General features: G+C 49.6%; 11 protein-coding genes and 2 long non-coding RNA genes across 23 annotated transcripts; 7 read left to right on the top strand and 6 right to left on the bottom strand.

The window, feature by feature from the left end:
* The first annotated feature begins 19,936 nt into the window (after positions 1–19,936).
* Positions 19,937–48,633, top strand: WLS (Wnt ligand secretion mediator). Its single transcript, XM_056498129.1, has 12 exons — positions 19,937–20,181; positions 31,401–31,673; positions 36,787–36,911; positions 38,469–38,630; positions 40,900–41,036; positions 41,938–42,106; positions 42,252–42,349; positions 42,823–42,886; positions 43,057–43,200; positions 44,445–44,528; positions 45,928–46,081; positions 46,608–48,633. Exons 1-12 carry the CDS (start codon positions 20,076–20,078, stop codon positions 46,715–46,717), a joined length of 1,626 nt encoding a protein of 541 aa, XP_056354104.1. The 5' UTR covers positions 19,937–20,075; the 3' UTR covers positions 46,718–48,633.
* Positions 48,634–52,206: 3,573 nt separating this feature from the next.
* DIRAS3 (DIRAS family GTPase 3) lies at positions 52,207–54,349 on the top strand. Its single transcript, XM_056498146.1, has 2 exons — positions 52,207–53,107; positions 53,263–54,349. The coding sequence occupies exon 2, from the start codon at positions 53,336–53,338 to the stop codon at positions 53,930–53,932; it is 597 nt and encodes a 198-aa protein (XP_056354121.1). The 5' UTR covers positions 52,207–53,107; positions 53,263–53,335; the 3' UTR covers positions 53,933–54,349.
* Positions 54,350–58,432: 4,083 nt separating this feature from the next.
* Positions 58,433–172,825, bottom strand: LOC130256475 (uncharacterized). Of its 2 annotated transcripts, XR_008841122.1 has the most exons (3): positions 172,741–172,825; positions 61,382–62,127; positions 58,433–58,590 (listed from the first exon to the last, which is right to left on the bottom strand). It is a non-coding gene; the product is annotated as an uncharacterized LOC130256475 (long non-coding RNA). The 2 variants fall into 2 exon arrangements; XR_008841123.1 differs by lacking the exon at positions 58,433–58,590 and having other exon boundaries at positions 61,368–62,127.
* On the top strand, positions 62,947–79,439 carry GNG12 (G protein subunit gamma 12). 2 transcript variants are annotated; one of them, XM_056498148.1, is made up of 4 exons: positions 62,947–63,029; positions 69,123–69,180; positions 77,382–77,569; positions 78,013–79,439. In XM_056498148.1, exons 3-4 carry the CDS (start codon positions 77,474–77,476, stop codon positions 78,136–78,138), a joined length of 222 nt encoding a protein of 73 aa, XP_056354123.1. In that variant the 5' UTR covers positions 62,947–63,029; positions 69,123–69,180; positions 77,382–77,473; the 3' UTR covers positions 78,139–79,439. The 2 variants fall into 2 exon arrangements, with proteins under 2 accessions (XP_056354123.1, XP_056354124.1); XM_056498149.1 differs by having other exon boundaries at positions 77,453–77,569.
* Positions 80,541–82,640, bottom strand: GADD45A (growth arrest and DNA damage inducible alpha). The gene is made up of 4 exons (XM_056498147.1): positions 82,429–82,640; positions 82,240–82,341; positions 81,957–82,170; positions 80,541–81,238 (listed from the first exon to the last, which is right to left on the bottom strand). The coding sequence occupies exons 1-4, from the start codon at positions 82,470–82,472 to the stop codon at positions 81,125–81,127; spliced, it is 474 nt and encodes a 157-aa protein (XP_056354122.1). The 5' UTR covers positions 82,473–82,640; the 3' UTR covers positions 80,541–81,124.
* On the top strand, positions 95,840–111,506 carry SERBP1 (SERPINE1 mRNA binding protein 1). 2 transcript variants are annotated; one of them, XM_056498141.1, is made up of 9 exons: positions 95,840–96,337; positions 99,199–99,361; positions 100,413–100,550; positions 100,686–100,757; positions 101,274–101,348; positions 102,955–103,132; positions 108,830–109,003; positions 109,746–109,784; positions 110,543–111,506. In XM_056498141.1, the coding sequence occupies exons 1-9, from the start codon at positions 95,977–95,979 to the stop codon at positions 110,597–110,599; spliced, it is 1,257 nt and encodes a 418-aa protein (XP_056354116.1). In that variant the 5' UTR covers positions 95,840–95,976; the 3' UTR covers positions 110,600–111,506. The 2 variants fall into 2 exon arrangements, with proteins under 2 accessions (XP_056354116.1, XP_056354114.1); XM_056498139.1 differs by having other exon boundaries at positions 95,841–96,337; positions 100,662–100,757.
* Positions 115,353–134,275, bottom strand: IL12RB2 (interleukin 12 receptor subunit beta 2). The gene is made up of 16 exons (XM_056498118.1): positions 133,725–134,275; positions 130,257–130,322; positions 129,141–129,431; positions 128,068–128,182; positions 127,239–127,408; positions 126,907–127,046; positions 126,140–126,284; positions 123,749–123,828; positions 121,190–121,406; positions 119,155–119,343; positions 118,425–118,526; positions 118,197–118,349; positions 117,076–117,213; positions 116,767–116,854; positions 116,012–116,102; positions 115,353–115,781 (listed from the first exon to the last, which is right to left on the bottom strand). Exons 2-16 carry the CDS (start codon positions 130,312–130,314, stop codon positions 115,368–115,370), a joined length of 2,391 nt encoding a protein of 796 aa, XP_056354093.1. The 5' UTR covers positions 130,315–130,322; positions 133,725–134,275; the 3' UTR covers positions 115,353–115,367.
* IL23R (interleukin 23 receptor) lies at positions 139,016–154,904 on the bottom strand. The gene is made up of 14 exons (XM_056498122.1): positions 154,830–154,904; positions 151,535–151,828; positions 151,341–151,464; positions 149,978–150,147; positions 148,972–149,117; positions 148,322–148,481; positions 147,611–147,690; positions 147,164–147,377; positions 145,223–145,420; positions 144,139–144,222; positions 142,471–142,521; positions 141,813–141,909; positions 141,329–141,419; positions 139,016–140,095 (listed from the first exon to the last, which is right to left on the bottom strand). Exons 1-14 carry the CDS (start codon positions 154,885–154,887, stop codon positions 139,505–139,507), a joined length of 2,358 nt encoding a protein of 785 aa, XP_056354097.1. The 5' UTR covers positions 154,888–154,904; the 3' UTR covers positions 139,016–139,504.
* Positions 162,939–175,115, top strand: SLC35D1 (solute carrier family 35 member D1). Of its 3 annotated transcripts, none has more exons than XM_056498143.1 (13): positions 162,939–163,184; positions 164,061–164,094; positions 164,240–164,326; positions 165,136–165,203; positions 166,174–166,245; positions 167,255–167,323; positions 167,574–167,676; positions 168,385–168,477; positions 171,103–171,170; positions 171,390–171,468; positions 172,078–172,160; positions 172,609–173,427; positions 173,467–175,115. In XM_056498143.1, exons 1-12 carry the CDS (start codon positions 162,970–162,972, stop codon positions 172,715–172,717), a joined length of 1,080 nt encoding a protein of 359 aa, XP_056354118.1. In that variant the 5' UTR covers positions 162,939–162,969; the 3' UTR covers positions 172,718–173,427; positions 173,467–175,115. The 3 variants fall into 3 exon arrangements, with proteins under 3 accessions (XP_056354118.1, XP_056354120.1, XP_056354119.1); XM_056498145.1 differs by having other exon boundaries at positions 173,491–175,115; XM_056498144.1 differs by having other exon boundaries at positions 172,609–173,390; positions 173,491–175,115.
* A 233-nt stretch (positions 175,116–175,348) lies between these two features.
* MIER1 (MIER1 transcriptional regulator) lies at positions 175,349–212,038 on the bottom strand. Of its 3 annotated transcripts, none has more exons than XM_056498132.1 (13): positions 211,953–212,038; positions 199,798–199,822; positions 197,723–197,868; positions 192,928–193,098; positions 189,914–190,046; positions 187,325–187,389; positions 186,949–187,021; positions 185,395–185,546; positions 184,726–184,807; positions 183,704–183,798; positions 182,755–182,882; positions 179,503–179,639; positions 175,349–177,778 (listed from the first exon to the last, which is right to left on the bottom strand). In XM_056498132.1, the coding sequence occupies exons 3-13, from the start codon at positions 197,819–197,821 to the stop codon at positions 177,453–177,455; spliced, it is 1,461 nt and encodes a 486-aa protein (XP_056354107.1). In that variant the 5' UTR covers positions 197,822–197,868; positions 199,798–199,822; positions 211,953–212,038; the 3' UTR covers positions 175,349–177,452. The 3 variants fall into 3 exon arrangements, with proteins under 3 accessions (XP_056354107.1, XP_056354106.1, XP_056354105.1); XM_056498131.1 differs by lacking the exon at positions 211,953–212,038 and adding an exon at positions 211,754–211,941; XM_056498130.1 differs by lacking the exon at positions 211,953–212,038 and adding an exon at positions 210,554–211,045.
* Positions 212,039–212,640: 602 nt separating this feature from the next.
* Positions 212,641–226,040, top strand: DNAI4 (dynein axonemal intermediate chain 4). Of its 4 annotated transcripts, none has more exons than XM_056497967.1 (17): positions 212,641–212,707; positions 213,096–213,213; positions 215,165–215,238; positions 215,887–215,969; positions 216,077–216,224; positions 217,492–217,631; positions 218,305–218,460; positions 218,994–219,158; positions 219,334–219,551; positions 220,675–220,761; positions 221,361–221,512; positions 222,798–222,943; positions 223,090–223,211; positions 224,211–224,309; positions 224,662–224,888; positions 225,493–225,646; positions 225,896–226,040. In XM_056497967.1, the coding sequence occupies exons 1-17, from the start codon at positions 212,685–212,687 to the stop codon at positions 225,941–225,943; spliced, it is 2,160 nt and encodes a 719-aa protein (XP_056353942.1). In that variant the 5' UTR covers positions 212,641–212,684; the 3' UTR covers positions 225,944–226,040. The 4 variants fall into 4 exon arrangements, with proteins under 4 accessions (XP_056353942.1, XP_056353943.1, XP_056353941.1 ...); XM_056497968.1 differs by having other exon boundaries at positions 212,643–212,707; positions 220,714–220,761; XM_056497966.1 differs by lacking the exon at positions 225,896–226,040 and having other exon boundaries at positions 212,643–212,707; positions 225,493–225,876.
* Positions 221,743–224,920, bottom strand: LOC130256388 (uncharacterized). The gene is made up of 3 exons (XR_008841103.1): positions 224,608–224,920; positions 223,859–224,285; positions 221,743–221,994 (listed from the first exon to the last, which is right to left on the bottom strand). It is a non-coding gene; the product is annotated as an uncharacterized LOC130256388 (long non-coding RNA).
* Positions 226,041–227,468: 1,428 nt separating the features above from the next.
* INSL5 (insulin like 5) lies at positions 227,469–230,087 on the top strand. The gene is made up of 2 exons (XM_056497971.1): positions 227,469–227,706; positions 229,405–230,087. The coding sequence occupies exons 1-2, from the start codon at positions 227,532–227,534 to the stop codon at positions 229,632–229,634; spliced, it is 405 nt and encodes a 134-aa protein (XP_056353946.1). The 5' UTR covers positions 227,469–227,531; the 3' UTR covers positions 229,635–230,087.
* The last annotated feature ends 6,755 nt before the right edge of the window (positions 230,088–236,842 follow it).

Below are 236,842 nucleotides of genomic sequence, written 5' to 3' on the forward strand. Positions count from 1 at the left end.
GTCCCCTTCCTTGCGTGTCCTCTGCCCCAGTGTCCTCTCTTAAATTAAGTTTATCATTAGAATATTAAAATGAATTTGTTTTTTCTCCTTTCACGCCCCATCCCGTCCCTGGGCTGCTTTGGTTTGCTTTTGTCAACCACGGCACAATCTTCTAGAAATTAGTGGGTTGCCTTTCAGTGCCTTCATTAAAATGCATCCCTGCCAGGGAGCTCTTTATCTGTATTATACATATTAATAAGGCTGGGTAGCAATAATTAAGGGATGACTAATATGTTCGTGAGTGAAAGTATCCAGCATGGACTGGAATTCATAGGTAAATAAGTTATACATGTTGTTAAAAAACCTTGAGAGTAATAATTAAAACTTCCTGAGATATAATAATTTAAAATGACTTTTTTTTTTTTTTTGTCCTTTTACAGCTATAGCAGACAGGACACTTTTCAGTGTTGTGCTCCCTTGTAACAAGAAACTCAGCCACAAGAGATTCCTGATGGAGCCCATGCATGAATTCAGCTGAATTCATTCAGGCAGCTTTGGGGCATTTTTGGGGATGGTTGTTGCTCATTTGAGCTCTTCCCTCCTTCCTCAGTGTAGCCAGAACTCTTTTCTCCCAACACTTTGAGAAACTTGTGAAGAGCTGCAGAGCAGGCAGAGTCTCTGTGCAGCTTTACAGCGACCTTTTGCATTCCCCGTGGAGTATCATGTGAATTCTTGTGCTCTCTGTGGTGTAAGTGATAATGGGGAAGGAAGGAGTGGTGACAGAAATCGGTGCAAAGCAGAATACATTTGAAGAAGTCTGAATTTCAGAGAGTTGCTGGTGGTTCTCAGCTTCCTGGAGGAGGAATTGCAGATGCAAACACTTGGATATGTGTTTGAAGTGAGGTTTGGGCTCCCTGGTGTTTCTGGGCTCCTTTTAAAGTTGACCCACATATCATTTCCCTGGATTCATGAGATTTTTGAGTTCTCTGTTCTGTGAATGCATCAGTGACTCTTGTCCAATTACAATTTTCATGCTTATTTAATTTTCCATAATTGTTAGGCTTCCATAGGAGACATTATCTCTAAATCACTGGTGTTGCATAGCAATTTTATTATATGTAATTTTAATGTGCAGATTTTCTATAAATACCATTTGCTGCTAATTTCTTGGCTTATATTGTGGTGGCTTTGGCAGTGCTGGTTTAACAGTTGGGCTTGATGACCTCAAAGCTCTTTTACAGCCTCAATGATTCTCTGATCCTTTATTATTTTACAGGTTTTCCAGATAGAATCAGTGGTCACAGGCAGGATTTCTTGTATGTAACAGAAGGGGTTTTCACTCAGGCTTAAATTTAATTTCATTCTCATGAAAGTTAAATGCTGTTTGCTCAGATTAAAGGAGAAAGAAACACTCCTCACATTTCAGCCCGCACGTTTCTGAGTGCCTGTTTATCCCAGAGAGAAAGTGTCAGCCACCAGTTTGTGCTGGGAGGCAGCCTGGGATAAATAACAAATCCTCTAATTAAGAGCCAAGGGATCCTAATTGACTTATGTTAGTGTTCCAGCTGGGCTCAGCCTCCCTCTCCTGGCATGGCATGGAGCATCCTTTGTTCAAGGCACCCTGAGGTAGGAAAACCCAGCCCCTCTGAGAGGCTGCAGCTTTGGGAAGTGTTTGAAGTTGTTATTTCAGGAGCTTATTTTAGCTACTCCTGAGCTGAGCATTGAGAATATATAGAGCAGCATTCAGGGAAAACGTTCATGTGGTGGTGGCTTCCTTTACCATGAGCTGCAGCTCTGCCAGCCAGGCTGGGCTGTGCCATTTAAGGAACACTGAAGTTTTGAGTGGAGCTTAAACTTAGAAACTTTGCTGGAGTGCACCGGATGCTGGGGGAAACCAGAACACACTTTTTGGATTGTCAGACCAAAGGCAGGAGGGTTCCCACAGAGCCCTCCTCCTTGTGGAGCTTCTGTTTCATATTTAGATTTTGTTTTTTAGTACCCAAAGAGCTTTTAGTTGGGTTCTGACCATGGTGGCCTGGAAATTGGGCTAAATTAAAGCAGGTTTTGTTTGTTTACTTAAATGTGCTAACAGACTTGGACAGTCCTGCAGGACTTACATCATTCTAAAATAGATTTGATTCAAAACAAATTTGATAAGAAAGTAATTCTTACATGTTTGCATCTACCCCAAAGGCAGAGCTGAGCCTGGGGAGGTGTGCTGAGGGACAATCTGGATTTGATATGAAATATTAAGGAGTTTATTTATTTTAATTGCTGGAAGATCCAAGAGAACACAAGGAGTTAAATGAAATAGTTGGAAGATACAGAGAAATTGGGAGCCTGATCCTCAGTAAGTAATTGGCATTTCCACTGAGGGTATATCAGATGCTCCCACACCACTCAGCTGTTCTTTTGGGTGGTTTGAGGTTTTCTGAATCCCCAGACAGAGATCCAGGGATGTCTTCCCAAGCCCTGCCAAAAGATGAGGGTTGTCCATTGAGTCATGGAAGTTTTGTTCACATTGTTCATCACAGCAGTATGAGAGAGCAGCTGTATTACAACACCTCTAAAAAATTATATATTAGCATCAAACCCTTAGCCACAGTTATTTTTCACATCATCTAACAGTATCACAGTATTTTTAACTCTACTTTAGCCATCCCTGCTTCTCAGCCTGCTGCCACAAAGAGTTGACAAACCCAAGAACAATCCCATAATAACTCCAATTGTGGAATCCCAGCTGATTTGGAGAAGACAAACAATGTGTCCTCTTGCTTCCATCTCAGAGAAATGGGAGTTTCTGGTTTGCCTTACTCCTGCAAAAAATGCACAGAGCAAAAAGAGAGGAATTATCTTAGAGGAACAGAATTACCTTCTGATTAAGGCATAATTAATAATGTGAACATGATTAACAGTGTGTACATAATTAATAGTGTGTATAACTCCCTGGTGCAGGGCCAGTCTGTCCTAAATTGCACTGGTAAGAACTGAAAAGAAGAGAATTTTATTCTGAGAATGGAGGTAAGTGGTGATGATACCCAAATCAGAAGAGAAATAACTTTCATGGGCCAAAACTTGTTGGTTTTACCTACACAGGTGGGTGAAACCTCTGAGCAGCTGCTCTTGCACAGTTTAAAATGCAACAACTGTGTGAAGATCTGTTCCTTCCTGTTTCAAAAGCCTAACCAAGAGTGTTCTGAGGTAATCCAAAAGCTCTTTGTGGCTGAGAGGAGATGCAGATCCAGTTGCAAACTCCAGGAAAGTGCTGATGGATTTATTCCCCTGTGCACAGCCGTGGCACCAGTGCTGACACCAAAGCCTCAGGCTGTGCCCAAAGCCTCAGGCTGTTTGGAGTGCCTTGCCCGTGGGTTTGTAAGGCCATTCCCAGCTAGTAATTGGTGACTGGATGTGGTCAGGGCAGGCAGATCAGCCCTGGAGGAAGGGGGTGAATCACTGAGTAAATATCCTATCGATGCTGCAGGAGCTGCTGTTACTCACAGCACCTTTGGGGGGACGTGACGTGTTTGTTTTCAGGAAAATGTTACTTGAAAGAAGAATTGAGGTTAGATGTGTTCCAAATGTGCAGCTCCACACCTTCCTCGTGCATCTTTTGTCTCCTTCAGAGCAATTTAACATCCCCCCTTCTTCCTACCCATCCCCTTAGAACTGATCCCCCACTCTGAGGTCACAGCAGAGAAGTTTTCATTCTGGAAATGCCAGTGGAGTTGCATCATTAAAAGCCCCCAAAGCAGATGGTCTGGGTTAAAGCAAAAAGGTTTTTTGTTTTTTTGTTTTTTTTTTTTTTCTGCCAGTGAAGCAGCATTATAGTGATTAGAGCAGCCTGTTGGCAGTTCCTGTCAGCAATTTTTGCAAGCATGTAATATATAAAAGGATAAAAATACCATTTACTGTGATTTGCTCACCACAGAAAGAGGCCAGAGTGATACAGTACCAAAATCAGGAAGAAAAAAAAGTCCTGCAAGTAGTTTTGTGTCCTCTCTTCTTCACTTTTCCAGGATCCTGGTGGATAAATAAATCTGCTTGAAGAGTCTTATCCTCCTTGTGGTGCTGGGGCACCCCAATAACCAGCAGCCCCACTCTGTGATAGCAAAGTCCTCACCAAAATGTTTCAGTTTTGAAATCTTGGAGCACATTTTTGAATATTAAAACCTCATTCCTGACCTTTGAACTCCATGAAATTTGCCATGGTTTGTAAAATATCTCTTCCTTGAGCTTTGGTGTAAAGTTTCAGCAAAAAATGGAATATTAATGAATAATAAACAGAAAATCACCTGCAAGATGCTGCAGTAATACCAGAAAATCCTCCTCCAGTTCCTGCTTTCCTGATCCACTTGGCATGAAATGTTTTCTTGACTTCTACTTACTATTCTCATAAAAACCACAGGGGTTTCTTCTCACTGCTACTTGTTTTGTCCAAGATCCAGTAATTGGTACCATGTGAATTCACATTTTGCAGTGACAGAAAAGAAATGGGGCTCCAAAAAATCACTTCAGCATCTCAAACACTGGCAAACATCAGGGCTACAACCCCCCAGTCTCTAAAAATCCATGGATTTGCACATCAAGTAGCTTATTTTACACCTGCTGGCAACCCCTATGTGAATATTTATAGCTGAAATGGAATCATGATAAAAAATTAACAGCTGTTAGATTTTATAAAAATTCTCTTGACTCTTCAGACTGGAATTGTTTTACTCTTGGTTTTCATGTATTCCCTTGATATATTAATAATAATTTTAGTTATTGGTAACATATTTAGCTAAGCTTGGTGCACTAAAAATTCTATCTGTGGTATCAACCAGTGAACAATTAATGAAGCCAGAAAAAGAGGGAAAAATTAAAATCAGACTCAGAGCATCCTGTGAGTGTTAAGGTACATTTTAAAGGCTTGGTGGGAGGGTTTGGATTCTCCAGCCCCCGTGGGTTTCCTCTCCTCTCCAGGGTACTTGGATCATCTTCCCCTGATAGCTTTGGTTTAATTGGGCTGTGTGTGAGAAACATTCTCTCAGCAGGGAGCCCTTCAGCTGGGCTGGATTCAGCAAGGCTGGGATTCTCAAGGAAAAAACCTCCTTAGAACCCCTAAGGCACGGGGGAGATGCTTTGATTCAAAATCTCTTTGAGCTGGGCTCACCTACTGCAGCTCTCAGCCTTGTTGGTACCTTCAAATTCCCCCCTGTTAGTCTGACTGGAGCCTTTTTGCAGCATTCAGCCCTGATGGCCACAGCTGAATGTGACAAAACACCCCTGACAGTGGATTCTCCACTCTGATGGAGACATTTTTAGCTGGTATTGTTAGAAATGAAGTAAAAAAAAATAAATGAACACATGCTTTCAAACTGGAAACACACAGGTATTTTAAGGAGCTGTTCTGGGTAACTGCAAAGAAATGGGAGGAAATGTGAATGTCCTGGCAAGTGACTTTAATCCAGTAAAATCAGGATTGTGAGGGCAGGAACTGGATGTGGAAATTCACTGGTTCCAGACCTGGCCCATCACTTGACTACCTTGTCTTGGTGTAAATGCTGGATGAGGGATTTCTGTGAAAAAAGCAGAACATATCCATAGGATGGGAAAAAGGGATGGAGAAACACTTTTCCTGCTGGCAGTGTCACTGAGAGCCTCCTGTGGCACATGGAACTGCCACCTTGGGTGTGCAGCTCTCTTTGCCCCCCAGGAAATCCATGTCTTGATGGCCCAGGGAACAAACAGGGAACTTTGGAAAATTCACAGAGGTGATGCTACAGAAATTCCAGAAACCATGATGGGATTAGCAGTTAGCACAGGGAACTTTTCCACAAAAACCTCCAAGAGATTTCCAGTTGTAACATTTTAAACTTTAAAAATATAACCAACATTTTCATTTTTAGGTCTCTGACTGTTATATTCTGGTCTCAGCAGAAGAGCAGTGCTGTAATTAACAGCTTCATTAATGCCACAGTAATAATTATGAACTGCAGGAATGGCTGTTGCATCAGGAATTCTTCTTGTAGAACTGCAGCAGGAGAAACATATAAAGGTAAAAGAAATAGTGAAAAATATTATTTAATCTGAATCTACAAATACCAATATGTTAAAAAAGAGGAAATATTGCAGGTGGATTACACAGTGTGTGTACATAGATTTCAATTATAAAATTTAAAATTAATAATTTTAATAATAGAATTAATAATAATAAAGTTTAAAATTAATAATTTTCATTTATTTCCTTGCTACAGCATGATCACAGTGTGTCTGCTGTGATTTTTTTACAATGCAAAATTCAGAATTGTGCTTCATATTTATAATTGGTCAAATAATCCAGATGCCAGTTGCTGTTTGCTGTTTATTGCATTTATACTTATGGATGTATTATGTAAATATTCTCAGAGAATATATTTCAGAATTAACACCTTCACAGAATCATGGAATAAATCCTGGAATGGTTTGGGCTCATCAGTTCCATGGGCAGGGTCTCCTTCCATAGTCCAGGCTGCTCCAAGCCCAGTCCAACTTGGCCTTGAATAATTAGAATTTCCATGCACATTTTCACATAGTACCTGGTTAATCAGATTTCTGAGTGACTTCCCAACTCTGGGATGAGTTTCTGGGAAGTTTTAACACCTCCAGAGTTTCCCACCACTCCTACATTTGCTCTCATTTTTAAAAGAACGCTCAAATTTGATATTTAATTATTGTCCAGCCTAGAAAGGAGGAATCCAGGGAGAAGGGTTTGGGGCAGATGCTGAGGATTTGGATCTGGAATTTAATTTCCCTGTTCCTCCAGAGGCCAGCTGGGAGAAAGGGCAGGGCAGAGGTGGGGCTGAGCAGAGGGCTCTGTGTCCCGACCCTTCTCTGCTCTCTGTGTCACTTCTCCCCAGGAGCTCGGGGGAACCTCAGCTGTCCCCAGGAGCTCGGGGGGACCTCAGCTGTCCCCAGGAGCTCGGGGGGACCTCAGCTGTCCCCGTCCCGCCCCGGATCCCATCCCAGCCCCGGATCCCATCCCAAACCCGGATCCCATCCCAGCCCCGGATCCCATCCCAGCCCCGGATCCCATCTCAGCCCCGGATCCCATCCCAGCCCCAGATCCCATCCCAGCTCCTGATCCCATCCCAAACCCGGATCCCATCCCAGCCCCGGATCCCATCTCAGCCCCGGATCCCATCCCAGCTCCTGATCCCATCCCAGCTCCGGATCCCATCCCAGCCCCGGATCCCATCCCAGCTCCAGATCCCAGCCCCGGATCCCATCCCAGCCCTGGATCCCATCCCAGCCCCGGATCCCATCCCAGTCCCAGATCCCATCCCAGCCCCGGATCCCATCCCAGCTCCTGATCCCATCCCAGCTCCTGATCCCATCCCAGCTCCGGATCCCATCCCAACCCCGGATCCCATCCCAGCTCCGGATCCCATCCCAGCCCCGGATCCCATCCCAGCTCCTGATCCCATCCCAGCTCCTGATCCCATCCCAGCCCCGGATCCCATCCCAGCTCCTGATCCCATCCCAGCTCCTGATCCCATCCCAGCCCCGGATCCCATCCCAGCTCCCTGGGGCGCAGCGGCACCGGCACTAATCCGAGCGGGAATGCTGCGAATTCCTGCCTGCTCTTGCTCTGCCGGGCGCGGCTGGTGCTGGGACCCTGCCAGAGGAGAGCAGGGCTGGCAGCTCCAGGAATTCCAGCTCATGGATTGGTCCCAGCGGGTCCCTCAGGTGCTGCTCCCTTTGCCAGGTTGGGCACAGGAGCGATCCAAGCTCACTGCACCTCCCTTTTCCAGCTTTTGGGATATTTTTTGGAGTTACCGAATTCTCTGAGGCAAAATGAGAATGGAGATATTTTGGAATGTCATGCCTCAGCATCACAGAAAGCAGGGCTGGGAGAATTCACTGCCACCTGGGAGTTGTTCTTTTCCTGATCTTAAATTCTTAAGGAGATTTTCATGAGGAATTCTGTTCTCTTTAGATGGTTTATTTACTGAGGCCCTGGCACAGGGTGCCCAGAGCAGCTGTGGCTGCCCCTGGATCCCTGGCAGTGCCCAAGGACACGGGGCTTGGAGCAGCCAGGGACAGTGGGAGGTGTCCCTGCCATGCCAGGGTGGGCTTTGAGGTCAGTTCCAACCCAAACCATTCCATGGGAACTGCTGTTCATGCAGCAGGAAATAAGAATTGCTCATGACCCAGGACTCCACCTAATAGAAAAGTCACAGAAATAAATGCTCCTCCTTGTGCAATGACATTTTCTATAACTGTAAAAAAGGCTAGGGGGGGTTTTCTAGCCCTGCTCAGGGGAACTAACATCTTCCACAATTTCCAATGGATTTGGCTTTTTTCTCCAGGTATATTCACCACTGGTGACACTGAGTCGTTCAGCAGAGTGTCCACCACATCTGGTTCATTACATCTTAAACTCAGCACTAATCTTCAACCCAAATCTTTCATTTTTACCCTACTTGGTGTGTGCAAAAGAAATAGGAATAGAGAAATTTATTTGTTTTACAAACATTTCAAAAGCTTATGAGAATTTGTTCTGAAGGCTTCATCTTCTGGGTCTTACCAATACCTCTCTCAGTCAAGAGGAAGAAGGAAAATGAATTTTTACAGTGGCCATTAATCATCTTTAAAATAGATCTGTCACTAAGACAGACCCTGCCAAGAGAGGTCCATTAAATGTACTTAAGATTCATAAAACTTTCAAAAGGAAAGAGATCTAAAAGGCCCAAAGAGATCTGTTAGACAAAGAGAAATCAGAGCACTCCTGATCCATCTGCACCCCCAGCTGAGTTTCTGAGGTTGTTTTAACTTGCTGGTCCCTCCCTGAGTTTGAAAGCCTGTTCAGTTTTTATTAATCTGTTGCCTCTTCAAATTTGGAACAAGGTGGGAGGTTCAGAGTGAAGTTAGAGAGATGGAGCAACCTGATCTGATAGATCCCTGCTGGGGGTGGAACTGCTCCTCCTCTGTGCATTCCTGGAGTTTATCATGTGCTGGCTCTGCTTGGGCCCCTCCAGCTGCAAACCAAGCAGAAAACACAATTTTTATCTGGCACAGCTGAGAGCTCCTTTCCAGACAGGGAGTTTTATCAGCTCCCCAAAAGCTCTAATGAGTGCTGTCTTTGGAATATCAGAGTGGAAGCAGAGTCACACTGGAGCCCCAGGCACAGGAACAAGGGATGCAGGAGGGACACAAATCCCTTCTGTGAGTTTTGCTGGACTGGGAAAGCTCCTGGTACAATTGGTATTCCCCAGTGGTGGTTCCCACCCAGTGCAAACCCCATCTGGTTTTGATTGCAGGATGATTTGTTTGTGCCAGAGATCTCCTCCATCCCTCTGCCCTCAGGAATGGGAGCTGAGCACAGCAGGGCTGGGACATCCCTGTGCCCCCAGGCTTCAAACAGTGCTGAGCAGGGAAAATGCTCCCAGCTGGCACAACCTTTACAGAAAAGAAGAGGGGGAAAAAAGCACAGTAAGTGTTGCCTGTTGAACAAAGCAGGGATTTCTGACTGAGCCCCAAAATCCTCCCTGAGAGGGCTGATGGGGCAGCCCTGACTGCAGCCTGCCTGAGCAGCCAAACCAACCTGTTCTGCATCTTTTCCACCATTTCTTATCAAAACACTGCCCTGATACAGGGAGGCTCTCACAAAACATAATAAAGCCTGCTGCTGCCAAGGAATGATTGCTGCTAGCATTTATTTTTCCACAATTATTTTCAGGGTTGTCCTTTCGAGGCAGACCAGATCAAGGAGTGGTGTGTGCAGTACCTCATCCCAGGATAAATCCAGGGAGGCTCTATGACTCAGGAATGACTCACTGCTCCTCCTCTGTTCCTTCCAGACTCTTGGGGGTGTGCTAATTTATTGTCAGTCTGATTCTGCAGTCAATTATTCCCCCCAGCTCAGCTCTCCTGTGCAGAAGGAATTCAGGCACGTTCAGAGAGACAAACAGGTGAGCAGACAGTGTCACCTTCACTCTGGGATCCAGAGAAAAGGGGGAGGTATTTGTCCTTCCTTGAACAACATATCCAGGTTAATGATTTGGAGCTAGAGTGTTCCTACCAAACCCCCCAAATCCCAATTACTAAACCAAGATTGACCTTTCAGAGAGTTATTTCGAAAAACTTGGATAAAATAAGGTGGGTATGACTCAAACTGCAGGAGGAAAGTGTCTGCATCACAGTTAAGGCCCACAAATTGCTTTCACTGTCAGAATCAAGCATTCAGAATAAAAAAACACAAAACAAGAATGATTAATCTTTTTTTTTTGTCTTTAGCAAGACAGATTGAAGCATCCCAGTGGAGCTGCAGGGGAAGTGTTTGAACAATGCTTGCTTAGTGTCCAGCAAGTCCTCACTGGTAGGAATACAAGAAAAGAAAAAATAACTAAAATATGAGATTTTTACATATGCATGTACAAGATACATAAGCCCAGAGAATCACAGAAGCATGGAAAATACTGAGTAGCAAATAAACCTTTACAGTTCTTCCCAGCCAAATTTTGTGAGCCTGGGGACACGACAGACACAGCAGAAATGCAGAAAAGATATTTTTCCAGTGGCAATGCTGATTTAAAAATCTCTTCTCCCATGTCATTCAGCTCACCCCCATGTGATTTTTCCACCTCCCTCCTCCCAGGCTGTTTAGTGAGACATTTTTCAGTGGCAGCACTGCCTCAAGGTGCAGCACCTTTAACACTTCCAGCTGCTTATTCCCAGCCTTGTGTTATCCTGGCACGAGGGGCTGTGTGGTAAATGCTTGTTCTGCACAGACTGGGGCTGAAGTGGCCCTGAGCTGGCCTTGCAAATCAAAGAGAGGTTGAAAACAAAGATACAGAATGGCAAAATAGCAATAAAATATAATTTTGGAATTCTGTACTTTAAAATGTAAACAAATCCCCACATCCTAAATTCATGAAATTATAGAATTCTGGAATGGTTTGGGCTGGAAGGGATTTTAATGATCTTGTCCCAGCCCTCTGCCAAACACCTCTCATTAAATGTTCTAATCAGCCAAACCTTCTGAGGCAGTAACAAACTCTCAGAAACCACAAGATGCTGCAACTTGACATTATTATATATTCAAATAATTTTATTAAGCACAGTGTGGGAAGCTTGGCTGTTTTTCAAAATATGTGCATCCAAAAGAAGTCCCTACACCTACAAAAATAGCAGTTGCAGACAGACTCCAGATCAGAGTGTTATTCACAACATCAGACTTGTGATCAATAGCTGGGAGAGTGTTGCCAGAAATAGTCCTGCTCTGGGAAACGCTTCCTGCTGCCTCAGAACAGGTTGTGCAGTTTCTCCTGGATTCTATCTCCAAGTACACAGAGAGGAAGCAAAGCTGCCTGACTCTGGTGCAGCCATGCTGTGAATTAGGCCAGAAGCAGCAAAATCCCCAGCACCCAGCACCCCCTGTGTGTTTCTGACAGGGAGGAATCCCTCATCCCTTTCCCCCCCTTGCACAAGAATTCACACAGCCTCTTGATGAACCGGATGGGAAATCGATCCAGCTGGAAGAGCAGAACTCCACATCCCCATTCCAACACAAAAAAGGCTCTCCCAGCCAGATTGCAGCTCAGTCTGTGCTGTGTGCAGACAGGACCAAGTGCTGAGTTCTGCCTGAAGCAACCCAGCCTGGGAATGCGAGACAGTCTGAGGCTCCACCTGGAAACAATTTTCCCCCCATCCCTTTTTCTCTCTCCTTGCCTGCAGCGTGCCTTGGTTCCCTGAGCAGCTCCACAAACAGCTTCAGCAGCACGGAGCAGGGACCACTCCTGTGCCCAGGGCTGGGGAGAGCTGGGCTGCTGCCAAGGAAAAGTCTTTGCAACTGGGGCCAGCTAATCAGGTAAATGCTTCCAGTCTGCCCAGGCCAAGCCGTGTCCTTTGCTGTTCTCCAAATATTTATGTCTTTGTGAAACACATAAACATTTCATCAGAGGTCTCTTATTCCCAGTGTTTCATGTGAAGTTGTGGTTTCCATGCTCCTAAAGCCCCTCAATATGACTAATTCACACTGGGGGAGTTCCTGACTTGCCTCACCAGAGTCACGGAGCCCCAGAACCCAATCCAGAGATCCAAATCCCCAAAACCCAATCCCCAGGCTCACAGCCAGGCAGGGAAGGGATGGGAAGTGGTGACAGAAACTTCTGCACTGTTGTGTGTTCCCAACCTGCAGCTGAAGTTCCTTATTCCTCTTTTTCCTTCCTTTTTCCCCCCTTCCTCCATCAAAGAGTGTTTGCCTCAGAACTTTCCAAAAGGAACAAAAACACAGGAGCAGTTTGGGAAGTTCATGTAAATCAGCTGCTGAATGTAAATTTAGTCATTCACTTAATGTAAATTCAGCTGGTAAATGGCAGTTTGGTGTTTCCTCTACTATTTACTAAGAATTCACACACTTAGTAAATCTCATCTTAAAATTCTGAGCTCCCCACTGATCTACCCCAGCAAACACAGAAGAATCTTCCCAGTTAGGATGAGTAATTAAGGATCTGAATTATTCAGCATTGTGTGGTCTGTGGCAGCCAGCAGATAAAATTCCCAAGTCTCTGTTACTTCATTTACTTTCTGCAAAAAGCCTTCCCTTGGTAATTTTAGAGCTCAGAGCATGGCAGCACATAGCAAGTTCCAGCTAAATAGCACACTCCCTAAAAGTTTGCTGTTTCCTTAATGTTCATGAATATTTCAGGAGCTCTGCTGAGAGGTTTTGGTGCATTCCAGGACAATGATTCCAGGTTTTCTTCAGCCTGGAGAGGAAATCTGAACTGTGCCACACTCTGCATTATTCTTTTAGCCAGGATTTATTGCTGTTAGGGAATCAGATCACCTGAAAATATATAAAAATATAATCTTTAACGTGAGATGGGCACAATTTTTGGCTGTTGTAAGAGCAGAGTTCTCTCTAGAAATTCATTCATTTCCTTAAACCATGAGCAGTGCTGGAGTTAAGAAATAGAGGTTGCTTTTCTCACCCTTTCAGCTCATTCTTTTCCATTGCTTGAACTGGTAAAAACACTTGGATAAAAATTTGAAGTGACAGCAACACACAAGATCAGCACATCAGTCTTTTCCAGCTGAAATATGATTTATTGTAAAAAATTACAGTGATTTACATCAGCATGTGGTATAATTTGGGAAATACTCAATTGTGGTACAAGTTAATTTAAGTATTTTAATGTATTGTTTCATTTCTCTTCTTTTGCTTATGTTGGTGATTTTTAGTATACCATAGGACTTCTTAAAAATAATGTCCTGTTTAACAAATAGATTTGCAGATCTGTGTTCTGAGAAAGCTGAATGAGCACTTAAAAAACATAAAAATCTGTCAGAGTTTATAGTACTTTGCCTTTAAAGAAATGCTGACAGCAAACCAAGGAAATTATTCAAATTTTAAAAACCCAGAATGTGAGAGAAACCAGTAATAAAAACTATCTGGGTCATTTCCCTCTGCAGTTAGAGCAGAGAGCTCACAGAACCTGAGCCCTGGTGAATCCCCACATGGGAGTGTGACCTTACAGCTGCTGTGGGTGACTTTGTCCTAAACCATGGAATTTTCAGGTGGGAAAAGACCCTAAATAGGGAGCTGGGAGTTGAGTGCAGTGGGAGCAGAGGCTGAGGGCTCAGCCATCACCCACAGTGCTGGGGAAGAACAGGAATCCCTGTCTGAGATTCCAGATTATTCCCTCTAAGCTGTCTCTCTGCCTCATGACCTGCTTCAGGCTGTTCAGAGTGGCAGCATGCTGAAGTGCAGATCCTTTCAGCACTCAGGGTCTGTGTCCCAGCTCAGGGAAATGCTGCTGGAACAGTCAGGGACAGCAGTTCACACTCAGCTGCAGAACTCCTGGTTGCAGGTGGATTCATCTGAGCCAGCTGCACTCAGCTGCCAGGGATCCCCCTCGAGCTTTGGGATGTGCCTGTGCCCCCCTGGGAGCCTGAAATCTGAAATTCAGATCTGAGTGACAAATCTGAGTGACAAATCTGAGTGACTCTGCTGGCTGGGGGACAGGGACAGGAGGTTCCTGACTGGGATGTGTCTCCAGGGATGGAAAACTCCAAGGAGCAGAGCTCAGTGACTGCTTCAGCCACCCCACCTCAAATCAGCTGCTCTTGGAGTACAAGCCCTCCCTTGGGCTCAGATGGAAAATGTCTAATAAGAAAACAATTTTTCTTTCTAATTTCTAATTTAATGCACACACTTTTAGAGAAGAGGACAAAACCCCTGACTTGCTAATTTTAATTGAGTCCCCAGTCTGTGGGCCAGCTTGCTTTGATTACATTGTGCTAAATTACTCATCCTGGACAGAGCCTTCTCTTTATTTTCTCCTCCATGAGCCAAAATATGATATTGCTTGGCAAGAGGAATGTGCATCTAAAATGTCAAATTACAGCTCGTAACTATTACGGGATAGTTTTGGCCATAGCCCTTTGTGCCTGTTCCAAAACAGATTTCTCTTTCTAGGAGATCCTAAAACCTAATCCAGGCTTCATGTTTGGGTTTAGGGGCATTTTGGATGTATTTGAATGTATTGCTTTGGTTGAACTTGAAATTTTTAATTTCTCCAGACTTCCAAAATTTCAGATTGTATGAACTGATAACTCTGTGTGTACAGACATTGAGAGCCACCAAATCCTAAATAGCCACCTACAAAATGCACATTATTTAACATAAAAGAATAAAATGAGGTTCATACTGGTCAACTTTTCATCTGAAGACAGCAAAGGAACTTGATCAAATCTCTGCCATTAATTAATTGATATCAGTGTTCAGTAAAACTTAATGAGAACCTGTTTCTTGGTGTAATAATTCTAAATTCCAGGTGCCACCAGTACAAACACTCAAGCTCTTGGAGTTCACTTTTCATGGGAATATGAAGAAATGGCTTAATTTTATTTTAATTTTTTTTTTAGTTTAGCATCTGCTAGTTTGGTATTCAGTGCCAAATTTGCAATAGATTGGATTCATGGAAATACAAAGGCTTAACAGAGAAATGGCATTCAGTCTTTGTATTCAGTACATGGATAGTTGTGCTGGAACCCTGAAGATTTCGCTATATATGTTTGTGCAATTCAGCTTTTACTTTTGCTAACCTTGCTGTGCTAAGACAGGATGCTGGACATGATTTGAAATATGAAAATGCCTGCCTGAAGCCATCCTGACATTCCATGTTCCTGGGGCCTGCTGGGAGACCTGGCTCTTCACAGATGGATTTTGTGGAGGTGAGAGGGACTGGTGGGAGCAGGGGGGAGGATTAGGAGTGGTTTTTAGGAGTGGTTTTGATGAGACAAAACTTAGGAGCCTCCAGATGATTGCTCAATCAAACTGAAGGATTCAGAGCTGCTCCTACTGCCAGATGATCATTATGTTATGGAAGAGGTTTGGATGGAAGAACTTGGGAATGATGAATCCTCCCCAGACTTGTCAGATATCCCATCACAGCAACTCTGCCTGTGTGCTGATGATTGAAAAAGACATCTTGGCAGAGCCAAATCAAAGACTTCCACAGCTTTGGAGGGCTTGAGCCTTTTAACCACATGGTAATTATAAAGAATATAAATAACACTGAAAAATCCAGTTCAAACAACCCTCAATAAATTATTTTAATGTGCTGTTATTGGCCCCCTCCTTCAGGATATCACAAGTCTGCACTGTCAGTCTGACAGGCTGAAATGTGCTCTGTCAAATCAACAGCTCAGCTGTGTCTCACAGACTGAGGGAAGCCTTGATTCCCTGGTTGTAGATGTGGCTTTTGGGGACATGGGGCAGATCTGGGGGGACAGCTGGATTTTATGGTCTCAGAGATTTTCCAGCCTAAATCATTCTGTAATTCCATCAAAACTGAAAACTTTGTCACCTGAAAGGATATTAGGGAAGAGCCACCAGGAGAGTTGTCTGGGACTGTTCTCTCCATGTTTTTCAGATGAAAATGGCTCCAGGAGCCCATGAATTGTGGCTTTTCTTGCTGAGGGAGCCCAGGACAGCTGAGTGCAGACAGTGGCTCTGGAGGACCTGAGCTGGGCAGTGCCACCCACCCAGGGCTGCTCTGGTGGTCACAGCTTGGACTTGGAGGTATTTTCCAGCCTCAGTTAACCTGTGATTCTGTGAAACATTGTGTAGCTCTGAGTTCCCAGATGTAGGAACAGTGGCAAGAATCAGCTTTCCTGCCTCCTAATCAGTGATGAATGTTTGCCTTGGAAATCTCTCCAAGTATTTACACTCTGGAGCAGGGCTGCTTCTGCTGGAATTCTGCAGACCTGGGGATTTTCTTCCTACTCCCAGCTGCTGTGGTCATTGCCAGGTGTAAATCTCTGTCTGCTCCCCAGTCTCAACCCTCCAGGCTTGTTTTGATGTGTGCCACATTTGAGTATCTCTCCAAACCACTGAAAAGGTTTTTCTAACAAACAGAAAATGTTCCCCACTATCTGTGTGCTGGAAATGACATAAAACACTCTTTTCCTGTTCAGTGAGAAAATGTTCCATGTTATCAGTATTTGCAGGAGAACAGAACTAAGAATTTGCCTTTCAAAGCAGCCCATACTGAGAAGTAAGCAAGACTTTTGAACACTTTTAATCATTTTTTAACTACATATTGGAGCATCTCTGTAATGTTTTAGGTGTACAAAACAAACAAGAACCTGCATCAAGTAATACCAATACCCACCCTGAAAACAGATCTCACAGCCCCAAAACTTAGGAGTGTGTGGAAACCCTGCTGAGCCCTTACTGCACCTTTAGGCAGCAAAATCCCTTTGAAAATCTGGGCTTTAGGCCCAACCCTGCCAGGAGCTCTCTGTGGAAAGCTCCTCCTCCTGCCTGAGGCTGACCCTGGCACAGCTCTTGTCAAGGCTCAGCTTTCCAAACAGCCTCAAGCAGGCAGGAAAAAATCATGTCACAAGTGGTAAATAGATGAGTTCCCAGCTGATTGATTCAGATCCTTTCAGAGACAGGAATTCTGATTTGTGAACAGCTGGAAAGCAGTGCTGGCTCCTCCCTGGTGCCAGTCTGTGGGTGGTCACTGCAATGTGCTCCATATGCCCTTTGGACACCTGTCAAAAGTCACATGTCATTAATTTCTCCAAACTTTGCAGTATTAAAGGTGTAGGAAGGTTGTAGAAATGGAAAGTGCCTTATAAATGTGAAGAATTGTTTCCTGTGGTTTAGTTATTTTACTTTTTTTCAATCCAGATTTTTTCCTGATGACACAATTTGAGCTCTACCTCTGAGACTTTTCTCCCACAAATGAATGGCTTGGAACAAAAGGGACTTTTAACAGAAGATAGCACTTTTGTTTGTGTAACTTTTGTAGAGTCATTAAAGGCAGATTGGATTTATTGGCACTCATGGCTCCAAAGATGCTGCCCAAAGAATCTGTGGCTGCCTCTGGATCCCTGGAAGTGTCCCAGGGCTTGGAGCACCCTGGGACAGAGGGAGGTGTCCCTGCCATGGCAGGGGTGGCACTGGATGGAATTTAAGGTCCCTTCTAGCCAAAACTATTCCAGAATTCTCTTTGGTCACACAGCTCCCTGCATTTGGATAAGCAGGACCTCAAAGAGTGGCTGGGACTTGTCTGACTGTCCTTGTCAGCAGTGCTCCCACACTGTGAGGGTACAAACACAATTCCAAGGCTTGTTCCATTCCCAGCAGAGAAAAGGGCAAAAATCATCACTCAGAATCAACACTGTGTCAGACAGACATCCAAAAAATTATTATTAGATATTTCAAAAGAAGCCTTTTTAATAGCAATTGTTCTATGTGGGATTTTTTTTTCTTTTTTTTTTTAATTTCAGTTTAAAGTATTTGGTATTTGAAGTCTTTAATTGTGTTGGCAAAAAGCCACTAAGAGGCTTTGATTTTTTGGAAACAAATCCATGTGACTGATCTGAGTGGGATCATAATGGCTACAAGGACCCATCCATTAGGAGCTATTTTTAACAATGAAGTCAGAACTGGAATGGGAGAGCAAAGCAAAGACTAAACTACAGAAAGGTAAACCTTGCAATATTCTTAAAGATTAAACTGTCCTGCAGTTACAAATTGGCTAAAGTTATTCCTGGTGCCTATATCCCAACTTATATTATCCCAAGTTACAGTGGGATAAAAACTCCAAATACAAACAGTGCTCCTACACTGAATAGTCAAGCTGTGTTGGAGCCCTTCCCAACTTTTTCCCTTTTTGCTTTAGTTCATTATTGGCTTGTGCTTCTACATCTTTGACCTGTCTTTCATTTTGTTCCTGTCTGTATTTTTGTCATCAGTTGGTTCCTTTCATGGTTTATTTGTCCTCAAGTGTTTTTGGCAACTCCTTGTCCAGTTTCAGCTGTACAGGATGATGTTCTGCATCCATCATTCCAAGTGCAACAGGCAGCAGGGCATGGATCCTTGAGGTATCCAGTAAATAAAAACCAGAGATAGAATCCCAAACTGGATTGGGTTGGGAGAGACCTTAAATCCCACCCAGTGCCACCTCATGCCATGGCAGGGGCACTTTCCACCATCCCAGGCTGTTCCAAGCCCTGTCCAGCCTGGCCTTGGACATTTCCAGGGATCCAGGGGCAGCCACAGCTGCTCTGGACACCCTGTGCCAGCCCTGCCCACCCTCAGTGTGTAAAAGTCTGCCTAGTAGCTGATCTAAATCTCTCCCCTTTCAGTTTAAGTCCATTTCCCCTTGTCCTGCTGCTAAAAGGTGATGGCAGGGGGGGATGAGCTCGTTCTGGGCCATGCAAAGGGCTCTGTGAGCACCCAGAGCTCAGAGCAGGAGACCAGCAGCTTCCAGAGGTGGGATGGGTACACAGCATCCTCCTCTGGGATATGGGGTACATGGAGAGGAGCAGAACTGGGAAAACTGCTCAGTGTGAGCAGCTGGGGTGAATCAGAGTAGTGCTGGGGACAGGACAAAGCATTGCCCAGAGCCATGGGGAAAATGTGATGGTGAGAGGAGAAGGATCCAGGGAGAGCTCAGAGTCCCTTGCAGAGCCTGAAGAGGCTCCAGGAGAGCTGGAGAGGGGCTGGGGACAAGGCATGGAGAGACAGGACACAGGGAATGGATTCCCACTGTCAGACGGCGGGGCTGGATGGGATATTGGGCAGGAATTCCTGTGTGGGAGAGTGATGAGGGGCTGGAACAGAATTCCCAGAGCAGCTGTGGCTGCCCCTGCATCCCTGGCAGTGCCCAAGGCCAGGCTGGAACAACATGGGACGGTGGAAGGTGTCCCTGGCCAAGATGGTGCAGGGCTGGTCAAGGGCCGATCCCTGGGCTGGTGCAGGGCTGATCCCCGGGCTGATCCCTGGGCTGATCCCGGGCCGGTACAGGGCTGATCCCCGGGCTGATCCCGGGCCGGTGCAGGGCTGATCCCCGGGCTGATCCCTGGGCTGATCCCGGGGCGGTACAGGGCTGATCCCCGGGCTGATCCCGGGCCGGTGCAGGGCTGATCCCCGGGCTGATCCCTGGGCTGATCCCGGGCCGGTACAGGGCTGATCCCCGGGCTGATCCCGGGCCGGTGCAGGGCTGATCCCCGGGCTGATCCCTGGGCTGATCCCGGGCCGGTACAGGGCTGATCCCCGGGCTGATCCCGGGCCGGTGCAGGGCTGATCCCCGGGCTGATCCCTGGGCTGATCCCGGGGCGGTACAGGGCTGATCCCGGGCTGATCCCCGGGCTGATCCCGGGCCGGTACAGGGCTGATCCCCAGGCTGATCCCGGGCCGGTACAGGGCTGATCCCCGGGCTGATCCCCGGGCTGATCCCGAGCCGATGCCGGGCTGTTCCCTGGGCTGATCCCGGGCCGGTGCAGGGCTGATCCCGGTGCCGGGCTGATCCCGGTGCCGGGCCGCGCTGCGCGCACGGCGGTGCCCATCCCGTTCCCATCCCGTTCCCATCCCGTTCCCATCCCGCTCCCACCGGCGGTGCCAGCGCCGCTCCCATCCCCACCGCCGGCGCTGCGGCGGCCCGGGCGGGGCGCGGGGAGGGAGGGGCGGCGGTCGGTCACGTGTGGCCGCCCGGTTAAAGCGGCCGCGGGCGGCGGGAGCGGCACAATCACGGCTGGGGCGGCGAGCGGGGCCCGCCCGCTGCCCGCGGCCCCCGCTCCGAGCGCTGCGCCCCGGCCCGCACCGCCCCGCCAGCATGGCCGGGGCCATCATCGAGAACATGAGCACCCGCAAGCTCTGCATCGTCGGGGGCATCCTGCTCGTGTTCCAAGTCATCGCCTTCCTGGTGGGAGGGCTCATCGGTGAGTGCCGGGGCCGCTGCCTTCCTCCTCCTCCTCCTCCTTGCGCTGCCCGCCTGTTTAGTGCTGCTTACAGTATCGCTGACTCGCTCCCATGATCTCATTATCCGCTTTTGTAGCCCAGCGATCCCGGCTCCGGGCCCTTTGTGCCCGTCCCGCGGCTGCTGCGGGGGGAGCCGGCCAAGGAAAAGTTTTTGTGTTGCTTCCTCTTTTTTTTTTTTTTTTTTTTTTTTTTTTTTTTTTTTTGGCCTGGTTTCAGCCTGGACTTAAAGAAAGAGGGAAGTGGGAAAGCTTCAGTATGGCGACGGAACGCGCAGGGAGCCTCGCGTTTCAAAGTTGGCTTAGAAAATAATAATAATTTATTTTTTTAAAAGGATTTTTCCTTCCTTCTTGGCGCTGCACCTCCCCGTGCCTCGGCCTCCGAATCGGAGGAAACCTCCCCACTTGCCAGAATAAAAACCAAAAAAAAAATTAATAAAAAATCTAGGGAGGGGGGGAAAGAAAAGAAAAACGAGAATGACTGGTGGGAGGGGGGTCCCGGCTCTGGGGTTTTTTTGGGACTCGCGCTTTGTCCGGGCTCGTTTCCACGGGGGAGCCCCCAGTCCCTCCGGTCCCGTCCAGGAGGGGTCCCCTCCCCTCCCTCCCTCCCACTCCCGACCCCTCTATCAGGAGGGGTCCCCTCCTTTCACCCCGATCCTCTTCCCAGAGGAGCCCCCCCCGTTCCACCCCCGCTCCTGCTCCAGGAGGGACCCCCCGTTCCCGAATCTCTTCCAGGAGAAGCTCAAACCCGCGTGGGCTCGGCCTGGGTTTGTCCTGCCCAGGGAGGGATTTAATCCCCGGCCCTGGGGCCCCCCGGCTCCGCTCCGGGCACTTTAAAGCCCAGATTGTGTTTATTTATCCCTGAGCATTCCCAAAGGCAGGGAGATGGGAACTGGGACACAGCCCTGCGGCGAGTGGAGCTTTCCCTGGGGAATGGAAGGAGGAACATGGAGGAGAGCGAGTTTGGGGCAGTCCTGGGATTTTTTTAATTTTTTTTTTTTTTTTTTTTTTTTTACTAGAAAGCAGCTGAGTTGTGCGCCGGCTCCTTGAAATGATGGGCGCATGGATGTGGCTGCTTTGGCCATTTCCAGGGTGGGAATGTTGCCCTTCTGTCCCGCAAGGACTGCCCAGCATCCCTCACTCCCTGGGGCTGGACCCGCTTCCCCGGGCTCCATCCCTTCCTCCCGGGCAGGATCCTGCCGAGCTCCGGGGCTTTTCGGGAAGAATCGGGGTCAAATTCACTCTGGAACTTTGTTGCACTTCATACAAAGTTGGGCTATTCCCTCTGTTTGAGAGGGATTGAGGGAATAGCTGCAGCCATTCCTCGGGAAGCAGACTCTGCTCCTGGTGCCCATCAGTGGCCTTGCATTATCAGCCTTTATTAACCCTGAAATTCCACTAAACATAATTTTGGAAAACTTCGGTTCCCTCATTCTCTTACTTTCTCACCTCCATCACAAGGGAGTGGCTGGCACATATTGACTAAAACTCATTCTTCCTGTTCTTGCAGGCCTGAAACCACACAAAGTTTATCAGGATTAGCTTTTTTCCTTCCTTTTTTTTTTTTTTTTTGCCGTCTTTAAGAGCTGGTTCAAGAGCAGGTTACTGAACCCGCTGCTGATTCCTGAGATAAAGTGTCTTGGCCTGTGCTGTGCAGAGAAGTCAGACTTCATCTCAAAAGGGTTTTTCTAGCAGTTTCTTGCTGCTAAACTGAAATAGTTGCTTGTTCCAAAGGCTGGTGTGGCTCAGCAAGCCCTGTTTGTGCTGGCAGCCAAGACAGATGTGACAAACAGATGTTTATGGTTCGCCTTACAGGGAAAAGACAAATGTTTCTGCTCAGTTTTGAAGGGATTCAGAGATTAAAGAATCTAAGTTATGTTAGTTCGGTTTTTCAGCTGGTTTCTGCCCTGCTTTACTGGCTGCTGCTGCTGGGCATAAAGCAGCATAAATCCTGGATGGGTCTCCCAGGTGTGGCTGGAAAGCTGCATGGGCAGGTTGGATGGGCTGGGGCCAGCAGGGATTTGGGGCTGAGTTCAGTGCACAGGCTCAGGCACTCCATGCTGCTGGAATTCCTGCTCAGGCACACTCACTCCATGCTGCTGGAATTCCTGCTCAGGCTCACTCACTCCATGCTGCTGGAATTCCTGCTCAGGCTCAGGCACTCCACGCTGCTGGAATTCCTGCTCAGGCTCAGGCACTCCATGCTGCTGGAATTCCTGCTCAGGCTCAGGCACTCCGTGCTGCTGGAATTCCTGCTCAGGCTCACTCACTCCACGCTGCTGGAATTCCTGCTCAGGCTCAGGCACTCCATGCTGCTGGAATTCCTGCTCAGGCTCAGGCACTCCATGCTGCTGGAATTCCTGCTCAGGCTCAGGCACTCCGTGCTGCTGGAATTCCTGCTCAGGCTCACTCACTCCACGCTGCTGGAATTCCTGCTCAGGCTCACTCACTCCACGCTGCTGGAATTCCTGCTCAGGCTCAGGCACTCCGTGCTGCTGGAATTCCTGCTCAGGCTCAGGCACTCCGTGCTGCTGGAATTCCTGCTCAGGCTCAGGCACTCCGTGCTGCTGGAATTCCTGCTCAGGCTCAGGCACTCCACGCTGCTGGAATTCAGGCTCAGGCACTCCACGCTGCTGGAATTCCTGCTCAGGCTCAGGCACTCCATCCTGCTGGAGTAAATGCATCTTCTATCTGTGGTCAGTCCTAGGGGGTGCTGCCCCAGAAGTGCTTTAATTCCTGGAAATCCCCGCTTTGATCTTCCCTCAGTTCAAACTGCCCTAATTAATCATCCAAACTGTTCTTTCCTCTGCAGCATTTACCTCTTCTGATGCATTTAAGGACTTTACAGGCTCATCCCTGAGCCAGCAGCTCCCAGGAGCTGCAAATCCAGAGACACTTGGTGCTTGTGAAACACCAAGTTCCATGTGTAACCTAGGTGTGGTCCCCAACATCTGGCAGGGTGACACACGGCCTGGGAGGCTGAGCAGCTCTTCCCAGGGACCTGCCTTATTTTGGGCTCCCTGTATCCCTGGGAATTGTGATCCAGGGGTTTGGGAGTGAGCCCTTTAGAGATTCCCAAGCTCGTGGTGAGCAGTGGGTCAGTGGCTGATGTTCCCTCGTGCTGGGAGAGCTCCCAGTGCCACCCCAGAGCTGCTCCCAGCGGTGACACCGTGAGGGGTGGCAGCAGAGGTGGCACTGCCGCGGTGGCCCCGCTCTGGTTTGATCCAGCACACCCAACAGACACCAAAATCCGGTTATTTTGGTGTGCCCAGGTCTAGACAACCCAAAATACGTACACGAGTGGGACAGGGCTGCAGAGCCGAGCCAGCCTTTCCCCTCGCAGGCACTTAGGTCATGTTTCAAAACAATGACTAAGTGCTCTATTTTAACAGAGCCCTCGTGCCGCTCCAAAATACCCAAATGCAGCTCGTTGGTACCTGATACAGCCACCACAAAGCTGGTTTTCCTCCCATCAGGGGGTTTCTGCCACTGCTGGTTCCCAGCTCGGTTATGGGCAGTCAGTGTGGGATGCCGGAGTTTGAATGCAACTTCTGCATTTCCAACAGCTGTTTTATTTAGCAGCAGGAAATTATCAGCTCTCAGGTGGGATTTGCTCAGAGCTGTCTGTTGGCAAAGCATGGGGTGCACAAGGATGGGAGAAATTCCTGTGGCAACAGCTCCCTGACAGGAGCGTGCAGCCAGGTGGGGGTCAGGCTCTGCTCCCAGGGAACAAGGGGCAGGATGAGGGGAAATGGCCTCAAGTTGTGCCAGAGGAGTTTAAGGTTGGATATTTGGGAAAATTTCTTTGTGGAAAAGGTTGTCCTTTGTGCTTTGCCCTTGTTCTCCAGGGCACTGGTGGAGCCCCCATACCTGGGGGGAGCTTTGCAAAGCTCAAAGTGAGCAAACACCCCAAAAGAGAATTTGATTGAGCTGTTTCCTTGCTGTGCTGTGGTAATGAACTGTTGGCTCCAGAAAGTGGGGCTGTCACTACTTGAAACCCCACAGAATTCCTGATGTCTGCTCCCTTGGTGGAAAACATCTTGTTTCAAGGTCACGCTTCTGGGCTGCCTGTGATGTGTTCACTTGGGATGCAGCAGTGGGAGATAGAACATGAGCCACAAAATTAATCCTAATGCAGCCTTGTCTCCACTATCCTGCTGTAAATGATGGCATGTGTGGATTACAGGAGAATGGGATCACCAGGAATGGTTTCTGTTATCGTTGGTGAGGAATGAGGCTGATGATCATTCACAGCCATTCCCGGGAGCCCCTGCCTGCTCTGCCTTCCCTGGATCCAGCGTGGCTGTCCCAGGATGTCACCAGGACATCCCAGCAGGCTGTGACAGCCCTGGGCAAGGCATGAGGACAAACCTTGCACCTCCAGTCCTGGGGCAGTGTTGGGTCCTGAGGGGCTGGAATGAGCCCAGGGCAGGGAACAGAGCTGGGAAGGGGCTGGAGAATCCCCGAGGGGATGGGAAGGGGCTGGAGAATCCCTGAGGGGATGGGAAGGGGCTGGAGAATCCCTGAGGGGATGGGAAGGGGCTCAGGCTGGAGAAAAGGAGGCTCAGGGGGAATTTCTGGCTCTGCACAACTCCCTGCCAGGAGGGGACACTGGGGGGATTTGGGATCTGGGAACAGGGACAGGGACAGGAGGAGAGGGAACAGCTCAGGCTGGGCAGGGGAGGCTCATGGAGGATATTTGGGAAAATTCCTTCATGGGAAACTTTTCCAGCCCTGGCACAGCTGCCCAGGGCAAGGGGCAGTCCCCATCCCTGGAAGGGTTTAAATCCCTGTGGATGTGGCACTTGGGGACATGGGCCAGTGGTGGCCTTGGCAGTGCTGGGAACACTTTAATTCACTGGTCTAAAAGGCCTTTTCCAACCTAAACAATTCCATGATTGCCACAGCTGGAGCAGCTGCAGCATCCACCTGTGCTGTTGCTGGGAATTTTGACTGGGATATTCCAGTGGAGGCCAAAGCTGAGCTGGGACACTCCAGTGTCCTGGCAGCTGCTGGGGTGGAAGGGGTGTGTGCAGAATCTGACTGGATTTATGTAGGTTTGATCCCTCTTGGTTGTTTTGAAAGCAAAGCTTTTGATTACAAATTAGCTTCCTCTGTGAGAAGCTGTTGGTTCCCTTTCTAGTTGGCTTTTCATCCTGGAATTTATATATATAAAGGAAAAAAAAAACAGATCTCTGTGCAGCAACATCCCAGCTTCGAAAACTTTTTGAAAGGGAATTTCCAATTACTTACTGTGAGTTACTTTAAAGGTCCCTTCTAACTCAGACTTCTGTGATTCCAAGGATGCCTGATCACAGATCCTTGGTTCAAACAAGCACAGGGAATGCAGCAGAACTCTCTGTGGCCCAGGCAAACCCAGGGAAATGCTGCAAGTTCAGTGCCCTTTACAATTAAATTTGTACACTTTACAAATTTAACTGATTGGAAAAGTGGAGGGATTTATTTAGCACATGAGTCCTCTGGGCTGAGGGGATGGATTTAAGGAGGTGCAGCTTCACTGCTCCCTTCCCTGGCTTAGGCTGGAAAAAACAGAATTGTTGTGACTGGAGGAGCTCAAACTTCCTTGTGTGTCTGGCCTGGAGAGATAATGAGTCATGTGTGGCCATGGCTGAGCTGCTCTCCACAATCCCAGCTCATTATCTAAATGTCTGATTTGGCTCCTGAGCCCTGAGTTTCCAGGATTTCATTTTCTTTCCTGGGATTTCATTCCCTTCCTCGGGCTGAGCTGATCTTTTGGCAGGGAAGGCGCTGGGATTTCCAAGGTATGGGTAGGAAAGAGTGTTTCAGGCTGGGGACAAAGAACATTTTTGTGTGCCTGACTTCCATTCATCCAGGAGCTGCTCCCTGCTCCGTGGCCATGAATGCCAATGGATCCTCTGCACAGCCACATTCCTGCAGTGCTGCAGCCTTGGCACGGGCACTGGCAGCCCAGCAGAAAGCAGACACCAAAGGTCATGTCTGCTGGGTTTAGGTCTGCACAGTTCTTCTCCTGAAGAGCTGTGGCTGTAGCTGAACGGGCAGAAGTGCCAGAAATGCAGAGTTCCCAGGCAGGCAGGTCCTGAGGAGCTGGGAATCCTCAGAGCTGCTGGGATTTTCTCTTTTCACAGCTGCATCACTTCCAAACTCCAGCCTGGGACAGCTCAGGTGACAATTCAGTCCTGCTGCTCCCCAGCTCTGTTGATTTAAATGTGACCTGAGCAGGTCCTGCTGCCTCCCTGCCCTTTGTGAGGGAAGCTCACTACACAGGAAGCCTTTTCCTTGGTAAATAACATTTCTGGCCTTTGAAGTCGGGCTGTAATTCCCTGATAGCCTGGGAAAGCCTTTGAAGGGCTCAAGGTGTCCAGTGGGGAAGGGCCTGGACCAGCCCATTCACATGGAGATGAAATTCCTCACATATCTGAGCAGGGGCAGTTTCCAAGGGATCTTATCTTGGGGAGTGTCAGGCTCAGGAGAAAAGCTGCTGGATAACAACAGCTCTTCCTGCTGCTTCTGTGAGCAGGGATTTCAAACCTTGCCTGGGTGTTGCAGGAAATGCATCTCATCCCTCTGGAAAGCTGACTGTGGCAATTAATAAATCAGTCTTACCTATTTTTTATTTTTTTTTTTTTTCTTCTTTTAAATGAAATATTTTTGAATACCTATTTCTGTATTTAGGGAGCTCTACTCATGCTCTCCTCATTTGCATTCGTTGCTGCTGTTGAATATGGATGTGAATTACGGAGATCATTCATTCAGTTCTCCCAGCAAGTTGTGCCTCATAAGATTTTCCTGCTTTGGGACTTGCCTGGGGCTGAGGGAAGAATTCTTTATCTCTGTTCCCCAGGAGCCTTTGGCTGCATATCAAGGAGCTGGGAATCCCCTGCTCCCTCAGTTCTAAGGGCTCTAGGCTTGTCTGCTCCTTGAAATCTGATTTATTGGGAAAAACCTCCAGTTTGTGCTGCTCTGAAGAGACTTTGCTGGTGGCAAAGCTGCAAAAGTAGCACTGGAGAACAAACCTTGAGGAAAAACACAACCCCTGGGACATGAGAGTGCCCAGCAAGATGTGGCTGGATTGTAGAGTCACAGAATCCCAGGATGGTTTGGGTTAAATGCACCTTAAATCCTATTTTATCCCATCCATGCCAGGGCAGGGACACCTTTCATTACCCCTGTTATGATCCGGGGCAGCCACAAAGTGTCTGTTCTGATCCAGCAAACTTGGATTTGATTTTGTTTCATTTTTATGGTCTGGAAAAAAAAAAAAAAAAAAAAAAGAGAGAAACGTGTAGTACAGGAAAAAAAAAATAAATAAAAAAAAAAGGCAGAGGAACCTGTAGTACTGAAAAAAAAAGTCTTAGAAACAACAGCTGCAACAGGATATCTGGAAACTCCCACTGTAAATCAGGATGGAATTGATGCCCCAGGGTTTCAAATGATTTTGGTCTGGATAAAGCTTGAAGTCAAATATAAGAAAGAAAAACTTTTCCCAAGGGGAGTGAGCTTCCAGTAGGCACTGGGGTTATTTAAATATATAATTATTCTGCATATAAAAGCTGCAATGTTCCAGAAAGCTTTGTGAAAAAAAACAACTATCAAAGAAATAGTAATTAAAAGACTCTGTGTCACTCAAATTTATTAAACTGGTGCCATCAAGGTCAGGAAAGAGGGAGGCACAAGGGAAAATTCGTGCTGCAGTAAATCCATATTTCTAATCCCGAGTGAATATACGGTGTTCTCCAGGTTGTGGCCGTTCCAGCTGGAGAAGCTGGGTCTGTCCGTGATAAATTAGCTTGTTTATTCCTACCCTGCCGTCGCTTAGGGTAATGAAGCAGAAGCCCTTTGTGTGTGCTCGCTGGGAAGTGCTGGCTGCCTCCGGAGGGGGTAATTGAGTAGAAAAGCAGAATGCTCCCGCTGCCGGGAGAAGTTAAATCCCCCCGAGGTCAGGGGGATTCAGCCTTTAATCAATGTGGACACAATGCAATTGAGAGTTTCCAAAGGGCTTGTTTATGGTGCTGGAGCAAGGGTCGGTGCTTAATGGGAGTGCTGGGATGAGAAGGTGCAGGATGGGATTCCCAAGGTGAGGAGCTGAGAGGGGATGGGAATCCTTGAGAGCAGGAGGAGGGAGGTGTCTGAGGCTTCATCACAGGGGCTTTTGGGACATCTGCTTAATTTATTGAAATTAAAACACTGAGTGATGCTGGCTCTTACCCAAACTTAGGTGTATTTAATAATATCCACCCCAAAAATGCTAAAAAATTGAGCTCACTTGTCTCAGTTAATTTTTTATTAGCTAAAGATTTAATTCTAAAACCAGAGAAGCAGTGGTGTGTTTTTTGGTTTGTTTTTTTTTTTCCTTTGAGGACCAGCTCCTGAGGGAAGTGCCTTGAACCTTATTTTCTGCTGTCCTGGTGGGATCAGGCCCTGAGCATCCTCCCCTGACCTCAGAAGGGATGAAATTCTGTGCAGGAGTTGTTGCAGTCAGTGAGACCCTGTGAGCTGGCCCTGGCAGCCCATGGGAAGCCCTCCCTGGCCAGTGGTGGCCACACTGCTGAAGGTGTCCAGCTTTCCAAGTATTTGCTGGCCAAAACCATCCCAGGGAGCAGCAGCATCTGCTCTGCCCCTGTAACTTGGGATCTCTGCAGTGAGCTGGGCACCCAGCTGGAGGAGGTGCAGAAATTCAGGGGAAATTTAGATTAGATTTTGGGAAGGAATTGTTGCCTGGGAGGTGGGGATGGTGCCCAGGGCAGCCCTGGATCCCTGGCAGTGTCCCAGGCCAGGCTGGACGGGGCTTGGAGCAGCCTGGGACAGTGGGAGGTGTCCCTGCCATGGCAGGGGGTTGGAGTGAGACAAACTTTAAAGTCTCTTTCAGTGATCCTGTGGCAGTGCTGGCAGCTCCAGCACCTCCTGCTCGTGGCTTTTGGCACTGCTGGTGTCCAAGCCCTGGCAGGAGGGTCTGTGCCACCCCTGGGGCCAGCACTCCCTCCTGGGGGCTCCTGCCCAGCCTTCCTCTGCTCCCCTCTTACCCAGGGGGTACCTGCAGCTCTCCTGGCTGTGCACACAGAGCTGTTCAGTTCTTCCCAGGCTGACAGCAATCCTGGGCTCTGTGGAGCTGCTGCATCCCCCAGGCTGGGGCAGAGGGGCTGGAACAGCCCTTGGCACCACAGCACAGCCCAAATCCCTCACTGCGAGCTTTGTTTTGCATAGCACTTTGTAATGCTCTTGGCTGACTTGGCTGCAGCTCCACAAAGCTTTTTTTTTTTTTTTTCCACTTGGTTCAACACTCACTTGGATTTAATGGGCCAGGAGCCAGATCAGTAATGGAAGCCAAGCGGCGACGTTTGTTTGGTGTGCGATTCCCGACGAGGAATATGTACAGTAATTGTCTCATGCTCCTCAAAGCTGTAACTTTGGCAGGGGGGAGGCTGCAGGGAGCGTGCCAAGTGTTTAAAATCATAATCAGGCAGTGATGAAAACATGTATTTATGGCTATAATGACTTGCATCAAAGCAAGAAACGTTCGGCTCCTCTGTAGAGGGAACGCTGTCTCCTAATTCAGAAATGTCTTAGAAATCTCCCAGAATGTGTCAGAGTTAAAGAGCTCACTTGAAATGCCTGGCTTATTTCACAGCAATATTCCTGATATTCCCTTCCAGCTGCAGTTTTAGCTGTGGTTTCTGGGCTCTGCATCGAGGCACAGTGGAGGAATCAGCATTTATTGCAGTGTTTTATGCACTGTGGGCACATCCTGAGTGTTCTCTACCCCTGGGCTTGCAGCTTCATTTGTGTTTGTTGAGGGCTTTGTTTTATTCTACTTTGCTGTTTCTGTATTTAGGGTGGATATTGGGAAAGGTTCTTCCCCCAGAGGGTGCTGGGTGCTGGGCACTGCCCAGGCTCCCCAGGGAATGGGCACAGCCATCCAGAGCTCCAGGAGTGTTTGGACAGCACTGCCAGGGATGCTCAGGGTGGGATTTTTGGATTGTCCTGTGCAGGGCCAGATCCTTGTGAGTCCAGTTCAGGATATGTCCTGATTCTGATATCAAGAACTTGTTTGGTTTAGGGATTGCTTTGATGTCTGAGTGTTGTGTGATTCCTGAGTGCAGCAAGGGTTTGGGATGCAGCAGTGCAACAATGCATCCCAGGAGCTGGGGTGAATCTGGGAGTACTCCTGGAATCCTTTCAGTGGGAAAAGCCCTCTAAGGTCAGCGAGTCCAGCACTGCCCACCTGCTCATGCCAGTCCCCTGGAGCCCACCCTTATCCCTGTGCCTTTGGAGCTGGAAGAAACTCAGTGCTGTGAAAAAAATGGAAAAAATGCAGTTTATAAACATTTGGCTTTTGAGTAACTTCCTCCCGCCTGGCGTTGAGTCACCCGTGGGAAGCCGTGTGGATGTCACCCTGTGCCGAGGTGGCACTCTGGGCAAGGTGCTCCACAGGGTGTCTGGCTGCCATCCCAAACAGCTCCAGAGCTGCTGGGATGATCCTGCTGTGCCCAAATTACAAGGGAGCCAGGGCTGAATCATCTGGGTGTAGCAGTGCGGGGCTGGGGGCAGCTGGAGGGGAAGCTCACTCTGGGGTTGTTTTCCTCCTTTGAATATTGGGAGTTTGTAGGGTGGTGTTATTGCTGCTGGAGTTTTTGTGATCCTGGATGATCAGAATGAGGATGGTGACAGCATGAAAATCACCTTCTGCAGAGTCTCATTTCCCACGCCACTCACTGGCCTGGAGGAAAATCTTCCTGCCCAAGGAGATGTGTGGCTTGCATGGTGCAAATCCCCATGGTAAATCCTGCCCTGCAGGCCCACGAGGTTTGGGGTTACTTTATCCACCCAGGCTTCTCTGGGCACATGCTTTCTGTGTGGATTTGCTTGAGTGAGCACAGGGAAAGGAAAAGATTTCAGTAAATCAGGATGATTTTGTGTGACCGAGGTATCTGAGACTGAACCAGCAGACCCCAGCTCTTCAATTAATCCTAATTTGATCCCACTACAAAGTCAGTAATACATCTGTGGATGTAATAAACTTAATTACTTGAGTGTGAGATCAAAGAGCTGTGAAGGAGCAGCAGTGGGTGCATTTGTTTTAAATTGCCTTCAAAGGGTCGAGCGGGGCGCTGCGAGTTTTGGTGGGGAAACCTCAGCATCAGATGTCTGCAGATGCTCCAAGTGTGCTTCTCTTGCATTGCCAGCTCCCAGCCCCACGACAGCTGTTCCCTACATGTCAGTGAAGTGCATTGATGTCAGGAAGAACCACCACAAAACCAAGTGGCTGATGCCCTGGGGACCTAACCACTGCAAGAAGCTGAAGGATTTCGACGAGGCCGTGAGCCGGCAGATCGAGGCCAACGACATCGTGTTCGCCGTGCACATCCCGCTGCCCAACAAGGAGATGAGCCCCTGGTTCCAGTTCATGCTCTTCATCATGCAGCTGGACATTGCCTTCAAGATGGACAACGACCTCAGTAAGTGGCTGCCACAGGGAGGGGCTGCCTGGCTCTCGTTTCCCAGCCTGCCTGCCCTAAAGGGGTTTTTACCTTGAGTTGGGTTGGTGCCACACGGTGGGCTGGGAATTGGTGATTCTGGGTTGGGTTGGGTTGGGTTGGGTTGGGAGGGACCTCAAAGCCCATCCTGTGACCCCCATGCCATGGGCAGGGACACCTTCCACTGTCCCAGGCTGCTCCAACCTGGCTTGGGCACTGCCAGGCATCCAGGGGCAGCCACAGCTGCTCTGGGCACCCTCACAGACAGGATTTCCTTCCCAATATCCGACTTTAATTTCCCTTCTTTCAGCTGGAAGCTATTCTATAAATATATAACACCCTCCAACCCCCCACAAAACACACAACTCCCCTCCAAACTCAAAAATAATCCTGCAATAAAACCTGCAAAATTATGCTGAGAGCAGCAAGGGCAGGACTGCTCTGGCCCTTCCTGGAAGGGAGGCTGTCCATGCATTTGCATGCTTTAAAGTGTTTGGGGGAAATCCCTCTCTAACTCTAAGCTCCAGTGAATACACAATTTGCTTTGCAGACTGGTTGAGCTGGGCTGTGTGGAGCTCCAGCCTGGCTCTGGGGCTGGCTCCATGCTCAGGGATCAGTTCAGGGAGTCACTCAGGGTTAGGAGTTTTTTTAGCCAGCTTTGTATCCTTGACCCCCTTCCTGCTCAGTGTGGAACTGTTCCTCCAGCTATTTATCCCCCAGTCCTGGACTGGTGTGGGTTGGGAAGGGCCTCAGAGCTCCAGTTCCACCCCCTGCCATGGGCAGAGGCACCTTCCACCATCCCAGGTTGCTCCAAGCCCTGTCCAACCTTGAGCACTTGCAGAGATGGAACAGGGATGATTTAATGCATTATTATTAAGATAAGTTAAAAATGAGATTGTAGAAAGCTTTCACCTGTGTTCTTATCCCTGTAATTATCTCTGAAATACTGACAGCAGCTTTGTGCCTTTTTTAAGGCCTCACCTCTTTCCACTTGGATAGATGATTGCATTAGGGAAGCAGCTCTTTATTCCAAGGATTTTCAGCTTGAACCACCGTGCTGGAGTCAGGAGCTGGCCAAGCCCTTGGAGCAGGCAGCTGGAATGCTAACCCAGCTCCTGGCAGCATTTCTGCTGCAAGAGCAGAGCCTTTGCTTCAGCTTTGTGCCCTTCAGTGACTGAGCCCTGCAAAGGTGGAAGGTTTTCTTGAGGACTCAAAGCAGCAAAGCTCATCTTGGGCCACCCCCTGGGTAACAAAAAGAAGATTTGGGGATTTTCCAGCACTTTGTGCCAAGCTGAAGGCAGATGTAACTTAAGTGTAGAATTTCAAGAACTAGTAACACATTTCTTGCTAGATTGTGTTGTAACAGCTCTTAAACAAATAAACAGAAAACTTGTTAAGTTGAATTAATTGCATGTGTGTGTATGTCCCCTGCTGTTAAAGGAAAGGGTCTCATTGCTCAGGTGGTTGGGATCAGCTAAAGGGACAGTGATAAGGATGTGAAATAACCTCAGCTCTTCTTTCAGAGCAACAATTCAAGTTTCTTCTCTCTGGGGCTCTGAGCCCTCCAGGCTCCTCCTGCTGTGGCCAGTGCCAGCAGGGGCTGGTGCCAACTCCTGGAAGGCACTGCAGTGCTGAAGCCTCTGGTCACCAAAAACTGTCTTGGAGCTGCCTGAGACCATCCAGGGAAGCAGCACTGCTGGGAACTGCACAGATGGATCCTCCTGGAGGAGCTGCTGCTGGGCACATCCTGCTCCCCTGGCTCTGCAGCTGCACTGCAGGGGCTGTGCAGGGTCCTGGCTCTGCCAGCTCCCCTTGGCCCCCACCTGGGGTGTTGCTGAGCCACATCAAACTGACTCCTGCTTTGTTCCTCAAAGGCCCTTGGCTGTTCTCTTCTCCTGCAATTCCTAAGCAAGGCCAACACACAGAGTAAAGCTGCATTTGGCTTTTTCAGGGTGCTGAGACTGGGGCAGCTGGGCTGTGCCTGTTGGGAGATGTTGGTGACTCATGGGTGACTCCTCATCCACAGAGAGCTGGAGTCAGTTCTGTGTCAGTTCTCCTCATCCAGGACCTTCCAGCTCTCCCCATCCAGGACCTGTGTCAGCTCTCCCCATCCAGGACCTGTGTCAGCTCTCCCCATCCAGGACCTGTGTCAGCTCTCCCCTTCCAGGACCTGTGTCAGCTCTCCCCATCCAGGACCTTCCAGCTCTCCCCATGCAGGACCTGTCTCAGCTCTCCCCATCCAGGACCTGTGTCAGCTCTCCCCATCCAGGACCTGTGTCAGCTCTCCCCTTCCAGGACCTGCCAGCTCTCCCCATCCAGGACCTGTGTCAGCTCTCCCCATCCAGGACCTGTGTCATCTCTCCCCATCCAGGACCTGCCAGCTCTCCCCATGGGGGATCTCACCTTTCAGAGCAGCAGCCAGCCCTAATCACCTTCACCTTGGGAACTCCTCTGGACTTCCAGTGCTTTTGAAATACAGATTTTTATTTGGAATGCAGATGTTTAGAAGCTGAGCTGCTTCCCTGTGTTTATGCTTCCCAGAAAGCTGGGAGAGACTCAGGCTGCTCCTCTGAGGAAGAGCCTATTTCTGTGCTGTCCCTTTCCTTTCTTGATGAATTGTGCACTCAATTATTAAAACCCCTTCCCAGAACTGGGAAAGGAGGGGGCCAGAGGAAGGAGATGGAGTTTCTTTGCAGCTGGAAAGCAACTGTGCACAGTGAGAGGGCAGAGTGCTGCAGCCTCCTTTCCTAATTCATCCAGCCTTGGGCTTTTTGGTAGGTTTTGTAATTTTAGGGAGCTGGTGAAGCATGGAAGTGTAATGGAAATAATTCCAGCATTTCTGCTTGCCTGCCATAGGCCTATCCCCAGCCAGCTGTGTTAGTGTGCAGCTGGCACACAGCCCCTCCTGAAACAACTCCACTATTTTTAGGCCATTGTAATATGAGTGAAGATATCCTGGGCAAGCATTGTCCTATAAAGTGATTCATGGAAAAGCTCCTGGGCAGTGAAATGCCAGTGGGAAAAATGACACTGGTGGTGCTTGGAGCATGAGCAGGGAGTCCCTCACTGGGGGGGTCACAGAGCTCAGGGCTGGGAAACCTCCAGGAGCACATCTTGTCCTCATTTGGGTTGGAAGGACCTCAGAGCCCATCCAGTGCCACATCCAGTGCCCAGGGACACCTTCCACTGTCCCAGGCTGCTCCAGCCTGGCCTTGGACATTGCAGGGATCCAGCCACAGCTGCTCTGGGCACAAGTGCCAGGGCTGCCCTCCCTCCCAGGGAAGATTTATCCCTGAGCTCAATCTGGTCCTGCTCCCTGTTAGTTTAAAGCTGTATAATGCTGTGCAGGAAAAAGGAACTCTCCCCACCCCTCTCCAGAAAATTGTCTATTCACCATCTGATTAATGTGAATTAGGCACAAATCTGAAGTTTTGGTTCTCTGTCACTGTCCTCATTTGTTCCTCAGGGACAATGGGAGTTGCTGATGGAAGGCTGGCGTGGGATTATCATGGAATCATTGAGGTTGGAAAAGACCTTTAAGATGGAGTCCAACCACTAGCACAGCTCTGCCATCAGCCTGCTGTGCTGAAATCTATGGATAGATGGATATATCTGTATTTTATGTTGACAGCTCTGAAGGGGCTTTGCACAAAACTCATTTCCAAGGGGAGGTGCCACCCCAGCAGAGAGACTGATGGAATTCCAGAGGGAGCCTCTAATGCATTGGCCTGGAAAGGCAAGCAGCAGTTCATCTTCTGCCTTCTGGTTTTCATACTCCATGGCAGCAGCAACATTTGGACTGCAAAGATGAAATACTGAAAGCTGTTTTTCTTGGATTTAATCCCAAGCATTCCAGTTGGTTTTATGGCTTCTGAAATGGAGTTCATGGTTCTTTTTAGCCGGGCCAAGTTCAACCTTATGTTCCCATTTATCTGTTTTGCTGGTCTCCTAAACAGAGGATCTGAGATGGCAAATTCGTGTTCCATGGAAACCCAAGTGCTGGCAGCTCTGGAAAGGGGCTGGATCTGGGTCTGGATGGTCCAGATCACATGCACCAAAAAATGCTCAGAAAAATCCTGGAGTGTCCACATCAGATGCACAACCCAGCCACCTCCAAAAGGGTGTGAAAATAGAACTGCAAACCACAGATCCCATCCAGTGGGATGAGTGTGCCACCACCTATTCCCAACAAAAATATGGCTGAGAAGATTCTGGAGCCATCTCCCCACAATCCACAGTGTGTTCTGGAGCCATCTCCCAACATTCCATGGCAGATGGTTCAGGGGCCATCTCCCAACTCTTCTCACAGTGGATTGTTCTGGAGCCATCTCCCAACATTTCATGGTGGATGGTTCTGGAGTAATCTCCCCACACCTCTCCAAGGTGGATGGATGGTTCTGGAGCTTTTCCAGCAGCTGTGGCTGTCAGAGTTTGGTGCCCCACAAAAGGAGGCTGGGCTGTAACATGCACATGCTGGTTTTGGAGTGTGTTCCTCATTCAGAGCCTCCCCTGGGATCTGTGCCTGCTAAACAGGAGGAGTTTCCAGCTGGGGGAGCTGGTACAGACTTGCCTCAGGTTTTTGATGTGCTGCTCCTTGGCAGCCTCAGCTGCAGCTCCAGGGCATGAACTCACTCTCAGTGAGCCTGTTCCAGCCTCACTCCCTGGCAGGGTCCTGGCAGTGTCACCTTTCCAGGCAGCTGGTCCCAGCCTTTCACTGTGTCACAGCCAGGAGGGGATGAGCTGCAGGTCCCACGTGCATGTGTGACCCTGCCAGGCCATGAGCTCTGTGTGTGTCACTGTGTGTGACCTGGGGCACCTGCAGAGGCAGGAACAGGTCAGGGCAGGTGTGGAGGAGCAGGGGAGGGCTCTACAATGTTCTGTAGGTGAGGAAGGGAGAGTTCCAAAAACCTTCTGTGAAACAACTGGAGCAAACAAGAGTGTAGAAAACATCAATGCTCTTGTGTGTGCTTGGTTCTGAGATTTTTTCCAGGCCAGCATAGCTCAACTTCATTCATTAATTGTCTTCATAAGGGAACTTTGTGTTGTGTTTTTAATTGCTGGGAGCCCTCTGAGCCTCCTGTCCTTGCTGTTGCAGAGGAGAATGCAGAGATCACCCTGGATGTGTCGCTGGCCTATCGTGACGACATGTTTGATGACTGGGAGGAAATTGCACATGCCATAGAGATCAGGAAGCTGAAGTGCACCTTTGGCTCTCCAAAAGTAAGGAATTTCACTGACTGCTGCTGGGGATGAGTGGGAGTTGTCCTCTTCCAGTCACAGAACCATGAAAAAATTTTCCCCAATATCCAACCTTAATCTCCCCTGGCACAACCTGAGATTGTTTTTTCTTGCCCTGTGTCTTGGGGTGACTTTATGATGCTTGTATCCCCAATCATCTGTTCTGTGGGTGTTGAACATTGAGTCCTGCAGCTTTAAGACTGGTTTCAGGAGTGAAGGGGGACAGAAGAGGTGCAGTTTTTTTCCACTTCTCTCCAAGGAAATATTTCCCTGAACCAGCTGGGGGAGGGACTGGTTGGATCTGTTTTCTAAAGGGACCCCATGCAGAAGTTGTCTTCCTAAATTTGCCCTAAACCAGGACATCCTGTCACTTTTTACCTGGGAGAAAAGGCCAGTCCTCACCTGGCTCCCACCTCCTGTCAGGGGGCTGTAGAGGGTTCATCTTGGAAGGTCCCATTAAAGCCTGAAATGTGAACCTGTTCGAGGTTAAACCTGACTCAGTGACCCTAAACAATCAAAACCATGAGAAGTGTCCCACAGGCTGGAATTGCACACAGGCTCTGGGTGCTCCCAGTTGGAATCTCTGTGCTGTTCTGCTCCCAGTGCTCCCAGTCTCTGTGCTGTGCTGCTCCCAGTGCTCCCAGTCTCTGTGCTGTGCGGCTCCCAGTGCTCCCAGTGCTCCCAGTCTCTGTGCTGTTCTGCTCCCAGTGCTCCCAGTCCCTGTGCTGTGCTGCTCCCAGTGCTCCCAGTCTCTGTGCTGTGCGGCTCCCAGTGCTCCCAGTGCTCCCAGTGCTCCCAGTCTCTGTGCTGTTCTGCTCCCAGAGCTCCCAGTGCTCCCAGTCTCTGTGCCGTGCTGCTCCCAGTGCTCCCAGTGCTCCCAGTCTCTGTGCCGTGCTGCTCCCAGTGCTCCCAGTGCTCCCAGTCCCTGTGCTGTGCTGCTCCCAGTGCTCCCAGTCTGTGTGCCGTGCTGCTCCCAGTGTTCCCAGTGCTCCCAGTCTCTGTGCCGTGCTGCTCCCAGTGTTCGCAGTGCTCCCAGTCTCTGTGCTGTGCTGGCCCCAGTGCTCCCAGTCTCTGTGCTGTTCTGCTCCCAGTCTCTGTGCCGTGCTGCTCCCAGTGTTCCCAGTGCTCCCAGTCTCTGTGCTGTGCTGCTCCCAAGTGCTCCCAGTCTGTGTGCCGTGCTGCTCCCAGTCTCTGTGCTATACTGGTCCCAGTTGCAGTCTCTGTGCTGTGCTGCTCCCAGTCTCTGTGCTGTGCTGCTCCCAGTCTCTGTGCTGTGCTGCTCCCAGTGCTCCCAGTCTCTGTGCCGTGCTGCTCCCAGTGTTCCCAGTGCTCCCAGTCTCTGTGCCGTGCTGCTCCCAGTGCTCCCAGTCTCTGTGCCGTGCTGCTCCCAGTGCTCCCAGTCTCTGTGCTGTGCTGCTCCCAGTGCTCCCAGTCTCTGTGCTGTGCTGCTCCCAGTGCTCCCAGTCTCTGTGCCGTGCTGCTCCCAGTGCTCCCAGTCTCCTGCAGCCCCAGCTGAGCTCTGCTCCTCCGTCCCTGCAGACTGTGGAGTCCGAGGGCCGTCACTACGACTGTGACTTCCTGCCCTTCATGGAGATTGGCAGCGTGGCACACAAGTTCTACCTCATCAACATCCGCCTGCCCGTCAACGACAGGAAGGGCATCAACGTGGGCATCGGCGAGATCAAGGACATCCGCCTGGTGGTGAGCCCTGCCCTGTGCCACAGCTCCTGTCCCTGTGCCACCGGCTCCCGCCCCTGTGCCACAGCTCCTGTCCCTGTGCCACCAGCTCCTGTCCCTGTGCCACCGGCTCCCACCCCTGTGCCACAGCTCCTGTCCCTGTGCCACCAGCTCCTGCCCCTGTGCCACCAGCTCCTGTCCCTGTGCCACAGCTCCTGTCCCTGTGCCAGCAGGCCCTGTCCCTGTGCCACCGGCTCCTGTCCCTGTGCCACCAGCTCCTGCCCCTGTGCCACCAGGCCCTGTCCCTGTGCCACTGGCTCCTGTCCCTGTGCCACCGGCTCCTGTCCCTGTGCCACCGGTCCTGTCCCTGTGCCACCAGGCCCTGTCCCTGTGCCACCAGGCCCTGTCCCTGTGCCACCAGCTCCTGCCCCTGTGCCACAGCTCCTGTCCCTGTGCCACAGCTCCTGTCCCTGTGCCACCGGCTCCTGTCCCTGTGCCACCGGTCCTGTCCCTGTGCCACCACGCCCTGTCCCTGTGCCACCAGGCCCTGTCCCTGTGCCACCAGCTCCTGCCCCTGTGCCACCAGCTCCTGTCCCTGTGCCACCAGCTCCTGTCCCTGTGCCACCAGCTCCCGTCCCTGTGCCACAGCTCCTGTCCCTGTGCCACAGCTCCTGTCCCTGTGCCACAGCTCCTGTCCTTGTGCCACCAGGCCCTGTCCTTGTGCCACCGGCTCCTGTCCCTGTGCCACCAGCTCCTGCCCCTGTGCCACCGGGTCCTGTCCCTGTGCCACCAGCTCCTGTCCCTGTGCCACCGGGTCCTGTCCCTGTGCCACCGGCTCCTGTCCCTGTGCCACCAGGCCCTGTCCCTGTGCCACCAGGCCCTGTCCCTGTGCCACCAGCTCCTGTCCCTGTGCCACCAGCTCCTGTCCCTGTGCCACCAGCTCCTGTCCCTGTGCCACCGGGTCCTGTCCCTGTGCCACCAGCTCCTGTCCCTGTGCCACAGCTCCTGTCCCTGTGCCACCGGGTCCTGTCCCTGTGCCACAGCTCCTGTCCCTGTGCCACCGGGTCCTGTCCCTGTGCCACCAGCTCCTGTCCCTGTGCCACCAGCTCCTGTCCCTGTGCCACCGGGTCCTGCTCCCCAGGCTGGCCTGGCTTCATTGTCTGCTTCACTCACAGTCAGGGTTAAAACTCGAGTTCTCCTTCAGGCTTGGTTGTTAAATCTTATCTAAAGTACAGGGAGTTCTGCAGCACTTCCAGCCACCAGCTAAAAGTGAGCAAAATGGAGCTGAATCGAGCTGGGCACAAGTTTTTTAAAGCTAAACAGTCCAGTAAAGAATTAACACCTCTATTATTGATACTTCTGACCCAATAACCAAACCCCTGTGACCAGCAGTGCAGCACTGACTGTCCATCCAGAAGTTACTACCTGAAACTAGGAAGGAGAAGGAACAAGAAAGGAAGAAGGAGACAATGCCCCAGAACCTCCATCTTGTCCCATACCCATTACTATATTCTAAAAGCCCAAACTCCAAACCCTTCACCATGTGTTACACACTTCTATTCTAACTACACACCTGTGATTTTAACTCCATCACTCAAATTTGGAAGCTCTCTCCAAGGCCCCAAGTCACAAGCAGTGTTCTCCTGGGGGTCAGGGTCAGAAAGCACAGAAAGTTCCAAACTCTCAGGCTTCAGGGTTCCAACACTCACACAACACAGGGTTCATGGCTCTGTGCCTCCAGGGGCACTGCCCTCCTCCCTGGGAATGCCCTCCTTGCTCTTCCAGAGCCTCTGAGCTCCCTGTGTGCTCTGCTTCCCACCACACTCTGCAGAGTCCTTCTCATGGACAGGAGCTCAGGAGGAGCAGGAGGGCTCAGAGGGGCCTGCTCTGTCCTGGAGCTGTGGCAGTGTCTGGGAAGGCTGTCAGTGACCCTTGCTCTGCCTGCCCTCGAGGCCTGGGGAGCTGTTCCCAGCTGGAGGCTGTCCCAGCAGGGCTGTGGTGGCTGCACAAACACGTGAATGAGCCAATGCTCTTCCCACCAGGGCTGACTTGGCTCTGTGAGGATTTCCTTACTGGTCTGGGAGTAATTCCCCAGCTTTTTCCATGCTGTGTCCCAATTCCCTCTCCCCCTCACCATGCCCTGTCTCTTGGCATTCATTCTGGTGGCCTGGGGGCTCAGTGGGCACCCACTGTCTGTCCATCATTGGGATGCACATCCAGGTGTGTGCCTCTGCTGGCACTCCATGAGGAGAGGCACAGGCTGGTGGTGTTAAAGCTGATGTTAAACCCTCAGGGCATCCATCAGAACGGGGGCTTCACCAAGGTGTGGTTTGCCATGAAGACCTTCCTGACCCCCAGCATCCTGATCATCATGGTGTGGTACTGGAGGAGGATCACCCTGATGACACGTGCTCCTGTCCTGCTGGAGAAGTGAGTGGGGGACCCACTGAGGGGTCACTGCTGCCATGGCTGGGAGATGGGAATTGTTTCTCCATCCCCTCCCTCCACACAGGCACACTGGGAGCTGGAGCCTCCACAGCTTCTCTTTTCTTTCCTGTTAAACTCTGGAGTAAAAGGAGCTGCTCTGAGGAGCTCAGCTGTGGGAGCCTGGCTGGACAGTGGTCAGGACAAACTCAGGCACTCTATGTATTCTGGTCTTGGAGTTTGCAGTTTATTGCATCAGGTGTGGGTGAAAAGGGCTGAGCTGGGAGCTGCCAGCCACAGCTCAGAGCAGGGCAGAGAGAGAGTGGGGTGGTAGGAGCTCTAAGAGATAAGAAAGGGGAATAAGAGAACAAAGTAAGAGAGGGATTGTCCTGTTTACAACACAATAAATCTTCTATGTTGACTATTCTAATTTCCACTAACCAATCCAATACAAGATACAAATTCTCTAACATTTACATACAGCCTATAGGAATCGCTGCATTACCATGTTTTACTGCTTTCTTATCTCTAAACCTTATCTTGGACTCTTCCTGTCATGCCTGGAGAGGGTCTCTGGTGGCTCTTTGGTATGTTTGCAGCATCTAGCATTAACCAAACAAAAGGAGAAGATCTTCAAGCATCCACATTGCTGTTCTCCAGCCACTTAGTCAAACACTGCTTTCATTTCTATCTCACTGATGGTTTCCATATTCTCAAAATCTTTTGCTAGGCAATCATATTTATAAGGTTTTCCTGATTCATCCTTCCCAACACTCAGTCCTAGAGGGTTTGGTGGCAGGAGGTGACACTTCCCAAGCAGTGCTGGGTTTCCTTCTGCTCTCCCCACGCTTTGGGGCTCTGTCCTTCCCTCGCACACTGGACAGAGATGGTGTTTGTGCCTCTGCAGGGTCATCTTTGCTCTGGGGATTTCCATGACCTTCATTAACATCCCTGTGGAGTGGTTTTCCATCGGGTTTGACTGGACTTGGATGCTGCTCTTTGGAGACATTCGACAGGGCATCTTCTACGCCATGCTGCTCTCCTTTTGGATCATCTTCTGCGGGGAGCACATGATGGTGGGTACCGCACCCGTGGCAAGCTGTTTCCAGGAAAACCTGGCAGCTGCTGTGCTGATGGCTGGACATGGAGCTGTGGGGGCTTGCACCAGGTGAGGGGGTTTCAGGCTGACTTGTTTTTCCTTTCTCCCCACCTGGTGAGCAGGACCAGAACGAGCGCAATCGGCTCTCGGGGTACTGGAAGCAGGTTGGGCCCATTGCCGTGGGCTCCTTCTGCCTCTTCATCTTTGACATGTGTGAGAGGTGGGTGCACTCCCCAGGCTCAGCCATCCCATCCCTGCTCACCCCCTGAAGCAGTAATCAGCAGTTCCACCCCATGGCTGGCTGCACAAATCTCCCAGAGCCAGGAGAGGCTCCTGCGGGTGCTCCCACGTGTGCTGGCTGTGGAAACACTTCCCACCTCACCTTCTCCTCACCCACGTGGGAAAGCAGCACAGCTGGCTTTTCCCTGCAGAACACTGGGAAAGGTTCTTCCCCCAGATCCCCAGGGAATGGGCACAGCCCTGAGGCTGCCACAGCTCCAGGAGCATTGGGACAACGCTCTCAGCCACAGGGTGGGATTGTTGGGGTGTCTGTGCAGGGCAGGAGTTGGATCAATGACCCTTGAGGGTCCTTCCAACCCAGGATATTCCCTGATCCTATGATTCCCAGGCTGCAGAGTGGACATGGGGCCCTCTGAGCCCTCTGACAGTCTGTGTTTTCTCTCCTCTCTGCAGGGGAGTGCAGCTCAAGAACCCCTTCTACAGCATCTGGACCACCGAGGTGGGCACGGAGCTGGCTGTATCCTTGCCCTGGTTTGGGGCACAGGGAGGTGTCCCCTCCTGCCAGCTCCCTGGGAGCCTCCTGCTTTTGGGAGATCACTGGGGAGCTGGGTGTGGCAATCACCTGAATAATGTGTTCTGGGATTCCTTGGTACTTTGTACCATTTTCCCTTAACTTCCCCTGCACAGATGGCCTTTATTATAGTCGCAGGGATCTGCCTGTGCTTCTATTTTCTCTTCCTGTGTTTCATGGTCTTCCAAGTGTTCAGAAACATCAGTGGGAAGCAGTCCAGCCTCCCTGCCATGAGCAAGGCTCGCCGCCTTCACTACGAGGTAAGGCTCCCCTTGGGGCACAGATCCCTTGGTTTTTAAACTGTTTTGGACCTCAGACTCTGTTCTGAGCCCCCCTTTATCCATAATCTCATCATTCCATTTCTCTTCGTCTAATATTAATTTTTATGTTTAGTTGGAGGTCTTGCTAAGACCATCTGGTTTTTCATGTAATAGATTTGGATTTTTGGGGTTGTCATTTCCTTACAAACCACCACCTGTTCCATTATCCCCATTTTTAGCCCATGATTTTGTATGTTTTTCTGTCCTACGTGATTTGCCTGCTGCCAAACCCGAGGACCTCACTCTCAGTGCTTACCTTGCTTCCACAGGGGTGCAAATATTTATCCCCAAAGTCATTCTGTTAAATTATGATCACTTCTTCTTTAAACAAGTCATTATCACCCATCAGGAATGCACATAAAAAAATTAGAAAACTGGACTTGAAAGAATTTGAAGTGGATACTGAGTGCTTTTCCCTCTAGCAGGAGGCACAGGGGTTCAGCTTGTGGTGCAGAGCTGCTGCTGCCACACTCCACATCCACACATCTGGAGAGCAGGGATCTGGTGTGGAAGAGTTAAATTAATAGTCCTTTGTTGTCGTGGTGTGGCAGGGTAATTACGCAGACACTGACATTTCCACCTAAATTCCAGAACCAGGTTAAAAAAACCCACGCGCTCACCCAAAACCAAAGGAATTTGTAAGTAAAAATGTAAAACCAGTGACAGCAGGGGTGGTGGGCAGTGGGATTGCCAGCTAAGGAGTTCATCTCAGAATCTCCATTCTGTGACAGCCAGCCAGGTTTTCCAGCTGTTGGAATCGCTGCAGCTCCCTCCCAGCCGGGCTGGGTGTGAGGATGAGTGTGGTGAGTCCACACTGAGCCACTGACCCCAGCACTTGTGCTGGTTTTACAAGAGCCCTGAGCCATCCCCCCTGCAGCTTGGCTCACCACCTCTTCCACTTAATTAACTGCTGCTCAATCAGGCAGGGAGCAAATGTCATGGAAAGGCAGTGCTGTCCAGACGTGCCCACCCCGGAGCTGCCAGCAGACGTGTGGGGACAGGAGCAGATGGGCAGTGCTGGGCACAGCACACGAGTGGGTGGAGGTTGTTTTGCTTTGGGGTTTCGTGGGTTGTGCCCTTGTTTTATTTTTTATTTTTTATCCTCGTGTCTTGTCTATCCTAAAACCCAAAAATGGGTTTTGTGGATTCTGTTAATGTGACCAGTGACATTTCTCTCTAAACAGGGGCTGATTTTTAGGTTCAAGTTCCTGATGCTCATCACCCTGGCGTGTGCAGCCATGACCGTCATCTTCTTCATCGTGAGCCAGGTGAGGGGTGGCTCTGGGGAGCACCAGCACTGCTCCCAGCACTGCTTCAAACAGGACTGGCCTGTTCTGAGCACATTTGATAACAAGCTGCTTTTGAAGAAGTTGTTTTCATTTTTTTGAAGCTGTGCCATGCATTTGCTGAGGCTGGAGCCGGCACTTGGCTCTCGGGGAACCTTGGGGCAGCACCGTCAGAAATCAGGCTTTGGTCATTTCTGAGAACCCAGAGAGAGGAAAATGTTCACACTGAACCACTCACATGGCTTTGTGTGCTCACAGAGATGTGAAAACAGCCAACCTCCCCTGGGCTGACTCTGCAGCCCTGCTGTGCCCAGCAGTGGCTGCAGCTGTTTGTCCTGAGCTGCAGTCTCACCTCTGTGCCAATGAGCTTTGATCACTGCTTGAGCCATGGAGTCACAGACTGGCTTGGGCTGGAAGGGACCTTAAAGCCCATCTTGTGGGCAGGGACAGCTTCCACTGTCCCAGGCTGCTCCAAGTCCCGTCCAGCCTGGCCTTGGGCACTGCCAGGGATCCAGGGGCAGCCACACACAGGGTGCCAGGGCCTGCCCACCCTCCCAGGGAACAATTCCTGCCCAATATCCCACCCAGCCCTGCCCTCTGGCAGTGGGAGCCATTCCCTGTGTCCTGTCCTGTGTCCTTCCATGCCTTGTCCCCAGTCCCTCTCCAGCTCTCCTGGATCCCCTTTAGGCACTGGAAAGGACTCTGAGCTCTCCCTGGATCTTTCACTTCTCCAGGTGAGCACTCCCAGCTCTCCCAGCCTGGCTCCAGCCCTCAGAACATCTCCATGCCTCTCTTTTTAAGCTACTTTAATTTTTTTCTTGGCCTTTATGTTGTTCTTTAACAGAAAGCAACATTGCAGTCTGAGCAGTCTGTGTATCTTCAGGGAGTATTAATATTGATGATATTTTCATGCTTGTTGACAGCCCCCAGCGTGTGGCAGGTTGGTGCTGTCAGCCTGGCCCCTCCTCAGCCATTCGTGCTCAGCACATCAATCCCCCATTACTCACGCTGCTTTTCCTGCTATGAATGGTCTGTTTTTAGCAGTGGGATGTGTTGGGATGTCAGTGGTGTCCCCAGGTAGTGCCCTTTGTGTGCCAATCTGTGCTGAGCACGTGCTTGTGGCAGGGGTATCTCAGCACAGTAAATGAGGCATCAGAGCTGAGGAAGTCCTGAGGGAATCATTCTGTCAGGAGCACTTTTTCCCTGCAGACTGAGTCTGAAGAGGAGAATCCCAGCCTGACTTCTGCCTCACTGAACCTGTTACACTCCATTTCCTCCATCCCGTTGAACTGATGCTCTTCTCACTGATTCCCTCCAAGGCTGTGTCCTTATGGAATCTGCTCCTCCTGATGGCCTGTCCATGTCTATCTCCTCTGGCCAGGTGACAGAAGGCCACTGGAAGTGGGGGGACATCACAATCCAGGTGAACAGCGCCTTCTTCACCGGCATCTACGGGATGTGGAACCTCTACGTGTTCGCCCTCATGTTCCTGTACGCGCCGTCCCACAAGAACTACGGCGACGACCAGTCCAACGGTAAATGTCCCCAGTGCCACCAGGGCTCTGTGGGGACAGAGAGGCACAAGTAGGGGATGCCTTCTGGGCCTTCTTGTTTGGCCTGAGTGCACACTCAGCGCCTTGAAAAGTTTTGCCAGTGATGGTTTGGGTTTCCATTAATGGCTGGGTTAGACAGGTTTGATGGGATGGTTTTTGTGCCTTTTAGCATTGCTCAGATGGAGGGATGAGGAGTGGAGGAAATAAACCCTTCTGTCAGGGAGTTGTGCAGAGCCAGATGGTCCCACCTGAGCCTCCTTTTCTCCAGGCTGAGCCCCTTAGCCTCTCCTGGTGTTCAGTCTCTTCCCCAGATCCAGGGGAAGGCTATGGCCCCTCAATGTGTTTCTCGTGCTTCTATTTAAATAACTGTAAATCAAATAATTTATAGGAAAATCGCTGGTCCATGGCTTAGACAGCTGAAAGGCTGGAGGGAATAAGCTGCATTTCCTTTGGAATACTCTCCTATTTTGCTGTGAGGCCGCACTGATGGAGCACCTTTGTTTGGCAGGTGACCTGGGGGTGAACAGCGGGGAGGAGCTGCAGCTCACCACCACCATCACCCACGTGGACGGGCCCACGGAGGTGTACAAGCTGGCTCGGAAGGAGGCTCAGGAGTGACACGGAGGAGCCTCAGCAGGGACCAGCCCGGGCTGGGGAGCAGGGGACACACGAGTCCCTCTGGCTGGACACCTCTCCAGCCCATCCCCTCCTCCCTGGTGCACTCACAGCGAGCAGAGCATTTGTAACTCTTTACTATGGTGTAGTTATTCCTGGGGGGAGGGCTGTGTGTGTTGTGTGACACGTAAAACCTGCTGGAAGGGCACTGAGGTTGCAAAGTCGCACGTCCGGGGCAGAGCTGCCGTGGGGCTGGTTTGGTTTGGGTGTGCTGGTGCATAAAGTGCTGCAGGGAGCTCGGGCAGGAGCACGTGCTCGGTACTCTGGGCTTGCTCCTGTGTGCAGCAGGTGCTGGTTTTGGGGGGAGCCTTGTAAAAACATTGAATTCCACCACTGTAGCTGTACCAACCCTTGTCTGAGTCTCTGTGCAGCCCTGCAGCCACCCTGTGTCGCTGGATGGAGCACAGCTGGGAGAGGAGCAGGCTGTTAGTAAGGCTTTAGTAGAAGCAGTGAGTGCTTTCTCAGCAGCTTTCACAGCTGTTTGCTGAATACAGGCAATGCCCAGGATGCTGAGCTGAGTTGCAGGAGAACAAGAGCGCTCCTGACCCCAGTTCCCAGCTGGCTGATCCCTCCCTGCTCAGTCCCTTTGGCTTCCCCTGCTTTTGTGGCTCCCTCCACCTCCCCTTTTGTTCCAGTGCATCCCTGGGAGCCGGGCAGTCTCGCTCTGTGCACTGCCAGCCTGGAGCAGAGCTGGATTCTTCCAGGGATTATCAGACTTGAAAGAATCCGCTGGTCACGCACTAAAGTGGATCTTTGCTTTCCCAGAGCAGGCACTGGGCTCGCTCAGCCCCATGCTGGGAGCCTTTGGCAAAGACAGGGGAGTGGGAACTGACCCAGTGGAGGTGTGAGCTGAACCCTGCTGGGACCAGTTCAGAGAAGTGAGTGGTGGGGAAGGGTCTGTGCTGCTCAGGGCTCCTGGAGGGTCTAGAGAGCCTCATGAGCTGGCAGGAGTAAATAACTCACCCTCTCAGTTCTGGCCCTACAAGGTAAGAATCTGCTGCTGCTGTGTTAGAAAGGAGGCAGAGAGGGGAAACTCATTTCTGTCAGCCCAGGTACCATCACAATTGCAGGTACCATAATAATTCCCACCCTTGAATTCATTCATTTGCCCTCATCCATTTATTAAAGGTCAGCACTATGAAAACAGAGAGGGTGGCACCACAAGATCACTTTGGATGGGTTTGCTTGCTGGGCATCCCAAGCTGTGCACTGTCACATGGGGCTCCTCCCGTCAGGATGTGCCACACGGGGCACACCCCTCTCCCTGTGTATTCATTGGAGCTCCTATTGGATTTTCTTAGAGCAATTCCATTTGTTGTGTTTGCCCTCTCTGGGATCCCCAGCTTCCCCTGCCCCTGGGGACAAAGCAGGTGCAAGCAGGTTCCTACTTGTAGTAGTTACTCCATTAGGAAGTGAATTAAACCAACCCTGTAACCCCAGAACGTTCCCAGCTGAACACTCGACTTTGCAACTTTACATCCCTTTTCCCTTGGGTTCTTACGTGATATTTATGTTGTTCCCATAGCTGTGTCCGTGGGTTCTTTTCCAGCTTAGACTATAGCATTGCATTTTGTAAGGGCTCCCCACAAAAGGGGAGCTGCAGCTTTCAAACCAAATTTTGTGTCAAACTAACAATTTGTTTACGGGGCGCGTGTACGTGTGCGTGCGTGTGTGGGTTTTTTATTTCTTCATTCCTCAGCCCTACTCATATGTCTTGGAAATAGTTCCTGGGTCTTATTAAAATATATCCTTTTTTTTGTTGTTGTTGTTTAGGTTGAGTTCAGTTTTTACAGAATGCTTTAAGCAACCTGGAAACCATGTAGTTTTGTTAATTTAAATAAAATATACAATATTGTGGATTTGTTGTTGGAATTTCTCCTCATTTCCAATCTCCTCTGGCAGTGGGAAGCCATTCCCCCTTACAGAGTCTCATCCAAAATCCTTCTCCAGCTCTCCTGGAGCCCTTTTAATTATGGGAAGGGGCTCTTCAGGTCTTCCCAGAGCCCAAACCCTGCAGGGTTTTCCTTCCTGTCCCTGCTTGCAGCCCTGGAGCTGTCACAGCTGTGCTGTGACCTTTGTGTGTTGGCCATCACCCCACTGCAGGGTTGATTTGGGCATCACTCTCCATCTGCTGCCATCTTTCAAGGTGCTGCTGCCCACTGCTTGGAGCCTGCTCTCCCCATGTTGTCTTGCTGTCTATAATCCAGGGAAAATCAAATTTTAAAAAAGTGTTGGTCTCTTCTCCCAGGGAACAAGCAACAGGACATGAGGAAACAGCCTCAGGTGATGCCAGAGGAGGTTTGGATTGGATATTTGGGAAATTTTTTTCATGGAAAGAGTTGTCCAGCCCTGGCACAGCTGCCCAGGGCAGGGGTGGAGTTCCCATCCCTGGAGAGATTTGAAAGGTGCATGGATGTGGCACTTGGGGACATGGGGCAGTGGTGGCTTTGGCAGTGCTGGGGAATGACTGGGCTCATTGGTCTGAGAGGGCTTTGCCAACCTAAATAACACCATAATTCTTCGACTTGCACTTCGGCAATAGTGGAAAATCTGATGAAAACAAAGTTCAGTATCAGGAGCCCGGAGTCTCCTTGCAGGAGGGGCTGCTGTGATAAAACCACACCTGAGAGAGGGTCGGGTTTGAGCTTTACTCAGAGCCCGTGGCTCCATTCCCGCTGCAGCCCGTGCTGGCTCCAGCCACGCCACAGCTCCCTGGGACCTAATGAGTGTCAATAGAGCGAATAAATGAGATTTCAGTGCCTGCAGAAGCGCCAGCCCCTCGCACTCTCCTGTCCCGGCTCCTCCTGCCCTGGCAGGGCTCTGCTGCCACCTGCTGCCACCAGAACCCGCTCCCGGCAGCGCTGACACAAACCAGCCGTCCCTCGATGAAACGGGGCCAATTTGGGGATGTGTAGGAGCCACCTGAGGCTGGGCAGGGAGAGCTGCTGGGGCTTCCTCCTTGTTCCCTCTAAAACCAGTTCCAGCAGCCCCCAAACAACTGGTGAGTTGTGGGACACTGCAGCACGTCCCCTGTGCCACCCCAAATCCTGCAGCCCAGCAGAGGAGCTCCAGTTCTGCTTTCAGTGACAGTCACCTGCTCCCCACGACGGGACAGTCAGTGCACTTTTTGGGGTAAAAATAGGCAAATCAGCAGCAGCAGATTTATTTTGGGAGGGTTTTGATCTGAGGTGGGCACATGGACGTGTCACGGGTCTGCTTCCCACTTAGCACCTGACACCACGCTGTGCAAGAGCTCTGAGAGTGCTAACCTTGTCAGAGCCTATTATAGGAAATCAATCCCAGCTTCAGGCTTCAGATCTGGAGGTTTAAATAAAACACCTCTTAGAAAGAACCCTTGGGAAGCTTGGAAAATATCTGAAAAAATGGGATAGCTTTGCAAAAGTGGCTAGCACAGAGAGTGAATTAGCTACTCGTTCCTAGCCAGCGTTTCATTGTGGCTAATAAATACCTCGTAAACACCAGCAATGATGGTTTAGAAATAGCCCATAAACACCAGAAATGACGGTTTGTAAATCTGCTCTGAAAATCCCCAATAATGATGGGATTCAGGCAAAGTGGATGGCTTGCAGGTTATGAGCCTTGCCACAGGCAACTCATCCTGCCTGGAGATACAGGAACCCTAAAAGCAGGTGTAAGATGAGCAGGAATTTTTTTTCCAGCAAAAGGAAGGTGAGGGGTGATCCTTGACCCCACTAATGTTGATTAGTGGGGTTATAGTTCTGCTTTATTCCCCTATTTTCATTTTCATCGTTATTAATTCAGACAGGAACTTTCACAGCATCTCAGTATGAATGGGCACCTTGCTGGCTCTAGAGAGGCCGTTTCTTTTTTAAGGTTTTGGGTTTAGTTCTCTTTGCATGGGGACAGATTTGGTCCAAGTTCTATCCCAAGTATTTCGGCCTCATGTCAAGACTGAAACTCCTCTGGGTTTTTTGTGTTAAGACAAAAAACTCCATAGCAGTATGAAATAGATCTAAAGAGATTTTTTTGTTGTTGGTCTGGGATAGGAGCATTACAAGGCTGATAAAAGTGGATTTAAAACAGGGGAATACCACAGAGTTAGGAAGCAGCAAGGATCAGAGAAATAAGAAATGATAACCAGGAAAACCACAAATGGTTTGGAAAGAATGAGCTTGGGGAAGGACTGGGAAGTGTTCGTCCACAAGTGCTGATTTCAGCACAGTTACTGAGTTGTTTTTATGAATTTTTCCTAATCTTGGGAGCTCTGCCAGATGTCCTTGTGGTCCACAAATCTTGCATTCCCTGTGCCCACGATCTGTGCTTCATCCTTCTTCCCAAGCTTTGTTAAACTCCCCCAGGTCTGAGAGCGGAGAAACAGCCCTAAACTTTACACTTCCAGCAACAATTAATTTTATTTTTTTATAGTACATGGGCATGACATAAAACTTGTTGGCTGCTGTTCCACAGATTCAATCTCACTTCTTGTTGATTAGCCTTGAAAGTATAGGAAGACCAAACATCAAAGAACATATTTTCTTAAGGAAGAATTTTACATATTCCACACTTTGCAACGTGTAGATGACCCACACACAGAAACACTTGATAAAAATGCATTGATTTCACACCGATCCCCTCAGAGGCCGACGGCCATTTTGGGGCGTGAGGGCGGGCGGTGCCTGGGCGGGAACGCGCGGGCGGGAAGGGGCGGGAAGGGGAAGGGGCCGTGAGGGCAGAACCGAACCGGGGAGGGAATTAATGGAGGGGAAAGGGCCGTGAGGGCAGAGCCGAACCGGGGAGGGAATTAATGGAGGGGAAAGGGCCGTGAGGGCAGAGCCGAACCCGGGTGGGACGGGGAAAGGGTCAAGAGGCCAGATCCGAGCATGGGGAGGGAATTCATGGAGGGGAAAGAGTCATGAGGGCAGAGCCGAACCCGGGGAGGGAATTCATGGAGGGGAAGGAGCCGTGAGGGCAGAGCCGAACCGGGGAGGGACGGGGATGGGGCCATGAGGGCAGAACCGAGCATGGGGAGGGAACCCAGGGGCGGTAAGGAATCGTGATGGCAGAGCCGAGCCCGGGACTGGAGCTCATGGAGGGGAAAGGGCCGTGAGGGCAGAGCCGAGCCCAGGGCGGGAACTCATGGAGGAGAAGGGGCCGTGAGGGCAGAGCCGAGCATGGGGAGGGAATTCATGGAGGGGAAGGGGCCGTGAGGGCAGAGCCGAGCATGGGGAGGGAATTCATGGAGGGGAAGGGGCCGTGAGGGCAGAGCCGAGCATGGGGAGGGAATTCATGGAGGGAAAGGGCCGTGAGGGCAGAGCCGAGCCCAGGGCGGGAACTCATGGAGGGAAGGGGCCGTGAGGGCAGAGCCGAACCCGGGGAAAGAACCCATGGAGGGGAAGGGGCCGTGAGGGCAGGGCCGAACCCGGGGAGGAAATTTATGGAGGGGAAAGGGCCGTGAGGGCAGAGCCGAGCCCAAGGAGGGGAAGGGGCCGTGAGGGCAGAGCCGAGCCCGGAGCAGCGGCCAGGACGGAGCGCAGCGGGCCAAGGAGGAGCCGGGGGTCGCTTTCCCCCGCGGACATGCCGAGGTGGAACAGCGGGGACGGACACACGGCCGCCGGCTTCTGTGAGGCACCGGGTGGTGCGAGCTCCGGTGTCCCCGCATGAGGGCGTTGGGGGAAATTCCTAATAAACGAGGAGAAATACGGCTTGTGATTGTGACACACAACTACTCTATTTCATCCGGCGGTGTGAGGGAGACAAACCAAACACATTCACAGCATATCCCGGGTTGGAAGGGATTACAGGGATAAGGTCCTGGGTGGACCTTGCTGGCCATAGCCCCGGGACTCGGTGGCTTACCCAGGGAGGGGTGAAAAGCTGCTGAGGGTAATGTCAGTGGGGGCGAAAACCTGACCCGGATTTGAAGTTTTTAAATTAAACCAGCCCTAAATTTAAGCTGAGATATGCGCAGGGTGGATGAAAGCAGAGCCCGGCAGCTCCTGGGGGTCTGCGGTGCTGGGGGCTGAGGGAGGACGAGACTCTCCTTAGTGCGAGTGGGGGATGGAGCAGCACAACTCGGCTGCAGCGGCTTTAATTCAAGTTGCGTCGATTATCTATTTATTTATTTTCACGGGGCGGTTGAGTGGAAGGCTGGATTTACGGAGGAACGGAGCCTCCCCTCCTCTCCGGGCGAGGGTGGCGCCGCTTCCCGGGGCTGGAACCGCCTTCCCGGGGGCTGGAGCGCGGCGTGCCCGGGGCTGGAGCGCGGCTTCCCGGCAGCCGAGCCCCTCTTCCCCGCGGCTGCCCGGCCATTCCAGCCCCCTTTCCGCTGCTCCGTGGAGCTGATGGCTGCAGGTGAATTCTTCTTCTCTCCCCGTAGCGTTTAAACGCGCATGGGCTGCATGGCTGGGGTAGGGAGGAGTAGTGGGTTGTTTGAAGGGGAAAAGGATGGGAGTGATTTATTAATCGCTGATTTCAATAACGCACCCTTTCCGCCTCCCTCTCCGCAGCCCACCTCTGCATAGGGGTGTGTGAACTTGGTGGAACTCGGGCTTTTTGGGCGAAAACCTCCCCTCAGCGAGCATGCCTGAGCAGAGCAATGATTACAGGGTGGTGGTGTTCGGAGCAGCGGGGGTCGGCAAAAGCTCCCTGGTCCTGCGCTTTGTAAGGGGCACTTTCAGGGAAACCTATATCCCCACCATCGAGGACACGTACCGGCAGGTGATCAGCTGCGACAAGAGCATCTGCACCCTGCAGATCACGGACACCACGGGCAGCCATCAGTTCCCTGCCATGCAGCGCCTCTCCATCTCCAAAGGGCATGCCTTCATCCTGGTGTACTCCGTCACCAGCAGGCAATCCATGGAAGATCTTCACCCCATCTTCGATGAGATCTGCCAGATCAAAGGCGACATCCAGAAAATCCCCATCATGTTGGTGGGGAACAAAAGCGACGACACGCAGAGGGAGCTGGATGCCAGCGAGGGGCAAGCGCTGGCCAGCAAGTGGAAGTGTGCCTTCATGGAGACCTCGGCCAAAATGAACTACAACGTGCAGGAGCTCTTCCAGGAGCTCTTGAACCTGGAGCAGAGGAGAACTATCAGCCTCCAGGTGGATGGAAAGAAATCCAAACAGCAGAAAAAGAAAGATAAACTGCAAGGCAAATGCTCTGTTATGTGATTGCCTTTGGCTGGACTTGCTGCACGGCGCAGCTGGAGCGTGGACTCCCACAGAAAATACATTTCTGGAGGTTTTGGAGGAATCCACGCCTTGCAGGGTTGTTGCTTTCCTCTAAAATCCCCACTGGGTAATTGTATGTGTTGTTTTTAAGGAGGATGGCTTCTGCATGTTTATTTTTTTTTAAGCAATAAATGTTCTATGTTAGCAATTACCTGTGACTAGAAGTTTTTAATGTAAGTAGTTTTCCAAAGAAAAAAATGTCTGTCAGAACAAACCTCTTTCTTGTGAGTACTTGCCAGTTTTTAAATATCTCCAGCCTGTTAAGTCAGAGGAAATCATCTATAATGCGTAGAATTAAATTGTTTTCAGGAATCTATTGACCAGAGCAAATCTCTAACAAAGTGAGGCATTTGCTCTAAAAATGAACATGTGTGTGGTTCTGGGTGCCTAAATTTTTGACTGACAGACTGCCCACCAAAGCTGCAGTTTCTGCATGGCAGAAGTGAAGTTTTCCTGTGTGCTGTGCAATTCCCGAGGCTGGTGCAGTTCTGGGAGTGAGCACAGCTGTATATGTAAAATCAGGCTTTCCTTCCTGCTTTACTCCAACTCCCTCTGTTCTCTGGGGCAGGAGATCCCAGTCCAGGAGTGATCCTCGGTGTCCTTGAGAGGAGCTGCCTCCTGCTGAAGGTAACTGGGAGGCTCCAAGTGCCCCCTGATGTAGAATCTTATCTTTTCCTTGATACCAGCACCCTGGTTTTGCTGTCTCCTTTTCCCAGCCTTCCTGGAATTCTGTTAGATATTTATTTTCCCCGCTCCATCCAAGTTACCCAGGGTTTAGTTTGACCTGGGATGAGTCAGTTCAGATAACACTGTCTGGGGAAGGAGCAGCTGGAAGCAAACCCCTCTCTGATGAGAACTTTTAGCAGACACTTCATGTGAGTGAAGGCACTGGAGGGATTTAAAAGCTCCATGGATGTGGCACTTGGGGATGTGGGTCAGTGCTGGGGAACAGTTGAACTCCATGGCCTTAGAGGGTTTTCAAAGCTCAATAATTCCATGATTCTGTCTCCTGTTTGGGATGTGTTTTAGCCCAAGCAGAAGACTGTAACACCTCAGTGTTGCACCTTTGGTTTGGTTTTTACACAGCAACGTGATCTTAACACGTGAGACACGGGAGGAGAGAAATTGCTGCTTTTTGTAGCACTTTTCTTGAGAAGTGGTTTTGTTGTTGGAGGTGAACACAATATGGAACAGGAGGTGCTGGAGCCTTTCAGGCTCTTGCTGTGAAAGTGTTTGTGTCAAGAATAACCTGTGAGAAATATGGGAGCCTGGAGAGCCAGGACAAGGGGGAATGGCTTCCCACTGCCAGAGGGCAGGGGTGGGTGGGATTTTGGGAAGAAATTCCTCCCTGTGATGGGGGGGAGCCCTGGCACTGGAATTCCCACAGAAGCTGGATCCCTGGAAGTGTCCAAGCCCAAGGCATTGGGGTTGGAACAGCCTGGGATAGTGGAGTGGGGTGGATAGTGGCAGGGATGGATGGGATGGGCTTTAAGGTCCCTCCCAACCCAAACCAGTCTGAGTTTCAGTGGAAGGGGCTGGAGAAGGGTCTTTCATCCCAGATGTCTTTGTTCACATGTCAGGCTAATACACAAACCCACGAATCAATGTGAGCATAGGACATTTGAACAACTCCTGGCACCTGGTGCTCCCTTGTCTCCTGTCAGCTGTCCCTGAGCTGCTTTTCCAGTCTCCTTAGGCTGTCCCTACACACTCATGAGGTCAGATGGCTCCCTGGTGTCATCAGAAAAATTAATTACTTATGATTTCACAAACCCAACTTCTGCAGGAGGGTTTGGAGCTGTCCTAAAGGTTATCATCATTTTCCACAATCAGCACAGAGGCTCTGCTCCTGATTTTCCCTGTTGGAGAAGCTCCCAGTGCTGGACTTGTGGTGCTGGCTGCCCTGATGGCTTTGCTTGGACATAACTCTTCCTTTCTCCTCTCTGACTTTGTGCATGGGTTTTCTCCCTCTGCTCTCTCATGTCCAAGCAGTTACACAAAGCTCTTCTTGGGTTGTTTGGTTATTATTACAGAAACTATTTCAGTTCCACTGCAGCCTTTGAAACCCCTCGAAGACGTTTTCTGTCTAAGCCTTTTTAAAATGTCAGGGGACCTAATAATGTCTCTCCAACTCCCACTGCCTTCATGGAGATGCCTGTGCAAAGGATCTGCAATTACTCACACAGCCAGGATGTTCTGGAATGTGTCATTAGCACTGCTGTGTGTTCCCTGTGTGGGGTGGGGAGGTCTCCGAGGACTGGGATCTGTCAGAACAGCAATCCATTGGAACAAAAAAAACAAAAAAACAGGCTCAGGCATTCCTGCACCCTGGAGAATCCCTGAGGGGATGGGAAAGGGCTGGAGAATCCCTGAGGGGATGGGAAGGGGCTCAGGCTGGAGAAAAGGAGGCTCAGGGGGAATTTCTGGCTCTGCACAGCTCCCTGCCAGGAGGGGACAGCCAGGGGGAGTTTGGGATCTGCTCCCAGGTAACAGGAGGAGAGGGAACAGCTCAGGCTGGGCTAGGGGAGGCTCAGGTTGGATATCAGGAGGAATTTCTGCCTGGAAAAGGTGTTGGACATTGGAAGGGGCTGCCCAGGGCAGTGGAGTCCCCATCCCTGGAGAGATTTAAAAGCTGTGTGGTTGTGGCACTTGGGGACATGGGCCAGGGGTGGGGGAATGATTCAACTGGATGGTCTTAGTGGACTTTTCCAACCTAAACAATTCCATGGTTCAAAGCTTCCTTTGGTTGCCATGAGACCAAGACTGTGTGGCAGTGGAGATGCTGGGATGCTCCTGGGGGTGTCCCAGTTTAGAATCCCAAACCAGATGGGGGACAAGTGACACCTGCTGTGTCTGCCTTTCATGCTCTGAAAACAATCCATGTCTGGGGTGTGCAGCTCAATTGTACTGTAAATTAAGACTGTATTAATAAATGAATAAATTATATAACTGGCTGTTTCCATATGAACTGAAGGAACATGGTTTGTGTGTGTGCAGTCATTCTTATAGGAAGGGAATTCATTTCATTGGGGTGGAGGCTGTGTTTTGTAGTGAGGGTATATATTGCAAAGACTGGAAGGATTGAATAAGTGCAGTTTAAAAAAGTAACAAACCTGTGGTTCTCCAGTTGATCTTTTGATGAAGGACATTGAGGTGAAGCATCTCTCAGCAGTGCAGACAGCTCTGGCCTTACCTGCTGTTTCCAGCAGTGCTTTTCCAGCAGCTGGTGACAACATGTTTTTTATGGAGCTGTTTATGCATCCTGTAAACCTTTCAGCTTGGAGACATGCCCTGACACATGGTGGGTGTCTGGAGAGCTGGATGGGAACTCACTAATAATTCTCAAGTTGGTTGTTTTATTCCCTTTTTCATTTTGTTCTACCCCAGAACTCTCTGGTTTTCTGGAAGGTTCTTCACGAGGTCAGATGTGAGGAGACAAGGTCATAGAAGATGCTGACACAACTTGTTGAGTTGCTTTTAGTGCCTCCATAGTGTCTTGGGATCACAAGTTGAACACAGTTGTCCCTGAAAATTCCCTTTGGGATATCCTGGAGGAATCCCCAGACCTGCTGCTGCCCGGCTGTTGCTGCTGGTGCAGGCTGGGCCTGAGGGGGCAGTGAGTGACTTTGAACTGAATCACTGAGGTTGGAAAAGCCCTCCAAGACCAATCTGTGCCCAGTCCCAGTTTGTCACCCAGAGCACTGAGAGTCACACCCAGCCCTTCCTTCACCACTCCACCCCTCCCTGGCAGCCCCTTCCAATGTCCAGCCGACCACCCTTTCCATGAAGAAATTCTTTTCCTCTCTCTGGTGCTGAATCTGAAGCCTTTCTCAGTCAGTACTCCTGATTTCCATACAATACTCCCTGTCAGGCTCGAGGCACTTCCCTTCCCAACTTCCACGAACAAAATCAGCGTCAAGAGAAAACACTGGGGAGGAGAATCACGAATCTTCTTGTGAGAGAAAAATGTGAGCAGTAGCTGGAGTGTCCACCCACACATGTATTTTAAAAACAAGCAGACAGAATATTGCTGTATTCCAATTCCTCTTCCCAGAGCAAAGCAGGCTCATGATTAATGGAACAAACAGCTCAGAATAATAAGCAATATTGCTTTATATGCAGGGTCTGTAGCCACGAGGTACCCAGCACACTCCAGAGGAGTAAAAGCTCATCTTAATCATCACCTGCCTCCTCTGCAGTGTCTGTGGTGTAAATTAGGGACATCAAAAGCTTTGGAGAGCTAATGAAAATGCTAAAGAGGCTCCAGACCAACAGCAGCATAGCAGTCTCCTGCTTAATGGTGCTGCTGCTGCCAGGACAGACCTGCCACCCCTAATTGTTTCCTTTTTTCCCACTTCGGGGAAAAATGATGACATAAAATCCTATTAGATGGGAGTACATTTAATAATGTAAAAAAGGATGGAGCAGCAGAGGAAGGAGGGGAGCTCAGCACTGCTGTGGCTCAGTTTGGTTTGTTGACAGTCCTGTGGTGGTGGAGCTGAAATTCACTGGCACAGCTGGGCACTGGAACAGGGGCTGGCTTGGGCTGCTGCCTCCATCCCATCTGCTGCTCATCCCTCTTCCCACTTCCAGCAAGTCTGAAAATTAGAGGGAAAGGAATGATTGTTTTTTCCTGGATTAGCACAGAACCAGAGTGTCCAACCCAACCATCCCCTCTGCTCTTATCCAGGTGGGAAGGGGGGTCCCACCAGAGCCCATCTCTTGCTGGCAGCTTGTTGAGAACTTGCTCCAAGCCTTGAGCAGAAAGTAAATACAGCTGATCTGCTGTGAGAGGGGCTTTTCACAAGGGGGATTGGAGTTAAACTGGAGAAGAGAAGGTTTAGATTGGATATTGGGAAGGAATTCCTGGCACAGGGTGCCCAGAGCAGCTGTGGCTGCCCCTGGATCCCTGGCAGTGCCCAAGGCCAGGCTGGACAGGGTTTGGAGCAGCTGGGACAGTGAAAGGTGTCCCTGCCTGTGGGGATGTGGTTTTCCTACACCTGGATAGAGGTGCCCACAGGTACCTCCTTCAAAGCACTGCTCCAAATCTCTGACATGGAGAGCAGCAGGGAGCTTTCCTTTCATAGCTCAGTGATGCATTTGTGCCTTTCAGACTAAAAATATCTAAGGATGGAGATACGAAAACTCCTCTCTCCTACGTTTTGGCTTTCCTTTGTTCCTGCATGTTTTCCTCCAACCCCTGCATCCCATTATCTGCCTCAGGCTGCCCGTGGGTGAAGGATGAGCAGCTCACACCCAGGCAGTGAAAATCCCTCCTTGGAGGGAAAAACCCATCCATCACATGGAGTGCTTGGATCAAAACCAAGGTCTCATCTGGGATGGGAGTGATGAAAAGGCTTCTTCTGCCAGTGCTGGCTGCCCACATCCTGCTGCCCACATCCTCCTGACTGCCTGGAGCATCCCTGGAGCAGGGATGGAGCAGATCCCAGCCTGCACCCACGTCCAGCCCTGCACGGGTCCACATGGAGCTGCTGGGGTGGATGTGGAGCTGAGGGAAGAGTGGAATGTACCCCCTGTGCCCCTGGGGAGGAGCACACCTGAGCTGCAGCACCCAGCTCTGTCCCTGGGCAGCCATTTCAACAACATAAAGCCCAAAAACGGGAAAGAAAATGAATAAATAAAGGAATGTTCATGCTCAGGTTGTTTCAGCCATTTCTGCTGTCAGATGCTTTACCAGCTGGCCAAGCTGGAACTAGGGGAGAGTGGCTGGTTTTGTGATTATCTGAAAAGATGAGCCAGAATATGGCTCAAAAATGGGAAATATTTCAATGAACTGCAAGAAATTACTCATTCCCCCAGGCATAATTCCAGGCATTGATTCATTTGGTTAATTTTTAGTAGAAAAATAAGTCTTCACATCCAAGAAAGAGGATGCTGAAGGGTGGCTAGTGTTTGTTATGTGGAACACAAGGATATTTGGTGTCTGATTATTTTTGTTGCATTAATGGTTCCTCAAAACAGCCTTAACAAGGTTCTTCCTGGGGGTGTCCATGCTGGAAAAATGAGACTGTTGATAACACATGCTCCTTTTGGACAGTCTTTTCCAGGAAAAGCTGTGCCCAGCCCAGGGATGGGGATTTAGGTGAGACAGGGATTCCTCTGTGGAAGGAATACATGATAAACAGTAAGGGGAAATAAGCACTGGGGAGGTTCAGATCATATTCCTGGGGGCTGGTTCTTTGGGAAAAGCCACAGGAGCCTCTCCAATGAGACCAGAAGGGAAGAATGGCAGGTGTGGATGGAGCAGGGATGGAGAGGGGACAGCAGGACCAGGTGCACAGCCCGTGGCCCTGCAGACAGGAGGGATGAGGGATGGAAAACATCCTGGAAATCACGTTGTGCTGTCTCCTGCACCTCCCACGTGGAATTTGATCACTCTTCTGCTCCAGAGAAAGCTTTCCCTGGCTGCTGGCTGTGCACAGCTGCCTGCTTTGTTTATGAAGTCCCTTTCTGTGCTGTCACTCTGGACTCTGCTCAGGGATGATCTCAGGACAACAACCTCCACCCTGCCCCAGCCTTCAACCAGCAGTGAGCCCCTGCCTGCTCCCAGCTCGTTTCAGGGTCACTTCTCTCTGCATTTCTGGTTAAATACAAGCTCAGTGAAGCCACCAAGCAAAAATTCCCATTCTGCAAGGATCCTGGGAAAACCAAATCAAAATTCCTGTTCTGCACAGATCCTGGGGGAATATCACTGTGTTTTGAGGGGGAACATGGTATAATTTGGATGATTTTGTCCAAGAATTGAGCTTTTCTGCTCTGCCTGCTCCTGCCAGGATTGTTGGGGCTGGCAGTGGTGTGGCTCATTTCCTCCAGCATCTGTTATTTCCATGATCCTTCTGGGAAAGGTCCCAAAACCCTTCAGTGAATCCCCCACCTCCCTGGGAAGGGACACAGAGCATCCAAAGGGGCAGAAGAAATCTGGCTTTGCTTTCTCTGACCAAAGTGCACCCTGAGAGCAGAGCTGCTGCAAAACCTCCCAGGCTGGGCACTGCAGGCAGCCCTTGGCTGAACTCTGAACCTTGTTATGCAGGAAATAACAGAGATAAATGGTGGTGGGGGGCAGGACTCCACCCTGGATACTGCTCTGAGTCCCTCCCAGTATCTCAGCTCAGACTGGTGTGGGCTGGGAGGGACCTTAAATTCCATCCAGTGCCACCTTCCACTGTCCCTGGCTGCTCCAAGCCTTGTCCAACCTTATCCTGGACATTTCCAGGGATCCAGGAGCAGGACCTCATAGGGAAGAATTCCTTCCCAATATCTAAGAGTGAATGCCCTGATCTAGACTGCTATTACACACTAATAATAATAATAATAATAATAATAATAATAATAGTAATAACAATAACAATAATAATAATTAACAAGTACATATTTATTTGTGTTTGTAGGAGGAAGAAAAACCTGTGCACCACCAGGATCCAAAGAACTCAGTCCTGCCTTCAAAGGTGAGACATCCAAATGAATGTCTGGGAGGGAAAAAAAGGATGGAAAAACAGGAGATCACCTCTTGCTGAGTCTTTATCCCACCCCTAGTGGAAAGGAAAAGAAATGTTTCATGGAGAAAATACAAAGTTCAAACCAGTGTGGCCTCCCAGTGTGTCTCCACTGCGTGTCCCAGTGGCAAACTGGGTGGACTGGGACAGGAGCCCCAGCAGAGCTCCTGGGAACCCCTGCCAGGCTCAGGGCTGCTCACCTGGCAGTGCTGCACAGGGAGCTCATTACTGCTGCCTAATTAAACTCTGGCTCAGGACTGAATGGTGCAAAGCTGCAGCTTCAGCCCACGAGAGGGCAATGCTCCCCTCCTGCCTGGTGGGAAAACTGGATTCCTGTGCTTTTAATTTCACTTGGGAAAACTGGATTCCTGTGCTTTTAATTAGGAATTAAACGAGGAATTCCTTCTCTTTTAACAGCCTTCCTAAAGGCTTTGATTGGGTTTGGTTTGGTTTTTTTTTTTCACTGGGGCATAACGCAGGACAAGGTCCTCCTGTGCATCCCAGCTGGAATGGCAATAAAGAGGAGCCCAGCAGGCTGGTGATCCCATCCCCTCTCCCATAAAAGCTGCTGTGGAGACAGGCTGGAGCCAGGGACAGCAGCAGGGAGAGGCTTTCCCGGTGCTCTCAGGGCAGGGATGCTCCACGGGGATACAGGCAGGGATGGGGATGAGCGCAGCATCTTCCTGGAATTTACCACAATCCCAGACTGCTTGGAGTTGGAAGGATTTTAAATCCCATCCCATTCCACCCCTTGCCATGGCAGGGACACCTCCCACTGCCCCAGGCTGCTCCAAGCCCCGTCCAGCCTGGCCTGGGACATTCCAGGGATGGGACAGCCACAGTCTGTGCCAGGGCCTCCCCACCCTCATTCTCCAACCCTCCTCCCTCCTGCGGCTCCCAGGCAGGAACCCGTATTTAAATTTTATTTAAATTTGAATCCACGCCCTCCCCTGCCTCTGTATTCGCAGGTGATCCCAGGATCAAAGCCCCTCAAGCAGAGGCACGCCGGGCTCGTTGGGGCAGCACACAAACCTTGGCAAAAACCGCATCTGCCCCTGCCTGGCCACCGCCACCGCCCCTCATCCCAAAACTCCCGGGACATCCGCGCTCCAACCTCTCCATCCCATTCCCCACCACGGGCTCACGCTTTTCTCACCCAGCCTTTCCCGAACACGCCCGAATCCCCGCTCGGGAACGGGACAAACCGGATCTGCCGGAGGAGTTCTGCACGGATTCGGGATCGCCGCGTGGCCGCGGCGGCGTCGGCGGGGTGGGCGTGGCTTGTGCGAAAGGGGCGTGGTTCCGCTCGGTGGGCGTGGCCACACGGAGTGGGCGTGGTTTGTGTGGAGAGGGGCGCGGTTTGTATGGAGCGGGCGTGGTTTATGTGGAAGGGGCGGGGTTTGTGCGGTGGGCGTGGCCACATCCAGCGGGCGTGGTCTGTGCGAAGTGGGCGTGTCCCCGCTCGGTGGGCGTGGCCTCGGTCGCGCTCCGGTCGCCCGTGGAGACCCCGGGAGCGGCGCTCGGTGAGTGCCGGGACGGCGGCTCCGGGACAGGGGGGATGGCGGCTCCGGGACCGGGCGGTTCCGGCGGGAACAGCGGCGATCCCGGCGGGAACAGCGAGCTCTGTGCCCGGGACAGCCCCGCGGGGCAGCGGCGAGCGCCAGCCCGGCCCTTGCGCTGAGGGCCTGGCGGGCCGGGCCGGGCCCGAGCGGTGCCTCCCTGCTTTTGGGTTTAGATTAGAGGGGTTTGTAGTTTTTAAATGTTTTTCCCCCGTTTTTGGTCGTGCTGAGGAGCGTTCCCGGCGGGAGGCAGCGATGTGGTTCAACAAGTAGCGCGTGGCACGGGAATGAGGCAGAAATCTGCTTAATTATGTAAAAAATAATCTGCTTAATTAGGCAAAGATAATTCTGCAATAGGCAGGTTTTTCTTCCTTTCCTTCTCCTTCCCACCTCCTTCCCTCTGGATACCCAGGGCTGGCAGCTCCAAATACAGGGGGGGACCCCCCAACTTCCAGCTAAATCCTTTAAATTTCCCCAATTTTATTTCCTTGGAATCACGGAGCTCTGCCTGGCGGAGGAATTTTCCCACGTGGGGGGAGTTGTGGGCTGAGTGTGGGAAGGAGGTTAATTAGTGGGAAGAGTCATTATTCCAGGAGGTTTCGTCTTGATACTGAGATTACACGCCCTGTTGCAGTAATAAATTTGCTTGGAATTATGGAATTGCAGAACATCCTGAGCTGGAAGGGACCCACAGGGATCGAGCTCAACTCTTGGAAGTTTTCAGTTCTTTTAGTAACTTTTAAATTGTGATTCTTTATTGTAACTTTAAATTGTGATTCTCTGTTGCAACTTTTAAATTATTTCATTTTTTTGGGAGGAGGGAAAGAGGGTTTGGATGTTGTGATTTTAGCCTGGTGGTTTTAGGAGCTGGAGCTATGCCAGGAGGGGTTTAGGTTGGATTTTGGGAAAGGTTTTTCCTGCAGAGTTTGGTGGACACAGATCCCCAGGGATTGATCCCAACCCCAAGGCACAGGGGGAGATTTTGGGATTGTCCTGGCCAGGAGCTGGATTTGTGGGATATTCCATAATTTAATTAGTGTGGCACATCAAATGGAATTCCCAGCAGTTTGCCAGGTGATTTCCTGGTGTTTTAACCGGCAGTGTCCCCACAGGATCAGGGCCAGGTTACTGTGTGTGTCTGTCTGGGTGTGAGCTGTTTGGAAATGCACTTCTGGGAGGAAAGGGGGAGCAGTGGACACTGGCAGGGTTTTGTGCTGCTCAGTGCCACTAAATGAGATTGAGGGATTAGTGTGGAGTTAATGACTCCTCAATCCCCTGTGGGATGCACTGCAGCCTTTGGGATGTCTCTAATCAAGCAGCAATCAGTTCCAGAGAGGAGCAATGAATGGGCTCTGGTGCTGAGGGTGAGCTCATTCCATAATCACCCAGATGTTGGAGGATTTTTCCTTGAGAGATGAAATTCTCTTATCCTGGAGGAGTTTCTTGGGCTCCCAGGCAGCAGAACAACTGATCTCTCAAGTCTTGCTGGTGTTAAATCAAATTATTGGGTTGTGCTTTAGGTTTAAAATACTTTTTATTTCAAATGTAATTTTTCTTTGGCAATATGATAACTTTTTAAGTACTGGAAGTTCTTAAGTTTTTAGGTTCTGTTGCTAAAAAGACTTTTTGAAGTTTTTAAACCAGATTCATGTTGAGTTCTCTGTTGTAGGGCACAGTAGGATTATGGAAACCCAAATGGTTTGATTGGAAGGGACCTTAAATCCCATCCAGGGCCATGGCAGGGACACCTCCCACCATCCCAAGGTGTTCCAAGCCCATCCAGCCTGGCCTTGGACATTTCCAGGGATCCAGGAGCAGCCACAGCAAATCTGGGAATTCTCTTCCAGGGCCTCCCCACCTTCCCAGGGAACAATTCCTGCCCAAAATCCCATCCAGCCCTGCCCTCTGGCAGTGGGAGCCATTCCCTGTGTCCTGTCCCTCCCTGCCTGTTTAAAAAGTCCCTCTCCCTCCTTTTTCTGTGGCTCCACCATCCCTGCAAGGGTTGCAGGAATGCTGAGTGGGAGATGCTGCTGTGTGGGGTGGGAATGTGCTCCTTCCTTCCCTGGCCAGGTCCCAAATCCCAGTGCATCCCTCTCTGGCTGTGCTCTGTTGTGAAAGCAGACCCACACTGCTCCAGAAATCCGAGGTGCAGCCCCACAAATCCTCACCCTTTCCCTTTGTCCCCTTTGCCAGAGCAGAGATGACTGCAGGGGGCAGAGGGGATCATTTCCAAAGGTTTGCAGTTATCCAGGGAAACCCCAGCACAGCCTTGGCCCAGCCATGGAGCTGTATCCCAGGGAGGATTGAGTTGCTGCAACTCCATCTGTGCTGACACAAACCATGGGAATGGGGGCAGGCTGCTGTGCCTGGCACAGAAATATCCCTGTCAGGAGCAGGAATTGGAGTGGAACTCCAGGAATTGGGCTGGAACACCCCCAGTTCTTGAACGTCATCATGGACTGACTTTTCCTGGGGAGCTGCAGATGTTTGGTGGCTCTTGGGGTTCCTGCACTGCTGGAATTGTGCAGTTATTCGGTGGATTTTGCAATATTACACAGTTGGGGCTCGTTTTTCCAAACCTCCATCCTGCACTCAGTGTTGGGAGCTCTTGGGCCCAGATCATTTCTGCTCTCAGGAATAACCTGAGGGGGGAATCTGGAAGGGTGAGACAACACTGATGACAGGAGCAAAGTTTCCATTCTGTATTTTGCAAGGATTGATGAGGAAGAGCAGAGGCTGTGGCAGAAGTGCTCAGGGTGACTGGGGTGTGGTGGGATTGTCAGTGGGATTTTAGGGAGGGAGGTGGGGTTACATCCATCCCCTGGACACACACCTGGCTCTGGGGGTCCAGCATTCCCAGGGGATGTGGATTAACATTCCTTCCTGTGGAGCTGCTGAGCCCCTTCCAGCCAGCTGTCCCTGGGGAGGAGAGGGATCTCTGAATTCCACCTGAATCTTCTGGTGCAGACCCTGCAGAGCTGCCCCCAGCCCTGGGGCTCCAGGAGAGGAAAAACCTGGATGTTGGAGGCACCAGCATGGTCAGAGGGATGGAGGAAAGGCTGGGAGAGCTGGGAATGTTCACCTGGAGAGGAGAAGCTTTGGGGTGAGCTCAGGGTGGCCTTGCAGGGCCTGAAGGAGCTGCAGGAAAGATGGAGAGAGACAATTCCCAAGGGATGGAGGGACAGCACACAGGGAGTGGCTCCCACTGCCAGAGGGCAGGGCTGGATGGGATTTTGGGCAGGAATTGTTCCCTGGCAGGGTGAAAGGCCCTGGAAGAGAATTCCCAGATTTGCTGTGGCTGCCCCTGGATCCCTGGCAGTGCTGGACATTGGGGTTGGAGCAGCCTGGGGTGATGGAAAGTGGGAACAGAACAAGATGAGCTTTAAGGTCCCTTCCAGTCAAACCAGTTGGGATTTTGTGAAAGCAGAGTGTCCCCCAAATCTCATCTCCCTGTTCTGGAGCCCAGGCAGCGTGGCTGGGGGTGGATCACAGCTTTGGGATGTTCCTGGACACCAGCAGCTGAGTATTTTTAGTTGTGTTCCTTTGGCTATTTGGTAAAACAGGCCGTGTGTTTATGTTCAGCTTCCTGTGTCCGTATCAGCGTCTTGGCATGTGCTGGGCTCCGGGGGAGGAGGGAGAGGGACAGGAGTGTGTGCTGAGGGTTATTTGTGCTGCAGCAGCTGAGGCCAGCAGGGATCAGCTCCGTGTTTAAACACTCAGCCCAGGCAGGGGCCAGCCTTGCTCCCGCTTTGTCCTCCCATCCCTTCTCCCCTGATTTCCAAAGCTGCTGTGCAGGCACAGGTGATTTTTGGCACACTGTGTGATCCTCCCCACTGCAAGCCCTGCCTCTTGCTGTTATCCTCCAGCGTTTTTCTCTTTGCTCTGACCCTCCAGAGGCTTTGGAGAAGGAAAAGTTCATCTTGGTCCTGTGGGAGGGAGCAGCCTGAGTTCCCAGGCTGCATTCCCAGTGCTGCCCTGATCCAGGCTGTGCTCAGCTCTCTGTGCCATCCCCTCTCCAGAACCATTCCCTGTGCAGCACCACGGGGAGATTTTCTCTGGTTTTCCCATCTCAGTGAGGGTTTTACTTGTGCCCAACCTCCCCCAGAGCACATAAGCAGAAGTTTGACAAGGAGAGGAAATTCTCCCTTCCAGTTTCCAAGGGGATGCCCTGGGACCCAGCCCTTGCTGGCTGAACATCAGGGACTGGTGGTTATCACAGAAAGGGAAAATCAGGGCAGATTTGGATATTAGGAATAAATTCCTCCCTGGGAGGGAGGGCAGCAGCTGTGGCTGCCCCTGGATCCCTGGCAGTGTCCCAGGCACTGGGATTGGAGCAGCCTGGGGTGGTGGAAAGTGTCCCTGCCATGGCAGGGGCATTGGGATGAGGTGAACTTTGGGCTCCCTCCCAACCCAAACCAGTCTGTGATTCTGTGGTTGCTGTGAATAATTTTGAGCAGATCCCAAATTACATTTTCAGCTCTGTTTGTGCTTCAAGCCCTCTCTCAAAGTCAGGGGTTTTGATCTAAGCTTGGAGCTGGGATGAGCAGAAAATGTCCCTGACTTTTCTGGGAGGGGAACCCTCCTTTCCCCAGCTAAATCTGGTTTGTGTTGCTGTAAATCTTGCAGGGGATTCCTCAAAGCAGGGATGCTCCAGCTGGAACTGGAGCTGCAGTGCAGGAGGAGCTGGCTGGTGCTGCCAGCCTTGGCCAGAGGGACTGGGACCCATCCAGCTGTGGAATTTCCTCAGCCCACGAGCCCTTCCCTGATTTATTCCTTCCCTCTGAGTGGAGCCTTTTGCAGGGGGTGCATTACACCAGCCTCAAACTATGCCAGCAATGCTGGCTTTGTGGCTTTTTATGGCTGCTTTGATAGGAGCTTTGATTAGGCAGGAATATCAGCAGGAAAGTGGCCCCAGAGCTGGAATTATTTCTCATTAATATTCTCATATTCTCATCCCTGAAGGTCTCTCCCAGCCCAAACCATCCCTGTGCTCCCTGCTTGTTTTGTCTGTGTTTCCATCCCTCTCAGGATGCACAAGTCCATTTAAAAATCTGTTTTATTTTTCCCTGAGCAGACTGGGGCATGGCTCAGATAAGCAGAGCAGCAGCTTTTCCATCCAAACCCTGATTTTGTCCGTGGAGGAGGTTTCGTGTCACATTTATTTATTTTGGTTTCCTTGCTGGATGTGGACAGGACAAGCCTGGCACAGGGACAAGGACTGTGCCAAGGCACACTGTCTTCAACACAATTTATTTCCCTCCTCCACACAATGATTTGACCAGCACTTTATTACCAGTGTGATCCCATTTCCAGCACAGGAAATGGGGTGTGAATATTGGGAATGCTGCCCATGCTGCCTGCCCTGCTCAGAACCATCCTGTAAGAGCCAAACCAGGGTTTAAATGCTATTTATTGTATCCAGATATACAGCAATTTATTTATTTATTATTTAAAATGCTATTTATTGCTTCCAGTTATACAGCAATTTATTTATTTATTATTTTAAATGCTATTTATTGTATCCAGATATACAGCAATTTATTTATTATTTAAAATGCTGATTATTGTATCCAGTTATATAGCAATTTATTTATTTATTATTTAAAATGCTATTTATTATATCCAGGTATACAGCAATTTATTTAATATTTAAAATATTGTTTATTGTATCCAGATATACAGCAATTTATTTATTATTTAAAATACTGTTTATTGTATCCAGATATACAGCAATTTATTTATTGTTCAAAATGCTGTTTATTATATCCAGGTATACAGCAATTTATTTCATATTTAAAATGCTGTTTATTGTATCCAGTTATACAAAAAAAGATTTTTCAGCCAACTTTCACATCATCTTCTTCATCTTTTTATCCATATATAAATATATATTCTTTTCCTAGATAACTACAACACAAAACCAGCTCAGGAAATGCCCAGATCCTGATTTTCCAATCTCAAAATATTGTTTTTATGATTAGCAATAAACCACAACTCCCAGCTTTGGCTTTCTTGCACTGTGAAATCCTGATAATTTTCATTTTATTCTTGTTTCAGGATCATTACACTGATAAAATCAAGGCAAGCTGGACAGGGAGCAAGTCTGCCTATGTAGGTGAGTTTCCAGTCCACTCCGGTTCTTTTCTTTCATGCAGAATACAAAGCAGCAGGACAGGTCCCAAACCCTGGTGATTTAATCTCATTCTGGAACAGAACAAATAGAAAGTCCTTGGCAGGATTGCTGACACTTTTCACCTCATTCTTTTAACTGCCTGACTGCTTTTTTTTGAATTTAAGGGGCAGAAAAATCTGCTTTTCTTTTATCCAAATCTTGATCATTTCTGTATTTGCTGTGCTACATGTATAAAAAAAAATTTAAAAAATTATTCTGTATTTCCCCCATTTTTAAAAACAGGCATTTGATAAATTCCTGCAGCCAAAGAGGTGCTGAAATCCTCCCCAACCTTCCCAGTTTTTGGAGCTGAGCCCCCTGGGGCTCTCCCAGAGCATCTCCAGCTTTTATCTGTGCCAGACAAAGAATTTGCTGAAGGTGACATAACCTTTCAGCCCAGCCCTCTGCTGCTTCACAGCCTGCTTTGCATCCAGCTGAAAAATCTCTTTGCAAAAGTCTCTTTGGAGTTTTCCTCCCCACAGGGCATTGCCCAGCTCATTCCCACTGGGAAAGAGGGGAAAAGGAAATTTCTGTGCAGAAAATGCCCTGCAGTTCATTGCCTTTTGCAGTGACTTCAGGCTGATGTCTTTAAAAGAACACTGCTCTGATGTTTTTCAAAGTAACCTTGATCTAAAAGTCACTTTTCATCCGTGTGTGCTGGAGATATAAAAAGTGGAGGCAGAAGAAACACAGAGGAAAACAAAAGCAGGTTTTTCCACTGCTCCTCTCCCAAAATGTACCTTGGGTTTGACAGAGCCCCACAGTGGAGGCTGACTTTGAAAATCAAAGGGTTTGATCAGCAGGATGGTGCTGGAATAACCTGTGAGGTTATGAAGGAACACAGCTTTAATTAAACACCCAGAGCCCCAAGTCCAATTGAAGATCTTGGGAATTTTCTGTTTCCTTTCATTTCACATCATTAAGGATTTTAATCCCCAATTAAGAGACTGGCAGCATTATTTATAATTAAAAAAAAAAATCTCTAGTGTAGAATCTTTCACTACTCTCAAGTGTAAATTCTCTGAATGAGGAAACATCACAAATGGATGTTCTGTGCTTTTGGGGGCTTTTATTCTGTGTTTGCCCTGTGCAGAGCAGGTGGATCTGCAGGGCCAGAATTCCCATTTCTCATCCAGCCCTGGCTCCTGCACCTCCTCTGGGAGCAGAGCTGGGCCTTGCTGGACCTTTCCTGCTGGAAAACTGGGTTTGAAATCTGAGATTTCCCCCTAAAACCACTGCAAGTCCTGCAGCTGCCAGATGTTTCAGCTTTTCCAGAGTGGGATCATCCCTATTTGGGGAGGATCTTGCTTTTTTTTACCAAACCCAAACTTTTTCTAGCTCGTATAAAATATTTTTGCCATGACTGTAAATCTCACCTGAGTCCTGTTTTAAAATCCAGTCGTGTTTAAAATCCAGTCCTGTGTAAAAATCCAGTTGTACTTAAAAATGCAGTCCTGCTGAAAAATTCAGTTGTGTTTAAAATCCAGTGCTGCTTAAAAATCCAATGCTGTTTAAAATCCACTTCTGTTTAAAAATCCACTCCTGTTAAAAATCCAGTTGTTTAAAAATCCAGACCTGTTTAAAAATCTACTCCTGTTAAAAATCCAGTTGTTTAAAAATCCAGACCTGTTTAAAAATCTACTCCTGTTTAAAATCCAGACCTGTTTAAAATCCAGTTGTTTAAAAATCCAGTCCTGTTTAAAATCCAGCCCTTCCCTCCAAGACCCAGGGAGCTGTTTACTCCCAGCTTGGTTTGGGGTAGGTTGGAAAAAGGAAAAATCCTTCTCCTGGTTCCCTGTGATGGGAGCAGGGGGGTGATCCCTGTTTTCCCTGGAACTTTGCTCTGTGGATGTTGTGTTCAGCCTGCCAAGTGCAGGAGTGGAAAATCTGGGGGATATTGCACCACTTGTGTCTCTGCTCCTTGTGTGGGGAGTGAGGCTTGTGAAATTCCAGAATTAAACCTCATCCAGTGCCTCCCCTGCCATGGCAAGGACATTTCCACTGTCCCAGGACATTTCCACTGTCCCAGGACACTTCCACTGTCCCTGGCTGCTCCTTGGACCCTTCTAGGGGTGGGACCAAAGCACCTCCAATCCCTGTTTTCCTTTCCCCCAGTCCATTTTGCTGGCTGAGTGCAGGACCTCCAGTGTTTTTGCTGCCCCATTTTCATTTTCATCTCCCATTCTCTTTGGCAGAAGGAACAGATTCCAGCTCTGGTTCTTCCACTGGGTGTCAGCACGGCCCCACACTGAGCCAGCAGAGCCCTGGGCTTTGCCCTGGGCTGGAAAACCAGGCTGGCTGCATGTCCTGAGCAGGGAGCAGCCCTGCCCAGCCAGGCTGGAATCCCTTCCTGCCCCCAGCAGGACAGGTTGGAGCAGGAGCTCAGTGGGACGTGCCTGCCCTGCTCCTTTCCTTTCCCTGGGTGCTCCTTTCCTTTCCCTGGGTGCTCCTTTCCTTTCCCTGGGTGCTCCTTTCCTTTCCCTGGCTTTCCTTTCCCTGGATTCTCCCTTCCCAGGGAATATCACCGTTCCAGAGACTTTGTGATGCTCGTGTGCAGTTTGTGCATTGCTCAGAATGGAGCTGTTAATTCCTGCCCCCATTTTCAGGCAGCAGTGGCCTCCTGGCTTGGACTGGGAGCATTTTCAGGTTCTGCAAGTCATGACAAACCTGCTCCCAAGGGTGCCCTATAGGAAAACCAAGTTGCAGCATTCATTTCCCAACCAGCCAGCATCCCACAGAGCTGCTGGGAGAGCAGATCCCTCAGGATCCATGGAAATCTCACCCTGTCCTGGCCAGGCTCTGGCATGTGCTTGTGCCACCCCTCCAGGGGCTGCTGGGGCTCTTTTTCCCTCTTTTCCATCAGGATTTCCCTCACCTTGGTGCCACTCCATGCATCCCTTCTTCCTCCTCCCACCACCTTCCTGCCTGACACATCCCTGCATTTTCACAAGCAAAATTTTATTATTTTTATTCTTGTGAGCTTTGAGGAGTGTGTGTCTCTAAAATGAGGCAGCTGGGTTTGGGATTTGGGGTTTGCTGGTGTTATTCCCAATCTTTTTGGAGGGTCCCAGCTGAGGGCAGTGGGATGAAGGGATGCCAGGCAGGAGGGTGGTTTTGCAGGCAGGTCTGGCTGTGGGGCAGCAATCAGAGCCTGTGTTGGTGGTGGTGACAAACCAGACCCAGCTTCAAACCCTGCCAGCAAACAGTCTGCAGGGCTGGGGATGGTGTCCCCTGGACACCTGCAGCACTTGTGGGGAATCACTGACACCTTAAACTGGAGCTCAGGGCTGGCTGGAGCTGGGAGCAGCAGCTCTGAGCTTGTCCAGCTGCTGGTTTCCCTTTTCTCCCTGTTCCTGTGGTTTTAAGCACAGTGGGACCATTCCCATGCTGGGGGTTGTTTCTGGGGCAGCAGCATCCAAACATTTCCAGGCTGGAGCTGCTCCATCCTCGATTCCCTGACTCCCAGAGCCCTGCAGGGTGTGCAGCACCCCCAGACCAGGGGGATCAGGATCTCTGGGGATGTGGGAACACCCCTTGTCCTTTTCCTGCTGTTCCCTTGGTGAGCTTGGCAGAGGCTTTTCCCCCTCTCTGCTCCATTCCTCCCCTGCAGGGCTCCAGGGGAAGGGAGAGCAAATGGAACCTGAATTTGCAGGTCAGCTGTAACCTTAGATCCCTGCAGCCAGCCTGGAAGAGCAGAGTGTGATGGGGTGTCACACTGCTGGGTGCTGTTCTTCTCACTGGTGTTGCTTTGTGTTCTGCCCAACTTTTGAGTTAGTCACTTCAAAATCTGCTTTTATTTTTCTTTTTCCAAGACACCTTAGAGAGCTTTTCTCCTGCTGCTCCAGTACAAGCTGGCTTTGCATAACTGGAGCAAACTGGGAGCTGTTTTCCAGGCAGAGCTGCTGGGATTTCCAGCAGATTCCCAGCCCTGCTTTAGCAGTGCTGATTTAATTACCTTTCACTCAGCAGGTGCTTCCCAAGCCCTGGACCTAAAAGAGTAAATAAGACAGTCCAGAGTTTAATTATCCCACTGGAGCTGGAGTTTGGCAGGCAGCCCAGGCAGATCTGGGATCTGCTGCATGGCAACCTCCTTACCTAAAGCCTGAGGGAAGAAATAGGGCAAGGCCTGGAAAAAAATTGGGCTTTTCTGTGGAAAAGGGGCAGCTCCACCTGCTTGCAGGTGTTTCAGGAAAGAAAAAAGTGCAGGAAGTGCACTGGAAGTTTCCTTTGGTTTTGCATTTCCCTGGCAAAGTGCAGCAGGTGGGAATCCTGCTCAGCTTTCAGTGGGTAAATGAGGAATAAATTCTCCTCTGGAAGTGTCCCAGGGCAGGTTTGGGGCAGCTGGGACAGGGGAAGTGTCCCTGCCATGGCAGGGGGGTGGCCAGGGGAGGCTGTTCTGCCTCTGAGCCTTTTGTCTGGTTTTAGGCTGTGAGTCAGCCCCAGGGAGGCTCCCAGCCCTGCCTGCAGCTGCTCTGGGCTTGGGAATCTCTGGGTCCCTTTGTCACACCCAGGGCACTGAGGATGTCCCCATGTGCTCCTACAGGAGCCCACCAGAAAATCCCAGAGGGGTTGGGCTGGAAAGGACCTGAAATCCCATCCAGTGCCATCCTGGACACCTTAAATCCACCAGTGTCACCTTGGAAACCTTAAATCCACCCAGTGCCACCCTGGAAAGGACCTGAAATCTACCCAGTGCCACCCCTGGACACCTTAAATCCACCCTGTGCCACCCTGGAAATATTAAATCCATCCAGTGCCACCTTGGAAACCTTAAATCCACCCAGTGCCACCCTGGAAAGGACCTTAAATCCACCCAGTGCCACCCTGGAAACCTTAAATCCACCAGTGCCACCCTGGAAAGGACCTTAAATCCCACCCAGTGCCACCCTGGAAAGGACCTTAAATCCATCCAGTGCCACCCTGGAAACCTTAAATCCATCCAGTGCCACCTTGGAAACCTTAAATCCACCCAGTGCCACCCTGGAAAGAACCTGAAATCCCTCCTAGTGCCACCCTGGAAAGGACCTGAAATCCCTCCTAGTGCCACCCTGGAAAGGACCTTAAATCCACCCAGTGCCACCCTGGAAAGGACCTGAAATCCACCCAGTGCCACCCTGGAAACCTTAAATCCACCCAGTGCCACCCTGGAAACCTTAAATCCACCCAGTGCCATCCCTGGAAACCTTAAATCCACCAGTGCCACCCTGGAAATGTTAAATCCCACCCTGTGCCACCCTAGAAAGGACCTTAAATCCACCCAGTGGCCCCAATGTCCAACCTGACCTGGATCATCAGCCCCCTTTTTTTTTTTTTTAGGTGGTGAATGGAAAAACTTCTTGAGAATTGATTGTTGGTGCATTGAGCAGCAAAGGAGGAGTTGTGGCTGTGAGTGCTGGGGCAGGAGGGATCCCAAAGGGAAATTTGGGATGAGGGAGGATCTCAGGGCTGCCTGCTGAGCACCAGGGATCCTTGGAGGGATCATTTCCTACAAATCAGAAGGGTCATTTCTTCAGGGTGATCCCAGAAAACCCTGCCCAGGGTTCTGAACCCCCCAAGCTGTGCAGAATTCTGACACCCCCAGCTGAAATCTGGGGAGTTTTGTCAACCCTGTGAGAAACCCCATGGCTGCAGCAGCTCAGATCTGTTGCCAGCATCTGGGAAGGAAAACCAGATTTATTGGGAGCTGACCCAGTTGCTGTAAATCTCCCTGCAGAAGAGATTTAGTAATCTTAGGAGGGCTATTAAAGCTCATGTTTGTTTGGAGATGGGCAAATGCAGCAATTTAATTTTCAAATCTTATGGTTTAGGTTGTTTTGTTGTTGTTTTTTTTTTCTTTTCCCCCAAACATCTCATTTATTAACAAAGCTAAGCAGCTGGGAAAATAAGCACTGGAACTTTCCTAAGGAGGTCAATCCATGGAGGGTGGGAAGGGATCCAGAAATCCAACAGCTCCAGTGGCAAAAGGGGGTTTGGGGCTGGGGGAGGGAAGGCTGAGCATGGCCTTTCCCCACTTAAATGAGAGGATAATGATTTATCTTTTAATTTTGCAACTTTTTTAACCTTTAGAAAAAAAAAAAAAAAAAAAAAGGTGCTAAAATCCCAGGAATCAGCAACTCCTGAGCTGCATTCAGTACTGGATAGAAATAAATTGCTTTGTGTTGGGTTTTTCACACTGCAGGTTTTGAATGTGGTGAGGGAAAGCTGGGCTGGGAATTTGGGCTGCATTTGTGGTGGATCTGTGCTTTTGTGTCCATGTGAAACAGCTCCTTGTTCTCCCAGGGATGAGGGGCTTGGAGCACGTGGGCAGGGTCCCTGCTGGCCCCTGCAGCTCTGGCAGTGCCTGTTGGAGTTTCCTGCTTGGAAAATTAATTTTTTCCTGCTTGGAAAATTCATTTTTTCCTGCTTGGAAAATTCATTTTTTCATCTAAAGGGGCTCCAGGAGGTCTGGAGAGGGTCTGGGCACAAGGGATGGAGGGACAGGACACAGGGAGTGGCTCCCACTGAGAAAAAGGGAGATTGGGGTGGGATCTTGGCAAGGAATTCCTGGCTGGGCTGGAATTCCCAGAGCTGCCCCTGGATCCCTGGCAGTGCCCAAGGCCAGGCTGGATGGGTTTGAAGCATCCCTGGGCCTGTGTTTGCTGCAGGAAATAAGTTTTTAGTGAATGTCCCTCCTCCTGTGCCTGCACAGGCATTTCCTGCCCCTTGGGAGTTGCTCTGCCCAAAGCTTTTCCATGGAATTTCCCCTCCAAACCAGGACTGGGAGCAGGAAAATGCTGCTCCCAGCTCGCTGGGCTGGCTCAGGCACCAGCTGGAAAACAGCTCTGCTGCCAGGCTGGGTGAGAGAAACCTGAGTCATGCCCAGAAAGGTCACAGAGGCAGGAGGGATCCAAATCCATCCTCCTGGAGCTGTGCAGAGCCAGCACAGGGACACTGCAGGGCTGCCCTGAACCTGAATCTTTTGGAATCCCAGACTGGTTTGGTTGGGAGAGAGCTGGAAGCCCTTCCAGTGGCACCCCTGCCATGGCAGGGACACCTCCCAGTGCCCCAGAGAGGGATCAGCCTGTGCCAGTGTCCTGGTGTGGAGGGCAGGTGTGTGCCAATAAAGGCTCTTTGAAATTATTGTAATTTTGAAATTAAGGGGCTCTCAGGCAAAGATATAACAGTTCTTTACTAGGAAAATTAAACTAGAAATGCAGTATTACACAGAACAATCCCAGCCCTGCCAGAGTCAGAATCCAAGCTGACACCCGTCAGTCAGTCAGGGTGTTGGCACAGTCCCATTCAATGGTGGCTGCATCCTCCTGCAGGGGCAGATGTGGTTCAGCTGGAGCAGTGCTCCTGGAGAAGGTGCAGTTTCCTCTGAAGCTCCAGGGATGATGTGGAAAGGTCTGGCTTTCCTCTGGAATCCAGTGGAAAGAAGGTGCCTTGGTGTCCCAAATCTCAGTTTTTATCTGGGTAGGAAAGGCTTGGCTCCTCCCCTGGCTGGAGCATCTCCCATGGGATGATGGAATTTTATCAGTCATGCCCTGGGACTCACTGGCCATGAACAGGAGATATCTCCTGGAGGGAGGATGGGCTGTGGGAAGATAAAGATGATTGCCCAGCTGGTTTAAAGATGGCCCATGAGCAGATAATGTGTGCCAGGAGATCAGGGGCACTGCCCCAGCTGGGGTAACAGATGGGACAGAATCCACATTTCTGTCTCATCCTCTATATGTTATTTCTCCCCAAAAAGCTTTTCCAGCCCTGGCACAGCTGCCCAGGGCAGGGCTGAGTCCCCATCCCTGCAGGATTTACAATCCCTGTGGATGTGGCACTTGGGGACAGGGGGCAGTGCTGGGCAAGGTTGGACTCGATGGTCTCAGAACTTTTCCAGCCTCCACATCCTGGGATTCCATCCTTGCTCTCACTCCCTGGCAGGCTCAGGACCTTGTCTCCTGCTGGGTGCAGCTCACAGGGAATTTGTGCCTTTCCAGCACCCAGGGGAAGCTGCAGGTGGGGGGATCCAGAGGCCACAGGCTCAGAAACCTGCCCAGCAGCTCCCTGCTTTTCTTTGCAGCATGTTTGACTTCCAGACTTGTTTTTTTACCTGATTGCTCCTGTTGGATATAACAATAATAAATCTTAAAAATCACTTTTTGCAGGGTGCAGTGGACACCTCTGTGCAACAGCAGCTCAGGGTGCTGAGTAACAACCCCCTGTCTTTTCCAAGCAGAACTTTCCTGCTGCACTGAAAATGTCTGGCAAAGGAGCCACCACGACCAACAACATTGCCCAGGCACGCAGGACTGTGCAGCAGCTCAGGATAGAAGCTTCCATTGAGAGGATAAAGGTGAGATCACAGCCTCTCCCCTCCTTCTCCCTGTTTTCCCCTCCTTCTCCCTGTTTTCCCCCTCCCAGCTGCAGGACAGTCAGAGAACTTTGAGTGTTTTGTGGCTTTGTGCACCCACAGCTCATCTTTCCCCTCTCAAAGCTCAACAAATCCAAATAAATCCACTCCCTGTGGCCCCATATCCCACCCTCTGGCAGTGGGAAGCTGTTCCCCTGTCACTCCAGGAGAGATAAAACCTCCCCTGGAATTATTTTGAAGCCCCTCCTGTTTGTTTCCAGTTTCCTGCAGGAGCTTTTGTGCATTTTTCCCTCCATCCCCAAACCAGCAGACAGAGCCCTGAGCAATGAGTCCATCCCACCTGCCTCCCTCAGCATTTTGATCCCATTTCCATGGAAAACCCCATTTTTTTTTTTTTTTTTTGCTGTTTTCCCCGTGTCCTGCAGGTGTCCAAAGCCTCAGCAGACCTGATGCTGTACTGTGAGGAGCATGCCAAGAAGGACCCCCTGCTGATGGGAATCCCAGCTTCTGAGAACCCCTTCAAGGACAAGAAAACCTGCATTTTGTTATAGGGCAGGGGCAGCTCCTCCTGCCCAGCCCCTGCCAGCCCCTGGGCAGGGCCAAGCACCACCACTGCCCCAGGTACCTGCACCCCATGGCTGCTCTGACCATTCCCTCAGCTTCCCTCAGCATTCCCTGAGATCCCTGCTGATCCCTGGCTCTCTTAGGAATTTTTCTGACTCAGTCCCTCTCTCTCCTGGCCAAGGGAATGGGCTCCAGGGTCTCTGCATGGGGGGTCCTGGTGGCATTTGCCAACTCCAACACGACCAAAGTTGCCTGAGCTTTGCAGGTAGAGACCTGATGGAATCACTGGGTTTACATTTTTTTAAAATTATGGATTTTTTTTTTGGGTGTGGGGGGGTTGTGCCTGTGCTGGCAGCAGCAGGCACACTTAAAGTGCATTTTTTTTAGCAAAAAACTACCTTGTAAAATGATTGTAGCAGCTGCTGGGGAGCTCCAGGGAGCTGTGCCTCAGCCTTCCTCCCTCTGGCCTCTCTTCCCAGGGCTTTTAAAAGATAGAGTTGGAAATCAGAGATGCTTTCCCAGAGTTGAAAAAGCAGAATTTCCAGCTTGGATTCTGCTGCATTTTCTTCTCCAGTAAAAAAAAAAACCTGTGTTAGTATAAAACACACCCTTGAAGAAATGGGAAAAGGAAAAAAAAAGAAATGGAAAAAAAAAAAAAAAAAATGGGAGGCTGGAAGGGCCCTGGCAGAGCTGGAGGAATGCTGCCCTCACTCCCAATCCCAGCTGGGTTCTGTGCAGGGAATCAGAACTTGACTCCTTTTTATAAAAAAAAAAAAATCATTTTTAAACAGGAAAAATGCCAAATTATCTCCACCTTGTGGTAATGCATTTATAATTGGAGGGCCTTTCCATCCAGTATATATTTTATATATACACATAATAAAAAAGTCTTTCTCTGTGTGTGTGTGTGTAGATATATAAACTTTATATATTAACAGCAGATTTTGGAGGGTTCAGAAATAGTCCTGACTTCAGCTGGCTGCAAATCTGCCAAAACCTGCATTTCTGGGAGGATATTTGCAGAATTTATGAACCACTTGCCTTTTACATTGCATATTTGTCATTTCTCTATGAAATTATAAACCCACTTTTGATACAGATTAAAAAAAAAAAAAAATCAAGTTTGTTAAACAAATCTCTTCAGCAGAGCTCCAAAAATCAGCCTGACAGAGAAACCTGCTGCTTGTCCTGTGCTTGCCTGCAAATTATTTTTGTAATCAGAGTATTTTTCTAGTGGCAGTCAAAAAAAAAAACAAAAAACAACAAGGTGGCTCTGCACTAAATCTTTTTCACTGTGTCTGTGTTTATTTGTCACACCCCTGGTCAGAATTAATGAGCTCTGTTAATTGCTCAGCAGGGCTGAGGGAAATCCAGCTGTGCCCAGCTGTGGGGAGGGAAGGAGCCTCGTGCTCTGGGTTGTTGCTTTCCCAGGAATCTGGGGGGAAAATTGGAATTTCTGTGTGGTTTGAGATCCCTGCAGGGATGCTCTTGGTGTCTGCCCTTAATTAAAGCTGATCCAGATCTGGGATCCTGGGTGGGGCCAGAGATTTTGGGGAAACACCATTTTTAACACACATAAAATAAACAGGTTTTTTTCCCCACTTCTCTCTGAGGAAATATTTCCCTGAACCAGCTGGGGGAGGGACCCCATTCAGAGGTTTTCTCCCAAATTTGCCCTAAACCAGGACAGATACACACATGAAATCTGGAGTGGTTTGGGTAGAAAAATGAGAATTTGTGTCCAGGGCTGGGAGAAACCAGAGGGGTTTGGATGGAATGGGAGCTTGAGGAATAAACCTGGTGCAGGGACAGGGTGGCCTCGTGCTGGAGCATCCCAGGAGTGGCAGAACAGGTCCAGCCTCCCCTGCCAGCTGGGCTGGGGACACTGACCCTGTGCCACTGCTGGGGCACACCAGGGCTCGGGACAATGTGTCCCCACTGTCCCCAGGCAGTGCCAGCAGCAGGGATGCCACCTGTGCCAGCCTGCCTGTGTCATGATGAAATTCTGGCAGCTGCCAACAATCCCCAGGAAACACTGGGATGGGTTTTCCTCCTCCAGGGAATCAAATTTCCCACCTGCCAAGGAGGAGCTGCAGGAGTGTGGAAGCCTCAGCAGCAAAACCCCTTTTTATTTTTTTATTTCTTTTTTATTTATTTTTTTTTAGCTGGTGGCGTGGCAGCATTCAAGGGAAACAAATAAATAAATAACATTCCCAACATTTCCTGCAGCACAGTGGCTGCTCTGGCCTTTAATTGCTTGGGAGGGGCTGGGAATGAACCCACACTGGAGCTGCACAACAGGACCTTGGCCAGGACAAGGAAGCAGCTGCTGCTCAGCCCTTGTGCCTGCACGCTCCTGGAGTAAGGAAATAAAAACCTGGGCCAAAGGTTTGATTTTACACTTTATTTTCCAAAAAAAAAAAAAGAAAACACAAAACAAGAACACCACAACCCCAAAAAAACACTCGAATTTCAAACAATTATATGAATGGTGCTGCTTTTGCAGCCAGCTGGGAGAAGATTGGTGGCTGCAGACCAACTGCTTGAGGGTGTTTTCGGTTCTCAAACCTCCAAGTATAAATAATTTTTCCATCAATATCAGAAAATAACTTACTATTATTATATATCTTAGCATAAAAACGCGAGAATTAACATCCCAAAAAAATACAACAACATTTGCTGGCAAAAAGGCCTCGATTAACCTCGTTAAGGTGTTTAAAGCAGGAACTTTAAGTGGCACTTAAGGACAGAAAGAGTGAGGGGAGCTCTTGGGAGGGCACATCCCTGCTTTCCTCAGCTCCCCACCACATCACTTTCAGCTTTATTATTTCACATATATATTGTTGTTGTTTTGTTGGGTTTTTATTTATTTTTTTTTTTTCCCTCCCTCTCCTGGAGCCAGGGGCAGGGAGTTCTTTCCTGAGCAAGTGCAAAGAAGAGAATTCTTGCAGCTGTGCTGGGGCTGGCTGGGGGTCACCGCTCGGGGAGGTTGATGACAGGCACCCACTGGTCCAGGTACCGGCTCTCCCTGCAGAAACACATCAGCTGGCTCAGCGCTGGGTCCTTCCACTGGGATGCCTGAGGGTTCTGGAAAAGGGAGAAAAAAAATAAAAGCTTCAGCACGGCAGCAAAAACAACCCGAGCGCCGGCAGGAGGAGGGGGGAGGGAGGGAGGAAAAAGCACAGCAGAAAGCCCAGGAGTGTGAATCATCTTAAATTGCTGCCGAGGCAAACAAACAAGTCAGGCCTGGAAGCATGTGAGGAGGTTAGCTTTGGACTCTGGGGCAGAGGAGGGGATGGGGAAAAAAAATAGAGGGAGAGATAAAAGTGCGGGGGGGGAGGGAGGGAAAGAAAAAGCGAGGGGAAGAGGGGAAAAAAAACAGAGGGAAAAATGAGGAGGGAAGGGGGGAAAATAATAAGGAAAGGAGGGGGGAAAATAAATAATAAGGAGAGGAGGGGGGAAAATAATAAAGAGAGGAGGGGGGGAAAAGAAGGAGAGAGGGGGGGAAAAGAAAGAAAAAATCAGACCAACAATTCTGAAAGAGGGGAAAAGAGGGAGAAAGAGAGGAAAAACAAGGGAGAAAGAGGGGAAAACAAGGGAGAAAGAGGGGAAAACAAGGGAGAAAGAGGGGAAAACAAGGGAGAAAGGGGAAAACGCAGCGGGAGGGGGAAAGGAGCCCGGGAAGCCCCGCGCGACCCCCGGCGCTGGGGCCGCGGGTTCGAGTCCCGGGCGCGGCGGTTCGGGAGCGGCCCCGGGAGCCCCGCGGGTGTCGCCGGCGGTGTCGCCGCGGTGTCGCCGGGCTCACCGTGACCAGCACGCAGTGCAGGTCGGCGGGCGGGTCGGGGCCCGCGGCGGGCAGCAGCAGCTGCGCCAGGCGGGCCGGGTTGCTGACGCGCAGGATGTTGATGTCGTTCTCGCAGCAGAAGGCCCGCAGCAGGGTGAAGTGGATCTGCAGCGCCGCGTCCCCCGCCTCCTCCTCCTCGGCCGCCAGCAGGCACAGCACCACGTTATCGGGGTCCCTGCGGGGCACCGCCGTCACTCCGGGCACGGGGCACCGGGGCTACCGGGGATGGGAACGGGGCACTCACACGTTGAGCAGCTTGGCCGCCTCGTAGACGCCGAGGGTGAGGCTCCGCTGGCTCAGCGCCTTGCTCAGCACCTCCTCGAGCGCGTCCCCCGCCTGCTCCATCCTGCGCCGGGACACGCGGCACCGGCCGTCACCGGCCACCCCCGCGCCGCTCCCCGCCCGGCAGCACCCGCCGCCCCCCCGGCCTCACCTCCCGGCGGCGCGGCGCTCCCCGGGCAGCTCCTCCAGAGTCATCACGGGCACGGGGACAGCGGGGACGGGGACACCGGGCACGGGCACCGGGGACAGGGACACCGGGCACGGGCAGGGACACCGGGGACAGGGACACCGGGCACGGGCACGGCCGCGCTCCGGCCCCGCCGCCGCTGCCGGACAAAGGCGCCCCGCGCGCGCTGCCCCGCCCGCCCCGGCCAACCCGCGCCGCCCTCATTTGCATACCCGCCTCTCATTGGTTCATGCAAATGAGGCCGCGCCCACCGGCTGGAGAGCCCGGCCGGGACTGAGCGCGCTGGGAATGGGAACGGGAATGGGAATGGGAATGGGAATGGGAATAGGAATAGGGACAGGGAATGGGAATGGGAACGGGCAGGGGAATGGGGACAGGGAACATGGGAATGGGAATAGGGACAGGGAATGGGAAATAGGGAAACAGGGAATGGGAACGGGAAACTGGGAAGCAGGGAATGGGAAAACAGGGAATGGGAAACAGGGAATGGGAATGGGAACGGGAATGGGAATGGGAATAGGGACAGGGAATGGGAATGGGACAGGGAACGGGAATGGGACACGGACAGGGAACGGGAATGGGAACGGGAATGGGATATGGAAAGGGACACAGACACGGACACTGCCACTGCCCCAGGCTGCTCCAAACCCATCCAGCCTGGCCTTGGGCACTGCCAGGGATCCAGGGACAGCCACAGCAAATCTGGGAATTCCATCCCAGCCCCTTCCCACCCTCCCAGGGAACAATTCCTGACCAATATCCCATCCATCCCTGCCCTCTGGAAATCCATTCCCTGTGTCCTGTCCCCCCATCCCTTGTCCCCAGCCCCTCTCCAGCTCTCCTGCAGCCCCTCCAGGCCCTGCCAGGGGCTCTGAGCTCTCCCTGGATCCTTCTCCTCTCTCCCAGCCTGGCTCCAGAGGGGCTCCAGCCCTGCAGCAGCCCCAGAGTCTCCTCTGGGCTCTCTCCAGCAGCTCCAGGTGCTGCTGATGTTGTTCCCAGGCTGGGGCAGCTCCGCAGGTGGGATCTCACCTGAGAGGGGCAGAGGGACAGAATCCTCCTTCCATGGATGCTGTTCTGTGTTCCCTGGCTCCACAGGGAGCTCAGGATGCTGCCTCTCCAACCCTCAAACACAGGTTCAGTGTTTGCCACGGCCACCAACGTGGCTGCCCCAGGATCCCTGGCAGTGTCCCAGGACACTGGACACTCAGCTGGGGCAGTGGGACAGTGAGAGGTGTCCCTGTCACAGCAGGGGTGGCACTGGGTGATCCCTGAGCTCCCTCCCAGCCCAAACCAGCCCGTGGTTCTCTGATTTCTCCCTCTGCAGGTTTCCAAGAGCTTGGTGCTTCCCCGGGAAGCTGCTCCCGCTCCAGATGTGTCGTGTCAGCTCTGCAGAGCCCCGGGAAGGATTTCTCCCGGTGGCTGCTGTGTCAAAGCTTTCTCAGCTGTTGCACCCGAACCCCTCCATCCTCCCACAGCCCTGTCAGAGCTCCTGCCCAGCCCGGCTGTGGGCTGGACCCTTGGTGGTCCCTCATGGAGATTTTGGCAGCCTGTGCTGTGAAGTTTTGCTGGTGTCAGTGCTTCTCTCCAGCCCCTGAGCACCAGGAACCCTTTTCCACACGATGTGCAGAGTGATGCCAGGCTCCGTGCAGGATCACTGAATTGGCCATCTGGGAAATGAGAAATCCCAGAATCCCAGAATTCTGGGATGGTTTGGGCTGGAAGGGACCTCAGGGAGCATTTTGTTCCACCCCCTGCCATGGCAGGGACACCTCCCACCCTCCCAGGTTGCTCCAAGTCTGGAACACTTCAGGGACATAACAAAACCTTTTTGTGCAGAATAAAGGGGGTGATTTCTGTACCCCCCGGCTGTGTTGGCTCGGGGAGAAAACTTCCCAGGGTTTTTTTCTGCAAGTTCCCCCAGCCCAGCTATGCCCATCCTGCTGCTGCAGCCTGATGAGACCCGACACGACTTAACCAAGCCCACGGCGTGGGGAGAAAGGCAAAAAACCCCTTTTTGCATCAGGTGGAGGGGCGGCAGATGGCCGGACCGCAGCCGAACAGGTGGGAGCATTGTGCGGTGACCCTCCGAATTAAGTTCGCTTAATTTGCTGGATCTCTATTAGCAACTGCAGGCTCCGGCCCCGCAGCCCCATCTGTGCCGGCCCCGGAGCTAAATCTGGCCCGGAGGCAGCTGGGGAGCAGCTGAAGCCTCTTTTCTCCCTCCCGGGCGGCGGCGGCTCCCGGAGCCGGCAGGCGATGCTCGCAAATCGCGTTTTCCCTGCAGGTCTTCCCGGCTGGGCGCAGTTTTCCCGTGCGTCCCTTTTCCCGGAGGAGCAGCAGGGATGCTGGATGCCTTGGGACACCTTGGGACGCCGGTGCCGAGCTGGGGAAGTGCCGTGGCTGCCGGCTGGGATGGAGCCGGGGCCGCAGTTGTCCCTCCGTCAGCTCCCAGCTGGCAGCTGCTGCTAAAGCTCCCTTTCATCGCCTGCCAAAAGAGGCCGGGGTGTTTGGCTCCCCCCCTGCCCTTTAATCCTGACTTTCATCATTCTCCAGGCTGGGCCTGCCCTCCCCTCCGTGGGACGGGCAGAGTCGGGGGTCTGGGCTCAGCTCTGACCCCCAGACCCTCACCCCAAACCTTCTTTGGGCTGGCCGAGGTCGGAGCTTGGGGAGCAAGGGGTTAACCCTTGGGTGCGGGGGATGCCCACGGTGGGAGCTGGGCTGGGGAGGATGTCTGGCCGGCTGCAGAGGTGCTTCCTGCACGTAAGAGCATCGGCTTGTTTAATTTCAGATTTTGGGAACGAGACCAGACATCAGACAGCGTCAGTGCGAGGTGACAAAGCCCCGTCCCTGCCGGAGCCGGGGCTGCCCCGGGGTGGTCCCAGCAGAGCCAGGGGCTCCTGCTCCCTTTCCCTTGGCTGTGCCTTGTTTGGGTGGCCCTGATCCTTTTCCCTGTTCCCCTGCCTCGTCCTGTCCCTCTCGGGGCTTTTGTCCAGCCCTGCTGGCTCCTTGACCATCCCGCTGCTATGGAAAATCCCACTGTGTCCTGTGCCGAGACACCCCACCCGTGCCCTGGGCACCCCATTCGTGCCCTGGGCACCCCATCCATCCCCTGTGCACCTCATCCATCCCCTGAGCACCCCCGTCTATCTCCTGGGCACCCCCCATCCATCCCCTGGGCACCCCATCCCCGTCCCCTGGGCACCCCCATCCTTCCCCTGGGCACTCCATCCTGTCCCCTTGAAACCCCTCCCCGTGCCCTGGGCACCCCATCCATCCCCTGTGCACCTCATCCATCCCCTGAGCACCCCCGTCTATCTCCTGGGCACCCCCCATCCATCCCCTGTGCACCCCATCCATCCCCTGTGCACCCCATCCATCCCCTGAGCACCCCCATCTATCCCCTGGGCACCCCTCATCCATCCCCTGGGCACCCCCATCCTTCCCCTGGACACCCCATCCATCCCCTGAGCACCCCATCCTTCCCCTGAGCACCCCATACATCCCCTGAGCACCCCCGTCTATCCCCTGGACACCCCATCCATGCCCTGCGCACCCCATCCATCCCCTGGACACCCCATCCCCGTCCCCTGAGCACCCCATCTCCCGGACACCCCATCCATGCCCTGGGCACCCCCATCCCTCTCTCCTGGGCACCCCACCCGTGCCCTGGGCCCCCCATCCCGCTGTGCCAGGCCCCCTGGGCATTCCCAGTCCCCCCTGGATGCGCGGGGTGCCGAGGGCAGCGAGCGCTGCCGCAGAGCAAACGCCAGCTTGCACATTCCAGGGGCGGCCGTGCTCCTGCAGCCGCTGCTTTCCCAGTGCCACCAGTTCCGTGTCACTGACCCGGGCACATCCACCCTCCCAGGGCCGGCCGGAGCGGATCCCGGGGCTCTGGCACCCAGGGAAACTCTGGCTCTGCCTCCTCCTAGAGCAGGGCAGGAGCTTTGTCCCAGTGCCGTGTCCCCTCACAGGAACAAAACGACTTTTCCCGTGTTCTCCTCGCTCCATCCCTGAGCTGGAAGCGGGGCTCAGCTGCAGCCGCCCCTGCCGCTGCTCAGGGCTTGACTTCGGCCAGACCCGGAGGCAGCCGGGCTGTCTGGAGCCGGCTGGGCTCGGCTCGGGGCTGGGCTCGGTGCCAGCAGCTTTCCCGGGTCACGGCAGGGCAGCCGAGAGCTGGCACGGAGCGGGGGCGCTGCCCTGGCACGGCCGCTGCCCCCTGCCCGCTCCCGGCTGGGGCTCCCCCTGCCAGGTGGGTCTGGGGGATCCGGGGGATGTGCGATGTGTTTGTCCCAGCCGGTTTGCTCGCGCTCAGCACATTCCTGCGGCGCTCCGTGGTGCCGGGATATCGCCGGGATATCGCCGGGATATCGCCGGGATATCGCCGGGATATCGCCGGGATATCGCCGGGATATCGCTGGGTGTCCCCGGCTGCAGCGCCCTGGGGCTCGCAGCAGGAACTCTGCAAACAGGGGGCACAAGAGGTGCTTTAATGGCTTTAAACTGAAGGAGAAGAGACGGAGGTTAGAGATTAGGAGGAAATTCCGGGCTGTGAGGGTGGTGAGACCCCGGCAGCTGCGGCTGCTCCGTTCCTGGGAGTGCCTGGGATAATGGGAAGGGTCCTGCCTGCTCCTCAGGGGAGCCCACACCATCCCAGGATTCTGCGATTTTATGGATCACCCGTGTCCCACCACCCTGGGGAGCTGCTGGAATCCCTTTTCCTTCCCCAGCAAGTCGCTGCTCGGCTCCCAGCAGCTCCTGTGAGTTAATTCAGGGCAGCAGAACCCTGCGCTGCTCCCGGCACCCCCAGCCCTTCTCCCTGCAGGAACAGGCGGTTTTCCCACCCTGGGAAGTGCACGTGGGAATCACCTGGCCAGGCAGCACCGGGCAAAGTCCAGCATGGGGACAGAGAGAGCTGCAGTAAAATAAAAACAAACTTTGTCCATTTAATGGCAGCGTGGGGCCATAAACCAGCGCACGAGTGGCACTTCTGAGAGGGAGCACTGTCCGACACCGAGGGAATCACCTTGGAGGCAGCCAGCAGCCCCCATCTGCCTCCCCAGGGAAGTTCCCAGGTGCTTTGATTTCCCTGTGCATGCAGGAGAGCTCTGGTGTGAGCAGGGGCAGGGCTGGACCCTCCCCAAGCCAGACCCAAATCGTGCACATGGGATCAGGGAACTGGGGTGGTTCAGCCTCCAGTCACAGTGACCCCCACGGGTGTTCCTGTGGGCAGTGGGGAGCTCAGGGGGACCTTAAATCATTAATCTGAATTCGTTTTGTCTCCTAGAAGTGCATGGAGTGGGAAGAGTGTTTGGAAAGCAAAGGGGAAGGACCTTGGAGTGAAGCCCAGAGTCTGATGGTCATTGCAGTAGAGATAATGAAACTGAGGTGCTTGTCTCAAAGCAGATTTAAAGAAATAAATTAAAATATATAATATAAAATGTATATGATGCTTGTGAGACCCCATTTCAGAGCTTCCTCCAGCCCTGGGGAACAACATCAGGAGGATGTGGAGCTGCTGGAGAGAGTTCAGAGGAGACTCTGGGGCTGCTGCAGGGCTGGAGCCCCTCTGGAGCCAGGCTGGGAGAGAGGAGAAGGATCCAGGGAGAGCTCAGAGCCCCTGGCAGGGCCTGGAGGGGCTGCAGGAGAGCTGGAGAGGGGCTGGGGACAAGGGATGGGGGGACAGGACACAGGGAATGGATTTCCAGAGGGCAGGGCTGGGTGGGATATTTGTCAGGAATTGTTCCCTGGGAGGGTGGGCAGGGACTGGGATGGAATTCCCAGATTTGCTGTGGCTGTCCCTGGATCCCTGGCAGTGCCCAAGGCCAGGCTGGATGGGTTTGGAGCATCCCTGGCTGGGTTTGGTCCCTGTTTGGACATGGACAGGGACAGGGATGGGGACACGGACAGGGGACAGGGACAATGACAGGGACACAGGGATGGGGACAGGGACAGGGGACAGGGACAATGACAGGGACACAGGACGCTGCCGCTGTCGCTCCGGTGCCCTCTGGCGGCCGCACCGGGGGCAGCACCCGGGATCTCAAAACGCGGGGTTTTAAATTTTAAATGTAATTTTGCAGTAATGAAAAAACAGAATGGCGAGTCCAGCTTTAATCCCGCCATCCTGACATGGAGATCCTGGTGGGAGCGGTGGGATTTGGGGTCTGTTCGTTTGGTCTGCTCGGGATCTGCTTCACTCAGGGGCTGCAGGCTGAGCACCACCAACATCCCAAGGGATGGAAACCAACATCCCAACCAGAGGGAAAAGGGTGAGAAACCATCCCACGGAGGATGCAGCAGTGGGAGCAGGGTGGGATGGAGCTCAGGACATCCCATCCTCATGGCATCTCCACACCAAACCTGTCCGGAGAGCAGAGGAGCCCCGGGGGAACGCGGGGTTTGTGCCCCGAGCCCAGAAGCTCTTTAGGAGGAATTAGAGGTGATGAAACAAGAGGAAAAATGCAGCAGCACGTGGCCCAGGGCAGCTGCAGGCAGCTGCTTCCTGCCTGGCCTCACGGAGCAGCGATGTCCCCGGGCAGGAGCCGGGCTGGGGGCTCCGATGTCACCGTGTCACCGGGGCGGGGGTGACAACGCTCTCCACCCTCGGGGGATGAGGACCTGCCCCCGCTTTCTGAAGCAGCAGATTGCAGGCCAATCCTTTAACATGAGCCTACAACAAGCGTGATTTATTTTTTCTTGAGAAAATACACGCTTTTAAATGAAATACATATATATTTTCTAATTAGAATTAGGATTAGTTGGGATGGTCTTTATGGTCCCTTCCAGCCCAAACCATTCTGTGACCCAATGATCTGAACGTGTGCCAGGGACAGGATGGGATGCCTGCAGTGCCACTATGAGGACAATGCCCATGGTGCCACTGCCCTGGGGACAATGCCCATGGTGCCACCAGCCTGGGGACAATGCCCATGGTGCCACCGGCCTGGGACTGCACTCCCTGCGGTGCCTTATCAGAGCTGCCAGCGCTGCAGCTCCTGCTCCTTTGTGTCCTTATCAGAGGGAGCAGCCGCGGGGACCCTGTGCGACATCAGGGACAAGACACGGGTGCCACAAGGGAGCGGCTGCAGCTCTCGGGCTTGAATGCTCAGCGTGGGGAGGGCTGGGGGGTCTTGCTGCAGGTCTGGGCTGCAGGATGAGAATCTTTCATCGGTCTGCTGTGCCTGCAGCCCAGGAGGGATGGGTGGGATCCAGGAGGGATGGGTGGGATGGTGGGATCCGGGAGGGATGGTGAGATGTGGGCGGGATGGCGGGATCCAGGTGGGATGGGTGGGATCCAGGTGGGATCCGGAGGGGATCCAGGAGGGATGGGTGGGATGGTGGGATCCGGGAGAGATGGTGAGATGTGCGTGGGATGGTGGGTTCCAGGAGGGATGGGTGGGATCCAGGTGGGATGGGTGGGATGGTGAGATCCGGGAGGGATGGTGAGATGTGCGTGGGATGGTGGGTTCCAGGAGGGATGGGTGGGATGGTGAGATGTGGGTGGGATGGTGGGATCCAGGTGGGTTCCAGAGGGGATCCAGGAGGGATGGGTGGGATGGTGGGTTCCAGGAGGGATGGGTGGGATGGTGAGATGTGGGTGGGATGGTGGGATCCAGGTGGGTTCCAGAGGGGATCCAGGAGGGATGGTGGGATCCATGTAGGATCCAGGCAAAGGTTTACTCTCTCAAACCCATCCGAAGCCTTCGCAGCTCCTCCTCAGGCATTTTGAGGCCGGTGCCTCAGGGACCGTGTGCGATGGAGAGGCAGCCCCGCATGCTCAGCCTCCTCCCCTCCATCCCCCCGCAACATCCCTGGACACGGGCGCTCTCTGCACCTCAATATTCCTGGCTGTCCATCAGCTCTGCACCCCAAGGATGCACAGCGAGGATTTGGGATGCCCTTTGCAGGGCAGGGCTTTGGGACGGGCTGGAGCAGCGGGGACACCTCGAACGTGCAGAAAAGCCCCGGGGCTTGTTTGGGACGTGCGGGCCGGGCTGCCCACGCCGCTCATTAGCAGAGCCGAGTGTCTGTAATCACGCTAATGAGCGGGTGCCTCTCTGGCAGCAGCTCCGTGACCTCCTTTCGGCCTGTTTGATCCGCCTGCTCCTGCATTTCCTCACCCAGCCCAGCAGCCCGGCCGGGCACGCGTGGTCCGGGGGCTCCCGTGGGCAGAGCCGGTGCCCTGTTCGACCCCTGGGAATTCCAGCCTGGGAATTCCAGCCTGGGAATTCCAGCCGGGTCAGTGGCTGGTGGCTCCGCTCCTGGCTCTGCGCTGGTGTCACCCCCGCGCCCGGAGCATCCCAGGTTTCTGCTGCTCCTGCTCTGCCCAGAATCCCACCGAGATCCTGGAGTTTGCACCAAGCCTGTTTCAATCCAGCACAGCAGAGAAAAGGGGGTTCAGCTGAGTGCTGGGGAGGTGATGGAGGGGTCACCCTGTGTGCTGCACACCCCTCGAGGGTATCTGCCCTGCTCCAGGAGGGTTGTCCCAGTGCCACCAGCTCCGGGTTCAGCTCCTGCTCCTCGCTCTCCTGCAGCTGCCAGGTGGGAAACTGCCTCTTCCTTAAGTCAGCCCTGCCTTGGGTGCGTGCCAAAATAAACCTGCCCTGAACTGCACTCCATAAAACAAAAAGGCCTTTTTTTATTTGTGTGGTAGATGAACTCTGTGCTCCACAGAGCTGCTGGAGGGGCAGGATGAGGATGGTGAGTGTGAACAGGCAAGATGAGGATGATGAAGTTGAATAGGAAGGATAAAGATGGTGAAGGTGATGAAGGCGAACAGGCAGGCTGAGGATGATGAAGGTGAGCAGGCAGGATGAGGATGATGAGTGTGAACAGGCAGGATGATGAAAGCGAGCAGGCAGGATGAGGATGGTGAGTGTGAACAGGCAGGATGAGGATGATGAAGTTGAATAGGAAGGATGAAGATGGTGAACAGGCAGGATGATGATGGTGAAGGTGATGAAGGTGAACAGGCAGGCTGAGGATGATGAGGGTGATGAAGATGATGAAGATGATGATGGTGATGAAGGTGAACAGGCAGGCTGAGGATGATGAAGGCGGGCACTGCCCCTCGGCAGCCCCACGCCGGGCAGGGTGCTGTGGGCTGGGTGACTCAGGGTTCTCTCTGTCTCTCTCCCTCTCTCTCTCTCCCTCTCTCTCTGTCTCTCTCTCTCCCTCCGCAGCTCCGCAGCAGTTCCCGCGGATCCAGCCGAGCTGCCGGCTCAGCAGCCCAGCCCAGCCCAGCTCCCCTGGCTGCTCTCCACTGCCCGCAGCCCGTCCTGCTCGGGGCTGGTGCACAAACAGGACGGGCTGGTTTTCAGCACCGACGCTCCGAGCTGGGCTGGGCTGGCAGGGCTTGGGGACAGCAGAGCCGAGCTCGGCTCCATCCCCACATCCCCACCCTGGGCTGGGACTGGGTGAGGGTCTCCTGCACGGTCCTGCTGGCTCTGTCACCGTGGGGCACACTGGCACTTGCACCCCAGAGGTTTCCAGTGCTCCAGGAACAGTGCCAGCCCAGATTTTGGCTGGCTGGCTGCTGAGGATACAGAGCTCTTGCAGGTACCAGAGCTCCATGTGCGGGAGAGTCCCACTCACCCCAGCACCCCTCATCCCTCTCAGGGACCTGATTCCCACAGGATCAGCATCAGGCTGAGCTGCTCCAGGATGGGCAGTGTGGATGGACAGGGGGAAACAAAATTCCCAACAACTCCCACCCCACCACGCGGCCGTGGGCTGCCCTTTCCTTCCCTTTCCTGCCACACCAGCACACCCACGCAGGAGGGAAACACGGGGGCACCTTTTCTCTTGGCAGGCAGAGCAGTGCATCCCCGGGGCCGTGTGGCAGTGCCAGCGCGGGAGGTGGCAGCGGGCACACACGAGCTGCCCCTGGAGGCAGCTTGAGCTGGCAGGGAGGAGCAGATTCCGTCTCGCACAGCTACCAGCCTGCCCAGCAGGTTCCACCTGGGCATGTCCCGGTGCTCTCAGCGCTTGGCCCTTGGCTGTTCCATGGTTTTCACCAATAATTTCCCCCAGCCTGGGAGGAGCTGCTGTGGGCTCAGGCAGGAGGGCTTGGTGCCCACCAGGAGCTGAGCCTGGCAGTGATGGGTGCAGCTCCCCTTGGTGATCCCACTGTGCCTCAGCTCTCCTGAGCTTCTCAGGAGGGCAAACATTATTTTCTCCCCTTCTCTATCTTTTCAGATTAGGGAGGCCAAGCCTCTCTCCTCCAGGGCAGTTCCCAAGGGAGGTGTTTGATCCCTGCAGCCAGGAGGCTCCTGTGTGCCCATCCCTGGACCTGTTCAAGGCCAGCTTGTGGTCTGTGGGAGCTGTGCTTGCCCACGGCAGGGGGTGGAACAGAATCAGCTTTTCCAAACCGACCCATCCTGTGATTCCACGATTCCATCCCCAGCCCCTCCTGGCACCACCATTCCTCAGTTTTTGGGAGCCAGGGAAGGGGTGGCTGGAGCTCAGCTCCCGGGAACCAGCCCAGCTCACAGAAATAGCAGCGACAGGAGGAGTGTTTGCTGTACCGACCTTCTGCTTTCTACAGCCCCGGTGCTGCTTTTCCAAACTAAAAATACCCCTTACCTTGGCTGCTCCGAGGAACAACACTTGCTAGGCAGGTTGTTTGGGATTCAGGGGAAGAAGAAAGTTCAGGCAGAGCTCAATTAGTCTGCCTTCATTTACAAGCCAAGTTCTGTGTCTGCATGATTTGCTTGGCTTGTCTGTGCACATTTTAAAGCACAGAGCAATGCTGTGGGAGGGCGTTTCTCACTGCACGTACTTGGGGTAGAAATGTTGCTGTTATTCACATGTTTACAGCCCTCCTCATAACGAAACTGTTGCCTTTTCTGCCGTATTAAAACCAAAAAAACAGCCCAGTGATGTGCTGAAATGAGAGGGATATGTGGGAGGATAAAGATGTGCTTTGCAGATGGTGGATCTCTGCCTTCTCCTGCTCATTCCTGCTGTCCAGCTGGGCAGTGCTGGCTAATTCTGGGAATTCTCAGATGGATCTGTGTGTGGATGCAAGATTCTACAGTTTCTAAAGTTTCTACATTTTCTCTGTGATGTATGTGAATTTTTTCATGCTCGGAAGGCATGGCCAGACTTGGCTTTATTTGGAAGCAATCCCTGCATTTCCTGCAGCCTGGAATCACAGAACCATTAAAGTTGGAAGAGACATTCAAGATCATCATGTTCAACCTAAGGGAAGATCCATGTCAAAAAAACCCTTCAAGCAACATCCTGCTTTGTCCAGATATTGCCTATGCAGTGAAAACCCCACAAACCAGATTCAAAAAGTCAAAAATTAGGAAAACTATGGTTTTGGGATGGAATATATATATATATTTTTTTTTTTATTTTTTTTTTTTCCTGTTGTGAGCTTGCTGTATTTCCTATTCCTGCTTATTAAGCAGGCAGCTGACAGCTGCTGGCAGAGCTTGGGAATGGCAGAGGAGTGCAGCTTGTCCCAAGGCTCCCAGAGCCTCTTTTGGGCAGCAGCTGGGTGGGATCCTATCCCTAGGTGGGATATCCATGGAGTGCTGTGTGTCCCAGCCAGAAATAGCTCTGGGAATAGCTGGGGAAATGCCTGCTCCAGTGGGGAGGGAGAACACACGTGTCTGTCCTGCAGGAGGGTAGAAGAAGCCAGCTCAGATGTTGGTGGCAGCTCCTGGAAGATCTCTGCGTGGTTTTTAATCACTTCCTCCATGTCCTTGCCATCCATCCTTCCCTTGCAGTGTGATCTGTGTCCTGATCCTGGGCTGGGATTCCTGCAAGGGGGGGGAAAACTTTAAAAAAAAAAAAAAATTCAGTGTGCCAATTAATGAGCTGCTTTTCAAATTAGCCATGAACGCTTCTGTCCTGGTCCTTCCTTAAATATTTTAAACCCATTTTTAGCAATGGCAATGTTGTCTTGAGGCCAGAATTGTGAATTATACTCCGGGACAAGGCTGTATTTTGGACTCTTGACCTTGTGGCTGACTGTGGGGCTGTGTTAATGCAAGCAGCAGCGAGTGTGACACTCCAGAGAGGGGCTGGAGCTTCCTGCAGGCTGCAATTCCCATTTCCTGCTGCACAGAGTGCACGTGGGGATTGATTTCCCTCCTCGTGCTAAATACTTCAGGTCTGTTTTTATCAGAGAATGGAATGGTTTGGGTTTCTCTAAGGAAAGGACCTCACAGGCCATCTGGTTCTATCCCCTGCCATGTGGCAAATTTTTTTTCTTTTATTTAAAGGGTATGGAGTTGGTATTTGAAAACTATGGAGTTTTCCAAACCAGTTGGTGTTGAGTCTTGAATTTCTGAGCAATACGCATTCAGGAACAGAACAAATGGAATTAAATTAATTTTTAAAGCAATTATTTCAAGCTTCTTGGAGCAGGCAAAGCAAATATTGGAAATAACAGCCTTGCTGAGCACAAAGTTTATTTTATAACAGGTGTAAAAATGTTCTGGTGACTTAAGAGACATAAACTGTCAAATTGTGTTTTGAAGGGCATTCCAAATCTGTGCCTGTTTACAGTTTTATATCTACATTATGTCTTATATCTACATTATGTATATATCTATCATATACATTATATTTATATCTATCTCTTGATATAATATCTTTTGGTTATAATTAGATATTTGTATATATATATAAAATAAGATAGCAAGATTATAATAGTGATATGCTGACATATAATTACATAAATACAGTGCTTTTAATGGATAATATTAATATTATTTATATTAAGTGTGTATTGCATCTTATGTATTATGTTATTACATACTATACATTACCATAGATATCTAATACATAGATTATGTATTATGCATGATGTATTATTATACACTACACATTACCATAGATCTGATAATACATTATATATTATATATTATTATATTTAGCAATATACAGTGTGTATTTATACTGTATATTGCCATATTATTAGTATGCTAATAAGTATTAATATCGCAAACACCCATCTCCACTTGACACCGCCTGCTCCACCTGCCCGCTAATTTGACGAGCCGAAATTCCCACGAAAGCTGAAAATCTGGTTACAGCTTTCCGATCGAGGAGTGGAAAACAACTTTTATTAATAGATAACGGCAAATCTTTTAATTCCGAGTTTCATTTCTGAGGGAGCCCTCACGCGGGAGGTACCATCTGCCAGCGAGGCGCGGGGGTCGACGGGGGAGGCGGGGGGGGCGCGGTGCGGGGCTCCGCCCCGCCCCGCGTCCCCCCCCGCCTCCCCCGTCGACCCGTCCCCCCCCACCTCCGCTGTCGCCGATGGTACGGTCCACGGCGGGAAAACCCGGCGCCCGCCTCACACAATGCGCGCAGTTCGCGGCGCGGCCGCCGGCGGCGCTGTAGCGCCCGCCCGCCCTCCCCGCGGAAGTGCCCGGATGTGGCCGCGCCGGAAGAGAAGCGCGTCTCCTTAGGGCCCGCCATCTTGTGCGGCAGAGAGCAGGGCGCGGGGGGCCCGGTAGCATCCGCGCAGGATCCCGCCGACGGGGGCCCATCATGCCCGGACACCTGCAGGAGGGCTTCGGGTGCGTCGTCACCAACCGCTTCGATCAGCTCTTCGATGACGAGTCCGACCCCTTCGAGGTGCTGCGCGCGGCGGAGAGCCGGAGGAAGGAGAGCGGCGGCGGCGGCGGCGGGAGCCAAGCGGGCGGCGGAGCCCGCGGCCCTGCGGGCGCCCAGAGCGGCTCCTCGGGCGGCGCCGGCGGAGCAGGCCAGGCGGGCGGCGGCGCGGGCAGCGCGGCCAAGCAGCTGCGCAGGGAGTCGCAGAAAGAACGCAAGAACCCGCTGCCGCCCTTCGCCGGCGGGGACCGCCGGGAGGATGGCGGGGGCCAGCCCGGAGCGCCGCTGCGGAAGGAGGGTGAGCAGGCCCGGGGGGGGTTCGGCCGCACAAAGGAGGCTCCGAGCAGGGCCGCACGTGGGGCCGCGCATGGCGGAGCCGCCCGGGGAGCCCGTTCGGGGCTGGGGCTCGGGCTCGGCCGGCCCCACGTGTTCCGCGGCTCGGCCCGCGCAAAATGGAGTCGGGCGTGAGGGGCGCCCGGAGCCGCCTCGGTGCGGGCGGGAGGCAGAGGAGCAGCGCGAAATGGGGAATCCCATCCCTGAAGGGAATCGCGGAGTGGCTCGGGTTGGAAGGGATTTTTAAGGGTATCCCGTTCTGTTCCCTGCCATAGGGCACCGTGCACTGTCCAGCCTGGCCTTGGGCACTTCCAGTGATCCAGGGGCAGCCACAGCTTCTCTGGGCACCCTGTACCCTCACGGGGAACAATTTCTTCCCAATATCCCGTCTAAACCGGCACGTGGAACCCTGGAATGGTTCGGGTTGGAAAGGCCCTTCTCATTCACCCTCTGCCATAGGCAGGGACACCTTCCACTAGACCAGGTTGCTCCAAGCCACATCCAGCCTTGTATCTTGAACTTGACTCGTGTTTCAGGTGCTCCGATGGACTCGACAGGATATCTGGAAGTTTCTGGGCTCTCCGACATCTTTTTTGGGTCATTTTCTAAGGGGAGCCCCGTTGATAGCAATCATCTTGTTTTCATATACATCTAAATAATAATTTGCACGAATTCTTAGTTTCTGGTAAATTCTTAAGGCATCCTACATGGGAAACTTTAGGGGAAAAGAAATGGAAGTGTAGCCAGGTTGAGGAGTTTGCTTTGGGAAGCAGGAGGCCCGCGTGGACAGGGAGGGATGTGGGCACATGGCAGCTGCACCGCGCCCAAAGCTCGGCAGGTGGGACCCGGCCCGGCTTCAGAGGAATCCTCCAAAAGCATCCCAGTGCGGTGGGAATAAACAGGATCACTGCGATTTCAGCAAGCTTTTCACAGAGCGCGGTGCTACCTGAGTGCATCTTAATACAAAAAAATGATTCTGGTTCTCTGCTCTTTTATGCTGTTAAAGAAGTAATTTTAATATATTATAAGTTGTGAAAAGTGGGCGTTATAAATATTGTTCGAAGGGACAAATTTAGGAGCTGTGTTAGAAATACTCTTTTCTTGTAAATCTCTTGCTCATTAACGCTTAGGAGTGTTTTCTGTGTGAGGGATGCAGTGATTTATTTCTCCAGAATCCCAGTTTGCTAAACCAGTATCCTCTGGGAGCCTTAGTGAGGGGCAGGATTCCGGTGCTGTCCCCACGGGATACACCTGGGACATGGAATTGTCTCTGGCACCACAGGAGGGGTTTGGGCAGGGCTGGCAGCCCCTCTCCACCTTCTGATTTTCACATCTTGTTCAAGAGCAGTGTGAAAAATTGGTATTTCCGTGGTTTGTTTTGCTAGTGAAACGGAGAAAGTTGAGGCTGTAAACAAAGCCAGTTTCCAGTTTGAAAACGTCTATTTTTGTGCGTGGCTGTATTTGCAGTTCTGGCATCATAAAGGTGCTCGATGCCAGGGTTTGTTTCCTGTGTGAATGTATTTTAAGCTATTCCACTGCTCCATAAGGCTGCAAGTGATTTGCCTGCTGAATTAGCAGTTCAAAGCTTGGTGATGCTGAGAAATAACTCGTATTTTGGGTTAGGCTTGAGCAGGAGCCGGGTTTTTCTGAGTGCAGGGCGTTGAACGAGACATTCAAAAGCCGTGGCTGTTCCATTCCAGTTCTGCAGCATGCCTGCTGCTCTCCCTGCTTCTCCTCCTCACATGGAGTGCCTGTCCTCATTGGAGAGCCCTTCTCCCAGTGCAGGCTGCTGCCTTTAACCCCTTGTTTAACCCCTGAGCTATGTGTGCCATGCAAACTTCATGGTAAATACAGCTTGGAAGGTGAGGGAGACATTGTTCATCTGGGTGTGTTGGCTTGGATATCATTACAACTGCAACTTCTGTAGCCCCACCCTAATTTGACATTGCTTGCTAGGCAGGAACTTGGTTCTTTAAAAAAAAAAAAAAAATTAAAATTAGCTTTGAATTTAAAAGTTGCCAGTGTTTTGGCGAGAAAATGGTGTAACAAAGCAGCAATGTGTTTGTGCTCCTCTTTTAAAGAAGAGTAAACAAGGCCTTTCACATGAGAGGAAAGAAAACTCTGTTAGATCTTTGAGAGGGCTTGGTAAAGGAGAGAATACCCACGGGAGGTTTTTATTTGCACTAAAAACCTTTTAGGAGGCCTGGGCAGGGGGGAAGAGCTCTGGGCAGCTCGGTGGCACTGTGGATCTAATTGAAAAGTGCAGCAGGAGGAGAATTTGTCAGAGAATGTTGGGCTGGGAGGATCCCTGTGGATGAGGAGCCCAGTTAGTCACTGAGCAGCATCTGCAGGTGACACCTCTGCTACAGTGGTGGCACTGCTGCCCAGAAGTTTCCAAGAACAGAATCACAGGATCATTTGGGCTGGAAAACAGCTCCAAAATCGTGGAGTCCAGCTGTTAGAACAGCACAGGATGCTGTCTTAGGGAGCACAGGACTGTCTTAGTGCCAGTGAAGTGATGCTCCCTTCATTTGGCTGTTCTTCAAATGAAACCCTCTTGTTTTACCCGAAAACACCTTTCAGAGAATAAAAAAATAGTAACAAAATCTTGCTTACCTTGATCATTGTCATTTCAGCAGGGATTACTTCAATTTGCAGTCAAACCCAATTTGAAATCCTGGCTAAAAACCTGCCTGAGAAGAGTCAGGTGAAAGCGGAGTTGCTTGTTTTATGCAGAAATAAAACTTCTGTTCCCTGTTTGCCTGGGGGTCGGTATCTGTCCTGGAGCACTCCCCATTCCGTTGATGTGTCTGCCTGATGTTTCAGGGATAAGGAGGATTGGCAGGAGGCCTGATCAGCAGCAGCAGCAACAGCAGCAGGGCGAGGGCAAACCCATCGACAGGAGACCCGAGCGACGACCTCCCCGCGAGCGCCGCTTCGAGAAACCCGCCGAGGAGAAGGGCGAGGGAGGAGAGTTCTCTGTGGATAAGTAAGAGTTTTGTCTTGGTAAAACACCTTTCCTAGCTTTGGCAGGACAGGGCTGTCCCACCTTCTGCTGCTCAGGTAAAAAAGCCCATTGGATCAAGGTGGAATTCCTGTCATGCAGATGGTAGCACTTCCCTTTTCCATGGTTTTGTTTGCAAACTTAAGTTTTAGGCTGGCAGTGATCTACATAAACAGGTTTGTAGGTGTAACTGAATTATGGTTTAAATAAAGATATTCACTATATTTCTCTACATCTTATAGCAGAGAGCTCAGGAAGGGAACCCAAGCACAGCTGTTTCCTGCAGGATGAGATTTGTTTGCTGTTACAGCTGCACAGCTGACTTAAATCCAGCTAAAGTTTGTTCTTGTAGGTGTTTGTACCTTGTCTGCAGTGGCTTCAGACCTGGAAGTGGTGAAGCCATCTTAGATCTGCATGAAATTTAAACTGTCTTGAGTATTGTGAGGCACCCAGAATTCCAGTAACGTTCAAATATTAAAGTTTAATTACCAAAGTTAAAGTCCTTTCGAAAGTAAGTTGGATAAAAGTGAGCTGAGTTGAAGTTTTAGCATCACTTAATTGTGTTATACAATGCAAAGATTAAGTTTTTGGAATTAATGCCAGAAGTAGCAAACAAACATTTATATCCAGATTCTAGAATCATGGAATTTGTTCATGAAATCAACCAAACCAGAATGGTTTGGGTTGGAATGGACCTTAAAGGTGATCTGGTTCCAACTCACACCAGGGACAGGGACACCTTCCACTATCCCAGGTTACTCCAAGCCCTTCCAGCCTGGCCTTGGACACTTCCAGAGATGGGGGAGTGACTTTTTTTTTTTGAAATTAGAGCCTGAACCCTGCTACAAACTAATTCTCAAAGGAAAAACTAGTAAATAAAATGCTCAGAGAGGAAAATAACCATGAAATGCGCAGTATGTTTTTGGAGGCCAGTCACTCAATGCAAAAATAACAAAACCAAGTCAATAAAACCCTGAGAGAGGACCAGGAGCACGGAATGCTGCAGTAGTGGCTGAGCTGTGGCTGTCCCATGCAGACCCATCCTGGACAGGCCCATGCGTGGCCGTGGCGGGCTGGGCCGGGGCCGTGGCCGCGGGCGCGGGATGGGCCGAGGCGACGGATTCGACTCGCGCGGCAAACGGGAATTCGACAGACACAGCGGCAGCGATAGATCGTGAGTCTTCACCTCTCCCTGCCCCTTCTGCCTCTTTTGTACCACTCTCACCCCCCTCCTCCATTTGAACTGCTGTGTCTGGACACTATAATGTTAACTCAGTTTTGTTAGTTCTGTTTCACATTCACATTTCAGCGGGCTAAAGCACGAGGACAAGCGCGGTGGCAGCGGATCGCACAACTGGGGAACCGTCAAAGACGAGCTAACGTGAGTACCCTGTCATTGCTCCCCAGACTGGCAGCACTGCCTTAATCAGCCCTCATTATGGCCTGCAGAACACCCAGATTTAGCTGCCTTGTTGCCTTTGATCTCCATGATTTTTAGCAGAGTTTAAAACCCCAGTGATTTCTTATAAGGATAGCTTCACTCTTCAGCCAGAATTCTGGGGAAGTTTGGGAGGTCTTGTAACAATTCTTTGTTAAAATAACACTGTTCTGTTTTTAGTAAATTTGGACCATAGCAAAAATTCAGCTGTGCCACTGAAATCTAGTTTTAATGCCCAAATCCATTTTGTGTTTGAAGGGACAGCAGGAGCCTTTCAGGAGGGGTAGTAGGAAGCGTTGGGGAAAACCATTAGTTAAGTGAAAAGCATAGAATTTAAAAGGCACAGAGAGCTTACTGAAACAGTAAATCCAGTGTAGATCTTGATTGTTAATCTTACATAGCTTTAGAGAGGGATGAAGTTGTAAAAAAGCCCCAACTCCCAACGTTATGTAATTGCAGTGAATTGGATCAGTCAGCTGTAACTGAGGAGACGCCGGAGGGAGAGGAGCACCCGCCTGCTGATTCTGAAAACAAGTGAGTAGCACCCCTCTCCCTGCTCCTGGGCTGCTTTACCTTTAACCTCTGCTGTGTATTCCCACATCTCTTTGGCCAAACTCACATCATCAGTGCTGCTGATGAGTCTCCTTAACAACCTTGTGTCTGGAAGTTGTCTGTAAAACCATTTCTTCCTACAGGCTCTTTACACTTTGGGGATTGGGATTGCAGCTCCAGATTCCAAACCCAAAAACATCTGTGCTCACACTGGGTAGAAACACACCAAGCAAATGGGACAGAAGTGCCAGTGGAAGGCAACTTTATCAACTTGATTTTTCATAACAGCCTTGGAGACTGTGTGACTGAGCTGTAGGAGAAAGGTTGTATCTTTCATTCTCCTGGCAGTTTTCAAAGTTACCTGGATCCTTTCCCATCTCACTTGGACACTGTTACAGAAGGAACCAGGGGCTGGTGAATGAAAGAGTAACCAGAGAAGCAGAAGGAGCCTTACTGATACTCAGTTGATGTAAAAATACCATACAAATTTTTATGGTGGCCTAGTGTGACTTATGTTGTATTTTAATGAGGAGTGAGCTTTGTAGAAGACTCAAATGCATCAAGAATTTTGAAATACTTGTTCCTAATGTGGTGGTGGCTGTGGCTTGATTGCCTCACTGAAAACTTTACATGGAAAAGCATCTCCACATGGGTAACTTTAGTTGCCTGGTTTTATGTGGATGTTTGGCCTCAGTGTTTCAGCAGAACTGTAGGATGTTTTACTAAAATCTTTACCCTGAACCAAACAAATTCTGATTGCATCCCATGTCAAAAACCACTCTGTCCTACACAGTGAGAAAAAGTTGAAATACAGTAATTTTGACGTAAAACCTTTGTATTATTGTTGAAAATTAATGGCTGCCAAATGAAAACCTTTGAAATTGAGGCTTTCATGATCTTTTTGCTGCACATGTACAGCATTGGTTTTCTATAAATCAGAAATTCAGTTGCATAAACATACTGAACAATGACCAGAGGCTTCCAGTAGCTGGAATATGATCTGTTACTGAGCACAGTGGTTGTGTGTTTTACTTAAAAATAGCCTTTGGCACAAGGTGGAGGTGCTGTATCTCAAAAATAAAATGTGTGCTCTTATTTTTTCAAATTAGCTGGAAGTAAAACTTGTTTGAATAATTTTCTTTAGTTCAACAAAGGAAGCAAATTATCCAAAGCTGCTTAAATTCTGGTTTTTAAAATACTAAAAAGCTTGAAAACTGTGGGAAGAAGGAGTTCTCACTGCTTCAAGTTGAATATTTATGAGAGATGTATTTCAGAAAGGGAGGAAGGAGCTCTGAGCAAGTCATGACAGAAGTTAGGCTTTCAGATTTGGAAATAAAATTGACACTAATGTGGGGATTTGATGGCATGGGTCAGTTTTAGTTTTAACATTTTGCTGTGCTCAGAGGTGGCTGAGTGTAATTTTTTTGTCACTCCCTCTGAAGGAGATGAATTTCCATGTGGTGGAAGAGAAATCGAAATCCTTGACAAAGCTCAGTTTAAAGCTGGTGCCAGGCAGCAAATGATTCTGGAGTTGCATTTAGAGTGCAAATCCTTCATTGTGACCATAATGTGCATGAATTGCCTGCAGAGAGAACGAGGTTGAAGAAGTGAAGGAGGAGGGCCCTAAGGAGATGACCCTGGATGAGTGGAAAGCCATTCAGAGCAAGGACCGCGCGAAAGTCGAGTTCAACATCCGCAAACCAAACGAGGGAGCTGATGGGCAGTGGAAAAAAGGATTTGTGCTCCACAAGTCAAAGAGTGAGGAGGTAAAGTGCCTTTCCATACCTGCAGTGTGCCCTTTGCAAAGATTTTGGTACTGATAAAAAAACCACTGTTCCCACTTTCTAAATTTGAGCTTCATTTGAGCAACATTCTTTTAGCAAAATGGAGCTTCAAGTGGCCGTTCTGGGTTCAGGAACTGAGCTATGCCCTTGGGTTTGTAGGAATTGCCTCTTGGTGAGGGTTTTAAGGGAATGTTGTCAAGTTTGCCTTCTAAAAAAAGGCAGCTTGTGTTATTTAGCATCTGTTGTGCAGTACACAGGTTCATGGTGCTTGCTGAGTGATGTCAGCTTGAAGGAAGGCTGGTCATGCCTCAGGGACCTCAAACCAAACTGTGCATCTTCAATTTGTGTCGTGGGTGTCTCCTCACTGGGTGCTCTGACACAGACAGGCTCTTGGGAAGGCAGAAATGATTTCTGTGCTCCAGTGACACTCAGCCTAGCTGCTGTGGAATTGTTTCACATTTGTAGTTTCTCCTTTCAGGCATTGCATAATGATCATTATTCTGTTCCAAGAGTGGCAAGGGGAGATGCACAAGGGAGGGAAGACCTCGTGTTTTGTAATGCAGGGCTGTGCTAATCTTTAGTTTTAATCTTTGTTTTTAACACTCTGTAATATGTTAAGTAGCTCACTTAAGAGATTGGTGGCTGTAACTTTGATTACTGATGGTGCATTGAGATGACAGCATGGTGTGCACTACTCTGTTTGCTCTCCTAAAATCTTTTTTCACACCTTGCCAGTTTTTATCCTGGGGGTTGGGATATCATCCAGGATGGGGGGCAGTGCTCAGTGTTCCAGTGAAAGTTCCATTTCTGTTCAGAGAGCTTGACTTGGTCACAAATCAGTTTTCTTGCTGTGTGGAGTAGTTGTGAAATGATTGCATGGCTGTGTCTCCTTTGAGCTGTTTAAAGTGTTCATTGAATGCTGCTCTCTCTGGCCTGGCTAGGAAAGGGAATTTGAGTTGAATTTAATGTAGTTGTGTACTGAAAGAATGTACTAAGCAGAAGTATTTATGTACTTTACCAAGATTTACTAAAGCTGTAGTTCTTCAAATTCCCTCAGTCTCACTGAATCAGATTTATTTGACATTTACTCATCTGAGGGCACTCTTTTTTTAACATATGAGCATGTGTGATAGTAAAGGTGATGCTGCTTGTGAGAAATTTAGAGGCTAGAGACATCCAGACTGTATTTTCCATTTGAAAACTGAATCAGATAACTAAAAAAAAAAAAAACAAAAAAACCACCCAAAAAAAAACCCAAACAGAAAAACAATAACAAATAAAAGAATCTGAACAAAAACTGAATAATCAAATTACTCCCATGGAGGACCTGACATAATTAGTAGATTGTTCTGTTTAAGAGGTGAACTTCTCAAATAAACAAGTTGGATATTTTTAGCACCATCACACAAGAAGGTGAAGCCTCTTGCTGGGTAAGCACCAAAGTGAGGTATTAACAAATCTGTTTGAAATGGAGCTGCTCTATTGTCCATCCAGCAGATGTGTCTCCCCATCTCCCTCCTTCATTGTTCCCTGATCCCATGGGAAGCAGTCTGGGGATTTTCTCTCAGGATTATTGGAGAATAGCTCTATAATACAGGAGTTAGGAGAGCTTCCCCTGCAGCTCCTTTGTGAGCAGCTTTACAAGGCAAAACATTTTTAAAAAAAACACCACTTACCTGCTGTTTCCTCTCTTTGTCCTCTTGGATGTACTTAGGAGTCAAAAAATTAAGGTTTCTCTGATTCTTACTGGTAAGAAGGGAGATAATGTGTGGAAGTGATTTGGTTTATAGGTTAATTTTGTTTTTTCATCAAATCTTCTGTACTCTTATGGCTGAAAAACACCATGTGCCCAAATAATTGTCTCAGAAATTTAAGTGCTGTGATGAGCACCTGCATTCCTGTAGCTTGGGAGCTCCTTGGAGAATGCCCCAGGAGTCTGGGAAAAGGGGGAATGAGGATCTGATGCTGCTCAGCCTTGCAGAGAGCTGTCCTCCTTTTCCTCCTGCTTGTCCTCCTCACTGAGGACTGAAATACTACCTGAGGTCTTTCCTCTTTTTCCCATTTGTGTTGGTAAAATGAGTTCTCAGTTGTGTCCCAGGTTGTTGCTGCTTCAGTCTGAAATCCAGGGGCAGCAGCAGCCCTGTCCAGGAGCCTCTTCAGGACATGGGGTTGTGCCATAAAACAGATCCTTTTTTCTCTGCAGCTGCTCTAGTGGCTCAAGTCTTCAATTCCTGCAAAAACCAGGAAGGAGTTATATTGTGGACAGATCCTAAAATTTATCCCCAAAAGTCCTGGAAACATATCTGGGCAAAACTGATCCTTGTGCCTCCTCAGACCTCCTCACTAATCCAACTCCTTGCTTGGAGGAGGTTGCAGTGGGAGATTAGGAAATACATTTTGGAAAAGAATAATTCATCTCCTGCAAGTTCAGAGGAATGACTCTTGAAGGAATGCTCTGCAGGAAGATTTCATGAGCAGGGATTCAGACATCCCATCTGTGCCATGCTGGACACCAGGCTGCACATCTGGTGTCTGCCAGGGCTTCAGGTGCTCCTGGGCAGCTCTTTGCTGTCCACCTGAGCCTTTTTTTTTTCCTTTTTTTCTCTTTTTGGTGTCCCCCTGAGCTGTCTCTTGTCTCCACACTTTTCCATCCATGCTGTGCTGTCTCCTGCCTCTGCTGCCCCATGTGCCACCTGCACTCCTGTGCCCTGCTTGCCTGTTGTTCCTGGATGGAGTTGTCTCATTTCTTCCTTTTGTTTTGTCACTTTGTGGACACACACCTGTCAGCAGGCAGAGGTGATGCCAGAAGTGCAGGGGAGTGTGCTGGATTCCAGTGAGGTGCTGATCCTGTCCATCAGCCCCTTCAGCAGGGAACCTTTGGATGTGCTTCTATCTAGAGTCTCTTTTTTAATTTTTTTTTTTTTAAATTTCTCTGCTGGTTTTTCATCTCTCACTGTCTGCTTTGGCTCTCTTAGTTTTTGACAGCCTTGCCCCAGACCCTCAAGTGCAGCACTGCCTTCAAGAATTGATCAGTTATTAAATCAGAGCACTACTGAGCCACCAATCCATAGAAATTTAATGTTTCCCAGGGTTATTCAGGATAAACAACTTGTTCAGTACCTCTCACTTCTCACCCAAGTGGTGGAAGAGGCTGAGGAGTTTTTGTTGAAGTTTTTTAAAACTTTTTATTATTTTGGATAGAGAAATCATCAAGTTTCATAGGGAATTTGCAATTTGTTGATTCAGTAGTTGTACCAAAGTCAAGCTGTGGAAATACAATGATTTTTGGTAAACTGTAGTGATTTGTTTTTAAATAAAAACAGCACAGGGATGGAAAAACACAGAAATATTGTACAAATCCATTGATCCCACACTCAGAAAAGGGAATTATCACATGGCTACCAATGGTTGGAAATAGAATCTCACTACCCTGCAGTGATAAAAACTCTATATAAAAAATTAAATAGCAAGAAAGGAATTTTAAACATCTCTAAGGTGTTTTATAGTGTTTTACAACTTCCCAAGTTTGGCAAAGAGATTTCCAAGGGAAGGGTGTCCAAGGAAATGAAGAAAATCAGGAGCTGTTCTGTGGGATCCATCCCAGTGGAATGTGATGGAGATAAAGCAGCATGGAAAGAATTATTTATTTAATTTTTAATTAAATTTTGGATGCAGGGAGAGGACAAGGGGGAATGGCAGGGATAGATGGGATTTTGGGAAGGACCCATGGAATTCCTGACAGCAGCTGTGACTCCAGACCTGTCCATCCTCTGGCAGCCTTGTGAAGGCTCCACAAATGGTAATTAAAAAGTACAGGGCTTAATTGCACAGTGTGTTGCCTTTGAAAGTCCAAATGTTGTGCAACTACAGCAGAAAAGTCAGTTGGGGTTGGGGAGCTTGAGCCTGCACGTGGCATTTGTGTAGGAAATGCAGGAAATTGCTGTGCCAGGAGTTGGGGGCTTGGAGGGAAGGGAAGTGTTGGATGTTGTCATGTTTCCAAAACACCATGGTTGGACTGTAACAGGCAGGTTTTTACATATTTTATATTATCCTAGATGCCAAAAACTGGAAAAAAATATTTGTGTAAAATAGGAGGAATAATTGCTTTAAAAGCACCTGGTAGGGTTCAGTGTGTAACTGAAATTTTCCAAGGTGCTGAATTATAACTTTGGTGTTTGTGACTCCCAGGGAACAAACCAGTCAGAGAATATTGACAAAGGACTGGTTCCATTTTAACTCCTTCAGTTCCTTGTGTTTGAGCTTTTTGTGCCTCAGCTGCTGTGGTGCAGAGCAGTGAGGGATGCTCAGCAGTCTTAAGGATTTATCAAATAAAGGGCAAATCCTCAGGGAGCTGAATAAGGATGGGTGACCAATTAATGGAAGGAATTGATGGGACCAGGAGACAAAATGAGAATTGCTGTAACATGAGATCCTGTGGCAATAGTCTGGTGTGGGATGTTGCTCTGATGGAATTTTGGGAAGGATTTCTCCATGGAAAGGGTGGTCAGGCTTTGGAATGAGCTGCCCAGGGAGGTTTGGAGTGGGTGACAAGGTAGGGGTTGGGTGCAGCTTGGACTCAATCCTGGAGGAATTTTCCAACCTCAGTGATTGTGTGAATTATCTTGGAAAGGCAAAATACTTTGATTGCTGAGAAATTCCAAATTTTCCAGGGGTAAAACAGAAACAGTTGCTGGGATTGTGTGATCAGAGGTGAGGGGGGCTGTGGTGACCTGAGACAGGTGCCCAAAGGGGGGGTGTTAGTTGCTCAGAAGGGGGTTTTGGTCACCCAGAAGGGGGTGTTGGAGTTTTGGGTGCCCAGAAGGGGGTTTTGGGAGCACAGAAGGGGGTGTTGGAGATTTTGGTCGCCCAGAGGGTGGTTTTGGGTGCCGAGAGGGCAGTTTTGGGTGCCTAGAAGGGGGTGTTGGTGCCCAGAAGGAGGTTTGGAGGTTTTGAGTGCCCAGGAGAGGGGGTGTTGAGTGCCCAGGAGGGGGTTTTGGAGGTTTTTGGGTGCCCAGAAGGGGGTGTTTGGCACCCAGGAGGTGGTTTTAGGTGCCCAGAAAGCGGTGTTGGAGGTGTTGGGTGCCCAGAATGCAGTTTAGGTTGCCCGGAGTGCAGTGTTGGGAGTTTAGGTTGCCCAGGAGGCAGTTTTTGTTGCCCAGAGTGCAGTGTTGGAGGTTTAGGTTGCCCAGAGTGCAGTGTTGGGGGTTTAGGTTGCCCAGAAGGCAGTTTAGGTTGCCCAGGAGGCAGTTTTTGTTGCCCAGAGTGCAGTGTTGGAGGTTTAGGTTGCCCAGGAGGCAGTTTAGGTTGCCCAGGAGGCAGTTTTTGTTGCCCAGAGTGCAGTGTTGGGGGTTTAGGTTGCCCAGAGTGCAGTGTTGGAGGTTTAGGTTGCCCAGAGTGCAGTTTAGGTTGCCCAGAGTGCAGTTTTTGTTGCCCAGAGTGCAGTTTAGGTTGCCCAGAGTGCAGTGTTGGAGGTTTAGGTTGCCCAGAGTGCAGTTTTTGTTGCCCAGAGTGCAGTGTTGGGGGTTTAGGTTGCCCAGAGTGCAGTGTTGGAGGTTTAGGTTGCCCAGAGTGCAGTGTTGGAGGTTTAGGTTGCCCAGAGTGCAGTTTAGGTTGCCCAGGAGGCAGTGTTTGTTGCCCAGAGTGCAGAGCTGCTCCCATCCCTGCTGCCCTCTCCCGCAGGCTCACGCCGAGGACTCGGTGATGGATCACCACTTCCGCAAACCCGCCAACGACATCACGTCCCAGCTGGAGATCAACTTCGGCGACCTGGGGCGCCCCGGGCGCGGCGGCAGAGGGGGCAGGGGCGGCCGGGGCCGCGGGGGCAGGGCCAGCCGCGGGGGCAGGACCGACAAGGTGAGAGACCCCACCCCTGATCCTGATCCCACCCCTCAGCTCCTCCCGGCCTTTCCTGCCTTACTGTGACAGCAGCAGCACCTTTTAAACCCCAGGGAAAACCCTTTGTGTGATGTTGATCCATCACACAAAAGGAAAGTGAATTTTTAAAACCTAAAAAATGAATTTTCAGTGTCTGAGTGTGCCATGAGCTGCCTCAGCTGGGCTGGTTGTTTTCACTCTCTGTGCATCGTGACCTGCTGGGGGTGAAGGGCTGGTTGTACATGTCACATCTTCAACATGAGGAATTAATATTTTCCAGTTGCAAACTGGGCTCTTACTGGTTTTTCTCTAACCTCCAGTAATGTTTTTTCCCCTTCTTTGGTGCTAAGGCAGCAGGGGAATACCCTGAGAAAACACTGGATGGGGTTTGGGACAGAATATGTGAAGTTCAAGCACTGTGAGGATTTGATTTACTGTGAATCACTTGCCTTAAAGGCATCAATCAAATTGTTACTGCTTGGAAAATGAGCTCAGTCTGTGTGCTGTGCTTTTCTTCACACAGATTTGCTCATTTTTGTCCCTTTTACCAGACACAGACTTTACAAATTTCAGTTTATTAGCTGGGAAGCTCTCTCCTGACAACAAATACCAGTGTATTTGAAGGAATTGAAGTTAAACAGTGCTGCTTTGCTCTGGATGCTGCCAGAAAGGAATTCCAGCTTTCCTCAGCTGACTTTGTGTTGTCTCTGTTTCCCTGCAGTTGGTCAAGGAGTTTGATGTGATCCACACGCCCAACCAGGTGGGTGAGCTCTGGGATCAGGGACCAAAACTTCCCTTTTTTTGGCTCTTTCTGCTCTTGTGTGCTGAACCTGTAGCTTAAACCCTGCTGTGACTTTTTAATTGTGGTTTGTGGCCTGTGGAGTCTTAATCTGCAGCTACAAGTGTTGATGCAACTCTGATTTTATTTTAAATCTATTTCTTGTTAAATTAATAACACCATGGCAGGAAGTTCCTCTATCTTGGCCCTTCCCATTTTTCTCCAAGGACCAAGTGAGGAGTATGAAATTCTGAATTTCTGCACTGGTTTTTAGATGTGGTGCAGAGCCTTTCAGAAAACTCTGTTGGAAACTACTGAGGACATCCTTGCTTAATACATGAATTTTAAAGGCTTTAAATATGGCACAAAAATTACTTCTGCCAAGATCTGATTTCTGGTTGGGAAAAAATTAAACATGACAAACTTTAGTTTGTGCTCCAGACAGGGCCTTTCCTTTAATATTTCAGTTTTGTCCCTCAGTGAGGATTGGTCCACAAGGAAGGATTTTAGGTTTTTATGATCCTTTCCAACCCAAACCATTCTGAGATCTCTTTCACAAACAATAATGATGTGCAAACATCAGTTCCTCTCCAGATAGCTTAGATTCCAAAACCTCTATAGGAGAACTTTATAATCCTTGGAACAAATAAACCAATGGATATTTTGACAGTCATTTCTCCAGCCCCAAAGTGCTGCCAGCCCTTCCTGAAGGCAGTAACTCTGTGATGTTTCTTTTTCAGTCAAGTGCTTCTGCTCCTGATGTAGATGACCCAGAGGCTTTCCCAGCTCTGTCCTAAACTGGATGTCATAAAGCCAACCCTGCCCTGGTTGGGCCTTCCTCTCCGAGGCTTGCATGCTTAAGGATCCTAAAACAACTAAGAAATTGAAAAAAAAAAAAAAAACAAACAATACAAAAAAAAAAAAAAGAGACTGTCATTCATACCATTCACACCTAAAGACTGAATTTTATCTGTTTTGAAAATGAACTTCTCTCGCTACACAGAAGCAACAATATGGTAGTCAAGTTTTGTATTTAGAAATGTAATGGTAGCAGGGATGTTTTCATAATTTTTTCAGAGATTATGCATTCTTCATGGATACTTTTTTGTATTGCTGCTTGAAAATATGCGTTTCCAAACTTGAAATATAGGTGTGAACAGTGTGTACCAGTTCAAAGCTTTCCCTTCATTTGTGTTCATTTTTATTTTTTTTTTTAATTCAGGATTTTAGACTTTCCCCCCCCTTTCCTTCCCCCCCAAATTCCAAGCTAGGATTGAATTATTGCACACTACTTCAGTTTCCTTAATTCCTTTTTAGCAGATTTTTCTCAGCCCATGGAATTTGTGGAATATTAATTTGGGCAGATTGTTAGTGCTGTATGGAATGAACTCCTGGAGTTAAGTTTTAATTCTTCATTTCCAACATGGAAAACCAGTCCATTTTTTCATCTCTGTTGGGTAGTTTTGTTTACACACAATCTTTCTAGAAAATTGAAAGCAGATGCTTGAAATCAAGATTCAAAGCACATTGGTTTATGATTCAATATCTGTGTATGGATCCAGCAATGGGTAACTGGCCTGAAAACCAGGTTTTTAAAATTCCTGTATCCCACCTTTCACTCCCCCTTTGGACCTTTATTCCCTCCTCCTTCCCTTCAACAGAACAAGATGCTTTGTTGGCAAAAAAAAAAAACAAAAAGAAAAAGTTTTTAAATTACATTTTGCTTTTTGTTTGAGAGGATGCCCTGAGTGTGGGGGAGCTTGTTGTTGGAGCTGGGATACCCTGAAATAGAGAGAATTTCTGTCCTTGGAGCTGGGGTTCCATGAATTTGAGGTAATTTCTGTCCTTGGAGCTGGGGTTCCATGAATTTGAGGTAATTTCTGTCCTTGGAGCTGGGGTTCCATGAATTTGAGGTAATTTCTGTCCTTGGAGCTGGGATGCCCCAATTTTGGGGTAATTCCTGCCCTTGGAAATGGGATATCTCAAAATTGGGATAATTCCTGCCCTTGGAACTGGAATATCCCAAGATTGGGGTAATTCCTTAATTTGGAACTGGGCTATCTCAAAGTTGGGGTAAATCCTTCCCTTGGAACTGGGATACCTCAAGACTGGGGTAATTCCTTCCCTTTGAGCTGGAATATCCCAAAATTGGGGTGATTCTTTCCTCTGGAACTGGGATATCTCAAAGTTGGGATAATTCCTGCCCTTGGAACTGGGATATCCCAAAATGGGGATAATTCCTGCCCTTGGAACTGGGATATCCCAAAATGGGGATAATTCCTGCCCTTGGAGCTGGGATATCCCAAAATGGGGATAATTCCTGCCCTTGGAACTGGGATATCCCAAAATGGGGATAATTCCTGCCCTTGGAGCTGGGGTTCCATGAGTTTGGGGTAGTTGCTGGAGCTGGGAGCGGGGGAAGGTGGAGCTGTGGCTCTGGAATCCCAGGATTCCAGCTGGGATGGGGGATTGGCACACAGCAATTCCCAGCACTGCTCCAGGTGTTCCAGGAAGCAGCTCTGGCTCAGAGCAGTGCTCAGGGTCTGCTTGGGGCATCACCAAGGAATGTTTTCCCAGAGAATGATTGTAAGAAATTCCTTCTTCCCCTATCCAAATCCACCCTTGGTTTAATTTCATCCCTGTGTATCCCTTCAATACACAAAAGGAGTTGAGTGAGTGACTAATCAAAAGGATTTTTAGGGGTTTTATCAGCATTTGCTAGGAGAATAGAAACAAATCTCTCATTTTATTTCATGTTTTCCTCTTTGAGCAGCTTAGAACACATTTGTAGTTTCTTAGGTAGGTAGGAAATGAAAGGTAATGCCCTATTTTTATAAAAGCTGTGCAGGACAGGCAGGAAGTGCTGGAGCCCTTGGGTGTGGGGCAGCAGCTGAGCTGTGCTGTTGGCAGCTGCCTCTGCTTTTCCTGAGCACTGGGACCCTCTGTGGGTGTCATGGATCACTTCCCTCACCTGGATTCCCATCCTGGCAGGAGGGTGGGAAAATCTCTGGGGTCCCCTCTCCTGGCTCTGCTCCTGGTGTGGGGCCGTTGTAGGAGCTGTTGTTCCTTTTTTCTGTCCCATTCTTTGGGATGTGCTGCACTTCCAGCCTTAGGGACACCCTGGATCACACAGCAAACAGAAATGTGGAGCAGAGCTTGTCCTGGAGCACAAATCTTGATCCAAACTTTGCTCTTCCCGTTGCCCCCCAGGTGATTTTGCTGGATTTTCCCTTTTCCTCCTCTAGAGCATTCCCAAATAGCACCTAGAGTGATTTTCAACACAGCTTGTAACTTGAGATTGGTCCTTCTGCTGTTCTGCCAGATGTAAATTTGCCTCTTGCAGTCCATTTGTGTCAAGAACTTAAACTGTGAACATTTATCTTTAATATTGGTGGGTGTTAACTGAAATAAAGGTTTATTTTCATGCTCTTTAAAAAAAAAAAATGTCCTGGAAACACATGGGAGTGAAACCATTTAGGTTCATAGGGTCTGTCCCAGGAAGTCCAGCTTGCATTCCCATTCCCAGGATGGATTTTATCTTGGAAAAACATCTCCCAAGTAAGTTATTTATGATTAATGAACTTGCTTTTAGTAGCATTTTCTGTCCTCTTGCTCAAATCTAGGGGACTACAACTTTTCAATTCTGTTCCTTTGGGAAAGAGAGCAGAAAAAATTGGAAGCAGGGAGCAAATTTTTGTGGAATGACCAAGGGTTGAGCAGGGAAGTTATTTCAGAGCTGGAATTCTGGGAGGGAGCAGGGGGGGGTTGATGGATCAATTCAGGAGTGAGCTGGGTGGGAAATCATTCCCTGGGTTCTGGAATTCTCCAGAATTCTCCCACTGGGGCAGCTGGAGGAGCTGAGCTGTGCCATAGGGATGAGTTTGCACAGCTCTGGTTTAATAAACCCAAAGGTGCCACTTCCAGCTGTGCCAGCTGCTGCTTTCCCAGAGTCATTCCAAGGACCAAATTCCTGCCCTGGAGCTCCTGGGCTGCTCTGCCTCTGCCAGGTTCCTTACTGGGTGTCCCCAGGAAAGCCAGAGCTGATATTCCTGCTGGGAAGGGGATCCTGGGGGGGGAAGTTTCCTGGGGGACTTCCAGGCTGGAGTTCCAAAAGTCTGGTTCTTGTCTCTTGAGTAAGAGTGGACATTAAATTCCACATTTTGACTGATTTAGAGATTTGCAGAGCAAGGATGAAATGAATCCTTATGTTGAGGCAGAAAACCAACAAGCACAAAAAGATGAATGGCAAAACACTGCTTTATTTTTTAAAAAACCCTTTTTTTTTCCTGCATCTAATCTGCTTTTCCAGTTCAATTTGGTTTGCAGAGCTGACTTAAGGGCTGAGTTGTGCTCAGGCACAATCTTGCCAGGCAGGGTGTGGAGAGCAGGCAGCAAGCTCTGCTTTTTTGGATGTCTGACCCACTTCTGAGGGAGATGTTTTCCTTTGAGGACACCCAGCCAGGTGACACAGGTGGGACCAAACCTCAGAACCCCAAAGAGAAATGGCTGAGCTGATATTTGGCAATACCCAAACCTGCAGCCTGTCCCTGTTGGGGATGCAGAGGATGCTCCAGGTAAGTTCATACCTGGACTGCTCCATCTCCAACATTTCAGCTTTATTTTTCATTTTTAATTGTTGACCAGAGAAAACAACAGGAAGCCAAGTCCAGATTTCCAGCATTTTATTTCTATACACACATCTGGTAAACAAAGTCATTAAATGTGTAACACCCTCCCAGCCTGTAATTGGAACACTCCAATAAATCACTGAAATTCCTGCTGACAATCCATTTGACTGAGTGCAGGTGCTGCCTGCTGCTTTTAGTTCTGGTGAGGAATTTTCCTGCCCTGAGCTGAGGCAAGGAAAGCTCCTGGCTCTGGTTCTGTGGCTCTGGTGCCAGGGCAGGAGCAAGAGCTGCTGAGCTCTTCCTTCTGCAGTTCCTTCCTTTTTCTGGTGGAAATGATGATTTCAGCTCTGCTCCTGGGCTGGGCTCCCAAATTCCCCAAAATGCATCTTTGGCTTCCCCAGGTTCCAGAGGTGCAGAGGAGCAGCCGTGTCTGGAGAAGGGTTTTGTCACTTGGAGGTGTCACATGGGAGAGGCTGTGCTGAAACACTGAAATACTTCGTGAAAGTGCCAGAATCCAGGCTGGGCTTGCTTTAAAACCAAATTATTCTGTGAAGTGCCAGAATCCAGGCTGAGCTCTCATTGACACACCAAATTATTTTGTAAAGTGTCAAAACCCAGGCTGAGCTCGCATCAAAACCAAATTATTTTATAACGTGCCAGAATCCAGGCTGAGTTCGCATTAAAACCAAAATATTCTGTGAAGTGCCAGAATCCAGGCTGAGCTCTCATTGACACACCAAATTATTTTGTAAAGTGCCAGAATCCAGGCTGTGCTTGCTTTAAAACCAAATTATTTTGTAAAGTGCCAGATGCAGGCTGAGCTCACATTAAAACCAAAATATTTTATAACGTGCCAGAACCCAGGCTGAGCTCTCACTGAAACACCGAGATATTTTATAACGTGCCAGATCCAGGCTGAGCTCCCATTAGAACCAAGTTACGCTGCCAGGCGCCAGACGCGTGCCGGGCTCGCCTCGCCCTGTGCCGGGCTGGGGCTGGGGCCGGGGCCGCAGCTCAGCCTCACCCGGTCCAGGGTGAGGCTCCCCGGGCTCGCCGGGCTCAGGAAGGCGCTGGGCAGGGCGGGCAGGGGGCTGGGCTCGGGCTCGGGGGGCAGCGGGGCCGTGCCCGGGCTGGAGATGTACTCGCCCAGCGGCTCCGCCAGCAGCCTCCGGTACAGCCCCGCCGGCTGCTGCTGCTCCTGCGCCCCGCTGCCGGCGCTGCCCGCCTCCGCCTTGTCCCCGGGGCTGTCCCCACGGGTGGGCGGCTCAGGATCCCCCGAGGTTTCCTCCACCGGGCTCGTTTCGGGCTCTTCGAAGGGCAGGAAGGGGCTGGAGGGAGCGCTCAGCTCCGCCTGCAGGGGGACACACACGCCCTCAATCCCGGCGCTCATCCTGCTAAAAAATGCATCAGCTCCGCCTTCTCCTGCCTTTTCATCTGCCCCGCACATCCTGAGCCTCCTCCTGCGAGATTATCCACGGATTGCTGGATTTGCTGCTTTAGAGATTACTGGCTCCAGTGGCTCCAATTGCTTTTTTTTTTAATGAAGGCTGTGGGGTTAGAATAAAAACCTCTCTAGTTTACCTTGGTGGCTGCTAAGCTCCTGGCCCACGTGGCGTTGGCAGGGTCGGGAATGGCTTTGCTCTGCCACTGTGGCAGGAGGAGGGACAGGAACCTGCAGAGAGGATAAATGCAATTAAAAACGTGAGTGGTGAGACCTGCAGCAGCTCCCTGAGTGTGGAATTAACCCAGGTGTGGAATTAACCCAGCTGTGATCCTGGTGTGGAATTAACCCAGGTGTGACCCCAGGTGTGGAATTAACCCAGCTGTGATCCTGGACCTGCACAGCTCTTGGCTGGATGGAGATAATTCCCAAAGATTTTTCCCCTTCAGTTTGATTTCAAGATCTGGTTAAAATTCACAGTATCTATGGACTACAGGGTGTGTTTTAAGCTCAGAGCCTGTTTTTGTTATCACTCATGTGCTCTGAAACCTTCATTTTGAACAACCCTCACTGTTCCATGCTCATGCAGGGCCACGACCATCCCATGGGACAAGGGAAAAAAGGTTTTAAACTAAAAAAGGGTCGATTTAGATTAGATGGGAGAAAAGATTTATAAAATGCCCTGGGTGCCCAGAGCAGCTGTGACTGCCCTGGATCCCAAGGCCAGGCTGGACATGGGGCTGGGGCACCCTGGGGCAGTGGGAGGTGTCCCTGCCACGGCAGGGGTGGCACTGGATGGGCTTTAAGATCTTTTTAAACCCAAACCATTCTGGGATTTAATCCCTCCTAAAAACCATCCCAGTTTTACTGGGACACAGCCAAGGGATGCACTCACATTTTCCTTGCTGGAGGCACAGAACAAACGCAGGCTGAGAGGATGAAGAAGCTGCAGATGAGCACCAGAGTCACCCATCCCTCAGCACCTGAAATGCAGAGCAGCCACCATTCAGCTCCATTAAAAAGATGAAAAAAACCCCAAATCTTTCTGTGCTCCATGAATAAACCACCCTCCAGCTCTGAGGAGACAGCGCAGCGCAGCACTGGGGGCTCAAACATCTCCAAATCTTCAGAGCGCTTGCAGAGAGCAGGAGGAGCATCCCCAGGGTGTGGCAAAGGGCGAGGAGCTCCTGCCAGGGCTTCTTACTCTCCAGGCAGACGCTGGCGGTGCTGCCCCGGGGCCCCTCCCCGGCCGCTGTCGCCGCTGTCACCCAAAGGTCGTGGTGCTGCCCCGGGGGCAGGTCCGGGATGTGCACGGAGCGAGGGCCGGCCCCGCCGGGAACGGCTGCAGGGAAACGGGAGATGGAGAGCCCGGCTCGGGATTGACTGCCTGAGGCTGGAATAAAGGTGGGGAGGGGAGGAGAATAAAGGAAGGAGAGGAGGAAGGGGAGGAAAAGGAGGAGGAAGAAGAAAGAAGGAGAAGAAGGAGAAGAAGAAGAAGAAGGAGGAGGAGAAGGAAGAGGAGGAGGAGGAGGAGAAGAAGAAGAAGAAGAAAGAGGAAGGAGATGAGGAAGAAGAAGAAGAAGAAGAAGAAGAAGAAGAAGAAGAAGAAGAAGAAGAAGAAGAAGAAGAAGAAGAGGAAGAAAGAAAAGGAAGATGAGTAAGAAAAAAGAGGAGGAAGAGAAAGACAAGTAAGAGGAAGAATAGGAAGAAGAAGAGGAATAAGAGGAGGAGGAAGAAGAGAAGGTGAGGAAGAGGAAGAAGAATAAGAAGAGGAGGAAGAAGAGCAGAAGAGGGGGAAGAGGAATAAGGAAAAAGAAAAGAAAAGAAAAGAAAAGAAAAGAAAAGAAAAGAAAAGAAAAGAAAAGAAAAGAAAAGAAAAGAAAAGAAAAGAGGAGGAGGAGAAATAAGGAAAAAGAAAAGGAGGATGAGTAAGGAAAAAAAGGAGGAGGAAGAGGAAGACAAGTAAGAGGAAGAATAGGAAGAAGAGGAATAAGAGGAGGAGGAAGAGAAAGAGGAGGAAGAAGAGAAAGTGAGGAAGAAGATCAAGAAGAAAAAGAAGAAGAAGATGAGGAGGAAGAGGAATAAAAATAAGAGGAGGAAGAAGAGAAGATGAAGAAGAGGAAGAAGAAAAAGAAGAAGATGAAGAAGTAAAAGAAGAAAAAGATGATGAAGAAGAAGAAGAAAGGCAAGAAGTGGAATAAGAGGAGGAAGAAGAGGAGGGAGAAGAAGCAGGGATGAATCTGATAGTTCCAGACTGGAAGCAGAAAGAACTCTGGACTGTTCAGTGCTGGAAAGGCAGCAGGAGCAGCCCAGGCAGGCACCCACCGTGCAGCTGGGGGCCCTGCCCGCCCCTCCTGAGCAGGTAGATGCGGTAGGCAGCCACGCAGCCGCCCTGCTGGGCAGCCGGGATCTCCCCCCAGGACACCAGCACGCCGCTGCCCCGGGGGGCTGCGAGCACCTGGGGCCCGGCTGATGGAGCTGCAACACAGGACAGGGGTTAGAGCTCAGCTTCGAGCGCCCTAAAAACACCCGGAGGGGCTCCCTGGGCTTCACCTCGTGCTGTGGAGTTGCCCCTGACCGATGCTGCCTGTCCTGCTCGGTCCCGGTAGAGCGCAGACACGTTGATCTGATAGCAGATGTGATCTCTGATGTGCTCTGCAGGGACAGGGGACAGCTGGAGAGCTGCTTGCTCGTGGATTTGCACTCAGGGCAGAAATGTTGCAGCAGGATAAGCTTGTGATTATTGATAGAACTTTCATAAAGAAGGGGAAGAAATTTTCTTTGATCTACTGAGCCCAGCAGAGCCTTACTGGGCATTAAACTGAAAATTAATTAATTTTTCCCAGTGCCAGAGGGCAGGGATGGAATTGTTCCCTGGGAGGGTGGGCAGGCCCTGGAATAGAATTCCCAGAGAAGCTGTGGCTGCCCCTGGATCCCCAGAAGTGATTTTAGTAAAAATTAATATAGAAATATAGAAATAATATAGAAATATAGGCATATAGAAATATAGAAATATAGGAATATGGAAATATAGGAATATAGAAATATAGAAATGAAATATAGAAATATAGGAATATAGAAATATAGGAATATAGGAATACAGAATCCCAGACTACTTTGGGTTGGGAGGGACCTCAAAACTCACCCAGTGCCATGGCAAGGACACCTCCCACCACCCCAGGCTGCTCCAAACCCCATCCAGCCTCCCTTGGAGACCAAACTCAACCTGACCTGCTGCCTAAAGTCCTTCCAGCCCCACCAGGTGCTTGCCCAGCCCGTTTACCTGCTATCACCGTGGCCAGCTGGCTCGGGGGCAGCCTCACCCAGCTGTGCCAGGGCTGCAGCTGCGGCTCTGCCCACTCCACCACGTACCCCCCGACGGGCAGGGCAGCCCGGGCAGGGGGGCTCCAGCTCACCAGGATGCTGCTGTTCCCCAGGGCCACGGCAGAGACTCGCTCGGGAGGGGGCAGATCTTGCAGGGGGGAGCAGAAACCGCTGTCAGCACAAAGATGTCACAGCCTCCATCAAACACATCCGGGGGGTTTTACTGGGGAGGGGTGAAAATGAATTGAAGGTGCTGATGGGAGGGTGAGGGGTTTGCTGACGGCAGCAGCCACGTCCCGAGGGAAACACGTCCCAAGGGAAATGAGGGTTGGATATTAGGTAAAAGTGTTTTATGGGAAGAGGGATAAAGCGTTGGAATTGTCTGCCCAGGGAGGGGGTGGAGTCACCATCCCTGTGTTTAAAAAAGGATTGGGTGTGAAACTGGGTGCTGTGGGTGTTGAGGTGATGGGATCGGTTGGACTCGATTGGGGTGTCTTCCAGCCTGGTGATTGATTCTGGGATTCTGGGATTGTGTGATTCTGGGATTCTGGAATTCTGGGATTGTGTGATTCTGGGATTCTGGGATTCTGGGATTGTGTGATTCTGGGATTGTGTGATCCTGGAATTGTGTGATTCTGGGATTGTGTGATCCTGGTATCCTGTGATTCTGGGATTCTGTGGTCCTGTGATTCTGTGATCCTGTGATTCTGGGATTCTAGGATCCTGTGATCCTGTGATCCCATGATCCCACAATTCTGTGATCCTGTGATCCTGGGATGCTGGGATTCTGTGATTCTGGGATTGTGTGATCCTGGAATTCTGTGATTCTGTGATCCTGTGCTTCCTGTCTGTTCTCATGGACTGGACACTCAGCCCACCTTGGCTGTGCCACCCCAACCCAAACCCTGGGAGGAGCTGGCACAGCACATCCACCCTGCCCTGCTGAGCCTGAGGAAGGACAGGGAGCTGCTGCAGGGATGCAGAGGGGGAACAGGGATATTCCAAGGGCTGGAGCTGGAGAAAACCACAGGGAAAAGTGGAACAGCAGATTCCTGAAGTTCCACTGAGAGGAGCACAAGGGAGAGGGAGCACAGCACATGCAGGGGGGGTGGCAGGAAACAGAGCCCTGGGGAGCCATCCCCAGGCTGGGATCCAGGGATCCATCCCCAGGCTGTGATCCCAGGGATCCATCCCCAGGCTGGAGAGCCTGGCTGTGATCCAGGGATCCATCCCCAGGCTGTGATCCCAGGGATCCATCCCCAGGCTGGAGAGCCTGGCTGTGATCCAGGGATCCATCCCCAGGCTGTGATCCAGGGAATCCATCCCCAGGCTGGAGAGCCTGGCTGGGATCCAGGGATCCATCCCCAGGCTGTGACCCCGGGATCCCTCCCCACTCTGTGATCCAGAGGATCCCCCCTAGTCTGTGATGCAGCAGATCCCCCCCACTCTGTGACCCCGGACCCCCCACTCTGTGACCCCAGATCCCCCAGTCTGTGACCCCGGGGGACCCCCCACTCTGTGACCCCGGACCCCCCACTCTGTGACCCCCGGGGATCCCCACTCTATGACCCCGGGACCCCCCACTCTGTGACCCCGGGACCCCCCACTCTGTGACCCCAGGGATCCCCACTCTGTGACCCCGGGACCCCCCACTCTGTGACCCCAGGGATCCCCACTCTGTGACCCCGGGATCCCCCACTCTGTGACCCCAGGGATCCCCCACTCTGTGACCCCAGAGGGTCCATCCCCACTCTGTGACCCCCGGGGATCCCCCCTCTGTGACCCCAGATCCCCCAGTCTGTGACCCCAGGGATCCCCACTCTGTGACCCCGGGGGACCCCTCACTCTGTGACCCCAGGGATCCCCCCTCTGTGACCCCGGCCCCCCACTCTGTGACCCCGGACCCCCCAGTCTGTGACCCCGGCCCCCCTCTGTGACCCCAGGGGATCCCCCCTCTGTGACCCCAGCCCCCTCTGACCCCCCGCCAGCCTCACCTGCGCTGCCCGGCTGGCTCAGGACGGCCGCGGGGGCGGAGCTGCCCCGGGGGCCGCGGGCACTGACCGTGACCTTGTGTCGCAGCCGGGGGGTGACCCTGGAGAAGCTGCTCCGGCTGGTCTGGTGGCGCTGGGCTGGCAGCGGGCCCTGCCCCAGCGCCTGCAGGGTCACCGTGTAGCCCAGGATCCTCCCTCCGGCCTCGGCCCTGCTCAGAGCCTGCGGGACAGGGCGCTGTCACTGTCACTGTCACTGTAATTGTCACTGTCATTGTCACTGCCACTGGAACTGTCACTGCCACTGGAACTGTCACTGTCACTGCCACTGGAACTGTCACTGTAATTGTCACTGCCACTGGAACTGTCACTGTGACTGTCACTGTCACCGTCACCGTCACCGCCACTGTAACTGGAACTGTCACTGTCACTGTCACTGCCACTGGAACTGTCACTGCCACTGTCACTGCCACTGCCTGTCACTGTCACTGTCACTCACTGTCACTGCCACTGTCACTGTCACTGACTGTCACTGTCACTGTCACTGTCACTGTCACTGTCACTGCCACTGTCACTGCCACTCACTGTCACTGTCACTGTCACTGTCACTGCCACTGGAACTGTCACTGTCACTGTCACTGTCACTGTCACTGAAACTGTCACTGCCACTGTCACTGCCACTCACTGTCACTGTCACTGTCACTGCCACTGTCACTGTCACTGTCTCACTGACTGTCACTGTCACTGCCACTGTCACTGTCACTGTCATTGTCACTGTCACTGCCACTGGAACTGTCACTGTCACTGGAACTGCCACTGGAACTGTCACTGTCACTGTCACTGTCACTGTCACTGTCACCGTCACTGCCACTCACGGTCACTGTCACTGTCACTGTCACTGTCACTGTCATTGTAATTGTCACTGTAATTGTCACTGTAATTGTCACTGTCACTGTCACTGCCACTGCCACTGTCACTGCCACTGTCACTGTCACCGTCACTGTCACTGTCACTGTCACTGGAACTGTCACTGTCACTGCCACTGGAACTGTCACTGTCATTGTAATTGTCACTGTAATTGTCACTGTCACTGTCACTGTCACTGTCACTGCCACTGTCACCCGGAATGCAGGAGAGGGCTGGGACAAGGACACCGGGAATGGATCCCACCCGGGGCAGGGATGGATGGGAGACTGGGGAGGAATTCCCAGAGAAGCTCCTGGAGCCCTGGCAGTGCCCCAGGCCAGGCTGGAGCAGCTGGGACAGTGGGAGGTGTCCCTGCCATGGCCAGGGTGGCACTGGGTGGGCTTTAAGCTCCATCCCAACCCAAACCATCCCAGGATTTATTTTTCCCACTCAATTCCAGTTTACTGAAACTCTTTTGCTGGGAGATGCTGATTTTTCCAGCAGCAGCACAGCTGGGGACAGTGAAACTGAATTCCAGCCACAATTTTCACAAGGGAGAATTAAAAAAAAAAATAAGATGATCAACAGCTCAGCTGGATTTGTCAAAATGAGCAGGTTTTGCTTGGGAGGAAAAACCTGAATTCTGCTTAAAACCACCATAAAGAATTATCTAAAATTAACCCTCAGAACACAGATCTCTGACAGCTGTGGAACACCACACCCTGATTTTAATTCCCCTCTGGGTGCTGCAGTTGCACTCCCAGTTTCAGTTTCCCGGTGTTTCTGTGACATTAATTCATTTTTTTGGCTGTTTTTTGTCACAACCAAGGCACAAAGCACAAACCAGAATATTTGCAGCGCCCTGGCAGTGGCTCAGCACTGGAAACCCTCAAAAATTAAATGTTCAACCCTTTTCTGGGTATTTGTCTGAGAAAAAGGACACACCCTTGGTAGGAAGTGGTCCTGAGTCTGGCTTTGAAATTGCTGTGAAACCTCTAAAAGCAGTTTATTACCCTGTTTTATGAATGATGCTGCAGGAAGTCACTCCTGATACAGAAAGTGCTGCAAGATAAAGTTCTTCCAGTTAAAGCCACAATGTCTGGGGCCACAGAATCTCATGAGAATTTCTGCTTTCACTTGTGCAGTAGGGGAACACTGAATTTTTTTATTTTTTTTTTTACCCAGCTCTGGTAAGTTTTAAACCAAATTCTTTAAACCAGCCCCAAGCTCTGCCCACCAAACCACAAAAATGGTGGAGAATTTGGGATAAAGGTACAGGACACAGGGGATGGATTCCCACTGCCAGAGGGCAGGGATGGATGGGATTTTGGGATATTTATTGGGATATTGGGAAGGAATTCCTGGCTGGGATGGAATTCCCAGAGAAGCTCCTGGATCCCAGGCTGGATGGGTTTGGAGCAGCCTGGGGTGGTGGAAATGTCCCTCCCATGGAATAAAAAGACATTCAAGGTCCCTCCCAATCCAAATAATTCTGGCATTCCATGAAATTGGGAAAATGCTGCTGGATCTCCTCCCAGGTGAACTGGTGAGACCCCTGTGCCCTCCCAGCCTCCAATCCTCTCCTGCAATCCCAAAAATCCTCATTCCTGCTCTCAGCAGGCCCTGGGCTGGGCTTGGCTGGGGTTTCACTGCACTCACCTTCCAGAAGAGGGAGAGGTTCTGGTGCCCAGAGTCCAGGTCCTGCTGCCTGTACCAGACCTGCAGGACCCCACCTGGCACTGGAGGGGAGGGAAAAGCAGAGCAGTGGGAATGGCTGGGTTAGAAACCAAGAAATGAGACAGCAAGGAGGCAAAACCCCTGAGAAAATTCAAATTTAAGCTTTAAAATGCCCCTGGAGTGCTGCAGGCTGTGCTAATCTTTTTTTTTTTTTTTTTTTTTTTTTACTCCTGTCTGTGCTGAAATTTGAGGCTTGTGGGGGTTGGTTCCATCAATCCTGGAACAACAGGGATCAGGTTTGTGGGATGTGGGATTTTCCTGAGGCAGCCTGAACCCTTCTGCCTTCCTCAGCTCTGACTGGAAATCTTGATATTCTGAAGAAAACTCCCACAATAACACTAAAGGGAAGAGCTGGCTGGTGGATGTGCTCCCAAAATCCAGAATCAGAGATAAATATGTAAGGAAAGCTGAGGTGATGGGATGGCAGAGCTTGGCCCCTCATTAAATTCATAAATTAAATCCCAATCATTAATATCTGGAGCAGGGGGCAGCTGGTGAACAGTCCAGGGCTGCAGAAAATCCACAAAACCCTCAGAGCAGTTTGTCCTGGAGTGATGGAACAGAAACAAGAAGCAGCAGCAGAAATAAAACCTGAGCATTGACTGGGAGCTCCAAGCAGGAAAATTCAAATGTGGGATTGCACCAGCCTGGGTTGACACAGGAACAAGGAAAGATTTTGGCAGCTCACACTCCAAAAAAAAAAAAAAAAAAAAAAAAATGAGCAGGAGGAGGAATTTCTCCATGAAAAGGTTTAATTTTGGGTTTACAGCCAGGTGAGGTGTGGAGGATTTTGAGGAGGAATTTCTCCTCTAAAAGGTTTAATTTTGAGTTTGAACCAGACAAGTTGTGGAGGATTTGGAGAAGGAATTTCTCCATGAAAAGGTTTGATTTTGAGTTTGCAACCAGACAAGATGTGGAGAATTTGGAAAAGGAATTGCTCCATGAAAAAGTTTAATTTGGGATTTGCAACCAGACAAGGTGTGGAGAATTTCCAGAAAGAATTTCTCCTTGAAAAGGTTTGATTTTGAGTTTGCAACTAAGCAGGTTGTGCAGAATTTCGAGAAGAAATTTCTCCTCTAAAAGGTTTAATTTGGGGTTTGTAACCAGACAAAGTGTGGAGAATTTGGAGAAGGAATTTCTCCATGAAAAAGTTTAATTTTGGGTTTGCAATCAGGTTGTGGAGGATTTTGAGAAGGAATTTCTCCTTGAAAAGTTTGATTTTGAGTTTGCAACTAGGCAGGTTGTGCATTATTTCGAGAAAAAATTTCTCCTCTAAAAGGTTTAATTTGGGGTTTGCAACCAGACAAATTGTGGTGAACTTCGAGAAGGAATTTCTCCTCTAAAAGTTTTGATTTTGGGTTTGCAATTAGACCAGGTGTGGAGGATTTTGAGAAGGAATTTCTCCATATAAAGCTTTAATTTGGGATTTGCAACCAGACAAGTTGTGGAGAATTTCGAGAAGGAATTTCTCCTCTAAAGGTTTTGATTTTGGGTTTGCAATTAGACAAGGTGTGGAGGATTTTGAGAAGGAATTTCTCCTTGAAAAGTTTTTTTTTGTTTTGTTTTTTTTTTTGTTTTTTTTTTGGTTTTTTTTTTGTTTTTTTATTTTTTAATTTTTTTAAGATCTCATTCCAACCCCAAATCCTCCCGGTGAACTCTGGAAATTCCTGCTCTGTGAGAAACACCAGCAGCTTCACCGTTTGTTCACTAAAAAAAAAAAAAAAGCAATTTTCTTACAGAAACTTCTCTCCTGGCTCTGGCTCTGGCTCCAGAGCTGGCACACAACGCCCCAGCAGCAGTTTGTCCCTGGGATGGGTTCCCAGGGGGTTTGGGGCAGGACAGTGGGTTCATCGTGACAGGAATGTCACATTTATTTATCTTTACAAGCAAGATCTGTTGGTAGATAAGGTTAGCACCAAAAGAAACAACGGGATGGATTCCACTGATTGATGATGGGAAAAGAGGTTTGCCTTCACAAACTGTTTGCTGAGAAATTAAATCGGATATTGAGAGGTGAAAGAAGCAACGGGGGGGAAAACTATGAATTCTGTAAGAATTAAGAATTAGAAGGGAGGGTTATAATTAGAGGGGAATCTCAGGTATCGGGGTTTGGGCAATCTCAGCAATGGGGGAAAAAAAAAGAGGGAAATTGGGATAAAATGGGAGGTGAGTCCTCCAAAAGTCTGAGAGACCCCCTGTCCCTTTATCCCGACACAAAGGGCTCCCCGTCCCTCTGTCCCTCTGTCCCTCTGTCCCTCTGTCTCTCTGTCCCTCTGTCCCTCTGTCCCTCTGTCCCCCGTTCCCGGCGATTACCGGCGGCCGGGGTGCGGCCGCGGCTGCGGCTCCAGGCGCTGCGCAGCCCCCGGCCCGGCCGGACCCCGCAGCTCCCCTGGAACTCGTACTCCGTGTCCGGCTCCAGCCCCCGCAGCCGGCTCCGCTCCCTGCCGAAGCTTTCCACCTGCAGCGGGCACCGAGAAATCGAGCTTAAACCGGCGGGGGAGCAAGGGCAGCGAGGGGCTGGATGGCGAATTCACAGGCAACTCAAAAAAAAAATAATAATAATAAAAAAAGAAATCTTGATCTTGATCTGAGGCAGCTTCAATAATTCAAAAATGATGTGAGGAATCATCAAGCCTGCAGGGTTTAATCTGAAAAATCCCTCATTGTTTATGTGCCAATACCAGAATCTCTGTTTGAGTGATCTGCTCGGCTCCCACTTAAAGCAAAAACTTCGTGGAATCATGGAATGGTTTGGGTGGGAAGGGAACTTAAAACCCACCCAGTGCCACCCCTGCCACGGCAGGGACACTCCCACTGTCCCAGGGTGCTCCAACTGGCCTGGGACACTGCCAGGGATCCAATTCTCTGGGAATTCCACCCCAGCCTCTCATCACATTCCCAGGGAACAATCCCTGCCCAGTATCCCACCCACCCCTGCCCTCTGGGAATCCATTCCCTGTGTCCTGTCCCTCCATCCCTCGTCCCCAGCCCCTCTCCAGCTCTCCTTTAGGCTCTGCAAGGGGCTCTGAGCTTTTCCCTCTCCAGCAGGTCCCCAATTCCCTCGATCCCAGGGGGATTACCGTGCTCCAGGTGTCCCTGCCGAGGGGACGGTACCTCAGCCTGCAGTGCTGTGCTCGTGCTTCACCCTGCCAGGAAATGGTGCAGCTGGTGGCAGAGGAATCATCAAATTCCACCAAAAACTCGGGAGGATGTGGCTTCACTGGCAGCAAAACAGAGAAACAGGGCTCAGAGAGGCAGCACAGCCCAGGAGGGTTAGGTGGAAAGGAGAATAACAGGTTTAGGCTGGATGGATGGTTTTAACAAGAGGTTTAATGTTGAATATTTTTCCAAGATCCAGAATGTTTTGAGGTCTTCCCCAAGGTCTGGCTGAGAGGTGGGGAGTGATGTTTACCTATGTCTATCAACATGAAGGTGAGTGGCTGGGAAGAGGCATTTCCTAATTCGTTGGAGGCAGAAACCACCACGGTGTAATTGGAGTGAAAATCCAGCTTGCTCTGAGCCCCAAACTCCTGACTGGGAAATTCTTCTGGAAAGGAAAAGGCATCAGTCCCATTGGAGAGCCTGGGGCAGAGGGAAAGGTTTGGTTGGATTTCTGTGGGGCAAGAAAGGTGAAGGTTTGGGGATAAGGTAAAATCTTGGGGATTTGGGACAGGGTAAATCTAAATCCTGGGGGTTGGGGACAGGGTAAATCCTGGATGTTTGGGGACAGGGTAAATCCTGGGGTTTGGGGACAGGGTAAATCCTGGGGTTTGGGACAGGGTAAATCTAAATCCTGGGGTTTGGGGACAGGGTAAATCCTGGGGTTTGGGACAGGGTAAATCCTGGGGTTTGGGACAGGGAAAATCTAAATCCTGGGGGTTTGGGTTCAGGGTAAATCCTGGGGTTTGGGACAGGGTAAATCTAAATCCTGGGGTTTGGGGACAGGGTAAATATAAATCCTGGGGGATTGGGACAGGGTAAAATCCTGGGGATTTGGGTTCAGGGTAAATCCTGGGGGTTTGGGACAGGGTAAAATCCTGGGATTTGGGACAGGGTAAATCTAAATCCTGGGGGTTTGGGACAGGGTAAATCCTGGGGGTTTGGGACAGGATTCCCTTTCCTAAGGGATGGACTGGCACAGCCTCTGTGTCTGCTGAACCCCGAGGGGGCAGCAGGACATGATCAGAAAGCTGCTCCAGGGGATAATTAGGCATTAATTAGACCCACAGCCCATCTCTTACTCTATTCTATAGACTGTGGGGAGGTAGGTGGGCCTGCCTTTGTCCCAGCTGCAGGTGGGGTGTCCCCGTGTCCCATACTGGATACAGGACACGTTCCTGGGCTGCTCTGGAGGATCTGAAACACAAATTCCTGTCACTCCTAAAATCCCAGCCTGCTTTGGGTCACATCTTTAAGGGTCCAACACTTCCAGCCAGACCAGGCACCCCAGAGCTCCATCCATCCATCCATCCATCCATCCATCCATCCATCCATCCATCATCCATCCATCCATCATCCATCCATCCATCCATCATCCATCATCCATCCATCCATCCATCCATCCATCATCCATCATCCATCCATCCATCCGTCCATCCATCCATCATCCATCATCCATCCATCCATCCATCCGTCCATCCATCCATCATCCATCCATCCATCCATCCATCCATCCATCATCCATCAATCCATCATCCATCCATCCATCCATCCATCCATCATCCATCCATCATCCATCCATCCATCCATCATCCATCCATCATCCATCCATCATCCATCCATCCATCCATCCATCCATCCATCCATCATCCATCCATCCATCATCCATCCATCCATCCATCCATCATCCATCCATCATCCATCCATCCATCATCCATCATCCATCCATCCATCCATCCATCCATCCATCATCCATCCATCCATCCATCCATCACCCATCATCCATCCATCCATCCATCCATCCATCCATCCATCCATCCATCCATCATCCATCCATCATCCATCATCCATCATCCATCCATCCATCATCCATCATCCATCCATCCATCCATCCATCCATCCATCATCCATCATCCATCCATCCATCATCCATCCATCATCCATCATCCATCCATCCAAGTGATTTTTTCCTTAAGTGATTTTTCCTAAAGCGATTTTCCCTTAAGCGATTTTTCCTTAAGCGATTTTTCCTTAGGTGATTTTTCCTTAAGCGATTTTTCCTTGAGTGATTTTCCCTTAAGCGATTTTTTCCTTAAGCGATTTTCCCTTAAGCGATTTTCCCTTAACTGATTTTCCCTAAGCGATTTCCCCTTACTTCCAGCCCAGATGTCGATGCCGCAGACCAGGCTGGTCCTGCCGCAGATTCTCTTGCAGGTGAAGGTGTGTTTCCCGTGGGCAGTGAGCAGGAAGGTCGCGCTCACCGCGCCTCCCCACGCCCTGCGCCGCTCGGAGCCGTTGAGGAAAATCGCTGCCCAGCAGGAGGCGGGTGCCAGGCGGCAGGACAGGGCGAGGCTGGCGCCGGGCCGGACGGCTCTGGGGGTGCTGGCGGTCACATTCCCCCCGGGACACAGCTCTGCGGCCCCCGCCGCCCCTCTCCCGCAGGATCCTGCGGGGGAACGGCACCATGAGCTCAGGCAGCAGCTGCAGGACCTGCTGTGCTCCAGGAGCCCCCGCAAATGCTGGATGCAGAAATTCTGGGAGCCCGTGGGATGCTGGCTGGGATCAGCGGCCACGGGGTTGTTCCCAGTCCCCAAAAAAACAAGAGAATCGCAGGTAAAGACTACAGAGCCCTCCTTTGAGTGGGGATTGTAAAAGTGGCTGTGCCAGGAGAGCTGTGCAGGAGGCACAGCAAGGACCTGGAGCTGCTGGAGCCAGGCTGGGAGAGCTGGGAATGCTCACCTGGAGAAGGAAAGGATCCAGGCAGAGCTCAGAGTCCCTTCCAGTGCCCAAAGGGGCTCCAGGAGAGCTGGAGAGGGGCTGGGGACAAGGGATGGGGGCACAGGACACAGGGAATGGATTCCCAGAGGGCAGGGATGGGATATTGGGAATTGGGAATTCCTGGCTGGGATGGAATTCCCAGAGCAGCTGTGGCTGCCCCTGGATCCCAAGGCCAGGCTTGGAGCACCCTGGGACACTGGAAGTGTCCCTGCCACTGGGTGGGGTTTAAGGTCCCTCCCATCCCAAATCCTGGGATTCTGTGAACACGATCTTTTTTTTCCTGTTCATGAGCTCTGCCTGTCCCCGGCGCCTTTTCCCACAAAACCAACGGCTCTGCCTTGAACCAAAACCCAAACAAGCTCCCTGCATCACTTACTGACTCCAGAAAGGAAATGTTCACTGGCACTGGAGTAGAAGGTGAAAAACCCCATCCTAACCAGGCTGAGCGCTTCATTTGAGAGATAATTGCTGTGCAGGGACAAACCCCTCTTACCTGCTGGGAAGTGCAGCACCAACCAAATTGCTGAGAGCACGATCCATGCAAATGGCATTTTGGTGCCTGGAGGGAAAGGAATTCCTGTTACCACCTCCTGAAAAGTATTTATTGTGCACAGAACTTTGTGTTTTTCTGCTTTGCTGCTTCAGAAAAATCCCAAATGCTCATTTTGTGAGACCTCCCCAGGGAACATTCCCGGGTTTTGTTTAAATCCTGAGGCTGTGAGGTTCAGCCTTGCAGCAGTGGCTCAGCAGAGCCCTCTGCACGTGGTGGGTGATGGTAAGTGCCAGGATGAGCAATCTCAGCAGTTCTTCAGGGAAATGCTCTGCCTAACACTAAACCCAGATCAGCCGGTGAGAGCAGCCTGCAAACCAAGAGCTGCTGCTGGCAGCAGGCTGCCCAAAACAGCCAAAAAAGGGGTAAAACCATCCTGGCTGCAGAGAGAAGGGGTAAAACCATCCTGGCTGCAGAGAGAAGGGGTAAAACCAGCCCCACTGCAGAGAGAAGGGGTAAAACCAGAGTCACTGCAGAGAGAAGGGGTAAAACCAGCCTGGCTGCAGGGACAAGGGGTAAAACCAGAGTCACTGCAGGGACAAGGGGTAAAACCAGCCTGAGTGCAGGGACAAGGGGTAAAACCAGCCCCACTGCAGGGACAAGGGGTAAAACCAGCCTGGCTGCAGGGACAAGGGGTAAAACCAGCCCCATTTCAGAGAAAAGGGGTAAAACCAGCCCCACTGCAGAGACAAGGGGTAAAACCAGAGTTACTGCAGGGACAAGGGGTAAAACCAGTGATGGGAGCAAAGGATGAGAAACTGCTGAGGAACAGCCTCCAGCTCAGAGTAAGAACAGGAGAAATGAATTAAACCTCTCCAGATTGCACAGCAGTGCCATGCCTTAAGTTTTAGTTTTGTATTTCCAGATTCTGCACTGCATGGGTGTGCAATTCTGAATTCCCTATAAAGTGTCCCAAGTTCTCCTCCCAGCTCAGTCACACTAAACAATCCTTGTCCAGCCCAGAACCAAGGACACGCTGCAGCTCCAGCCCCAAAAAGTGCAAACAGAGAGAATGGAGGAGAGAATCTGGGAGGGTGGGACTGCAGAGCCTGGAGCTGGGATTGGACAGTGAACCCAATATAGAAATGGACCAAAATTTATAAAAGTGTGAAAATTCATGGCTTGGGTCCATCTTGGGTGTAGCCACATCCAGGCTCTTGCACTGCCCCAGGTGAATCCTTTGATTATTTTAATATTTATAATTTATGCATATATATATATATATATGCATTTATAAATTATTACATATATAAATCTACTTTATTGCTTTAATAGTTTATCCTCTGTTCCAGGCAGGCTCTCAAGGCACAAGGAAGGAAATCAGTATTGCTGCTGATAAATTCTGAAATTAAAGGACATTGTCCTGTGGCGGGGGGGGGGGAGAAGTCTCGAGGTGTCTGTGGGGTCCCAGCTTGGGGTTTGTGCTTTTATCCCCAAAATCTCATCTCAGAGCCCTCTCTGTCACCCCTGCTGTCCCTGCAGCCCTGGGGCTCTGAAATGAAAGCAGCTGAGCAGCAGCACAGCTCCAGAGCTGGATTCAACCCCACTTCTCCCTAAAAAACCTCGGCTGTGCTTTCCAGAACTGGCAGGAACAACTGATGGAAAGAGGAACATCTCAGTCATTTCAGGCAGAAAAAAATTCACAGTTTGTGCCCCAAAATCTCACACATCCCTAATTACTGGCACCGAGTTTTTAAGGAAGTTTTCCTGCACTTTTTCTGCCCCCAGGCTCTGTGGGGACAGTGACACCCCAGGTCATCCCAGACCTTCCCGAGGTTTGGGGCTCTTCCCAAAAATGCCAAGTGTGGGGGATTTAATCAGAGCCCCGGGAATTCAGGATGGATTTTTGGCACTGCTCCATCCCAGAGGGCAGGGAATGTCTGGGATAGTGAGAATTCCTGGGCAGCAGCTCCGGGAAAACACGGAGCCCTGGGAAGGAGCGCCAGGAGCAGGAAAATCCCGCGGCAGGAAAATCCCGGGGCAAGAAAATCCTGGAGCAGGAAAATCCTGGAGCAGGAAAATCCTGGAGCAGGAAAATCCCAGGGCAGGAGGATCCCAGGATAAGGAAAATCCCGGGATAATGAAAATCCCGAAGCAGTGAAAATCCCAGGACAATCAAAATCCCAGGACAGTGAAAATCCCGGGACAGTGAAAATCCCAGGACAGTGAATGTCCCAGGATAGGAGAATCCCAGGGCAGGAGGGTCCCAAAGCAATGAAAATCTTGGAGCAGGAGCGTCCCAGGATTATGAAAATCCCAAAGCAATGAAAATCCCGAAGCAATGAAAATCCCAGGGAAATGAAAATCCCAGGGAAATGAAAATCCCAGGAAAATGAAAATCCCAGGGAAATGAAAATCCCAGGACAATGAAAATCCCAGGAAAATGAAAATCCCAGGACAGTGAAAATCCCAGGAAAATGAAAATCGCAGGAAAATGAAAATCCCACTACAATGAAAACCCCAGGACAGTGAAAACCCCAGGACAATGACAATCCCAGGACAATGACAGTCCCAGGACAATGACAATCCCAGGACAATGACAATCCCAGGACAATGACGACAATCCCAGGACAATGACAATCCCAGGACAGTGACAATCCCAGGACAGTGACAATCCCGGGACAACCAAAATCCCAGGACAGCCCCATCCCGAGGCTGCAGCATCCCGCCTCTCCCAGGGCGCCGCTCTCCCGCTGCCCCTGGGGATCCCCCAGCCCCGGGAGGCTCGGGGGTGCCCCCGGTTACCCCCGGAACCCCCCGGTACCCCCCGGTACCCCCCGGTACCCCCCGGTACCCCCGGTACCCCCGGCCGGGGTCGCTCACCCCGAGCCCCGCAGCCGCTCCGGTCCCGGCAGCTCCGCCCGAGCCCCGGGGGATGCTCGGGATGCTCGGGAAGGGAAAAGAAAGGGAAAAGAAAGGGAAAAGAAAGGGGAAAAGGGAAGGGAGAAGAAGAAAAAGAGGAAATCTAAAATAAATCGCAGCTCAGCATCCCTCGCTCGGAGTTGGGGACACATCCACCCTCGTTTACCTTCTCTGTGAGATGGTTTTTGCTTTCTCTCATTTTTCAGCCCTCCCACAGCCCACTGCCACTTTTACAGAGTTTTAAATGGATGAATATCTTGTTGTTATTGTTCTTTCCCCTTTCAGGTTATCAGTGGCACAAGCTCAGCTTTTCTGACTGATTATGATCAGCTTTCCTTACCTCGGGCAGCTCAGCAAGGGGCAGCTCTAGAAATGAGGGGACGCAAAGTTTGCAGCCTCCAGGAATCCCAAATTTGCTTTTCCTCCCTCCCAAAGCCAGGAGCAACACTCGGGCTCCATTCCAGAGCTGCCAACAATCATCATTCATTTACAGGGTCTGGGGGGAGCCGATTCCCCAGAAAATTCCGAATATCAAAAACTCCATTTTACCTCTTGTTCGCTCTCTGTCTTCATCAGTTCCCCTTTCCCAGAGCCGCTCCCAGCTCGGCCGCAGCCCGGAGGGACGGGTTTGAGCCAGGGCACCATGAGGAATCCTGCGGGTTCCAGCCCCGCCCGGGCTTTTCCGCAGGGATTTATTTCAGTCCCGCTGCTCCAGCACCATCGTTCCCTCTGCCAGGACCGATTGAGGGAGATGCTGGTGGATGCTGCAGGTGAGCAGAGTTCGCTGTCGCACTGACGGGCAGCAGGAAATCACCCGTCCATCACCCTCCAACAACTCTTGCTTCCTTTTTACTTCTATTTTTTTTTTCTTATTTCCTTTTTCTTCTCCTTTAAAAAATGTGTCTGGTTTTTTTTTTCTGATTTTCTTTCCTTTACGTATTTGTTTTCCACTTTTCTTTCCCCCCCACCTCTTTTCTTCTTTTGTATTTTTTCCTTGCCTTTGTCTTGTTTTACTTTTCCTTTTTCTTCTTTCTTTTTCTGTTATTTTTCCTTTCATCTTCCTTTTACTCTTTCTCATTTTTCTTTATCTTTTTCTTTTCCCTTTCTTTCCTTTTCCTTTTATTCCTTTTTCCCCTTTCCTTTTTTTTCCCTTTTCCCTTTTTCCTTTTTCTCCTTTTCCTTTTCCCTTTTTCTTTTTTATTTTCCATTTTCCTTTTTTCTTTTTCCTTTTTTCCCTCTTTTCCCTTTCCCTTTTTCTTTTTCTTTTTCTTTTTCCTTTTTCTTTTCCCTTTTCCTTTTCCATTTTTCTTTTTTCTTTTTTCCCTTTCCCCTTTCTTATATTTTTATCATCTTTTTAACCATCCTTATCTCTTTTATCTTATCTTTTTCATCTTTTCTTTTTCATTTTGTTCTCCTTACTCAGGAGGAGGAGAGGCAGAGCAGGAGGTGCTGGTGCCATCCTCAGTGCCCGGCTCCTGGGTTCTGGAATGGTTTGGGATGGAAAAGGAAGGACTTTTAACTCCTCTCTGTTGAGGAAGGGCTCGGCTGCTCGGGTGAGCAGCAATCACAGAATTTCGGTCTCCTCTGTAATTCGTTTTTTTATTCGCTGTTCCAGCGCCGTTCTCATGGGATGTGCCCGGAGCTGACATTTGGGGAGCCAAACCGCAGCCTCACCTCTCACATCCTCTGCTCTGAAACGCCAGCCCGGCTCCACAGCCCGAGCTCAGCCTGTGCAGGACCCCAAAACCTCCCGTCCTGCTCCCAAAACCTCCCGTCCTGCTCCCAAAAACCTCCCGTCCTGCTCCCAAAACCTCCCGTCCTGCTCCCAAAAACCTTCCCGACCTGCTCCCAAAACCTCCCGTCCTGCTCCCAAAACCTCCCGTCCTGCTCCCAAAACCTCCCGTCCTGCTCCTAAAACCTTCCCGTCCTGCTCCCTAAAACCTCCCGTCCTGCTCCCAAAACCTTCCCGTCCTGCTCCCAAAAACCCTCCCGTCCTCCTCAAAACCTCCCATCCTCATCCCAAACCCTCCCATCCTCCCAAACCCTCCCGTCCTCCTACCAAAAACCGTCACATCCTCCTCCCCAAACCCTCCCATCCTCCTCCTCCCAAACCTTCCCATCCTCCTCCTCCCAAACCTTCCCATCCTCCTCCCAAAAACCCTCCCATCCTCCTCCCAAACTCTCCCATCCTCCTCCCAAACCCTCCCATCCTCCTCCCAAACCTTCCTATCCCCCTCCCATCCTCCTCCCAAATCCTCCCAAACCCTCCCATCCTCCTCCCAAAACCCCACAAATGCTCCGGAATGGGAGAGGCTCCCCCAAATCCCATCACTTTTAATGCTCAATCCCAGTTTAGTTTTGTTTCTGTCCCCGCTGCTGTTTCCAGCCGGGTTTTGCTGAGCCAGGCCCTTCTCTGCAGCTTTGCAGAGCCTCGGTCTCAGTCTGGGCTTTGATCTCCGCTCTGCGAGCTCAGAAATCCCCCGAGGTCTGGGGGTGTTACTGAGCTCAGTGACACCTCCCAGCCTGGAATCCAGTTTTAGCCTCTGCAGAGCTTTTATCTCACTCGATCTCTCGCACAATTTGCTGAAACCAAAGCTCTGCAGGGCTGCCGGCTGCGAGCAGAGTCAAACCCAGCTCAGAGGATTGCTCAGAGCGCGTTCCTGTGACCTGCTGCTCCTCCCGGGGGTTTCAGGTGCCCTTGACCTTCGGTCCTGCAGCGAGCCGGAGTCTCTAGATCGGAACTGAAGGTCACGCCATCAGTTGGTGACTAAGCTGAGCCTAAACCTGCGCTGCCAGCCTCAAACCAGAACTAATTCCACATCCTCCTGCATGGTAATGAGCTGAAAGGGTTTAAAATCGCCACTCAGATGCACATTTAATATTTAATTTATTGTGTGTTAATTTTATTTATTGTTTCTTTAGTCTCGTTTAAATAGTTTCTAAGCTGAATTCTTGAGCCCCACAGGGGAGTGACTAAGCCGAGCCTAAACCCAATTCTCTGTGCTGCCAACCTCAAACCAGAACTAATTCCACATCCTCCTGCACGGTAATGAGCTGAAAGGGTTTAAAATCGCCACTCAGATGAACATTTAATATTTAATTTATTAGGTGTTAATTTTAGTTATTGTTTCTTTATTCTCGTTTCGATTTAAATGCCAACCTCAAACCAGAACTAATTCCACATCCTCCTGCACGGTAATGAGCTGAAAGAGTTTAAAATCGCCACTCAGATGCATATTTAATATTCATTTTATTGCGTGTTAATTTTATTTATTGTTTCTTTAGTCTCGTTTAAATAGTTTCTAAGCTGAATTCTTGAGCCCCACAGGGGAGTGACTAAGCCGAGCCTAAACCCAATTCTCTGTGCTGCCAACCTCAAACCAGAATGAATTCCACATCCTCCTGCACGGTAATGAGCTGAAAGGGTTTAAAATCGTCACTCACATGCACATTTAATACGTAATTTATTAGGTGTTAATTTTAGTTATTGTTTCTTTATTCTCGTTTCGGTTTAAATGCCAACCTCAAACCAGAACTAATTCCACATCCTCCTGCATGGTAATGAGCTGAAAGGGTTTAAAATCGCCACTCAGATGCACATTTAATATTTAATTTATTGCATGATAATTTTATTTATTTTATTTTATTATTCTCGTCTCGGTTTAAATAATTTCCAAGCTGATAAATAAACAAGTGGGAACCTCTGGCACTGGATCCAGCTGCCAACAGCAAAACCAAGCTTAAAACAGGGATAAAAAATCCCGGTATCGAAAATTAGGGGGGTTGTGATATTTGAGGGAAGGAGGGAGCCCTGAGATGTTAAAATGGATCAGTGGAGAATGACTTCGTGTGGGATTCGTGGGATGCCCCATCCCTGGGAGGTCCAAGGCTGGGATGGAGCAGCCCGGGCTGGTGTTGGGATCACAAATCCCAGAATGGTTTGGGAGGGACCTTAAACCCCACCCAAACCAATCCCCATTTCCAGCCCGGCCTCGGGCTCTCCCGGGGATCCAGGGGCACCACAGCTGTGAGACATTTCCTTCAGCAGCAATATTTATCTTTTACCTCCCGGGAAAGCAGGGCTGGCACTGAGGGCTGGTCCATGGTGGGAGCTGGGGATGCTCCATCTGCCCCACTGCTGAGAGCAGGAGCTGAGCTCCTCTGGCCTCTGCTCTGTGTGCAGGGATGCTCCAGATTTGGGAATTAAATACTCCAGATTTTGGGAGTGAAATACTCCAGACTTTGGGAATTAAATACTTCAAATATTTGGGAATTAAATATTTCAAACTTTTGAGAATTATGTACTCCAAACTTTTAGGAGTGAAATGCTCCAAGCATTTGGGAATGAAATGCTCCAAACTTTTGAGATTTAAATACTCCAGACTTTGGAGAATGAAATGCTCCAAACTTTTTGGATTGAAATGCTCCAAACTTTTGGGAGTGAAATACTCCAAACTTTGGGAGTGAAGTGCTCCAAACTTTTGGGAATTAAATACTCCAAACTTTTGAGAATTAAATACTCCAGACTTTGGAGAATTAAATGCTCCAAACTTTTGGGAATGAAATGCTCCAAACTTTTGGGAATGAAATGCTCCAAACTTTTGGGAACAGAATGCTCCAAACTTCTGGGAATTAAATACTCCAAACTTTTGGGTGTGAAATACTCCAAACATATAGAAATGAAATGCTCCAAACTTTTGGGAATTAAATACTCCAAACTTTTGGGAGTGAAATACTCCAAACTTCTGGGAATTCTCCAAACTTTTGAGAATGAAATGCTCCAAACTTTTGGGAACAGAATACTCCAAACTTCTGGGAATTAAATACTCCAAACCTTTGGGAATTAAATACTCCAAGCTTTTGTGAATTCCCTGCAGGGCAGGAGCAGCCCAGCTCCTGGCAGGAGGAATTTTTCCCCTCCAGCTTTGGCAGCTCAGGTGCAGAGGCAGCCCCAGGCCCAGGATGTGGACACTGAACACAAACCCCTTCCCTCCCTTCTGGGCTGCTCAGGGCTCTTTTTGTACAATTTCCTTCCTGCACAGGCAGCAATCACTAATTTTATCCTCCCTGCTGTGCTGCTCTCACATTTCTGTGTTTGTTTGCTGCTTCTAAAGAGGAATCCTCCCCTCCTTGCCAGGCACAGCCCCTCTGGAATCAGTGACAGATTTATGGGAGGAGCAGGCACAACACACACGAGGAACAACAAATTTAATCCATTTGTGCAACAGCTGATGGAGAAATGCTCACAGTGCCTAGGAAAAACTGGAAAAAAAAACTCACAGGGATTTAAACCAGCCTGGCAGGCAGGGGAGGTTTATCCTGCACCTGAGTGGGTTTTTATTGGGAATGGGAGGAAAATGAAATACAGAAAAGATTCCATGTTCTTGGTACTCCTGTGATATAAAATCCTCCTTGGTGTGGTGTCTGTTCATCAGCAGCAATCCCAAAATATTTCCCAAATCTCTGCCAGGATGTCTGAGGGATTTTTTAAAATCCATTTTAACTGCAATTAGCTCCAGGAATGAAATGCTCCAAATGTTTGGGAATGAAATACTCCAAACTATTGGGAATAAAAATGCTCCAAACTTTTGGGAACAGAATGCTCCAAACATTTGGGAATGAAATGCTCCAAACTTTTGGGAATGAAATGCTCCAAACTTTTGGGAATGAAATGCTCCAAACATTTGGGAATGAAATGCTCCAAACTTTTGGGAATGAAATGCTCCAAACTTTTGGGAATGAAATACTCCAAACTTTTGGGAATGAAGTGCTCCAAATGTGTGGAAATTAAATGCTCCAAACTTTTGAGAATTAAATGCTCCAAACATATAGAAATGAAATGTTCCAGATTCTTGGGAATTAAATGCTCCAGATTATTGGGAATTAAATGTTCCAAACTTCTGGGAATGAAATGCTCCAAACATAAGGAAATGAAATACTCCAGACATTTAGGAACGAAATTCTCCAATCTTTTGGGAATTAAATACTCCAAACATTTGGGAATGAAATGCTCCAGATCCTTGGGAATTAAATGCTCCAAACTTCTGGGAGTGAAATGCTCCAAACCTTTAACAAGATGACGATGTTGAGCAGTAATTGAAGATATTGCACCCTGCAGGAATCTCCTGCTTGGCATTCCAGGAATCCAAACTTTATGGGGTTTTTTACTTCTGCCAGTGCGAGGGGAGGTTAAAATTTGGGATTTGCTGGCCCAGGCTCCCCAGGCAGGCAGCAGAACCCGCAGTGGAGTTTGCAGAGGGCGAAATTCCAACCGGGAGTTTCCCTCTGGCTCTTCCACCGGCAACCCCAGCGCTGAGACTCCAGGGGGGTTATCCCCAATCCCAGCTCCTGTCAGAACAAGGTTCCCAGCGCGGGTTCGTGTCGCTGTGGGTGGCTCTGAGGCAGGACAGCAGCTCCTGGGGGACCAGCATCTGCTGGGGGACGTCGCCGGGCTCGCAGGGCTCGGCGCAGGGCGCGGCTCCTGCCCGCGCCGGGAACCCCTGGCTGCTGCTCAGCACCAGGTGGATCCTCTCCAGCAGGCACACCTGGGCTGGCCCCGCTGCCTGCAGCCCCCACAGCCGGGGGACAGGGCTGCTGTGGCCCTGGGACAGGATCCCCACCTCCTCTTCTGGGATTTCCGCGGGGAGAATCCCGGCGGCGACGTACCCCGAGCTGCCGGGGCAGAGCTGGGGTTTGTAGGGGCTGAGCCGCTCCGGGGCTGGGCTGCCGGGGGCCACCGGGGCCCCTGGGGGCTCCCCGGGCTCGGCCACCTCGGTAGCCAGGCTCTGGTGCTGCTCCTCTGCCGGCACCTCCTGGATTTGGGTGAGCACGGGGTCAGCGGGGGTGAGGAACGGCTCCTGCAGGGCGGCACTGGGCACATCTCCCCTCTCCTGGGTGGCACTGGGCACATCTCCCCTCTCCTGGGGAAATCAGGGAGAATCTGGTTAATAGGAGAGCAGCCTGGCCCAGGGGATGGACTGGGATCAGCTCTGAGCTCCCTCCCAGCCCAGGGAAGATGTGGAATACAGAATATTTGGAATTAAAGGTTAAAGATCTCAGCTAATCCGGGCTCCTTGGGAAATGATTCCTGAGCTGTTCCCAGGAGCTCAGAACTCAATCCCTTCCCATCCCTGCTCCCCACAGCTCTGGAGTGAGCTGCAGGATGGCCCTGGGCACATTTCCCCTCTCCTGGGTGGCCCTGGGCACATCTCCCCTCTCCAGGGGAAATCAGGGTGGATTTGGTTAATAATTGAGCTGCCCTCAGAGCTGGGAGCAGCCTGGCCCAGGGGATGGACTGGGATCAGCTCTGAGCTCCCTCCCAGCCCAGGGAAGATGTGGAATACAGAATATTTGGAATTAAAGGTTAAAGATCTCAGCTAATCCGGGCTCCTTGGGAAATGATTCCTGAGCTGTTCCCAGGAGCTCAGAACTCAATCCCTTCCCATCCCTGCTCCCCACAGCTCTGGAGTGAGCTGCAGGGTGGCCCTGGGCACATCTCCCCTCTCCAGGGTGGCCCTGGGCACATCTCCCCTCTCCTGGGTGGCCCTGGGCACATCTCCCCTCTCCAGGGGAAATCAGGGTGGATTTGGTTAATAATTGAGCTGCCCTCAGAGCTGGGAGCAGCCTGGCCCAGGGGATGGACTGGGATCAGCTCTGAGCTCCCTCCCAGCCCAGGGAAGATGTGGAATACAGAATATTTGGAATTAAAGGTTAAAGATCTCAGCTAATCCAGGCTCCTTGGGAAATGATTCCTGAGCTGTTCCCAGGAGCTCAGAACTCAATCCCTTCCCATCCCTGCTCCCCACAGCTCTGGAGTGAGCTGCAGGGTGGCCCTGGGCACATCTCCCCTCTCCAGGATGGCACTGGGCACATCTCCCCTCTCCTGGGGAAATCTGGAGTGAGCTCCCTTCTCCCAGCTGGAGGAATATCCCAGAGGAAATGGCCTCAAGGGGAGGTTTAGGTTGGATTTTAGGGAAGATTTCTCTGTGGAAAGGGCTGTTCTTACATCCCTGCAGGGATTTAAAATCCCTGTGGATGTGGCACTTGGGGCAGGGATGGTTGGACTCAACAACCTCAGAGGGATTTTCCAACGTGAATAATCCTGTGATTAAAGCCAAGCTTTAATCTGAGGGGATGAAAACCTCTGTCCTCACCTGGAGTGACTTCACCACGGTGCTGTTCTCCAGGTGGGGAAAATCTTCAAAGAGCCACTCGGGCAGGAGGGACACCAGGGTGGCCTTCACCCTTCACCAAAAGGGAAAAAAACAAACCCCAAGTGTTAAATTTATTTATTAAATTTATCACCCAGATATTCCTCATGCCTGGGTGGGAAGGAAGGACACTCAGCCTTTGAGCTGGGCTTGGAAATTCTGGGCTCCCCATTCTTTAATTTCACCAATTTCATGTTTATTTGATTTTTTTTTTTTTTTTCTTGGTCTCTGCCTTTCTGCAGAGCACCAAAAAGTCCTTTCATACAACAACCTGGTAAATGTGTGGCATTGCCCTCAGGCTGTGGAGAAAAGGGCTCTGAAGTTGGTTTTAAAACATCCCAAAGAAATTTTATATTTATTTTATATGCACCAAAAAAAAAAAAAAAAAAAAAAAGGTAAAAAAGGTAAAAAATTATGAAAGGAATACCTTTTCCTGACTGATTTTTTAAACATCACAATTGCAAAAAGAACTGACAGTCCCACCATGCTGAGGCTCAGTCCCAAAAAAACTCTGATGTCATCATCTGCAAGAGATGGAGAGGGGAAGTGGGGCTCAGTGCTTCAGTCACTCACCATTTCCCACCCCAGGGCCAGAAATGCTGAGGTGAATTCCTCAGCCTGAGCTGGTTTTGCTTTTGGTTTAAGTGCTGAGACTGATCCTGACCTTTACCAGAGCATGTGCAAAGATCCCCAAAACCAGAGCCATGCCTGCTCCAAACTGCAGGGTGGCATCAGCCCCTTGCAGGGGTTATTTTTATATTTATTTTTATATTTTTATATTTTTATATTTTTATATTTTTATATTTTTATATTTTTATATTATTTTTATATGTTTATATTTATTTTTATATTTTTATATTTTTATATTTTCCTGGTGTTGGCACCTCCCACCTGTACTGGACATTATATTTTGTTAGAAAGCAAAACTCAGAGCTGCATTCTGTGGGTGAATGGAGTGAAAATGTTCTTTGGTTGGCTCTGACCTCCCCAGAGCATCCTGGGGCTCTCAATTCCCACTGTTGGGCATTCCTGGGGTTAAACCCAGGACAAAGCCCGGCTTAGCAAGGCAGGGCTGCCCTCCTTACCCTGGGACATCTGGCTGTAGGTGCTGCCCAGATGTGGCTCCTCAGCAGGGGCTGCAACACAGAGGGGGGAAAGGTCTGTGATTCATTTGGGGGGTGGGTGACACAAAACCTGCCCTGGTTTGATCTTTAGAGAGAAAAGAAATGGTGATATAAATAGAAAAATTGGGTTTCCTGAAGGAATGAATGACTCCAGCTCTGGCTGGGCTCCCCACAATGCCCCATTTCCCAGTTCAGTGAGATGTTGATCAATACTAGGAAACATCTGCCTGCACATCCTCCCCTCAGCACCCCAAGCAAGGATCTGCTCCCCTGGGGAACTGCCCCATCCTTTTCCTGGACAGGATTCCCAGAGGAGCTGTGGATGCCTGGCAGTGCCCAGGAGGGACACTGGAGCATCCCTGGGACAGTGGCAGCGTCCCTGCCCTGGCACTGCCTGGGCTTTGAGTCCCTCCCAGCCCAAACCATTCTGGGGTTTCCCAAACCTGAACCCCATGGGAATGAATTTCCTGATCATTTCCACGCAGGGAGGGAAGATCTGCAGCTCTAGACCAAGGAAATAATCCAGATCTGCTGGGATAACCTGAAGCTGTGATCCTGAAATTCCCTGGGATCTTGGTGCCACAGAGGGGGCCCTGCCCTGCTGGAAACCCAAAAACCAGGGCTAACAAAAAAAACCAACCAGCCAGGGATGTCAGCTTCCAATTCCTGGGAGACCTGCCCTCTGCAGGTCAGGGAGGAGCCAGGGAGCTGCTGTGGCACTGGAGGAGTCCCTGTGTCCCCAGTGCCACCCCGGGTGTCCCCATGTCACCCCGGGTGTCCCTGCAGGTGCCTCAGGCTCTGCCAGCCCTCAATGGCCCTGCCCAGCCTCACCTGGCCCAGCTGGGCTCGATTTAAACCCAGCCCTGGCTTGGGCTGAGCTCAGGGGTTAGTTAGACCCTGCCCAGCCCTGCAGGCCACCCCCAGTGATGGAGAGGGTGAGGATGATGAGGATGGTGAGGATGAAGAGGGTGAAGAGGGCGATGAGGATGAAGAGGATGATGAGGATGATGAGGATGAAGAGGATGATGAGGATGATGAGGATGATGAGGATGAAGAGGAGGATGAGGATGAAGAGGATGAGGATGATGAGGATGAAGAGGATGATGATGAGGATGAAGAGGATGATGAGGATGATGAGGATGATGAGGATGATGGTGAGGATGAAGAGGATGATGAGGATGAAGAGGATGAGGATGATGAGGATGATGAGGATGAAGAGGATGAAGAGGATGAGGATGAAGAGGATGATGTCCCTTTGCAGGCCCCCTCGTGCCCTTCCCCAAAACCATTCCCAGCCTGGAATTCCCTGATCCCCTGGAGTTGTCCCTTCCAAGCTCCCACTGCAGGTGAGGAAGGGCAGGCTGTGTCTGCCCAGTGCTCTCTGGAAAGCTCCTTGCTGTATCCTGGTCTATCTGCTGCATTTCCTTGTGAATTCTGCATTTTCAGCCTCACCTTTCTGCCACAGAAAGGGACAAAACTCTGCTGGAGGAAAATCCAGTGCTGGGGTGTTTTAAGAACAGGGGGGCAAAGACCAGCTGGAGATGGGTTCTACAAATATTTTGATTAAAAGCTCTATTTTTTTTGCTGAGAGGGGAGGGTTTATCCTGTGCCAGGCAGGAGCAGGCTCACCTGGGCTGGAGCTGGCAGTGCTGATGCCCTGGGGGTACACAGCATACAGTGACACTCGGGGGGCAGCTCCTGCTGCTGCCTCTGCTGGGAAAACACAATTCCCACCCAAAATGTGGATTTTTACCTGCTCTGCAGGCCCCACCTCGCTCAGCCTGGGTGGGGAGAGCAGCTGGGCTGCCCTTTGTGGCTCTGGTGTTGCTCTTTTTATTTTGTTTTCTTTCCCTCCCCATCCCTCCTTTCCCCGAGATCTTCACCCAGGGACCCAATCCCACAAATGCCCTCAAATCTCCAATTCCTTCAGTTCTGCTTCTTCCCCAAGGGCTCTTCACAGCCCCAGTCCCCAAAAACAAGAGGCAGGGGCTCAAAATCCCATGAAACTGCCTTCATGGTCTAATTTGGATTTGTAGTCTAATTCAGATTCATAATCTAATTTGAATTTTATATTCTAATTCAGATTAATAATATAATTTGAATTTATAGTCTAATTCAGATTAATAATCTAATTTGGATTTGTAGCCTAATTCAGATTAATAATCTAATTTGAATTTATAGTCCAATCCAGATTCATGATCTAATTTGAATTTATAGTCTAATTCAGATTCATAATCTAACTTGGATTTATATTCTAATTCAGATTCATAATCTAATTCGGATTTATAGCCTAATTCAGATTAATAATCTAATTTGGATTTATAGTCTAATTCAGATTAATAATCTAATTTGTATTTGTAGTCTAATTCAGATTCATAATCTAATTTGGATTTATAGCCTAATTCAAATTAATAATCTAATTTTAATTTAGAGTCTAATTCAGATTAATAATCTAATTTGGATTTATAGCCTAATTCAGATTAATAATATAATTTGAATTTATAGTCTAATTCAGATTCATAATCTAATTCGGATTTATAGCCTAATTCAAATTAATAATCTAATTTTAATTTATATTCTAATTCAGATTCATAACTTAATTCGGATTTATATTGTAATTTGGACTCGCAGCCTGATTTGGGTTTATAACCCAATGTGCATCTTTAACCCCTGCTGACTGTTCCAAGCAGAACAGGGACCTGGCAGGTCCTACCTGGGATGTAGGTGTGTGTTTCCTGCCCCGGGACTCGCTCCCAGCGGAGCTGCTCCTGCTGGCCGTGCCGGGAGCTGGACAGCCACTCCAGGATGAACCAGACTGGGGGGCTCTGGCTGTGCTGGGGGGGCTCCCACCGCACCAGGACCCTGCTCTGCTTCTCAGGCTTCACCTCCACAGCCCCCGGTGCTGGGAATTCTGTGGAGAAAGAAGGTTCTCACCCCAAATTCATCCTTGGGGGCTGGGGAGGGGCAGCCGAGCCCAGGGTGAAGGTGGGTTTCTTGGAAGTGTTTGAAAAATGAAGGGAGGGCAGCAAATTACAGAATATGATATAGAATATAAGATAGAATATGTAATATTCTATTATGTAATATTCTATTATGGAATATTCTAATATGGTATATATAGAATATGGTGGGTTTATAGATAAACACACACTATATATATACATATATATATATGACTCTATGTACTTATCTGTATTTCATAGAATTATTTAGGTTGGAAAAGACCTTAAAGATCAAGGCCACCACTGACCAATGTCCCCAAGTGTGGCTTTTGAATCCCTCCAGGAATGGAGACTCCACTGCCCTGGGCTGCTGTGCCAGGGCTGGAAAAGTTTCCCATTAGGAAATTTTCATGATATTCAACCTGAGCCTCCCCTGGTCCAGCCTGAGCTGTTCCCAGATCCCAAATCCCCCCAGTGTCCCCTCCTGGCAGGGAGTTGTGCAGAGCCAGAAATTCCCCCTGAGCCTCCTTTTCTCCAGCCTGAGCCCCTTCCCATCCCCTCAGGGATTCTCCAGCCCCTTCCCATCCCCTTAGGGATTCTCCAGCCCCTTCCCATCCCCTCAGGGATTCTCCAGCCCCTTCCCATCCCCTCAGTGACTCTCCAGCCCCTTCCCATCCCCTCAGGGATTCTCCATCCCGTTTCCAGCTCCATTCCCTGCCCTGGACACGCTCCAGCCCCTCCATGTCCAGCACAGGGACAGCTGTGCTCATCCCAGCTGCAGAACTCTGTTCTTGCCAATCCCCAAACCCACATCATCAGCTCAGTCCCTCCCCTTCACCTGTCACTTCTTACCAGAAAAGTGCACGATTCTGATAAACATCAGAGCTTACAGAGTTTTTTCCACCTTCTTTCTCTTCAGTTCCTTTTTAGTCACGTATTTGTCCTCGCCTTCAACGGGACTTTCCCCTCCCATTGCTCATTCAGAGACATTTTTCAGTTGTGGGGAAAACCACAGCCCAGGCACAGGGAGCATAAGGTGGTCTTAAAAGGATTTAGAAAGGGGTTTTTTTTCCCCTTCTTTTTCAGTTTGCCAGGGCCCAGCTGACGGTGGGGGCTGCAGGAGCTGTGCTGGGGGCAGAGCAGAGGAGCAGCCCTGCACCTTTTGCTTTGCCAGCCAACATGGGCTGGGCAAACTCATTTTTGAGTTTGTTGTGCAGCCTTAGGAGGTGAAGGGCTGAGATTCCAGAGCCTGAAGGGGCTCCAGGAGAGCTGGAGAGGGGACAAGGGATGGAGGGGCAGGACACAGGGAATGGATTCCCAGAGGGCAGGGATGGATGGATATTGGGGAGGAATTGTTCACTGGGAGAGTGGGGAGGGGCTGGGATGGAATTCCCAGAGCAGCTCTGGCTGCCCCTGGATCCCTGGGATTGTCCAAGGCCAGGCTGGACATTGAGTTTCGGATTAACCTGGGACAGTGGGAGGTCTCCCTGCCCATGGAGCAATGAAATGAGCTTTAAGGTCTCTCTCAACCCAAACCACTCCACAACTCCACGATTCCACACCCAGCTGTGGAGCATCTCCAGGGCACTTATCTGGCGGACTTTGTTCTCCATTCGCGGGGCGGGCAGAGCTCTGCCGGGACCTTCCCCTTGCCCAATCCAGCATTTCCAAGCAATCCGGGCACAACCCCCTCGGCTGGAGCGCGGCCCTACCTTCCCGAGCCGCAGCTCGGTCCAGGGGGATGCTGGCGGGGCTGGAGGTCCCTCTGGAGTTGCGGGCGGTGACCAGGAGGCTGCGGGCTCCCGGCGGCACCCGCACGGTGCACTCGGTGCCCGAGGTGAGGCACAGCGGCTCCGCTGCCCCGCGCCGCTCCCAGCTCACGGCGTAGCCCAGGATCCTCCCGCGGGCACCCCGGGCTGGTAGCGGCTGCGGGGGGCGAGATGGGCGCGGGTTTGTGGGGTCGGACAGCGGGACACCCGGCCAGGACATCGCCAGGGGTGGGCGGCACCTTCTCCAAGGATGGAGAGGTTTGGCTCCGAGTTTTCCTCCCATCCCTTTGCAGCCCAAAGGGCTCCTCAGGGAGGGCGGCACCTCCGGCTGCTCGGGGAGGAGCGGCGGAGCCAAAAATGCACCGAGCAGAGCCCCAAAAATCACCTTACCTTGAACAAGACCGTCACCTCGCGGCTGCCGTCGGGCAGGACCGGACCCAGGCGCCGCCACACGGCGGGAGCGGCGGGGGCTGCGACAGGAGGGGACAGCGGGGGGACACCGTGAGACAGCGGGGGGACAGCGGGAGACACCCCAGGGACACCGTGAGATATCGGGGGGACACCGTGAGACAGCGGGGACACCGTGAGACAGCGGGGGGACAGCGGGAGACACCGGGACACACCCCAGGGACACCGTGAGATATCGGGGGGACACCGTGGGACAGCGGGGGGCACCCGTGGGACACCCAGGGAACCCCAGGGCCCCCCCCACCCCAAGCCCCTCCCTGCCGGGGTTCTGCGGCCGGCAGAGGAAGGAGCGCGGATGGAAAGAACCGGCGGGCGCTGATTTTTTGTTTTTTTGGGGGGAGGGCACCCTCGGTTCCCCGGTGCCACCGGGATGGGAGGGCAGCGCTGCCCGCGCATCCCGGGATGGCTGAGCCGGCTCAGGGTGACAGGGATTTGTCGCGACACCCCGGCTGGTGCGATTTTTCCACCCCAGGGGAGCAAGAAAGCCACTAAAGGTATTGGAAAAACCCTCTGAGAACATCGAGCCCGAGCACCGCCCGGCACTGCCCCGTGTCCCCAAGCGCCACCTCCGCAGGGCTGCGGCACCCCGGGGCTGGCAGATGCCACACGCGGTGTCGCCGCGGCTGCGCCCACCTGCCTCGGGGGTGCTGTAGAGGAACGGGGGGCTCCAGGCGCTCCAGGGGCTCCGGGCGCTGCTGAGCCGGCACCGCGCCTGGAACTCGAACTCGGTGTCGCTCTGCAGCTCGTGCTGCCAGCGGGGACCCTCCCGATCCGCGGTGTCGCACGGCTCCACCTGCGGGGACAGCGGGGACAGCGGGTCCCCACGGGCACCCCCGGCACGGGGCAGGGCACCGCCACCCTCTCCGCACGGGCAGCGCTGTCCCCGCCAGGAGCCCCCGGTTCCGCCACCGCGGGGATTTTGGGGCTCCCGTGGCAGCTGCCAGCACTCAGGGATGGCCCCGAAGGGCTCGGCTGGAGCTGGCCCGCTGTGGCTTTGTCTGGGGCGCGCGCTGAGCATCCCAGAGGATTTTGTGCCTTGTCCTTGCGGAGGAGAATGTTTGGAAATATTTGGAATTCGGTTTTTTTGGTAACAAAGCTGAGATGGCCCTGCCCACGAGGCCGTCTGCACCCTCAGCCCCTCAAAGTGGGATCTGCCAGGGGTGCCCGTGCTCCCCCAGCACCGGAGCAAAGGGGCGAGTTTTGGGTGACCCCAAATATCCCCGGGACTCGTGTCTGTTCACCAGGGACACGCGGGGGAGGTTTGGGGGCCCCGGGGGCCTCACCTGCCACGTCGGGGTGCCCGTGGCTCTGTGCCGCTCCTGGCACCGCACGTTCCGCAGCCGGGTCCGGCTCCTCCAGCGCGTGGTGGTGACCGGAGGAGACGAGCCCGAGGTGTCGGCGCCGATGGCCACGGGCAGAGCGGGGACAACTGCGGGGACAGGCGGGGGGGAAGGGGAGGGGCTGGCACCGGGCTCGGAGCGTCCCTAAAGTGACACCGCGGGGCGGGGAGGGGCGGAGGGACATGAACAGCCACAGCACGGCGGGGGTGGGCAGAGGGATGGATGGATGGATGGATGATGGATGATGGATGGATGGATGGATGATGGATGATGGATGGATGGATGGATGGATGGATGGATGGATGGATGGATGGATGGATGGATGGATGAGGGATGGATGGATGGATGGATGGATGGATGGATGGATGGATGATGGATGGATGATGGATGGATGATGGATGGATGGATGGATGGATGGATGGTGGATGATGGATGGATGATGGATGGATGATGGATGGATGGATGGATGGTGGATGATGGATGGATGATGGATGGATGGATGGATGGATGGATGGATGGATGGATGGATGGTGGATGATGGATGGATGATGGATGATGGATGGATGGAGGGATGGATGGTTGGATGGATGGATGGATGATGGATGGATGATGGATGATGGATGGATGGAGGGATGGATGATGGATGATGGATGGATGGATGGATGGAGGGATGGATGTTTGTTGGTTTGTTGATTGGATGATGGATGGATGGATGGATGGATGGATGGATGGATGGATGGATGAGGGATGCTGGATGGACGATTTTTGGATGATGGATAGATGATAGATGGATGGATGATGGATGGATGATGGAAAATGGATGATAATGGATGGATGATGGATGGATGGATGGATGGATAATGGATGGATGGATGGATGATAATGGATGGATGATGGAAAATGGATGGATGATGGACAGACAGACAGACAGACAGACAGAGGGACATACCGAGCTCCTGCAGGATGAGGAGCCTCAGGGCAGAGCGGGCAGTGCCCAGGGCGTTGCTGGCCTGCACCCACCCCGAGTAGTGGCTCTGGTTATTCAGCTCTCTCAGCAGCACAGCTGAGTCTGCAGGGAAGATCTTTTCCTCCTCGTCCTGCTCATCCTGTGCCACCACCCTGGAAGCAGAAGGCAGCCCCATCCCAGGCCGTGCCCACCCCAGCAGCACAGGCTGAGTGCCACAGCTCCTGCCCAAACCCAGAGCTGCTCACCCCTAAAGCAAACGGGAAAGTCATTCCCTTCCCTGCCACTGCTGCTGGGGATTTGTATTTCCACAGTGGGAAGGGAAATCTTTCTTTCCTTTCTGGCTGCTTCACCCCCAGCAGATTTAGGCAGGAGCTTTATCCCTTCTCCTCACAAATCTTCCATATGATGGGATTGGATGCTATTAAAATTGGATCAGGATGACTGAAAGCCTGTCAGGCTGGTGCCATGGGGACTCCAGTGGCAGAGAATGTCCTGGGACAGCAGCAGGTTCTGGGACAGGCCAGGTGCTGCCATGGGGGATTTGGTGGCAGGGAATATCCTGGGATGGGATGGGATGGGATGGGATGGGATGGGATGGGATGGGATGGGATGGGATGGGATGGGATGGGATGGGATGGGATGGGATGGGTGTGACATGCCAGTGTTGCCATGGGGTTTTGGTGGCAGGGATCATCCCAGGGTGGCACTGTGGCACACCATGCAGCAGCCAGCACCTCTGCTTCAGCTTCAAGCTGGTTTTGGGGTTTGGGCAGCGTTAGGTTCACCCTCTGTTTCTCCTGGGGAGAGCCCAGGCAGCTGAACCCTGGTTCCCTGGGGCAGGGCACGCTGAGGGTGACAGCCAGAGCTGAGAGACGTGCGGCTCTGGGCAGGAGGTGACAAAACGTGAGCTGGAGGAAGTGGAACTGGGGCACGGCGGGGCTGCGTATCACCCGGGGCTGCGTGTCACCCGGGGCTGTCACCCAGGGACTGTGTGTCACCCGGGGCTGTCACCCGGGGCTGTCACCAGGGACTGTGTGTCACCCGGGGCTGTCACCCGGGGCTGTCACCCGGGGCTGTCACCCGGGGCTGTGTGTCACCTGGGGCTGTCACCCGAGACTGTCACCCGGGACTGTCACCCGGGACTGTCACCCGGGCTGTCACCAGGGACTGTGTGTCACCCGGGGCTGCATGTCACCTAGGCTCTCTGTCACCCAGGCTGTCACCCAGGCTGTCACCCGGGGCTGTCACTTGGGGCTCTCTGTCACCCAGGCTGTCACCCAGACTATCACCCAGGTTCTGTCACCCAGGCTGTCACCCAGCTGCCCCGCCCCGCGGCCCCGCTCACCTGCGCAGGTGGAGGCTGTGCCGTGTCTCCAGGTGCGTGTCCCGTCCCGCGTCCCAGGCGCACTCCAGGCGCTCCGAGCCCTCGGCGATGGCGCAGCTCAGGTTGCCGGGGGGGTCCGGGGGGTCTGCGGGGCCGAGGCGGGTCAGGAGCCGAACCAGCTCGGGGCTGGGGGGCCGGGGCCCGGGGGTACTCACAGCCCGCCCGCAGCTCGGTGCCGCACTCCAGGCGGTGCCCCGGGGCGCCGGCACAGCGCGAGAAGCAGGTGGCGGTGGCCAGGGGCGCCCGAAAATCGCGCAGCCGGAGCCGCAGGGCGCCGCCGGGCAGCGGCTGCCGGGGCCCCTCGGCGTGGCTGTAGTTGAGGAGGATGAGGAGCTGGGCCGAAGGGCAGCCCGGGCCGGGCTGGCAGCCGATGGAGATGTCGGAGCCCATCGGAACCACGGGCGCGGGCTCCACCCACACGCGGCCCCTGCACTCGATGCTCGCAGCGCCTGTGCCAAAGCGGGAGGTCAGGGGGGTCAGGGGGGTCAGGGGGGGTCAGGGGGCTCCCTGGGGTGCAGCAGCGAGGGGGTTACACCCCCCCGGTCACCCTGAACCCCATGGGATAAACCGAGGGTCGCGAGTGATGCTGGGGAGAAATCGTTTCCCCAGGGTCCAAAATCAGGTTGGACAGGATTTGGACCCAGGTGTGATCGTGGATTCCAGGTGTGGAATTAACCCAGTGTGATCCTGGGTGTGGAATTAACCCAGGTGTGATTCCAGGTATGGAATTAACCCAGGTGTGATCCCAGGTGTGGAATTAACCCAGGTGTGATCCTGGGTGTGGAATTAACCCAGCTGTGATCCTGGTGTGGAATTAACCCAGGTGTGATCCCAGGTGTGGAATTAACCCAGCTGTGATCCTGGTGTGGAATTAACCCAGGTGTGATCCCAGGTGTGGAATTAACCCAGCTGTGATCCTGGTGTGGAATTAACCCAGCTGTGATCCTGGACCTGCACAGCTCTTGGCTGGATGGAGATAATTCCAAAGGATTTCTCCCCTTCAGTTTGGTTTCAAGATCTGGTTAAAATTCACAGTATCTATGGACTACAGGGTGTGTTTTAAGCTCAGAGCCTGTTTTTGTTATCACTCATGTGCTCTGAAACCTTCATTTTGAACAACCCTCACTGTTCCATGCTCATGCAGGGCCACGACCATCCCATGGGACAAGGGAAAAAAGGTTTTAAACTAAAAAAGGGTCGATTTAGATTAGATGGGAGAAAAGATTTATAAAATGCCCTGGGTGCCCAGAGCAGCTGTGACTGCCCTGGATCCCAAGGCCAGGCTGGACATGGGCTGGGACACCCTGGGGCAGAGGGAGGTGTCCCTGCCCAGGCTCTGAGCTCCGAGGTCTCTCCCAGCCCAGATTTGGGAGCGGGATGAGCCCCCCGCCTGCAGCAGCCCCGCTGACTCACCCCAGCCCACCGCTAACAGCCAGTTTCGCCTTTCCCCCGATTTTAACTTTTGCTCTAGTGCTCAAACGACTGCAGGGAAATAACCTGCGCTCTCGAGAGCTCAGATCCGCACGATTAGCGCGGCGGGGGCGCTGCCCTTCGCTATCAGATGGAGCGGAGCAGCAGCCCCGGCGCTATCGGCTCCATCTGATCTTCCTGGAAAGGGCAGGGCTGAGCCCGGCTCGGCTGCGGCGGCACAGCCCGGGCTCGGCTGGGGCTGCAGGAGCTGGGAATGGCTCTGGGGGGGTGGGAGTGGTCCTGGGGGGGTGGGAATGGTCATGGGAAGGTGGGAATGGGGGGATGGGAATGGTCATGGGAGAGTGGGAATGGTCATGGGGGGATGGGAATGGTCCTGGGGGGGTGGGAGTGGTCCCGGGGGGGTGGAGATGGTCATGGGGGGATGGGAATGGGGGGATGGGAATGGTCATGGGGGGATGGGAGTGGTCATGGGAGGGTGGGAATGGTCTTGGGAAGGTGGGAATGGGGGGATGGGAGTGGTAATGGGGGGATGGGAGTGGTCCTGGGGGGGTGGAGATGGGGGGATGGGAATGGTCCTGGGGGGATGGGAATGGTCATGGGGGGATGGGAATGGTCCTGGGGGGATGGATCTGGGAATATGGAAATGGTTATGGGAGGATGGGAATGGTCATGGGGGGATGGGAATGGGGGGATGGGAATGGTCATGGGGGGATGGGAGTGGTCACGTAGGGATGGGAATGGTCCTGGGTGGGGTGGGGATGGTCTTGGGAGACTGGGAATGGTCCTGGGGGGATGGGAGTGGTCATGTAGGGGTGGGAATGGTCCTGGGGGGGGTGGGAATGGTCATGGGGGGATGGGGATGGTCCTGGGGGGGTGGGAGTGGTCATGTAGGGGTGGGAATGGTCCTGGGGGGGGTGGGAATGGTCATGGGGGGATGGGGATGGTCCTGGGGGGGTGGGAGTGGTCCTGGGGGGGTGGATCTGGGGGGATGGGAATGGCCATGGGAGGATGGGAATGGTCATGGGAGGATGGGAATGGTCATGGGGGGATGGGAATGGTCATGGGAGGATGGGAATGGTCCTGGGGGGGTGGGAGTGGTCATGGGAGGTTGGAAATGGTCTTAGGAGGATGGAAATGATCCTAGGAGTGTGGAAATGGATCTGGGAGTGTGGAAATGGCTCTGGGAGGCTGGGAATGGTTCTGGGGGGATGGAGATGGTCATGGGGGGTGGGAATGATCATGGGGGGGATGGGAATGATCATGGGGGGGATGGGAATGGTCTTAGGAGGCTGGGAATGGATCTGAGAGGCTGGGAATGGTCATGGGAGACTGGAAATGGCTCTGGGAGGCTGGAAATGGCTCTGGGAGGATGGAAATGTTCTTAGGAGGATGGAAATGGTTATGGGAAGTTGGCAAATGGCTCTGGGAGTCTGGGAATGATCCTGGGAGGCTGGAAAATGCCCTGGGAGGCTGGAAATGGCTCTGGGAGGCTGGAAATGGCTCTGAGAGGCTGGAAATGGTCCTGGGAGGCTGGAAACGGTCCTGGGAGGCTGGGAATGGTCTTAGGAGGCTGGGAATGGTCCTGGGAGGCTGGAAATGGCCCTGGGAGGCTGGGAATGGTCTTAGGAGGCTGGGAATGGTCCTGGGAGGCTGGAAATGGCCCTGGGAGGCTGGAAATATTCTTAGGAGGCTGGGAATGGTTATGGGAAGTTGGAAAATGGCTCTGGGAGTCTGGGAATGATCCTGGGAGGCTGGAAAATGCCCTGGGAGGCTGGAAATGGTCCTGGGAGGGTGGAAAACGCCCTGGGAGGCTGGAAATGGTCCTGGGAGGCTGGAAATGGTCCTGTGGGGCTGGAAAACGCCCTGGGAGGCTGGGAATGACCCCACTCCAGGGAGGGGAGAGGGAAGGAGAAGGAGCTGCAGGACACGGGACCCTCCCCCCTGACACGCTCCCCTGGACACCCCCAGCCCTGTCCCTGGCCCGGGTGTCCCCGGGGTGGCCCTGCCACCGTCACTCACCCGGGCAGAGGCAGCAGAGCAGGACGGGCAGCAGCAGAGCCCCGCCGGAGCCCGCCATGGGCCGGGCTGAGGCATCGCCTGAGGGAGGAAAAGGGGCAGGAAGGGTTTGTGGCAGGGAAATCTGAGCAGCCTCGCCTCGGAGGAGATGGGTCGGGGGGGGTGCCACAGGGACAGGAGAGCTGGGGACGCTCTGGAATGGGGCCAGAGGGTCAGGAGTGCCTGGAGAGGAGGGAAAATCCTTGGGGATGGAGGTCTGGTGGGGGAGCCAAACTCCTCCTCTGCCCAGGGACAGGAGGAGGCAACAGGCTCCCGTTGGAAATCTGGGAATTCCAGCCGAATGTAAGAAAAAGCTCTTTAAAGGTGGCCAGAGTGGTTTGTCCTGCAGTCTCCATCCCTGGGGAGGCTCAGACATGGATTTTGGGATAGAAACTCCCTGTTTCCCCAATTTCTTCCCCACAGCTCCTGCCCAGGCTGAGCAATGGCTCTTCCCAGCACTGAACCCCAAAATCCCAAACCAGGCTCTCCCTGCAAGGAGTCACCCCTGTGCCTGCACCCCATGGGTGTTTTATTTTTCCCTGCTCCCTTTTCCTCTCCCCACGGCCTCTTTGGAGGAATTCCCACAACCCAAGCCTGGCCTCAGCAGCCTGGAGGGGTTTGGACCGTGGGGCTGGAAGGGTTTTGAGGCACCAAGGACAGGCTGGTGAGGAAATGCAGCTCCTGGGGGGAAATTGTTGTTTCCCAGGCAGAGCATCCTCCTGGAGCAGCCAGCAAGGCACCCCCTGAAGCTGGGGGGGCTCCAGCACCCCCAAAACCCCTCTGGGGGTGGGGGGTGGGCACAGAGCAGATCTGAGCCAGCCCTGACACCCCAACCCACACCCAGCCATGCCCACCCTCCATCCCTTCCTTTCCCCGTGCAATACCTGCTGTCAGGAATGGCAGCTTTCCCTGGAGGGAGGCCAGAATCCACAGCAGAAGCTTCAAAACGCGGCTTTTCCACCCAAACCAGGCCACCAGCAGCACGAGAGCTTCTGGTGCAGGCTGAGGTGACCTGGTTCGGCTGCGGGGCTGATCAAGCATTCATCACCAGTGAGTCAAGCCTCAAGTGCCTCCCCATTACCTGACCTACAAAGAGAAGCTGTCGGTTCCCAAGTGCCCACAAACCTCCTGCTAGTCAGGGAAAATTAAAAAAAAAAAATAAAAAATGCAATTGGGGTCATGTGAGTGGGGCTGAAAACTCCGAATGTGCCCAGGCAGAGCTTCCCCTGGGAGTCACGTTCGTGGTTTTATTCCAGCTTGGAGGGTTTGCAAACTCCAAAGGCAAAGCAACGGGGCAGTTTGGAGATGCTGGGCTCTGATCTCATCTCTGCCGGAGCCTCCTCGGGCATCAGGGCTAAAGAAACGCGAATCACCCAAGAAGGGAGAAGCTGGAGCAGTGTGAGTGGATACACGCAGGAGCAGGAGCAGGAGCTGGGATATTTTGGGGCTCAGGGGAGTGGAGGGTGAGCGAGGCAGGGAAGCCTTACCTCGGCACTCCTCAGGGCGTGTGGGAGCCGGAGCTGCATCCGCAGAACGAGCCGGCGCTCTGAGTCAGCCCCAGGGAAAACCCAAAAAATCCTTCAAGGCGCAGCCTCGGGGGAAGGGGCGTCCCGGGGCTCCGGCAGGGTTTGGCTGAGCCCATCCCCTGCTGGGTGCGGGATCTCAGGGGATGAGCGGTTCCCTGCCGGTCCCGGAGAAGCGGAATGCAAATCCTGAATCTGCGCTCCTGCTGGTCCCCAGCTCATCGCAGGATGCAGAATTCCCAGCGCTGGGAATTCTCCAGGGATGTTCCAGCGCTCTCTCCTCCCCCAGTCCCTCTGCTGCTCCCAAACCCGGCTCTGCACAGCTCCTTCCTCCTGTCGGTTGAAGAGTTAAACCTCAAAAAAACAGTGTTAACCTCATTTAGACACTGCAACCACAGGAAACCCCGCACTGCTCCCGCCTCTGCTCGCGGGAGGAAACGCCGGGGAGCAGAACTGGCCCCCCCGGGGAAGGCAGAGCCGCCCTCGGCCTGCGAGCCCTGCCCGGGCTTGGCTGTTCCGAGGGGATCTGGGGGAGTGAGAACGGGAGAATGCGGCACCGCGGGGCTCTGTAATGTAGGTAATGTATGTAATGTATGTAACGTGTATAATGTAAGTAATGTATATAATGTGTGTAACGTATACAATGTGTATAATGTATGTGCCGTGTATAATGTGTATAATGTATATAATGTATATATTGTATATAATGTGCATAATGTGCATAATGTGTATAATGTATATAATGTATATAATGTGTATAATGTGTATAATGTATATAATGTATATATTGCATATAATGTGCATAATGTATATAATGCATATAACGTATATAATGTATATAATGTGTATAATGTGTATAATGTGTATAATGTGTATAATGTATATATTGTATATAATGTGTATAATGTATATAATGTATATATTGTATATAATGTGTATAATGTGTATAATGTATATATTGTATATAATGTGTATAATGTGTATAATGTGTATAATTTATATAATGTATATATTGTATATAATGTGTATAATGTGTGTAATGTGTATATTGTGTATATTGTATATAATGTATATATTGTATATAATGTATATATTGTATATAATGTATATAATGTGTATAATGTATATAATGTATATATTGCATATAATGTATATAATGTATATAATGTATATAACGTGTATAATGTGTATAGTGTATATAATGTATATATTGTATATAATGTGTATAATGTGTATAATGTGTGTAATGTGTATATTGTGTATATTGTATATAACGTATATAATGTATATATTGTATATAATGTGTATAATGTGTATAATGTGTATAATGTATATAATGTGTATAATGTGTACAATGTGTATAATGTGTATAATGTTCGGTTGTAGGAACATCTGGGTTTGTGTGTTACCCACACCCCGAGCAGGACCGGGCAGGTTTTAGTGGGAATTTCAGCTCTGGGATGTTCTGGGAGTGTTTAACGCTCACAGCTGGGGCTGCACATCTGGAGCCAGCTCATCTCACCTGCGGCCAGGCTGGCACCGAGGACAAGCACACCTGGGCCCAGGTGACACCTCTGGAGCTGGCACAGAGCGGTGGAAGGTGGAGCCTGGCCAGGGCAGGGGGCAGAGCCCTGGGAGCTGCTGGTTCCTGCGTTTCCCAGGCCCCTGATGTTCTGCTGCCATGTCACTGGGGGTCCCTGTCACTGGGGCGTCCCTGTCACTGGGTGTCCTTATCAATCACTGGTGTGTCCTTATCAATTATTGGTGTGTCCCTGTCACTGATATGTCCCTGTCACTGGGGTGTCCTTATCAATCTCTGGTGTGTCCCTGTCACTGGGGCGTCCCTGTCACTGGGGTGTCCCTGTCACTGGGGTGTCCTTATCAATCACTGGTGTGTCCTTATCAATTACTGGTGTGTCCCTGTCACTGGGGTGTCCCAATCACTGGTGTGTCCCAATCACTGGTGTGTCCTTATCAATTATTGGTGTGTCCCTGTCACTGGGGTGTCCTTATCAATCACTGGTGTGTCCTTATCAATCACTGGTGTGTCCTTATCAATTACTGGTGTGTCCCTGTCACTGGGGTGTCCTTACCAATCACTGGTGTGTCCTTATCAATCACTGGTGTGTCCTTATCAATTACTGGTGTGTCCCTGTCACTGGGGTGTCCTTACCAATCACTGGTGTGTCCTTATCAATCACTGGTGTGTCCTTATCAATTATTGGTGTGTCCTTATCAATTATTGGTGTGTCCCTGTCACTGGGGTGTCCTTATCACTGGGGTGTCCTTATCTCCTCCTGAGCACCCAGAGCTGCAGGGCAGCACAGCCGGGGCTCACACCAGGCTCTTCTCCTCTCATCCCTCTTTCCCACGCTCAGGAATCTCAGTTGCTGTCGCCTTCCTCTGAGGCAGCTGCACCGCTGGCCTTCCCACCCCACCCCACCGTGTTTTTGGGGTTCTCTGTGGTTTGTTCAGACGTTCCTTAGAGCTGAGGGCAGGCTTGGGTTGGGTTTTGGGGAGAAAACTCCAAAAAACAGCCCAGCAGCTTCCCCCAGCACAGTCCCGGGGTGCAGGGCTGCCCAGCAGCAGTCGGGTTTTGGGGGCACCATTCCCTGAGCCTGGGGCTGAGCTCGGCTTTCCACAGCCTGGGATCTCCTTGGGGCTTCCTCTGCCCTGCCCGGCGCCTGTGCCAGCCCCTCACTGTCACTGCCACTGTCACTGTCACTGTCACTGTCACTGTCACTGTCACTGCCACTGTCACTGCCTCTGTCACTGTGACTGTGACTGTCACTGTCACTGTCACTGTCACTGTCACTGCCTCTGTCACTCACTGTCACTGCCACTGCCACTGCCACTGTCACTGTCACTGGAACTGTCACTGTCACTGCCACTGTCACTGTCACTGGAACTGTGACTGTTACTGTGACTGTGACTGTGACTGTGACTGTCACTGTCACTGTCACTGCCACTGTCACTGTCACGGGAACTGTCACTGTCACTGTCACTGCCTCTGTCACTGCCTCTGTCACTGTCACTGTCACTGTCACTGTCACTGCCTCTGTCACTGCCACTGTCACTGTCACTGTCACTGTCACTGCCACTGTCACTGTCACTGTCACTGTCACTGCTTCTGTCACTGTCACTGTCACTGCCACTCACTGTCACTGCCACTGCCACTGTCACTGTCACTGCCTCTGTCACTGTCACTGTCACTGCCTCTGTCACTGCCACTGTCACTGTCACTGTCACTGCCACTGTCACTGTCACTGTCACTCACTGTCATTGTCTCTTGCCACTGTCACTATCTCTGCCACTGCTTCTACCACTGTCTCTGTCACTGCCACTGTCTCTGCTACTGCCACTGTCTCTGTCACTGTCTGCTTCTGTCACTGCCACTGCGACTGTCACTGGCCACTGCCTCTGTCTCTGTCACTCTCACTGCCACTGTCATTGTCACTGGTCACTGCCACTGCCACTGTCACTGTCACTGTCTCTGTCACTCACTCTCACTCTCACTGTCACTGTCTCTATCATTGTCACTGTCTCTGCCTCTATGACTGTCACTATCACTCTGTCACTGTCTCTGCCACTGTGTCTGTCACTGCTACTGTCACTCTCTGTCACTGTCTCTGGCTCTCTCACTGCCACTATTTCTGTCACTCCCACTGTCACTGTCACTGTCTCTGTTACTGTCTCTGTCACTGTCACTGATTCTGTCACTGCCTCTGTCTCTGTCACTCTCACTGTTACTCCCACTGTCACTGCCACTGTCACTGCCTCTGTCACTGTTACGCCACTGCCTGTCACTGTCACTGTCACTGTCACTGTCACTGTCACTGCTCCATCCGTGCCCCCTCACTGTCCCCGTGCCCCTCGCTGTCCCCTCACTGTCCCCGTGTCCCCTCATTGTCCCTGTTCCCCTCACTGTCCCCGTTCCCCTCACTGTCCCCGTGCCCCCTCGCTGTCCCCGTTCCCCTCACTGTCCCCGTGGTCCCCTCGCTGTCCCCGTGCCCCCTCACTGTCCCCGTGCCCCTCACTGTCCCCTCACTGTCCCCGTGTCCCCTCGCTGTCCCCGTGTCCCCTCACTGTCCCCGTGCCCCTCACTGTCCCCTCACTGTCCCCGTGCCCCTCTCTGGCCCCTCGCTGTCCCCGTTCCCCTCACTGTCCCCGTGTCCCCTCACTGTCCCCGTGCCCCTCACTGTGCCCATCCCCTGCCCCTCCCAGGTCCCGTCTCCCCTCCCCGGGCTGTCACACGAGGTGAGGGTGACAGCAGATCAATGTGACCTTTGTTATCTCTGCCGGGCACGCCGGGATCCCTCAGCAGGACGGAAGGAACGGTCGGGACAAACCCAGCTCTGCTGCCACCCCTGGGACACGGCACTGGCACAGGCTCGTCCCCTTCTCCTGCTGCCGCCCCGATATTTGATCCTAAAATCTGTGGAGAGGGTTCCGGGGGACAGGGACGTGCCGGAGGGACTGGGAGCAGCGCTGCTCCATTTCCCGGGGCAGGAAATGTCCCCCAGTGCCAGCTCGGCTGGGGCTCGGAGCAGGAACAAGGAAGGTGATGCCAATGTCAGAGAAGGCTTGACTGTGATTTTTGGCCGGGGTAAAAGGACACCTGAGATATGGGGAAGTTGCTCCCGGATTTTAAAGTCGGTTTGTCCTTCCTGTGAGCCGTGCCAGGGAACAGCCCCGCGCTCCTTCCCTGCGAGCAGGGACGTGAATCTGCGGGAAAAGGAAAGTTTGGGCAGAGTTTGCCTTTCCCTGAGAGGGGGCAGCGCCAGGCAAGCCGGGGCGAGCAGCAGCTCCTGCCCACGGGGCCACCATCCCCAGCTCCGTCTGCAGGCCCTGGCTGTGCCCAGGCAGGTCCTGGCAGCGAGAAAATCGGGAATAATGCTCCTCAAAAGGGGCTGGAAACACAGCCACGGGCAGTGAATGCTCCCTCCTCCCTTTGGGACTGACCCCAAATCAACCCTGGAGGGATTTGAAAGCCGTGTGGATGGGCAGGGGACAGGGGCGGCCTGGCAGTGCTGGAATGGTTGGACTGGACGGTCTTCGAGGGCTTTTCCAGCCGAAATGATCCGAGTTTTTATGGAATCGCGGCTATTCCCAAGCCGAGGCCGCTCCCGTGCCCACCCTGCATCCCTCCCACGCCACCTGGGGCAGCTCTGTCCCTGTCCCCGTGTCCTGTCCCCGTGTCCTGTCCCTGTCCCCGTGTCCTGTCCCTGTCCCCGTGTCCCTTGGGACACTTTGTGCAGTGGGGACAGAGCTGTGGCCACGTGGAGCTGACGGGTGCCCAAATTCCCAGCGGTGCCTCGAGCTGTGCGGGTCACTCCTGGTCCCCCAGCCCCGTCTGCTCTGCCCCGCAGGGCGGAGGCGGTTTTGTTTTGGGATTTTTCCACTTGGCAGAGCACAGCCCGGAGGGGAAGATTAAATCTGTGAAAGGGAAGGGCTGGTGCCAAAATCCTGCGTGCGGGGTCACCCCAGGGCAACACCCGGCGGGCTGCGGAGCCCCCGGGGCCACCGTGCAGGGACGGGGGTCAGCACGGCTCCGACCCCCCAGTTCTGCTGCCTTGGGTCTGAACCCCCAGTTCTGCTGCCTTGGGTCTGGGTGTCACCCCAGTTCTGCTGCCATGGGTCTGGGTGTCACCCCAGTTCTGCTGCCATGGGTCTGAACCCCCTGTTCTGCTGCCATGGGTCTGACCCCTGTTCTGCTGCCATGGGTCTGGGTCTGACCCCCAGTTCTGCTGTGGGAAGGGATCCCCGTCCCCCTGCCCACACAGGGGACACGTGTTCCATCACCCTACTCCACTATCCCACCCCATTTACTCCTTTACCCTATCCCATGCCATGCCATCCCATTATCCCATCCCATCCCATCACCCCATTCCAATATCGCACCCCATTATCCCATTACCCCATCCTACTATCCCACTATCCCATGCCATTATCCCATCCCACCATCCCATTACCCTATCCCATCCCACCATCCCATTACCCTATCCCATTCCATCTACCCCATTACCCCATCCCATATCCCATTACCCCATTCCAATATCGCACCCCATTATCCCACTACCCCATCCCACTATCCCTCCCACTATCCCGTGCCATTATCCCATCCCATTATCCCATTACCCTATCCCACTCCATCTACCCCTTTACCCCATCCCATATCCCATCACCCCATTCCAATATCGCACCCCATTATCCCACTACCCCATCCCACCATCCCATTACCTTATCCCACTCCATCTACCCCTTTAACCCATCCCATATCCCATTACCCCATTCCAATATCGCACCCCATTATCCCACTACCCCATCCCACCATCCCATTACCCTATCCCACTCCATCTACCCCTTTACCCCATCCCATTATCCCATCACCCCACCACCCCACTCCCGTTCCCGCTCCCTCCCGGCTCTGTCCCGCCCCGTTCCCGTTCCCGTTCCCGTTCCTGTCCCGCCCCGCTCCGTTCCCTCCCGTTCCCGTTCCCGGTCCCGCCCCGTTCCCGTTCCCTGTCCCGCCCCGTTCCCGTTCCCGGTCCCGCCCCGCCGTGTCCGGTCCCGCCCCAGCCATGTCGGCCCCGCGCAGACGCCCCGCGGCCGCAGCCGGGGGGGGCCCCGAGGGGGCGGCCGAGGGGGGAGCCCCCGCCGGAGCCCCCGCGCCCGGCGATGCGGAGCGGGGCATGGCGGCCCCGCCGCTCTGCCTGCGCCTGCTGGCCGCCGCCTTCTACGGCCTCAGCTCCTTCCTCATCGTCGTCGTCAACAAGAGCGTCCTCACCACCTACGGGTACGGCCGGAACCCCCCGGCACCGGGAATCCACCCCCGGCACCGGGAATCCACCCCCGGGATCGGGATAACCCCCCCGGGATCGGGAATCCATCCCCGGGATCGAGAGTCCAACCCCGGGATCGGGAATCCACCCCCGGGATCGGGATAACCGCCCTGGGATCGGGGTAAACCCCCCCGGCATCGGGAATCCATCCCCGGGATCGAGAGTCCATCCCCGGGATCGGAAATCCATCCCCGGGATCGGAAACCCATCCCCGGGATCGAGAGTCCAACCCCGGGATCGGGGTACCCCCCCCGGCATCGGGAATCCATCCCTGAGATCGGGAATTGCACCCCGGGATCGGGGTAACCGCCCTGGGATCGGGGTAACCCCTCCGGGATCGGGAATCCATCCCTGGGATCGAGAATCCCACCCTGAAATCGGGAATGCACCCTGGGATCGGGAATCCCGCCCCCCCCCCCCCCCCCCCCCAAGGATCGGGAATCTCATCCCGGGATCGGGAATCCCCCCAGAGCATCGGGAATCCCACCCTGGGTTCGGAGTAACCCCCCCAGGATCGGGAATCCCCCCAGGATGGGCGTGGGGAGCCCCCCGTGGGATGGGGATCGGGACCCGCCACTCACTGCCCGTCCTTGGGGTCGGGTACCCCCCTGTGTCACCCCCACCTTGTCACACCCCCCGTGTCACCCCCCCTGTGTCACCCCCCCGTGCACCCCCTGGTTTGGGGCTGCCCCCCCCCACCCATCCTTTCTCCCGGTGTCCCTCGCTGTCCCCCAGTGTCCCCCAGTGTCCCCCGCTGTCCCCATGTCCCTGTGGCCTCCGCCCCCCCCATATAATTTATGTCCCCCCCCAATTCGTGCTCTGCTCCGCAGGTTCCCGTCCTCGCTGTGCGTGGGGCTGGGCCAGGTGAGTGGGACCCCCCTGTGTGTCCCCCCGTGTTTTGGGGGCCCTGGGGTGGCCCTGGGGTGGCCCTGGGGTGGCCCTGGGGTGACCCTGGGGTGACCCTGGGGTGGCCCTGGGGTGGCCCTGGGGTGACCCTGCTCTCTTGCAGACCGTGGCCACCGTGGCCGTGCTCTGGGCGGGGAAGGCGCTGCGGGTGGTCAAGTTCCCTGACCTGGACAGAAACATCCCCCGGCGGGTGAGACCCTGCCCGGCACCCAGATCCCCTCCTGGGGCACCCAAATCCCTTCCTGGGGCACCCAAATCCCTTCCTGGGGCACCCAAATCCCCTTCCCGGCACCCAGATCCCCTTCCCGGCACCCAAATCCTATCCTCGGGGATCCAAACCCGTTCTTCAGGCACCCAGATTCACTCCTTGGGCACCCAAATTCCTTCCAAATCACCCACATTCCCTCCCAATCACCCAAATTCCCTCCTCGGGCACCCAAATCCCCTTTCCCAGCACCCAGCTACCGTCCCCGGTGTCCCTGCCCCATTCCCGTGTCCCTGCCCCATTCCCGGTGCCCCATTCCCGTGTCCCATTCCCGGCTCTATCCTTGCCCCATTCCCAGCTCTGTCCCTGCCCCATTCCCGGTGTCCCATTTCCGGCTCTATCCCTGTCCCATTCCCGGCTCTGTCCCTGCCCCATTCCCGGCTCTGTCCCTGCCCCATTCCCGCTCTGTCCCTGCCCCATTCCCGGCTCTATCCCTGCCCCATTCCCGTGTCCCTGCCCCATTCCCGGCTCTCTATCCCTGCCCCATTCCCGGTGTCCCATTCCCGGCTCTGTCCCTGCCCCATTCCCAGTGCCCCATTCCCCGCTCTATCCCTGTCCCATTCCCGGCTCTATCCCTGCCCCATTCCCGGTGTCCCATTCCCGTGTCCCTGCCCCGTTCCCGGCTCCGCGGCCGCTCCAGCCCCGTGTGCGTGTGCAGCTCTCTGCCCATAATCCCCGTCTATATTTATCCCCGGGGGAGCTCTCACCGCCTTCCCTCTCCCTCTCCTTTCCAGACATTTCCTCTACCTCTGCTGTATTTCGGCAACCAGATCACGGGACTGTTCAGCACCAAGAAACTGAAGTAGGGACGGGTTTTCCTGCGGGAGCTCCGGGGGTTTCCAGGATTGCTGATGGCAGGAGCCCGGGGCCCTTCCTCCCTTCCCTCCCTCCTTCCCTTCCTCCTTTTCCTCCCCTGCCCACCGGGCTGTGCCACGTGCTGTTCCCAAATTCCCCCCGAGGGCAGGGAGGGACACGGGGGAGGGTCTGGGGGTGTTACAGGGACTGCCTGCCCCTCTTCTTCCATGTCATGCTGGGTTTTTAACTCCCATTTTCCATTTTTTCCCTCCTGTTTTCCGCTTTCCCCTATTTTCCATTTTCCCCCCAATTTTCCATATTCCCCCTATTTTCCATTTCCCCCATTTTCCCACTTCCCCCCTATTTTCCCCCTTTTTTCCACTTTGCCCTATTTTCTGTTTTTCCCCTATTTTCTATATCCCCACACTTTCCATTTCCCCTCTACTTTCCATTCCCCCCCCTATTTTCCATTTCCCCCAGTTTTCCATTTCCCCCATTTTTCCACTTTTCCCTATTTTCCATTTTTCCCTCCTATTTTCCATTTCCCCCCACTTTCCATGTCCCCCTATTTTCCATGTCCCCCTATTTTCCATTTCCCCCACTTTTCCACTTCCCCCTGTTTTCCATTTTTCCCACAATTTTCCATTCCCCCCTCTTTTCCATTTCCCCCCTCTTTTCCATTCCTCCCTCTTTTCCATTCCCCCGTTTTCCATTCCCCCCAATTTTCCATCCCCCTATTTCCCCCCTCCTGCACGGGGTGTCCCTGGGCTCTCAGTGCTGATCCCATAAGGGAATTCCAGTCCAGCCCTGGGTTTCAGAGCCCATTTCCCTGCTCCTTTTGGGCCCCTTGGCTCCTTTGGGCCCCTTGGCTCCTTTGGGGTGTGGGAGGGGCCCCCAGTGACCCCAGTGACCCCAGTGACCCCCCTGTGACCCCCTGTGACCCCTGTGACCCCAGTGACCCCTGTCCCTCTCCCCAGCCTGCCCATGTTCACGGTGCTGCGCAGGTTCTCCATCCTCTTCACCATGTTTGCCGAGGGGTTCCTGCTCAAGTGAGTTCTGCTGCTGCCAGGGCTGGGGGTTGGCTCCAGGAGGGGCTGCAGGAGCTGCTGGTCCCAAATCCCTTCCTGAGTGTGGGTGGGGCACAGGGGTGTGCTGCCCTGCCTCCACTTGGGGCAGTTTGGGGGGTGCAGGTGCTGTGTGCCCCAATTCCTACAGAAACCCCAAAACAATCCCAGAGTGCCCAGAGCCCCTTCCCAGGCTGGGAGGTTCAGGGTGCTGTGTGTCCCAATTCCTACAGAAACCCCAAATCACTCCTAGAATGCCCAGAGCCCCTTCCCAGGCTGGGAGGTTCAGGGTGCTGTGTGTCCCAATTCCTACAGAGACCCCAAATCACTCCTAGAATGCCCAGAGCCCCTTCCCAGGCTGGGAGGTTCAGGGTGCTGTGTGTCCCAATTCCTGCAGGGACCCCCAAACCTGTCCCAGAGTGCCCAGAGCCCCTTCCCAGGGCTGGGAGGTGCAGGGTGCTGTGTGCCCCAATTCCTGCAGGGACCCCAAACCTGTCCCAGAGCCCCTTCCCAGGCTGGGAGGTGCAGGTGCTGTGTGCCCCAATTCCTACAGAAACCCCAAATGGAGCTGGGACAGAGGGATGTGCTGCTCTGCCTCCATGTGCAGATTTTGGGAGTTTCTTGTGCCAGCCCCAATTCCTGCAGGGACCCCAAACCTGTCCCAGAGCCCCTTCCCAGGGCTGGGAGGTGCAGGTGCTGTGTGCCCCAATTCCTGCAGGGACCCCAAAACACTCCCAGAGCCCCTTCCAGGGCTGGCAGCTGCTCCCTGCAGAGCTCAGCTCTCCATCAACTCCCAGCTCCTCCAGGCTGAGTTCTTTATCTTCTGAAAAATCAGAGATAATTGTCTGGCAATGTCTTTACACGCAGCTGGCTTGGTTTGGGGTTGGTTTGGGGTTTTTTTTTCCCCCTTTCCTCAGGAAGAAAAGCTTCTCCCTGCTCCAGAGCCCTGGGAGTGTTGCCAAGGGCTGAGCAGGGCTCTCTGCCTGTTCTGCAGGAAGAAGTTTTCCTGGAGCATCCAGATGACAGTATTTGCCATGATCTTTGGTGCATTTGTGGCTGCCAGGTGAGCTCTCCCCATTCCCTCACCTCCAGAGGATCCATGCTGTATCCCAAGAATAAAGAAATTAAACTCTGATTTTTTTTTTCCCCTTGCTCAGACACGCTCTCTAGTAGGAAACAATATTTTCCTGTCCCAAATCCCAACCCCTCCTCCCACCATTAACTTTTCCTGGCAGCTTGCTGCCTCCCAGAAGGTGGAAGGAATATTCCAAGCCCTGCTGAGCCCAGGGCTGTAACTCCTTTTTCCCTTCCAGTGCTGACTTGGCATTTGACCTGGAGGGATACATTTTCATCCTCATTAACGATGCCTTAACAGCTGCAAACGGTGCCTACGTGAAACAGAAGCTGGATTCAAAGGTGGGCTGGGCTGTGGCTTCCTGTGGGATCTTGGGATTTTGGGTTTGGATTCTGTGGGAGCAAAGGGGGGAGGCTCAACCATCCCATTCCTAAAATCTGCCCAGAGCTGGAGAGGGATTTGGGATAAGAGGGGGAGGGAGAGGGAGCAGGGAATGGAAATTGGAAATTTCAGATTTCCATTGGAAACTTCAGATTTCCATTGGAATTTCAAATTTCCATTGGAAATTTCAGGTTTGATTTCCATTGGAAATTTCAATTCCAGTTTTCAAATTGGGGAAGAGGAGATGTGAGTGGGATTTTGGAAAGGAGGGTGGGGAGGGGCTGGGGTGGAATTCCCAAATTTGCTGTGGATCCCTGAAGTGCCCCAGGCCAGGTTGGATCATCCTGGGACAGTGGGAGGATGAGCTCTAAGGTCTCTCCCAAACCCAGCTGGAATTCCGAGATAAATCAGAATTCCCACCCTGAAGCTGCTCTGTGGGGAGAATCCCAACCTAAACCCAGCTGGAATTCCACAATAAATCAGAATTCCCACCCTGCATCTTCTCTGGGGTGAGGAATCCCAGCCCAGACCTGTCTGGAATTCCAAGATAAATCAGAATCCCACCCTGCACCTGCTCTCTGGTGAGGAATCCCAACCCAAGCCCCTCCAGGATAACTCAGAATTCCCCAGGACCCCCAGGTTCCCCCCAGCTGCTGTTTCCATTCCAGGAGCTGGGCAGGTATGGGCTGCTGTACTACAACGCTCTGCTGATGATCCTGCCCACCCTGGGCATTGCCTGCATCACTGGGGATGCTCAGAAGGTAGGAGAGCCCCAAATCCGGATTTTGGGGCACAGCCACGGGTGAGGAGGAGGAGGAGGAGGAGGAGGAAGAGCTGCTGCCCCAAACCAGCTGCAGTTGGAGCTGGTTCAACCCAGAGCTCCTCACTGAGGCGTTTTTGTGGTGCCTGGGGGTGGGGAAGTGCAGAGAGAGAAAACCCAAATATTATTTAAGGCAGCAGAGTCATTCTGGAATCAATGGGTTTCTTCAAAAATTTTTTTTTCTCTCCTTTCCCTCCTGCTGGGGCTGTTTGGTTGAGTTGCTTTGTGGGTTCAGTTTGCTTGTCCTTGAGATGTGAAGTAATAATTATAGTATTTTAATAATAAAATAATAATAGTAATAAATAATAAAATAATAATAAAATAAAATAAAATAAAATAATAATATTAATAGTAATAGCAATATAGTAATAGTAACATATTAATAGTAATATAGTAATAGTAATAATAATAATAATAATAATATACAGGGTCCTGTATACATGAAATTATTCTTTATTATTACTACTATTATGATTATTTACCTGTGGTCCTGTATACGTGAAATATTATTATTATTATTATTATTATTATTATTATTATTATTATTATTATTATTATTATTATTATTATTATTATTATTGTTATATTGTTAACCTGTGGTCCTGTGTATGTGAATTATTATTATTATTATTATTGTTATTGTTTTGTTATTGTTATTATTATTATTATTAACCTGTGGTCCTCTATACGTGAAATAATATTAATATTAACATTAATATTAACATTAATATTAATATTAATAACAATAATTCTTCTTGTTCTTCTTTTTCTTCTTCTTTTAATACTACTAATAACAAATTAATAATAATAGTAGCAGTATCAATAATCTTTGTTGTTGCTGTTGCACTCACTGATGTGCAGCCGGCTCTCAATTCCTTTTTTTGGAATTTTTTTGGAATTTGGGAGTTGAGGTAAATCCCCTCCCCCCGGGGCTGTCCCTGCTCGGTGCTAATTAGGAGTTAATGAGCTGCCGTGGGTGGGGGAGGGGCGGCTCCCGCTGGATTTGGGATCAAAGTTCCCATTGAGGAGCAGGAGCAGGAAAAGGGCTCAGAGCAGCCTCTGTTCCTGCTGCAGGCAGAAATGGGAATTGAAATGTTTTTATAAATCAGCTTTGCCCTGAATCGGCTCCTTCTGTGCTGCACAAAGCTGGGCTGTGAGCAGGGGCATCCCTGGGGAGGGCTGGAGTTCCTGGGAATATCCCAGGTGCCAATTCCTGCAGGATTCCTGGCTGCAATTCCTGGGGAAGTGTCCCAGGTGCCACATCCTGCCCAGGATTCCTGGCTGGAATTCCTGGGGAAGTGTCCCAGGTGTCACATCCTGGCTGGAATTCCTGGCTGGAATTCCTTGGGAACATCCCAGGTGCCAATTCCTGGCTGGAATTCCTGGCTGGAATTCCTGGGGAATCATCCCAGGTGTCACACCCTGCAGGATTCCTGGCTGGAATTCCTTGGGAACATCCCAGGTGTCACACCCTGGCTGGAATTCCATGGGAATCATCCCAGGTGTCACATCCTGCAGGATTCCTTGGGAATCATCCCAGGTGCCAATTCCTGCAGGATTCCTGGCTGGAATTCCTGGGGAATCATCCCAGGTGCCACATCCTGCCCAGGATTCCTGGCTGGAATTCCTTGGGAATATCCCAGGTGTCACATCCTGCTGGATTCCATGGGAATCATCCCAGGTGTCACATCCTGCAGGATTCCTGGCTGGAATTCCATGGGAACATCCCAGGTGCCTCATCCTGCAGGATTCCTGGCTGGAATTCCCTGTTCCCGAGGGAAGTGCTCCTGTCCCCCTGCACTGCTGAGCTCCCAGCTGGGTTTGGGGTCTGCAGGGGTGGGAGTGTCCCTGTGTGTCCCTGAGTGTCCCTGGGTGTCCTTTTATGTCCCCTGTGTGTCTCTGAGTGTCCCTGGGTGTCCTGTGTGTATCCTTGGGTGTCCCTGGGTGTCCTTTTGTGTCCTTTTGTGTCCCTGTGTGTCTTTCGATGTCCCTGAGTGTCCCTGTCTGTCCCTGTGTGTCCCTTTCTGTCCCTGTGTGTCCCTGTTTGTCCCTGTCTGTCCCTGGATGTCCTTGGTGTCCCTGTTTGTCCCCTGAGTGTCCCTGTGTGTCCCTGCCTGTCCCCTGCCTGTCCCTGTGTGTCCCTGTTTGTCCCCTGCCTGTCCCTGTGTGTCCCTGGCTGCTCCTTGGCTCCTGCTGAGATCCCTGATCTCTCCTCCAGTCCCTGCAGGATTTTGGCCCCTCTGGGCTCTCCCCTGTGGGTCCAGCACTCCACACGTTCCCAAACCCCCCAGAAAATCCTTTTCCTGGAGTGCTGAGGTCAGCAGCACTCAGGAGCTGCCTGGGGCTGAGCTGTTTGTGTGGGTCTGGGTGGGTTCCTCAGGGATCCAGCTCTGGAGAGCAGCCAGTGGGATCTGCCTCCCCTGCCTGCTCTGCCTTGGGAGAATCATCCCCAAAATTCTGAGCTGGGTGCTGAGCCAGCCTTGGGCTGCCATTCCAGGCTTGGAATTGGGTTGTTTTTCCCTCCTGGGGGTTTCTGGGGATTCTCTGAAGCTGCTGTTCCCTGCAGGCAGTGGAGTTCCAGGGCTGGGCTGACACCTTCTTCCTGCTGCAGTTCCTCCTGTCCTGTGTGATGGGGTAAGGCCTGGGCTGCTGGGAGTCTCCCATTCCACAAACTGGGAATTCTGATTGTTCAAATCCATCCCAAACCCTCAGTCCTGGCAGGGACTTGGCAGAAGGAGTGGGATGGGGGAAGGTGGGAATGGGTCTGGAATCCTGGAATGCTTTGGGCTGGGCTTGGCCAGGAGGAGGCTGAGCTGGTTCCCAGGTTTCCCTGATTTTGGCTCCTCTCCCCAGGTTTATCCTGATGTATTCCACAGTTCTTTGCACTCAGTACAACTCTGCTCTTACAACTACAATAGTTGGCTGTATTAAGGTGAGTGGCATTCCCAAAAAAATCCCTCTTTATCCCTTGGGAATTGCATTACAGCCCCCAGGTTCCACCCCCTGCATTTCTTTTTCCATAATTTCCCCTTTCCCATAAATTTCTTTTTTCCATAAAATTCTTTTTCCATAAATTTATTTTTTTCCATAAGTTCTTTTTTCCATAAATTCTTTTTTCCACAGATTTCTTTTTTCCAGATTTCTTTTTTCCACAAATTTCTTTTTTCCATAAATTTTTTTCCATAAATTCCTTTTTCCATACATTCCCTTTTCCATAAATTTTTTTCCATAAATTTTTTTCCATAAATTTTTTTCCATAATTTTTTTCCATAATTTTTTTCCATAAATTTTTTTCCATAAATTTTTTTCCATAAATTTTTTTTCCATAAATTTTTTTCCATAATTTCTTTCCATATTTTATTCCATAATTTTTTTCCATAATTTTTTTTCCCATAATTTTTTTCCATAAATTCCGTTTTTTCATAAATTCCCCTTTTCCATAAATTACCCTTTCCCATAAATCCCCTTTTCCATAAATCCCCTTTTCCACACATTCCTGGGTCTCAGGTTATTTTGTTCTTCCCATCTTGTTCCTTTGCAGAATATTTTAATAACCTATATTGGGATGTTTTTTGGAGGAGATTATATTTTTACATGGATGAACTTCATTGGTCTAAATATCAGGTAAGAGCAGTGGTTTTATTTATGATTTGTAAGTGAAAACTGGGGTGAAACTCAAATGATTTAATGGATTTTTCCCCCCCCAAAAAAAAAAAAAATACAACCATGGAATTGGGGTTTTGTGGGATGCTCCCAAATTTGGTTTGTTTTAAAACCAGGAGTATTTCAGCAGGAAAACTGAGTTTTCCTTGAGTTGCCAAGCAGAATTTTTGGGGATTATTTCACCTGCTATTTCTTATTATTCATCTTTTGGCAAAATATTTCCGGGCTGTGCTGGGGGAGCCTCTCCTGCCCTTCAGCAGGATCCCTTTGGGGGTGGAACAGACCAGCAGGAGGCTGGGAGCTGCTCTGGGAGGAGTTAAATTAAAATTCCAGGGGAAATGTGGGGATTTCCCAGCGGATCCTTGTGCTCCTGGCTGAGCTCCTGCCAGTGTCCCTGTGTCTCTTGCAGCATTGCTGGGAGCCTGGTGTACTCCTACATCACCTTCACCGAGGAGCAGCTGAGCAAGGAGCCCGAGGCTGGCAGCAAGATGGACATTAAAGGGAAGAGCTCGGTGTGAGCAGGGAGAGGCTTCTCTGGAACCAACCTCTTCCTGCTCCTTTGATCAGGGCAGGAGTGGGGGGGCTCTGCAGGAGCCCCTGGGGATGCTCTTGATTTGCACAGCTGAGATTGCTGCCTTCCCAAATCCTGGGGGGGCCCTGCAGCCTGCACGGGGAAGGATCAGCCTGATTGGGTCTGATTGGGAGCAATTCACGGGTTTCTAATCGAGCTGGGGGTTGGCACTGGAGAGGGCACAGGGCTGGAGTTCTGGGCACAGGGCTGGAGTTCTGGGCACAGGGCTGGAGTTTTGGGCACAGGGATGGAATTCTGGGCACAGGGCTGGAGTTCTGGGCACAGGGCTGGAGTTTTGGGCACAGGGCTGGAGTTCTGGGCACAGGGCTGGAGTTCTGGGCACAGGGATGGAGTTCTGCCCCCTGGGCTGGAGTTCTGCCCCCTGGGCTGGAGTTCTGCCCCCAGGGATGGAGTTTTGGGCACAGGGCTGGAGTTTTGGGCACAGGGATGGAGTTTTGGGCACAGGGATGGAGTTCTGGGCACAGGGATGGAATTCTGCCCCCTGGGATGGAGTTCTGCCCCAGGGATGGAGTTCTGGGCACAGGGCTGGAGTTCTGGGCACAGGGATGGAGTTCTGCCCCAGGGATGTTCCAGGTTGGAGTTCTGCCCCCAGGGATGGAGTTCTGGGCACAGGGATGGAGTTCTGCCCCCAGGGATGTGCCAGGGATGGAGTTAGTTCTGCCCTCAGGGATGGAGTTAGTTCTGCCCCCAGGGATGGAGTTAGTTCTCCTCCCAGGGATGTTCCAGGTTGGAGTTCTGCCCCCAGGGCTGTTCCTGGGCTGTTCTGGCTGGATTTGCCCCCAGGGCTGTTCTGGCTGGATTTGCCCCCAGGGCTGTTCTGGCTGGATTTGCCCCCAGGGCTGTTCTGGCTGGATTTGCCCCCAGGGCTGTTCCTGGCTGGATTTGCCCCCAGGGCTGTTCTGACTGGATTTGCCCCCAGGGCTGTTCTGGCTGGATTTGCCCCTGGGCTGTTCCTGGCTGGATTTGCCCCCAGGGCTGTGCTGCTCCAAGCCCATCCTGCTCCCCCTGCAAGGACAGGAACACCCTGGGAGCTGCTCAGAACCTCCTGGATGAATGTTCAGTGCTCTCTGCATTTCAGTTTTAACTTTCCCTGTTTGTTTGCTGTTTGTTTGGCCCATTAACCCACTTTCCAAGCTCACCTTGCCTTCCCCCCTGTGGAATTCCCAGCAGGAATTTTCCCCAGGGTGTTCCTGGCACTGCACATCCAGGGACCCTGCCCAGGCTGCAGCTCCCTCCCCCTGCAAGGCACAGGGACTGAAATCTTCTTTTTTTGGCAAGCACAGGGCCCCACAATTCTTGTTTTCCATGGAATGAGTCACCCTGGCTTTGTGACCCACTAAAAGAATGGGAATTGTAACACACTGGGCATTATCCAGTGATTTTTTTTTAAAGGTTGTCCTACCCAGCATTTCTTTCCAGGTCTCCTTGGCTTCTCTTTCAGTTTAAAAAGAATTTATTTTTAAGCTTTTAGTAAAATAATGTATTTAGAGATTTTTTTGTACCCTAACAGCTTCTCTAGACACTGACACTGGGTTTTTTTAGGAGATATTTTCTTGAACTGGAACTGCTGTTGGGCAAAGCTGCATTTGTTGGAGTTTATTGGAAATTTTTGGATGGGAAAGAGATTTTCTGTCAGGGTGCAGCTCCAGCCTGTGTGTGGGGAAGCTGCTGCCTGCTCCTGGAGCAATCCCAGAGCCACAATTCCCTTTTTTTGTGGGATTTTGTGGTGCCAGGGGCAGCTGGGGTGTCCTGGAGCAGCCCCTCAGCTCCTTCCCCCTCTGAGCACAGTAAAAAAGAAATCCCTGATTATTTTATCTCCCAAAATTCCAGTAAAACCTTGGCTGTGTCCCAAGGGGGCTGTGCAAAGCCTCCCAGTCCCTCCACTGGTTCCTGTACTGGTTCTATCCAGCAGCTCCTGCCTCTTGCTGCAGCATTCCCAAATAATTCCCATTTTTCCCACTTGTGCCCTGACTCTGCCCTGCTGAGTTCACAGCCAGGAGGTTGATTTTTGTCAGAGGGTTTTTTTTAAAAAATAATTTTCTGTTTGTTTTTGAATCTACTGGTTAGATTTGGAGTCCTAACAAGGATTTTTAAAGGATCCTGCACACTGGGAAAGCCAAGAATTCCTCTAACAGTATTTTCTATGCTATTAATTGACTAAAAAAAAAAAAAAAAGTTTTCTATAGAGAATCTATTTACAAAATGAGCATTTTAGTGATGAAAATCTGAATGTATGGCAGGCTGTGGATGTGAGGAATGAGAGCAGAAAGGATTTATGTGCCTCTGTATTTTTGTATTTGCTTCCAATAAACCAATGAACCAAAGCTGCTCCTGCCTCAAATCAGGGATTTAGGGGCCAGCAGGGTGAGGGGAGGGGATTCTGCTTTTCCAGCTTTGATTCTTCCTTGGGGAGGGAAGAGGGTGAAGGAAACAGCTGGAAGTTGATGCAGAAAAATGGATTTTGTTGTTTTGCTCCCCCATCCTCTGAGGAGAAATATTCCACCCCTCTGGAGCAAAAAAAAAAAAAAAAAAAAAAAAGGAATTTGGGATGCAGACAGCAAGTTTAAAAATATTTTAATAAGCTTTTCCAGAATTGCAGACAGGGAAGGGGAGTCAGAGGAGGGAATTACTGACAGTGCAAAATACTGGGTGGAGAAAATGGATCAGACTCAGGGTTTGTGTGTGTGAGGATTTTACAGCATTTTGAACCTTTGGGAGGGCCTGGGCTTTCCTGCTGGGCTGGATTCCAGCTCTACTGAAGCCTTGGAAAGGGAAAGCAAAGTGAGCAGAGTTCCAGGGTTCTCAAAGCTTTAGTAGTGCAATGACTTATTCAGTTCTAGTGGCTGCAGTTTGAAACATGAACAAATATTGTATAAAACACCAGCATAAACAAAAGGGAAATTAGAATTAAATATTCTTAAAGTCTAGCTGAGCATTACATAGTGGGTTATGGAATGTCAGGTCTAAGTATCACCAAAAAAAAAAAAAAAAGGAAAGATAAAAAATCCAAAGCAACATTCCTGAAAATATACACAGTGCTGGATTCCACACGTGGGCCTGAGACAGTGAATCTGGGGAAGGATTTTTAACTTGCAACTGCAAACAAAGAGCATCAAAATCAAGCAAAAAATCACCTGGAACATAAAGAGCAGAGCTGGGAGGAAGCAGGGAAAGGTGAGCAGCACACCTGGGAGGAGGACACAGGGTTATTCATGGTACAAATGAACAATTATCCTCAATTTAACAGAAAAAAGCAACCAAAGAAAAGCCAAGTGAATTTGGATTTCCAGAGTTCCTGATCATCCCCAGTTTCCCAGTGGTGCTGCTGCAGGGTGAGCATCCCCCAGTTCCCATTTATTGAGGGATTTTTGGTTTTCACACTGCAAGGTGAAGTTCCTGCCCCTTCTCCCTGTGCACCAATCCAGGATTTTCCAGGCTGGCAAAGACCTTTGAGACCATCAGGTGCAGCCCAGCCCCAGAACTGCAGCCCCAGCAGCTCCAGGGCACAGCTGACAAACCAGAGCTGAGCTTGAGGGAGGTTCAGTAAACTCCACAATTTGGCTGCTGTGAAATTTCTCTCAGTTCCAAATAAAGGGAGGAAAAAAGCAAGGAAATGTGTGCAGTGCAAGCAGCATGCTTAACAGAAATTGAAACATCATTATTTGCCATAAAACAAGAAAAAAAAAAAACCAAAACACATTTTCAAAATCAAATGCTTCCTAACCATTGTTATGTTAATTATTTACCAGTTTCTAGGAAGAAAATTAACACGTTGGTGATTAATTTTTAACTCCATTGGTTTGGTTTGGTTTGGGGTTTTTTTTTTGGTTTTTTTTTTTGTGGGGTTTTTTTTTTAGAAAAGACTTCAGCAAAATAAAAGGAAGCTGACATTAGACTCAGGGTATCAACTCTCTCATAAAAGTTTACCAACTGTACAAGGTAAGAAAATTATACAAGCTTTTGTTTTAAGAAAGGACAGTTCAATCAAGACATAAGTACTGTAAAAATCTTTCAAAGGCTACAAAGGAAATCTGGAAAAATACAGAATGTATTTCTTTAGCCCAGATAAAGAATATGGAAAGACATCATTGATGTCAACAATTTTACATAGACAAACCTGACCTGGTTTATTTATTTACCTTTTAAAACTTCTATATATAAAAATAGTTGTGCTCATAACTTTCAGGATTCATGAGGGTTCCTTAATGATGGGATGACATTTTCCTCTCTGCAGCAGGAGTGGAAGTCTCTGTGCCTGCTCTGTCTTGGCTTTTCCTGTTTTATTTTAACTTCCTGCAAAGCCCCAAATGCTTTGTTCACTTGTACACTGATTAAATGCTGTTTTTTACATTAAATGCTGTATTAACACATTCTTTAATGTGTTAGCCTGGGAATATTTCTGCAGCAACTCACTGCTTTGTCCCTTAAATATTTAATCCCAGAACTACAGCTGCCAGCTCTGAGAAATTCAATATTCTGCTGCTTTTCAGCACTGAAAAAACCCAAATCATGGGTTCTGAGCCAACTAGAAGGTCTCAGGAAACAACAAAAAAAAATATCTCAGACTGTTTATGGAACTGGATTTTGGAAGGCAACCCATCAACCCTGAAAATCTTAGACACCCAAAATTTACTCCAAGGAATAAAATCAGCTCCCAGCACTCAGTCATCCAAAGTTTCCAGCTCCTCCAGCTTCCCGTGGGAGTTGCTGTCCTGGAGGAACTCTGCAGCAGCTGGGCTCTCCTTGCCACTGCTGTTCATCCTCCTTCTCTTCAGAGGCCTCTCACCCTTCTCCTCCAGCTCAGCCTCGTTCCTGGGGGCTGCCTGGGCCCCTCTGGGGTCACTGCAGGGCTTCTGGGGCTCGTAGCCGTTTGTATCCAGCTCTGGGTGAGGAGTTTTCTTCCCACTGCAGGGTCCATTCACGTGCAGCCCCTCCAGCTTTGCCTCCTCCTTCCCTGGCACCTCCCCTGGGCCGTTGGCAGAGACACCTGGGGTGGAGAGAAACCCATCAGCAGCAGCACAGCAACTGGCTGCCTCAGGAAAGCACAATTTAAACACAAAATCACTAAAAACCCAGTGGGTTTCTGCTTCTCCTCACTATGACTGATGTAAACAGGGAGTTAATGTAAGTCCTTAAGAGGAACAGAGAATGTCCTGGAATCCAGGACTGCAGGTGGGCTTTTCTCACCTGGGCTGCCTCAGGAAAGCAGAATTTAAACCCAAATTCACTAAAAACACAGTGGTTTTCTCCTTCTCAATGTGTGATTGATGTAAACAGGGAGTTTATGTAAGTCCTTAACAGGAACAGAGAATGTTCTGGAATTCAGGACTGCAGGTGGGGTGTCCTTACTGGGCTGGCTGAGAAAAGAGAATTTGAACTCAAATTCACTAAAAACCCAGTGGTTTTCTCCTCACTGTGTGACTGATGTGCTGACAAATGCTCACCTGGAGAAGAGGAGGCTTTGGGAGAGCTCAGGGCCTAAAGGGGCTCCAGGAGAGCTGGAGAGGCACTGGGGACAGGGGAGGGACAGGACACAGAGAATGGTTTAAACTGATAAAGGGCCAGGGATAGATGGGACAGTGGGAAGGAACCACCCCTGGGAGGGTGGGGAGGGGCTGGGATGGAATTCCCAGAGGAGCTGTGGCTGCTCCAACCCTGGCAGTGCCCAAGGCAGGGCAGGGATGGCTCTGCTGAGCCAGGGCAGCTGGAATTGAGAGCCAGAGGCAGCACAGGCTCTGCTGAGCCAGGACAGCTGGAATTGAGAGCCAGAGGCAGCACAGGCTCTGCTGAGCCAGGGCAGCTGGAATTGAGAGCCAGAGGCAGGGATGGCTCTGCTGAGCCAGGGCAGCTGGAATTGAGAGCCAGGGGCAGGGATGGCTCTGCTGAGCCAGGGCAGCTGGAATTGAGAGCCAGAGGCAGCACAGGCACTGCTGAGCCAGGGCAGCTGGAATTGAGAACCAGGGGCAGGGATGGCTCTGCTGAGCCAGGACAGCTGGAATTGAGAGCCAGAGGCAGCACAGGCTCTGCTGAGCCAGGACAGCTGGAATTGAGAGCCAGAGGCAGGGATGGCTCTGCTGAGCCAGGGCAGGATGGAATTGAGAGCCAGAGGCAGCACAGGCTCTGCTGAGCCAGGGCAGCTGGAATTGAGAGCCAGGGGCAGGGATGGCTCTGCTGAGCCAGGGCAGGATGGAATTGAGAACCAGGGGCAGGGATGGCTCTGCTGAGCCAGGGCAGGATGGAATTGAGAGCCAGGGGCAGGGATGGCTCTGCTGAGCCAGGACAGCTGGAATTGAGAACCAGGGGCAGGGATGGCTCTGCTGAGCCAGGGCAGGATGGAATTGAGAGCCAGGGGCAGGGATGGCTCTGCTGAGCCAGGACAGCTGGAATTGAGTGCCAGAGGCAGCACAGGCTCTGCTGAGCCAGGGCAGGATGGAATTGAGAGCCAGAGGCAGGGATGGCACTGCTGAGCCAGGACAGGATGGAATTGAGAGCCAGAGGCAGGGATGGCTCTGCTGAGCCAGGACAGGATGGAATTGAGAGCCAGAGGCAGGGATGGCTCTGCTGAGCCAGGACAGCTGGAATTGAGAGCCAGAGGCAGGGATGGCTCTGCTGAGCCAGGACAGCTGGAATTGAGAGCCAGGGGCAGGGATGGCTCTGCTGAGCCAGGGCAGGATGGAATTGAGAGCCAGAGGCAGTTGAGGCCCCTCTCACCGTTCTGGGTGCTGCTGGAGGTGCACTCCTCCCTCTCAGACTGGCTGGTGCTGCTGTTGGAAGCTGCAGGGGGTGGTGATGGGGCTCTGCTGGAAGCTGCACTCTCACTCTCGTCCAGGAGCCGATCCATGTAATCCCTGCAGGACACACACAGGCTCAGACTGCTGAAAATCCTGGGAATACCCTGGAAAAATCCCTGTAATCCCTGCAGGACACACACAGGCTCAGACTGCTGATAATCCTGGGAATACTCTGGAAAAACCCTGGAAAAATCCATGAAATCCCTGCAGGACACACACAGGCTCAGACTGCTGAAAAACCTGGGAATACCCTGGAAATATTCCTGGGGAAACCCTGGAAATATTCCTGGGGATACTCTGGAAATATTCCTGGGGAAACCCTGGAAATATTTTCCTGGGAAATCCCTAGAAATTCGTGTAATCCCTGCAGGACACACACAAGGCTCAGCTGGGCTGGGAAACCTGAGGAACCTTTTGGGATACCCTGGAAATATTCCTGGGGAAACCCTGGAAATGTTCCTGCACATGCTGCAGGTGTGACCAGGTGTGTGGGAAAGGATTTCCATGGACACAGGGCAGGGATAAATGGGAACTGGGGAGGAATTTTTCCATGGACACAGGACAGGGATGGATGGGAACTGGGGAGGAATTTTTCCACAGACACAGGGCAGGGATAAATGGGATATTGGGAGGAATTTTTCCATGGACACAGAGCAGGGATGGATGGGAACTGGGGAGGAATTTTTCCATGGACACAGGGCAGGGATAAATGGGAACTGGGGAGGAATTTTTCCATGGACACAGGGCAGGGATAAATGGGAACTGGGGAGGAATTTTTTCATTGATACAGGGCAGGGATAAATGGGATACTGGGGAGGAATTTTTTCATTGACACAGGGCAGGGATAAATGGGAACTGGGGAGGAATTTTTCCATTAACACAGGGCAGGGATAAATGGGAACTGGGGAGGAATTTTTTCATTAACACAGGGCAGGGATAAATGGGATATTGGGCTGGAATTCCCAGAGCTCCTGTGGCTGCCCCTGGATCCCTGGCAGTGCCCAAGGTTGGAATTGGGGTTTGGAAGCCCCTGGGACACTGGGAGCTGTCCCTGCCATGGATGGGCTTTAAATCCCTCCCAACCCAAACCATTCCATGATTCCAAATCCCTTCTGTGATTCCAAGGTGATCCCTTCAGGCACTAAACCCTTGGAATTTGCTGAGCCATCAATACCAAATATTGCAGTAAATATAAATCCCATCAGTGCACAAAAACTCCCAAAGAGGTAAAGCTGAAACCAAGTGAAAAACTCCAGAGCTCAAGACATTCCCATCTCTGCCAGTTATCCCAGTGCTCCAGTTTAGGGCAGGAATGGAGGATGGAAACAAAGGGAGCTGGAGGAGAAAAGCCTTGGATGTGGTGGGAAGGTTGGATGAACTCCAGAAACAGCTTCTAACACATCATTGGGCTGGAATTACAGCCTGGATTGCCTGAATTTATCTGCAAAATCATTCAAGAACAGACAAGTCCAGTCCCTAGTGACTCTGCTGCTGCACCCCCACACAGCAGGAAGAGCTGGGAGTGACTAACCACCAAAAATGGCTCACTGGGGGAAGGGAAATAGGGAAAAATGGGAAATAGGGATGGAAAATAGGGGGGATGGAAAATAGGGAAAAATGGGAAATAGGGATGGAAAATAGGGAAAAATGGGAAATAGGGATGGGAAATAGGGAAAAATGGAAAATAGGGATGGAAAATAGGGAAAAATGGGAAATAGGGATGGAAAATAGGGAAAAATGGGAAATAGGAATGGGAAATAGGGAATAATGGGAAATAGGGATGGGAAACAGGGGAATGGAAAATAGGTATGGAAAATAGGGTAAATGGACAATAGGGGAAAATGGGAAATAGGGATGGAAAATAGGGGGGTTGGAAAATAGAGAAAAATGGGAAATAGGGGGGGAATGGAAAATAGGGGAAAATGGAAACTAGGGAAAATGGAAACTAGGGAAAATGGAAAATAAGGGAAATGGAATATAGGAGGGAAAATGGAAAAGAGAGGGAATGGAAAATAGGGAAAAATGGAAAATAGGAGGGAAAAAAATGGAAAACAGGGGGGAAAACCCAGCATGAAATGGAAGGAGAGGGGCAGGCAGAGTCCCTGCCAGGTAAGAAACTCTCTGTAACACCCCCAAAGTCTCAGATGGGAACTCTGGGTGTCCCAGAGCCCTGAAATGTTTGGAGAAACAAGAATATTCCAAAGAAGGATCAGCAGAGGAGCCAGGAAGAAATGAGGAATGCAAATAATAGTAAAAAAGTTTGGCAAGAGGCAGTGGAAAGAGAGGGGCAGGAAAATCAGAGCTTTGGAATGAAGGGCAGCACAACCAGCTCTGCTCACACATTCCCTCTTTCCTCAGCAAGGAAAATGGGAAAAGATTTGGGAATCCCCAAATCCCCTGGGATTTGCTGGTGGGAATGGGAAAAGGAGTTTTGGGAACCCCCAAATCCCCTGGGATGGGAAAAGGAGTTTTGGGAATCCCCAAATCCCCTGGAATGGGAAAAGGAGTTTTGGGAATCCCCAAATCCTGGGATTTGCTGGTGGGAATGAGAAAAGGAGTTTTGGGAATCCCCAAATCCTGGGATTTGCTGGTGGGAATGGGAAAAGGAGTTTTGGGAATCCCAAATCCCCTGGGATGGGAAAAGGAGTTTTGGGAACCCCCAAATCCCCTGGAATGGGAAAAGGAGTTTTGGGAATCCCCAAATCCTGGGATTTGCTGGTGGGAATGGGAAAAGGAGATTTGGGAACCCCAAATCCCCTGGGATGGGAAAAGGAGTTTTGGGAACCCCCAAATCCCCTGGGATGGGAAAAGGAGTTTTGGGAACCCCCAAATCCTGGGATTTGCTGGCCACAATGATGGATAAACAATGCACCACCAATTCCACCTGAAATTTGGGATTCAGGCTTTTGTTTAGGGAATAGATTTAATTCAGACAGCATTTAAAAAGAAATTCCAACAAAACTCAGACTGAACTTGTTCCTCAGTGCAAAGTGTTTGCCTTACTCCAAATAAATATATTTTACAGATTATTTATACACATTTAGGATTTTTTTTTTTATTAACTTGGGCTGTTTTCCTGCTGCAAATGAAGCTCTGAATCCCTGAATTTTCAGCTGAGAGCTGGATAAAATCAAGATTGAAAGCCCCAGAGAGATGAAATTGCAGATCTTACGTGACCCCAGGGTGCAGGTTGTATTTTTTCTTGCCAAACCGGGTTTGCTGAGCGAAGAAATCGTAACGTTCCGACTTTTTCCACATGTAATAAAAAGCCACACACTCCCCCACGGAGCGAGTCCTCACCTGGAGCACAGCCAAGCACAGCTGGGTCAACTCCAAAGCACTTTTCAAACCCAAAAAATTCAGTGGTGGGAGGAAAAAGTGTCAAATTTTAAGTTAAAGCTGCTTGGGAGAATAGAAATTGTCGGTTCGAAATTTGAAAATTGAGATTTTTGGGAATTTTAAGTTAAAGGTGCTTGGAAAAAAGGCTTGAAATGTTAAAATTGAGATTTTGGGAATTTTAAGTTAAAGGTGCTTGGAAAAGTGGTCTGAAATGCTAAAATTGAGATTTTAGGAATTTTAAGTTAAAGGTGCTTGGAAAAGTGGTTTGAAATGTTAAAATTGAGATTTTGGGATTTTTAAGTTAAAGGTGCTTGGAAAAGTGGTCTGAAATGTTAAAATTGAGATTTTGGGAATTTTAAGTTAAAGGTGCTTGGAAAAGTGGTCTGAAATGTTAAAATTGAGATTTTGGGAGTTCTAAGTTAAAGCTCCTTGGAAAAGTGGTTTGAAATTTGAAAATTGAGATTTTGTGAGTTAAGGGTTTTGGTAAAAATATTGGAGATTTTATGGGAGGAGCAGCTCCAGGAGGAAAATTCCAGGCTCTTCCTACAGGATTTTTTGCTTTTGCATTTATAAATTCTGGGCTTTAAAAAAAAAAACAATTTGTAAATTTTAGGAAAAAATTCCATCCCTGGAAATGCCCAAGTGGGAGGATCCCTGTTAATGGGATTTTTAAGGTTCTTTCCAAGCCAAAATGAAATTATTTTCTCCATTTTCAGGAGAACATTCAGTCATAATGACTTTGTTTCAAAATGTAAAAAGTGAGAAATGTATTTAAAATTTACCTTATTTGCCTGAATCACATGGAAATCTTTGCCATAGACTTTCAGCCCTTGTTCAAAGTTCCTGCATTCCTCTTCTGTCCACACAGATAATTCTTCTATAGGAAAATCCAAAATAAAAAGCAAAAAAGATTAAAAAAAAAAAATAAATTAATTTTATATAGCAGGGTTTTGAATGCTGTACTCTGGAAAATCAGATTTATTTACTCCTTTATTGAGAAATAATTCACTTTTTAATGTCATATTTTGGAAAAGAAAAGGTTAATTTGGTCCTTTTTTTAGTAATTATTTCATTTTATATAGCAGGGTTTTTTCATGTTATATTTTGTAAAATAAAATGTTAATTTGCTCTTTCATTTAGGATTAATCTATTTTATGTATCAGGGGTTGTAATGCTACACTTTGGAAAATAAAAGGTTAATTTGCTCCTTTTTTTGGATTATTCCATTTTATATAGCAAGGGTTTTAATGTTATAAAAGAAATTTATTTCTAAAATAAAATATAAAAAATATAATTTATTATTAAATATTTTTATAATTATAAATTACAATTATTACTTTGATGCCTGGGAGGTCTGGAAAAGCACAAGAAAATCCCTAAAAGTTGAGTTGGGGAGAAGGAATTTTCAATCTGAAGCTGCTGCTGAATTCTCAGCTATTTCTGTCAAATTTGAATTTCCACATCTGAATTTTCACAGCTTCTTCCCAGAGAAGAAGAGATTAAATGAGGTTAATTTAAATGAGATTTAATTCAGAATTCCAGAATTCCAGCTCCTGTTCAGCCCTGCTCACCAAATTTGAATTTCCACATCTTCTTCCCAGAAGAAGAGATTTAAATGAGGTTGATTTAAATGAGATTTAATTCAGAATTGAGGAATTCCAGAATTGCAGCTCCTTTTCAGCCCTGCTCGCCAAATCTGAATTTCCACATCTTCTTCCCAGAGAAGAAGAGATTAAATGAGGTTGATTTAATTGAGTTTTTATTCAGAATTTCAGAATTGCAGCTCCTTTTCAGCCCTGCTCACCTCTGGCAGCTTTGACATTGAACCTCAGCCTCCTCAAGGATTCCTCAGGATCAAAATTGCACTTCACCAGTTCATAGAGAGCCTGCAGAGAGAAAATCCACATTTACCCCTCCAGCACCTCCCAAATTCTGCTGGGCCACACCCAGACTCACTTGGGATCTATTTAGTGAGTCTGAATTTCCAAATCTGTTTACAGAGCCAAGAAAATACCCAAGCAAAGAACTGACACTTTTTCACCCATTACACACATTTGTACAATTGATGGATTTTATTTTTTTTTTTGAAACTTTTTAATCCATTCCACATGTTTGTAAAATTGATGTGTAAGGGTTTGTTTTTTTTTGGGTGTGAAGAAAAAAAATGAAGAGTTCATTCATAGAGAATTTTATAATTGAAAAATTCTGTACCTGAGAGAATTAATTCCTACAGATTTATGTCTGAAATAAGAACTGATTTTATTTCTTTTCTATTACACATTTATTTTATATAAACAACATTAAACCCAAGTTAACAGTTTAATATTCACTGGGAGGTAAAAACCTCATCGATTTCTATTCCCACAAGGAACAATGAAAATGTTTCAAACCCAATTTTACCTCTGGGGAGTAAAATGAAATAAAAAGATGATTAGTTCTAGAAATGAACTCAGTGAGTGATTTTTTTCTGTACCTGCTCATTGTCTTTGATGTGGGAGCCCTCAGGAATTGCATCCAGACCTTTCTCCTCCCCCGTGCGCCTCGAGGCTTCACTCAGGAATTCTATCACTTTCTCCTCTGCTAAAAAGTCAGGATTCCAGAGCAGCTGGTCATCATTCTCATACACTGGAGAAAAAGAAAAGAATTAGAATGAAATTAAATCATTATAAAGGTATTTATTGCCTGTGGGGACAGAGATCCAAAATAATTTGGATTTTGGACTTTGCCTTCAAATCCTGGGTTCTGGATTCTACAACTCATCCTGCAGCTCCAGAGTTTTCATCTCCACCTTTTCCAGAGCTTTCACAGGAGACTGAGAGCAGGGAAACCACAATAAAGTGAAATAAATGTGGGCCAAGTGAGATATTCCCTGATTATCCCCCAGTTTTATTTTGGAATTGTAGCAGAATAAAGTGAAATTCTGGCTATTAAAGCAGGAAAATATCCAGACCTTGTCTGAGAAAGAGCAGCAGGAAAGGAATTTGAAGATTCCAAGAGGAATGGTTGGGAAAGCACAGTCAGCAAGGGATGGGGGGAGCTCAGAGGGCTGAAAATGGATTTTATAATAGAAATAAATATAAATAAAACCCTAAAAGTGGCAAAGAAAATGATTAAAATGTCTTGTAAAGCAAGCAGCTCTGTTTCACCCAGGACACATTTTGGGAACAGCTCCCAGGAGTTTTCTGGGAGGTTTTTATTCCAGAGGTTCCAACTCAGCTGATGTTTGGCTGCTCATTCAAGAAAAAAAAAATTAAAAAAAAGAGTTCTAGGAACCCTCAGAGAATCCTGGAATGGTTTGGGGTGGAAAAGATTTAAAAATCATCCAGTTCCATGGATTCCAAACCCTGCCTGGGAATTGCAGGGATCCAGGAGAATCCACAACCTCTCTGGGCAATGAGAACTGAGCAGAAACTTGGATTCTGGGAAGGCTCCAGCTTTTGTGGTGGTTATTCCAAATTAAATTACACAAAACTACAAAAAAAAATCCATTTTCATTGACCTGCAGTGTGAGCAAATTCTTAGGAACAGGCTGAATGAGCAGGAAAATTTCCTTTTATGCTTTTTATGGGTTTAAACTGGATCTGCCTTTCCTGACAGAGCCTCTGCTTGGGATGAAGGGAAAAATTTCTGGGGAGAAAAAAAAAAATCCACAAAAGCAGAACTTTTTATTCCTGATGGAAGGGTACAAAATGTGAAAACCAAAGCTGCTGGTACCATTTTGCCCTTTTTAAAGTGATAATCCAGTTCCAATTTCTCCATTAGCTGTTTTATTTCCTATAAAAGAAATCTCCAAGTGAAGAGGCTGCAGCTTGTGTAGATCATTAAATTATAATCCAATCTCAATATTCTTTTATCAAGAATAAAATCCTTATTTTCCTCTTCCTCCAGCTCTGCTGAAGCACAGCTATAATTTGATGAAGGTGGCTCTAATTGTCATTAATTTATTAAGACACATGACACCAATCAAATCTTTTATTTCTCCTAATTAAACATCAATTCCAAACATCAATAAATGGTCAAATCTCACCTTTTTCATTCTCTTTGTATTTGCAGGTGCCAGCTGGAATTTCAGCTTGAAACATAGAGCCCACCATGATTTCCTGAGTGGGAAGAAAAAGAAGAAGTGAAGCAAACCCTGAGATTTTTTTTTTTGTTAGCAAACAATAACATGAGCACATCTTTTTCTCCTCCCCTCTCAAAACTTTCATTGTTTCAAATCTAAAAATGCAACTTTTGAAACAACTATATGGAAATGGATTTTTTTTTGGACTGTTTAGGGAAGATTTAAAGATTTCTTATTACCAAAATTCTCCTATTTATGGGGAAAAACAGAGGATTGAGGTGCTCAGAGCTCAGATTAATTAATTAATTAATCATGGAATGTGGGCTGAATTTTAATTTACCTTTTTCCAGTCTTCTGAGGGAATATAATCTTCATCCTCTTCAGATTCCTCCTCGATTTCACTATCTGCAAGGAATTTGGCAGCCATGGGAGGCCAGAAGAGCCTCCAGCCCTTATCTCACCCCAGCAGGACCAGGGACAATTTTGGGGACAACATGAAAAATGACCCACCCACATTTGCAGGAGGATACAAGCAAAGCAAGCTCTGAGAAATTAAAATATAAATAAACACATCCCTAAGTTTTGTTGCTAAATTCCAATTTTCTCCAGCTTGGAGTGATCCCAATTTGTGGGGATATTTTTATTTTTTCAGCTCCTTTTCCATCAGCTCCTGGCTTGGTTGCTGCTCTTCTTTTGCAGGAATTTCAGGTAGGTGCCAGCAGGAGGTGGGAGAAATCTGGGAGTGGGATTTAGGAGCCTGGGATGCACTTCCAGGAGATTATTTGGGATAAGGATTGGCAGGAATTAATCTCTTTATGATACAGACCAGCTGCTTTCCTCAAGGTGCTGCTTTGGAGCAGCATTAGAATTATTTCTACATTAAATGACATTTTATACACAGCTGAAAACTGTAAAAACCCCCAAACCTAATGCAAGACACTTGAATTAAATTAATTTTTTGCCTAAAAACAGGAATTCATTGAAGATATTTGCAGTCCTCTGCACAGCTACACACTTGGCAATTGTTGATTTAAATTTAAATGTCCCTTGGCAAATTTGGATTTTGTTAATTTAAATTTAAAGGCTCCTTGGCAAATTTGGATTTTCTTAATTTAAATTTAAAGGCTCCTTGGCAATTTTGGATTTAAATCAACTGCAAATTAAAAATTTTAGTTGTAACTAAGAATTATCAAGTGTAAGGTATGGTGAGGAATTTTTTATTTGTTCAAAGCCAGAAGAGAAAGAATTCAAATAGCAACAGGAACTTTCAGTGAAATAAGATGAAATATCTGCTTTGCCAAAAGGGTCAGGTCCCATCAGGGGAGATTCCAGGAAAATAAATGCAAAATCAATTTGTAAACAAAATAAAAATGAAAATTATGAGTTCAATGTTGACAACAGAATCAAAAATGGAATTCTTGAAGCAAATTTTCCACTTTATGACCCTCCCTCCTCCATTATTTCAGGTTTGGTCTTTCCCAGATTTTATTGCTTTTCTGTTCCTGGGGTTTTATTTGTAGGAAATTTTAAAATTTGGATTTTTATTTGTAGGAAATTTTTAGTTGATTTTTCCCTCAGCTCCTTTGGCTGAGGACAGAGCCCAAACTCTGGCAAACAACCATTAACTGTAACCTGGAAAATTTCAATTATTTCGATTTTCAATTCTTTCAATTTTAAATTATTTCAGTTTTTCAACCCTCAGCAGCAGCAGTGGCAGGAAAAGGAAAAGTCCCAGTTTTTAGGGATGCCAATGCATTGGTGGCACAGACACTGGGATTTTAACTGGGATTTTAACTGGGATTTTAACTGGGATTCAACTGGACTCACTGGTATCAAAATATTTTCAGGAGGGAGATTCCAGGGAAATCAGATTCAGGTGGATGCAAAATCAATTTGTAAACAAAATAAGAATGAAAATTATGAGTTAAATGCTGACAACAGAATCAAAAATGGAATTCTTGAAGCAAATTTTCCTCTTTGTGACCCTCCCTCCTCCATTATTTCAGGTTTGGTCTTTCCCAGATTTTATTGCTTTTCTGTTCCTGGGGTTTTATTTGTAGGAAATTTTAAAATGTGGATTTTATTTGTAGGAAATTTTTAGTTGATTTTTCCCTTCAGGAGGATTCTTCCCTCAGGACTCTGAGCTCCTTTGGCTGAGGACAGAGCCCAAACTCTGGCAAACAACCATTAACTGTAACCTGGAAAATTTCAATTATTTTGATTTTCAATTCTTTCAATTTTCAATTATTTCAATTTTCCAACCCTCAGCAGCAGCAGTGGCAGGAAGAGGAAAAGCCCCAGTTTTTAGGGATGCCAATGCATTGGTGGCACAGACACTGGCATTTTAACTGGGATTTTAACTGGGACTAAACTGGACTCACTGGTATCAAAATATTTACAGGAGGGAGATTCCAGGGAAATCAGATTCAGGTGGATGCAAAATCAATGTGTAAACAAAATAAGAATGAAAATTATGAGTTAAATGCTGACAACAGAATCAAAAATGGAATTCTTGAAGCAAATTTTCCTCTTTGTGACCCTCCCTCCTCCATTATTTCAGGTTTGGTCTTTCCCAGATTTTATTGCTTTTCTGTTCCTGGGGTTTTATTTGTAGGAAATTTTAAAATGTGGATTTTATTTGTAGGAAATTTTTAGTTGATTTTTCCCTTCAGGAGGATTCTTCCCTCAGGACTCTGAGCTCCTTTGGCTGAGGACAGAGCCCAACAACCAGAGCACACAATTAATTGTAACCTGGAAAATTTCAATTATTTCGATTTTTCAATTATTTCAATTTTTCAACCCTCAGCAGCAGCAGTGGCAGGAAGAGGAAAAGCCCCAGTTTTTAGGGATGCCAATGCATTGGTGGCACAGACACTGGGATTTTAACTGGGATTAAACTGGGATTAAACTGGGATTAAACTGGACTCACTGGTATCGAAATATTTGCAGCGCCGGGGGCGAATCAGCTCCTGGGGGTCCTGAGGAGCCCCAGCTGGGGCTGGGTCATCATTGGAGGATTGGGTCTCATCTTCCTGCCCTGAGGAATCTTTGATGGTCTCCTCCTGTCAGAAAATCAAATAAAAAGCACTCATGGAATAAATCAGCAGCAGCTCAGTTGTGGCTGGTAGGGAGAAATCTGATTTTAGCAGTATTTTTTTGTCTAAATATCTATTTATTTGTGGTTTGTTCAGGTTGTGCCATCATAAATTTAAATTTTTAATGTGTGAAAATATTCTGAGGTTGTTTTTTTTTAAATAGATAAAACATAATTTTTTTGGTTTTTTTTTAAGCCTCGTGGTTTTTATTGGATTTAATTTTACCTGAAATTTTCCTTTGGTGTTTAAAGCCCTTTCTGATGAATTTTCAATAACAAGGGGAGGATTTAAGTGAAAATGGAACCTTCCATAAAAATCCATGTGCATTCAGTGGTTCAGGGCTGGTTCAGAACATTGAGCCAAGACCAAAAATTCAAATTTATTTGTAGACAAACCACCACAAACTACATGAATTATTTCAAGCAGAGAAAAATAAAAATAGAAATATTTTTTAAATGGATTTTGTGTGCTTGCAAGGCTGCTGCCTGTACAGCTGGTGCTTCCTGCTGGCCACACAGGGGCTGCTGTGGCTCTGTCACATCTGCAGCTTAGAGCAGCTTAAAAATAGAAACCAGCCCGAGCAGGGAGTGCAATGGGCTGGGAGGGACTGGGAGGGACTGGGAGGGACTGGGATGGACTGGGATGGACTGGGAGGGACTGGGAGGGACTGGGATGGACTGGGACGGACTGGGAGGGACTGGGAGGGACTGGGAGGACTGGGAGGGACTGGGATGGACTGGGATGGACTGGGAGGGACTGGGAACGCTGGGACTGGGAGGGACTGGGAGGGACAGGGAGGGACTGGGATGGGCTGGGAGGGACTGGGATGGACTGGGAGGGATGGGATGGGCTGGGAGGGACAGGGAGGGACAGGGAGGGACTGGGATGGGCTGGGATGGGACTGGGATGGACTGGGATGGACTGGGATGGACTGGGAGGGACAGGGAGGGATGGGATGGGCTGGGAGGGACTGGGATGGACTGGGAGGGACAGGGAGGGACTGGGAGGGACTGGGATGGACTGGGATGGGCTGGGAGGGACTGGGAGGGACAGGGAGGGACTGGGATGGGCTGGGAGGGGATTGAGTGGGACTGGGAGGGACTGGGATGGGCTGGGAGGGACAGGGAGGGACAGGGAGGGACTGGGATGGGCTGGGAGGGACTGGGATGGGCTGGGCTGGGATGGACTGGGAGGGACTGGGAGGGATGGGATGGGCTGGGAGGGACAGGGAGGGACTGGGAGGGACTGGGAGGGACTCAGCCGGTTCTGAGTGTCCCACCCCACAGCTGCTCCTGCTGCCCCAGGGCTCTGCACCTCTGCCAGGCCAGCACAGCCCCAAGTGCAGCTGGGACGGACTGGGAGGGACTGGGATGGACTGGGGAGGGCCTGATCCCAATGCAGGGATGGAATAGAAAGGGATGGAATAGACTGGGATGGACTGGGGAGGGCCTGATCCCAGTGCTGGGATGGAATAGAAAGGGATGGAATAGACTGGGATGGACTGCAGAGGGCCTGATCCCAGTGCTGGGATGGGATGGACTGGGATGGGCCTGATCCCAGTGCTGGGCTGGGCTGGACTGCAGAGGGTCTGATCCCAGTGCTGGGATGGGATGGGATGGGATGGGATGGGATGGGATGGGATGGGATGGGATGGGATGGGATGGGATGGGATGGGATGGGATGGGATGGGATGGGATGGGGAGGTCTGATCCCAGTGCTGGGATGGACTGAACTGGGCTGAACTGGGCTGGGATCCCTTTCCATGAGGACATTTTCCTGAAGGAATTCTTCAGAAGGAATTCTCCAGGAGGAATTCTGCAGGAGGAATTCTCCAGAAGGAATTCTCCAGAAGGAATTCTCCAGGAGGAATTCTCCAGGAGGAATACTCCAGGAGGAATTCTCCAGGAGGAATTCTCCAGAAGGAATTCTCCAGGAGGACTTCCCCAGAAGGAATTTTCCAGAAGGAATTCTCCAGGAGGAATTCTCCAGGAGGAATTCTGCAGAAGGAATTCTCCAGAAGGAATTCTCCAGAAGGAGTTCCCCAGAAGGAATTCTCCAGGAGGAATTCTCCAGAAGGAATTCTCCAGAAGGAGTTCTCCAGGAGGAATTCTCCAGGAGGAATTCCCCAGGAGGAATTCTCCAGAAGGAATTCTCCAGGAGGAATTCTCCAGGAGGAATTCTCCCTGCTCCCCCCATGCCTAAAACAGGGAAAGGTACCAAAAGCCCAGAATGGATTTTATTAAAAGCCACATCAGAAATGAAATCTCTTCACTTTTGTGTCACTGACAATTCCAAGGAGTTTTTATCTTACAGGAATTCAGGATGCAGCAGCTGTGCCCATGACAGGATTCTACATTCCAAGCAGAAAAAACTCTTTTTTAAAATCAGAAAATTATTTGAAGAGAACACAGAGAAGAACTAAACATTTTGCAGAGACTTGAAGCATTAGGTTCAGTTAATTCAAGTACAACCAGGCTGGAAAAACACAATTTAAAAGGCTCAAGCTGGAAAATTTGCAGGATTTCCAAGACCCAGAGGCACATTTAATCCCACTCCACACTTGTCCAGTTTCAATAATCAGCTTTTCTACTCAAAGTAAGTGTTCACTTGGATCTCTGAAGGTGTCTGCAGGATTTAAAATGTCAGTGCTGAACTTCTGAAGGACAACTCTCATCCCATCGTGCTGCATTTAAAATTGAATTGAATTAAAAAATTTCAATTTAAATCCCCATGCATTTGGGATGAGAGAGATGGAATTAAGAGAAATACAGAATAAGGTTTACAAAATCACAGATTAGCTCTGCCATGAGCAAATCCCAAATTTACAGATGCAAATGAGCTGGTTTACCTTGTTCTCCCCACTGCAGCCACTGTTGTCATCATTGTCAACATCATCCTCATCTTCTCCCTCCTCCTCTTCCTCCTCCTCCTCCTCCTCCTCCTCCTCCTCCTCCTGCAGGGGCACGGTGCCATCGTAGCCATAGCGGCTCAGCAGCTCCTGGATGGGCATGGCACTCTCCTGGCACATCCAGAGAGAAACTGGGAGTGAGGTGGGCACCCACAGGAATTCCTCAACAGCATCAAAAACCACAGGGATAACAGGCACATCCAGAGAGAAACTGGGAATTAACTGGGGTATCCACAGGAATTCCTCAACAGCATCAAAAACCACAGGGATAACAGGCACATCCAGAGAGAAACTGGGAATTAACTGGGGTATCTCACAGGAATTCCTCAACAGCATCAAAAACCACAGGGATAACAGGCACATCCAGAGAGAAACTGGGAGTCAGCTGGGTATCCACAGGAATTCCTCAACAGCATCAAAAACCACAGGGATAACAGGCACATCCAGATAAAAACTGGGAATTAACTGGGGTATCCACAGGAATTCCTCAACAGCATCAAAAACCACAGGAATAACAGGCACATCCAGAGAGAAACTGGGAATTAACTGGGGTATCCACAGGAATTCCTCAACAGCATCAAAAACCACAGGGATAACAGGCACATCCAGATAAAAACTGGGAATTAACTGGGGTATGTCACAGAAATTCCTCAACAGCATCAAAAACCACAGGGATAACAGGCACATCCAGAGAGAAACTGGGAATTAACTGGGGTATCCACAGGAATGGCTGCACCAGGGATCAGGGACAAATCCAGAGAGAAACTGGGAGTGAACTGGGAAAATCCCACAGGAATTCCTCAACAGCATCAAAAAAACACAGGGATAACAGGCACATCCAAATAAAAACTGGGAGTCAGATGGGGTATCCCACAGGAATTCCTCAACAGCATCAAAAAAACACAGGGATAACAGGCACATCCAAATAAAAACTGGGAGTCAGATGGGGTATCCCACAGGAATTCCTCAACAGCATCACTAAAACACTGGGATCAGGGACAACTCCCAAATAAAATCTGGGAATTAACTGGGATATCCCACAGGAATTGCTCCACCAGGGACACCTCCCAACCAAAATCTGGGAATTAACTGGGGTATCCCACAGGAATTGCTCAACAGCATCACTAAACCACAGGGATAACAGGCACATCCAGATAAAAACTGGGAGTCAGCTGGGGTATCCCACAGGAATGGCTGCACCAGGGATCAGGGGCAAATCCAGAGAGAAACTGGGAATTAACTGGGATATCCCACAGGAATTGTTCCATCAGGGATCAGGGACAATCCAAATAAAAACTGGGAATTAATTGGGATATCCCACAGGAATTGTTCCATCAGGGATCAGGGACAAATCCAAATAAAAATTTGGAATTAACTGGGATACCCACAGGAATTGCTGCACCAGGGATCAGGGACACCTGATTTTTTTTTTTTTTAATTAAAAAGCTGGTCTACTCATGAGACATTTCAATTTATACTGTCAGTACTCATATAAATTAATTTTAAGAAATATTTTATTTTATTAATAAAATTGACTTTATTAATATAGGCTCCCAAACCTTTATCAATAAAAATACTAATAAATACAATTAAAAATTGTTTTAAACTAAATTTTACCAATAAATACTATTAATAAAAATCACTGGCTCTGCAAATTAATTCCTTAATTATTTATTTTTATTTATTTACTTTTAATCCTCAGTGTCCAGCCTTCAGGACAATCATCCCTAGGGAGATTTTTCAGAACAGAAATTTTCAGGGATTATTTAAAAATTCTCTCTCAAAACATCCAACCCTTTGTTTATGACCTGGAGTTGGCTGCTTGCTCCAAATAGTTTTTTTCTTGTATTTAATGCCCATGTTGATAATCAGATATTTTTAGTTATTGGCTGACCTTAGACTTCCTGTCCTAAGGGCCTGCACTGATCTAATTTCTGGAAACATCCCAATAATCCCAATGACAAAAGTGGAGTTGGTTGTGCTCTGGAAAAACAAGGGTGACAGAGGTTATCAGCCCTTAGTAAATGTGTGTTTTATTTTATTTTATTTTATTTTATTTTATTTTATTTTATTTTATTTTATTTTATTTTATTTTATTTTATTTTATTTTAATTCTATTCTATTCAATTTTATTCTAATTCTATTCTATTCAATTTTATTCTAATTCTATTCCATTCTACTTTTATTTTATTTTATTTTATTTTATTTTAATTCTATTCTATTCTATTCTATTCTATTCTATTCTATTCTATTCTATTCTATTCTATTCTATTCTATTCTATTCTATTCTATTCTATTCTATTCTATTCTATTCTATTCTATTCTATTCTATTCTATTCCATTCCATTCCATTCCATTCCATTCCATTCCATTCCATTCCATTCCATTCCATTCCATTCCATTCCACTTTATTTTATTTTCATCTTATATTATTTTATTTTATTTTAAAGAACTAAGCCATTCTACCTCTTATTCCTCTATCCTTTGGTCAAACTTTACACCCAGCCATGCAAACCACATGAATTAAATTAAATTATATTGTTCATAGTAACTTGAGTTAAATGAAATGTATCATGTTGTTCAGGGTAACATGAATTAAATGTTGAATTAAATGGAAGATATCATGTTCACAATAACATGAATTAAATGTTGAATTAAATGGAATATATCATGTTCATAACATGAATTAAATGTTGAATTAAATGGAATATATCATGTTCATAACATGAATTAAATGTTGAATTAAATAGAATGTATCATGTTGTTCAGGGTAACATGAATTAAATGTTGAATTAAATGAATAACATGAATTAAATGTTGAAATAAATGAAATGTATCATGTTGTTCACAATAAAATGAATTAAATGTTGAATTAAATCATGTTCACAATAACATGAATTAAATGTTGAATTAAATGGAATGGATTATACTGTTCACAGTAACATGAATTAAATGTTGAATTAAATGAATAACATGAATTAAATGTTGAAATAAATGGAATATATCATGCTCACAATAACATGAATTAAATGTTGAATTAAATGAAATCTATTTTGTTGTTCACAGTAACATGAATTAAATGTTGAATTAAATGAATAACATGAATTAAATTGGCTCCCTGCTCCCCATCATTCCCTTTTTGGGGAATTCATAATTCAGATTTTACTGCCATGAAATGCCCCTGGCACCAGAGCCAGCAGAAAATTCCTCCTGGAATGATCCAGATGTTCTCCAGGATATTTTGGAAAGGAATATCCTGACTTTAACCACTTCTATCCCACAGAGCTGAGAATCAAAAATTGAAAATTTTCCTGGAATTTGTAGGAATTTGGGAATGATGGAACAGGAATATCACTGACCCTGTGTTACCTAGCAAAGGAGGTTTAGAATAAATTTATAATATATTAAACACTACAATATTTAATTATAGTTATAATATTCTATTTATGTATTTATGAATTTTAATTATTTTATAATATTGATTCAAATTGATATTATTTTCCTCAGGTAAAGTTTCAATTTCAAACAGTCCATTGCAATTCCAAGAGACCCAAGGAGAGAAAACACAAATTGGGATTTCTGTATCACTTCAGGGTATTGCAAAAAATGGAAAAAGTGAAAAAAATTCCTGCATTTATTTATTAGTTACCCTACAGTAATAAATAAAAATAATAAAATAATTTATTTAATCACTGGATATGAAGGGATAAAGTGAAGGGTTGTAATGTGGGGAGAGAAAATTCCATGAAACATTAATTAATTAAAATTAATTAAATTTAGTTTCAAATTAATTTCAATTTCCACCCCACATGAGAGACATGTGGAGCTCCATTCCTCATTTCACCTACATTTAAATTCACCAACTATTTATTGATCTTGATGTTTTCCATTTTGTATCAACCTGGAAATTAAGAGATTAAAAAAAATGGAAAACACTGCTGAGGTGCAGCTGGAATACACAAGTTCACTCAGATGATATTTTAATTTATATTAATTGTAAACCACAAATCCTAGAGATGCAAAAAGCACATTTTTAATATTTATTCTCCACAATTTTTAATAAATTAAAAATGCACAAGAAATGTGAATTATGAGGAGTTTTATTTTAAAATAAAAATCTACAAGCACTGCTGAGGTGCAGCTGGAATACACAAGTTCACTCAGATGATATTTTAATTTATTTTGGTTGTAAAACACAAATCCTAGAGATGCCAAAACCACATTTTTAATATTTATTCTCCCCAATATTTGATAAATTCAAAATGCACTAGAAATGTGAATTTTGAGGGGTTTTATTTTAAAAATCCACAAGCACAACTGAATACACAAGTTTACTCAGATGATATTTTAATTTACATTAATTGTAAACCACAAATCCTAGAGATGTAAAAACCACATTTTTAATATTTATACCCCATTTATTCTCCTGAATTTTTGGTAAGTTCAAAATGCACATGAAATATTAATTATGAGGGGTTTTATTTTAAAAATCCACAAGCACAACTGAATACACAAGTTCACTCAGATGATATTTTAATTTATTTTAGTTATAAACCACAAATCCTAGAGATGCCAAAACCACATTTTTAATATTTATACCCCATTTATTCCCCCCGATTTTTAATCAATTCATTCAGCCTTTTCCCCCCTCTCTTTATTATTTATTTCTGAATGGATTGAGGCTGATTTTTTTTTTTTTTTTTAAATAAATTGCAAATAGAAGGGACAAACCTACCCTGTTGAGATCCTCTATTTCAGATCTGAAGTTGGGCTCTCCCTCCATCATCTCCTCCTCCTCTAAGGTGCGCTCGTCATCGAAGTCGTGCACCAGCATCTCAGCTGAGGGGTCAAACTCATGGTCATCAGAGGCAGCTGAACCTCCTGCAAAACATTCCCAGCAAGATTTTTAGGTTTTTTAATTTTTTTTTTTTTTAATTCCATCAGCATTCAGAAATTTGGATTTTTTAGTTGGTTTTTTAGATGATGTTCGAAGCAGAATTGTGAGCGAAAATTCAAATTATTGTCTCTTGTTATTCAGGGACATTTCTTCTATAGGGAAACTTTCCCAATAATATTTTTATTATTATTTTTTTAGTTCCATCAGCACCTCACAAATCTGGATTTTTTTTGTTGTTGTTTCTTTAGGTGATACTCGAAGCAGAATTATGAGCGAAAATTCAAATTATTTTCCCTCATTCCTTTGTTTTTATCTTGTTATTCAGGGACATTTCCTTTGTGGGGAAACTTTCCCAATAATATTTTTATTATTATTTATTTAGTTCCATCAGCATTCAGAAATTTGGATTTTTTTAGTTGTTTCTTTAGGTGATACTCGAAACAGAACTGTGAGCGAAAATTCAAATTATTGTCCCTCGCTCTTTTGTCTTTGCCTTGATATTCAGGGACATTTCTTCTATAGGGAAACTTTCCCAAGAATATTTTTATTATTATTTATTTAGTTCCATCATGACCTCACAAATTTGGATTTTTTTTTTAGTTGTTTCCTTATGTGATGCTCGAAGAATTGTGAGCGAAAATTCAAATTATTGTCCCTCGCTCCTGTCTTTGCCTTGTTATTCAGAGAAATTTCTTCTATAGGGAAACATTCCCAATAATATTTTAAATTCCTTCAGCATTCAAAAATTTGGGTTTTTTAAGTTGCTTTATTAGGTGATACTCGAAGCAGAATTGTGAGCGAAAATTCAAATTATTGTTTCTCCCTCCTTCATCTTTGCCTTGTTATTCAGGGAAATTTCCTTTCTGGGGAATATTCCCAATAATATTTTTATTATTATTTATTTAGTTCCATCAGCACTCATAAATTTGCATTTTTTAAGTTGTTTTATTATGTGATGCCTGAAGCAGAATTGTGAGCGAAAATTCAAATTATTGTCCCTCACTCCTTCATCTTTGCCTTGTTATTCAGGGAAAATTCCTTTATGAAGAAACATTCCCAACAAGATTTTTAATTCCTTCAGCATTCAGAAATTTGGATTTTTTAAGTTGTTTTATTAGGTGATATTCGAAGCAGAATCATGAGCGAAAATTCAAATTATTTTCCCTCATTCCTGTGTTTTGTCTTGTTATTCAGGGAAATTTCCTTTATGGGGAAACATTCCCAAGAATATTTTTATTATTATTTATTTAGTTCCATCAGCACCTCACAGAGTTGGACTTTTAAAATTTCTTCTTTAGTTGATTCTCAAAGCAGAATTGTGAACAAAAATTCCAATTATTGTTCCTCACTCCTTTGTCTTTGCCTTGTTATTCAGGGACATTTCTTCTATAGGGAATAATATTTTAATATATAATAATAATAATAATAATAATAATATAATATAATATAATAATAATATAATAAATATAATAATAATATTTTAATTATTATTTATTTAGTTCCATCATGACCTCACAAATTTGGATTTTTTAGTTGGTTTTTTAGATGATGTTTGAAGCAGAACTCTGAGCAAAAATTCAAATTATTTTTCCTCTCTCCTTTGTCTTTGCCTTGTTATTCAGGGAAATTTCCTTTTGAGGAACATTCCCAAGAATATTTTTATTTCCACCAGCACCTCACAGGGTTGAAAATGAAAAATTCCTCAAATTAAACCCCTTTACTCTTGGGCACCTTCCTCATTGACAAATTTTAATTTGATTTTTAATTCCAATTCTGCTCAAATTTCCCCTTTTTCTCCTGATTTTTAATTCATCTTTCCCCCAATTTTTAATCCCAACCCTGCTCATATTTCCCCCTTTTTCCCTGGACAATTTAAATTCTCTGAAATTATTTAAATTATTTAAAATATTTACCTGGGCTTGAAGACTCAACAGAAGGCTGAAAAAAAAAAAAAAAAAAAAAAGAAAATAAAGTAAATTATTTTTGCTATGTTGAACCTGTATAAAGCAAATTATTCAGCTGATACAGAACACATATTTATAGATGATATATAAATATTATAAATATATTTTATCTGTTTGTTATATAGAATATACAATATTAAAATATATTTATAAATAATAATTAAATTTATAAATAAAGCAGCAAGGGAAATAATTCTTTAGCTCTGATGTAACTCCAGGTATAAATTCCCTGTTCCACAATCCAGATTAGGAGGAATTTTTCTTCCATTCTCCTTCAATTCAGGGACACATTTTTTAAAGGAATCCCAAATCATAATTAAGAAAAAAAAAAAAATCAATTTAATCTTAATTTCCAATGCAACCATGAGGGAAAAAAAAAAAAAAAACCAGCAGAATTTTTTTTTTTTTTTAGAAAAAGAAAATGAGACTTCTCCAATAATCCATTTACCAGAACCTCTTTTTGGCCCTGAATTTTCTAACTTCCACAAAGAATATTTTTTAAAATAAAATTCTGCTTTTCCTTGCCAATCTTCAGCCTCCTGGGGGGAAATTTGCATGTCAGTTATTCAAAGCTCATTTGTTTGGATAATTTAAACAAATGTTTCCCACTCTTTTCAGGCATTTCCAAGTGGGGAAAATTGAGTTTTCCCTCTGGTGCTCCTGTCACCTCCTGCAAACTCAAATATTATTTATTGATTAATTAATATGTAATGGTTAATTAGTATGTAATAGGTTATGTAATATGTAATAAAACTTGGATTTTTCTAAAGGATTTTCCTTCTCAACTCAGCCTAGTGATGCAGCAAAGCAAAATCTGAAATTGAAAAAAATTCTAATTTCAAGTTTCTTAATAGCAGCAGCTCTTCAAAGTGAGAAGAGACTTTTTTTTTTTTTTTAGGGAATAATTTCATTTACACCTCTGCCTCCCTTTTGTGGGAGTCTCCAATGTAGAAATGAACTCAAAATGTGTCCAGAAAAAGGAAAATATAGAAAATATAAACTAAATTCCTTGCCAATATCCCATTCCCAGCTCTCCTGGAGCCTCTCAGAATTTCCAGAGAAATTCAAATTAATTGAGTAAACACCACAAATATTTTTGCAGATGGTTGCACAACACCAGGAGAAGTTTTGCTCATCACTACTCCCCCCAAAAAAAAAAATTTTATTTGCAAAGATTATCTTAAACAAATTCCAGAGTCCAGTATTCCTGATCTGGAGCTGAATATCAGCATCAGCCAGCAAGGATTGTTCTTTATTTGATGTTTTCTTTGCCTGATAAACCTGGATAATTAATAGAATGCAATATGCAATCATTAATACAAATTAAAGTCTTAATGGGTTTATTGCAGCAATCATGGAAACCAAATAAATTCAAACTGCCCAGGCCAGGAAAAAATCAATTTTTAAATTTTTTTTTCATGGAAAGGGCCCAGAACCAGGGGGAGGTGACACTTGGGGACATGGATTAATGATGGGATGGACTCAATGATCTTAAAAAAATCTTTTCCAACCTTAATCCCACAAGAAAAAAATATTCCAAAAATGACTCTGCTGGGTCAGAGCTGGGTTTAAAGGCCTGAGGAGAATTTATTCTGAGGGATGAAGATTTTCCTTAGTAAATGATAAATTCTGCAAATCCCATCTTGGAACTCCAATTAAAATGATTAAAGCTTCAGCTCTGATGTAAGTCCAGGTAGAAATCTCCCTTTCAGGGATATCCTGTGAGCCCCAGTTCAAGAGAAATGATTCCCATTTGAGGCTGAGCACAAATTCCCTGTTTCCCAACTCAGGAATTTTAAAGGAATCCCAAACAACAATGAGAATTCCTCATGGAATGAAGGAAAAACCATCATTAAAGCCAATAAAATGTGTTTTTATTGGGAGCCTCTTACACAAATTAACATTAATTTTACAAAAAAAAAACATCTTTCCAAAATGTTCCTGCTTCCCTGGATAATTTCTGATGTGACAGAGGAGCTGTGAGGAGATCTCAGCTGGAAAACAGTTTATGGATTTATAAATCAGTTTTGATCTGGGGTAATCCATGGGGAATTCTGGCTGACCAAGGGCTGACCCACCCCAGCTCCAGCCTGGGAAGGGAAGATCAGGGGAAGGCCCCAGTTGAGAAGGAAAAGCAGGATGGAAACAGGAGCTCAGGGAGCCGAAATGCAGCCCCAGGAGCAGCCCTGGCTCTCTGCTCCTTCTGCCAGGCTCTGCCTCATCTGCCCTGCATGTGGGTTCTCATCTGCATTCCTGCTTCCCAGAGCTGCCCATCATTTCCTGCTGCTGTTCCAGCTCTGGGCAGTGTCCCACTGCAGCTCATCTTTATTCATGGGCAGCTCCTCACCTCCTGGCACACGGCTGTGCCAGCTGTGCCAGCTGTGCCAGCCCAGCAGCCCCCCCAGGAGGACTGGCACCACTTTCCCAGCCTCTCCATGACTTCATCCCAGGCCTCTGTGAGCTGCAAACACCAGTTTGAGGCTGGAAACATGGAGAAGGAGCTGGAAAAGCCTCCAGTGCCAGTCTGGCTGCTCAGAAGGTGAAGGAGCATCCTCTGCTTGAAGAGCTGTCCCAAACAAGCTGCAAAGCTTGCTCAGTCCCAGTTTGTGCCAGGGGACAACAGATGCCTTTGGGGGCACTTAATGATGAAAATTCCCTGGCACTGGTGAAGGATTGTATGGCTGTGTTGGCCATGGAACAGGAATTCCTGGGAAAAGGCCACCCCTGCTCTTCAGTGCACCTTCATTGCTGCTCAGCCATTCCCAGGGAAGCACAAAGCACTTTGTGGGAACAGAGAGCTGCTACCTGTCAAAGGATACTGGACCTAAGGGAGAGACAAACACAAAAACTCAGGGGATACTGCCAGTGGCCAGGCAATGCACACTGCAATTGTCCTGAACTGCACCATCAGCAAAGGCACTGGGAGCTCCAAGGAATGAACAATCATCCAGGAACTCCTGACAATGAGGAAAACTCCTGTGACAAAGGATTGCTGCTCACTGAGGAGCTCATTTGTTAATGCTCCAGAGCAACCTGAAGGAGATCCCAGCTCTGAGGGGAAGGGAACAAACTTCATGTAAAGAGAAAAAAGAGACACTGAGCCCCAAGTCATCAGCACTGCAGGAATGTCACTGTTGTACTCCAGGGGTGTTTTCAGGAATCTCAGGAAAGACAGGACTTCCCTAAGTTAGGGACACTTGCAGGAAAAACCAGCCAGAAGATCACATCCTACAGATTTCCAATATTTATCCAATAAGATATGGAATAGATGGGACAGATCCCATCCAATCCATTCCCAGGATATGGAATAGATGGGACAGATCCCATCCAATCCATTCCCAGGATATGGAATAGATGGGACAGATCCCATCCAATCCATTCCCTGGATATGGAATAGATGGGACAGATCCCATCCAGTACATTCCCCGGATATGGAATAGATGGGACAGATCCCATTCCATCCATTCCCTGGATATGGAATAGATGGGACAGATCCCATTCCATCCATTCCCTGGATATGGAATAGATGGGACAGATCCCATTCCATCCATTCCCAGGATATGGAATAGATGGGACAGATCCCATCCCACACATTCCTCAGGTATGGAATAGATGGACAGATCCCATCAAATCCATTCCCTGGATATGGAATGGATGGGAGAGATCCCATCAAAATCATTTCCTAGATATGGAATAGATGGGGCAGATCCCATCCCATCCATTCCCACTATATGGAACAGATGGGACAGATCCCATCCCACACATTCCTCAGGTATGGAATAGATGGACAGATCCCATTCCATCCATTCCCAGGATATGGAATAGATGGGACAGATTCCATCCCACACATTCCTCAGGTATGGAATAGATGGGGCAGATCCCATCCCACACATTCCTCAGGTATGGAATAGATGGACAGATCCCTTCCCACACATTCCTCAGGTATGGAATAGATGGACAGATCCCTTCCCACACATTCCTCAGGTATGGAATAGATGGACAGATCCCTTCCCACACATTCCCAATCTCTTGGATGTGGAACAGAAGGATGAGGTTGCTGAGTGTCCTTCAGAGCCCTGTGAGTGCCAGGAATGCAGCACAGAAGTGTCAGACATGCAAGCACCCACAGCATTCCCCTGAGCCAGCTCCCTGCACTTTGGGATCTGCGTGGTGCCATCACTGGGGATGGAGATGGAGCCACCCCACTGTTCACTCAGTGCCAGCAGCCTGCAGGAGCAGCAGCCTTGCAGGGTTTGTTCCAGGAGCTCCAGGAGATGGCCAGGCCCCACTCCAGCCCTTGGAGTGCACTGGGATATTCACTGAGCTTTCTCTCTTCCCCTACAGCAAAAACCCCTGAACAGAAGGGACAGGACACAGTTTCATTTCTACCCACAAAACTGCTGCCTTTGCTGACACCTTTCACACTGTTTAACAGGCCTGATGAATAATGAAACATCTTAAAATTTGCAGAATAATCTGCAGTGTCTACAAGATAAATACACATCCTGTCCAAATTGACTCAGTTATCTTTAATAGCTCTTGAAGTGTTACATAAAACAGTTAAAAAGTAGAATTAAATTCTCTTTATATTGATAGCAATACACCTGACAAGCCCATCAATTTGTTCAGCTCTTGAACTCTGCCACAGGAAAATATCCCAAAGTTAATAAACTCTCCTGTGAGTAGGGTCTGGAGAAAAGAACTGGGTAAAATAGGGAATAACATCTTTTATTCCAGAGGGAATGTGTCCCTTTCCATAAGAGAAATGCTACATCCCAGCCTGCCCCTCTCTGTGTGTTGTGTTACAAATTAATTTGTGTTAAAATATAAAAAAGAGCCACATTTTTAACTTGGGGAGAAAATAGCAACATAGTCAAGCAAGGAAAAAAGAAAAAAACACTTCTGGTCCTCTTTTCCAGTTCTACACATGAACACTTGCACAGCCCAAAGTGCCTTCACATCCATGGATTTTTTTTTTTACTTTGGTGGCTACATGAGATAATTCCTGTCCTTCCAGAAGGACCAAGTGCAATGTGTGAGCCCACAGATCCCAAATGTGAGCTCACAGATCCCAAATGTGAACCCACAGATCCCAAATGTGAGCTCACAGATCCCAAATGTGAGCTCACAGATCCCAAATGTGAACATCACAGCCTTGAAGTTTATCCCCCAGCAAAGCTGCCCTGGGTGGGCCATTCCCTTCTGAGCCTTGGTCCCTGCACCAAGAGGAGTTTTCCACAGTGTTTTTCCTTGGAAGTTTTCAAGACCAGGCTGGAGACAGCCCTGAGCAAGCCTGGACACCTCAGAGCAGAGAAGGTCTGAGCTCCCTTCCACCCCAAATCACCCCATAATGCTGAGCTTTGAGATTTTTGAGAGAGCTGTGTGTGTTCAGCCTGGAGAAGAGACCTGAAATCCCATCCCATCCATGGCAGGGACACCTCCCACCATCCCAGGCTGCTCCAGCCTGGCCTGGGGCACTGCCAGGGATCCAGGGGCAGCCACAGAACCACCAGGCAGGGATTTTCCCAAGGGGTTGGTGCTCCAGGCTGAGGAAGCTCTGGAGGGATGATGCTCCCTGAAATGTCACCAGGAGAATTTCCCATCCCAAGAGGATTCTGGAGCACCACACCACAGGCAATCAATTGGAGCACACAATTCCACACTTCCCCATTTCCTATTTATTTGCACTCCAGCATCTTCCTCCCCTCCTTGTAATAATGTAAAATATCATGCTAAGAAAGCTGGGATTCTCTGGAGAGGCTGGATTCCAGGAGAAAGCAGCCTCAGTTGTATGGCAGGCACCACAAGGAAACATTCCTATGGACAATTTGTGACGTGAAAGGATTAGGAGGGAAATATTCATGCAGCCTGGGGCTCCTGGCCAGGAAAAGGCTCAAAAAGAAACAACTTTCCAACAATTCCAGTCTGCCTAAATCCCTCTGCTGAAATTGCCTCAAAACCCTTCTAATATGACAAAATAACTCAAGGACCACCCTTTTTTTTTTTTTTTTTTGTTTTTTTAAGATTAGAAAGGCAGAGTGCCACTGTATTCCCTGCAATTCCCTTGAGGGATTTTATTCCCTCACCAAGGAAGGGAAAAACCAGAATTCCCAGCTCTCCACAGCTCAGTTTGTATTCTACAAACACTGCTCAAAATGACACAAAAAGCCCCAATTAGTTACAGCTAAGATCAAACCAAGAAAAATATGATTGACTGATGTCAATCCCTGATTTAAATTGTGATTTAATCTATTTTGACCTTGTTCTGTATCCAGGAGCTCCTCAAAAACTCTGACTGTTCAAACACCTCAATTTGCAAACACAACAGTGACTGTGTGAACTTTGCTGCTGCTTCCTACTACACCTTAGTTCAATAAAAATGTAAAAAGGTTACTAAGAACAGTTATCAGAGCACATATTCCTTCAGCATTCTGTCCTGAAGCTGTTTCAAGATAGGAATCAGAAAGCATTGTTCAAAATATGAAAACAGAATTCAGTGACATTCCCAAAGTTTAAAATTCTTCAGCTGAAACAAGCAGAACATTGAAGAAATGGAAATTTTTTCAGACAATAGGAGTTTATAGATGACTTCTTAAAGCATACAATGCTAATAAACTGATTTTTTGGTTGAAAACAACTAAACTTTCAGAGACTGAAAAACACTAAAGTGCACTCCAAGAAATTAGGTTGACATTTAATTGTCCACTGACATCACAGGAGAGCTCCTGCACCAAGACAGCTCCTGCTTCTTCCTGTACTTTTCCAACACCACAAAATGCCAACCCTGACTTTTAACCCCTCAGAAACTGACTCTGCAGAAGCAAAACTTTGAGCTCTTATTTCAGCAAGTCAGAAAACTGAGGAACCTCAGAGGTTCTGGGTGTGAACCACAAGGAGCTGCTCAGCTGCCTGCTGGAGGCTTGGGACAAAAAGGAATTGTCACATAAGGAATGTGCCAGCCCTTTGCAGGAGGAATTTTCCCAAATATCCAACCTGACCTCCTCTAGTCCAGCCTGACCTGCTCCCTCTCCTCCTGTCCCTGTTCCCTGGGATCCCAAATTCTCCCTGGCTGTCCCCTCCTGGCAGGGAGTTGTGCAGAGCCAGAAGGATCTGCTGATCCCAGGGCAGCTCCTGCTGATCCCAGGGCAGCTCCTTGATGATCCCAGGGCTGCTCCTGCTGATCCCAGAGCTGCTCCTGCTGATCCCAGAGCTGCTCCTGATGATCCCAGGGCAGCTCCTGCTGATCCCAGAGCTGCTCCTGCTCATCCCAGGGCAGCTCCTGCTGATCCCAGAGCTGCTCCTGCTGATCCCAGAGCTGCTCCTGATGATCACAGGGCTGCTCCTGCTCATCCCAGGGCAGCTCCTGCTCATCCCAGGGCAGCTCCTGATGATCCCAGGGCAGCTCCTGATGATCCCAGGGCAGCTCCTGATGATCCCAGAGCTGCTCCTGCTCATCCCAGGGCAGCTCCTGCTCATCCCAGGGCAGCTCCTGCTCATCCCAGAGCTGCTCCTGCTCATCCCAGGGCAGCTCCTGCTCATCCCAGGGCTGCTCCTGCTCATCCCAGAGCTGCTCCTGCTGATCCCAGAGCAGCTCCTGATGATCCCAGGGCTGCTCCTGATCATCCCAGAGCTGCTCCTGCTCATCCCAGGGCAGCTCCTGCTCATCCCAGGGCTGCTCCTGCTCATCCCAGAGCTGCTCCTGCTCATCCCAGGGCTGCTCCTGCTCATCCCAGAGCTGCTCCTGATGATCCCAGAGCTGCTCCTGCTCATCCCAGGGCAGCTCCTGATGATCCCAGAGCTGCTCCTGCTGATCCCAGGGCAGCTCATGCTCATCCCAGGGCTGCTCCTGATGATCCCAGGGCTGCTCCTGCTCATCCCAGGGCTGCTCCTGCTGCCCCATTCCAGCTCCAGCTCCTGTGGGATCTTTCCCTCCTTGCCCTGCAGGAAACTTTTAGGTTCTCAGCCAGAGATGGAACAACCCTTGGAAGTTCAGGGCCATCACACAAAAGCAGCAGCAGGAGAAGGATCTCTCCTTTCAGGAGCTGTTGGATCACCTCAACCCATAACTAAACCAGCCTGAGGTTAATTCCAAGCTATGCCAACCAAAAATCAGGGATATTTATTCCCCAAGGCTCCCACCTGACCTCTGACCACACATGCCCACCCTCTTTCCCACAAAGCAAACCTGATGCTCCTCCTAATCCACTGAACACCAACAAAAAATCCCAAACCCTCCTCTTTTTCCCTTGAGTGTTGCATGCTCAGTACCCTGGCAAGTGCCTCCCTTCAGGGAACAAAAGCAACAGCAGGAATTGGGCACTTCTGGAAATTGCAGCAGGTACTGAACTGCCTCTGTTCAGCACAAAAGTCTGACCTCAGCTCTTCCAGGTTTGGGATCAGAAGATCTCATTCTCTCACTTACATTTCACTCCAATGTTATAAAGGCTGAATTAACAAAACCTATTCTCTTTCAGCTGCTAATCAAGCTTTTCAGGCCCAATCTTTTCTTCTCAGGAGGCATTAAAATACTTATTTTGGAGAAAATCTGTGTGTATCAGCATTCCCTCCACCAAAACCACCCTGTAAGCAGCTTAATGCAGGATATTGTAATAGTCACAAAGCTTCAGCTGATCTTAAGTTAGAGATATTTTCTTTTCAGTTTATGCCTGGAACAAACTTCTGACATGTTGGAGAATATGAGGAATCACATAAAGGTAAAAAAACCTCTAACACAGGTTATTAATCTCAAATTTAATATATATTAAAAATATTTTTTTTTATTTGTCTGTCCTGTATTCAAATTGCTTCTGCAAAAGTGAAGCAGCACTTTTGGTGACTTTAGTTTCACTTTCTGGCCTCCAGCCCTGCTTTCTGAAGAGCCTTCCTGTGCAACTCTACAAGTTTCAGAGTCACACTGGGCTTTGAGGGTTTCTAATTCTCTGCAACACAACATTTTAGGAGGTTCCTGAGGGAGGAGGAGCTCCTGTGCCTCCCTTCAGAACAGCCAGCACAAGGTTTTCTGGGAGAGAAGGAAGGCAAAGAGGACAAGAACCATCAGACTGACACCTCCCCATCCATATTTTGATCATCTGCAGCTCCTCCAGGCAGTGGTTGACACCAGAGCTATGAGGAAATGCCATGCTCAGGAGAATTCCCACTCTGTTCCCTAAATTCATAAAATCCTGGGATGGTTTGTGCTGGAAGGAACCCTAAAGCCCATCCAGCTCCAACTCCCTGCCATGAGCAGGGACACAAACTGAGCTGGGAACTGTATCCAGGATGTTGCAACAGGGTAAATCACTGAGAGGATGAATTTGTTAAAATCATTACTGTTTCTCCATGAAGATGCAACAGTTGCCTGGGAATGAACTCCAGGTGCTGCTGCTGCTCCTGAACTCACCCAGGGATGGATCAAACCTCAAACAGGACAAGGAATTCAGCTCCAAAAAAGCAAAGATGAAAATCCCTGTTCCTGTCTGAGACTGACACACAGCCAAGGCCTCACCCACTGAACAGCATCCACAGAGGGAGAAGCCAAAGGTGGCAGCTCCACATCCTGGTGGGATTTCCCATCCCGGTGGGTTCCCCATCCCAGTGGGATTCCCCTGCCCTGGGCAGCACAAACCCCCAGCCCTGGGGCTGCCACTGCTGTGGTGTGGCTGTGAGGACGTGACACTGAGTAGGAATTGATCACAGCACACAGAGCCCGTGGAATACTGGGATTATCACAGGATACTGGGGCTAGTTCATGAAAAAATGAACAAAAACTCCAGCCAAACATCCCAAATACTCCAATTGCCCACTTCTCTCCAGCTCTGTAGAATCCCCACATTTTTTGGGATCAGACCTGTGATTCCCTCTCAAGATATAAAACCACCCAGGCAGGTTCTCAGAACTTCTAAGATTAGCTCAGGACTTGTTGTCCCAACAACAGGAAGACTGCTCCATTAAAGTTTTGGTTTGGGAGGAAAAGAGAAAATGATTTAAGGAGAAATTCTCATAGATTCAGGAATTTAAAGGGGAGAAGCTTAATGTGTAAAATCGAATTTTGACACTTCCAGCTTGACCTGGAAGAAACACCTGTCCCACAGATTTTACTTTTCCAATTTTAATTTCTGATACTTTTGTCAGTACTGTTGGAGCAGCAAGCACCCTCAGGATTGGGATTTGGGGATAATTCGAGGAAAACTTAATGGAATATCAATCCATGAGTCCCAATTCCCCTCCTCAAAGGGATGGGCAAATCCACCCCCACCAACCCAACAATGCCATAAAGAGGCTTTTTTTCCCATTTCCCCATTATTTCCCTACCATTACCATAGCCCATCCCCATTCTATCCCACAGCACAACTCCCATTATCCCCAGATAACCCCCCCACTCCCCGCCAATCCTGGGAATCCCACGAGAATCCTCTCCCTGCCGGGACACCGCGCTGCCTTTTAAGCAATTCCCCTTTGTTTTAACGACTGCAAAAAAGATATTTAAAAGAAGTAAAGCGATGTTTTAGCGTATAAAAACGGGGAGGCGCCGCGCTCGGTGCCGCCCGCTGCCCTCAGGGGCCTGAAGCGGCCGGGAGGGACCCGAAGGGGCTGGAGGCCGCTGAGGGGAGCGGGCGGCAGCGCCGGTACCCGCGGGCCTCCGCTCCCCGCAACAAACTTGCGGCCCCGCGCAACAAGTTGGCGGGCAGGCCCCCGCCGCGCTCACCTCAGCCATGGTCGCTGGTATTCCCGGGAAAGGGTCACATCGCCGGCGAGCGCCGCCGGGTCCCGCTGGGAGCGGCGGGGACGGGACCGGGAGCGGCGGCGGGGCGGGAGGGGCGTGGCCGCGTTACGCACGACGTCACCGCGCACCGCGGGAAGCGGGCAGGGTGCGTGCGGCGGCTGTCAGTCAGGGGAGGCCACGCCCACATCGCCTATCAGTCAATAGGAAGGCACGCCCCCTCGTATGTAATATAGCGATGGTTCGACCTGTCAGTCATCTTGGAGGCCACGCCCCCTTCCTGTCACTTGGGGTTTGACCACGCCCTCGCCTGTCACTCAGTGCATAAGGCTCCATCTGTCACTCCGCCTTACATGTCAATCAAAGCGCACATCGCTCCCCACCGCCCACAATTAGCACAAGGCCACGCCCCCACGCCTGTCACGGAGCCTACAGGCCCCGCGTGTCACTCAAACCGCAAAGCCACGCCCCCAGCCCGCCGAGGCTGGCGGGCTCATGCCCATATATGTCATCGGGCGCAAGCCACGCCCCTCACGTGTCACTTAAGCAACAAGCCGCGCCCCCTCGCATGGCAATCACGCGCAGGCCACGCCCCCTCGGCGCTCATTCCACGCCCCGGCCGCGCTGAGGCTCCGCTCGCCGCGGCCCCTCACGGTGCTCGAAACCCTTCAGTGCCCGTGTCCCCTCACGGTGCTCGAAACCCTTCACAGTGCCCGTGTCCCCTCACGGTGCTCGAAACCCTTCAGTGCCCGTGTCCCCTCACGGTGCCCGGGTCCCCTCACGGTGACCAGGTCCTCTCACGGTGCCCGCATCCCCTCACGGTGCCCGCGTCCCCTCACGGTGCCCGCGTCCCCTCACGGTGCCCGCGTCCCCTCACGCTCCCCGGGTCCCCTCACGGTGACCAGGTCCTCTCACGGTGCCCGCATCCCCTCACGGTGCCCGCATCCCTTCACGGTGCCCGCGTGCCCTCACGGTGCCCGCGTCCCCTCACGGTGCCCGCATCCCCTCACGGTGCCCGCGTCCCCTCACGCTCCCCGGGTCCCTTCACGGTGCCAGGGTCCCCTCACGCTCCCCGGGTCCCCTCACGGTGCCCGCGTCCCCTCACGCTCCCCGGGTCCCCTCCGGCCCCGCAGCATCTCCCGCGGTGCCGCTGCCGCTCCCCCCCGGCCCGGCCGCCGTACTCACGCGGGGAGCCGCAGAGGCGCGGGGGGTGTCTCATCGGCAGGGGGTTCCTCGGGGAACGGGGGCTCTTGCTGGGCGTGAGGCTCTTGGTTAAACATAAAACCCGCAAAACCAGGCGAAATAAACAGAAAAAAGATGCAGAAGCAGCGGTAATTCACCGTGTCTCATTCACCGTGTCCTCCCTGCAGGCGCGGTGCCTCACCTGCCCGGCTCAGCGCTGTCCCCGGGCTGAAGCGGGGCAGCGCCCGGCGCGCACATCGGGCATCGCGGCCGTGGCACGGCGAGGACACCGCGGCTGTGGCACGGCGAGGACACCGCGAGGACACCGCGGCTGTCACGGCGAGGACACCGCCTTGTGTGAAACCCCCACGCCGAGCCCCTGCAGAGCCGCGCCGCTCACCCGAGCAGCCGCATCCCCAGCCCTGGCACGCTCCCGGCGGGCGGGGCTGTGCTGCTGAGGGGTGACTCCCCCGCGGGAAGGCCGAGCCGCGGGCGGGGCGGAGCGCGGGCAGCGCCGCTCCGGTGACACGGGGCGGGGGCGGGACCCGAAGCGGGGCCGGGGCCGCCGGCACAGCGCGCGCCGCGCGGTAACCAATCAGCGCGGCCCTTGCTGCCAGCCAATCCCCGGGCTGTAACCAATCAGCGCCGCCCTTGCTGCCAGCCAATCCCCGGGTTGTAACCAATCAGCGCCGCCCTTGCTGTCAGCCATTCCCCGCATGGTAACCAATCAGCGCCGCCCTTGCTGCCAGCCAATCCCCGATCTGTAACCAATCAGCGCCGCCCTTGCTGCCAGCCAATCCCCGATCTGTAACCAATCAGCGCCACCCTTGCTGCCAGCCAATCCCCGATCTGTAACCAATCAACGCCGCCCTTGCTGCCAGCCAATCCCGGCGTTCCGTCTTGGGCGCCGTCGTTATGGTAACGGCGCGACGCCATGCCGGGGCCGCGGCCTCCGCCGTGAGTGAGGCTTCAAAGTTATTGGAATTAAAATGCTTAAAAACCTTTAAAATACCTGGGGATAGATGTGTTATATATTATTATATGTATTTATGGTAAAATGGTAAAAATCTTTTGTTATAAGAGGTTGATATCCATTAAAATAATTGGGAATATATAAGAAATTATAAGAATCCTTTATTAGAAATGGTTATAAATGGTGAAAATCCTTGAAAATAATTGGTGATATATAAAAAATTATATAAGAAATTGTAAAAAAACTTTCTTATAAATGGTTTACATCCTTTATAATAAATGAAGATTTACAATAATAAATTGGGAATTAAATTAGATAAATGATCAAACCTTTAGTATTAATTTGCTATTTGATAAAAATGAATATTTCCAGGGCAGCAGCAGGAGGTGCTGGAGCCACCAAGGCCCCAAATTCCAGGAGAACTTCCACAGCTTCCCAGGGAAAAGGCAGCAGGAGCAGGGCCCTGCTGGGCAGGCAGGGAGCTGGGCAGGTGAGGGAGCACCTGGGGAAGGGGGGAGAGAAAAATGCACCTGGGGAGGGATCACAGAAACCATGGAATGGGTGGGAAAGGGGGGAGAGATCCAAATGCACCTGTGGAGGGATCACAGAAACCATGGAATGGGTGGGAAAGGGGGGAGAGATCCAAATGCACCTGTGGAGGGATCAGAGAAATCCTGGAATGGGTGGGAAAGGTGGGAGAGAACAAAATCCACCTGTGGAATGGATCACAGAAATTTTGGAGTGGTTGGGAAAGTGGGGAGAGATCCAAATGCACCTGTGGAGGGATCACAGAAACCATGGAATGGGTGGGAAAGTGGGGAGAGAACAAAATCCATCTCTGGAGGGATCACAGAAACCATGGAATGGGTGGGAAAGGGGGGAGAGATCCAAATCTACCTGTGGAGGGATCAGAGAAACCATGGAATGGGTGGGAAAGGGGGGAGAGAACAAAATCCATCTGTGGGAGGGATCACAGAAATTTTGGAGTGGTTAGGAAAGGTGGGAGAGATCCAAATCCATCTGTGGAGGGATCACAGAAATCATGGAATTATTGGGTTGGGAAAGGTGGGGAGAGAGCAAAATGCACCTGTGGGAAGCCTGGAATGGTTGGGTTGGGAAAAGTGGGAAGAGCCCAAAATCTACCTGCAGGAAAGACCAAAAAGTCCTGGAATGGTTGGGTTGGGAAAGGTGGGAAAAACCCCAAATCCACCATTGGGAAGAACCAAAAAGTCCTGGAATAGTTGGGAAAGGAAAGGAAAGGAAAGGAAAGGAAAGGGAAAGGGAAAGGGAAAGGGAAAGGGAAAGGGAAAGGGAAAGGTGGGAAAAACCCCAAATTTACCATTGGGAAGAACCAAAAAGTCCTGGAATGTTGGGTTGGGAAAGGTGGGAAAAACCCCAAATCCACCATTGGGAAGAAGCAAAGTCCTGGAATGGTTGGGAAAGGAAAGGAAAGGTGGGAAAAACCCCAAATTGGGAAGAACCAAAGTCCTGGAATGGTTGGGTTGGGAAAGGTGGGAAAAACCCCAAATTTACCATTGGGAAGAACCAAAAAATCCTGGAATGGTTGGGAAAGGAAAGGTGGGAAAACCCCCAAATTTACCATTGGGAAGAACCAAAGTCCTGGAATGGTTGGGAAAGGAAAGGTGGGAAAACCCCCAAATTTACCATTGGGAAGAACCAAAAAATCCTGGAATGGTTGGGAAAGGAAAGGTGGGAAAACCCCAAATTTACCATTGGGAAGAACCAAAAAATCCTGGAATGGTTGGGAAAGGAAAGGTGGGAAAACCCCAAATTTACCATTGGGAAGAAGCAAAGTCCTGGAATGGTTGGGAAAGGAAAGGTGGGAAAACCCCAAATTTACCATTGGGAAGAACCAAAAAATCCTGGAATGGTTGGGAAAGGAAAGGTGGGAAAACCCCAAATTTACCATTGGGAAGAAGCAAAGTCCTGGAATGGTTGGGAAAGGAAAGGTGGGAAAAACCCCAAATTTACCATTGGGAAGAACCAAAAAGTCCTGGAATGGTTGGGAAAGGTGGGAAAAACCAAAAAAACCCAAAAAATCCTGGAATTATGGGATTGCACCTCCAAGCTCATCCCATTCCCAAGGGCAGGAAGTTCCCACCATCCCAGGGTGCTCCAAGATTTGACAATAATTAACATTTCTCATCTGAGATTTATTACTGGAACAGCTCCTGTATTCACCCAAAATCCAGAATATTCCCCAAACATACCCTGGGAATCATTTCAGCTCCTCACTGACCTTTCTGCACTATTTAAACACTGCCATGAAGAAGATGTGTAATTGTTCATCTGATTTAATTGGATTAATCAGGATCAATAATGACCCTTGGTGGTGCTTGGGGAATAAATGAGCTGGAAAAGCCTCAGGGAGGAGCAGAAGTGGCAGGGAAATCATCCTGATTAATCCCATTTTTCTGCAGGTTTTTGATGAGGAAGGGAAGAATGTGACACCCCATCCCCTCTTCCAGCCAGACCCAAATGCTGCTGTAACCAGGCAAGAAAATTTTATCTTAAAGTTTAGTAAGTGCAGACAACTTTTTTTTTCCAAAATTATTAAATATAGAAATTAAAATAGCAAATTAAAATATTAAAAATATCAGTTCAGCTATCAAAATATTCACAGAATGACTAGGTTGGAAGAGACCTTCAAGATCAAGTCCAAATATGTTTAACATAATAAGAATTCTCAGCTTTAATAATACTTAAGCAAGTTACCTCTGTGGGATTATGTGCATCCATCTCCAAAAAATGCTCTTGAACAAAAAATTTGGAGTTAAAACTCCTAAGTTATGTTCCACTACAAAAAAACAAAGTCAGTGGAGTTTGGGCTGACAAACTCAATGAAGTCATGCAAAGAAAGTCAATAATTATTGGTGTTTGAAATGAAAAATCCTGAGCCATGCATTATCAAAATGCAAGGAATAATTGTAATTATTTCCAATTTATAATTATAATTGTAAACATTGATTTCTGACATGAAGATATTCCTTTTTTTTGCCACATTTCCCAGGCTGGTTGTTTCAAAGAACAATCCCAGGGGGTGGGATACATAAAAATGACTTAAAAATAAAAAGTACCTCCAGAAAATAAACACTTTTTTTTGTTTTTTGAGACAATTTCTGCTTGTTTTTTGTCCCTGAAGGACACATAGAAGCAGCAGATCAACAAGCAAGCCTGGCTTGGATGAAACAGAACCTCACCAAGACCCAACCTTGAGCTTGTCTGGTAAAGAACACAGCCAATATTTACAAATTAATACATCAAATTAAATATTCTGGGATTTGGGACTTCCAGAATGAATTGTTCTGTTAATTTTGAGTGTTGTTTTCCAGCTGAGCAGCAGGAGGGGGAGGCAGCCCTGACAGAGGCAGAGCTGGAGCAGAGGGTGGATGTTTTCCTGTCAGAGACAGACACGCTCTGGATGCTGGATCTGCCCACGGCCCTGGTGTGCAGGGAGGCAGAGGAGGCAGGGAGAGTCCTGTGAGTGAGCACTCAGGGGTGTGAGTGAGCTCTGAGAGTCCTGTGAGTGAGCTCTGAGAGTCCTGTGAGTGACCACTGAGAGTCCTGTGAGTGAGCACTCAGAGTCCTGTGAGTGAGCACTCAGGGGTCTGCTGGATCTGCCCACGGCCCTGGTGTGCAGGGAGGCAGAGGAGGCACTCAGAGTCCTGTGAGTGGGCACTCAGGGGTGTGAGTGGGGACTGAGAGTCCTGTGAGTGAGCACTCAGAGCTCTGTGTGAGCACTCAGAGCTCTCTCAGCCAGCACTCAGAGCCCTCTCAGCCAGCACTCAGCTCTGTGAGTGAGCACTCAGAGCTCTCTCAGCCAGCACTCAGAGCTCTCTCAGCCAGCACTCAGCTCTGTGAGTGAGCACTCAGAGCTCTCTCAGCCAGCACTCAGCTCTGTGAGTGAGCACTCAGCTCTGAGTGCAGTGCTGCCTGGAAGGGCTGGGCTGGGACAGACACTGGGCAGAGCAAAGGGAATAAAATGGAATTTACTGAAATTACTGAAATTATTCACCTTGGGCAGTGCAGGAGCCCGGCCTGGGCTGCACCCAAATCACATCCAGGATGGATCCTGAAGTTTCAGAGTTACCCAGCAGCAGATTCTGAAAAACACAAAAGTTAAAACCCAAAGCAAAAACCCAGCAAAAGCTCCATTTCTTACAGCTCCATATCCTGGAGGAAATCCTTACTCCTTCCACTGAAAAATGGTGGCAGGTTAGGGAAAGCCAGGGCTGGAGGAGGGTGAGAATTGGATTTTCATGGAAACACTTCAGATGTTTCAAACTGCTGCATCTCTTCTCATTATTTATGAATTTAGAAGAGTTCACACAGCAGGCAGCTCCCCTTGGTGCTCCCTGAACTTTGGTGGGAATGCTGAAACAGAAAAGGAGAAGTTTCCTTTTTGTCTGTTCATTCTCTGCCTTTCACTCCCAAGTGAGGAGAGCTCTGAACTCTGGATTCCCCCAAAGTCCCCAGGCAGTTGGAAGAGGGATTTTTTTTTTTTAAATTTTATTTTATTTTATTTTATTTTATTTTTGTTTCTGTTCTCCACATGCCATTCCTGCTTTAGAACAGCATCACAAAGATCAGAAAGAGCTGCTGAATGATACAAAGGCTGAAATAACATCCAGCAACCCAAAAAGCAGGAAATTTAGGCCATGGAAAAGCCTCTCTTGTTAAAGGCACTGAGAATTCCAGGCAGAGTTTTTCCAGGGAGGCACCAGCCAGTGTTTCCTTTGTTTTCCAGGGAGAGAAATAAGATTTATACAGAGATTTGCAATGCTAAAATTGGCAGTGAGTACTTTGAAGAAAAAATTGTGCAAACCATCTCTGGAGCTGCCAAAACCAAGGAAGTGCAATGTGAGACAGTCACCACAGCAGAGAAAGGTAATCCTGGGAGAAAAGGGATTTTTTATTTCTGTCTCTAAGCAGGAGATGTTTCCTCAGGTTCCACTGCCAGAGATTTAAGTTCAGGCACTCTGGGTTGTGGTGGCCTTTTCTGCCCCTCCTAAATCTTGAATTTAGTGCTGGAACACTGAATCCATTGCAATTAAAATGTTATTTTTGTGTGCAAGAGGCCACAAAATGATGGGGAATGCTGTTCCAAACACTTTTCCTTTGTGTTAGTGTCTGTAAAATGAGGGAATAAACCCCCAAAGTAGATAATAATCTGTTTTGAAAAGCTATTTGCCACTTTTTTTGTGTGCCTGGAATATGATCAGGGCTCATTCCAACCCCTGAGTACATCAAAGCAAGTTTGGGGTGGGTGCTGCTCAAGGGGAGCCACACCCCAAAAAAAAACCCTGAAGGAGCTGCAGCAGTCACACAAGAAGAGAAATTTTAAAGTTATTTTATCTGCATTCATGATTCTTATTAAGCAAGGCAACCTTTGCTGTAAATTTGCAAAAGATAACTCTTAAAAGATGAAATTAAAACATTAAATCAGAAATTAAATCAGAAATATCAACATCTTTGGGAGCAGAGCTGGCTCCAAAGCCCCCAGCCCAGCAGCAATAATTGACCAAACCCAGAGCCTGTGTGAAGGGACATCCATTCCCAGGGATGATGGTGACTTTCTGGGATTTGGACAATTCTCTGGAGGCCTCAGAAGCAGAAGCTGCACAGACAGAAGAAGCCAGAGCCCCAGCAGGGAAAAGCAGCAAACCTCCCTCAGCTGAAGAGCACAGTCAGGCTGTGGCTGCTCCTTCTGCCAGAGGTAACATCTCCCAGTTCTCATCCTCCTAAACCACAAACATCCCTGGGATTTGTGGGGAAAACTTCCTGAAAAACGCTGCCTGGAACCTGCAGGAGTTTGCCAAAGGATCTTGGGCAGGGCTGCACTTCTCTGCACACTGCCATCAGAAATTATCTTAAATAAAGATAAATACTCAGGGACAAGGTTTGCTGGTACTCACCTTAAAAAGTAGAAGTAAAACACCATGAGAAAAATTCCAGAAGTATCTGAAAAAGATAAGAAAATTATACTAAGATAAGATGATAAAATTATAAGAAAATTATAACAAGAAAAAATTAATAGTTAAAGTATTTTTTGGAATCCTCTGCTTTTTGCAAGTGGAGAATTCTTATCCCTTGATTTTTCTGTGTGAAGTTTTATCACATTCAAAGCATTTCTATCCCATTTATCTCTTATCTGGCATTATGGGCCTGTTGATCCTCTGATCCTTGTGGAATATCCAATCTGGAATATCCCATAATTGTGTGATGCAGCTTCTCCCATGATCATTGCAGAGAGTGCTGGTCCTGCCAGGAGCCAGGAGGAGAAGGAATGCAGTTCAGAAGAGATCTTAGCCTCAGCAAACCTGCAGCAGGATTTGGTTGTGATGGAGAGGATTCTCATGGAGAACATTTTCCAGCCCAAGCTCGCACTGTATCGGCAGATTCCTGTGCTCATAGGTCTGTTCCTTGCTCAGTTTTTTCACAAGTTAGGATTTCTTAATTCCTCAAATCTTAATTTCTATTTTTTTTTCACTACAAAATATCTGCTGAAAAGGCAAATTTTTTCTTCTGCTGTGAATAATTAGAATGAGGTAAGTGAAATCTACTCAGATTCTACATCTGTGCATTTTAGAACCCGTTGTTGTCTCAGAGACTGAGGAAGAAGCAGAAGAGGATGAGGATGAAAAGGAAGAGGAGAAGCAGGAGGAAACACCCTTGCCAGACCCAAAGCAGAGCTCAGCAGAAGGTGCAGGTCCCACAGGTCCCAGCCTGGAGCAGCTGTGGTCATACAGGTGTGATTTAACCAGTGGTCACAGTGTGAGCAGCATGGCTTGGAACAAAGTGAACCCTGTGAGTCCCCAAATCATCCCTGAGCTGGTCCCAAACTGGGTGGTGGCAATAAACTCCAGATTCTGGGCTGATTTTCTCAGAGGGATCTCAAAGGTGGATCCAATCCCTTGCTACTTTCATCTACAGGCTGCACTTGGATATTCCTACACATCACAGCTTAAATTCTGTTAAATTTAATTTAATTTAACTCCTGATTCTGGAGGGATTCCCTGGGAGGGATCTCAAAGCTGGATCCAGCCCCTCACTCTTGCTGCTTTCATCTACAGGCTGTATTTGGCTTTCCCTACACATCACAGCTTAAATTGACCCAAAATGTCCTGAATTGCTCCAGTTTACCCTGAACACCAATATTAATAGACTTGGTCTGTTCTAAAATTGAAATTTAACTCCTGCTGCTAAACTTTATCATCATTGATGGAGTTTCTTTGTGGTAGTTTAGACACCATGTCTTTGTCTCTAACAAGAACCTCCCAAAAAAGCAGAATTCCTCAAGATTTAAGGATAAGATGCACAGTAACAGCACAGAAGCCAAAACTTCTTTAATCTGGTCATGTAAAGCTCTGTTTCCCCAACTGAACTCACTTTTTAAACAAAAATAATGGATGGAAAAGAGATAAAAAACTGCTTAGGATGAGAAACAGAAACCCAGTGACAGAAAATAAAGACATTTCATACTTTTTGTGCCCCAAATCTCCAGATATTAAAAAGTTAGACACATTCAGAGACTTCAGTTTTAGAATACTTAGGGCAAACAATCAGCTACTTTTAAAATGTGAGTTTCACAAATGACTTGTTGAGTGCAAGAAAAGAAAAATGAATGGAGCTGAAGGCTAAAGACTTGCTGCTGGTTTTTATTTCTGCCTATGGAAGGGAGTGAAGGGAATTCACTGGAGTGTGGAAAGCTAAAATCCAGGAGCTTGAGGTGCTCTCTGAAGCTCCTTTTACAGCTAACCCAGAGAGGGAAAATTAGCAGAATTCTTCTGTACTCCATTAAATAAAGCACATTAAAATATGATTTTAGACCCATGTATCTCCAGTTTTGCCTTGACACAAAGGTGCTTTTGGGAATATCCTGCTGAGCTCCAAGTGGGGCTGAGATGTTGCTGCTGCTCTGTGCTTGCAGGATCTCATAGCAGTTGGTTACAGGGAGTTTGTTTCTCAGGATCAGAAGAAAGGCCTGGCTTGCTGTTGGTCACTGAAGAACCCCATGGTAACGAGTCCCTTTGTTTGCTTTTCCTGCAATCTGCTTTTCTCTGGACAATTTCTGCTTTATTTGCCTTTTAACTCCAATTATTTACTCTTAACTTCTCACAACGCTGTCAATAAAAGAGGAAATTTTATAGATGGAACATTTACACCCCTGCAGATCCATCTGAAAAGGGATCCTTTTAAAACCAACCATTAAAAAAAAACTATTCAAAAATCTCAAAGTGTCCCAGTAAAAAAAAATTTGATTGCCATAAATTACAACATTTCAGTTTGATTTCTACCACAAACTTCTGTTGGCCAAAACTGTATCTGACTAATTTAAACCAGGCAGAGTCAAATCTTTGATGTATCTTTACCACACTAAAAACTCTCATGATTCCTTACTGTCACCAAAGACATTTTTAGGTGTTTGGTTTGCAGGTATTTCTGCACTATCTTTACCTTTTTCCTAATTTTATCAGTTGTAGCAAGAAATACACGGAGCCAGTCAGAATAGGGAGTAATTTCTGGTCAGCATCATGAGTTTCCAGCACTTGGTGCTCAGAGTTAAGAAAAGAGAGGTGGCACTGCCCCAGCTGACAGCTCTGCTGTGTTCCTCAGTGGCCAGAGCGCGTTTTCCGCTGCGAGCACGGCGTCACCGCTGTGGATTTCTCCCTGGGCAGCCCCAGCCTGCTGGCAGTGGGGATGAGCAGCGGCTGCGTGGCCATCTACGACGTGCGGAGCCGCAGGGACGCCGCGCTGCTGGACAGCAGGTCAGCCTGCAGCTCCCCCGCAGCTGCACACCAGAGGAGCCTCGCTGCCTCCCCCCCAGGAACTGCAGCTTTTCACCCCATTCCGTGTCCTAGTGGAATGGTTTTGAGAGCAAAATCAGTGAGAGACTCCAAGTCAGAAATACAATTTAAAAAAAGAGAAAAAATACCTGCAATAGTAGAAAAGAAAAATCACTGCCAGAGTCAGAATACAGCCTGACACCCCTCTGGTCAGGGTGGTGGTAGTGCAGGTGAAGTGCTCTTGTTGAAATAGTGATCTGTAGAAAGATCTGGTAGCTCTTGTCCTCTGCAAACCTGTGGGTAAGGGCAGCTCTGGTGTTCCAAATCCCAGTTTTTATCTGGGTAGGAAAGGCTTGGCTCCTCCCCTGGCTGGAGCATCTCCCAGTGGGATGATGGAATTTTATCAGTCATGCCCTGGGACTCACTGGCCATTAACAGGAGATATCTCCTGGAGGGAGGATGGGCTGTGGGAAGATAAAGATGATTGCCCAGCTGGTTTAAAGATGGCCCATGAGCAGGAGATATCTCCCACGGAGATAAGAATCACTGCCCCACCTGGCTTTTAACAGATGACCCATTAACAGGAGATATCTCCCACAGAGATTAGGATCTCTGCCCCAGCTGGTTTTTAACAGATGACCCATTAACAGGAGATATCTCCACAGAGATAAGAATCACTGCACCACCTGGTTTAACAGCTGGCCCATTAGCAGGAGATATCTCCACAGAGACAAGGATCCCTGCCCCAGCTGGTTTAACAGATGCTGATAGAATCCAAACTTTTGGGCACATCTTTCCATTGTATCCTAGGGCACCTAGCTAGCACAATCCAAATCCTTATGGAGAGCAGTGGGAGCTTTTGGTGCTTTCTCTGATCCCTCTTGCCAAAAATGGAGAGAACATCAGAGGAAGTGAGGGGTGAGCAGGAATGAAGAAGGAAATGAGAGAGGGGATGGGTGGGGGTTGAGGGAAGCACCTGCCCCAAGGGCAGCTCTCCAGGCCTCAGGCACTCTCCTACAAGGTGCAGATTGATTTCATGGTGCAAGCACATAAACAGTGCCCTGAAACAAATTATCAAACATGTTTAATAAAGGAAACATTTTCCTGGAGAAAAAAAAATGTTCAGACCCTTTTTTAAAAAAGAAAAGCTAAACATTTCTGCTGTAAGACTTAACACTCATTATGAAGTGGAAGTTTAATTATTTTTCAAACATGTTGTCTTGTCTTTGCTCATCTATGATTTACCATGTGTGTTTTTTTGTCCCAGTGCATCCCTAAATAAACATAAAGGTCCTGTGTGGCAGCTGAGGTGGGTGGAACAGGACAGAGGTGACAAAACAGAGAGACTGATGTGTATCTCAGGAGATGGGAGAATGACCCAGTGGTTCATCCAGCAAAGGCTGGATTGCTTTGGTGAGCACCTGAAACTGCTCCCTTTGATTCCTGCTGACATTTTTTTTCTACCAGTTATCCCACAAAACATTGCAGAGCTGCTGGGCATCCCAAAGCAGCACAAATTCCTCACACCTGTTTGACAAAATCTCCTGCTCTTCACACAGATGTGATGAAAATCAAGCGAACAGAAAGTGGGAAGAAAAAATTCCCAGGTGAGAGAGAAAGGAAAAGTGAAGGTCCCATATCACAAGAGGCAGCTGGAATGTGCTTTGACTTCCATCCTGAGGTAGGCTCAGAAAGCCCATCCTGGCTGCAGTACTAGCCAGAAAACCTCTGCAGCAGAGGTGGCATGCTCAGTTGTGCTGCTTTAATGGGAGCTGGCCAGGGACTTTGGCACTGCTATTTAAACCACATTAATTTTGAAATAAATTGTTTTCTAGCTACTAAGATTTACCCCAAATGAAATGGTAAAACAAGCCCTGTTCTCCTGATGCCTAAAGAGAGGCTGCCTAGAACAGAGGCTGGGCAGATTAAAGGAATAAAGCAGGGATTTATTAAAAGCCCTTCCAAGGATTCACCTTGGGCAGTGCAGGAGCCTGGCTGTGGCTCCACCCAAGATGGACCCAAGTCAGGAGTTTTCACACTTTTATCAGTTTGGGTCCATTCCCACATTGGGGTTCACTGTCCAATCCCAGCTCCAGGCTCTGCAGTCCCACCCTCCCAGATTCTCTCCTCCATTCTCTCTGTTTGCACTTTTTGGGGCTGGAGCTGCAGCGTGTCCTTGGTTCTGGGCTGGACAAGAATTGTTTTGTGTGACTGAGCTGGGAGGAGAACTTGTGACACTTTGTGTGGAGTTCAGAGTTACACACAAATGCAGTGCAGAATCTGGAAATGATGAAAGCTCAAAGCATCACTCCCAGCCACGTTACTCACATTTCCTTGGGGCAGTTCCCCTCTGAGTGATGGCCAAGCCTGGGAGAATTTGTTCAACACCTCCCACACCCAGGACTCAGCTGAGCTTCTCTTCATCCAGCTGAGTACTTCCTCCACAGAGCACTTGAAGAATTCCTGCCTTTTCCACGTGGATTGCTGAAAATCTAAGATTTTCAGGAGTCAAACCCCAGCTCATTGTTGAAGAAGACCTCAGCAAATGTGCAGTGTTGTGGTTCCACTTTACTCACCACTCACAGGAGCTCCTCCTTGGCTCTGAACTCCTCCAGCCCCAGATGATTTCTGCAGGAGTGATCAATTTAACCAACCTAGGCTGCTTTTCCCTTTCTTGCAGAATACTGATATTTTTCTTGCTGGAACAGAAGAGGGCCACATCCACTGCTGCTCTTGCTCGGGCAAGGAGAGGATTCTGGGGACATACAGAGGCCATAAGGTGAGCGAGACACTAAACAAGGACAGCAGGAACTGCTCAATTCAAAAATGTAAGTTTTTTACTTATATTTAGTGAAGATCAGCAACAAAAGAAACCTCAACTCTTTCTCTAATATTAGGAATGAATTCCCATAGCATAAAGCATCACAGTCTTACAGGATTACTTTCTACACTGTCAGGATTTTTTTCAAGTCATTTTTTCAAACGGTTACTATGAACTGTTTGAAAGCTTCAGTTCTGGCTTTATTTTAAGACAGCAATCAGAAATCTGATTGTCCTGTAGAGTTAAAGAGTCTTACCTGTGGGAGGAAGGCTGGGCAGCACCAAATTCTGTTTTGTTTCTCTCCAAGCAGGGCCCTGTGTACAAAGTTGCCTGGAATCCCTCCAGCACAGACATGTTCCTCAGCTGCTCTGCGGACTGGAGCATCCTTTTGTGGCACCGGGACTCCCACACCCCCCTTTTAACCTTCACTTCTGTCACAGCTTTTGTTCACGACATCAAGTGGGCTCCACAATCAGCCTTCATCTTCGTAGCCGTCAATGAGAGGAGGGTGGAGATCTGGGATCTGAGCGTCAGCATGTGAGTAATGAGGACTCTGAAATCTCTTTGTCACACATTGTGACCTCATCGGTGGTTTTATCAGATCGTTACAGCTCCACACTTTGCCTGCTCAAACCATTGCGTTTTGAAATGCTCCTTGTGTAAAAGCAGAGGGTGGTTACCAGAGACTTGGGGTTAGAAGAGAAGGAGCTGGATGTCTCATGGAGCTGATAAAGTATAAAACTGCCCTTTTGCCTGCAGAAATCGTGGCAGAGTTAGGAGGAAAAGTAACAAAACTGAGCTGCTTTGGTAAAGATTGTCTGAAGTTGAGATGGTTCAGTTACCTGTGACCTTGTCCAGCTGCTCTGGGTTTGTGTTACTGACAGAGTGAAGCCCTGGTGGATCCAGAGCCCTGCCACATCCTGCAAATTATTCATCTAATAAAAATATTAACCACCCCTCTCTAGATTAGCTCAGATTTTAGGCAAGCAGGATTATTTTAGTTAACAGCAAATGGGATTTTTTCTTCTGGCAGAGCCCAAACCAAACACTGCCTCAGTCCCCAGCTTTAGAGATTACCTAGAGCACAGAGTGAAATGTGCAGCTGATAAATGCATGGCACCCATTAACTCTTGGCTTGCAGCTTCCAGCCCGTGCTCTCCTGTGCTGCCAGCCCTGAAGGGAATCTCAGCTCCCTCCTGTTTGCCAGGAATGCTGAGTGCCTGCTCCTGGGGGACAGCTGTGGCCAGGTGGGGGTGTGGCAGCTGCACAACCTGGCTGTCCCCAGCACCCAGCAGGTAAGTGCTCAGAGGTTCCTCTGCAAGGCAGTTCTGGGAAACACCCAGCTGGGGAATATTGGGGTAGGTGGGATCACAGTTCCAAGGTGGTGGTTGCTGCTCTCCTGCTGCCACACCACTGGAAATTAATTTCCTTTATAAACAAGAGAAATGTTTGCATGCTGCCAAATGTGACAGCACAAATGCAGCCCAAGTGCTGTTTCCCAGAATTCCAAAGAAGAATCAGCTCCTTTTCCTCTTGTTTTCCAGGTTGGTTCCTTGTGGGACATTGTTGCTCCTGCTGGAGCTCCTGTTTAGCAGTAGCTGATATCCCTTCTCCCTCAGGAAGCACTGTAGTATGAACATAGACTGGTTATCCTTTCGTAATCAATAAAGTTTCTCTTTGAAGGCACAGTGCTGAGAAACTTCTTTCAAATTTCTCAATTTCCTCCTGGAAGTCTCATTGCATGAACAGTGTTCATGGATGGGCCTCTCTGGAATCCTGATCATGGAAAGCTCTCTGTATCTTTTCTCTTTATCCCTTTCTGCTCTTCCCCCAAAGTCTTTTCTCCTTGGGTTGAAAGCAGGCAGTGTTTGGCTGCCTGGGCTGGCTTTTTGGGGGGGCAGAGCAGAAGAAACAGAAAAAAATACCCAGCTGGGAGATTTCCTGCCCCCAGGAAATAGGGAGCATCTCCAGAGGAGTGATGAAGCACAAGTTGTAGCCCTGCTGCTGAGCACATTACATATGGAAAGGTGTATTTTATAGATCCAGAACACCCAGCCTCTCTCATTATCCTGACAATAAACACCCAGCACTCAAACACAGCACTGAATTAAGGACCATTTGTGCTGCATTAACATCCACTTCCTGCTGTGTGCTGCACATCTGACAGGGGACATGCAAACTTCCCCCTGACATAAAACTCATCTTGGTGTGTTTCAAAGAAAGGCCCTCGTTAAGGTGAATCATTTGTTAATCATTATTATAAATCTGACCAAGATACACCCTGTATTTTCCATTCATGCCCATGACTGTTTGCTTTCTGCTAAAAAGCAGCTTTCTGTAACACATCATAACCCACCCTGCAGACAGTGAAAATTAATTACCTGTAACATTATGGTGCTGGAAAATCCTCGTGGTGCTAGGAAGGGCTCAAGATCTCCAAAGTTCCTCATCTATTTTGTCCTTAAACACGGAATTTCTGACCATATAATTGAGAAATTTCCTCCTAGAGGCATTTTATTGCAAGGATTTTTTATAGAAATGTAAATACAATGTTAGGAACCAGTAACTCAGAACCAAGCCCTCCTCCCAGAGCAGACTCATGTGCTGTAGGATCATGTCCTATCTCTTGGCACACTGGGAATCCTGGCTGGGATACCAATATCTGCCCCAAACCCCCTCTGGGGTGGATTTTGTCAGCAGTGCTTGGCACTGGCAGGGTTTTCCCCACAAGCATCCACAGTTAGCAGTAAACAAGGTGGGGGAATGAAGAGGTGCACACAGACACCATGGCAAGGAGTTAATTCCATTTTTCTTTGGGATCACCAACACAAAAAGACCCCAGTCAGGATGGGCATCAGGGAACACAGACACCAAACCATGTCACAAACACCCTCCTGTTCTGGCAGAACACACATGGACTGCACCCACCTAAGCCATACCCCATAAACGTGTCACACCTCAGGTGTTCCCAGTAAAGACTTCTGCACTCTTTAATACCTGACTGACATCCCAAAGCACTTCAAACATGACCAGAAACAAGCAGTTTATTTGTTTTTAGCAAACATTGCCACCCTCCGAGTGAGCTGCTGCCCAGTGGAGTGGACAGAGCTCCAGTATAAATGGGAAGGCTCCAGCAGAACTCGCCACTGGCTCCCTCCTGCCCTGCCCGCAGCTGGCAGCATGAGGGGCACGGTGCTGGCACTGGGCTGCCTGGCTCTGCTGCTGCTGGCACAGCACGGGCAGGGCGAAGGCAGCAAGGTGAGGCTCTGCGGGAGAGATTTCATCAGAGCCGTGGTGTTCACCTGCGGCGGCTCCCGCTGGAAAAGGGAGCTCAGCGAGCAGCAGGAGCTGCGGGGTGAGTACAGCCGCACGGCCAGGCTCCTCCCTGCCCGCTGCAGCCACACCCCGGGGCGTCCCAGGGCGTCCCAGGGGATCCCAGGAGGTCCCAGGGCATCCCAAGAGATCCCAGGGTGTCCCAGGAGATCCCAGGAGATCCCAGGACATCCCAAGAGATGCCAGGAGATCCCAGGGGGTCCCAGGGCATCCCAAGAGATCCCAGGGCGTCCCAGGAGATCCCAGGGCGTCCCAGGAGATCCCAAGAGATCTCAGGGCGTCTCAGAGGATCCCAGGACGTCCCAGGGCGTCCCAAGGCATCCCAAGGGGATCCCAGGACGTCCCAGGAGATCCCAGGGGATCCCAGGGCGTCCCAGGAGATCCCAGAGCGTCCCAGGGGGTCCTAGAGCGTCCCAGGAGATCCCAGGGCATCCCAAGAGATCCCAGGGCGTCCCAGGAGATCCCAGAGGATCCCAGGGCGTCCCAAGGGATCCCAGGGCGTCCTAGAGCGTCCCAGGAGATCCCAGGGCATCCCAGGGGATCCCAGGGGATCACTAAGCTGCACATGCCCTGCTCCCCTCAATCCCTGCAGCACACTCCGTGCTGGGAGGCAGCCAACAAGCAGCTGCAGCTCCCCTCCTTCCCTCTCCTTGCAGCTTCCTGGGCTATTCTGCTAAAGAAAAATAATTTAGCTCACCTGAGGAGCAGGATGCAAGGCAAGGCTGCCACTGAAAATCTCTCTGCCACCACATTTCGAGGGGCAGTGACAAGTTTTGCTGAAGTTGGTGCAAGTGTCTTACTGCAGCCTTCACTTTCCCCACTAGAAACCAGAAACTTTATGAAATTTGTCATTGGAGCATCTTGAATATCTGCTCTGCAATTTAATGCTTTTGTGTATTTTTATGCTTATTAGCAGATTTTTTGATATGAGAAAATTTTGATTTGACAGTCAGGAAATTCAACCATTACACGCCCAGCTGGAAATCTGTACTCTGACAGATTAAAATAAATAGAGAAAAAGAGAAATAGGCATACAGAAATAGAGAAAAAGGAAAATAGAAATAGAAAAATAGAGAAATAGAGAAAAAGAAAAATAGAAATAGAGAAAAACAGAAATAGAGAAAAAGAAAATAACTGAGGCAGATGACAGCAATAGAAGCTTTCTGCACTTCCCACATCTGCATTTCTGGAAAATTCTATTGTAGCAGCAGCTTTAAACAAATACAAAAGTGATATGGGCAACAACACCCAAAATCTGCTGAAGAACCTTGCTTCTAAATGAGAATCACTACACTCTCAGAGACTGCACAAGGCCCAGCTGTACTGAGTTGTTTCAACTGCAGCTGGATGACGATTTCTGTAGGAACACCCAGAATTTTGGGGCAGCTGATGCTTTAATGCAACACCTGCAGTTCAGGAACTCCCCCAGGTCCAGCTTAATGCTGGTCAAGAGCCTCTGACACATCAAATCCCAGTTTTTCCTGGAGAAGCAAATCTATCAAGGCAAGACTCCAAGCAACACAGGACACTCTTCAATACAAATCCCTGAACTACTGAGTTTCACCACACTGATCACAGACTGTTCCTCACAGTGATGAGCTGCCCACATCAGAGGGTAACACTCAGCTCCCTGCCTGTAGCTTGGTCTGTCTTTCTGGTAAAGATAAAAACCATTAATTACTCATTTTTCAACTTCTAACTTCTCATTTTCCCGTGACAGAGAGTGAGAACCTCCAGCATTTCCCACACGAGGACGAGGGTGACTCTGACTTCTCATCACAGCCAGAGCTGGGGATCCACAGCAAAGAACCCCAGGAGGTCAAACCTGAGCAAGACTTGCAAAACAGCAGCAAAGCTTCTGTGCTGAACAAACGTGAGGCAGCTGATCTGCTGGCCACATCCTGCTGCAACGTGGGCTGCAGCAGGAGAGAGATCAGCTCCCTGTGCTGAAATGCAGCAGCTCAGGGTGGCACAGCTCCCAGGATTAAAACAATCATGACATGACCCACAGCTCTTCCAGTTGTGCTCTTTAATTGTAGCTTTTGGGTGTTACATGTCACAGTGCACATCAGCAAGTGGCTTCAGGTTGTCTGCATTTCACAGTTTTTACAGTGGATTAAACTTTGAGTCATGAGCACATGAAGTGTTTCTTTAGCTTTGCATCTGAAATGTAATAAAATAAGCAATTTGTGATGGGTTTGTTCTCTGAATCAGGGAAATCTAACAGCAGGAAATAGGGGCAGCAAAAGGTCTGGTTTCAGATTCAGAGCAAGGTCAGTGGGGAATAGCTGCACCAGGAGAGACTTGGGACCATCAGCACCAGCCCCAAAACCAGGCAGGCAAAACTCATGGTTTATTTCCTACTCCAGATGCTTCCAGCAATGTCCCCTGGAGGAGAACAGGGAAAACTCTACTTACAGGGAATATTCTGAAAATATTTTCCAGGCCAAGTGCTGAGAGCAGCAATCAGCTGCAAAACTGTGTCAGAGAAAAGAGAAAACCACTTCCCAGAGAAAACTCCTCATCCAAAGCAGGTGAGAGTACCTTGGTCCTTCACAGATCTTTTCTACAACAGAGACAGGAAGAGCTGGCTGAGTATTCACCTCTGCTGCTGTTCAACTCTGCTACCTCCCTATTCAAAATACACACTGTAGACATTTGCCACAGCAAACAGAAGGTGTTTTTGAACAAGTAGGAGGAAAATGTGTCACTCTTGGGCTCCCAGAGGCACCTGCAGGCTCTGCTCACCCACTGCCCCACGTGTGCCACCAGCACCACCCTGTACCTGGGCACTGCCAGCGCTCTGACAGCCTGCAGAGAAAAACAAATTAATTCAAAAATCCACATAAGGTCAAAAATGGGGATGGATTTACAGCAGGGGAAGGGGGAAGGGCATTGAGCTGACAAGAGGGCAGGGATGGATGGGATATTGGGAAGGAATTGTGCCAGGGGAGGCCCTAGGAATTGTTCACAGGGTGCCCAGAGAAGCTGTGGCTGTCACATCCCTGAAGGGTCCAAGGCCAGGCTGGAACAGCCTGGGACAGTTTCAGGTGTCCCTGCCATGACAGGGGTGAGGCTGGCTGAGCTTTGAGGTCCCTCCCCACCCAAACCAGTCTGTAAATCTATTAATTAACTCCTAGATATCTGCACCCCCTCTGAGCAACCCTGACCAGCACCTCGACAGCCACCCCAGCCTTTATCTTACACTTTATGCACATTTTGGGGGATATTTGAGGCACAAGGCTGAATGTTCCACCTCAGTGATGTCCTTGGCTGTCCCCAGCCTTTACCTCCCACTTTATGGGAATTTTGGGGGGATATCTGAGACATGAAGACAAATGACCCACCTCAGCCATATCCTTGGCTACCCCCAGCCTTTACCTCACACTTAATCAGCATTTTGGGGGATATTGGGGGCATGATGACAAGTGTCCCACCTGGGCAATGTCCTCAGCTACCTCTCGCCTTTACCTCACACTTTATCAGTATTTTGGGGGGATATTTGAAGTATGAGGACAAATGTGCCACCTCAGCGATGTCCCTGGCCACTCCCAGCCTTCACCTCACACTTTATGGTAATTTTTGGTAATATTTGAGTATGGTAATGGTAATATTTGAGGCATGAAGACAAATGACCCACCTCAGCCATATCCTTGGCCACCTCTATCCTTCACCTCACACTTCATCAGTATTTGGGGGATATTTGGAGCCCAGTGTCCCACCTGGGCGATGTCCCTGGCCACCCCTATCCTTCATCCCACACTTTATCATTATTTGGGGGATATTTTGAGCCCAGTGTCCCACCTGGGCGATGTCCCTGGCCACCCCTATCCTTTATCCCACACTTTATCAGTATTTGGGGGGTATCTGGAGCCCAGTGTCCCACCTGAGCGATGTCTCTGGCCGCCGGCACGGCCCGGGCTCCTCCCTCAGGATCGCCGCCACCGGGAAGCGCCCGCCAGGCCCTGCGGGCCCAGCTCGGCTTTATGGAGGAAAAACCCCAAGTGCTGAGGGGTTTTTGGAGGGGCAATCGAGAGCTGCCCGAGCCGGGCTCACTGGAAGTGTGGCCGCTCTCCATCGCCCTCAGCTGCGGCGGGGAGGCGGGCCGGGAGCGGGGCCCGCCCGCCGGGCGCCAGACCCGCCTCCATCCCCTCACATTCCCGATCCGCCTCCATCCCCTCACATTCACATTCCCGATCCGCCTCCATCCCCTCACATTCCAGACCCGCCTCCATCCCCTCACATTCCCGATCCGCCTCCATCCCCTCACATTCCCGATCCGCCTCCATCCCCTCCGTATTCCCGCCTCCATCCCCTCACATTCCTGATCCCGCCTTCGTCCCCCTTCATTCCCGATCCCACTTCCATCCCCTGACATTCCCGATCCGCCTCCATCCCCTCAGTATTCCCGACCCGCCTCCATCCCCTCACATTCACATTCCCGATCCGCCTCCATCCCCTCACATTCCAGATCCGCCTCCATCCCCTCACATTCACATTCCAGATCCGCCTCCATCCCCTCCGTATTCCCGCCTCCATCCCCTCACATTCACATTCCCGATCCCGCCTTCGTCCCCCTTCATTCCCGATCCCACTTCCGTCCCCTGACATTCCCGATCCACCTCCGTCCCCTCACATTCCCGATCCGCCTCCATTGCATGACATTCCCGATCCGCCTCCATCCCCTCACACTCCCGGCCTCCATCCCTCCGTATTCCTGTTCCCGCCTCCATCCCCTCACATTCCCGATCCCGCCTTCGTCCCCTCAAATTCCCGATCCGCCTCCATCCCCTGACATTCCCCCTCCATCCCCTCACGTACCCGATCCCGCCTCCATCCCTCCGTATTCCTGTTCCCGCCTCCATCCCCTCACATTCCCGCCTCCATCCCCTCACATTCCCGATCCCGCCTTCATCCCTTCTCATTCCCTATCCACCTTCATCCCCTCACATTCCCGCCTCCATTCCCCTCACATTCCCGCCTCCATTCCCCTCACATTCCCGACCCGCCTCGTCCTCCTTCATTCCCGATCCCGCCTCCATCCCTCACATTCCCGATCCCCCTCCATCCCCTCCGTATTCCCGCCTCCATCCCCTCACATTCCCGATCCCCCTCCATCCCTCCGTATTCCCGCCTCCATCCCCTCACATTCCCGATCCGCCTCCATCCCCTCACACTCCCCCTCCATCCCTCCGTATTCCTGTTCCCTCCTCCATCCCCTCACATTCCCGCCTCCATCCCCTCATATTCCCGATCCCGCCTTCATCCCTTCTCATTCCCTATCCACCTTCATCCCCTCACATTCCCGGTCTCCATCCCTCCGTATTCCTGTTCCCCGCCTCCATCCCTCCCTGTTCCCGTTCCCCACTTCCACCCTCCACATTCCCGGCCTCCATCCCTCCGTACTCCCGGCTCCATTCCCCTTCATTCCTGGCCTCCATCCCTTCAGATTCCTGTTCCCTACCTCCATCATTCCGCATTCCCACTCCCACCTCCATCCCCCCTCATTCCCAGTCTCCATCCCCCCACATTCCCGTTCCCCACCTCCATCCCTCCATATCCCTGCGCCTTCCACAGGTCCCCACGTTCCCCACGGGTCCCCCACTGCAGCTCCATCCATCCCCTCATCCCTGTGGATCCTCAACCTGTCCCCGTGCTGGGACACTGCACATCACCCCAGCAGCAGTGATGGTTTTTGGGACAGGGACCCTTTTTTGACCCATTTTTGGGCCAGATTTCCATCCCTCTGTGGAAGCAAAACCCGCTCAGGAAAAGAAATGTTTAACCCTTTTTTTTGTTTATTTTCAAGGAAAAAAAATAATAATAATAATCACATTTAAATTGCAACTCAGTTGGGTATTTCATGTGGTTCTTATGTATAGAATGAATAAACTTTGTTCTGAGGTGGGGGTTTCTTTGTCACAACGCTCTGCATGGTAAATAATTGCATATTTGAGAGTCGGTGAAATGGGTGACGGGGAGGATGGAGGAGAGACATTTATAAAAAACAGTATTTACAAAAATGATATCCACATAGTCGTACTCTAATCTATAAGGCAAGTAACATTTAAAATATGTTGTTTCATGATTATCTTCAACAAGTCAATACAACACATTCATATTACCAGTGGTCAAATACAAAGCTTCGCTGCAGTAGTCCCTGTGCAACAAACCTGTACGTCTTTTATAGGTTTTTAATTTTTATTTTTTTTTCTCTGAGAACAGTAGGAAAGCAGCAAAGTTTTCATCACAGACTAAGCAGTACCTAGGCCATCGTAGACTAAAGGTATAATATATCTCATTGCACGTTCAGGCAGAAAAGGCCAGCCAGTCTTTAACTTATTTAACTTAAATCTTAAAAATAGACCTGTGTATCTTCATCCACAAATATTTATAAACATTTTGTACACGAGGGAGTTCCAGGTGGTACCTGGGGATATTGGATTCACTGCTGGGGTGTCACATCCTCCCACCAGCCCTGGCACATCCCAACTCAATTCCTGGCTCCACACATCCCTGATTGTTTTTATGGTGATTTCACCCACCTCAGGATGTGAAAAACCCCTTCCTGCATGGGTGAGGAATTGGGACAGCACATTCCCAGACCACCTGGATTTCTAATGGATGGACAAAATATCCTAAAGGGATCTGCTGCTCCACCACACAAACCTTTGAAAAGCATCCCCACCATCAATCTGTGGTTCCAAAAATCACTGCCAGCAGCATCATCCCTCCTAAAGGGACAAGGGAAGCCAGGCAGGAGCAGGGCACAAATCTTCTCCTTGCCTTGCAGGGAAAGAAGAAATTAAATTAAAATCCTGACTGGAATAATCCTGATTATCACAAAACCTCCCTGGTTCTACACGGATTCATTTCCTTGGGAAATTGTGAGGTAAAGAAAAGCAGAAGAATTCTGGCTATGAAATGGAATCTTTGAGATGGTGTTTTCTAACCAGGGAAGTACAGTAAGATTTGTTACATATTTTGGTCAAAATTAGGGGGTTTAACCAACATATTTTTACATAAAAACAACAAAAGTGTAAGGAAAAAAAAGAAAGTCTGACTCTCTCTTAGGTAAATTTAAAATGTGTCACCTTTTCAGTGCACTCCAGCCATTTAAAAATGCTTCTGCTGGAAGAAAGAGGTGATGACTCTTTTTTTTTTTTAATATTTGATTTTTGATGTTCCTGCTGGAGGAATTTTGGAGAGCAGCAGGGGGGCTGTACCTTCCCTTCCCCACTCTGCCTGGCTAAAAAGGGACAACACTCCAACAGAAACTTCCAGGCTTTTCCCACTTATGATTTAAAAATTAATAGATAAAACCTGAAAGGGCAGAGTGAAAATGAATTTCACTGAAATACTGAGTGACAGCAAAACCAAGAAGATTTAAACAGGGCAGTGATATTTAAGAATAAATGCAGCCACCAAACAAAAAGCTCATTATTTGGTGGTTTTCCCTGCTATTGAGAAATTTCAGAGCTATTAAAAAATGTTGTTAAAGTAGAAAACTCTGCAAGGTCTCCTGTGAGGAGCACCAGGAGCTGGCTGAGAATTGTGACTGCAGCAAAGAGCAGAAATGTGGCAGGAAAATGATTTCCTGCTCCTGCCATGTAAGATTCCAGAATTGTCCTTGGGGAAAATCTCTGCTCTGCCAGCAGGACCTTGACCCTGCAGGTGTGAGCTGCCAAATTCCCAGGGGAAAATTCCCTTTAGACAGAGTCTAAAGGGAAAGGTCTGTGGAAGGAACAGAGCTAAAGCCTTTCTGTGCATTCACCCATATTTTTATGATTGAAAATGATGTGATTTGATTTCTTTTTCCTGCTGTTTACTCAGATGGATCCTGGTGCTGCTGAGCTCAGGGCTGAGCCCCCTCTCCAGCCTCACACTTGGAAAAATCTGAGGAAAATCCTGCAGGGCTGGAGCCAGGCTGGGAGAGGAGAAGGATCCAGGGAGAGCTCAGAGCCCCTGGCAGGGCCTGGAGGGATCCAGGAGAGCTGGAGAGGGGCTGGGGACAAGGGATGGGGGGACAGGACACAGGGAATGCATTCCCAGAGGGCAGGGATGGATGGGATATTGGGAACTGGGAATTCCTGGCTGGAATAGAATTCCCAGAGCAGCTGTGGCTGCCCCTGGATCCCTGGAATTGTCCAGGCTGGATGGGCTTGGAGCATCCCTGGGACAGTGGGAGTGTCCCTGCCATGGCAGGGGTGGAACAGGATGATTTTTAAAATCCCTTCCCACCCAAAGCAGTCTGGGATGAAACCAAAACCATTTCCCCTCCCTGCTGCCTCAGTGGGCAGCCAACCCCAAACAGACAAATTCCCTGAAATCCCACATTTCCCTACCTAAAAGCCACAGAAGAGTGAAACCTGCAGAGCTGGGATGCCCTGAACACTACAGGTCCCTCTCTGGAGCCAGGTGCTCTCACCAAACTCCCAACAAACCCAAATTCCCTGGGGTACTCAGGAAACACTGTGCCAAAAATTAGCAAGAACAGCACGAAAAAAACCTGTCCCAGGTCTCTTCTCCTGGTCCCAGGGTCACAGGGTTGGTGTCACCTGTGGGGTGACACATCCCACATGTCCCAAAAACAGGACAAAATGTCCCAGACTGTTCCCATGTCTCTCCCCAGGCCATGAGGGCTGCATCCCAAAAAAGTGACCTCTGTTTTGTTCACCAGCTCACACAGGATGAGCTTGGGAGCTTTGGGTTATGGGTTTTTCTGTTTAAAAAGCACTCAAAAACCCAATGCTAATGTAAACACCTTTGTCTTTCAAATGAAATATAAAGTAAAATCTCTATGTTCTGGTAATATTTACATTATAAATCCATTTTTTTTTTTTCCAGGTCTATGCAGTAGTTCTCTTTTGGAAGGATGGGTTTGGAACAGTTGTACACACCATAAACCTGATTCTTAGGGTCTGCTCTGTATTTCTGTGTCAGGAAGGGGCGAGCTCCTCACTTTATACAAATTTCCAGTTCAGGGGGGAAATCATGGAGTGGAACACTGCACTCCCAAAATCTGTGAGGATGTGGGAAGCTGCAGCAGTGATTGTGCTTTTCCTTCCCTGCTGCTGCCTTTTAGCTCACCCACAGCTCACCCCCTATCCCAGCCTGGGAGCCACCCCACCCCTGAAATATCCCCACAATTCCTTCTT

The sequence above is a fragment of the Oenanthe melanoleuca genome, chromosome 8, assembly GCF_029582105.1.
Source record: "Oenanthe melanoleuca isolate GR-GAL-2019-014 chromosome 8, OMel1.0, whole genome shotgun sequence".
Taxonomy (NCBI): Eukaryota; Metazoa; Chordata; class Aves; order Passeriformes; family Muscicapidae; genus Oenanthe; species Oenanthe melanoleuca.

Bases quoted from the DNA above. Each gene is read 5' to 3' on its own strand.
- MIER1 (XM_056498130.1), bottom strand. The intron at 185,547-186,948 runs GTGAGATTTGAC...CTTTTTCTCCAG, and splicing joins ATACAAAGAGAATGAAAAAG to TGTATGAGAATGATGACCAG. The intron at 183,799-184,725 runs GTGAGCAGGGCT...ATTTTCCTATAG, and splicing joins CAATGTCAAAGCTGCCAGAG to AAGAATTATCTGTGTGGACA.
- IL23R (XM_056498122.1), bottom strand. From the start codon at position 154,887: ATGGCGGGCTCCGGCGGGGCTCTGCTGCTGCCCGTCCTGCTCTGCTGC. The intron at 144,223-145,222 runs GTAGGACCTGCC...GTGTTTTCCCAG, and splicing joins AACACACACCTACATCCCAG to CAGAGGCAGCAGCAGGAGCT. The intron at 140,096-141,328 runs GTGAGGACAGAG...TGATTTCCCCAG, and splicing joins CCGTGGTGAAGTCACTCCAG to GAGAGGGGAGATGTGCCCAG.
- GNG12 (XM_056498148.1), top strand. From the start codon at position 77,474: ATGTCTGGCAAAGGAGCCACCACGACCAACAACATTGCCCAGGCACGC. The intron at 77,570-78,012 runs GTGAGATCACAG...CGTGTCCTGCAG, and splicing joins CTTCCATTGAGAGGATAAAG to GTGTCCAAAGCCTCAGCAGA.
- GADD45A (XM_056498147.1), bottom strand. From the start codon at position 82,472: ATGACTCTGGAGGAGCTGCCCGGGGAGCGCCGCGCCGCCGGGAG. The intron at 82,342-82,428 runs GTGAGGCCGGGG...GTCCCGGCGCAG, and splicing joins GAGCGCCGCGCCGCCGGGAG to GATGGAGCAGGCGGGGGACG. The intron at 82,171-82,239 runs GTGAGTGCCCCG...GGTGCCCCGCAG, and splicing joins GCGGCCAAGCTGCTCAACGT to GGACCCCGATAACGTGGTGC.
- INSL5 (XM_056497971.1), top strand. From the start codon at position 227,532: ATGAGGGGCACGGTGCTGGCACTGGGCTGCCTGGCTCTGCTGCTGCTG. The intron at 227,707-229,404 runs GTGAGTACAGCC...TTCCCGTGACAG, and splicing joins CGAGCAGCAGGAGCTGCGGG to AGAGTGAGAACCTCCAGCAT.
- IL12RB2 (XM_056498118.1), bottom strand. From the start codon at position 130,314: ATGCCATTTGCATGGATCGTGCTCTCAGCAATTTGGTTGGTGCTGCAC. The intron at 128,183-129,140 runs GTAAGGGGAAAT...TTTGTGTTTCAG, and splicing joins CATCGACATCTGGGCTGGAA to ATCCTCCAGAGCAGCCCAGG. The intron at 116,855-117,075 runs GTAAGAAGCCCT...TCTGCATTTCAG, and splicing joins CGCCAGCGTCTGCCTGGAGA to GTGCTGAGGGATGGGTGACT.
- SERBP1 (XM_056498139.1), top strand. From the start codon at position 95,977: ATGCCCGGACACCTGCAGGAGGGCTTCGGGTGCGTCGTCACCAACCGC. The intron at 96,338-99,198 runs GTGAGCAGGCCC...CTGATGTTTCAG, and splicing joins AGCGCCGCTGCGGAAGGAGG to GGATAAGGAGGATTGGCAGG. The intron at 100,758-101,273 runs GTGAGTACCCTG...ATGTAATTGCAG, and splicing joins ACCGTCAAAGACGAGCTAAC to TGAATTGGATCAGTCAGCTG.
- WLS (XM_056498129.1), top strand. From the start codon at position 20,076: ATGGCCGGGGCCATCATCGAGAACATGAGCACCCGCAAGCTCTGCATC. The intron at 20,182-31,400 runs GTGAGTGCCGGG...TTGCATTGCCAG, and splicing joins CCTGGTGGGAGGGCTCATCG to CTCCCAGCCCCACGACAGCT. The intron at 43,201-44,444 runs GTAAGGCTCCCC...CTCTCTAAACAG, and splicing joins CTCGCCGCCTTCACTACGAG to GGGCTGATTTTTAGGTTCAA.
- SLC35D1 (XM_056498143.1), top strand. From the start codon at position 162,970: ATGTCGGCCCCGCGCAGACGCCCCGCGGCCGCAGCCGGGGGGGGCCCC. The intron at 164,095-164,239 runs GTGAGTGGGACC...GCTCTCTTGCAG, and splicing joins TGTGCGTGGGGCTGGGCCAG to ACCGTGGCCACCGTGGCCGT. The intron at 172,161-172,608 runs GTAAGAGCAGTG...TGTCTCTTGCAG, and splicing joins TTCATTGGTCTAAATATCAG to CATTGCTGGGAGCCTGGTGT.
- DIRAS3 (XM_056498146.1), top strand. From the start codon at position 53,336: ATGCCTGAGCAGAGCAATGATTACAGGGTGGTGGTGTTCGGAGCAGCG.
- DNAI4 (XM_056497966.1), top strand. From the start codon at position 212,685: ATGCCGGGGCCGCGGCCTCCGCC. The intron at 215,239-215,886 runs GCAAGAAAATTT...TTGTCCCTGAAG, and splicing joins CCAAATGCTGCTGTAACCAG to GACACATAGAAGCAGCAGAT. The intron at 217,632-218,304 runs GTAATCCTGGGA...ATCCATTCCCAG, and splicing joins AGTCACCACAGCAGAGAAAG to GGATGATGGTGACTTTCTGG.